Genomic DNA, 240,547 nt, shown 5'->3' with positions numbered 1-240,547 from the left:
CTGAACCATGCAGTTTGGGAAAAATCACAGGGAGAAAAATATTTTGGTTACAATGAAATTGGAAGACCACCTTAGGCAGGAAAGCCGGATGAGGTCATAACTGAACCTTTTATTTATAAATCACAGTATAAGGAGGCTCTGAGGTCAGCGCCCTAATCCTGGAGACCCTCCTTGCCAAGGTAATTGCCACCAGGAAGGAAATCTTCCATGAGAGCAACAGCAGTGAGCACACTGCTGACTCATCTCCAGCTTCTTGTCCACTGTAACCCACAGATCCTTTTCTGCAGGTCCTGGGATAGGAGATCATGCCACTTTGGCAGCTCCAGTGGCTGTCATGCTGAACCAATGCTGACACAGCCAGGCCGGTCAATCAGGATGATGTCTGCCTTGTCCCTTTTGATTTTTAGCAGGATCTTGTGAAGGAACGGGACAGGCAGAAACGCATACGTCAGTCTCCCCCTCCACTGAAGGAGAAAGGTGTCGGATAGCGACCCAGCTCAAGACCGCGTAGGGAGCAGATCTGTGGGCAAGTTCACCTGGGGAGAGCCCCACCTCCGGGAGATCATAGAGGCCACCTTCAGGTGAAGCGACCAGCCATGGCGGGGTAAGAACGACCTGCTGAGGCGGTCTGCTTCATTGTTCCTGATTCCCAGCAGGTGAGAGGCTATGATGTGAAAGTCGTGCCTCACCACCATGTCCCACAGGCGAACTGCTTCCTTGCAGAAGGCTGAGGAATGGGGTCCGCTGTGCCTGTGGATGTAATACACGGCCGCTGTACTGTCCGTCAGGGTGTGCACTACCTTGCCTGCAAAGAGGTGAAGGAACACCTCACAAGCTAGGCGTATCGCCCGTAGCTCCCTCACGTTGATGTGCATCTCTCTCTCCTCTCTTGACCAGACCCCTGCATGCCGAGATTGGCGCTGATGTGGGCCCCCCACCCCAAGTCCGAGGCATCCGACACCAGCGTGACTGAGGGGACTAGCTCCTCGAATGGTACACCCCCTGTTGTGTATTTTGTGTCTTGCCTAATTGCCTAGGTAGCCGTAGCAACAGAGCTGGGGGGAGTTGTTGCCATAGCAATAATGAGGTTAACAAAGAAAAGTGCTATTAGGAAGAAAGAATCCCAGCTCAGCCAGTCCTGGCTGGTTTCAGTGTTACGCTCCCTGGGTTGTGTCTCTCTGTGATCCTGTGCTGATTTCTCTCTCTGAATACAAGCGATTAAAAGGAATTCAGCATAACACCCCCAGCTCTGCGTGGGGGTTCCACCACTAGTCTATTGCAGATAGAACAAGGAGCAACCTGGGGGGAGGGAGGTCTAGGTTGGACATGATCACTAGGAGGGTGGTGAAGCACTGGAATGGGTTACCTAGGTCTCCATCCTTAGGGAATGCCTGCTCGGAACATGGACAGAGATGAGCCACGACTGAAGTGGCCTGAGTTTCAGCCAAGCAGGCCTCACCACATATGCACAGGCTGCCATGTCTAGGCCTGCTCGGAACATGGACAGAGATGAGCAGACAAGTGGCCTGAGTTTCCGCAAGCCTCACCACATGGTCGGGCAGAGGTGCAGGCGAGCGATCATGGTTGACATTGCCTCGAAATGGGACTGGGGAAGGAAAGCCCTGGCCTGTGAAGAGTCCAGGACTGCCCTGATGAATTCTATTCGCTGTACAGGAGTTAACATGGACTTCTGCTCGTTTATTAGCAGGCCCAGGCGGTGGCAGGTGACACACACAACATCTATTGTTGGCCAAAATCCTGTTTTTGAAAAATATATAAGAACAGAGCCACAAGCCCCCACCCCTTCCTACCAAAAGGCACTTCAGCCTGACACACTGTAACTTTAATCAAAAGTTAAAACCTCAACTAACTCTTATTGTTTTACCCTTTTTAATGTTCACTTACTTTCTATGTGTCTATTTGTTTTAAGAAAAACCACACTGTGAAATGTAATATATCTACTTTCAATTGTAAAAGACACTGTCAAAAATGAAAAAATGTTTGCTTTAAAAAGAATATATAAGTTCTTCAGCTAGGAGTTGGACCTCAGTGATTGAAGTGTGAATGGCCCAGCAATTGAGTTGGGTGTAGACAGGGACAGTGATTGAACAATTGGTTTGAGTGAGGGATATCGAAACAGACATAAAGAAAATACCAGCCTCACCTAAAACATCTGAGGGAAGAAGAAAGGAGTGAAGATAATAACTTTTACCATTCAAATGGTAGAAGAGGAGCCCACCCTGATAACTTTGGAGCCAGCCCACTTCAAAGAACAAAATCTGATCAGGCTTGCAAGAATGTGGGTGATTGAGAATCACACCAAAAATGCAGTTGCAGCATGATGATGCAAAACCCATAGACTTACATAACCCTATAAAATGGGACACAAAGATGAAGGCTGGAGGTTCGGGTCTACAACATCACACCAGCCAGGAGCACCGGCGCGCATCGACAGGACCTTGCTCCTCAACCTCATGCTCTAGTCACCTGGCCAGTGACTACCACGAGCACCAAGAGGCTGGGAACTATAACATCTGTGGGACCCCTGTGTATGTTTGTCTGTCTCCCTGTCTGTGTGTGCCTGTCAGTGTGTATGAATGTGAATGAAAGTTCCAATTGAAACATGTGTCAACAAAGTATATTTTATTAAACAAGAATCTCTGTAATTGTAGTATTGATACAATGTTAATACTGTTTGCATTGTTGATACTATTTCGTTAAAGCACAATATTGATATCATTACAGTGTTGATACTTTTCTTTTCTTTGATACTATTTACCAAGTTTCCATGTTCACAATAAACGCGGCTTGTTGCCTTATCTCCTAAAAAGATCCTGTGATATTTGTTATTTGGGTAACACTATGCTGCTTTGGACCCGGGACTCGCTCTTGATTAACCAGTCATCTAGGTATGGGAAAATCTGGACACCCTCCCAGCACCTCAAGCGCGCCGCCACTACTGCCATACATTTCGTAAACGCCCTGGGGCCGAGGATAGACCAAAGAGCAATGCCGCAAACTGGTAGTAGGAGCTGGCCACCATGAAGCAAAGGAAACATCTGTGGCTGGGGAAAATAGAAATATGGACGTATGTGTCCTTTAGCTTGAGGGCGGCATACCAGTCTCCTGGATCTAGGGAGGGAATGATGGAGGCGAGGGAGACCATGCAAAATTTCAGTCTCTTGAGATATTTGTTGAGACAACTCAGGGCTCATATAGGCCTGAGACACCCTTTCACTTTGGGGATGAGGAAGTACCTCAGGTAAAACCCTTTTCCCCTCATGTCCAGTGGAACCTCTTTTACGGCCCCCAGGCTTAGAAGGTTCTCTACCTCCTGCATGAGGAGATGCTCGTGAGAAGGGTCCTTGAAGAGGGACAGGGAAGAAGGGTTGTTGAGAGGAATAGAGGAAAACTGGAGGGCACAACCTGCCGAAATTAAGCCAAGGACCCAGTGGTCCGATGTGACTTTGGCCCATGAAGAGAGAAAAGGAGCTAGGCAGGTAGGATCCTGGAAATGGGCTGAAACGCCGCCCTCGGGCACACCTTCAGAAGGACCATCTTTGAGCGTTGGATCGCCTAGACGACCCCTGCTGAGGGGCTGAGGAGGACCCCAGCATTGGTCAGCGTCTCCTAGACTCCCTGTTTCTGTCCCTTTGTCTATAGAGTCCAAACCGCTGAGGCTGGTATCTTTGCGGCTGGTTCTGAGGACGGAATTGGTGTCTCGAGGTCTGGGGCGTATAAAGGCCCAAGGAGCAGAGAGTAGCCCTCAAGTCTTTCAGACCATGCAATTTCGCATCCGTTTGGTCCAAAAATAGGGCCGACCCGTCAAAGGGGAGGTCCTGAATGGATTGCTGGACCTCCTGTGACAGCCCTGAGGATTGCAGCCATGAACATCTACGCATACAGATTGCTGAAGCCATGGCTCTCCCTGCTGAATCTGCTGTGTCAGAGGCTGCCTGCAGTGCTGTTCTAGCCGCCATAATGCCCTCTTCTAGGATGGTGCCAAAGTCCAGTGCTTGGTCCTAGGGCAAAGCCTCTCCAAAATGTCTGAGAGAGTCCCAGAGGTCAAAATCCAGGAGAGCCTGCTGCTTGGAAATGAGAAAACCAGGAGAGCCTGCTGGCTGGCTATGAGAAATTGTAGGCTTGCCATCAAATAAACCTTTTTCCCGAACAAGTCCAATTTCTTATTGTCTTTATTCCTGGGGGGTCAAACCGGGCTGGCCCTGCCTGTCCCGCTGGTTGGCAGCATCCACCACAAGGATACTGGGAGAGGGATGGGTGAACAAGTATTTGAACCCCTTAGCTAGGACAAAATACTTTTTCTATACCCTTTAGAGGTCGGGGCCACTGAGGAAGGGGTCTGCCATAGGGCCTTTACTATTTTCAATACCCCCTCATGCACAGAAAGGGCAACCCAGTCTGGAGCAGCCACTGCCAGTACACTGAAGAGGCTATCCGATGCCTCCTTTAACTCCTCTGCCTCCAGCCCCAAGTTTGAGGCCACCCTCTTGAAGAGTTCTTGATGCGCCCTGAAATCATCCAGGGGTGCCAATGATCCTTGGGTGACTGCCTCATCTGGGGAAGATGAGGAGGACTGGAGGGGCATGGAGGGTGGTGGCATCCTTCCCTGCCACCGGGTGGCCCCAGCCGAAGTCCCTTCCTGGGGGTCAGAGCCATCATCGGAGGCCGAGTCATAGTCCCTCTCCGGAGCTGGCGGCACAGACTGCGCTCCTGATGATCTTTATGAAAATGGCCCTGGCCCACCAGAAACCCCAGGGACCCCAATGCGGCCACTGGACTGGCCACTACCCTTGAGGCCACCTTGGAGCTGACGAGGCAGGGGGCTGCTGGGGCGCCTTGTGCAGATGGCGGCATCTTGCACAGTGACTGTCTTCTTGAGAGGACGTCGACTTGCTGTCCAATGACCAGGGTGGGACAGCTGCAGAGGCTCCCTCCAAACGGTGCTGCTTTGTGGGGGGAGTGATAACCGGACCTCTGTGTCCCTCGGCACTCTGAAGAATGCCCTCTTGGCGTCACAGAGCATGAGGAAGTTGAGTCCTGGTGCCGGTTCCTTGATTGGCGCTGCCAGTCTGGGGAATCATGCTCTGAGCGAGAGCTGGAATGCCACGAGCAGTGCCTAGGCACTGACAACTTGCGGTGCTGCTTCCCCCTCAGTGCCAGCTCCACCTCTGGCAACCAGGTTCTGTGCCATACCAGTGCATGCAAACTCCTCGGTGCCAGGGAGCAGGAGCAGTTCAGACTCCCTTTTGAAGAGCGTCCACACGAGGGCGACCTGGACCCGTGCCGCCTTCCCAAACGTGCTTCCTTTGGTTCTGGAGACCACAACCAGTGCTGAGAGGGTGGCAACCTTCCCCTGTGCTCTAATGTTGAGGGGTGCTCCGGTGACTGACTGGGAGCATCCCCTCGGAGACCAACGCCGTGATGACATCTCCACTTGCGGCAACTGGGCTCTTGGAGACAGTCTCCCCAGCTCTGGGGATCGTCGAAGCCACACAGGGGGCCTCAGCGTGGGCCTCCCGCTGGACACCTGCATCCGTTCTTTCACTGAATCTGGGGGCCGAGGAGGGGGTGGTGTAGGCAAGGACATCAGGCTCCTTACTGCCTAGAAGGCCTCTGGAGTCAACAGCGTCAGCAGGTGGAGAGATCCCCTCCTGCTCCCCGGAGTCAGGAGGTAGCTCTCTGGGTGGGGATGCACTCAGGGGGCGAGCTATTGTGCTACCGACTTTCCACCGGCTTTCCCCGGTGCAATCCCACGCTCAACCGCAATTTCCTTGGTGGTGCGGGGGAGTGGCCTCACTCCATGCATTGTTTCTTTTGCTTCTTCCTTGACGGTGAGGAAAAAGTTTGGTGCCACAGCGGAGCCAATGTCAACTGCGCGCTGTGTGCCAAAGCCATACTCAGCATGGAGGCAGAGTGTGCCGGCTTGGAGGCCAGTCTAAGTGCTAAGGCCTTCAGGTGGATTTCTCTGTCCTTTGGAGTCCGTATCCTGAAAGCCTTACAGATCTTGCACTTGTCCTTGCGATGAGCTTTCCCCAAGCACTTTAGGCAACTGTCACAGGGGAGTCACTCAGTGGGAATGGTTTCCCACAGGAAATGTAGGGTTTGAAGCCTAGTGACTGGGGCATGCCCCACTCCTGGGCAGGAGTCCAAGCCAGGAATATTCCTATACTAACTATCACTATTAACAGCAGTTAAGGTTAATCTTCCTAACTAAGAGAACAAACAATGAACAATTAAAAGATTATGAAAGGTTTGTAAAGCATTTGCAAAGCCAGCTAAGCAGTTCCAGCAACCCTCACAGGCAGAGAGAAGGAACTGAGGGGACATAGGGCAGGCAGCACCTCATATACCGCGGCATGTGCATGGGGCTCCAGGGGTGCCAGAGCCAGCCCTACGGATACTGCTGAAGGGAAAAAAGTTCTGGTGACCATGCACAGACGTGTGCACACACAATAGAACTGACATGAGCAAGCACTTGAAGAAGAACTATTGTCGGTGAAAGTATGCACTGAACTCCTCTAGTGACATGGCCATTTGCTGCCTCGCAAGCACCCTCTCCTGGGCAGAAATTGCTCTACAGCATCCTGTCTCTTTTCATAAAATCACAGAGTTGGAAGGGACCTCAGGAGGTATAGCTAGTCCAACCCCCTGCTCACAGCAGGACTAACCTCAGCTAAATCATCCCAGCCAGGGTTTTGTCAAGCCTCAGCTTAAAAATCTCTAAGGATGGAGATTCCACCACCTCCCTAAGTAATCCATTCCAGTGCTTCACCACCCTCCTAGTGACAAATTTTTTCCTAATGTCCAACCTAGACCTCCCGCCCTGCAACTTGAGACCGTTGCTCCTTGTTCTGTCATCTGCCACCACTGAGAACAGCCTAGCTCCATCCTCCCTGGAACCCCCTTTCAGGTAGTTAAAGGCTGCTATCAAATCCCCCCTCATTCTTCTCTTCTGCAGACTAAACAAGCCCAGTTCCCTCAGCCTCTCCTCATAAGTCTTGTGCTCCAGCCCCCTCATCATTTTTGTTGCCCTCCGCTGGACTCTCTCCAACTTCTCCACATCCTTTTTGTAGTGGGGGGCCCAAAACTGGACACAATACTCCAAATGCGGCCTCACCAATGCCGAATAGAGGGGAATAATCACTTCCCTCAATCTGCTGGCAATGCTCCTACTAATGCAGCCCAATATGCTATTAGCCTTCTTGACAACCAGGGCACACTGCTGACTCATATCCAGCTTCTTGTCCACTGTAGCCCCCAGGTCCTTTTCTGCAGAACTGCTGTCTAGCCCGTCGGTCCCCAGTCTGTAGCAGTGCATGGGATTCTTCCATCCTAAGTGCAGGACTCTGCACTTGTCCTTGTTGAACCTCATTAGATTTCTTTTTGGCCAATCCTCCAATTTGTTTAGGTCCTTCTGTATCCTATCCCTACCTTCCAGGGTATCTACCACTCCCCCTAGCTTAGTGTCATCTGCAAACTTGCTGAGGGTGCAATCTACCCCATCCTCTAGATCATTAATGAAGATGTTGAACAAAACCGGCCCCAGGACCGACCCCTGGGGAACTCCACTTGTTACCAGCTGCCAGCTAGACATGGAACCATTGATCACTGCTCATTGAGCCCTATGCTCTAGCCAATTCTCGATCCATTTTATAGTCCATTCATCCAACCCAACTTTAACTTGCTGATAAGGATACTGTGAGAGACAGTATCAAAAGCTTTGCTAAAGTCAAGGTATATCACGTCCACCGCTTTCCCCACATCCACAGAGCCAGTCACCTCATCATAGAAAGCAATCAGGTTGGTCAGGCATGACTTTCCCTTGGTGAATCCATGTTGACTGTTCCAGATCACCTTCCTCTCTTCCAAGTGCCTTAAAATGGATTCCTTGCGGACCTGCTCCATGATTTTTCCAGGGATTGAAGTGAGGCTGACCGGTCTGTAGTTCCCTGGATCCTCTTTCCTCCCTTTCTTGAAAATGGGCACTAAATTTTCTTTTTTCCAGTCATCAGGGACCTCCCCCAATTGCCACGAGCTTTCAAAGGTAATAGCCAATGGCTCTGAAATCACATCAGCCAACTCCCTCAGCACCCTCGGGTGCATTGCATCTGGCTCCATGGACTTGTCAGCCCATTTCTTCAGGGGCCCTTTAAAAACTCACAGTTCATAAAGTTATCCAACAGATCCCAGAAGGGACCCCATTTATTTAGTCCTCAGGTGCACATTGACCTTCCAGGTCCCACCCCTAGTTTAATGTCCCTTTCCCAGTAGTTCAATCCAAAGTCTTTTGAACAAAACACAAGCCTATGCAGAGTGTTAGCCCTCTCACCCCCATCTCAGCTTGATACAGCCCCTTCCTCCTTGAGGCTCTGCCGTGAGGCTCTGCCCTGTTTCTTCAGCAAGGTTTCTCCCAAGCTTCACTACTACAGAGCTTTCTCCTGCTTCTTGCAGTCTCAATTCCCTCTCAACTCCCTTCCTTCCTAGCTGCCTTTTCATCTGGGAATCATTTGATTCCTTCAGCTGAGGCTTATCAAGTAATGAGGACTGGCTTAGCACCAAACTCTCCAGCCCAGGAGTGAGCCACCCTGGTACAATTCTGCACTGCTGTTCTACACATCTTCCCAATATGTCTTGGGAAGAGGACTGTTGGGAAGAGATGGGGGTCTGGTCCACATAACAAAGAAGTGGAACAGCATCTTCTCACCAACTCACCAACCTAGTGTTCATAGGGGCCAGGTGACAAAAGCCCACATGTATAAAAAGGTGACCTTAACGGAGGACTAAAATGCTGGGGGAAAGGGGAATGTGAGAATGAAAAATTACAGTAGGGTCATAGGAGCAACAAGAGGGAAAATATGGTGGGGGAATCTGCTCAACATCTTAGATGTTTATACAGAATTGCAAAGAGTATAGATAATAAACTAGAAGAACTGGAAGTCATGGTCCATAAGATAAATTATGACTTAATTGGTATCACAGAGACTTGGTGGAAGATTGGAAGATTGGTATATAAGGATATAGTGTGTTCAGGAAGGACAGGTAGGGGGGAAAAACAAGGAGATGCTGCATTATACTTCAAGAATATATATACTTGTTCTGAGGTCCAAAAAGAGGTGAGAGACAGACCAATTGAAAGCCTCTGGGTGAAAATATATGGGGGAAAAAAGAGGGGTGATGTCATGGTAGAGGTCTACTGTAGGCCATTAAATCAGGAGGAGGCAGCGAATGAGGTAAATCTAGAACAAATAAGAAAAATATCCAAAACCCAAGACCTAGTAGTAATGGGGGAATTGAACTACCCAGACATCTATTGGAAAAGTAATATGCCAAAACACAAAATGTCCATCTCGGAATGTGTTGGGGACAACTTCTTGTTTCAGAAGGTGTAGGAAGTAACTTGGGGGGCAGCCATTTCAGGCTCCAAGATGGCAGACAGTTTGGGAGAAAGTGATAGTGAAATGATGGATTTAATGATTTTAAGGAAAGGAAGGAGTGACAGCAGCAGAATAAGGACAATGGACTTCAGAAAAGCATGCCTTAGCAAACTCAGAACTGGTAGATAAGGTCCCATGGAAAAAAGTCTAAGAGAAAATGGAGTTCAAGAGGCTGGCAGTTTCTCAAGGAGACAACATTAAAAGGAAAAACTGCAAACTATCCCAATGTAAAGGAAAGATAGAAAGAATAGTAAGAGGCCAATATGGCTCCATGAGGAGCTCTTTAATCACCTGAAAATCAAAAAAGAAATCCCACAAAAAGTAGAAACATTGACAAATTGCTAAGGATGTGTAAAAAAGAAAAGCACAAGCATGTAAGGACAAAAATAAAAAAGGCAAAGGCACAAAATGAGTTACACCTAGCAAGGGACATAAAAGGCAATAAGAAGAGGTTCTTTAAATACATTAGGAACAAAAGAAAGATGATGGTAAGTGTAGATCCTCTACTTAATGGGGTAGGAGGGCTAAAAACTGATGACATCAAGAAAGCTGAGGTGTTTTAATGCCTTTTTTACTTAAGTCTTCAGTAACAAGTTTAATGGTGACCAGATTCTCAACACAATTAATATTAACATAAAGGGGGAAGGAATGAAAGCCAAAATAGGAAAAGAACAAGTTAAAGACTATTCAGATAAATGACATATTTAAGTCAGTAGGGCTTGATGTAATTCATCCAAGGGTACTTAAGGAATTAGCTAAAGCAATCTCAGAACCATTCACAATTATCTTTGAGAACTTTTGAAGGGCAGGTGAGGTCCCAGGAGACTGGACAACGGCAAACAGAGAACCTATCTTTAAAAATGGGAAAAAGAGGACCCAGGGAATTATAGACCAATCAGTCTAACTTTGATACCAGGAAATATACCGGAACAAAGTATTAAACAATCAATTTATAAGCACTTGGAGAAAAATTGGGTTATAAGAAATAGCCAGCATGTATTTGTCAAGAAAAAAACAAGCCAAACCAACCTAATTTCCTTCTTTGACACAGTTACTGGCCTAATATATAATGGGAAGTTGTAGATGTGATATATATTGATTTTAGTAAGGCTTTTGACAAAGTCCCACATGCCATTCTCATAAGTAAACTAGGGAAATGTGGTCTAACTCTAGATGAAATTATTATAAGGTGAGTGCAAAACTGGTTGAAAGACTGTATTCAATGAGTAGTTATGTAGAGTTCACTGTCAAACTAGGGGGATGTATCTGGTGGGGCCCCACAAGTCCTCGATCCAGTGCTATTCAATATTTTCATTAATGACCAGGATAATGGAGAGAATGCTTATAAACTTTCATAGCATCATAGAAGATTAGGATTGGAAGGGACCTCAGGAGATCATCTAGTCCAACCCACTGCTCAAAGCAGGACCAACCCCAACTAAATCATCCCAGCCAGGGCTTTATCAAGCCTCACCTTAAAAACCTCTAAAGAAGGATGGAGATTCCATCACCTCCCTAGATAATCCATTCCAGTGCTTCAGCACCCTCCTAGGGAAATGTTTTTCCTAATATCCAACCTAGACCTACCCCACTGCAACTTGAGACCATTGCTCTTTGTTCTGTCATCTGCCACCACTGAGAACAGCCTAGTTCCATCTTCTTTGGAACCCCCCTTCAGGTATCAAATCCCCCCTCATTCTTCTCTTCTGCAGACTAAACAAGCCCAGTTCCCTCAGCCTCTCCTCATAAGTCTTGTGTTCCAGCCCCTTAATCATTTTGCCCTCCACTGGACTCTCTCCAATTTGTCTACATCCTTTCTGTAGTGGGGGGTCCCAAAACTGGACACAATACTCCAAATGTGGCCTCACCAGTGTTGAATAGAGGGGAATAATCACTTCCTTCGATCTGCTGGTAATACTCCTACTAAGGCAGCCCAATATGCCATTAGCCTTCTTGACAACCAGGGCACACTGCTGACTCATATGCAGCTTCTTGTCCACTGTAACCCCCAGGTCCTTTTCTGCAGAAATGCTGTCTAGCCCGTCAGTCCCCAGCCTGTAGCTGTGCATGGGATTCTTCCATCCTAACTGCAAGACTCTGCACTTGTCCTTGCTGAATCTCATCAGATTTCTTTTGGCCCAATCCTCCAATTCTGAATCTATCCCTACCATCCAGCTTTTCTACCAGTCCTCCCAGCTTATTGTCATCTACAAACTTACTGAGGGTGCAATCTGCCCCGTCCCCTAGATCATTAATGAAGATGTTGAACAAAACCGGCCCCTGGATCAACCTCTGGGGCACTCCGCTTGTTACCAGCTGCCAGCTAGACATGGAGCCATTGATCACTACCCATTGAGCCTGATGATCTAGATAGCTTTCTATCCACCTTATAGTCCATTCATCTAACCCATACTTCTGTAACTTGTTGGCAAGAATAACGTGGGAGACCATATAAAAAACTTCGCTAAAGTCAAAGTATATCACGTCCACCACTTTCCCCACATCCACAGAGCCAGTCATCTCCTTATAGAAGGCAATCAGGTCGGTCATACATGACTTGCCCTTGGTGAATCCATGCTGACTGTTTCTAATCACCTTCCTCTCCTCCATTCATGGATGATATTTGTCATTTCTGGATGACACCAAGCTGGGGAGAGGTTGCTAACATTTTAGGAGACAGGATTAGAATTCAAAATGACTCTGACAAATTGGAGAATTGGTGTGAAATAAACAAGATGAAATTCAATAAAGACAAGTGTAAAGTATTACACTTAAGAAAAAAATCAAATGCACAACAACAAAATGGTGAATAATTGGTTAGGTGGTAGTACATCTGAAAAGGATCTGAGGGTTATAGTGTATCACATATTAAATATGTCAGTAATGTGATGCAGTTGCAATAAAGGGTAATATCATTCTGGGGTTTCTTAATAGGAGTGTTATATATAAGACATTGGAGAGATTTGTCCTACTGCTCGGCACAATGGGGCCTCAGCTGGTGTACTGTGTCCAATTCTGGGTGCCGCACTTTAGAAAAGATGTGGACAAATTGGAGAAAGTTCAGAGAAGAGCACAAAGAAGATGAGAGTTTTAGAAAACCTACCTATGAGGAAAGGTTAAAATAACCTGATAACAGCCTTCAAATCTGTTAAGGGCTGTTATCAAGAGGATGGTGATCAATTGTTCTCCATGTCCACTGAAGGTAGGACAAGAAGTAATGGGCTTCATCTGCAGCAACGGAGATGGAGGTTAGATATTAGGAAAAGCTTTCTACCTATAGGGATAATTAAGCTCTGGAACAGGCTTCCAAGGGAGGTTGTGGAATCCTTGTCATTGAAGGCTTTTAAGAATAGGTTAGAAAGACACCTGTCAAGGATAGTCTAGGTATACTTGGTCCTGCCTCAGTGCAGGAGGGGCTGTATTAGATGATCTCTTGAGGTCCCTTCCAGCCCAACATTTCTAGGAGTCTACGAACAGGCATGTATGTAATGAGAGCAAGAGGAACTGCAATAGCTCTAGTGGAGAGGGATCCTGTGCCTGTGGAAACTGGCACTCTAGCTAAGGTGTAACAGCTCTATGCACCTCTGAATTCACCGAGAAAGTCTTTGTTTAAGACTGGCACGCTTCCAGTGTTAGGGAGACCCTATGGTGTGCCAGAATTCAAAAAGGGCAAGCAGGATGACCTGAGTCACAATAGGTCATTAGTCTGACATCGATCCCAGAAAAAATATAAAAGCAAATACAGGATTCAATTGATATAATTAAGCATGGGAATATAATTAATGCTGGTTCATGTGGTTTTATGGAATCTAGGTCTTGTCAGACCTATGTAATTTCATTGTTTTAAGAGATTGCAGGTCGGGTTGATAAATGTAACTGTGTATATGTAATACTTCTGGATTTTTGTAAGGCAAGTGACTTCATACCACATGACATTTCGATTTAAAAATTAGCACCATACAGTATCAATAAAGCACACATTAAATGGTTTAACTCAACTGATCACAAAACATATCTCATAAAGTAGTTGTCAATGGAGAACTGTTATCAAATTGGGGCTGCTCATGAGGTTTTGCAGAGAAAGGTACTAGACCCAATGCTATTCAATCCTTTAATTCATTTACTGATACATTTAATCAGTATTTAATCAGTATTTACTGATGACATACAGCCTGGTAGAGTGGCAAATAATGATGAACACAGGGCAGTCACACAGATAGATCTGAATCACATGGTAAACCGGGCCCATTCATACAAAATGCATTTTAATACAGCAAAATGAAAAGTTACACCTCTAGGAATAAATGCAGGCCATGCCTACAGAAAGGGGAACTTTATCGCGGAAAGCAGCAACTCTGAAAAAAATGTAAGGGTCATAATAGATAAGCAATTGAACGTGAGCTTGGATGTATAGACAAGGTGTCTAAACAAGGATGTATACACCTTGGATGTATAAACAAGGGAGTAGGAATAGGAATAGGGAGATGATTAGACTTCATATATATGGGACTGGTGAGACCAGTAATGGAATATTGCATCCAGTTCTGGTGTCCACATTTTAAAAAAGATGTTGAAAAAATTGGTGAGAGTGCAGAAAAGAGGCACGAACAGGGGTTCTGGAACAATGTGTATAGTGGGGGTGCTGAGAGCCATTGAACCAAACTGTAAACTTTGTATATGATGGAAGCCACTTCAAGCCAAGGGTTGTGGCAGCCCTCCTAGCACCCTACTTCCAGCATCTATGAGCACAAAATTGATGCGAGGGCTGGAAAAAATGCCTGACAATGAGGAACTTAAAGAGCTCAATCTGTTTAGCTTATCTTCAACAAGATGAAGCGATGACTTGATTACAGTGAATAATTACCTTAGCAAACAGAAAATATTGGATTCTAAAGGGCTGTTTAATCCAGCAGAGTAAGGCACAGTCAGACCCAGACAAATTCAAACTGGAAATAAGGCACAAATTTAACAATGAGGGTGAGTAATTATTGCAACAAACTACCACGGAAAGTGGTGGGTTCTCCATCTCTTGATGTCTTCAGATGAAGACTGGATGCCTTTCTGGAAGAGATGCTCTAGCTAAACACAATTTGCTGGGATCAATACAGGGGTAACTGGGTGAGATTTAATGGCCTGTGATATGTAGCAAGTCAGACAAGATAATCTAACAATTTCTTCTGGTCTTAAACTCTATGAATCTATGAAGATCTTTCCCCATAAACTATAAAGACCCTGTTTGACTTCCTAATATTTTTTTTCTTTTCTAAATGGAAACTCAGTGCTCTTTTAATATCTAATCTGTGCAGATGTGTCTCCATGCAATGGGAATGCGGTGTAGGGAAAAACGCAAAGGAAAATGTACAGGCTGGGGTGGAAAGCTGATATCACCTTGGACATAAAATTCAGAGGGAGCCTCGCTACCATTTTGTCTTATGGATTATAGTGTACAGTGGGTTGGCTAACAGTGTTTGCAACTCACTAAGTTCTTGAAGAAGTGAAAGCAATCAGTGAGGCCATTTTGAAACAAAAGGTGTTCTAGAGATGCTTCCCTGAGTTTCTCAAAAGGAGGGTCCATTAGTTTTATAAGTACATGATTTAAGACACAGGATGGAGCAGATTCTCGAATGGCAAAGGCATTGACCATTCCTTTTACAAATCTAGCAGCTGGAGGGTGTGAAAATGATCCACCCTGAACATATTGGCAGGGAGTAGCTATGACTGATAGGTGTGGTTTCAGAGCAGCTGCAGCGAGGCCTGTGGCATTTAGATACAGCAAATCATCTAAAATTGCTAGGATTCCAGCTTGAGTGGGAGTTCAATTCTCATTAGAGGCCCAAACAGAAAATCTTGTTCATTTTTGTCTGTAGCATTTTAATGAAGAGTTCTTCCTTGATGTAAACAGGATTACTTGTCGTCTGTTTTGCAGTGGTCCCCACTGGGTGTGCCCTGGAACATTTGGGGGACATGCAGCAGGGCCCAGGCCAGGCCCCAGGGGGGAGGGGAGGGATAAGCCTAGCCACAGCTCCACCCCCAGCCCAGATCCAGCCTCAGCCACAGCTCTGCTCCAGACCCTGCTCCACCCACAGCCCAGCTCAGCCCTCATTCCCTCTCCATCCGCAGGCCAGCTCTGCCTCTAGCCCTAGCTCCTCCCCCATCCCCAGTTCTGCCCCCAGCTCCACCGTCAGCCCAATTTCCTCTGCTGAGCCGACTGTGTAATAATGGAGGGGGACGCGGACCGATTCCATTACTGTTCAGAGAGGGCGTGTCAGGAAAAGTTTGGACACTCACATCTATAGTGATTAACAAGCGCTACTCAGTGTTGGCTGGTGGAGTATCTTCAGATTTGGGTACAATACCCAACTTTTTTGAAGAGCGTCAGCTCTGAGAGAGCCAACTCTCAATGATGTTGGCCGTGACTGTCTTGATCTTCTATATCATCTTGGGGATTAGGTGTATTACAGTGCAGACCTACAGGAGTTATGTTCTCCAATCCCAGAGGATTTAAGGAATTCCTGTGTCTTCCCACTCTGGTGCAATGCAAGGGGCATTTGGTGCTCCCTTCTGATACAAAGAGGTCTATTTCTGGGCCTCCCCATCTGTGGAAGAAGCCTTACCGTTTTTGGTTTTAGAGACTACCTGGATTGTTCCTGTGTCTTTCTGCACAGGTAAACTGCCTGCATATTTTGCTCTTCTGCTAAGAAAAACGCTATAGGATGGATCAAGTGTTTTATGCACCACCACCGCCACACTTTCCTTGCTGCCAAGGATAGGGGTTCTGAGCATGCTTGCCCTTGTCACTGTGTGTAGTACATGGCCATGTTGTCTGTCAAAATCTGTACTACTTGCAGCTATCGCAGGAATGGAAGAAAGGCCTTGAGGGCCCACATTACTGCGCTGAGCTCTAAGGTAATATGGAGCTTGGTTTCCCGGTTGTTTCATGGGCTATCTACTTCAAGAGGTACTCTAGCCAAGACTGGATGCGTTGTTTATAAGAGGACAGAATAAAGGAATCAATATCAAATAGGCTAAGGAGGTGGTATTAGCTTTGTATATCATAGTAGTGAGATCATAACCGGATACTATGTTCAGTTTTGGTGTCCGCACTTCCAAAAGGATTTTGACAACTTTGAAAGGGTTAAGAGAAGAGCTACAAGAATGATTCACAGTTTGGAAAATCTGCCTTGTAATGAGAGGCTAAAGAAGATCAATCTATTTAGTTTACTTAAGAGAAGATTAAGGGGCCTGTTCTGCAGAGCCCACCTGGGAGAAAAAGGGGAAAGCGCAGTTTACCGCAGGCCTTTCATTTGAGAGGTCCCCCAACCAAGCAGCATCATGACTTGGCACAAACTTGAGTGATGCTGCGACCCCACAGGCCAGTTCTCAATGCCACTCACTCAAATTTGGTCAGGCCGCTCCTTTGTCATGACTGAGGGGTGGTCAGCCAAACCTGAGTGGCTCTGTGACTCCTATGTAACAGGTTGCAACTCCCGGAGCAGGCAGCAAGGACCAGCCCCATGGGACAGGAGCCACCTGTGATGAAGTGGGAATTTTCTTAACGTTTTGCATGAATACTGTGTGTGCTTCAGTTTCCCTGTGTATTGCACAAGTATCTAGGTGGTGGGATAAGGATGTGTGATTGTTGCAGAGACCCTAGAGGGCAGGTGTGACTGCCCTCTAGTTCCCTGGGCCTAGACAATAGCTGGACACTCTGTATCCTGGCAACTGATGGCCACGGCCCGTCCTCTGCAAGAGCCAGCCAGTGGCTGCAACAAATTGGAGAAAAGAGAGAGGTGGAGGCCAAGTGATCTGTTTGCCTGGGAAAGAGACAAAGGATGGAGAAGGGGCAACTGGGCTTACTAAGGGTGGGCTGCTGAAGACAAGTGAGTCTCCTGGATTTGGACTCAGGGGGAGAGCCCAGGGCTCTGGATCACCCCAAGATAGACTTTGCTGAATGTTCCTACTTCCTGTGCTAACAAGATCTGTTCTAGGCTGTGTTCCAGACGACTAATAAACCCTCCTGTTTTCCAAGCTGGCTGAGAGTCACTGCGGACTGGGAAGTTGGGGGTGCACACCCTTTGGGGTGTGTGTAAGGTTTCTCCAGGTGTCCCACCCAGGTGGACTCAATGCAGAGATCAGAGCCTACATTCAGACATGCTCCAACAAATGAGGGTCATAAATAGACAAAAGGAGAAAAGAAGACAAGAAAAACAAAGTCGTAATAAAATCCCTCAGTGATTCAATGAGGCCGGTACACATATTGATGGTTCCATTACACTTTGCTTCTGTTTTTAGAAAAGATTAAATTTATTTCTTGTAGATGATGTGTCAGAAATAAGTTTACAGAAGGGATTTAGCTGACTGGAAAGAGAAAGCCAGTCAACACAGTTACAGAGAGCATTCCATGCATCGGGATAGCATGGAAGAAGGCACAGTGGATTGAGTGGGAGAAGGAATTTAAGCTGGAGTCACTGGAAAAGAGGAGGAGGTAGGAAGGGATGCAAAATGAGACAAGTTCAGAGATACGAAGTTTAGAGGTGATTCCGGGTCTTAAAAGCAAGAACAAGTAACTTAAATTTGATAAACTGGGCCATAGGGAGCCCGTGGACGGATTCAAACAAGGAGTGATATGGTCAAAACTATATATGAAGAATAAGGTTTTGTTAGCAGCATTTTGGATAGACTGGAAGGGGGCAAGACCATAACCAGACTGGAGAGAAGAGGGTTTTAGCAGTGAAAGCAGAAGATAATGAGGACATCAACAAGATAGTAAGATACTAGGATGGAAAAGAGGGTGTGGATTTTTAAAAAATATTGTGGAGGAAGAAGAAACAGGATTTAGTAACTTCCTGGATATGGAGAATAAGCAATGTCTGAACAAAATTATTTGAGCACTTGTAACTAATTAAGTTTCACGCATGCACGGATTAATTTTGTTGTCCTGGTTTCTTATTGTTCTAAACTTTTGAAACAGACCACCAAAGCCGCACAGAGGTTTTGGGGGCCCAAAGCAAAATCTGAAATTGAGGCCCTGCACCGTTCCAAAAAAAATTACTGCTGAGGGGAGACCTGAAGTGGTGTGGGTGGAGAGCATGCCTGCCTTGCACTCAGCCTGCAGTGGTGGTATCACAGGTGCACAGCTCTGGAACTGCTCTGGAACTGAATGAAGTTCAGACAAGACGTTCTCATGGTGTGTCTCCCCTCAGGGCACACTCTCATTAGGGCAAGCTTCCTTGGCTTCAGTGCCTCGAGTCTGACCTTGGAGCATTCAGCACCCCTGTTCACACCGTGAGCTACAACTGGCTCCATGCTGGGGTTCACTTGCATGGAACCAGTTGCAGGACTGGTCCCTTAGATTGTAACCCCAGCAGGACAGGAGCCTCACCTTTAAAAGTTTATCTAAAATTCCTACCATAATCATATGCTCTAAAATAACAGCAATGAGATTTAAAAAACAAGTCATGTCTGAATTTCCTATCTTCAGCTTCTGAGTTCACTGTGCAAAATTTCTCATCAAAACAGCTGAGGAGGAATATTTGTATGCATGCAAAATAGCTAAAAAGCTAAAATAAGGATCGATTGCCAGAGGTGATGAGCACCTAAATATTTAGAGTCAATGGGAGAAATCCTGCCCCTATTGAAATCAGCTCAGTATCACTGACTTCATTAGGGCCAGGATTTCACAGCAGGAGAGGTGCAAGTATCCAGAATCTCTGAAAGTAATTTACAAGGCTCTTAATTTACAAGCATCCTGAAAATGATGTTCTGCTCCAAAACATAGTTTTGCAAAAATGACGCTTTCTTACAGCACAGATCTGCTTTCTTTGGGCTGGGGACACACCAGTTGACTTTAGTAACTAAAATAATGTTTTACTATGTTTTTTCTGAGGTTAGCTCTGCAAAGCCTGCCCAGCTAAGCCAGTGGGGTCTATTGCTCCTTTGGACCATCAACAGAATGGTTACGGAAGTGTAACTGAAATCAAGGGAATTTCTATATCTGTCACTGAGCACCACATCTGTATTACAGGAGGTGATGCACAAGAGGGAAGAGTCCTGCGTGGCTTCCACCTGCTGACATCCCACTGTCAAGGAAGTCTCTCTCTTCAGGTTAATAAGCCCAGCTGGTTTTCCTGTGCAAATCCTAGAATGGTCCAAAGAAAATTGCAAATATACCAATAGTTCCTGGCCAGCAACACCCGTACAGGCTATCTGTATCTTGACTTTTTGTCCTGGGATGGGGTGGGGTGATCGAGATCTTGTGGCTATGGTCTGTCAGTTAATTACATCTTAGTTAAATAACTTCGTTGCAGGTAATAACATAGTTTGACTCTAGACGGTATTTTTACCTCCTGACTCTACTAATCTGGGCTCTCTTGGCCTAGAAGCTTTTTCTTTACTTAATTATTCTGAGCTAAATACATTAAGTAACACTGATCCCTGGTGTGACTCTGTGGCCCGGTCTCTCTCCTCCTTTATTTCTGCACTGACATGTCTCTATCTCCCATTCCCTTAGACCCTCCAAGGTATTTAGGCACTGACAGGTACTGAAGTCAATGGGAGTTAGGTGCCTAAATACCTTGGAAGATCTGGCCTTAGTCACTAAAACGTATTGCTAATTGTTTTCAGAAGTGGCCACTAATTTTGAGTGCCTCCGTTTCTGGGACAATTTGAGCTGGTGCCATGGTAACAGAGCTTCGGCTGGGCTTTGATTGTAGCTGGAAAAATCTCAGTGACTTAACACCCAGCAACCTAGTGCTTGCTTCTCAGACGTGCTGGTGCCTCCTGCCCCACCGACCTCGGCGGGAGCAGCCGCTGCTCGGCAGCTCCGGCACGTCCGTCCACCCCAACCAGCCCCGCAGCGCAGGGCTCCCCACCTCCTCCCACGGGCCTGGCCTGAGACCCAGCGGCAGGGCCAAGGGCAGGGCCCGTCAGCTGCCGGCGGGCTGTCCCTGCCCCTCAGGCACTGGGGAAGGAGGGCTGGCTGCCCCTCAGCAATCGAGGGAAGAACCCCCCAGCGCCCAGCCGCCCACCGCCAGGCCTGAGGGGAGAAGTGGCCACTTCCCCCCCACCCCTTTGTTACCTCAGACTGGCGGCAGAGGGGCTCTCCCTGCCCCTCACTCACCTCAGCACCCCGGGGCGGGGCGCTCAGCTCTCCTTGCCCCTCACTCACCTCAGCACCCCAGGGCGGGGCGCTCAGCTCTCCTTGCCCCTCACTCGCCTCAGCTCTCCCTGCCCCCCCCCTCGCCTCAGCACCCCGGGGCGGGGTGCTCAGCTCTCCTTGCCCCTCACTCGCCTCAGCACCCCAGGGCGGGGCGCTCAGCTCTCCCTGCCCCTCACTCACCTCAGCTCTCCCTGCCCCCCCCCACTCGCCTCAGCACCCCGGGGCAGGGCGCTCAGCTCTCCTTGCCCCTCACTCGCCTCAGCACCCCAGGGCGGGGCGCTCAGCTCTCCTTGCCCCTCATTCGCCTCAGCTCTCCCTGCCCCTCCCCCTCACTCGCCTCAGCACCCCGGGGTGGGTGGCTCGGCTCTTCCTGCCCCTCCCCCTCACTCTCCCAAGCAGGCGGGGGTGGGTGGCTCGGCTCTTCCTGCCCCTCCCCCTCACTCTCCCAAGCAGGCGGGGGTGGGGGTGTCTCTTTCTGACGAGTCCTGTTCATCTTTAACACGTCTCTCCTCCTCCATTCGGCCTGCCCTGGGCTGAGGGAACCATCCACCATGTGCTGCAGCCAGCGCGCTCCGCGCGCCGCTCTGCGGGGCACCTGCCTCCAGCTGCAGAGGGTTCATACCTCACTCCCTGGGCAGTAGCCACGTGTGCTAGCGGGGCAGGCCTGCTCACATCCCTGCGGGCCCAGGATGCTTCAAGGCAGCCACTTGGGACTTGCTGCTACCTGTGCAGCTGGGTGCCTGATGCAAGGAGGTCCCGGAGAGTGAGCGGGAGGGAGTGGGAAGTGAGCCAAGAGCCTGGGGTGCTAAGGGATGCAGAGGGGTTACAGCGATCTGCTAGGACTAGTGTCTACATCCTAGCTCACCACAGAGTAGTGTGTGCATCTCAAATCAAAGCAGGTGTCCCACCGCTCATCAATATCACTGTGAAACACGGGTACGGCTATTGTGTAAGGAGTTCTCCACAGTGAAAACAACGTTCTTAAATTCTGTGTCTAGGGACTGGTCATCAGCAAAGGTGGAAAACAAGTGTTCTGTCAGACAAGCACTATTTATCTAGCGGGCTGTTCACATGTAAGCTCAGCACTGTCTGGTTCTCCCCGGTCTGCTCCGAATGCTAACGAAGGGTTGTGAAAATATCACCAGGGGAGAGTCACAGGCAGAAGTACAGGGCTGAGGTGGAGGGGGGACCCTATCTTGAGGTGCACATCAAAGGTTTGCTCCAATCTATTTGGGGCACAAAGACGACACCTTGTCGTCCTCCACATGGGAAGGAAACAGACGTGTCTGCTTCATGGAAGAGGCCTTTGGGCAGGCGTGGCTGAAAACACTGGAGAGAATTGGGGGTGAAATAAGCTTCCTTAGCGGAGGGTCACTTGTCAGTGAAGGTTAGTCTCTAGAAAGTGTGGGATGGTTGGTTTGATATGTAACCATTTGGGTCCAATATTCTTACGCATTGGCACCTGACTCTCGACTCTGATAAACCTACTCTTGTTTTCAATATCTGTAGATCAAAATGCTCTGAGTTCAGCTGGCCCTGAGCCACTCTCACAGGCTGGTGTGTGCTGTCCTTTGGGAGCAGCCAGCCTGGGCATTCTGAGAGGGGTCAGTGGATCAGGGCTGGACGCTGCAGGGTTGCAGTCAAGTTCCAGGCTGGAGCCAACCCCACGAATCAGAATCCAAGTGGGGTTTCAGGGTCTGGGTCAGAAGGCGAGGTCCAAATCAAGCCAACGACAAAGCCAGGAGTTCAAGAGCAGGGACAATCATAGCGACTACAGAACAGCCACACTTTTGCCTGTAGACTTCCTATAACGCCCTTTGGTTTATATAGGGCAGGGAGCCAGTCAGGAGCCATGAGGCTACTCCTGTTGGATCACTTGCGGTGGGACTTTCCATGGTCTGTGGCTGCAGCAGATCATGGGTAGTGGAGCACAAGCTGGCTATTGCTGCTAGTGGATGGTAGCATGGAGGTGTTTGTTGCCTAGCAGCTTGGTAGTTCCACATTTGAGACCTGCTGGTCCTTACAGTCTGACCCAGTATGGCAGTTCTCATAGCCACATCCTTACTTTCCCTGCCCAAACTTTCTCTGTGTGTCTTCCTGTGACCCACTCAGCATCTGTGCAGAGTTTTCAAAAAGGCTAGCATCAAGATGGCATCTTTGTTCTGCTCAGTAAACTTTCCACTTCCCACTTCCCTCAAAGGAGGAGGGTGAGGGTTTTCCCTAGGCCTGAGCTCACCCATTGTTCCAATCTGTCATTACCTGAATAGGGTCATTGAGTTCTCGGCCCTCCATTGTATCTGGTCTTGGAGGATGGCGGGGCTCCCCTCCTACCCATGGTAGATACACATAGCTGCAGGGTCATTCACGATACAGCAGTTTTCATAGTAACCCTTTCATAACATCACCCAGAATTCATAAATTGTACAAACAGATGCCCCCGCCCTCAAATTGTAACTTGATCACATTCATAATGAGCAAGCTGAATAAAGTCCAAACCAGTAATATAAATACTTGGTACTTTAATAGGGCCAATACCACAAAGCCAGAAACAGTTATGAGCCATATCTATTGGGAGGAAGAATTTAATCAGAAAAATGTGAATGTTAATTGGGAATATTTTAAGAACATCTTACTAGATGCCCAAAAAGCCAGAATCAAGAAAGAAGGCTGTACTGGTTAATACAACTGACCTGGTTTAGAGGGCAAATGAAGGCAGCTATAAAAAATCATCTATAACAAATGGAAGCATATAGGAACAGAATCAGAAAGGCTAAAGCACAAAATGAGTTATACCTAGCAAGGGACATCAAATGCAATAAGCAGAGGTTCTTTAAATGCTTTAGGAGCAAAAGGAAGACTAAGGGCTGGTCTAAACTATACAGAGTTTTGTTGACAAAAGCAGCTTTTGTCGACAGAACAGTGGAGGTGTACACACTGAAATGCTCTTCCCACCGATGTAACTCCCCTGCTCTGCCGACATAATAAAACCACCTCAACAAGCGTCTAGGACTTATGTTGGTGTAGTTAGGGCAATGCAGTGTCCATGTAGACACTGCCTTCCTTACATGAACTGTTGGCTGTCATTGAAATTGACAAGAAAACCTGGCAGCTAGAGCCCAGCTGCCCCTTGGTCCCCTGGAGAACTGAGTGACACGACCCCGCTTTAGGCTGGGAGTGGGGCAAGAAGCTCGGGCAGCTGGACCCCGCTCCCAGCAGGAAATGGGGAGGGGAGAAGCCCAGGTGGCTTCTCCGCCTGCTCCCCACTGGGAGCCAGGGCAGCCCTATCAATTTCACAGTTGAGCTGAAATTGACAAGGCTACCCAGCTAGGACAGGGAGTGGGCGCAGGGGCAAGGGTGAGACGCTGGCCCAGTGTCTTAGGTCAGTGGAAGTGCTCCTGGTGAGGACGCGCACCACCAACCTAAGGAGGTAGTGTGGAAATCAGCCACTGCAGTAATTAATGCAGTGGCTCTAAGTCAACCTAACATATGTCGACTTATCTTTGTAATGTAGACAAGGTAAATGTAGATCCTCTACTTAGTGGTGTAGGAGAGCTAATGACTGATGATACGAAGAAAGCAGAGGTGTTTACTTCAGTCTTCACTAAAAAGGTTAATGACCAGATAGTCAACACAATTAATATTAACAAGGGGGAAGGAATGCAAGCCAAAATAGGAAAGAACAAGTTAAAGACTAGATAAATTACATGTATTCAAGTCAGCGGGTCCTGATGAAATACATCCTAGGGTGCTTAAAGAACTAGCTAAAGCAATTGCAGGACCATTTACAATTGTCTTTGAGAACTCCTGGAGGACAGGTGAGGACCCAGAAGACAGGACAAGGGCAAACATAGAACTTACTTTAAAAAATGGGAACGAAGAGGACCCAGGGAATTATAGACCAGTCAGCCTAACTTAGATACCTGGAAAGATACTGAAATAAATTATTAAACAATAGGTTTGTAAGCACCTGGAGGAAAATGGGGTTCTAAAGAATATACAGCATGGATTTGCCAAGAACAAAGCAGGCCAAACCAACCTAATTTCCTTCTTTGACAGGGTTACTGGCCTAGTGGATGGGGGAAAGGCCATAGATGTGATATATCTTGACTATAATAAGGCTTCTGACAGAGTCCCACATGACAGTCTCATAAGCAAACTAGGGCACAGGTCCTGGCTTTTGGTTTTGCTGGGGGGGTGCCCTACCCTACCCCACCCTGAAGATCCACCCCCACTCCACCCCCGAGGCCCCGGGTGGCCAGGGGTCGGGTCAGATGTCCTCCCTGACATGGCTTCTCCAGTCAGCCGGCAGTGGGGGGGCTTGCTGCTTTTGTCCCTGCCCACTCAAATTCTGCCGGGAGGACCAAGGGTTGGGTCAGGTAGTATCCCACTGACATGTGGCTCCCCCAGCCAGATGGTGGTAGTGGTGGGGCTTTTGCCCCTGCCTGCCCACCCAGCTTCTGCCTGGGCTCCTGGCCGGCTGGAGCCACCATTGCCCCTAGCCACCCACCCAACCTTCCTGGCTGTCCCAGGAGGAAGTCAGGACTCACTTGTTGCCTGGGCTTGGAGACTCAGAGTCAGACTCATAGCCTGGCTGGGAGGGGGAGCTGCTGCAGACACACAGTCGAGGTCACTCACCGTCTGGTGCCCGCACAGAATAGATGCATTAGCAATGGAGGAGGGAGGAGGCACTGCAGGAGGGGTGGCCCCAGCAGGTGAGTGAGCAACTCAGCAACCGGGGCTGAACACAGACCCAGCCCAGCCAGGGCCAGTGTCCCTTGACCAGTCACATGCCCCGTCCCTCCCTATCCCTACAGCTTTTGTTTTGTTTTGTTACATGGCCCTGGAATGGAGCAGCTCCGCAGGAAATCCAGGACAAATGCTGTCCCAGAGTCATTCAGCTCAGGACTGGGACTTGAACTCTGCTTTTCAGGACTGTCCTGCCCATGTTGGGACAGGTGGTCACCCTAGATTGGGGGCAGGACTCGAACGACAAGCCCCTCAAGGCCCTGTGAGGGGATGAGCGCGCATGTGTGTAGAATGCAACTACAGGGCCCAAAATGCTCTGCGCTCTGTGTGTGGGGAGAGGACTGGAACTGCACGCCCCACAATGCCCTGCGCTCTGTGTGTGTGCGTGGGGAGAGGACTGGGACCAGGGCCCTAAGTGCTGAAGGAACAGGTTCAAGACCATTTAGAAAGGCTGGACAGGCACAAGGCCATGGGGCCGGATGCAATGCATCCAAGGGTGCTGAGGCAGTTGGCTGATGGGATTGCAGAGCCATTGGCTATTATCTTTGAAAACTTGTGGTGATTGGGGGAGGTCCCAGGCAATTGGAAAAAGGCAAATATAGTGCCCAGCTTCAAAAAAAGGAAGGAGGACAATCCAGGGAACTACAGACCAGTCAGCCTCACCTCAGTCCCTGGAAAAATCATGAAGCAGGTCCTCAAGGAATCCATTTTGAAGCACCTGGAAGAGAGGAAGGTAATCAGAAGCAGTCAACATGGATTCACCAAGGGCAAGTCATGCCTGACCAACCTGATTGCCTTCTATGAAGAAGTGACTGGCTGTGTGGATGTGGGGAAAAGCGGTGGATGTGATATACCTTGACTTTAGCAAAGCTTTTGTTACAGGCTCCCACAATTTTCTCGCCAGCAAGTTACAGAAGTATGGAGTTGGATGACTAGACTATAAGGTGGACAGAAAGCTGGCTAGATCATCGGACTCAATAGGTAGTGATCAACAGATCAATGTCTAGTTGGTAGCGGGTAACAAGCGGAGTGCCCCAGAGGTCGGTCTTGGGGCTGGTTTTGTTCAACATCTTCATTAATGATCTGGAGAATGGGGTAGATTGCACCCTCAGCAAGTTTACAGATGTCACTAAGATGAGGGAAGTGGCAGATATGCTGGAGGGTAGGGATAGGATACAGAGTGTCCTAGACAAATTAGAGGATTGGGCCAAAAGAAATCTGATGAGGTTCAGCAAGGACAAATGCAGAGTCCTGCACTTAGGACAGAGGAATCCCATGCACAGCTATAGAATGGGGACCGACGGGCTAGACAGCAGTTCTGCAGAAAAGGACCTGGGGGCTACAGTGGACAAGAAGCTGGATATGAGTCAGCAGTGTGCCCTGGTTGCCAAGAAGGCTAATAGCATATTGGGCTGCATTAGGAGGGGCATTGCCAGCAGACCGAGGGAAGTGATTATTCCCCTCTATTTGGCACTGGTGAGGCCACATTTGGAATATTGTGTCCAGTTTTGGGCCCCCCACTACAGAAAGGATGTGGACAAATTGGAGAGAGTCCAGCAGAGGGCAATGAAAATGATGAGGGGGCTGGAGCACAAGACTTATGAGGAGAGGCTAAGGAAACTGGGCTTGTTTAGTCTGCAGAAGAGAAGAATGAGGGGGGATTTGATAGCGGCCTTTAACTACCTGAAAGGGGGTTCCAGGGAGGATGGAGCTAGGCTGTTCTCGGTGGTGGCAGATAACAGAACAAGGAGCAACGGTCTCAAGTTGCAGGGAGGGAGGTCTAGGTTGGACATTAGGAAAAAGTTTTTCACTAGGAGGGTGGTGAAGTACTCGAATAGGTTACCTACGGAGCTGGTGGAATCTCCGTCCTTAGAAGTTTTTAAGGCCTGGCTTGACAAAGCCCTGGCTGGGATGATTTAGCTGAGGTTGGTCCTGCTGTGAACAGGGGGCTGGAGTAGATGTGACCTCCTGAGGTCCCTGCCAACCCTATGATTCTATGATATGCGCCCCATAATGCTCTGCGCTGTGTGTGTGTGTATGTGGGCGGGGGGCGGAGGGGAGGCCTGGAACCATGAGCACATAGTGCCCTGCACATTGTGTGTGTGTGTGTGTGTGTTGTTGTGTTATAACCCACTAGTACTAAGAATAATTCCTTGCTAATAATTTAACCCCCTCTTTATTGGATCCATGGACACGCACAGGGAATTTTAGCTGAGGTCCATAGACTCATAGACATTAGGGGTGGAAGGGACCTGCCTAAACCAGCAGCTGCCACCGCCACAGTCCCACTGTCAGGTCCAAAGGGAGGTTCGGTTCGGTTCATTCTCTTAAAGCCAGGTAACAGCACAGGTGGGGAGCTGGGACTACAGGCCCCACAAAGCCGTGTGTGTGTGTGTGTGTGTGTGGGTGGGGGGTAAGGACTACCAGCCCCACAATACCCTGCACTTCTGGAAGGAGGGGACTGGGACCATAGGTCCCAGAATGTCCTGCGCTGTGTGTGTGTGTGTGTGTGAGGGGACTACCGGCCCACAATGCCCTGCGCTGTGCGGGGGGGGGGAGGGGAGAGGAGGGACTACCGGCCCCACAATGCCCTGCGCTTCTGGAAGGAGGGGACTGGGACCATAGGTCCCAGAATGCCCTGCGCTCTGTGTGTGTGTGTGTGTGTGTGTGTGTGTGTGTGAGGGGACTACCGGCCCCATAATGCCGTGCGCTGAGCGTGGGGGGGAGGGGAGAGGAGGGACTACCGGCCCCACAATGCCCTGCGCTCTGTGTGTGTGTGTGTGTGTGTGTGTGTGTGTGTGTGTGTGTGTGGACTACAGGCCCCACAATGCCCTGCGCTTTGTGTGTGTGTGAGGGGACTACCGGCCCCACAATGCCCTGCGCTCTGTGTGTGTGTGTGTGTGTGTGTGTGTGTGTGTGTGTGTGTGTGGACTACAGGCCCCACAATGCCCTGCGCTTTGTGTGTGTGTGCGTGTGTGAGGGGACTACCGGCCCCACAATGCCCTGCGCTCTGTGTGTGTGGACTACCGGCCCCACAATGCCCTGCGCTCTGTGTGTGTGTGGACTACCGGCCCCACAATGCCCTGCGCTCAGCGCCGGAAGTTCAAGCGCGGCCGGTGCCCCGCGCCGCCCCGCCCCGCCCCGGCCGGGTAGCAGGAGGCGGGTGAGTATCTGCTCGGGGCTCCCGGCTCCCTCCGGCCGGGCCTCCCCGCGCGAGACTCGGAGCCGCGGCCCAGACCCTCGGGGCCTCCCCGCCCCGCCCCGCCGGGAGTGCCGGGCCCGCCCCTCAGCTAGGCCGGGCCTGTGGAGAGGCCGAGCGGGGCCCAGCCGCCCGCTGCCTTGGCCAGGGCCCGCCCCCGCCCCGCGGCGGCCGAGGGCAGCGATGGGGGCGGGGTAAGAGGAAGGGCCCCGCTCGGCAGCCCCGGCGGAGGGCGGGGGAGCGCTTCGCTTCCCGGCCCGGCCCGGCCCGGCCGGCCCGATCCCCGCCTGCCCGCTCGCTCGGGCGGCCTGCGCCCGAAGCCCGGCTCAGACCCTGCCCCGCGCCCTGCGGGGTCCGCCGCCTCCTTCCCTGCCGGCCCCGCTGCTGGCCAGCCGGCTGTGCTGTGCCGCGGGGCCATGGCGAGCAGAGAGCCCGGCCCGGCCTCCCGCAAAACGCCGGCCGCAGCGCTGCGCCGGCTCCGCTCTCGGCGCGCGTGTAAACGCTCGGACAGCGGTGCAGTGCTGGTGACAGCCGCAGCCGGCAGGGCCATGGAGGGTGTGACGTGCGATGCCGTCCCGTGTCCGCTGCCGGGGCGCTGTGACCCGGCCCGTGCGCTCAGCAGCGCGCTGCTTTCCGCGGGATCCCCGCTCGCCAGTGCCCGAGGGCGCTGCTCACTCAGTGCATCGCTCTTCCCGAGCTCCTTGTCCTTCCTCGGGGTGTGGCCCCAGGTGTTGTTTGCCGAGCCGCCCAGCCCAGCCCAGCCCTGAACGCAGCACTGATCCGGTGTGGGGGGAGGGGGTCACCTGCCCATTCCCTGCCCTGTTCATTCCCCCTGCAGCACCTGGCCTGGGCCGCTCTCGGCAGACAGGACGCTTGGTCTGACCCAGTGTGGCCGTTCCTATGTAGAGAGCCCGGGTTAGTTGTGTTAGTTTGGGGGAATTCTGTCTTGTTCCATTTATCCACATGATGTGTGTGGGCATGGGCGTGTCAGGTGACAGGAAAAGATTTTTCCCTAGGCGGGTGGTGAAGCACTGGAATGGGTTACCTAGGGAGGTGGTGGAATCTCCATCTTAGAGGTTTTTAAGACCCGGCTTGACAAAGCCCTGGCTGGGATGGTTTAGCTGAGGTTGGTCCTGCGTTGAGCTGGGGGTTGGACTAGATACCTCCTGAGCTCCCTTCCAGCCCTCATCTTCTATGATTCTGCCCAGTCCCCAGGTGGTGGGAGGCCCTGGGCAGGGGTGAGGTTTGGAGAGCGAGTCCGCCTGCACTCATCGGGCAGCAGTGGCTCCTGTCGCTCCTGTCTTGTGGGTCTGGGCCTCGCTCCGGCGGTTGTGACCTGGCACAGGGGGATGCAGCACTACTCAGGCGTGATGGAGGAGCAGCCAGGTTGCAATGCCATTCACTCAGAGTTGGACGGGTGCCCCCTTGTCATGAAAAGAGGAGGCTGGGCCAAAGCTGAACGAGTGGTGCTGTGACCTTATGTACCAGGTCCAATAGCCGGAGCACGGAGCTGGTCCCAGCCCCACAAGACGGGAGCCCTAGAGCTGCTGCCGCTGGTTGAGTTTTTCCTTTTATTTCATGTTGTTTTACATTTGCAAAAAAGATTATTTTATTTTCACAATATGCCTGTGAGGTTAGATGGCATTATTTCCGTTTTATAGCTAGGGTACACAGGCATGGATCCTCAAAGGCATTTAGCTACTTAACTCTCATTTAAATCAGTGGAGTACCTTTGAGGATCTGAGCCAGAGAGATTAAGGACAAAATTGTTAAAAACATCCCCTACTTTTGGATGCCCAATCAAAGATTCCTATAAATGCCTCAGTTTCCTTCAGTGCTTTGTATTGCAATGCATGGAGTGTAAAGGGTAAAACAGCTGTTCTTGGGGCAGAGCAGGGGAGGTGTGGGGTGTGTGTCACATGACTGTCTGAGGTGGTATGAATGGGTTGATAAGGACTGGCTGAAACCCACCCAGGATCCCAAGACATTGGAACCCCCAATGGCCGGGACATTCACACCTAGCAACCAACAGCCAAGGGGAAGGAGATTTTCCCCGTCACTCTGCGGGGAAGCAGAGCAAAGGTCCCAGGTGGAGAACAAAGGGGAGAGGTGTTAGGTGACTGGGTTAGGAACTGGTCTTTGGGGAGAGACACTGGTGCTAAGGACAAGGGGGGAGAGCCAATGGCAGCATGGCTTAAGGGAGCCCTGGCCTAGCATTAGCCCATCTGAACTCTGTCTTCATCTTTGCCTCTCTGCTAACCCGAGGATGTCAGAATCGGTAGCCAGGAGGTTAATGAAGAGTGCTATTGTGCTGGGAAGGCTGCCTGCTGTCAGTGCAGAGTCTGGCTGGGGGCATTGCGCCATGAAAGGGCACAGGACATCCTTCTGCAGAGTCTGGCTGGGCTGGGTTCCCTGTAGGGCACCACAGAGTGAGACCAGAATTGCTGGGGCTGAAGCTCAGCTTCAGAGGCTACAGGTCTCCCCTGTGGAACTGAGAGTCCTAGGGACCCAGCATACTGAGGGGTCCCTTCAAAGAGACTGGCTGCGGGCGGAGGTATAGACTTAGTTCTGGGTCTGTGTCAGGTGCCTAGACCTTGGAGGGTCTGAGCTTGAGCGATTCAGGCAAAAATTGTCAAAAGCTTCTCCTTGTGTTGGATGCACAGTTTGAGATGCCTGGAGCCCTAGGCACCTAGCATTTTTATAGCACTTCATAGGCTCAGAGCACAGCTCTGCCTGACTGCAGGGGCCATCGTGGCACTTCTGCACATCAGCCTCCAGGGTCTCAAGTCAGACATCCAGAACATGAGAACACAGAGTGGCCACCTGTGAAAAGTTTGTTTGAAGTGACTTGCCCAGCAGCCCACAGGAACTATGTGGCAGAGGCAGGGACAGACTCCAGTTCTCCAGGACAGCATTCAGCTGCCTTAACCACAGGAACATCTGCCCCCTGCCTCATTCACTGCACACTTTCCTGGTGGGGTTGAATCCCACTACTGCCAAGTGCTCGCCTGTAGAGGGATTTCACAAACAATTGTGTAAAGGGGTGAGGGATGGATACACACTTCTCTGCTTCTGCAAGAAATGAGCCCGACAGATAACAGCCTCCTTCACTATGCAACCGTGATTCCTTCCCACAGCACCATCCATCCTGTGCACTGATCGAGGCAGGGTGGCTCATCCAGTCTTTACTTACATGATCACATGCTGTATCTTAAGTAGATGCACATACGGTTAGATTACGGTTCTCCTTGCACCCTTCCCTCTGGCATTTCCTACCTTTTGAGTGCTCTGCTTTGCAATCTTAACATTCTTCCAATGTCAGTTTTTGTTAATGAAACCTCCTAGCTTTTTAAAAAAAAGCAAACCGAAAAAACATATTCCATCCTGTGGAACCGTATGGGCCTGCATAGCCGAGTTGAGACCTTTAGATATCCTGGTGAAGTTCTGACTAGATGATAATACTAGTTCCTTCTGATCTTAAAATCTATTCATCTACCACTCAAGCTAAGGGAGTAGCTGTCAGTGTTTATCTGCTGCCGGGAGGGGATGAGACACCTTTGTCAGTGGGTTCACATCTATTTGCTGACCTCAGAGGAATGCTGATGCTCAGGAATCCCAAATTCCATTTCAACTTGTGGAGAGGAATGTGTCCTGGTTAGTGACCCTTCTGCCCTCGTTTCCCTGCCTGCTGTATGTCCGATCATGTACCTGTGAGTCTCTTCTCCCACTCAGCCGCCCACAATAAAAAACAGTTGAAGTCTGCAAAGTTAGAAGCAATTGAAAAGAGGAGCTGCTCAGTGGAGATGTTAGACTGCTGCCTGCTCTGCGTACAGCATGAGTGGGTGGCCAGTGGGAAGGGAGTCACACGGAGAGCAATGTTGAGGGTAATGTCAACAAAGTTGGGCTCAGCAATCTAGGCCCGCTGGGCTCAGCATCCCAGATGTTGCTGCCCACTCCAGCATCCCTCTCCTCAACCCTGCACTTAGTGTCCCATGCATGGGGGTGTCTCCAGCATCTTCCTCCCCTGCAGGACAGGCCCAGCCCTGAGACGTCTTGGGGGAGTCCCTGGCGAGTGGGAAGCTTTGTGCCTGCCGAGCTCCTTAGCAGTGGCTGGGGAGTGTGTCCATGCTGCTGGCTCCCAGGGCTCACTGCTGCTGTTGTTTTTTGTCCCTCTGCAGTCTGGTAATCCTGCCGTCCCCAGCACTGCCCGGCTACCATGGCTCTGATTGAGGGGGTGGGGGATGAAGTCACGATCCTCTTTGCCCTGCTGCTCATCCTGCTGGTGCTGGTGCTGGCATGGATCTCAACCCACACCTCAGAGCGGGGAGACCAGGTCTTTGCTGCTTCCCCCCCTCTGGCAGCTGGGCAGCGTGGCGCAGAGAGCCTGCTGGAGGATGGGCCACGCGAACCCAGCATGCAAACCCCAGTGGCAGGGGAGCCCAAGGAGGAAGTGGAGTCTTCAGCAGGTGCCATGCCAGATGGGCCTGACAATGTTTCTGCAGGGCTGAGGCACCGGGCCAACCCTGGATCTCCACAGTGCCCCCTGCAGCCCCTTGGAGACACAAGTGCCAGCCCTGAGACCACAGACAGTAGCCCCACGGACCGCACCATAGTGCTAAGGCTGAAGTTCCTGAACGATACGGAGCGCCTGGCCACCGTGCGCCCGGATGACACGGTTGGCTCTCTGAAGAGGTGAGGCCAAGCCGCCGCAAGTTGTGGGGGAGGAGATGGAATTCTGGAGCCAACCTCACAGCCAGGCAGGCTCCCCCTTCCTGCCTTGCCTCTGCCCCCACACATCTAGGGCCTGTTGTAGGGAAGTGGCTGAGCAGCCCTTGAACCTCGGTTTGCCCTCCTTTGTCCTGCACCGAAGGTGCTGGACTCTGCTTGGCGGCTGTGCTGCTTTCTGCTGCCACTCCTCCCATGGGAGGTAAGCTTGTGTGTCCAGCTTATGCCTGTAGCTGAGGCAGCACCTCTGATACCATTGCTCACAAAGTCTAGGGCAAGGGTGATAGGGTGCTGTGCGGGACACACACTGGCACAGAGTGGCCTGGGGAGACGGTGATGGGGGACAACCAAATGACAGACCATGGAGGGGAATATGTGGGGGAGGGCTATGCTGGATTGGGAATGGGAGGGTGCATTTAGTCTGCTGGGAGGGAGATGGGTGGAGAGTTGGGCATAGCAACCCCCTTGGGACAGGGATGAGCACCGTGGAGGAAGGTTGGACTCAAAGCAGACTGTGAAGAGTTACCCAGTTTTATGTGTAACCAACCCTCTGTGACTGGGCAACAAAATGGCAGATGAAATTCAATGTTGCTAAATGCAGAATAATGCACATTGGAAAACAGAATCCCAGCTATCCGTACTAAATGATGGGGAGTAAAGGAGCTGTCACCCTCTTGGACTCAATGTGGAGAGTTCTCTGAACACATCTGCTCAATGTGCAGTAGCAGTCAAAAGAGCTAACAAAATATTGGGAATCATTAGGAAAGGATTTTGCCTCTTTATAAATCCACGGTACGCCTGCACCTTGAACACTGCGTGCAGATCTGGGCACCCCATCTCAACAAAGATATATTGGAATTGGAAAAGGTACAGAAAAGAGCAACAAAGATGATCGGAGGGTGGAACAGCTTCCGTATGAGGCGAGATTAAAAAGACTGGAACTGTTCATCTTAGAAAAGAGATGACTAAAGAGGGGTATGACAGAGGTCTATAAATTATAGTGTGGAGAAAGTGAGTAGGGAAATGTTATTTACCCCTGCATGTAACACAAGAACCAGGGGTGAGCTGATGGAATTAATAGGCAGCAGGTTTAACACAAACGCAAGGAAGCACTGCTTCATGCAATGTGCTGTCAGCCTGTGGAACTCGTTACCAGGAGATGATGTGAAGGCCGAAGGCATGACTAGGTTCAAAAAAGAGCTAGACAAGTTCCTAGAGGATAGGCCCATCCATGGCTGTTAGCCCAGATGGTCAGGGATGCAACCCCATGCTCGGGGTGTCCCTAAACGTCTGACTGCCAGGTACTGGGACTGGATGACAAGGGATGGATCACTCGATAAATCAGCCTGTTGCATTCATTCCCTTTGAAACATCTGGCACTGGCCACTGTTGGAAGACAAGGGAATGGGTTAGGTGGAGCCAGTGTGGCCGTTCTGATGTGGACTGTGATATCTCCCTCCTTGTGTTTTTCACCTCAGGGCCCATTTCCCAGGCCAGGAGCAGCAGGTGCGTCTGATCTACCAGGGCCAGCTGCTGCGGGATGATGCTCAGAGCCTGGCTGCCTTGCACCTCACCCACAACAGTGTTCTGCACTGCCACATCTCCCAGCATGGCCCAGCCCCCATGGCTGCTGGCCTCCGGGCTACTGCTGACCCTGTGCACACCGCCCTCAACGTGGGCAGCCTCATGCTGCCTCTCTTTGTGCTCATGCTGGCCGTGCTGTGGTACTTCCAGCTGCAGTACCGGCACGTCTTCACCGCCACCGCCACCACCTGCCTGGCTGGCCTGACCCTGCTCTTCAGCTTCATGGCCTTCACTATGTACCGCAGATAGCACTGCCCCCGCAGTCCCGAATGAGTCGCCGAACCCCTCCGTTCTGGCAGAGCCCGCCCACTGCCCCGAGTGGAAGCCCGGGCGGCTGGGCTGGGCTGTGCGTCCCAGCTGTTTTGGCGGGGCTGAGGCCGCGGGGACCCCGCTCTGCTGCCGTAGCATGAGTCCTGATGCCCATCAGGAGGGCAGAGGGAGTGCTATGGCCCACATTTCCTAGTCCTGTACCCCGCTCCCTGGCAGCTGAGAAGAGGGATGCTGTAGTCAAATGAGGCGCCCCCCCTCCCCAACAGAGCTAGGGGCTGGTTTTGTCTGTGTGGGAGCCAGATCCTTAATTGTTACAAGGGGGCAGTTTCTTGCTGGCTCTGAGGAAGGTGGGGGGACTGCAAGGTTGTAAGGAGCAAGCAGCTCAGCAGGGTGGGCTGAGGTCTCCTGAACAGGTTCCTCTGTCGGCGCCTGCTGCCGAGGAGTTGTGCTGTGCGAATAGGAATCTGCCCAGACTTGACCCCCACCCCAGCTGCTCTTTGCATATGCTTGTGTGCAGCCTGGGCACTCATGCTCAATGCTCGCTCACCCAGACTGGTGTACAGTCTGTGTGCTACTGGGAGCCGTGCCCCTTCCTTTCCCTTGCACACGTCGCCACAGACGCGCAGGTTCCTTGCTGTGCAGAGTCCTGGACCCCCTGCTGTCCGTGCACCTTGCCGATCAATTGTCCCTTGGCCAATGCTGCGCTGGGGCTGGGGACAGGGTCCCCGAGAGAGGGTGAGCCCTGAAAGCCAAGCTCTTCACTGCCCGGGCCTGAGGGCTGTGCGCAAAGCGGCTGCCTGAGTGGAAGTGGGGGACACCCCTGCTAATGCAGGGGATGACTGCATGGTCTGGCCCTTGTGCGAGGGGGAGGGTGCCCAGGTGGGGAGACCCAGCTGGCAGAGCCCTGCAGGCCCTGCCCCTTCGGGGTCCAGAGAGGTGGGGGGTGATGGCGCCTGAGTCAGTGGAGCATGTCTCATTAATGCTTCTTTTAAAATTAAAAACTGTGAATGACTAAAATCCCCTCTGCCTTGTGTGTGGGGGGGGGGGGAGGGGCAATTGCTGGATCCAAGCAGCCAGCTCCAGGCTCTGCCCAGGGGAGGGGAGGACAGTGAGTGTGACACCCACCCCCCCAGTCTCCAGTGAAGGGAAGGGGGGGTGCACAGGCTGGAGAATGTGTGTGGGGGAGGACGGGTGGTTGCTCGCCCCAGGGAGGGCATGTCTGTGTCATATCACGGGGTGTGTGTGTGGGGGGGGGGGGGGGGGTGATTGGTCATATCACGGGGTGTGTGTGTGTGATTGGTCATATCACGGGGTGTGTGTGTGTGGGGAGGGGTGATTGGTCATATCACGGGGTGTCATATATCACGGGGTGTGTGTGTGTGTGTGTGATTGGTCATATCACGGGGTGTGTGTGTGTGTGATTGGTCATATCACGGGGTGTGTGTGTGTGTGTGGGGGGGTGATTGGTCATATCACGGGGTGTGTGTGTGTGTGTGTGATTGGTCATATCACGGGGTGTGTGTGTGTGTGTGGGGGGGGTGATTGGTCATATCACGGGGTGTCATATATCACGGTGTGTGTGTGTGTGTGTGTGTGTGTGTGTGTGTGATTGGTCATATCACGGTGTGTGTGTGTGTGTGTGTGTGTGTGTGATTGGTCATATCACGGGGTGTGTGGGGGGGTGATTGGTCATATCACGGGGTGTCATATATCACGGGGTGTGTGTGTGTGTGTGTGTGATTGGTCATATCACGTGTGTGTGTGTGTGTGTGTGTGTGTGTGTGGGGGGGGTGATTGGTCATATCACGGGGTGTCATATATCACGGGGTGTGTGTGTGTGTGTGTGTGTGTGTGTGTGAGATTGGTCATATCACGGGGTGTGTGTGTGTGGGGGAGTGATTGGTCATATCACGGGGTGTGTGTGTGTGTGATTGGTCATATCACGGGGTGTGTGTGTGGGGGGGGGTGATTGGTCATATCACGGTGTGTGTGTGTGTGATTGGTCATATCACGGGGTGTGTGTGTGTGGGGGGGGGGTGATTGGTCATATCACGGGGTGTCATATATCACGGGGTGTGTGTGTGTGAGATTGGTCATATCACGGTGTGTGTGGGGGGGGTGATTGGTCATATCACGGTGTGTGTGTGTGGGGGGGGGGTGATTGGTCATATCACGGGGTGTGTGTGTGTGTGGGGGGGTGATTGGTGGTTGGGGGGGGTGGCCGCCCCACAGAAGCCAGCCCCCCTTCTCTCGGGGGGGGGGGCGGAGGCTGACGGCTCCCCGCTCTCTGGGGAGGGGCGGGGCGCACCGCACGGCTCCCTGCTCTCTCCCATCCCGCTCTCTCTGGCGGCGGGGTGACGTCATCGAGGCGTCGGCCAATCCCCGCTTGTCGCGCGCCCTTGCCGGTGGCCGCGAGGTTCGCAGGGTAACGCCCGCCCCTCATTAGCATATGCAAATGATCTCTGTCCATCCCGCTCGGGCGGCAGCTGCCGGGGGCGGGGGGACCGGCCGGGGAGAAGGGGGCAGGGCGCGCAGCAGGCTCCGCCCCCGGCAGTGTGGGGCGGGGCGCGGGAGGGCCGCGACCGCGATTGGCGGCGGCGCGGCGCGGGGGCGGCCGGGAAGATGGCGGACTCGGCGGCTGGGCGGCTCTGCGGGGCGGCGACGGGCCCCAGCGCGGCCGGGAGCTCCGGGAGCGCCATGTAGGGGCCACGGTGTGGGGGGCCGGGCCGGGCCGGCGGGCAGCTCTGGGAGCGCTCCCCGCTATGGGTGACTGTGGGGAGACCAGGGGGTGGGGCCGGGCGGGGGGGTGACTGTGAGGAGAGCGCCCCACTGGGGGGTGGGGCCGGGGCCGGGCGGGGGCGTGACTGGGGAGGCTATGGGTGCTGGGGGAGGGGTGCCGTAGGGCCGCTGTGGGAGAGCGCCTGGCTGGGGGGCGGGAGGGGTGACTGTGAGGAGAGCTCCCCATTGGGGGGTGGGGCTGGGGCCGGGCGGGGGGGTGACTGGGGTGGGCTCCCCGCTATGGGTGCTGGGGGGAGGGGTGCCGTAGGGCTGGCTGTGGGAGAGCGCCTGGCCGGGCGGGAGGGGTGACTGAGGAGAGCTCCCCGCCGGGCCGGGCTGGAGGGGAGCTCTGGGAGCGCTCCCCGCGGCGGGAGAGCGCCCGGCTGCCCCTGTCCCAGCAGAGGTGTGCGGGAGCCAGTCGCTGGTGACAGGTTTGAGCGGGGGTAGACGGTGTCCTTACTGCATTAGCTGCTGTTAGCGTCCTCCCGGCTGCGCCCTGGGGAACCTGGGACCATGGCTCTGCCCTGGTTCATGCTCTTCCTCTTCCTCTCTTTCAGGCTCTCCTTGTTTTCAGAAGCCCCTCCAATTGCCCTCCCCTCACCATGCTGCGCCTGCTGGCGTGGCTCCGTGCCCTGAGCCCAGAGAGTGCACTGCCCTGTGTCCTGCAGGGACTGGCTGCTAGTGACAAGAGGGGGGCCAGGATGTACCCTAGCTGCTACTGTGCAGGGAAAGTCAAGCAGCGGGCTGTGCTGCTCCCCCTGGATCCCTGCAGCCCTGCGCTGCTCCAGAGCTTGCCTCATGATGCCTGCAGGACTCGAGGCCGCGGCAAGAGGAAGATCTGGAACTTCATCCATGAGAAGATGAGTTACGACACTTTCTTCACCATGAAGCGGCTGATAGAGCGGTCAAGGAGTGTGGGGGAAGTGCTTCGTTGGGTCACCCAGAACCCCAGCAAGGTGTCTGCCAGCCATTACCCCATTGCCCTGCACAAGCTGGGCCAGCTGCTGCAGCAGCCGCAGGACCAGACTGTGGTGAATGGAGAGAACCGTGGGCCCAACCAGGTGCTGGAGCAGCCTGAGTTCCAGGCGCTCTGCCAGGCCATCATCAGTGCATGCCCCAAGTTCGATAACTTCAGCATCGTCAATTGTCTGTATGCTGCTGCGGCCCTGGGTGAGTGCCCCAAGCCTGCCTGGCCACGGGAACGGGGGGCTTACCGGACTGGGCATGTGGAGCAAGAGGTTATCTGCCTAAGTGTGTATGTGTGAGGAGCAGTGCAACTGGAGTGGGGTGGTGAGCACAGGGTTGGGCGGGTAGGAGGGTGCTCACTCGGGTATGGAACACCCAGTCTGTGAGAATGTGACGGGCAAAGAGGTTACCACCCTGGAGGTGGTCAGCTGTGTAGCAGGGAGGGTTACCTGCAAGGTGTGGACAAGGAGTGGCGCCTGGATATGCGTGGGGACATTGCCTTTATGTGTATACGCAGGAGCTTTGCTTGTGAGTACAGGTATGGGGCAGAAGGCACTAGAGACACACTCTGGGGTTTGAGCAAGGGAGGACAAGAAGACTCAGATTTGAATCTGAGTAACCTGTGTTTGTCTGAAATGCCCAGAGTGCCTGTGTGATGAGGCGGCTGTGAGTCCTAACTTGCTCAGTCCCAGCCAGGCTTGGGGTGACACCCTCTGCAGAGAACGGGGCCAGGAACTCAGATGCAGGCTCTGTGAGCTCTGCAGTGAACTGGGCCTTCATTCAGAGGCAGCATCCCAGGGTTCTGCTACACTTCAGTGTATGGGTAGGAGAGGAACATAGGAATGGTCCGACTGGATCAGCCCCAGGGTCTGTGGCCACTGCCAGAGGCTTCAGAGGAAGGCATCAGAATCCTGTCGTAGCAGATGTGGGGTGATCTTCCCCCAGCAGTAGGTTTCATCCTAGCCCTTAATAGCCAGAGTGGCATCAGCCTCGGAGCAGGAGTCCGAATATCCCTGCAGAGTGTGTGTTGCGATAACTGTTGTGGATGTTCTTGGTATCCACACCAATGTCCAACCCATCTTTGAATCTCACTGAAGTCAAGAATTTAATGACTCCCTGTGGCAGAGTGTTCCACACCTTAATCACATGCTCTGTGGGAATGTATTTATCAGGTCTGAATTTCCCACCATTACATTTCATGGAATCATAGAAGATTACGCTTGGGAGGGACCTCAGGAGGTCATCTAGTCCAACCCCTTCTGAAAGCAGGACCAACCCCAACTAAATCATCCCAGCCAGGGCTTTATCAAGCTGCAGCTTAAAAACCTCTGAAGATGGAGATTCTACCAACTCCCTAGGTAACCCATTCCAGTGCTTCACCACCAACCTAGACCTCCCCAACTGCAACTTGAGACCATTGCTCCTTGTTCTGTCATCTGCCACCACTGAGAACAGCCTAGCTCCATCCTCCCTGGAACCCCCTTTCAGGTAGTTAAAGGCTGCTATCAAATCCCCCTCATTCTTTTCTTCTGCAGACTAAACAAGCCCAGTTCCCTCAGCCTCTCCTCATAAGTCTTGTGCTCCAGCCCCCTAATCATTTTTATTGCCCTCCGCTGGACTCTCTCCAATTTGTCCACATCCTTTTTGTAGTGGGGGGCCCAAAACTGGACGCAATACTCGAAATGTGGCCTCACCAATGCTGAATAGAGGGGAATAATCACTTCCCTCGATCTGCTAGCAATGCTCCTACTAACGCAGCCCAAGATGCTATTAGCCTTCTTGGCAATAGGGACACACTGCTGACTCATATCCAGCTTCTTATCCACTGTAGCCCCCAGCAGTTTTCTGCAGAACTACTGCCTAGCCCATCGGTCCCCAGTCTGTAGCTGTGCATGGGATTCTTCCATCCTAAGTGGAGGACTCTGCATTTGTCCTTGCTGAACCTCATCAGATTTCTTTTGGCCCAATCCTCCAGTTTGTCTAGGTCACTCTGTATCCTATCCCTGCCCTCCAGCATATCTACCACACCCCCCAGTTTAGTGTCATCTGCAAACTTGCTGAGGGTGCAATCTACCCCATCCTCCAGATCATTAATGAAGATGTTGAACAAAACTGGCCCCAGGACCGACCTCTGGGGCACTCTGCTTGTGACTGGCTGCCAGCTAGACATTGAGCCATTGATCACTACCTGTTGAGCCCTATGATCTAGCCAGCTTTCTGTCCAACCCATACTTCTGTAACTTGCAGGCAAGAATACTGTTGGAGACCGTATCAAAAGCTTTGCTAAAGTCAAGGTATCCCAAGGAATGTCTCCTTGTCCTTAGCACAAATGCTCCTGATCTCCTTTCTCTAGACCAGTCGTTAATTTTATAGCGTTTTGTTCCATCCCCTCTCACTCATCTGGCCTCCAAGGTAACAATCCCAGTCGCTTCAACCTCTCGTCAGAGAGTTTTCCAGGCCCTTGCTCATTCTCACCGCTCTTGTCTGAACCCCTCTAGTTCTGGAATGTCCTGGCTGGGATGGAGCACCCCAGGCTGCACGCAGGAGCCGGATGAAGCTGCACCGTTGGTTTATAAAAAAGGCATTTGAATAGTCTCTGTTATTCACCACCTCCGTCCTTCAGCATCCCATCAGCTCTTTTGAGCCCAGCTGCGCATTGGCAGAGATCTCCACTGAGCTGTCTGCAGTGGTGCCAGCTCCCTCTCCTGCGCTGACCGTTCATTTCGAGCCCTCTCAGGTGCAGGAGTAGTTCATGTTTTCCCCTCCGATGCCCATTTCTTATTTGTCAACAGTGAACTTCATTTGCTGTCATGTAGCCCTTTCACCCAGCTGGGTTTGGGGTCTCCGAGTTCCTCACAGCCCTCTCTAGGCCTGACTCCCCATCTGCAAATGTTGCTACTTCCCTGCTCCCCACCGTTCCCCTCCGCCAGATCACTGATCAATAGATGAATGGCGGGACCTAGCGTGGCATCTTCCGGCCCCGCTGTTAACCTTCTGTCCTCTATTCCTGCTCTTGCTTTCTGTCCCCACCCTGCCTTTGATCTCCGACAAGACTTTGTCTCTCGTCCCAGGATGACTTCACTTCTTTAGCCACCTCTTGTGGGGAACCTTGGAAAAGGCCTTGTGAAAGTCTAAATAAATTACGTCAGCCGGTTCAACAGATTAATGAGAGGTGATTTCCCTTTGCACAAACCATGCTGCTCAGACTTTGTCCAAACCCTGAGTGTCCAGGTGTTTTAATATACTATTGTTAATGATCATTTCAACCAGTTCAGTAGGCCTGGATGCCAGGCTGACTGGTCTGTATTTCCCTGCATCACCTCAGGACCCTTTTAAACACGGGTATAGCATTGGGTCCCCTCCAGTCGTCTGAGACAGTGGCTGGTTTGAATAAACAATTACAGTTTTAGCAGGTCAGCCACTTCGTACTGAAGCTCCTTCAGAGCTCTTGGATGTACTGTTGGATTTCTGTTTGGCTCATGCAGCCTCTTGCCCTGCCATTTAACCCTGTTGATTTATTCTTTGCCTTTCAGATTCCCTTTTGTTTAGCAGCTTGTGTGTTTTCTGAATGTCTCTTGTTTCTTTTCCCTAGCATCCATGCCACGTGCAGGGATTTTACTATCTTTATTTCTGAGCTGAGGGCCTTTTTGAACATCTGCCTCCTTCTATTACAATCTCTCTTTCTGAAATGTAGTGTCACTGTCACTTCTTGGTGCTTTGCCTCCGTTAGGGTGTTGAGTCTAATTCTGTTGTGATCACTGTTAATGTCTTAGCTACTGTCACTTCTTGAATTACTTTAATTAAAAGCTTCATTTAAATTGAGAACCAAGTTGGGAATGATTAACCTGGTCAGTACCACATCTCCTGGGTTGTCAAAGGAGACATGAAATTCCTCACTGTAGAAGGCAGTGTGAGATTGTGGGGGAGGTGTGTCTGCTGGGGGGGTCCAGTCAGCAAGTCGTTCCATTGACTTCACTACGTATCGGACTACACCCAGAATGATCCCAGGGAAATCAGCATCTTTAGGTTTCAGCGTCAACAGTCCCTGAGAGGAATGGGACCTCCACTCCCCTCCGAGCTGTCATTTCAGGCTTGCTGTGCACGGAAGCAAGCGTCACGGCATTGGTTATGCTCAGGTCGCATTTCAAGGTTTTCTTTGCAACCACAAGAGCTAAAACCTCATTTTTTGAAGCTGGTATTCTGGAGCATGATTCTTCAGGACCAGCTGGAATACATAGAGGCCTAACAAATTTTAATTTGGTTCCCTTTCCATGAGCTGGAGATTCTTAAGCTGAAGGGTGATGGAGGGGAGGGCTTCTGTGTGTGTCTGTGGCTCTGGGAAGTCGGAGGTTGCAGATACAGCAGTCTGGTCCTAAAAAACCCACTCACCCACCCGTGGAGATCAGCAGCCTTCCCTGGTGCAGAGTGGATCCGTTTCTGCAGGATCTCCACTTTCATTGAAAAATAATGTCGTTTCCAGCTCTTCTCCTTGGGAAGGCCCTTCCGTATATGACCACGGTGCAGCAGCACCTCGGCCTGAGTCTGCAGACAGGCAGCTCCTGTGCTGCTGGTGCCACGCACAGCTTCCCAAGAAGCCTATGGGGGAAACTAACAAGACTCCTCTTATACTGTAGGCAGCAGCAAAACTGACCTGAACTGGGTCAGTTTCATACTACTGCTGGCGGGAGGGCCCTGAGGGGGGCAGAGGTGGTGCCCAGCCTTTCTTCCTGGCTCCCCAACAAGTGGCTGCTGAGGCATGCCAGAGGGCAAGGTTCCCTAATCCCTGCTCTGTCTCCAGGCCTCCCTGGCGAGTCAGCCTTGGTACGGGTGCTGGAGGATGAGTCCCGGAGCCGCCTAGGGCGCTTCAACCAGAAGGACGTCTCCATGGTGTTCAGCAGCGTGATGAGACTTCATCCATCCAGCCCCCACCCCTTGGTGGAGTCCTGCCTCAGCAGCCTGGAGCGACACCTGGAGAAAGAGCGCCACCCACAGACCCTCTTCCTCCTCCTCTCCTACTACCGGCTCCGGGCCCAGGCGCTGCAGGGCCACCCAGCCTCTGACCAGCAGCTGCTCAACAACCGCAAGATCCTGCGCCTGGTCAGGCACACGCTGGGGCAAGTGAGCGCTGTGCGGGAACACGAGTTAGCGCTGCTGGATGAGATGTTGGCCCTGTGTGCTCAGGAGGCCAACAACAAGGCTCTAGAGGCCATCTTCAGCTCGCAGCTCTTCTGTGAGAATCGCCAGGAGCGCTTCATCCGCAGCATGGCAGGTGAGGGCTGTGAGCTGCCCTTGCGAGACCCCGCTTCCCCGGCTTCCCCGGACCAGACCTTTCCCCAGTGTCGACTGGTCTGGGCTCTGGATCGCCCTCTCCACGCCCTCTTCCTGCCCTTCCTTGTCCCTTAAAGGACATCCAGTCAGCCTCAGCTCAGCTATGCTTGCACTTCTCTAGTGGCGCCAGATCCTGCGGTGCTGCGGGGCTGTGGAAATGCCTGGATTTAGAGCTGGAGTAGTAGCCATATCTGCATTTGGGGTTGCCCAAGTGTAAGTTTCAGGGGGTGTCCCAGGCTGGTTGCAAATTGTGGAATTTGGAGCAAAAGGAACCTCAGCCATCTGGGAGGAGGAGTGTGACACCTGCCCTCTTTCTGCCGTACAGGGGGGTTGCACTCTTCTGAAAAGCTCTGAGGCCTGAGCAGCTTGCATGGGAGCTGCCCTGGCCGCGGCAGAGGAGCCCTTGTCCCATCTTGCTGACTCGCCACTGCGGTGGTGGTTTAAATGTGGTGGGCTGTGCCCGCCCTCTGAACTGTGCGTCCTCTCTCCCCAGGAGTACCCGTACCTATCTCCTGACGTCCGACGAAGGGAGCTGCAGTGTGCATGCTGCACGCACGGGAGCCTGTCTCATTCAGGGGGCAGGGGACTGGTTCTCCGGGGGGCGCACTCGCCAGGGGATGGTCAAGGGCTCTGCGCTTGACTCCTTGCGCTCCTCAGCCAGGGTGTCTGGGCCAGTCACGCAAGCAGTGTCTGAGCAGTGTCCTTGTTCAGTCTGAGCCTCTTGGGAGACGCGTGCAGAGACCTGGCTTGGAAGCAGTACCCCCATGGCCAGCCAGGCTGTAATTACCGCCAGGATGTGGCAGTCTCTGGCTGATGCGGCTCGGCTCTGTGGTGTTCCTTGCAGAGTGGCTCCCCAGGAAGGCAGAGAACCTCACCCCCTACACGATGGCCCTGATTGCCAAGTACGTGGCCCGGCACAGGCTGCGTGAGCTGCGCCTGCTCGACACCATCGCCAGCTTCCTGTTGAAGCGTGGGGAGCAGCTGGACAGCAAGGTGAGCGCCCTGCACGGGCCCAGCCCCATGAATGGCTCGAAGCTGCCCTCTTGCAAAGGGGGATAACAAAGTGGGAGCCTGTGGGATCTCAGCGCAGTTACCAGGCAAGGGACGTGCCATACCCTGCAAAGGGCCCCTTCAGGGCAAGGCCTGCCTGTCCTCCACACCCCTACCTGTCCCAGCCTGACTCACTCTCTCTCTGGCTGCAGGTGATCCAGAAGCTGGTGTTTCCCTTCAGCCGCCTGAATTACCGGCCCGCTAACCACACTGAGCTCTTCCCCAAGCTGGAGGCCATCCTGGAGGAGAAGGCAGCCAGCTCGCCCCTGGCCACTGTCAACATCCTCATGTCCATGTTTCAGCTCAGGCACTTCCCCCAGGCTGTCCTGCACCAGGTTTTCTCCCCAGCCTTCATCACCAATGTCATGAGTATGTCAGTCCTCTGCCCAGAAACACTTGTCGCTGGTTACAGCCCCCAGGCCTGGGGTGGGAGGAGCAGGTGCCGGGAGGTGGGACCCAAGGGGTTGGGTACGGCAGCCCATTCCAGGAAAGGGAGTGGGATGGGTGTGTGAGTGGGGGTTTGAGAGTAGAGGCTCTTGCTGGGATCTGGCCCCTTCCCCAGGAAAGGAAGATCCTGGGGTAAGCAGGGGGACAGCATTACTGCCCGTCTCTTTCCCGGTGCAGGCAGCCCCTATGCGCTGATTATGCGTCGCTACCTCTCTCTGCTGGATACAGCCCTGGAGCTGGAGTTCCGGGATTACAGGGGCCCACGCCTTGACCCCTGCTACCGGGTCCTCATGTTTGACCACGCTCTGGTAGCTGACGAGGCCAACAGGAAGTACAGGTCAGAGGGCACTACCCAGCCTCGGGTGATGGGGGGTGTGACCGAGTTCCACAGGAACGGTGCTCTGGAACCACGCGGGGTGAAGCCAGCCAGGACCCTAGGGGCTGGGTCCCCCATAGGGCCCCTCACACCAGTGCAGCTGCCTCCCAAATCTGGCCTCGAAGCATCCAGCGCCTCTGCTGCGCCGTGAGCTTCCTGCTGAGAGTCCCCCTGGATGGGACGCCGGGGGCCCTTCCACGCCCCAAAGGGGCCCTGCACCCGCCTTGCAGGCGGAGGCGATTCCCAGCCAGCGTGGGAATGAGCTGGGTTAATTAGTGCTCAGCGTCACAGCGCAGAACAGACTTTGTCAGCGTTACAGCAACGACCGTCGGGGGGCGTCCCACAGCCCCATTCCTGGGCTCTGCTCCCTGGGCCCCCACGGACTGACTCTGCCAGCCAGCCGCAGACACGCCTCCCCCCACCCTGGCCTCTGTTTCCCCAGGCAAGTTCCCCTCCCCCGCTCCAACGCCTGGCAGGGGCTGGGCTCCAGCCATGGTCTGTGCACAGCTAGTTAAAGGCAGCCACACCTGCCCTTTGTGGTCACTGCACAGATCACACACCCTTAACCCATCACCCAGATACCTGAATAATACATGGGGGAAACTGAGGCACACACAGTCTTCATTAAGAACTTTCCCACTTTGTCACAGGGAGGTTTGATCACAGCAGGCGGTACAGGTCAGGGTGCGGTGCCCAGGCTGGGGTGATGGGGGGGTCAGGGTTTGATCCCAGCAGGCAGCAGAGGGCGTGGTGCCCGGGCTGGGGTGATGGGGGGGGGTCAGGGTTTGATCCCAGCAGGCGGTACAGGTCAGGGTGCAGTGCCCAGGCTGGGGTGATTGGGGGGGGGGGGGTCAGGGTTTGATCCCAGCCGGCGGCAGAGGGCGTGGTGCCCGGGCTGGGGTGATGGGGGGGGCGGGGGGTCAGGGTTTGATCCCAGCAGGCGGTACAGGTCAGGGTGCAGTGCCCAGGCTGGGGTGATGGGGGGGGGGGGGGGGTCAGGGTTTGATCCCAGCAGGCAGTTCAGGTCAGAGGACATATGATTAGAGTCAGGCCAAGGGACCTGCATTAATGCCATGAGCGTTGCTGGGGAGGGTGGGGCATGGCAACCGCAGGCTGTTGCCTGTCTCTCCTCTGCACAGAGGCCATGAAGGTAAGCGGGGAGGCCATGGGAGCTGTTAGTTCTCCAGTGAGGTGAGAGCTAGATGCATCTGGACTGGGGAGACGTTCGCTGACCTTGACTGCCATTGTGATCCCCTCGGAGTCCCGCTCTCAGCTCTGTGCTGCGCTGCTCCCCCGCCAGCTCTGTCCCTCATGCACTGGGAAGAGAAGCTTCCCGCTACCCAGCAAGCGAGCAGGGCATTGATAGTCTGAGGGTGAGGTGGAGATGGCTGGTGCTGTGCCGCACCAAGGACGTCACACTCGCCGAGGGCGTCTACACGTACATTGCTGCAGTGCGGCTCTGGAGCGATGCTGCTGTAGCACTTCCATGTAGACACTTGGCACGGCCGTGGGAGGGGCCCCGTCACTGTAGTGCCTCCCCGAGAAGCGGGAGCTAGGCCGGCAGCCAAATTCTTCTGTCGACCTAGCACTGACTGCACCGACGTAGCTCGGCCTAGCTATGTCACACGGCTGTGGATTTCACAAGCCCCTGAGCCGCGGAGCTGGGTCGCTCTGACGTCTGGTGTGCGGCCCTGTGGGCTCAGCAGGGACGGGTCTGACGGCTGTGGGTGTTGTGGCCTAGGAAGGAGGTGAGAACAGCAGCTGCAGGGAGGATGGCAGAGCCGGACGGAAGGAGGCTGGGGTCCTGGCTGGGGTTTGCTGTGACCCCTCTTGTTCCTCCCTTCAGTTACAAGGGGCTGGTGGCTGAGGCCCTGAGGCAGCTGGTGGGAGAGAAATGCTACCGGCAGGACGAGGTGCTGCTCCCGGGATACTGCACAGGTAACATGGCTGGGGAGCTAGCTTGGGGGGACGTCCCTGGGGAGCAGGAGTGGGTGGGGCCAGGCAGTCCTCTCTGACTGTGGGCCCCAGGCACCACAGAAGAGACGCAGCCTCAGGGAGAGAGGAGATGGGACACACGTCCCTGGGGGGCCCCGGAGAGACCCCTCCCTGGCTGAGCTGAGCCCCTCAGAATGAGAGGACAAGTCGGAGGGAATTCAGTGTTTCCTAGGGCTGGAGAGATGGAAAGAGCAAAATCTCAGCCAGCCCCACTGCGGGAGCCTGGTGTGGGGACAGGAGATTGTTGCGAATGAGATACGGGCCCTGAGGGGAAGTGGTTAAACTGCCCCCGGGGGCAGTGACCCCCTCCTGCTGGGCAGACTTAGCCCTGCACCTCTCTGTGTGGCAGTGGGTTCCCCAGGGCAGTGACTCCTCCTCCCGCTGGCCTGACCTAGTCCTACACCCCTGTGGGAGGGAGGGGGGTCACCTCAGGGTGGTGACCCCTTCCACGCTGGACAGGCCTAGCCCTACACCCATATTGCAGCGGGTCTTTCCAGGACAGACACACTCCCTTCCCCACTGGACGGCCCAGCTTTGTGTCACCCCGTGGCCCAGTCCCTCTTCCTAAGGACATCAGTCATTGTGAGTGGAGCCAGCTGCTGGTCCCACGTGCTCCTGGGCCAGCTGGGTCACTGTTCCTGGCTCTGGGTCGCGGAGGTGCACGCCCAGGTCCATCACTCTTCCTTGGGGCATGGGGCTCTGCAGCTCAGCAACCTTAGACCTCCCCCACCCAGACCTGGGCCCCTGTTGCTTGTACCTGTTCCCTCAGAGTCCCACCTCTCTGGGAGTGCTCCGAGCTGTTCAGTTAACCCGTTGGGGACAGCATGGCAGGAATGCTCAGAGCACAGGCTTAGCAAAGGAAATTCTTAACCACAGGCTCTTCACTCTTGGAATCACTGGAGAGGTATGGATCTTGGAAGTACAGCATCCTGAGCACAGCCCCTTGTGTGACCCACCCCTAGTGAGTCCTGGGTTTGGTCAGCGTCCACAGGCCACGCAGCCCTTCCTGCCTCCTCTCTCCTTAGCCCAGGCTTCCTGTGTGTGGTGGTGGTCTGCCCCGTTCAGAGGGCATGCCGTGAAATACAGGCAGGACTCCTGCCAGCACAGCCACGCTGCCTGGGGAGGTGGGGAGCTGTGATCTGTGACGACGGAGCTGTGCCAGCAGACGCCTTCGTGTAGACACAGCTCTACCGACCAAGCAGGGCTGTTCCCGGGGTAGCTCACTCAGCTGCGCAATCAGCTGTGCTGGCACAAGGGCAGAGTTGCTAGTCTTAGCTAGACCCACCGAGGAGCGCTGTGCTGGCGTGGTATGCACTGTAAGTAGCAGCAGACCTGGCCTTAGGCCTCCTCTGCATGAGAAACGTCACTCGGGTGGGGTGGGGGTTTTCGTCTCTGACATTTCTAAACCTGCAAAAGCCCCAGTGCAAACGCAGTTCTACTGGGAACGGCGCCTTTGCCCCTGCAACGTCCTTCACGGGGGCGCATCGTGCGGCGCACACTCCTGCTGCCAGATGCTACATCCCCACGAGGAGGAGTTGGTCTAGCTGTATCGGTGCTTTCAGGCCTGAGTTCCCGTCCCGGCTTCTGTGTAGAGACTTGCTTGTCCTTGGGGGTGGCCTGGTGTGCGAGACAATGAGCAGCAATGGCCCTGGCTTGCTCTGTGCCTGCTTCTCAGACCCAGCCGCTCTGCTGGGGTCAGTCCCTCGTCCGCAGGGGGCAGCAGCAAGACGTGAGTCACTGACGTGGAGGCTCCATGGAAGGGAGCTCCCCGTGTGACATGGACGTACCCTGCTCTGCCGCACCTGGCAGCCAGCGCGTCGGGGTGTGTGTGAGCAGTGCCCCAGCCCCTGGTGCCCGTTTGCTGCCCCTCTCCCTGGGGCTAGGGAATGTAGTGGTACCTAGGGTGCCCCACCCTTTGGACCCTGCAGCAGCAGCTCCTGCCTCTGACCCATGCTCTGTCTCGGCAGATTTCCTGTTGTGGATTAACCGCTCGGGCACGGTCCTGCCTCTTGCCCATGTCCCTGCAGCCTACAAGGTCGCCTCCGCCCGCCCTGGAGTGTCCCCTGCTGCCAGCTGCCTGCAGTCCAGCGTCCTGGCCCTCACCTCCGACTTGCAGGACTTCACGCCGTTTGCTTCGGAGACACCCAGCAGCGCCGAGGGCCCCCGGGAGAGCGACCTAGCTGGGCATTTCTTGCCCGCGCTCTGCCCAGCCCCTGGGGGCCCCTGCTACCAGCCCCCATCAGACTACTACTGCAGCCTGAGCAAAGAGCAGTCCCTGGAGAGCCAGGGCAGCTCCACGCTGAGCAGCCCCTCTGAGTGCCTGGCCACGCAGCCTGCCAGCACTCCTGACTGCTCACCCAGGGGCGCCTCCACAGCCGCCCTCTTCCACTTCCCTATCAGCAAGATCCTGGAGGAAGGGGAGGCTGCAGCCAGCTGCCCCGGGCCTGATCACGACTGCTTCAGGGGACAGCAGGCCCAGGATGAGCTGGAGGAGGGGAACGCAGCCCCCGCCGAGGAGACCGGCGCCCCACCCTCCCCACACATGCCCAGCCCCAAGAGAGGACCAAGTGACGGGCTGCAGGGAGCTGAAGAGATTCAGAGGTACCAGGCAGGGCAAGATGTGAACTCCCAGCACTGTTCCTGTCCCCCCCTCCCCTGCTGGCTGAGACAATCCGACCCTCAGCCACTGTAGGGCATCTGTACAGAGCATGCTCAGGCCTAGGGCCCTGCGTTGGGAAACCTCACCCCCTGGCCGGCTGTAAGTAGCAGGACACACCCGACCCAGGTGTGCCCCCTCCTTCGGCCGTAGGTATCAGGTGCAGCATGCCCATTAGTGGGTAATGCTGCCATAGGGTCTAGGGGCCAGACTGGGCCAATCCTCTTCCCCCTGGCCCTGGGTGTCTGGCATTGGGGCAGTGCTCACCCCTTCCCTTCCCTTGGCATTGGGTTATCTGGGGTGTAATGCTGCTGCCCCAGCTCCCTCCCTTCCCCCCATGGTGGGGTATTGGGCGGCAGAATTACCCTTTGCCCCACCTGCTCTGTCCTCGGCAGGGTGATCCTATCAGTCAACGACAAGTGGCATTACTGCCAGAACTCGGACATCCTGGTGGGCTCGCGAGCCATGAGGGACAGACACTTGAAGCTGCTGGGTTACTGTCTGGTTCAGGTATGTGGCCTGGGGTTGGGGTTGGGGCTGGGCTGACATCATGGGGCCCTCCTGCGTGCAGCAGTTGTGCTGACTGCCTTGTGGTTGTGGGGATGGGCTAGTCGCCCTGCTGGCTGGAGAGTGTTTATGACAGGGCCTGGCTGTGTGTTGAGCGGTGGTCCTTCCCCTAGAGAGCCGGGGGCAGGTTGTGCGGTGAAGGGGGCTCTGTGTGACACCCCCTAGAGGTGAGGCTCTGGGGATCCTGTGTTCAGTCACCCAGTGTCTGGTGGCGACCCTGCGCTCAGGGATGTGGGTGGCTGGAGCAGGGGATGCTGTTATCCCCTCCTCCACAGAATCTCCTGATCCAGGGAGACTCCGTGCCTGCCATGGGCCTGCGGAGTTCAGCCCCGCCCCACACTCCCTGGCTGGTCTCGTTGCAGGGCTAGGGACGCTCCACTGCCAATGGGGGGTGCGAACTGATGCTGCCTGGCCAGCATGGTGGTTTCGCTCGCAGCACACGCTGCCTGTGGGGAGGGCCAGGCGCCTCTGCCCAGAGCTGCCGCTGGGTGCCCAGCACAGATCCAGGCCAGCTCAGCAGCTGGGCAGCATCAGTGACCCAGGGGTGGCCGCTGTTGGCCAGCGGTGGCTAAGGGCCTGGGATTTCTTTGAGGGGCTGCTTAGGGTAGAGGTTGAAGGGTCAGGCAGGATGACGTGGCCTGCCTGTCCTGGTGGCTCTTCCAGACCCCGTCCAGGGGGTCCCCACTTGAAGCAGGCTCCCCATGCATGTGAGATTGGCATCTTGGGTCAGCAGCATCCTCTGCTGTGTCTGAATATCTGGGTGCCCCACCTGAGGGCAGGGGGCCCAACCACCTCTCCGCTCCCCTGAGTGCCTGTGGCAGCGAGCCGGGGCTCAGTGGGGACACCTGCACTCTTCCACTCCAATCGGCTTGTGTGACTGAGGCCAGCTCGTTCCATCTAGGGACGCTCCTCGCCTGGGTCCCCTGACTGGTTGCTTTTCTTCTAATGGCTCCTGGGTGCCGCAGCTTGTGGCTGAGCCGGTCCTTTGGCTCGGAGCCAGGCCTGGTGTGTGAGGGAGGCTATTTCACCTGTTGCTCTGAGCTGCTCGTACTCCGGCAGGTTGGCTCCAGGTCACACTCCCAGGAGCTCACTGCTCAAGCCCTGCCTGGTGGACCGCTCCATGCAGAGACATTCCTCCCTGAGATACTGCTCCGTCAGCACCCAGGAGATAGGGACCCTGCCTGGGATCACTACCAGGCACGGCTCTTGATGTGTGGTTCTCAGTCCTCTAGGGCGCACTGTGCTGGCTGGGACATCGGCACCACCACTGCCTCCCCCAGGTGGAGCAGATCGCGTGCTGTACCCCGGGGATTGGCCACAAGCCTCTGCACCAGAGTGCGGAGGAAACCAGAGTCATGAACCATCTGACTCTTCTAGATGGCAGGCCGCTCCGCACAGGCAGCACAGCTGGCCCTCGGCCTCCTCTGACTTCAGTGGAAGCCAGCTCAGCCCCTGCTGGCATGGTGTGTGCGCTGGGTGGTGTGATAGGCGGAGGTCAGGCTCCATGACCCCGTGGCCCCTTTTGGTCTTAAACGTGGACTTTAACCAAAGGCTGGCACTGCAAGGGCTCTCTGGGTGCTGGCACCAACACAGACACCAGCACCCACTGTACTGGACTGGCACCGATACGAGTCGTGAGCCGTGCCAGCAGATCTGACCGAAGGACAGCGCAGCTTTGGTACTGATGTTCCTGGCACCAGCTCCCCTTGGCACTAGGACTTTCTCTTCCTACCAGGGAGGATGGCACCTCCCCTAGAGCAAATATGCCCCTGCCCCCCTTCTCCAGCGTCCAGGTGTGACCCTCACCAGACAGCCAACACCTCCTGGGGTTTCCCTGGAGAAGGCAACAGGATTCAGTCAAGGGGCACCTGATATTCTCCCCTCCAGAACACCCAGACACACTGCCTTCAGACAGCCAGGACCGCCCTGGCAGACATCGCCTCAGACCCCCATCATCAGGCCTGTCCCTCTGGCCTGCTGCCTCGGGGCCCTCCATCCAGCATGCCAGATACTCGTCCTTGATCAGATAACCAGAACCTCCGAGATGAAGAAGAATCTGAAGATGATGGAGAGGTGCACGGAGAGGAAAGGAAAAAGATGACCATGTCCCCAATCCACTGGAAGCCACAAACCCATCCTATTCTCTGCACCTTCTTCCTCCCCAAGCAAAGCTGTGACACCTGCTCCAATCCTCCCCTCCTCTCTCTCTCCTCCTCCCCCCCCCACCACCACACACACACACAAGCTGACTTCTAGTCCTTCTGGGAGTGTCTGGGAAGAGCATGTGCCTGAGGTATGGGCCTCAGCAGGGTGGGAGAAAGCACATCACTTGTGTGATATCTTCCCCTCACACTGCCCCCAGGCAGACTGGCAGTGCCACTAACCCAAGGCATCCCAGGGCCTGGGAAGGACCAGGCAGGATCTGACTTGAGTACTTCTGCTCTCACCCAGCTCTTGGTGCTTTAGATGGTGTCTGTGGCACCGGACAAATCTAAGCGTGAGGCTACTGAGAGCTTCCCTGACGGGTAAGGATCTCAGAGATTCGATCCCTGCACTCCAAAGCGTAGTCTCTGGCATCTCGCAAGTATCAGGCCCCATTCACCAAGCATGCCGCAGAGCTGATGGGGCATAAATCTTCCTGTTGACAATCTTGTGCAGGTGGCCTGAGCCAAGGCCTGGGCAGCCTGGCTCCCACTCTCGGGGACTGCCACAGAGGCCCCAAATGCTATCGAAGATCTCCTCCAAGGGCTGGGCCTTTTTGGCTCTCAGATGGAAGGTTCATTGCACACCCTGACGGACTCAGTGCACCTGCTTCCAGGAGAAACCCACTTGACCAGGGCCAGTTTGGACAGAGAACTTTCTGGCAACAGAGGCAGCTGTCTATGCTGCTAAGAGGAAATGTTGCTTCTCCCACAGAGAGCTCCTTTCTCTTCTACCACCCATCGGGCATCATCTCCGAAGGAGCAGATTTGACATTCAAGTCAGAGAGCCACGGACCAATCCCTCCACAGCCTCTCTCCGTACCCTACTTTTGTTGCTCTTTCCCATTTTTCCCAGGCCTGGGCTGAGATTGCTTCATAGTAGTTACCAAAGGCTGCTTTGTACACTGCCCTTCGTACACTGTCCCTTCCTCATCCCCCTGCAGGGATCCATCTTACAGGATATGGCAGAGGGAAGTGGATAGAGAGCTGGCTGGATCGTCAGGCTCAGCAGGTAGTAATCAACGGCTTGATGTCTAACTGGCAGCTGGTCACAAGCGGAGTGCCCCAGGGGTCGGTCCTGGGGCCGGTTTTGTTCAACATCTTCATTAATGATCTGGAGGATGGGGTAGATTGCACCCTCAGCAAGTTTACAGATGTCACTTAGCTGTGGAGAATGGTAGATATGCTGGAGGGCAGGGATAGGATTCAGAGTGACCTATGTAAATTAGAGGATTGGGCCAAAAGAAATCTGATTTGGTTCAACAAGGACAAGTGCAGAGTCCTGCACTTAGGACGGAAGAATCCCATGCACTGCTACAGATTGGGGACCGACGAGCTAAGTAGCGGTTCTGCAGAAAAGGACCTGGAGGTAACAGTGGATAAGAAGCTGGATATGAGTCAGCAGTGTGCCCTGGTTTCCAGGAAGGCTAATAGCATATTGGGCTGCATTAGAAGGAGCATTGCCAGCAGATCGCGGGAAGTGATTATTCCCCTCTATTCTGCACTGGTAAGGCCGCATTTGGAGTATTGTGTCCAGTTTGGGGCCCCCCACTACAAAAAGGATGTGGAGAAGTTGGAGAGAGTCCAGCGGAGGGCAACAAAAATGATGAGGGGGCTGGAGCACAGGACTTATGAGGAGAGGCTGAGGGAACTGGGCTTGTTTAGTCTGCAGAAGAGAAGAATGAGGGGGGATTTGATAGCTGCCTTTAACTACCTGAAAGGGGGTTCCAGGGAGGATGGGGCTAGGCTGTTCTCGGTGGTGGTGGCAGATGACAGAACAAGGAGCAATGGTCTCAAGTTGCAGGGCGGGAGGACTAGGTTGGATATTAGGAAAAATTATTTTGCTAGGAGGGTGGTGAAGCACTGGAATGGGTTACCTAGGGAGGTGGTGGAATCTCCATCTTCAGAGGTTTTTAAGCTGAGGCTTGACAAAGCCATGGCTGGGATGGTTTAGCTGAGGTTAGTCCTGCTGTGAGTAGGGGGTTGGACTAGATGTGACCTCCTGAGGTCCCTTCCAACCCTAATCTTCTAAGAGTCTAGGATTCTCTGTTCCCCAGGGGCATAGAAGTCCTACCTCAGGAGTCCCCACTACTTATCCCAGAAGAAAAAGGGGAGTGTGGCCTCTCCTGGAACTGAGGTGACTGAACAAATCCATCAGCTCCAGTTCAGAAGGTGACACAAGCCTCCTTCATGCCCTCTAGATGCTCAGGGTTGGCTCGGGGCTGCCAACCTTCCCCACGTTCGTTTTCCAATCCGTTCCTCCAGCCCAGAGGCTGTCCCTGGTTCAGTGCGACATGACTGCTACAATGCAAGGCTCTAGCTGTTTGCGGTCCCAAGCGTGTTTGCTAAATCCTTGGCTGGAGTCGCTCATCCAAGACGACAGGGAACACACCTCTACCCACACCTGGCTTCTGAGAGAAGCCCTGCCCTGTCCACTGCCCTCACCCTTTCACTCCTTAGGGGAGAGAGTGAATTATAAGTTGTCTCGCTCCTCCCTGTCCACAGAATTCATAGGGGCTGTCTAGATTCCACACTGGCAGAGCCATACCTCCCTCCAGAGAGCTGTCAGGCCATCCCGTCCCTCATCTCCACCCTAAGAGGAAGTCTGCAATTGCAACAAGAACCTGTCTTGGGGAATTAAGTTCACGCATCCATGTGACACAGCTTGCCAGATTTCACCCTGCCCTCTCCAAGGCTTGCTGAGGTCAATTTACTAGCCCCCCAAAGACCATAGACTCCTAGGTGTGTCGGACTGGAAGGGACTCCCGAGGTCATCTAGTCCAGTCCCCTGCACGCAAGGCAGGACTACGTCGTAACTGAGAGGTGTTTGTCAAACAACTTCTTAAAAACCACCAGTGATGGAGGTTCCGCAGCCTCCCTGGGCAGTTTGTTCCAGTGCTGAACCACCCGGACAGTTAGGAAGTTTTTCCTAATGTCCACCCTCATCTGCCTTGCAGCAGTTTAAACCCCTTGATTTTTGTCTTCTCCTCAGAGGTAAGAACAATCATTTTCCCTCCTCCTTGAAACAACCTGTTACATACTTGAAAACCGTTGTGCCCCCCTCACTCTTCTCTTCCCCAGGCTAAACAAACCCACTTTTTTTCAATCTTCCCTCTCAGCTCATGTTTTCTAGGCCTTGAATCATTTTTGTTGCTCTTCTCTGGACTTTCTCCAGTTTGTCCACATATTTCCTGAAATGTGGCGCCCAGAACTGAACGCAGTACTCCAGCTGAGGCCTGATCAGCGCAGAGCAGAGCAGCGCAGCGCGGCAGAATCACTGCTCGTGTCTGGCTTACAGCACTCCTGCTAATACAGCCCAGAAGGTTTGCTTTTTTGGTAACCATGTGACACTGTTGACTCATATTCGCGTGTGATCCACTCTGACCCCCGCTCCCTTTCTGCCCTACTCCTTCCTGGGCAGCCGTTTCCCATTCTGTGCGTGCAGCTGATTGGTCCTTCCCCAGTGCAGCACTTTGCATTTCTCCTTTGTGAGTTTCACCGTTTACCTCAGTCCATTTCTCCAGTTTGTTCAGATCATTTTGAATTTTAATCCCACCCTCCAAAGCACGCGCAGCTCCTCCCAGCTTGGTATTGTCTGCAGACTTCGTCTGTGTACGCTCTGTGCCACTAGCTAATCACTGACGAAGCTACTGAACAGAACCGGACCCAGAACTGATCCCTGCAGGACCCCACTCGTTCTGCTCTTCCAGTTTGACAGAACCGCTCTCTGGGAAGGGTTTTCCAATCAGTTTTGCACCCACCTTACAGTAGCTCCACCTAGGTTGTATTTCCCTCGTTTGTTTATGAGATCATGTGAGACAGTATCAAAAGACTTATTAAAGTCCAGATATGCCACATCCACTGCTTCCCCCCCATCCACGCGGCTTGTTACTCTGTCAAGGAAAGCGATTCGGTTGGTTGGACACCATTTGTTCTTGACAGTTCGTGCTGACTGTTACTGACCACCTTCGTATCTTCTAGGGGTTGCAGATTGATTGCTTGATCTGCTCCATTATCTGTCCGGGTACCAAAGTGAAGCTAACTGCTCTGTAACTGCCCGGGGTGTCCTTACTCCCCTTCGTATAGATTGGGACTAGATTTGTCCTCTTCCAGTCCTCTGGATTCTCGCCCGTCTTCCCTGAGTTTTTGAAGATGATTGCTCATGGCTCAGCTCTCCTGTCAGCTCCCAGAGTGTTCTGGGGTGCATTGCATCAGGCCCTGGTGCCTTGCAGACATCTCACGTGTCTAAGTCATTTTTAACTTGTTCTTTCCCTAGTTCAGCCTCAGATCCTGCCTCATTATCACGGGCGTTCACCTTGTTCAGTGTCTGATTGCTACTACCCTCTTTGGTGAAACTGGAACAGGTCTTAGCCTTCTCTGTGCTAAACAGCACATTCCCGTTTTCATCTTTTCAGGTTTTTTCATCTCTCCATGAATGGAAGCTGTTCCCTATCCTGCATCGTGTTTGTTGCCCTTCTCTGTACTTTTCCAATTCCCGGATATCTTTTTTGAGATGTGGGCAACCAGATCTGTGTGCAGTGGTCAGGCTGGGACTGCACCCTGGATTCACAGAGGCAGTATGACATTTGCTGTCTTCTCTCTCCCTTTCCCAGTGGTTGCGAACATCCCCTTAGCTTTTTTGGCTGCCACCGCACACGGAGCAGACGTCTTCAGAGAACTGTCTGAGATCTGTCGTGAATGGTAACCGCTCATTTAGATGCCCTCGTTTTATGTGTGTAGCTGGGATTAGGTTTTCCAATGTGCAGGACTTTGCGTTTATCAACATTGACTTTCATCTGCCACTTTGTTGCCCAGTCACCCAGTTCTACTTCGCGATGTGTTGCTCATGTCCATTCCAATATAGGTGAGTGCGCGCCCCCTGCACGCTTACCTGGAACTTTTTTCCCCTTAGCAGACCCCTAGGACCGGCTCAGGCACCTCCTGGAGTACCGTGCTTATGCCACGGTATATGAGGCACCACCGGCCTGGGGGGGGACTACTGTTTATCTCTCCCCATTCTCAAGTGACCATTTATCCCTATCTTGGGTTTCCTGTCTTTTAAGCAGTCACTGATCCAGGAGAGGATCTTCCCTCTCATCCCATGACAGCTTACTGTGCTTAAGAGCCTTGTCAAAGGCTTGCTGAAAGTCCAAGCACACTATATCCACTGGGTCACCCGTCTCCACACGTTTGTGGATCCCCTCGGAGAATTCTAGTAGATTAGTGAGGCGTGATTTCCCTTTACAAAAACCATGTTGACTCTTCTCCAACAGAGCGTGTTCATCTCATGGGTTTCAACCAGTTTGCCAAGTGTCAGGCCCTCGTGGGCGTAGCTGGCTCACTGTATCACTCTATGAACCAGTAGATATGCCCCTTCCCTCCAGGCTGAGTCCTCTTAGCTGGAGCCCAGGTGCTATTTTCAATGTGCGTGAGGACTAACTGCCTCTGGGAGCTGAGCCCAGCCCTTTACCAAACGCGTGTCCTGGCTGGGACGCCAACGTGGGAAGCAGTTCTGCAATCCTGCTTTCAATAGCGGCCATGAGCACTGCCGCACCCTCCCCTTGATCTGGAAAGGACCAGCCTGGCCCTGGGCTGAGGTCCAGAGTGAAGGGTGAAGCCGGGGCCATTGTGATGTTCTGTCTGTGGAGCCCATTTGCCCTGAATTCCCCCCTCTGGAGGCCAGCTTGGGCACAGTGGGAATGGGGGAGGGATGGGCATGGCTGCTGGGCCCTGTATAGGCGCATGGGGGGCAGGAGGGAACCAGCCCATGCAGCCACCCCTCGACTCCTGTCCAAAGGTTCTGACCGTGCACAGGGGCCGCCTGCCCCTTGCAGCACTTCCACAGCCGAGGGCTCCACCAGCCCACTCCAGTCGCGGAAGGAAGGGGGGTGGTGGCCACGGGACCAGGCCAGCTCTGGGCCCCAGCCCCCGTCCCGCTAGGCTAGCTCATAGCTACAGCGAGGGGCTGTTGGAGCAGTAGTCTGACCTCCGGTATAGCACAGGCCAGCAGCGCCCCCAGCACCCGCCCATGAACCCCACAACGGAGCTGGTTCAAGGGTAGCCCCAGCACCTCCAGGCAGGGCTGCAGATGATTGCTGGGGGCCCCCTTGGGTGGGGGGGAGGCTCCATAACACCATCCTCCTGTAGGAGGCAGGGCCTGCGTGCCCCAGGGCGAACGGCCCCCCGTCCTGGCCCTGGCCAGAGGAAGGGGCTGTGCCTGGCCGTGGGGCTGAGTGACCCCTCCTCTGCTCTCCGCAGCTGCCCTACATGGAGCTGGAGAAGGTGAGTGGCATCGAGGAAGCCAAGCACTATCTGCGGCAGAAGCTGAGGGAGCTCCGCTTCTAAAGTGACGCCGAGACCCGCCCCCGGCGCCGCTGGAGCAGCCTCCCCTCAGGGGCTGGGGCGGGGGGCAGGCGGGGCTGCTGTGGGGGGCGGGAGTAGAGTATGGCTATTATTTATTGTCGTTGTGAGGAGGGGGGCCTGTCTGGGTTTAAAGAGGGCTGGGACGCCCCACCCTTCCCAGCCACCCCTGGGAGCGGCGCTTGCTGGGCCTGCTACTCACCCCCGCCCCTCCTGCGTCTGAGCGGGTGGGGGGCACGATGCCAAGAGCCTGTTACAGCACCTGCTGCTGGTGTGGCCCCCTTTCCCCCCACCCTCCCGGCTGCACAGGTGGGGGGGGGGGTTGCCGGAAGGGCCGTCTGGCCACAGGCCAGTGTGTTGGCAGGGCTGCCCTGGGGTGGGAGCCGTTTGCCCACATGGCCCTGGGAGGGGCTCGTGCCCCTGGGGGGGGGGAATAAATTTACAATAAAAATGGAGAAAACTCTGCCCTGGCCTCACTGTTTGTTAGCGCTGGGCTCTGCCTCCCCCAGCCCCCGCGCGGGGGCCTGGGCACGCGCTGCCTCCTGCCTGCCTGGCCTGGAGGGGGGACAGGGACGAGCCAGCCTCCCACTAGCCTGCGTCCTGGCAGGTTGGGGGGCAGGCTGCTGCAAAGGCCAGCCCTAGTGCGTCTCCTGCCATGCCCAGCCTCCAGGGAGGGAGGGCGCCTTCCCCGGGCCCACGAGCACTGGGAGCATGCTCGGGGGCGGGAAGGGGAACAAGGCGCTGGGCAAGCCTGCTTCAGCCCCCCGAGGGGGTGTGGCACTGGGCACCCGGCTCCTGCCTGTCCCAGCCCGCACCAAGCCAGCACAGCCGTGGGCACAAAGGTTCACCCGCCTGGCCTGGCGCCCGCCGGAGCAGCAGCTGCTGGCACGAGCCCAGCTCCCAAGATGCTGGCCACTGAGATGGTGCCCCCCCCCAGCCCCAATCCTGCTGTTATACACCCCTGCAGCTGTGCCCCCCACCTCTGGAGCCAGCCCCACACCGCTGCAGCTGTGCCCCCCACCCCCGCAGCCAGCCCCACACTCCTTAGAAAGCTGTTTATTGACAGTTAAATTATCATCTTAAATAAACACCATCCAATTTAGGAAACAGCTGATTGTCTGGGGGCACCCAGGAGCCGGCGCTGGAGGGCTGCTGTGGGGCAGGGAGGTCAGTTCTTGTAGCCCCCTCTCCCCCCAGCACCGGGTGCAGGGACGCTGCGTCAGCTGGTGTGTGTGATGCAGGTAGGATGGCAGTGGAGGGGGCCGGGGCAAGGCCCAGATGCTCCCACCAGCCCGTGGCGCCAGGCCCTGCCCAGGGAGGGCAGCAGGATGCTGAACGGCTTCTTTGGACGGGGCTTGTGGCCCTGGGTGGCCGCGGCTGCGGTGAGCGTCCTGCCTGCTGTGGCCAAGGCCCTGGGTGGGGGCTGGGTGCCCGTCATCTGCAGCAGCACCCAGCCCTTCCCGGAGCCACGGCAGCGGAGCCGGCGCCGGTCCGGGCGAAGCAGCCGGAGTGCCTGGTGCCACGGCAGGGAGCCTGGCGCCCCCCGCAGCCCTGCCGCCGGTCACACGGGCATCGGCATCTCGTTGTACTCGTCCACGCCTTCCCGCTCGTCCAAGACCGGCTCAGCCTCCTCCGCGTCCAGCTGGGGAGGGACAGAAGCAAACCCGGACGGGTGGGCAGGGAGTGGGGGAGTCCTCCCCTCCCCCCAACAGCTCCTGCTGCTGCCCCATGTGCCTGTGCCCGGGGCATGTCTCCCCAATCCCCCACCGCCCCCCGCAGCACACCCCAGCGAGCCGCAGATGGGGCACGGCCAGGCGCCCCAGGCGGGGTGAGGCTGGTGTCTGAGGGGGTGTCTGGCCTGGCAGGGGCACCCCAGGGGCACCGCCCCCCCCCCAGCCCAGCCCCTGGGCCCGGCCGCTACTTACACACTTCAGCTCGCGCTCGGCGAAGATGCGGGTCAGCAGGCACATGCGGAGCGGCACGGTGAGGATGAGGATGAAGGGGAAGGCCAGGGAGGCTGCCGTGGACATGACGGCCCAGAGCACGGCCAGGCACGCCAGCTGCAGGCCGGTGAAGAGGTGCATCCGCAGGGTGCGCACCTGGCGGGAGCCCCGGGGGGTTAGTGCCCGGGCCCTGCGCAGAAGGGCCCCCCTGCCCTCCCCCAGCATCCCCGCCCTGCCTCTGCCCCCCAGAGCCCCACTGCTGTCTTCATTTCCCTCCCGCCCCCCCCCCCCCACTCCCAGTGCTGCCCCAGCGCCCCGCCCCCTCCAGATCCCCACTGCTGGCTCCATTCCCCCCCCCCCAGCACCCGGTCCAGTGCCCTGCCCCCCCCCCCCAGCGCACCCCCCCCCACTGACCTTCTTGACGTAGGGGCGGTCAGGGTGGTGCTTGGGGGGCATGAGCAGCAGGTGCAGGCGGGCGGAGAACTGGATCCCGCTCAGCGAGGTGACGCCCATGTAGAGGAAGATGCCGAAGAGCACGGCCAGGGGGATGTGCCGCAGCAGGTCCCCGATGACGATGGACAGGCCTGGGGGGGGGGGGGGGGAGGACCACTGAGCCCTGGGGAGCTGGCCCCACCCAGCGTGGCCACTGCAGAGCGCCAGGGCCCACGTCCGGGTGCCCGTCAGCCAAGAGCCCGGCTGGAGCCCGCGCTGGCCGCGTGCCCTGCAGACGCTGGCGGTGGGGCTGCTCCCTGGGGCTGGGCCCGTCTCCCCCGGGGTCCATCTCTGGGGGCTGCGGGCCCAGAGGTCCAGCCCGAGGGGAGTGAGGCCGCGTGGCTCACGCTGGAGGAAGAGCGGGACCCCAGGGTCTGGCCCAGTGCGGGTCCCCCCCGCCCCCCAGAGACCGTCCCAAAGCCGGGTGCTCAGCCCCGATCCTGCGGGTCGGTGACACGTCCCCTCACGGCTCATGTCACCCCACACGACCCCCCCCGTCCCTCAACGCACCCGACCCCAGGCTGCTGCCTGCCCGCCCCGTGGGAGCGCTGGAGCCCAGCGCTGGGCTGGGCGCGGGCGGCCGGCAGGACTCACCCACGAGCACGGCCACCAGCAGCCCCGTGACGCGCTGCTCCTTCACCTCCTGGATCTTGGGCTTGTCACCGGGCGCCACGGCCTTGCTCATGACGGTCAGGGCGTTGGCGTGCGTGACCGAGCGCACGGTGGCGGCCGCCAGCCAGGGCAGCCCGAAGAGGGCGAAGAAGCCCCCCATGGCCACGATGAGCAGCAGGTCCAGGTGGAAGCCGGAGCCCTTCTGCAGCATGCGCTCCTTCTTGCTGATGATCAGCCTGCGCAGGGGGTCGCCGGGATCTCACTGACTCCCCCACGGCTCCCCCTCCCCCACAGCCCCACGGCCTCCCATCCTCCCGTCACACGAACCCCCATGGCCCCCTCATCGCCCAACGGCCCCCCCCCCCCCCCAACCCAGGGGCTCCCCCAACCACAGCCCCCCCAGCCCAGGGCCTCTGGCCGAGCCCTGCTCCGGTCTCGCGTCCCAGCCCCGCGGGCGGCTCTGCTCACGTGGTGATCTGGGTCTCCATGAAGATGAGGATGAAGACGAGGATGGCCGGGAGGACGCTGGCCACCATCATCCAGATAGGGAAGGGGCTGACCTCGCCCAGGGGGTTGATGACCCAGCCCCTCTTCTCTGGGGCCGTCACTGAGAAGCCACTGGGAACACTGAGCTTCTGGGGAGAGAAAAATGGGGGGGGGCAGTGAGACCCCAACTTGGGGGGACCCAAACTGGGCCCTGGGGGAAACGGGGGCTGGGGAAGGGATGGGGGGGTGCTGGAGATGGGAGCAGGGATGGGGGGATGGGGCAGATGGGGAGCAGGTATGGGGGGCAGGGATGGAGGAACAGCAGGTGTGAGGGGGGCAGGCAGATGGGGAGCAGGCATGAGGGGGCAGGGGAGGCGGGGGCAGGGGACGGGGCAGCAGGCGTGGGGTTGTGGTTGCAGGCTGGGACGACCATGGGGCTGGTGGGAACGGCTCTTGGGCTCCGTCCCCGTGGCTGTGGGGGACGAGCTCCCCATCTCCCTAGGCCCAGCAGCTCTGGGCTGGCGTTGGCACCCCGGAGTGGCTGGGCCTGTCCGGGCCGTGGAGCCCTCGCCGCAGGGGCAGGCGGGGCTGCGCCATGGGGCACGGCTGGGCGGTGTGGGAGGACGAAGCCGAGGGGCTGGGCTGGCGGACCCGGGCTCTCCCGGGGACAGAGGAGACCAGGCGGCTGGCAGCAGCCGGGCCGTGCGGAGAGCTGGCCGGGCCGTGCCCAGGCCAGGGGCCGACAAACCTGCTCCGGGGGAAGGTGCCTGGTGCCGGGCCCACCTTGGGGGGTCGCGTCCTGCGCTGCAGAGCGGGCACTGCCCCCAGGTCCGGCTCAGGGGCACTCGCCGGGCAGAGCTCACAGGGGGGTGAATCGGGGGGGGGGGCTGGAGCCCAGGGGCTCCATCTCGGAGGCAGGGCGGCCTGCCCGGGGGGTGGAGGGGAAATGTGGGGCACGTCGAGGGACTCCCCCCAGGGACTCTCTACAGGCCAAGGCACAGCACAGCCTGTGGGTCCGTGACCTGGGGGCCCAGGGCTGCAGCCCCCCACCCCGCACGGCCCCACTGACCTGCGTGTACGTGTCCTGGATGCTGAAATCCACCAGCACCATGACGAGGATGGCGATGGGCACCCCGAAGTCCCCGATCACCCGCCGGATCTGCGGACAGCAGGATCAGGGCCCAGCCAGGCCAGCCCCCCGCAACCCTGCCCCCTCCCTGCCCCCACCTCGGCCCCTTGCTCCCACCCACAGACTTGCCCCCATGCCCAGCCCCTCCCCTGACCCCGCCACGGCTGGCCCCGGCTCACGCACCCGCCCCGGGAAGAAGCGGCTGTTCTTGAACTTGCGCAGGAAGAAGGCGATGAAGAAGGTGCCGGCCATGAGCACCAGCGAGAGCAGCGCCGTGTTGGGCTGCCCCGTCACCGCCGGCCCGGCCCGGCCCCACGTCCCGTTCCCCAGGGCGGTGCTGCCATTGCCGGCGTCCGGCTCCACCGCGTCCGTCCCGTTCGCGCCCGCGCAGCCGTGCAAGGGGTGCTCCTGGAAGATCTGCCGGAGACAGGGGGGCCTGAGATCCTGCCCACAGCCCCCCACACCCCGCCCCCTCCAGCCAGCACGGCCCCCCACCCCACCCCGCCCCCTCCAGCCAGCAGGGTCTCCCACGCTTGCCACCCCAGCATCCGATACTGACACTCCCAGCCCGTGGCTGGCTAGGCTCAGCCGCCCGGGGTCCCACCTTGGCCAGCTTGGAGAAGGTCTCGTAGATGAAGATGAGGGAGATGAGGAAGGCGAAGATCTCCTGGGTGAAGCGGGACACGAAGCGCACCAAGATGCTGCCCTCAAAGGCCACCATCACCAGCACCAGCAGGATGAGCCAGAAGCCGATCCACACGCGCCCCACCAGGTACTCCAGCCCGTTGGTCGTACAGAACTGCAGGGTGCAGCCGTCAGAGGAGCCAGCCGAGGCCCACAGGCAGGGGCCCTCTGGCGCTCCAGTCCAGGGGCGGAGGGGCAGGGCAGGGGAGGCAGGGTCTCTGGGGCTGGCAGGAAGCCCAGGAAAGGGCACCGCTCCCGGACACATGCACCGGGGGATCACAGGGATGCCAGAGGCCAGTGCAACCCCCCCCAGCCCCGGCCCCCGCCCAGCCGCTGCCCTGCACGCTGGGGTCCTCCAAGGCTCCCGACGGATCTGGGGCTCTGGAGGTTGCTGGGGGTGTAGGGACACGGGGGGGCTGCTTGGGTTCGTGAAAGTCTCACAGAGCTCCGGGGGCCGTGGGGGAGGTTGGCATCCTGGAGGTGTAGGGTGCGGGGGGGGTGTAGGGGGAGGCGGGGGCTCGTGGCCCCGGCCAGGGGTCCTGAACTCACTGTGAAAAAGGCTTCTTCGAAGACAAGCAGGGGCCCGGAGAAGCCGATGACGAGCAGGGGCTGGGCACCCAGCAGGCAGAAGATGACGCCCTGCAGCGCGGTGGAGATGATCAGCTCCGACACCCCGATCAGGTCCTGGGTCTTCTCCCCTGCAGGTGGGACGTGGGCTCAGCGCCAGAGACGGGCCCCCTCCCGCGACCCCCGCCAATGGGACCCTGCCTCTGCTCCCCATCAGGCTCCCGGCCCCCTTCGCTACTGATGCCCTGCTACACGGGATCCCCTCGCCACCCGCGGCCAGCCGTCCCCTAGGGCGGGGCTCCGCGCTTAGACAGGCAGCGGCACTGCCCCCCGGCGTCTCACCCAGCAGCCCCCCGAAGGTGATGGCCGGCGACAGGGCGGCGAAGTAGATGAAGATGACGGCGGCGACGCACTGGGAGTCCAGGCTGTCCCTGAAGTCGCTCAGGTACTTGGGGTAGCGCCGGCGCACGTCGCGGATGAGCCCCCCGAAGGGCCGGCCCGTGCGCCGCAGGGGGTCGTCCTCGTCCTCCCCCTCCGCCACCTTCAGCTTCAGCAGCGCTGCTCGCACAGACAGAGAGTGAGGCGCCCGCCCGGCACTGCCCGGCCCAGCCCGCCTCGCGCCGCCCGCCGGCTCCCAGCCCTGGCCCCTCACCTTTCTCCTCGGGCGACTTGGGCTCCAGCGCCGCGCCCAGCAGCAGCCGGCGCTCCTGCTCCTCCCTCTTCTGCAGCAGCTGGCGCTGGAAGTGGGCGACGCTGTGCAGCAGCTCCTCGCCCTGCACCCCCGAGGGCGGCAGCACCACGCTGCAGTCCAGGAACTCGTTGATGGCGCCGAGCAGGTCGTGCCGGTCATCGGCCAGGTACGCCGCCTCGTGGAATTGCTGCGGGGCGAACACCTGGCCGGGTCAGAGCGTGGCTCCCAACACGTGGCCGGCCTGTGGGGCGCCAGGGGAGCTGCCCCATGTCCCCTGGCTGGCTGGCTCCCATCTTTGCAGCCCCCAGAGGAACCCCAGGATGGGGGGCAGAGAGCCCCTGGGACCCACACTCCCACTCTGCCACCATGGGGGTGCGGGGCACGGCCCGGGGACAGGGCAGAGCCTGCGGCAGGCTGGGGATGGGCAGAGGGTGAGGAGAGGGACTGGGCGATGGGCCTGCGGCAGGCCAGGGGGCCCGGGAGCCAGGGCAAGGGGGGGTCTGGGGCCGTGGCCCGGCAGCGGCTGGGGGAGCCCGGGCAGCGCTGACCTTGTCGGACATGAGGGTGGAGATGGAGCGCCCGATCTCGTGGTAGTCCACGTTGGCGCTGCTGGGCCCCAGCAGCACGAAGAGGAAGCGGACCGGGATGGGCACCTCCAGCACCGAGTCCAGCTCCACGGCCTCCTGGAGCCGCACGAAGGCCATGGTGGGATGGTCCAGGAACTCCACGCAGCCTGCGGAGAGGCCTGGCTCAGCGCTACCCCCGCGCCACGCAGCGCCCGGGGCTCTGCCTTCTGCCTCGCCCCGGCGGGGGCGCAGAGCAGGACCCCTCCCCACAGCAGGGCCTCGCCGCCAAGGCCACGCAGCCGCCTCCCCCCACCAGCCGCCACGGTCAGCGCCGCTACGTGCCCCCCTCGGCAGCCAAGCCTGCCCCTGCCCCCGCCCCCATCTTACCCACAAGCACCACTGTGGCCTCCGCATTGTCCGGGATCTTCTCCAGCAGCTTCAGCTCATGCTTCGACTTGGACCGCGAGATGCCGGCGGGCGGCAGCGGGGTCAGACTCTCCCTCTGTGTGGCAGGGACAGGGCGCAGCGGGTGAACGCGCGGCCGCGGGGCAGGAGCCGAGCCAACGAGCAAAGGGCCCAGGTGTCCCGGGCAGAACCCGGCGCCGTGACGGGGGCTCAGGCGTGAGGTCTGGGGGCAGGACCGGGGACAGGGGGTCCTGGGAGACACAGGGACTCCGGGGGCTGGGTGGTTAAGAACATCAGCACGGCCACACTGGGTCAGCCCAAGGGGCCATCGAGCCCCGTCTGCCCAGTGGCCAGTGGCAGGTGTGTCCGAGGGAGTGAAGCGAGCAGGGCAATTCTCGAGTGGTCCAGCCCCGTCGGCCACGCCCAGCCCCAGGCAGGCGGAGGGTTAGGGACACCAGGACACGGGCTTGTCCCCCGACCGTGCTGGCTACCAGCCACTGACGGACCTCTCCCCCAGGAACCCAGCTACAGTCTTGGCCTTCACCACGTCCCCTGGCAAGGAGTTCCACAGATTGACTGTGCCTTGGGTGAAGCAGCTTCCGTGTGTTTGTTTTAAACCTGCCGAGTTCATCGGGTGACCCCAGGTTCTCGTGTTACGTGAAGGGGTAAATGCCACGTCCCTGTTCACTCTGTCCTCACCTGTCCTGCTTTCACAGCCCTTAGTCGGCTCTTTTCCAAGCTGAAAGTTAATCATCTCTGCTCAGACGGAGGCTGCTCCGTGCCCCTCCTCATGTCTGTTGCCCTTTTCCAGTTCCAGTGTGTCTGTGCTGAGATGGGCGCCCAGATCTGCAGGCAGTGTTCAGGGTGCGGGCGCACCACGGATTTACAGAGGCCATCTGAGAGTTTCTGTCTTGTTCTCTCGCCCTGTGCTAAGCATTCCCAGCAGCCTGGTAGCGTGTTTGCCAGCTGCTGCCCACTGAGTGGCTGTTTTCGGAGCTGTCTGCCCTGACTCCGAGCTCTCTCTTGGCTGGTAACGGCCAGGTCAGACCCGTCGGTTTAGCTGCAGAGCCAGGATTCTGTTTGCCAACGTGCAGCACTTCGCGTGTATCAACGGTAACTTTCACCTGCCCTTTCGCTGCCCAGTCGCCCAGTCTGGCGACCCTCTGCAACGCTTCGCAGCCGCTCTGGGCGTATCTATCCTGCGTGGTTCTGTGTCACTGCACACCTACCTCACCTGTTTAGCAGCCCTGGTCCCAGGACAGGTCCGGGGACCCGCTATTTACCGCTCTCCAGTCTGACACCATTCAGGAAAGGAGACAAGGCGCCATGGGGGCATGCTGAGTGGCTCAGGAAGGGTGAAAGGGGCCCGGGGGGACTCAGGAAGAGGTGCGGGGGCCCCGGGGCGGGGGGGCTCGGGAAGGGGGCCCTGCTCACCTCCCGCTCCACCTCGACCTTGGTCTCGTTCTCGGCGGCGCGGGGGCCCATGAGGGGCTCGGTGACGGTGGGCTCGCCGCCCTCGCACACGTGGTTGGCGCTATGGTGGTGCACCAGCAGGGAGCCCAGGCTGCCGGCCGAGATGTTGCGGGGGAAGAAATCCTTCTCGTCGCTCGGGTGGCTGCGGGACCAACCCACGGGAAAGGTTTGCCGCCTGCGTGCCCCAGAGACCAGGAACCCCAGCATGCCGCTCTCCGCCCTCCGGCCGGCCAGCACGCTGCACACTGGACGTGGCGTCTGCCCGGAGCGTTTAGCTAGCACAGCCCTGTCCCCACCCCCCTCGAACCCGGCAAGCAGCCCGTGCAGCTGGGGCCAGGCCCCACAGGGCCCCCTGGGCTCTGCAGCCTGCCCCGGGAGCTGCTCTCAGAGCTGGCATGGGGCTGCTCCCCACTGGGGCGGGGCAGTGCTGCCGAGTGAGGCTCCGCAGCCTGCACCCAGCACAGGGCCAGTGGGAGAGCCAGGCGGCCCTGGGGACTTGGCTCTAGACCCCGCGTCCTCCCGGGGCGCCGGGTCTGTCAGGACAGCTCCCGCCCCCAGGCCCCGGAGAACGAACCGTGCCCCCGCTGGGGAGGGCCACACACAGAGCTGGGGGCTGTTCCCCGGCTGGCGCGGGCGGCCCAGCTCACCTGTGCTTCAGAAGCAGCGCCCTCAGCACGTTGGCGCGGTCCTCGGCCCGGATCTGGTCCGAGATGATCATCTGCTCCACCACCTGGTGCGCCACCCCCGGCAGCGTCTTCTGGTCCAGGCCCAGGAGCACGGCCCCTGGGGAGAGCCAAGGGCTGTGGGGTGAGGCCAAGAGGGCCTGCCCCCTTCAACCCAACAGCCCTGAGCCGCACCTGGGCGCTGCCAGGACCCCCCCACACACACACACACTTCTACGGGAGCCCCTCTGCCGGGAACCCCGCCAGCCGCGCCCAGGCTCTGCTGGAGCCTCCTGCCCCCGGCCGTGGGGCAGGGCGGGCTGTGCCCCACCCACCTACCATGGGAGAGGGTCTTGCGCAGCTCCAGCAGGCTGCGGAAGCTCAGCGAAGCCACGTGGGGCTTGCCCCAGCGATCCGTCTCCTCCTCCACGTCTTCCTCAAACTTGATCCAGCGCGCCGTCTCCTTCCACTGCAGCTCCTGGTTCTTGTCCACCACCAGCTCGTTCAGCTCCACGAAGACCTGCCGGCACAGGGCGAGGGCGGCACGGCTCAGGGGGGCCAGATGTGGGGCTGGGGGAGCCCAGTGCTGGTCACCTCCTACGGCTGCCAGACCCTGGCCCCGGGGCTCCAGCCCCCAGTCCTTCCTCCCTCCAAACCCTGCCCCCGTGAACCAGCATCATTCAGATCCTGCCCCCGGGGCCCCCAGAGACCCTGCCCATGGCCCTCCATCCCCCACGTTCTGCCCCCCCTGACCTCCCATCCCCCAGGCTGTTCCCCAGGGACCCCATCCCCAGACCTGGCCCCCCATGAGCCCTCCCTCCCCTGAGCCTGGCCCACGGCCCCCAGCCCCGGTCACCTCGTGCGGCTGCCGGTCATGCTTTCTGTGCCGGGCGCTCGGCTCCGTGTGATCTTTGCTAACGTGCACGATTTGGCCCTTGGTGCTTTTGCGGACCAGGTGCCGTCGCACGCCAGGCACGTCCTCGAACCTGTGACCTGCGGGGAGACGAGCGGAGGCGCTGAGCCCGGCCTGGCAGGAAACCGGCAGCGTTTCTCAGCTGCAGCTTCTCCGCCCGCTGGCCCAGGAGACAGGCACGTAGCATGACACACCCGGGCAGCACCCAGCCGGGCTGGGACTGAGCTATGCCCGCCCCAGCGGTCGGGCCGGCCCCGGGCCCCTCCCCACCACCTGCAGGGGCAACGGCCAGGCAGCGAGCGGGAGGCCGTGGCGCCGAGGTGCCCGTCTGGGCTGTGCCGGGCGAGTGAGAGGGGTGGGCAGCTGCACGGGGAGTCTGCGCAGCGGTTCTGGGGGACCCGCCAGAGGGGCTGTCACAGCTGGGCGAGTGCCTGGTAGTGGGGGCCCCCGCGGCATCCGCCGGCCCCTCCACTCGGGGCCCCCCAGAGAGACAGGTCACATGCAACCCGCGGGGTTCGGGTCTCTACGGCTCGTTTGTGTCCGCATGTGCCGGAGCAGGCTGCCCCGTGCCGGGGACAGACAGGCCCTGCCCTGCACAGCGGGCGCCTCGATGCTGCCCCCTGCGCACGGCCCAGCCGCAGCCCACGCCCTCTCCTCCCGGCCAGGGCCCGCGGCGCTCACTCTTCATGTAGTCCAGGTCGGCCGAGGCCAGCGTCTGGGCCTCCGATTCGTCCGTGGGCACCGTCGGGTACTGGGCCTGCTCCACGCCCGTCATGCTGCCGATGCGGCGCCGCTCGTTCAGGTTGTAGCTGCGATGCCCCGGCTGGGACTTGGCCAGGGGGCGGCCCGGGGAGCTGGGCGCCTCCGCACCGGGATCCTCGGCCCTGGGGCTGGAACAGGAGCTGCCTCAGGGCAGGGGCCACTGGCTGGGCCCTGACGCCCTTCGCCGTGGGGCAGTGCTGCCCCAGTTCCCAGGCACCCCTCTGCCAAGATCCCTGCCAGCCCCACTCCTGTGCCCCCAGGTGGGGCAGCCCAGGCCCCAGACGCTCACTCACCCGGCCCCCTGGGGGTCCTTAGCCACGGCAGCCCCCCCCAGCTCCACAGGGCAGCTGAGCAGAGACACGAGGGGCGCGGGCTCCTCTGCGTGGTGCTCCACAGCTTCATCCTCCTGCAAGAAGAACTGAGAAGGGACACGGCTTGGGGCCTCGGCGGCAGCGGGGCTGCCCCCCTCCCGCTGCCCCAGCTGCGCCCCCCAGCACTTGGGCTGCCCCGCCCAGCCCCCTACCTGCACCTCCCCGGGCAGCTCCTCGCCCGACCGCTCGGGCTCCGTGTCACAGGCGTCATCTTCATCCTCCTCAGCCTCCTCAATGGTGGGCGTCTCCCCCGCCACCGGCGCCCGGCGCCACTTCTTGCCCTTCTTCTGCGCCCCCTTCTTCCTGCGGGCCTCGGGGGGCAGGTGCGTGGACAGCGGGTGGTGGATGTGGTGGGACGACTGGCGGTGATCTGGGAGGAAGAGCGGCCATGGGTGCCGGCCCTGCCCGCCTCGCCCACGCGTGGCCCAGCCCCACGGCTCCCCCACGTGGCCCCGCGAGACGCGGGCCAGCTGGGCACGTCCGCAGCGCACGCGCCTGGCACGGGGCCGCCCCCGCCCCGCCCCCGCACTCACACTCGAAATCCTCCTCGCTGTAGCTGCGCCTGGCCTCCTCGCCGTTGCGCGGGTGCGAGTCGTGCAGGATCTCCTCGAAGCGCTCCACGCCCAGCGCCTTGTTCAGGTCCGTCTCCTCCTCCGCCACCGCGGGTGGGCCCGGGCCCAGGGCGTCCGGCTCGGCCTGGCGACGCACACGAGGGTTAGCGCCCCCCCGGCACCGCAGCGCCCCCACGGGACCCCCCCCCATCGCGACCACCCCCTTCCCGGGGCCTGCGCTGACTGAGGGCCAGCATCCCCCACCAGGCCCCCGCCCCACAGCCCAGCACCCCCACCAGGCCTCCGCCACCGCAGACCAATGCCCCCCGCCGGGCCCCCGCCCCAGCTGACCCCCGCAGCTCAGCACAGCACCCTCCACCGGGCCCCCATCCCTGCAGCCCAGCCCCCCCGGCACTGCAGCCCCAGGGAGCGACGGGCTGCGCCCCCCCACAGGACCCCCCCATCACAACCACACCCCCTTCCTAGGGCCAGCACCCCCTGCCGGGCCCCTGCAGCCCAGCGCCCCCCACATCCCCACCCTCGCAGCCCAGCACCCCCCCCCCCGGCCTCTGTCCCCCCTCCCCCCGCAACCCAGTGCCCCCCTTGGGACCCAGCCCCTGCAGCCCAGTGCCCCCCACTGACCCCCCGCCCCAGCTCAGCGCTGGGCACTGGGGCAGCAGTGCCGGGGCAGCAGGCCTGGGGGTGCAGCGGTGCTCCTTGCTCAGCCTGCCCTAGCAGGGCAGGTCCTGGTTCCTCGGGGGGCAGCAACCCCCCGGCACCGGAGCCGGCATCTCAGCTCCCCCCCAACTCCCCGCATCGACGGAGCCGGCGTCTCATCTCCCCTCTTCTCCCCCCGGCGACGGAGCCCAGCCCCCAGCCTCCAGCCCCCCCCGCCGCACTCCCTGCCGGGGAGGAGCCGGATGGGGGGGTGGCTGCACGGCACCGGCTCCCTGCGCCCCCTGCTCCGCTCCCACCTGGGCCATGGCAGCGCGGGGACCGGGCGCCCGAGCTGCGCTGCTCCTGCCCCGCCGGCGCGGCAGCCTGGGCTGGGATTTATTGGGCTCCCTCCGACCCGGGAAGGTCACGGCCGCGGGCGGGACCAGAGCGGCAGGAGGCGGCAGGCGGCTCCTTCCCTCCGTGCCACTCCAAATATTGACGGAGGCTCCCCGCGCCGGGGCCGGCCCAGCCACAGACAGCGCCAGCAGACGCCTGGACCAAGGTGCCCTCTGCGCCACAGCCGGGAGCATCTCGCCGTCAGTCCCACGCTCACCCTGGCACCGGCCCCCAGAGCCCCCCACTGCCGGGAGCCCCCTCTCCCCAGGGTGCTGTGGGGGGATGGGTCCCCCTTTCCTCAGAGGTGCTGTGGGGCATGGCCCCCTCTCCCAGGGTGTTGGGGGGCAGGTCCCCCTTTTTCTCCAGGGGTGCTGTGGGGGGTGGCCCCCCCTTTCTCCAGGGTGCTGTGTGGCCGCAGGCCCCCCCTTCTCCCCAGGGTGCTGTGGGAGGCAGGTCTCCCTTTTTCCCCAGGGGTGCTGTGGGGGGTGGCCCCCCTTTCTCCCCAGGATGTTGTGGGGGGGTCCCCCTTTCTCCCCAGGGTGCTGTTGGGGGGTGGCCCTCCTCTCCCCAGGGTGCTGTGGGGGGCAGGTCTCCCTTTTTCCCCAGGGGTGCTGTGGGGGGGGGTGGCCCCCCCTTTTCCCCCAGGATGCTGTGTGTGGGGGGTCCCAATTTCTCCCCAGGGTGCTGTGCTGTGGGGGGGGGGGATTCAGGCCCCCCCTTATCCTGAGATGTGGCACTAGCACTGGCCAAGGGGGGAGGCACCCAGTGGGTCCTGCCCCCCGGGCCCAGGAACCTGCAGCGGGTGCTGGCGGGAGGCAGGCTGGGCAGGGCAATGGAAGCTTCCCAGGGGCCTGGCCCCTCCCAGAGCGGGCTACGGAGGGGGGGGCTGCCCCCAACCTTGCTCTCTGAGGCTGCAGGAGGAAGCCAGACCCCCAGCTCCCCACCCAGCACAGCCCCCCCCGGCCTGACACCGCAGCCACCTCGGTGCTGTGGGGGGGCACCGACACCAGGACTATGGCTGGGCCTGTCCGTCTGCAGCCCCCCAGGCCCCGCCGCGACCCCCGACCTCCGCCAGCCCTGCCCCACATCCCCACCTGCTGTCCCACCTCGCCCCATTGCCCCCCAGCCTCCCACCCCGCCCCGGGGTGTGCGGAGCCCCCCCAGCCGGCGTGGGCCCGTTCCCGCCTGCTCTCGGGACGGAGGCTGGCAGCCCCCCTGGCCCACGCCCGGACCGGCGCCGCCTACCTGGCCGCCCAGCAGGAAGTCCATGGCCGCCGGGCCGCCGGAGCAGGTGGCAGGAAGGGGCAGAGGCCGCGGCACAGGCCCAGTCCCGCCTCACGTGCGGGCCGTTGCTCGGCAATGGGAGAGGGCGGCAGGGCTGGGGTTAATGGTTAACCCGCCACGATCATCGGCTCCGAGGGCAGTGCCGGGGCATGGCTGGGGCACGGCGAGGGACAGAGCCACGAGCCGGCGCCGGCCCCGGGACCGCCGGGGAGCTCCCGGCAAGCGCCGAACAGCTCGTCACACCCAGTGCCGGGGGAGAAGGGGCAGCCCCAGCGCCAGGCCGGGAGACCCTGGCCTCACGGAGCTGAGTGGAGGCGGCTGGGGCTGGACGATTCTGGGGGGCCGGGAAGGTCCCCAGCACGGAGACTCCTTCGCTCCCCACAGCTCGGACCCCACGTGCTGCCCGGCTGGCGCCCAGGGAACGCTCCTGCCCAGGCAGCACGGTGAGGCCTACACCCCCTGTCGCACCAGGCGCCGGGCCCCCCGCTGCCCCCTACCACCCTGTACCCCCTGCTACCCCCAGCACACAGCCCTGTACCCCCGCTGCCCCCTACCACCCTGTACCCCCTGCTACCCTCAGCACACCGCCCTGTACCCCCGCTGCCCCCCACAGCCCGGTACCCCCGCTGCCCCCCACAGCCCTGTACCCCCCACTGCCAGCCTGGGGGACGCTGCCAGGCCCTGTGGCTAAGGCCAAAGGCCGCACACCTCCGGCCCCAAGAGGAGAAGTGGGTCCCACAGTGTGGGGGGAGGGGAGCCTCACACACCCAGCTCCACAGCCCAGACATGGGCCCCCCAGCTTGCGGGGAGGGGAGCCCCACACACCTGGCCCCGCAGCGCAGGGGCAGCTGTGTCAAAGTGGGGATATTTTGTCATATTTTTGTGAAGACTGTGTGCCTCAGTTTCCCTGGTATGCTGCCTAGCTACTCAGGGCGTCTGCTCTCGGGACAGGTGTCTCCTACGCGGACGGGAGCTTCTCCCTCTGCAGTTCACCCCCCGAGGCGGGAGCTACGGCGGCAGGAGGCGCCCCCCCAGCACAGCGCTGGGCACACGGGGCGGGCGCTCGGTATACCTGCGTGGCTGGGGGGGTTCACACCTCTGCACGCTGTAGCTACACCAACACAGGTCTGCCATGTAGACCTGGCCCAACACACGGGGGGGTCCCTGGTGTCTGCGCCTGTCCCCGTCGCAGGGCAGCACCTGAGAGGACGGCCCGGACGCGGACGCCCAGCGACCGATGCCCCAGGGGAGACGGACTCGTCTGTCCCCCCACCCGCCGGGGGCTGAGCAGCCTCTCCCCCGCTGGAGAACAAGGACGGGGGGAGAGTTGGGGGCTGGCAGGAGTCGGGGCTCCCACCTGGCAACTGACCCAGGCAGACAGACGGGCGGACGGACAGAACTGGAGCCAAGGGTTCCCCACGGCCGGGCTGGGCGTGGAGCTGACTGGGACGGGCGGCGCTTTACCGCCATCGCTCTGGGCTACCCCACGGCCGCCTGCGCCGGGCGCCCGTCAGCCGAGAGCCCAGCTGGTGCCCGCGCTGGCCACGTAGCCCTGCAGACGCTGGCAGTGGGGGCTGCTCCCTGGGGCTGGGCCGGTCTCCCCCGGCGTCCGTCTCTGGGGGAACAGGAGGCTGCAGGACCAGGGGTCCAGCCCGAGGGGGGTGAGGCTGCGTGGCTCACGCTGGAGGAAGAGCGGGACCCCAGGAGGCTGGCCCAGTGCAGGGGTCCCCCAGAGACAGTCCCAAAGCCGGGGCCGTAGCCCCGATCCTGTGGGTCAGTGGCAGGATCTCTCCGGGGCTGATCCGCAGCCCTCCCTTGGGCCCAGGGCTGAGCCTGCCAGCGGGGTCAGGAAGGACTGGGCTCCGTCACTAGCAAGAGCCTGGATGGCAGCTGCGTGCACGGGGGGCAGCCCCGGCCGTCCAGCACCGCTCTAGGGAGCCAGGCTAGCGCCTGGAGCCCTGCCCGGGCTCTGCACACGGGCCCCGGGACAGCCGCTGGCCCGGGGGGGCTCAGCCGCCAGCACCTCCTACTCACGCTCTCGAAGGCGGACGAGACGATGTGGCGAACCCCGGAGGAAAGAGGGGAGCGGCTCATGGCGCAGGCTGTGGGCGCTGGGGTCCGGCCCCGTTAGCCCTTCTCTTTCTCACGCAGACTCAGAGGGCGACGTCGGGGCAGCATAACCTGGGCAGAGGAAACAGCACAGGAGGGGCCTGGGTCACAAACCGCCAGGTCTGCCTGGGCCTCGGCACGGCTCCCCCCACCCGGAGTCGCCCCGGCCTGCGCCCCAGGGCGACTCCCCTCCCGCCCCGGCCCTGCTTCCCAGGGGGCGTGACGCTCCCTCCCTCGCCCACAGCCTGCCCCGGGGTCACCCCTCTGCCCACTCTGGGCACACCGCTCCGCAACCCCAGGGGAGACGCCAGGCAGGTTTGGCCCCTGGGCGCATGGTGCTGGCCCCACCAGGGCAGGGGCGGATGGTCTAACGCCACTCAGCCGCCATGTCACTGCCTAGTGCCGGGTCGTGGGGCCCAGGGACCCCAGCACGGGGCTGACTCAGCCCCCTCCCCTCCGTGGGGCGGGAAGGGCTGGGGGGCAGAGCCGAGGGGGAGGCAGAGCGACCCCACACCTGCTGCGCACACCAGCGAGGGAGGGGAGAGAGACGGGCTTCCCAGCCCACCGGCTGCCCCAGCAGCACCAGGCTCTGTGCCAGCCTCGGCCGGGCACGGCCCTGGTTCTGCAGCCAGCACCCCCGTTGGCATCGCTGAGCGAAGGTCTGCCGGGCGCCCCCGCGGGGCAGCACCTGATCTAGCCCGGCCCCAGCAAGCCCCGTCCCCGGGTCGGGCGTCCACAGTCGCAGGGCTGGAGCCCAGCTCGCCAGTCCAGCACCAGCCCTGCTCCGCTCGGGGGGGCTTCCAGCAGCACCACGCCCCGTTAGGTGGGGGGCAAGGAAACCCCTCCCTCTGCTCGCCCACGCTAGAGACCTTGGCGAGCCCAGCCGTTACCAACGCCCGGCTCCACCCCAGAGCGGGCTGCATTCCGGGCACCTGCGGGGCTCCCTGGCACGAGGCCCATGTGCCGTGGCTCCCCCGTCCTCCGCCGGCGGAAGGCAGCTGAGCTCTCCCGGCCCCACGGCTGCGCTCCGGGGCAGAGGAGGGCGCTGGCCAGGCTCCAGCGAGCAAAGGAAAACAGAGGGAACGGCTGCGCTCCGGGCGGAGGCTCCGGCCGGGTTTGTCTTGGCCACGAGGCCCCGAAAGGGAGCAGGCGCCAAGAGAAAGGCAGGCGGGGGAGAGAGGGCAGCGGGGTCCCGGCCCAGCCAGCGCAGGCCGAGCAGACGGGAGGGAACTCGGCCCGGGGAGCGCTGAGGCAGGCCGGGGCCTGGGCACCATTCGCACTGGAGCCGGGCTCGGGCGATGCCAGGGGCGCCCCGTGCCTGTACCTGTGCCACAGCACCCCCTCCGCCCACGCCACCCCACCCCTCCTGAGCCCTGCCCCACGGCCTGCAGTCGGCCTGCTTTGGCCGGAGCTGTGCGGAGGAGGGAAGGGGGGGGCAGGAGCCCACAGCGAGCCCCCCCGCCCAGGGCCATGGGCACAGCCCCCAGCCTGGGCGGTACCGACACTCCCCCCAGCCCAGGCAAGGGGGGGCCAGGAGTAGGGGTGAGGGGGCAGGGAGAGGGAGGCAGGCGGGTGAGGGGGCAGGCGCTCCTCTCCCCACTGCCAGGACGCGAGACGCACAGGGCCACCCCCCGGCCCAGCATGAAGCAGAGGAGGCCCAGGGGGGTCTCGGCCAAGCCCTGCCCGGGGCCTGGCTCGCAGCTGCCCAGCAAACCAGGAGAGGCGCTGACGGCAGGCAGCTGAGCCGAGCTGCGGGGATGCTCGCGGCGCTCGCAGCCCCAGGGTCCCAGCCCAGCCGGTTCAGAGGCTCCCCCCAGCCCAGCCCGGGCGGGTACGGGCTGCCCCCCAGCCGGGGCCAGGACAGCCCATGTCCAGTGGGCCCTGCCGGTTATTTGCAGAGTGCCGGGGCAGCCGGGGGCACAGGACGGCAGGGAAGGGGGTGGCCCAGAGGGTCAGGCGCAGGCTGCCCCCCGCCCTGCCAGCTGAGGGCTTGTAGAGCGAAGGGGCAGGGCCGGGCACCGGGCCCCTTCCCTGCCCACACAGGCTGCACAACCAGAAGGAGTCTCCCCCCGTGCAGGCCCAGCCTGGGGCCTAGCCCCCCCCCCACACCCCCTAGCCCAGGAGTCCTGGCGAGCCACGTCCAGCAGTCTCTAGGCCCGTCTCCAGGGCTGCCAGGCCCAGGCGCTGGGCAGGGATCCCCCAGCACAGCCCACCACGTGGGGCAGGGTCCCTGGCTGCTGGGGGCAGGGGAAGCTCTGGGCTCGGGCAGGCCGGGTGCAGGGAGGAGGGCAGAGCAGGCACCCAGGGACCCACGGGCGCAGAGAAGGCTGGGCAGAGAGCAAGGAGGCGGAGGAGCGTCCCCCCAGCCAGCCCCCGGCTTCTCCCGGCTGCCCTCCAACACGCGCCCGGTGCTAGGGCCAGGGCGAAGCGAGAGATGCGGTGGCCACACCTCCACGCCTTCCCCAGGGACCGAGAATAGCAGCCTGGCTTCCTCACCTGCGATGGCCCCTCCGCCAGCCTCTGCCGGTCTTCAGCACCCGCGCCGGGCCCCCAGCCGTCCCCAGCTGCCCGGTCCCTGCACCCAGCCTCCACCGGTCCCACGCCCTGCCCGGCCCCCAGCGGTCCCCGCCCAGCGAGCTGTCCCATCTGAAGGGCTGCAACAGCCTCGCCAGGATTTATTGTCCCATGAGGCGCAGACACATGACTGGCAGGCGCTGACGAGGAAGAGGGCGACCGATGACTGGCCGTCACACGGGTTACTCACCCAGCCCTCGTCCGGGAGCTCCTCCCTGCCGGGCCTGGCTGGCACCGATGGCCAAGGGCCGAGCCCTGCCCTGCCCCGCACGCTGCGCAGGGGAGGGGATGGCGCAGGCCCAAGAGACCCAGGCTGGGCTTGTTCCTGGTCACACCTCAGCACAGCCAGGTCAGGTTCCCCAGGGCCGCCCGGGTGTCCCCACAAGTGCCGCCGAGGCCCTGGCTGGGGCTGGGCCGAGCACACCCAGAGCCGCGCGCTCATCGGGGCAGCCCTTGGCTCTCTCCCTGGGCCGGACTGAACCAGGGTCCCCAGCATGCCCAGGGCCCCATAACAACTGCCCAGGCCCCAGCCTCTGCCCTCACCCCCACAGGAAACAGAACTCCCTGGGGGGCCCACAGCCCCAGCCTGGGGGAGTCTTTGGGCAGGTGCGCGGCGTTCCCGGGGAGCCCAGCACCAGCGCTCGGAGGGCCATGGTCCCCGATCGGCTCCCGTCACGGGGCTCCCGCCCTTCCTACGCCCGGCTGGCCGGGATCCCAAGGGCGGCTCCCCCGAGGGACGGGCAGGCAGCAGGGCAGCGGGGTGCCAAGGCTGGTGAGTGGGAGTGACACGGGCACCACGAGATGCAGCCAACCCGGGGGCCAACGCCCGGCGCCAGCTCAGCCTTGACCCTCCCCAGGACGGCTCTGCCCTCCCTAGCCTCACTGCATCACCCCTGCTAGATGCAGCCTCCCTCCCCGCCCATCTGCCTGCCACCTGCCTCCACCCGTCCCGCAGCCCCGCGCGGGCACGGCCCTGGGAACGACCCACCCCAGACGTGGGGTCGGCCGCCCTCGCCCCAGCCCGTCCCGTCCCGATGCTGCTTGGCTCAGGAGCCCCTGGGGGCAGCTGGGCCAGGCAGCTCTTCGGGTGCCGGGAAGGAGCTAGACTCTGCCCTGCTCCCCCAGCAGCGGCTGCATGTTGATCTTCTTACACTTGAAATCAAGGCCTCTGAGGAGTCTTCAGGCTGGGCCGGGGCTGCTCTGGGCTGCCGGCCCCGTGGCCGGGGAGGGGTCAGCCCTGTGGCCGGCTCCCTCAGCTGGGGGGAGCAGGACCCGTCGGAAGAAGCGACTGGACGCCTGAGTCGCTCTTCCCAGGGCCGCCTTGGCGAGGCGGGACATGAGGCTGCCCGAGGAGACGCTGGCCCAGCAGCTGGCCCAGCCGCCCCGGCTCTGGAACAATCCCGGCCCCAGGCTGCGGCCGAGGCCAGAGGTGCCCGAGAGGCAGCACGAGGGAGACCACAGCCGGTAACAGTGGGGCTGAGAGTCCCGGGCACGGCCACCAGGCCCCCCCTCCCCACAGCATCCCCAGCTGGGAGAAGCGGGACTGGAGTGGCCAGGACCCCCCCGCCCCCGCACACAGCACCCCCGGCTGGGAGAGGCCTGGAGGTCTCTGGAAGTGGTTCTGAAATGGGGGCAGTGGTTTCCAGCGGGGCAGGCAGGCTGCAGAGGTGGGAGCGTCTCTCCTGAGCACTGCAGGGCGAGGGGGTGGCTACCCTGGGCCGAGCTGGCTGGGGCGGTAGGAGAGCGTCTCTCCTCCCCAAGAGATCAGGGAGCCTGGCAGTACCACACCAGCCCCACGCCAGCTTCAGCGGGTGCCAAGATTCTGCAGCGCCCGCCCAGATGAGATTACAGGGAGGAGGAGAGGGAACAGGCCAGCCCAGAGCCCCTCACCTGCACGGACACCGTGCCGGCTGCCACGGGCCATCCCCTGGACAGGCCCCCGGCCAGAGCCTCTGGCAGAGCCAGTGCCCAGAGCCAGTGCCCGGACAGCGGGCAGGGAGCTGGGAGACACGGGCAGCGCCAGCACCCCACAGGCCAGAGCAAAGGCCTGTCCCACCCCTGCCTCTTCCAGAGTCCTGAATGGGGGGCAGGGAGACAGAGCCGGTTGTACAGAACCTCCCCCAGCCGGCCTGGCGCTCGCAGGACTCCCAGCCCCGGGCACCAACCAGTGCCCTTCCCCCGGCCAGCGCCCTGCCCGCCCCCCACAGCGCCCTGCTGGGACAGATGGGGCAGGAGTAGCCGGCGCCCCCCAGCCAGCTCCTGCCCTGCAGCGCTGGAGAAGGCAGCATCTGTCAGCCCGCGGTGGCTCTCGCTGAGGACGGCACGTGCCCCCATCCCGGCCGGCTGTCCTGGGGCCTCGCTGCTGCTGAGACAGTCTCCTGGCCCCAGGCCAGGGCCTCGCTGGCCACACGACCCCTCAGACTAGTGGCTCCTGCCAGGCACTTTGTGCTCAGGGCCGGCAGCTGTTCTCCTCCAGCAGGTAGCGGGGGTGGGCCCAGATCCAGGGAGCTGACCCGCCGAGGCTGCATCGGGACCCCCATTCAGACCTGCTGCCTGCGCCCCAAGAGCGGCTCCATCCCCAGCCCGCAGCCCTGTCTCCCTCCTGACGCACCTGTCACGTCACTGACCACCCCGGGACTGGGTGCGCACACAGGCCCTGCCCGTGCTGGGGAACTGGCTCCGACCCCCACCCCGCAGCCACCCGGGACGTACCTTCAGAGCATGCAAGGCCACTGCTGGCCGGGCCTCCTCTGGGGCAGCTGCTCTGCCTCCGCTCCCGCTGCTGCCAGCGCCCAGGCTCAGCTCTAATGACGGCTCCCTTCGGCTGGAATGAGATTCACGGAGCCAGAACTTCCACATTCCTGCGGAGCCGGTGCAGATTACGCTGACCTGCCTGCCAGCTTTCCCCCGCAGCTGGCCAAGCTGCCTGCCCCCGCCCGGCAGCAACCCCCCACGGTCCACTCAGCCCTGCCCGAAGGAGACACCACACTTCCCTCTGGCTAAATCCTGATCCGAGAAGATGAGGGCTGGAAGGGACCTCAGGAGGTCACATCCCTGCTGAAAGCAGAACCAACCCCGACTAAACCATCCCAGCCAGGGCTTTGTCCAGCCAGGCCTTAAAAACCTCCAAAGATGGAGATTCCACCACCTCCCTAGGTAACCCATTCCAGTGCTTCATCACCCTCCTAGTGACAAACTTTTTCCTAATGTCCAACCTAGACCTACCCCACTGCAACTTGAGACCGTTGCTCCTTGTTCTGTTATCTGCCACCACTGAGAACAGCCTAGCCCCATCCTCCCTGGAACCCCCTTTCAGGTAGTTAAAGGCTGCTATCAAATCCCCCCTCATTCTTCTCTTCTGCAGACTAAACAAGCCCAGTTCCCTCAGCCTCTCCTCGTAAGTCTTGTGCTCCAGCCCGCTCATCATTTTTGTTGCCCTCCGCTGGACTCTCTCCAACTTGTCCACATCCTTTTCGTAGTGGGGGGCCCAAAACTGGACACAATACTCCAAATGCGGCCTCACCAATGCCGAATAGAGGGGAATAATCACTTCCCGTGACCTGTTGGCAATGCTCCTTCTAATGCAGCCCAATATTCCATTAGCCTTCTTGACAACCAGGGCACACTGCTGACTCCTATCCAGCTTCTTATCCACTGTTACCCCCAGGTCCTTCTCTGCAGAACTGCTGCCTAGCTCGTTGGTCCCCAGTCTGTAGCTGTGCATGGGATTCTTCTCTGCACTTGTCCTTGTTGAACCTCATCAGATTTCTTTTGGCCCAATCCTCCAGTTTGTTTAGGTCACTCTGTATCCTAGTCCTACCTTCCAGGGTATCTACCACTCCCCCCAGCTTAGTGTCATCTGCAAACTTGCTGAGGGTGCAATCTACCCCATCCTCCAGATCATTAATGAAGATGTTGAACAAAACGGGCCCCAGGACCAACCCCTGGGGCACTTCGCTTGTTACCAGCTGCCAGCTAGACATGGAGCCATTGATCACTACTTGTTGAGCCCTATGCTTTAGCCAGTTCTATATCCATTTTATAGTCCATTCATCCAACCCATACTTCTTTAACTTGCTGATAAGAATACTGTGAGAGACAGTATCAAAAACTTTGCTAAAGTCAACGTATATCACGTCCACCGCTTTCCCCACATCCACAGAGCCAGTCACCTCATCATAGAAAGCAATCAGGTTGGTCAGGCATGACTTGCCCTTGGTGAATCCAGGCTATTCCCGATGACAAATGGGACTGGACGTTCCCAGAGACACAAGCCTGACCTATCCCAGCACAAGCCTGGCCAGCCATGGGGCCAGCCAAGCCAGGCAGTGCCATGCTCTACGCCACGCTGCCAGGATGCTGCACAGACTGCCCAGCTTCCAGCCCGTCTGTGGGGCAGGGAGCCGGGAGCTCATGTGCCATAGCCAGCAGGGCACTGCGCTGCGAGGAGTTCTCCATGTGGGCTGGGCTCAGCGCTGGGGTGCTCAGCCCCGCACCGCCAGGCCAGTTGTTTTCAGTAGGTGCCAGATACTAAACCCGCACGCTGGAGTCACCGGCCTTAGCACCTGCCCTCCTGCTCTGGGGGCCGGGGGTTCCAGGCCGCCTGCAGCCAGGGACCTGGGTGCTCTTCCCACACGACACGCTCCTGCACCGCTGTCTGGGCAGGACGAGGCCAGGCCACCCCTGCCCAGCCCCTGGCTCTCCCCAGACAGAAGCAGCCACCTCTGGGGGCAGCAGGAGCCCCCCTCCCTCTCTGAGCCACCCACTCCCTGCAGGCAGGTCTGGGGATCCCGGCCCCAGAAAGGAGAGGGCAGAGACGGAGGGGGTGAGCCGGGCAGCAAGAATGGGGTCAGGCTCGGAGAGGGGCCGGGGCCATGGGGCACACTGAGAGCAGGTGGCTGCTGCTGCGCCGTCTCCCACGCGAGGTAGGGGGCAGGCAGGGAGCCCAGCCCCTTCCAGAGCGAGGGGAGGGAAGCCTCCGTCCCCACCCTCGTGTGGCCAGCGGGCTCGGCGGGTCGATGGGCTGCTGCGGTGCGGGACATTCCCTGTTCTGCCAGAGCGGCTCTGCTCCGGCCACTAGCAGAGCCGGCAGCTACGGCCACCCCTGCACCCTCCTCTGCCAGCCCCATGCGCTGAGGCCCAGCCCGCCGGCCCCGCTGCTCCAGGCGTGTGGGGAGGCCGGGGGCATGGCCCTCTGCTCTGTCTCCAGGGGCAGGTGCGGGACTGGCCACATTCCTGCCGTGGCTGCGTGGGCTAAGCAGCTTTGTTTGTTTAATGCTGGCAGCCACTCGGGATTACGGCCTGCAACACACTGGGGATTGTGCAGGACAGTGCGCTGGGAAGCGGCCCCGGGCCCCGTTCCCACGCAGCACAGGGAGTCACCCGGCCCAGCACTGCACTTAGGGGGCTGGAGAGCGAGACTGGGGAGGACCCCGCAGGCCCAACCCCTCCTCCCCCGCTTACCACAGGGCCCACACCCCAGCGCCCTGCTGCTCCCAGATCTCAGGCCCAGGGGCCGTCCTGCCCCCTCCCCCCCGCCTCCCATCGCAGCCAGCCCAGCAGGTCTGCAGACGGGTCAGGGCCAAGGAGGCTGCTGGGGGGCGTGGAGGGGGGCAGCCAGAGCGCACAGCTCCCCAGGGCTGTGCAGGGAGCAGCAGCAGGCCCACGCACTGTGCTGGAAGAGGGGCCTGGCAGCGGCAGGGCTGGCGCAGGGGACGCGCTGCTCCATTCCCACAGCTGCCCCCTGCCCGGGTGAGTCACCTGCTGAGCGACAGGCCCAGTGGAAACTCCTCAGCGCTTCCCCCCGCTGCCTGGAAAGTGCGCGACCGGCACCAAGGCTGAGTCAGGCTGTTTCCTCTCCGTGCGCTGGGACACCCCCCCCCCCCCACCGCTGCTGCCGGCGCCAGCCTATTTATGGACACTGGGTCCCTTCCCCCACCCAGGCTGCCCTGCTCCCCGCTGCCAGGGGCTGCCCTGCCCTGCCCTGGGGTGCCGGGAAGAGGGTATCTGAGGAACTGACCCCGATAAGCCCAGACAACTGGCAGCTTCCTGACGCAAGAGCTGTCCAACAGCGCCGGCAGCGCCAGTCCAGTCTGCGTTGCACGGTCAGCCTCTGCCCTCCCCAGCCGGGGAGTTGCTGCTGGCACCCTCCGCGGCCGGGACCAGCTCCCACGCCAGGCCCACACCCTGTCAGCCAGCTCTGCCCAGCCAGGGGCTGAAGCGGCCCGGGGACCTGCACAGTGAGGCTTCTGCGTGGGGCAGCCCCCCCCATTGGGCTCTCGGGACACGGACCCTGCACGCCGCCCCCCAGTCCCAGAAAGACCAGCCAACGGGCGGGAGCTAAGGGGCAAGAGGGGGAGAGCTGGGCTGCCAGCTCCAGCTGTAAAGCCTGAGGCACGTCAGCCCCGGGAAGGGGCATCCTCAGGGCACGACTAGGGGCACATGGGACCGAGAGGAACAGGGGAGGCAGAGGCTGGATCGCAGGAGACACCTGGGGTTGGCACGTCCTTTCCCAGAGCAGGGGGTACTGCCGGGAGGCTGGGACATGGGCATGGGTCAGCTCCCAGGTCAGGAGAGGCCCCACTGGGACACTGGCCAGGGAGGGATGAGATTCCTGGGCAGGGAGACCCTAAAACCGAGTGCAGAGGGTGTGCACCCCCCAGGCTAGGGCCCCCATCACCCATCTCCTGCCCCTGGGCTGTGGCCGTTGCGCGTGGATGACCATTCTCTCTGCGGACCTTCCATTCTGTCACTGCCTCTGGTTCCCACCCGGGCTGCTGAGCCAACGCCCGCATCACACAGGCCAGGCCAGGCCAGGCCAGGCCAGCCCAGCCCAGCCCAGCGGGAAACGCAGCCAGCGCAGGCATCAGAACGATAGTGCCGACATCCCTACCTTCATCCCGGGGCTGACAGCCATTCTGAGAGCCAGGGCGCCCAGCGGGGAACGGAGAATCCCAGTCCTCACTGCCTCGCACGCCCCACAGCAGAGCTCTCCCTGGCCTCCCCCGGCAAAGCAGCTGATCAGACCGAGGCCCATCTAGCCCAGTCTCCTGTCACCTACGTGCCCAGCACCAGCTGGCCTCCAACACCAGTCCCTATGACAGCACAGGGGGCATGGGGACAGCTGGCCCAGGGGGACGGGACGGGACGGGACAAACCCCTACCGTTATGGAAAGCACTTGGAGTGAGGAACAGACAGGACTCTTGGGTTCTCCCACCGAATCAGAGACCAGGAGGACGGGGAGGGACCTCGAGAGGTCAGCTAGAGCATCCCCTGCACTGCGGCAGGACTAAGTACTAGCTAGCCCAGCCCTGACAGGGGTTTGTCTAACCCGCTCTCAGAAACCCCCAGCGACAGAGGTTCCACAACCTCCCTGGGTCATTTGTTCCAGTGATGAACCACCCAGGCAGGCAGGACGTTTTTCCTCATGTCCAACCTAACCCGCCCTTGCTGCAGTTTAAGCCCATTGCTTCTTGTCCTGTCCTCAGAGGTTAACGAGAACGATTTATCCCCCTCCTCCTGGTAACAACCTTTTATGTACTTGAAAACTGTGATCATGTCGCCCCGCAGGCTCCTCTTCTCCAAACCAAACCAACCCTTCCACGGAGCTCATGTTCTCTAGACCTTTCATCACTTGTGTTGCTTTCCTCTGGACTTTCTCCCATTTGTCCACATCTTTCCGGAAATGTGGCGCCCAGCACTGGACACAGCCCTCCAGCCGACTATTCCGGATCAGCGCCGCGGGGAGCAGAATTACCTCTCGTCTCCTGCTTCCAGCACTTCTGCTAACACAGCCCAGAAGGAGGGTTGCTTTTTCTGTAACAGTGTGACACTGCTGACTTATATTTAGTTTGTGACCCACGCTGACCCCCACATCCTTTTCTGCAGCACTTCCTAGTTTGTATTTGTGCAAGTAATTATGCCTTCCGAAATGCAGTGCTTTGCATTGATTGAATTTCATCCTCTCTATTTCAGACCAAATTGTCCCGATCGCTTTGAATTCTAATCCTGTCCCGCAGAGCACCTGCACCCTTTCCCAGCTTGGTATCACCCACACTTTACGGGCATGCCCTCTGTGCCATTATCCACATCATTGCTGAAGATATTGTTATGAAGGGGTTAGTCCTGGAGCCAGGACAGATCCTTACAGGGCCCCACTCACTATGCATTTCCAGCTTGACTGGGAACCACCGATAACTACTCTCTGAGTATGGTTTTCCAGCCAGTTGTGCACCCATCTAATAGCAGGTTTGATGAGGTTATATTTCCCTCATTTGCTTTCAGAAAGCCACGTCAGACAGTACCAACAGCCTTTGTTCAGATATATCACATCTACGGCATCATCTGTATCCACAATGCTTCTTAGTTGTTACCCTCTCAAAGTTATCCCCGCTCTAGGAGGGGAGGAGAGCCTAGATATTACACACGGGGGACTAGCAGTCTGGACTCCTGGATTCTCTCATAAGAGTGGCCATAGTGGGTCAGCCCAAGGGTCCATCCAGCGCAGTGTCCTGTCTGCCGACAGTGGCCAGGGCCAGGTGCTTCAGAGGGAAAGAGCAGACCAGACAATCACTGAGTGATCCATCCCATCGCCCACTCCAAGCTTCTGGCAGAGGTTTAGGGACACCCAGAGCACAGGTTGTGTCCCTGACCATCTTGGCTAATAGCCATGGATAGACCAATCCTCCTTGAACTGATCTAGTTCTTGTTTGAATCGTTATTCCTTTGGCCTTCACAACATCCCCGGGCTACAAATTCCACAGGGTGACTGTGCGTTGTGTGAAGAAATACTGCCTTGTGTTTATTTTAAACCTGCTGCCTAGTAATTGCACTGGGTAACCTCTAGCTCTTGTGTTACATTAAAGGGTAAATGACACGTCCCCATTCACTCTCTCCTCACCAGTCAGGATTTTACAGACCTCTCAGATCCCCCCTTAGTCGTCTGTTTTCCAAGCTGAAAAGTCCCAGGCTTAGTAATCTCTCCTCATATGGAAGCTGTTCCACGCCCCTCATCATTGTAGTTGCCCTTCTCTGTACCTTTTCCAATTCCAATACATCTTTGCTGAGATGGGCTGACCAGATCTGCACGCAGTGTTCAAGGTGTGGGCGCACCACGGATTTGTATAGTGGCATTGTGACAGTTTCTGTCTTGTTATCTATCCCTTTCCTAAGGATTCCCAACAGTCTGTTAGCGTTTTTGACTGCCGCTGCTCAGTGAGTGGATGGTTTCAGAGAACTGTCCACAGTGAGTCCAAGATTTTTCTTGAGTGATAACAGCTAATTTAAACCCCATCATTTTATACGTAGAGCTGGGATTCTGTTTTCCAGTGTGTGGTACTTTGCATTCATCAACATTGACTTTCATCTGCCATTTTGTTGCCCAGTCGCCCGTGCAAGAGATCCCTTTCAAACCCTTCTCAGTCTGCTCTGGACTTAACTAGCGGGAGTAGCAAATTTTGCTACCTCACTGTTTTTCTCATTTATGAATATGTTGAACAGCACTGGCCCCAGTACAGACCTCTGGGGGCACCATTTACCTCTCTCCATTCGGAAAACTGACCATTTATTCCTACCCTGGGTTTCCTATTTTTTAACCAGTCACTGATCCAGGAGAGGATCTTCCCTTTTATCCCATGACAGCTTACTGTGCTAAAGAGCCTTTGGTGAGGGACCTTGTCAAAGGCTTTCTGACAATCTAAGCACACTATATCCACTGGGTCACCCTTGTCCACACACTTGTTCATCCCCTCAAAGAATTCTAGTGGATTGGTGAGGCATGATTTCCTTTGAGAAAAGCCGTGTCGACTCTTTCCCAACAAATCGTGTTCATCTCTGTGTCTGATCATTCTGTTCTTTACTATAGTTCCAACCAATTTGCCTGGTTCTGAAGTTAGACTCACTGGCCTGACACTGCTGGGATCGCCTCTGGAGCCTTTTTAAAACTGGTGTCACATTAGTGATCCTCCAGTCGTCTGGTGCAGAGGTTGATTTAAACGACAGGTTACGTACCACAGTTAGCAGCGCTGGCCAGCCTTGGCAGGGCAGCAGGGTCTAGTGGTTAGAGCTGGGAACTGGGGGTCCAGACTGCTGGGTTCTCTCCCCAGCACTGGGAAGGAAGGAAGCCCTCACACTCACGCAGCACTCACACTCAGCTTGATGGCATTTCGCCGTCTGTCTGTCACACGAGAACTTTGGAATGCCCCAGCCAATCAATTCCAAACCCGCAGAGACGGTTCTCGCTGGCATCAGAGGTCGGAATCCTAGTCCTCTGGGAGGAACCAGAAAATGGAAAGGGGGGACAAATGTAGCACAAGACCCCCTTTCGGCAGCTGTTTAGCACAGCCCCAGCCTCTAGTGCCTGTGCGACTGTCTGCAGCTGGAAGAACTGGCCATGGCCCCTGAATGCCTTCAGCACAACTGCAGCTCTGCTCATCCTCCCAACACCGTAATGTGGTGACAGCCTCACTGCCGTCCCTCCCAGACAGAAGGGGGCTGGCGGGGCTGGGGCAGCACACACAGCGGCTGGAATGTGCAGGTCGAAGGGGGATGCTGATATGGGAAGTGGGGTGCACAGAACCCCCACTACTGGGGGAGAGGGAAAGGTGGCCACATGGAGGGGAGGTGGAAAGAGACAGAAGGGGTAACATGCGAGGGTTCACACAGAGCCTCTGCTGGGGGGAGAACAGGGTGACGAGGAGACTGGGGGGCTCTGTGATGGGAGGAAGGGAAATAGGGGGTACCCAGAACCTCTAGTGGGGGGTGAGAGTGGAGGACCCCGGTTTGGGGGGAATGGCAGGGAGAGGGGATTGGGGGCAGACAGCCCCTGGTATGGGAATGGAGCGCACCCAGAGACGCTGGTGGGGAGGAAGCTGGGGGCAGTGGCAGAGAGTCCCTGAAACAGGGGCTGAGATCATGGGGGGTGAAGGGATGCAGGGTGCCCCGGGGTTGTGCACTGAGCTCACTCTACACACACGCTGACGGGTTGTGAGCCCCAGCGGTTAGAGCAGGCGGGCTGGGAAGCAGGACTCCTGGGTTCTATTCCCAGGTCTGCCACTCACCTGGGGCAAACTCTCCGTTTTCCCATCTGTGCAATGGGCTGGGAGTGGTGAGCAAAGGGAGGGAAAGCTGCAGCGTGGCCCCAAGCCAAGTGTCCTTGGCAGCCCGGCCCAGGGCTGCACTGCCCACCAGACTGCATTACAGACGGTCTCCTCGGGGGTGCGAGCCCCTCCCCACAGGCCTGCCTGCCTGGTGTGACTGGAGAAGGCCCAGGCCCCGGGCGGCAGGGGTCTGCAGGCAGGACAGGCCCCTCGGGCCCCCCGCTCTCAGGTTAGTCCCGCAGCGTTGCCCAGCTGCCTTTCCCCGCTCCCAAGCGGGGCACAAAGGGCTCTTGTGTGCACAGAACAATGCAGCTCAGATAAGCAGGGCAGGTCTGCAGATAGGGAGATAAGGCTGCCAATGCCGCTTCACACAAGCGCCACACAGCTCCATGAATTACTGGCTGGCTGGGACTAGCACGTGTGTGAGCGGCTCTAGTCTGCAGTGCCTGCCACTTCACTGGAGTCACATTCCTGGGACTAGCCTCAACTAGCCCGCCTGATCCTGGCTAAGGCGATTATGGGGCGCATTGTCTCCACAGCCCCAGCAGCACCCACCCCCTGCACCACGAGCCGTGGCCGCCTGCCCGCAGGGGTGCTGCTCCCAGGCTCGGCCCCTCTGCCCAGCTGGGACGAGCCCAGACAGCCCTCGCCAAGCAGCAATCACCCCGAGACGCACGGCAGCATTTCAATGCCCTGCTAGCGGGAACCGGGGGCGGGAGCTGACAGGGCCTGCCCTCCGCAGCACACGCCTGCACTGGGGAGTCAGGGTCAATCCCTGCTCCACCACAGGCTCCTGGCCCAGCCCTACCAGCGGGGAGCAGCCTGGCCCTGCCCCACAGGGAGCTGGGGAGCAGAGCTCCATTGGGGGGCTGCAGGTGCCCAGATACTGCCGTCAAAGGGGCTGCATAAAGCATCTGAGAGGAGGGGGCTCCCTGCCTGTCTGCCTGTGCTCTGCCACCCTCCCCGTCAGGGCTCCCTGCTCCACCCGCTGCCTGAGCCCTGCTAGTGGTGATGTGCTAGCGACCGGCCGGGCTCCAGTCTCCCAGCCCTGGCTCCTGGCACCCCCTGCCATGCCGGGTTCACGCCTGACTGCGCCTGGGGAGGGGGTTTGCTAGCAGACAATCCCAATTACACAGTGGCCCAAGATCCCGTCTCAGGTCTAGGTCCATTAGCCTTCACCCAGCTGAACACGTGCCGTCAGCCAGCCGGTCAATCGAAGGAGTCACCCTGCTCTATCCCACTCTGGTCCCTACGGAGTCTGAGCACTGCCCAGCCAGTCCTGCACCAGCCAACGGGACTCACCCCAGGAGAGAGACGGCCTGCAGGCTGAGAGCAGGGCTGCGGTGTTTTGCTAATAAACGAGAGGTACCTGGTGCTGTGTAGCTCGTATTTCACAGACTTTAAGGCCTGAAGAACCATTGGGACCATGAGGTCTGACCTCCTGCATGACACAGGCCGGAAACCTCCTCCCACAGTCCCTGCCTCAAGCTGAACTACAGCATGTCTTTTAGAACAGTCGCCGGTTTCGCTTTACAGCCTCCACCTGACACAGAACCCACCACGTCCCGGGTCAGGCGTTCCCAGGGATGAGTCGCCTTCACTGGTAAAAATGTGCAGCTTATTTCTAGCGTGAATGTTCCTAGATTCAGCCTCCAGCCACTGGATCTGCCAGATCAAAGAGCCCCTTACAGAAATCTCCCCACCCAGGCACTCACAGCCCACGATCCAGTCACCTCTGAACCTGGTCCTGGATAAACTAACCAGTGAGCGACGGAAGAATCTGTGTCTGTAAATAGGTCTTCCAGGCCTCCAATCATCCCTGCAGCCCTTGTCTGAACCCTGCCCAATCTGTCCAGGAACCTTTTCTGAAGCGTGGCCTCCAGAACCAGAGAGTATCCACGGACGGTCTCACTGGAGCAGTACACACAGGCAACGCCACCTCCCTACTGCGGCTGGACAGTGCCCCGTACCCAGCCCACGACCCCCATCTCCTCCTACCCCAGCACCGCACAGGGAGCTGATGTTCAGCTGGGCGTGCCCCCATCTGGGGAATGCGACCCCCACTCTTCGGTCCGAGCGTCTGACCTTGCGTTTAGCTGTATTAAAGCACATCATGTTCAAAGGAGCCTGTGACAAAGGGGGAATTTTTGGTAATATCTTTATCACGAGTGTGCGTGCCTCAGTTTCCCTCTGTGCCACACTGTTAGCCAGGGAGGGGGAAAAGGACTGCCTGCTCTCCGGGCGGCGTGAGTGTCGCCCAGCTGTCTGGGCCTTAATCCCGGTATCAGTGGCGCATCTGAGAAGACGATGGCTAATCCAGTTGCCCAGATGTGGACACCTAGCACCCAAGGACCCAGAGAGGTCTGACTTCCCTGCCCCTTCCCAGCTCAGCCTCAAAGGGCTGGAGAGGTGTGAGACGGGGTGAAGTGCTGGCCGCGGGAAGCAGTGGGGGGCACACCTGGGATTCTGACCAAAGCAGTTAGACGGACAGACGGACAGACAGCTTGAGCAATGGGGATCACTATAGCGAGGCTGGGCTGCGGGGTGACCAGAACAGCCACTCCTGGGATAACCTCAGGGCTTCCTAGGCTGTGTCCAGCTGCTGATAAACCCGGCTGTTCTGCCAGCGCTGGGTGCAGGTCCCTGCAGACGCTGGTGGCGGGGGCTGCTCCCTGGGGCTGGGCCAGTCTCCCTCAGGGTCTGTCTGCGGGGGACGCGCTGACAGGCGCTCACAGGGGAGCAGGGGGGCTGCAGGCCCAGAGGTCCAGCCCGAGGGGGTGGTGAGGACACGTGGCTCACGCTGGAGGAAGAGCGGGACCCCTAGATGGTCTGACCCAGTGATGGGGCCCCCCAGAGACCGTCTCAAAGCCGGGGCCGTAGCCCTGATGCCGTGGGTCCATGGCAGAGTCCTGTTCCGCAGCACTGCTGGGCGCTCTTAGAACTGACCTGGGCCCGCCCCACCAAGCCTGTGTCGTCTGCAAACTTAGCCAGTAACGATCTTATATTTTCTGCCCGCCCCTTAATAAAGACACTGGCAAGCACTGGGCCAAAAGCTGGTCCCTGCGGGACCCCCCTCGAAATGCCCCCTGTGGAGGATGGTTCCCCACTTACAACTTTCTTAGAGAAGGCAGGTCTGCACAGGGAGCGGAAGGCGGCAGGTCTGGGATTGGGTCTTGGTTCCTGTGTTTGCTCCATGCCCTGAGACTGGCCCCGAGAAAGCCTCCTCCCCTGCCCAGAGGAGCTCTCCCCGTGTGCTGGACAGCTCCACCGTGCCCAGGAGTGAGCTGGGACCCGGAGCTTCAGGCTCTTCTCGGTATCTTGGGCCCTGCTCATCGAGTGCCTGGGTGATGGGGTGGGAGACGCTGACGGGGGCTCGCTGCTTTGGGGAGCCAGTGGAGGACAGCTGCGGTGTGCCCGGCAGCCCCGCTGCACGGCTCTGCACTAGCTGGAGTTTTCCAATGCCTTACGGCCTCCTGCCCCTCTAGTGCAGACAGCGGCACCGTCACGACGGGCTGGAGTCACCGGCACCTCGCAAAGGACAGGACGCATCGCGCACGGGCGCTGCCATGAGACACTCAGCATCAGCGGGCACCCAAAAGCACTCCTAGCCTCTGGCCTCTACTGCCCGATTCCGGCTTCAACCAAAGGAGACTGCGCCAGGGCTGCAAACACCCACCGAGCTGTCCCCCGCCCAGCCGCAGCGCCGCGCTCTCTTCACCAGGAGCGGAGCTCACCCGAGCCCTGGCCCATCATGGACGGGTAGAGCTGGGGGTCCTCTGTGTATTGCTGGCACCTGGCTCCGTGTCGTCGGACACATTCGCCCCGTGGCTCCCTGCACAGGTTGAAACGGAGCCGAGCGGGAACCCCACAAGGGCGGGGTCTGGTGGTGCGGGGCCAGTTTTCCCAGCATGTCCCATCTTGTTGGGTGCATCTTTCCAGAAAGGACTCCAACCACACGAGTGCCTGGCCCTGGGCTCCGCCGCCTCTCCTGGTCGGCAGTGTGGAGGTGCTGAGGGGTGCAGGAGGATGAGAACGCAGGTCTGCCCTGTCCCCTCTGAGAGCAGGCCATCCATCCCAGCCGCGCGAGTGGTTTCCATCCCACGTTCTGCCCGAAGCCAGGCGTGCCAAGCCTAGGCTGCTGGTGTCAGCTAGTGGCACGAATCGCTGGCCTTTAGCACCCGTCTCACAGCTTGCTCAGGAACGCCTGCTCCTCATCTCGGGCAGATCCCAGGGGTGCCCCCGGACACTCTTCCTGGTGCATTCCCACCAGCGGGCGCCATCTCCTCCGGCGCAGACCCCAGGAGTGGGGAGATGCCTCCACAGGCCTGCAGCGCCTGCTCTCCTCTAAGCAGAGCCCCGGTGCCCGCCAGGGTGACAAGCAGCCGCTGCAGCTGAGCCCAGGCAAGGGTGAGCAGGCAGCGGAGGGAGGAGAGCCAGAAACCCTGGCTACTCCGGCACCGGGGTGGTGGCTGTGGCAGAGCCCGGGAAACACCAGAGCCACTGCGGCAGCCAGCAGTGTCCAAAGCTCCTGCCAAGTGTGGGGAGTCTGGAAGCTTCCCAATACCACCACGGCCTCCTCAAGGGTCTCCCAGGTCCTCAGTGGGCCAGCGGCCAGCCTCCCTCCTTCGCCTGCGAGAGCCTCTTCTGCCCCAGCCTTTGATCCGTGGCCAGGAGCAACGGGCCGCTGGCTGTGCGGATCAGCAGCAGCACCTCTCTCCTTGCCCAGAGCCTGAGCAGGACACAGCTCAGCACAGCTCTGCTCCGTGCCCAGCAAACAGGACACCAGGCGTCTGAAGAGCCGGAAAGAAAACACCCCTAGGACCACGATACCGCCTGGCTACAGACCACTGTGGGCTACAGACCACTGGCCCACGATACCACCTGACCACTGTGTCCTCACGTGCAGAGCAGAAATCAGAGCCGGGCCTGGGAGCTTTTGGAGGCCAGGACAGAGCCGGCCTGAGGAGCGTGTGAAAGGCTGGCCCTGCTCAGCGTCAGGGACCAGGACCGGGACCGGATGGACAGATACAGAACTGAGCCAGCAGAGGTGGATCGGGGGCTCCCATTTGCCCTCTCACAACACAAGGACGAGGGGACGAAAGGCAGCCATGTAAAGCTGATTACACACTGCCTGACTGACCTGCGGAACTCACTGCCACAGGCTCCAGCTAGCTACGTGCTTACGCCGTCCCTATCCCGGTAGCGTATGACAGCCAAAAGCGCAGCAGACTGCGCAGGGCACTGGAGGCTCCCTCAGTACAGGAGCCTGCAGGGAAGACATGGGTCCCGGGCAGGGGCTGGGCCCACCGGCAGGGGCAGCATGAAGGGTGGCAGGAGAGCAGGGACGGAGGCACCAGCAGAGCAGCGCAGGTGCTGAAGCAGGTCTCCATACGGACTGCACTAGCAGGCGCCACCCCTGGCCTCCCGCGTGCCCTGAGCATCCCCGGCCTGTGAGGGGCAGGCGAGAGGGGGCAGAGCCCGGGAGGCAGCTGCTTTGCCCCATGCCGGCTTGGCCCCAGGCTCTCTCCACCCTGTGCAGGCTCCAGCGGGAGGAAGAGGAGGAATCCAGCCATAACAGGCTCTAATCCCCACGGCTGCTCTTCGTCCAGCACATTCCTCAGGGGCTCTAATGTTCCATGGCGGCAACGGCCAAGAGCAGCTGGCCCCGGCAGGACGGCCCAGCCCCCGGGGCAGCAGGCAGAGCCCAGCCTAGGAAAGCTCCCGCTGGGCGATGGGGGGTGGGGTGCCCTCAAACACGACAAGTGAGGGAGGCCCGGACAATGGGGCCTGCCCCCCGCCCAGCCCCTGCCCTGCTCACCACGCTGCCAGCACCCGCCCACGCTAGAGACCTTGCTGCTTCATCTCCTCCTCACCTGTCTCCAGAGCTGGGCGTGTCCTCTCCGTGCCCCGGGTTGTTCCCGTCCTGTCCCGCCACAAGCGCCTGCCCCAGGACCCACAGCTCGCTCGGCCCCCTGGCCTGATGCCAGCCTGACACTCCCCACCCCGAGCAGGCTAGCAGCAGGCCACAGCTGTCCCCAGCCATGGACCCAGCCCCGCTGCGCCAGACGCTGTACAAATCCGCAACCCAAAGCCGGTCCCTGCCCAAGACGCTGCCATTGTCAAGGCTTGACTAGAGAAGGGACATTTCCTCCCCTTTCCCCAAAGCCCCTCCCTCCCGTGAACCTGGGGCAGAGGGGGCACAGCGCTGGGAATCCCTGCCGCAGCCCAGGGGAGAGCCGAGCCCAGCACCAGGCCTTCGGGGGGCAGGGGACGGGCTGCCCTCTCCCGTCTCCAGACCCGCTAGCTGGATGTGCTGGGGAGAGAGAGAAGCCCTGAGGGGCTGTGGGAGCTTGCAGGGCACAGGACAGGGTGACGGGTGGGGGGCGTTCTGCTCACCCTCGCCCCCCAGCTGTGAGCACGTCCCTTTCCGTCCTCAGCCTGGGCCAGGACAGGTCCCACGCCAGGGGCCAACGGCCCTCGTCTCGGCATGGAAGGAAGGTCACTGAGGGCATGAAGTCGGCCGGAGAACCTCGCACAGCGAGCAGCGTAGTCGGGACCCTCCCCAGCTCCGGAATGTCTGGCGGCCCCCCTCGTACCCCCACCTCAGCACCAAGAGCCCCGGGATGTGGGCTGCCGGCAGAGCACCTGTCCACTCGCCGTGAGAGCGGAACCACGCCTGCCTGGAGGGAGGGCGGCACATGGACACCTGCAGGGCGCCCAGGAGAGGGACAGGCTGCAGATGTGCCCAGGGAAGTGCTGCCCCTGCCGGGCCCAGCGTGCAGGGCAGCGTGGCTCAAGGCGCAGCACGGCAAGCTGGGAGCTGTCGTTTCCACATGCCTCCCCGCAGGGCCCAGCATGGCCACATCTGACCCCTGGGTCACACTCCGGCCTCGTCTGACTGGAACAATCCCCTCCGCGCTGGCGCTCAAGATCCAGCCGTTCTGCCTGGGAGAACAGCCTCCTTCCCCGAGGAAGGGCAGGGGCCGGGCGGTGGCTCCCTGCCACGCACCCTCCTCCACCTGCCCCGAAGCACCATTTCCCACATCCCCTGGCCCTGGAGCGAGCGAGTCAAGCTAAGCTAGACCATGCCCCACGGCAGGCTCGCCGGCTCCAGCTACGCAGCCTGGCTCAGCCACCCCGGCTCCACTGGCGCACACACAGCTGCAGCAAATTGCACACATGGGTGAGGATGGAGCCTCATATCGGATGCATCAGCAGTGCCCTCGAGCTCCTGCACCGCACCTGCACCCCACTCACCCCACAGCACGGCCTCCTGCGTAGGGATCCACAGGCCTCCGCGGCCGGCCTCCCAGGCTTCCTTTGCCAGCAAGTTGCTTCTTGTTTAACGCAGAGCTGCTGCGGGAGACTTCTTGCAGCAAGGGGCAGCCACGCCGCCGGGGGCCCCTCAGCCACCCGCACCAGCAGCGGGACTGATTCGCTGTTCGAGCTCAGCTCTGCCGGGCCAGCCCCACGCGAGAGCTCGGAACCAGGCGCAAACGTGCCAGCAGCCCCGTCCCTGCCCTAGAGAGCTGGGCCCGGCTGCAGCTCTGAGCCCTCGGCTCCCGGCTGAGGCTGGAGCTTTTTATACGCGCGGGAACGAGAAAAAGCCGCCGCGGCAGGACTTTGTTTCGGCAAGTCTGTACCGGGCCCTTTCCCCAAACAAAGCTGCCAGTGCCAAGTCTCTGTAACTGACTGGGGCACAGCACGCTGCCGAGACAGGCACGCCTGCTGGGCACAGCCGCTGCCTGGGCTGGAGGGGGAGGCCAACGTCCAGCGCCGGCTAGAGGGACTGCCAGCCTGGGGCTGGGAGAGAAGGAAGGGGAGTAAGAGAGGAGGGAACGTAACCGCTTTGTGCAGGTCAGACACCGCCGCAGGGGGGACTGGGGACCTGGCCGGCGGGGAGGAGAGGGCCAGCTCTGGCCCTGCAGGAATTCCACAGGAGCCGATCCGAGAAGCTGGGGCACCTCGCCAAGCAGCAGGTCCAGAAAGGCAGCAGCTGCTCAAAAGGGCGGCAGAGCAGCACTCCGGCCTGGGCTACTGCCTTCCATCTTCCCTGCGACTGGGCCCCTCCCGCCTGGCGCGCTCAGCCAGCCCCTGCGGAAGGGGGAAATGAGGGCAGAGCAGCAGGTGAGCATGCACCATGCTGGGGAGGGCCTGTCGCGCCGAGGGAGCCCTGACCCTTCAGCATCCCTGTGCAACGTGGCAGGAGTCCCGCCTCCTGCCAGGGGTGACAGAACTAGACTCCCTGCACAGCTCCCGCCCCTCCCAGCGCCTCCCGGAGCAGGAGCAGGAGCACTGCATGCTGGGAGCCGTCCAGGCAGCCGCCAGCCCCCGCCCCCCATTTATGGCTGTCAGGAGTGGCCCTGGGGACCCTGGAAAAGGCCAGAGTGCCCCTGGCCTCAGCCCGGCGGGAGGCTCCACGCAGCCTGCCTGGCTGGGTCGCTGCTCTCTGCCTTGGGGCTGGCCCAGATGCCAGGACACACTGAGCCTGCGGTGGGGCGAAGCAGCCGCAGCTACTCAGCGTGGCCCTGACGCTGTGCAGGGCGGCTGTCGCCTGCGGGACTCTGCCGGAAGGGGCTGTGGGGGCAGGGGGCAGGCACTGGAGAAGCTGCCCTGCTGGACTTTGAGGGGAGCCCACTGAGCAGCTCAGGGCAAGCTGCTGATTCGGGGGTGCAGCACCCCCGGCGCAGGACCGGGATGTTCCCAAGAGCAGCACGACGTGCAGGGTGCAGTGCTGGGTCAGCTGCACTTATGGGCTTTGCAGATAAGGGGGGGACGGAGACGGATCGCCTCATTCCCTTTCACTGCTGCTTGGCGAGGCCGGGCCAGCAGCCTGGGGAGTGACTCCAGAGAGCCCAGTGCCCGGGCGGCCAGAGGGACTGGTGCGGTGAGAGCTCCCGCAAAGCCCAGGCCAGGCACGATTCAGGGTGGGGCAGGGAACCAGCTCTAGGGTGGCCATGGGGGAGAGCGCTCCGCTGACAGCTCCAGGGTGGCGCTGCGGGAACAGGAGGGGCCGGCACCCCAATCCCTTGGCCTGCCTTGACCTGCACCCAGCGCTGAAGTGGGGGCTGGAGGAGACACTCCTCCCCAGCCGCCGAGCCCACAACCACGTCCCAGGGCAAGAAGGGACCCGCAGAGCCACCCCCCACCAGCAGAGAAGCTCTGCGGTGCAGGGACCCGGCCCAGCCCCAGGCCCGGAGCTTCGCATGCTGAGCTGGCCCAGGCAATGAGCAGGGCTGGCGCTCTCCGGCTAACGGGATCCGGGCGCAGACACCTCCCCTCCCCCAGCGACTGGAGGCAGCCAGGCCACGAGCTGGGCTCACGCAGAGCACGGCACTGTGCACCACGCTGGCCGGGAGTGCCGGGAACAGTCCTGGCCCGTGTTACATCTCCCCCCGCCAGGCTCAGAGGCCCAGCATCACTGAGCAGCGAGCCACACGACTCAGCCCCCGGCGCCGGCCTGCCATCGCTTCCCACAGCAGGAATCCTGGGGTCCCCAGCCAGGCCAGGCAGCGGGAGCCCTTCATCACCTCGCACCCCAAGCTCCACAGGCTGGGTTACCTGCACCAGGGGCGCCACCTTGTGCCAGCCCAGACACACCGAGCTGCCACAGCCATGCCAGCCAGCCAGCGACTCCTTCCCCCGTTCCCTTCTTTGCCAGAGTCCAACGCATCCCTGCCTTTGAACCTGCCCAGCTGATGCTCCCCATCCTACAGGCCCCAGGATTCTCCAGATGCTTTTCCCCATCCCTGCTCCACATCTGATACGACATCCTGCAGCAGTGAGTTGCGCAGATAGCTGGACTCGGGGGCAGGTCTGAGTCTCCAAGCTCGGGCTTTCACAATTCCCTTCCCGCTTCTTCCCACGCTGCACTGAGAAAGCGCGAGGCCTTTCCACCCACCACGGGAACGGGGACAGCGCAGCTGAGCTCCCCACTGCATCCCATGGGGGTGTACCAGGACCACACGCCCGCCACATGGACTCCAGCACTGCTGCCTCACTCGGCGCCAAGCCGCCAGCCCCACCAGCCAGTGCAGAGCGTGCCACTCAGCTGCCACCTTGTGCCTGGCCTCCACTCGCTGCGCTGGCGCGTCACAGGACAGCAGGCCAAGGTCCAGGCCTCTATCCTTATCCTCCAGGTTAGCTAAGAGGGTTGACAGCTCACACACAGCGGAGCTGTCCAGCGCACGGGGAAAGCTCCCCTGGGCAAGGGACAGAGTTTTCCAGTCCCAGGGCATGGAGCAAACCCCACAGGAGCCAAAGACCATCCCAGACCTGCCATCTTCCGGCCCCTGGGCCGGCTGCACTCCTCTGACCCGCCCCTCCCACACACAGAGCACAGTGTGTGCATACAAAGTCTCCCCCACACGCACACCCTGACTGTCGGCCATGCCGGCAGGATGGGGACCCTCTCCCAGGAAGCCGGGACTCAGCTGACCACGAGCTCCCAATGCAGCACTGGGGCTGGACCGGGATCGGCTCCATGGCCTCAGTCGACGTAGCTTCGCAAAGAGAAGTTCAGGGGCGACGACTCAGTCTGTGAGTAGCTAACCCCTGATCGGGCTCCTCCGTCTAGCACACAAGATGTAACTAGCTCCAAGGGCTGGAAAGTGCAGCTAGGCAGAACCAGGCTGGAAATACACGTACATGATTAACAGCGGGGGTGACTCACTGCAGCAATGCAGGCAGGACTGCCGGGGAGCCTCCATCTCGGGCAGTGGCTACGTCGAGACGGGATGTCTGTCTGACAGACCTGCTCTAGCGCCAACGGGAACCAACTCTGCACAGTCCTGCCGCTGAGCGACAAGGTCAGGATGGAGGGAGCTTTTCTGCAGCACAACGTCCTTGCAGAGGTGTTAGCGCTGACACCGCAGCAGAGCCGAGAGGCCACGCCGCGGGAGAACGCCTCGCAGAGACTCCGCACCAGCCTAGCGGTGTCAGCTCGAGAGAAGGCTCCGCTCCGCCTTCGCAGTGCAAGGGCTGCCGGCCGGCCAGCGCGGGGCCTGACGCTCGGGGGGTGGCTCTTCTGGTGTCTCTCGCCCAAACGACCAGAACGGCAGCTCACAGGCACCCAGCACCCCCAGCAGGCTCGGGCCAGCCTCTCACTGTCTCTCCAGGTTGAGGGACCATAGCGGAGTGCAGAGTCTCAGGGAACTTCTCCAGCGCCCCACAGAGAGGGGCTGTCCCCCCTGCCCCGGAGCGGAGGTCTCTGCGTGCAGCCCCCATCTCTCATCAATAAAGCTGGCCATTCCCTGTCCTGCCTTCAGCAGAGCAGACAGGGACGGCCCGATCCTACTCGCCCGTCCCCTGTGAATCACCGCAACAGCCACCAGACATTCCAGACTCACTTCCTCCGCCTCCAAATCCGTCCACCCGAGGGGCCTCCTTGCTAACCCAGCAAGGTCCTGCAGGCCACGTGAAGCGGGGGAAAGATCCCCCTGCAGCCCACGCCAGGGGGAAGGATGAGACCCTCCACTGAGAGACCCCTGCCCTGCCCGCCCCTGCGGGAAGCTGCCGCAAAGGCCCTGGCGCCAGGCCAGCAGCACTGTCTCCCCACCCCTCCCGGCGAGCAGGGCCCCTGTCCCCAGGGAGGGACTTGAAAGGACCCTAACACTCCCCACCCCAGAGCAGGCTTGGGCAGGGCATACGGCGGGGCACACCCGGGCGCCCCTCAGACAGAGCAAGGCAGTTTAGCTGGGACCACGGGAGACGGGGATAGCGCGAGGTCGAGCCCTGCCAGGGCCAGGTTCACCCACCACCCAGGGCACGGTCTGCCCTGCAGCGCACATGGACACACCGGGCGAGCGCCCATGTGCCTGGCTCTGGGCCCAGGAGCTGCGAGCCGCAGCAGCAAAGGCTACCGTCCTCAGGACAGGCCCACCAGGGAGCTGGCTATGGGCTCAGACGGAGAGCCAGGGCTGCAGCTCCACTGCCGGGGGGTCTGAGCTAGCGGGCGTGGTACGCGGTGCCCACACCCCTCGGACTGCCGTGCAGACAGACCCCAGAGACGGGGCACCCAGAGCTCCTGCTGGGAGTCAGGGGGAGATGCAGAGGGAGTTGTCCAAGCTCACACGGCTGGAAAAGAGGGTCTGCCCCACTCTCCCACGGGGCCCGCTCAGGGCGAAGCCACCGCCGCAGGAAAAGGGACCAGAGGTGCCACCCGCGGGGAGACCAGCCGGGGCGAGACTGGCGGGGGGTCGTTAGGGCAATGTAATCCTTCTGCCTTTGGCAGCCTGCTTGAAGCACTCCAGTGACCCCGAAGAGCTGGGCGCCCGGCCCCCTAAGGGCCGTGGGGCTAATTGCTCTAGCAGGCAGAGGGGTATCGAGCTCAAACCCCCGCCCCTCCGAGCTGCCGAGGGAGGGTCAGACAGGCTGCACCAGCCGAAACAAGGCAAGGCCGTTCCCCGCCACACCCGGCCTTCCTGGCTGCCGCACAAGGCTCCTACCAGCACCAAAGCGACCCGACGCCACGGGAGCACGTCCTAATGAGAGCGCGAGCTGCGGGAGCAGCAAATCCCAGCCTGGAGCAGCCCCAGCCCTGCACTCTGCTGCGAGGAACACGGCACAGAACATCTCTCCAACGCTTGGCCCCCCACGCTGCCAGTCCTCAGCCCTACGCCCCCCTCGGCAATGCCGGCATTCCCGGGACCCTGGGCCCAGCGTACCCCCATCCCCCCACACTCTGCCTGCACCCCCGGGACCCTGGGCCCAGCGTACCCCCATCCCCCACACACACTCCATGCTGGCGGTGCCTCAGGAACCTTCCCCAGACACAGCCCCCCACCCTCACCACACTGCTGGCCCCCCAGTGACCCTCACCCTGACACTATCCCTGTCCCCCAATCAGACAGCACCTCGAGGGCCTTCGCCCTAACGTCACCCCCACATACACCCCCACTGCCGGCACTCAGCCCCTCCCACGCGTCCAGCGCCTCAGCCATGCAGTCAGTGCTGCAGAGAACACGCTCTTCTCCTGCCAGCAGAGGTGACAAGCCCCTGGGCTGCGCAGCCTCCCGCCCCCACCCAGCAGGCCCGACACCTGCTCTGGGAACAGCCCCGCAGGCAGCAGAAAGCCACGTCCATCACGTTAACGAGGGAGAGTAATTGGGCTGCACAAGTTGCTCAATGGCTCACAGCAGCTCCGCAGACGGGGCTCCCGGACACCACTCCGGTCTGGCCATTAACCCCCAGATCTTCCAGGGGCCACCAGCAACACGAGTCAGCAGCTCTTAGCAGAGTCCAGTGACTTTCAAGTGCACCAGAGGACGGGGCTAACCGTCTCCTGGAACAGCAGGAGACTGTGGGACAGAGCTCGGGGGGAGGGGGAGTCCAGGCCTGGACCCGCAGGGGGCTGACGGCTGGAAGGCAGGCCACTGAGAGAGCTGTGAAGTCACAGCTTGCAGCCCCAAGCTGTCTGCCCGTGGGGCATGGCTGCCAGCATGAGACGAGGTCTCTGAAAAGAGAGAACAGCTACCGTCCCTGGGCAGAGCTACCCAACGTCATCTTTCTACGGCAAGCCAAAGGTCTGGGGACTTCCTGCACACACCCGGCCCACACCTCTGCCTGGGCGCGGCGTCTGGGCGGACTCACCTGCGTGGTGATAGCCAGCTCCGCGGGGGCTCAGGCGGGGCAGTGAAGAGAAGGGACCGATCTGCCCTGCACCGTTCCACCAGTCACTGAAATACAGAAGGGACAGTAAGGGCGTAACTCATGCCTCAGGCATGCTCCTTGCCCTGGGGAAATACCCGTCCCCACCTCCCGCCTCTCACCCGCCCTTCCCTCAACCTCGGGACACTAGAGCCAAGCACAGGGACGCCGCCCAGACCAAAGTGGCTCCGGCCATGATCTTATGGTTACACCCCTACCCAACACCCTCTGCCTCGGAGACTCGCTGACGCTGGGTGGATCAGAGAATTGGACACGGGGTCAATACCCTCAAGGGGACACTGGCTCCAATCCGGCCCCAGGACAGGGAATGGGACACGGGGCTTTTGTCCTCTAGGGGACGCTAGTTCCAATCTAGCAGCAGGTCGGGGAGTGGCTGGCTCCAGGGAGGTGTGAGGAATGGATAGCAAAATGTCACATCTACAGCACACTGATCTGTGCATTCCTGACTCCCAGAAACGTATTACACAGGTTCTCTGAAAGCAACTCCAGTTAGGGCTGTGCTCAAAAAGGGACTTAAAATCCCAATTTCTGCCCCTGCTCCAGACACCCCTTTACCCAACCACTTGCACTTACATTCAAAGGCATCCAGGCCAGAAAGGACCAGTTTGACCAGAGAAGCTCACCAGGGACAGTAAGGGAAAGGCCAAACCCGCTGATCCCAGCATTCAGCTCGTCACCAATGTGTGCGCTAGAGTGAATCTGGTCCAGTCCAGTCCACCCAGTGGCTGTTTGGTTCAGTGGTGTGGTGAGCTGGGGAGGCCCCGGTTTGGCAAAGGACATGATCCAGGCTGACATCTCCGGGGCGGCAGAGTTTAGGCTCTGCTGTGCTCTCGGTTGTGATGTAAGGGGGAGCCTCTGGCTGGGCCAAGGGGCACATGCCATTCAGTAGATCCGCATTCATCTCCTTGCATTTGTGGGTATGAGTCAGGCATGATGTGTGCAGCAAACCTAACTGCTTCCTGACACACTCCTGTGTGTTAATTATCCCTAGAGACACAGCTGGACGTCCCAACAGAGCCCCCGCCAGTGCAGGACGAAGCAGCTCAACACAGGGCTCACTCCAACACCACATCGCTTTGCTGCTCCACTCTGCGCTGTCTCCCCGCTGAACAGAGTCTAATTCAAGGTCTCTGGCCGGATTTTCAAAGCCCTCTAGGGGGTTGGCCCTGAGAGACCTCTTGTGACAAAGTGGGGATTTTTGTAAGTTTTATGAAGCTTGTGTGCCTCGGTTTCCTCTCTACTTGGCATGGCTACCCCGGAGAAGGATTAAGTTTGCTCTCAGTGCAGGTCTCCTTTCCCTTCCCCCTCACTGAAGAGTCATTAAGGAACTGGTTGAAACCACCCCAGATCAACAAGGGGGCCAGAGAGACAATGCAAGCTCCAGTGAGTCAAGGATTTCCCCACCTCTGACAGGCAAGCGATAGAGATCCCAGCTCAAGGACAAAGGAACGAGCGGGGTGAGGAGTAAGTGGAAGCTGCGGGAAGCTCTCTCACCTGGGAACTGAATAAGGAAGTCTGAGAGAGAGCCCGAGATCCTGAACATGGGGCCTCACGGCAGCTTGGCTGGTGCCTGACACACTCCTTTAACCATCAGGTCTCTGTACTGGCCTAAGGCCGTCTGCTGCGGCGCACCAGGGCCTGGCGCACCCGCCGGGTGTGAAAACGCTGCTCGAGTGTCACTGGAAACCTCGGTGAGGTGCACGGAGCCTCGCAGAGCGTACAAGGCTCTGCCAGGTGCCTGGCTCAGCAGGACTCGCAGCGCTCACAGGGTGCAGCGGGGGTGCTGGCGCCCCAGTGGGTCAGTCTCAGCATGTGGTGAGCCCATGGGCCTGCCCTGGAGGAAGAGTGAGACCCCCTGGGGGTCAGGCTCACTGACCAGGTTCCTCCATGAGACAGTCCCAAAGCTGGGGGGGCAGCACCGATCCTGTGGGGACCTGACATCCCTTTCCTCCGCAACCCCAAACTCACAGCACAGCTCTGACCCAGTTCTGACCCAACAATGAAGCTGTCGACCAACTGGAGAAGACTCACAAGTGCAGGAAGCAACTTTAGGAACTGGTCCTAGACGCCAGAACTCACTGCCACAAGGGGACGAAAGCTTTGGCTGCACCACACTCAAACTGAAATGCAAACCTCAGCTCTGAGACTGAGCTTCCTCTCTAGACTGTTGAAAGAGAAATAACCCACTGAAGCCATCTCTCTCTGACCAGCCGGCAAGGGAGGGACTGTTGTTATCTGGTGCTCAGACAGCAAGAGGAAGATGCAATTAGATGAGCTACAGTGGTGCAGCAGGAAACAGAGCTGAATTTGCAGCAGCGCCTGCAGAATGGCTGGAGAGGGTAACAGTGAGCGGGGCAAGAGACACTCAGGGCACAGACACAGGTCTGAGCAGTGGGGAAAGGGCAAGAGAGATGGGAGCAGAGAGGAGACAAAGCTGGCACCAAGTGTATGGGCCGGGGAGACAGGGAGGCCAGGAGCTGTTGATGGAGATGCAGGGTGTGGAGAGGAATCCAGAGGAAGAGGGGTTGGGTTCTGGAGACACTAGAGCAGAGACGGGGCCCAGGCAGATTTGAGAAGCGTCAGCGGACAGGTGGCAATGGAAACATGGAGCAGATGAGGTCACTGAGAGGACACACCTGAGCGACACCAAGAGCATGGGGGAGAGGAGAGCCGTGGAGCAGCCATGGAAACCAGGCGGACAGGACGGAGGGAGGCGGGACTGACTGCTGGGCCAGGAGCAGACGGCTGGGGAAGGAGAAGGGCAGGGACAAGCCCTTTGCCTTACACCAGGGAAAAGGGGCCGAGGAGAGCCCACGCCAGCCTGGGAGGGGAGCAAGCGGGGCTAGAGGGTGCAGAGCAGCGGGAAGGGACGTGGTCAGCCCAGCCACATGGCAGCAGGAGCAGGAGGAAGCAAGTTCTTGGGAGTTAGTGACAAGTTTGTTTCCTTTTCAGCTGGCAAGACCGGGGGATGTGGGAGAGCAGGAGGGCGGGCCAGCAGCGAGTGGGAGGCGGAGAAGAGCCAGCAGGGACGAGGCAGGCAAGAGAAAGGCTGAGAAAGGAGAAGTGAAGCTGCAGAGGCTGGCGACGGAGAGGATGCCGGGGTAGTCACAGGAGCTCAGGCCAGGCAAAGCAGGGTCCAGGCTAGGGCCAGAGGGGCGACCACCCCCAGAGTCAGGGCCCTCGCCTGTGGAATTCCCCGCCCCCAGAAACTCACCTCCTACCATGAGCTGCAGCCACTACCTCCCGGGAGCAGGGCTGTGCTAGGGCCCTGGCCACTCGGGAGCTCCTCGATGGGATGGGCTCTTCTCTGCCGAGAGGCTGCAGGGAGAGGAGGGGGGGAGGGAGAGTTTGTTCCTCTTCCTGGAGGGAATGAACCTGCTTCTAAAGTTACGTAACAGCCCGATTCCATGGGGAGCCGCCTCCCAGACGGGCACCCACCCGCCCCCCATTCCCACACCATCACCCCTCACAAGCAGCCCAGGAGGGGCTGAGCCCCGGCTGATCACCCATGGGGGGCTCAGAGGCAGGAACCCCGTTACTGAGGGGGAAAGCAGCCTGCCCACAGCACAGACACCTGGCCGAGGGCACAGGACCACCCACCAGCTGCCACCTGCCCTCCTGCCGGCCGGCCTGAGGAAAGCGAGGCAGGGAACCTGGCAGGGATTCCCCGGCTTCTCCTTCCCGCCTCTCCTCCTCCGCAGACATGCTCCCAGGGCAACCTCTGCAGCTGACACCCCCAGCTGTCCCGGGGTCCGCGCCCCCCTGGCCGGCCGGCCCACGGCCGCATGTCCAGCACCGGCTGCTCCCGGCGCAGCAACGCCCGGCTCCCAGCCGCCCCGGAGCTGTCGCCACACGCGCCGAACTAACGCCTGTCACCCTGGCTCGGCCAGCTCCGGGCGTGCCGCTCTCCATCGCTCTGCCCCATGGCCCCACCGCCCTGCCCCACTGAACACCCCCCGCCCCCACCGTTATCCTGCCCCCATGCCCCACAAGCTCCCTGCCCCCTCAGCCCACTCAACCTGGCTCGACAGCCCCCCCAGCCCGTCCCGCCCACCCCCCAGCTCCCCAACCCCACCCCACACACGACCCCCCCCTGCTCGACCCACCCCCGTCCCAGCCACCCCTCAGCACCCCCAAGCCCGTATCCCACCCAGCTAACCCATCCACACCCTCAGCCACCCCACACACGACCCCCCCACGTCCCAGCCACCCCTCAGTACCCCCCAGCTAACCCATCCCCCACACACACGACCCCCCCGCTGACCCCCAGCCATCCCCCCCCGCTCGACCCCCCCACGTCCCAGGGCTGTGGATCCGGCGCGGGCCTCGGGGCCGCGCTTCCCGCACGTGCACGCGCGGAGCTCGCTCGCTCCGGCCCCCAACTCACCTGAGGCGGCTCCTCCGTCCGCGCGCGGGGATGGGCGGGGCCTGCGCGCTCCCGAGGCGGGGGGCGGGGCCCGCGGACGGAGGCGAGCGGGACAGGACGGGACGGGCGCGCGCGCTGCCCAGCCCCGAAACTTTCCACGTGCCGGGAGCATGCGCGTGCCCGACCGCCTCTTGTGGGGCGCCCCGCCCCGCCTCGCCCCGCCCCCCAGCGAGACACGCCGGCACCCCCGTCCCTGACCCCAACAAGCCACACACCCCGATACCCCAACACCCCCGCGCCACACCTCCCGCAGGGACCCCCCCGCCTGTCCCCCGCCCCAGAGATCCCTAATGCACGGCGCTGCACCTCCTGCACCAGCCCAGCAAGATCCCCAGGGTACCCGGACCCCCAACGCAGCCCCACACGGGCAAGGGGGTGCAGGGGCCTCCGGGTGCCCAGCGCCCACAGCCTCCCCCCAGCTCAGGCACGCGGGGATCAGCTGTGCCCCTGCCCCGGCGCTGAGCCCACTGCCCCACGGCCAGGAGTGCAGGGCGCTGCAGTGGGAGAGCAGCCAGGCAACGCACAGGGGGCTGCCGAGCCCCACATGGGACAGACCCGCTGAGGCAGGCCCCATCCAGCCCGCCACCAGCTCCACTGAGCCCCACATGGGACAGACCCACTGAGAGACAAGCCCTGCCCGGCCCACAGCCAGCTCCACTGAGCCCCACACTGGACAGACCCACTGAGAGATGGGCCCCATCCGGACCACAGCCAGCCCCACTGAGCCCCATGTGGGAGAGATCCACTGAGAGACAAGCGCTGCCTAGCCTGCGGCCAGCCCCACTGAGCCACGGGAAGCACAGGAAACAGAAGCAGTGACCATGAGATGGTCGAGTTCAGGATCCTGACAAAGGGAAGAAAGGAGAACAGCAGGGTACGGACCATGGACTTCAGAAAAGCAGACTTTGACTCCCTCAGGGAACTGATGGGCAGGATTCCCTGGGAGGCTAATATGAGGGGGAAAGGAACCCAAGAGAGCTGGCTGTATTTTAAAGAAACCTTATTGAGCGCACAGGAACAAACCATCCCGATGTGCAGAAAGAATAGCAAATATGGTAGGCGTCCAGCTTGGCTTAACAAAGAAGTCTTTGGCGAACTTACACACAAAAAAGAAGCTTACAAGAAGTGGCAGCTTGGTCAGATGACTAGGGAGGAGTATAAAAACTCTGCTCGAACGTGCAGGGGTGAAATCAGGAAGGGCAAAACACAATTAGAGTTACAGCTAGCAAGGGACGTGAAGGGGAACAAGAAGGGTTTCTACAGGCATGTTAGCAACAAGAAGGTGATCAGGGAAAGTGTGGGCCTCTTACAGAATGGGGGAGACAACCTAGTGACAGAGGATGTGGAGAAAGCTGAGGTACTCAATGGTTTTTTTGCCTCTGTCCTCACAGACAAGGTCAATTCCCAGACTACTGCACTGGGCAGCACAGAATAGGGAGGAGGTGAACATCCCGCAGTGCTGACAGAACAGGTCCAAGACTATTTATACAGGCTGGGCATGCACAAGTCCATGGGGCCGGACGCAATGCATTCGAGGGTGCTGGAGGAATTGGCTGATGTGATTGCAGAGCCATTGGCCATTATCTTTGAAAACTCATGGTGATTGGGGGAGGTCCTGGATGACTGGAAAACAGCAAATATAGTGCCCAGCTTCAAAGAAGGGAGGAAAGAGGATCCAGGGACCTACAGACCGGTCAGCCTCACCTCAATCCCTGGAAAAATCATGGAGCAGGTCCTCAAGGAATCCATTTGAAGGCACTTGGAAGAGAGGAAGGTGATCAGGAACAGTCAACACGGATACACCAAGGGAAAGTCATGCCTGACCAACCTGATTGCTTTCGATGAAGAGGTGACGGGCTCTGTGGATGTGGGGAAAGCGGTGGACGTGATATACCTTGACTTTAGCAAAGCTTTTGATACTGTCTCTCACAGTATTTTTATCAGCAAGTTAAAGAAGTATGGGTTGGATGAATGGACTTTAAAATGGATATAGAACTGGCTAGAACATAGGGCTCAACAAGTAGTGATCAATGGCTCCATGTCTAGCTGGCAGCTGGTAACAAGCGAAGTGCCCCAGTGGTTGGTCCTGGGGCCCGTTTTGTTCAACATCTTCATTAATGATCTGGAGGATGGGGTAGATTGCACCCTCAGCAAGTTTGCGAATGACACTAAGCTAGGGGGAGTGGTAGATACCCTGCAAGGTAGGGATAGGATACAGAAGGACCTAAACAAACTGGAGAATTGGGCCAAAAGAAATCTAATGAGGTTCAACCAGGACAAGTGCAGAGTCCTGCACCTAAGACGGAAGAATCCCATGCACAGCTACAGACTGGGGACCGACGAGCTAGGCAGCAGTTCTGCAGAAAAGGACCTGGGGGTAACAGTGGATAAGAAGCTGGATATGAGTCAGCAGTGTGTCCTGGTTGGCAAGAAGGCTAATGGCATATTGGGCTGCATTAGGAGGGGCATTGCCAGCAGATCGCGGGAAGTGATTATTCCCCTCTATTCGGCATTGGTGAGGCCACATTTGGAGTATTGTGTCCAGTTTTGGGCCCCCCACTACAAAGAGGATGTGGACAAGTTGGAGAGAGTCCAGCGGAGGGCAATGAAAATGATGAGGGGGCTGGAGCACAGGACTTATGAGGAGAGGCTAAGGGAACTAGGCTTGTTTAGTCTGCAGAAGAGAAGAATGAGGGGGGATTTGATAGCGGCCTTTAACTACCTGAAAGGGGGTTCCAGGGAGGATGGAGCTAGGCTATTCTCAGTGGTGGCAGATGACAGAACAAGGAGCAACTGTCTCAAGTTGCAGTGGGGGAGGTCTAGGTTGGACATTAGGAAAAAGTTTTTTACTAGGAGGGTGGTGAAGCACTGGAATGGGTTACCTAGGGAGGTGGTGGAATCTCCATCTTTGGAGGTTTTTAAGGCCTGGCTTGACAAAGCCCTGGCTGGGATGATTTAGTTGGGGTTGGTTCGGCTGTGAGCAGGGGGTTGGACTAGATACCTCCTGAGGTCCCTTCCAACCCCCATCTTCGATGATGCTATGATGAAATATCATTGCCAGTCAGCACAGTTTCATGGAAGGTTGGTCTTGGCAAAGAAACCTGACTTGTTTTGAGGTTTTTTTTTTGTTTTTTTAAAAGGGTTACAGGCCTGGTTGATAAAGGTAAACTGTGTGGATATAGTATGCTTGGCTATGTCCAAGGCATTTGATGTAGTACATGGCATTTGGATTAAAAACCTTGTATTATGTGGAATTCTCAGGGCACAGGAATAAATTAAAAATCTGGCTCCCTGACAGATCTCAGCATATGCTTGGAAATGGGGAAATATCAATTAGTGAGGATGTTTCTAGCCAGGAACTATTTATTATATTTATCAATAATCTAGTTGAGGTTATCAAATTTTGCTCTTCAAGTGTGCAGATGAGAAAGATGGGTGGAGTAATAAATACAGAGGACAGGTCACTGTTAGAGTGATCTGAATTGCCTGATTCAATGGTCACAATCCAACAAAACATGTTTTAACAGAGCCGAATGGAAGGCAGTGGAGGAGCCAAGAATGCAGGTCATACCTATGGGGGGAGACTGCCAGGGAAAGCACTGGCTTGGAGCGGGATTTAGGATCACTGCAGATAATCACCTCAGCAGGAGCTCTGGGTGCACGGCTGTGGGACAAAGGGCTAATATGATCCTTGGATGTATAGAAAGGGGCTAGCCAGGAGAAGCAGGGAGGTGATCCCGGTAAGACATTGGTTCTGGTGTGCACACCTGTGGGACGTGGAGGGCCACAGGAACCATCCGGAGCTGGAACAGCCTCACGACGTCAGGCCGCAGGAGCTCAATGTACTCAGCTTATTGCCGGGGCGGCTGAGCGGTGCCTGATCCCTGTCTAGGCCCTGACACGGAGGAGAGCGGGGACTGCAGGGCAGTGTCCTGGGATCACAGCCTGGCTGCAGCAGGGGTGGGATACCGGAGGCAGCAGCGAGGAAGCCACGTAGCAGGGCTGTCGGCTGGAGCTCGCACCGGGACCCAGGCCGGGCCGTGCAGCCTGATGTGACGGGGGGGGAGGGGCAGACTCTGCCATCCCGGGGGGAGGGGCAGGCTGTGTCGGGGGGGGAGGGGAGCAGGGCCATTATGGGGGACGCGCCCACCCCTGTGGGTCCGGTTGCCTGCGGCCTAACTAGAGACCCCTGGTGGGAGGGGACCGGGACCGCACAAGCTCTGCTGAGGGGGAGGGGGCCGAACCGGCCGCGCGGGGGCTGCCGGGAGCGGTCTGAGGCCGCGCGGGGGCTGCTGGGAGCTGTCTGGGCCTCGCGGGGGCTGCCGGGAGCTGCTTGTGGGGGAGGAGGGCCGGGCCGGGCCGGGCGCGCGGGGGCTGCCGGGAACGGTCTGAGGCCGCGCGGGGGCTGCCGGGAGTTGTCTGTGGGGGAGGGGTGGCCGGGAGCTGTCTGTGGGCGCGCGGGGGTTGCCGGGAGCTGTCTGTGGGCGCGCGGGGGCTGCCGGGAGCTGTAGTCCGGGCGGGCCCGGTGCGGCGCGATGCAGAAGTACGAGAAGCTGGAGAAGATCGGGGAAGGTACCGGGGCGGTGTGTGCCCGTGTCCGCGTCCGCTCGGGCTGGGCCTAGCCGCGGTCCGCGCAGCCCGGCCCGGCCCGGCCCGGCCCGGGAGAGGCTGGGGCTGCAGAGGGGCAGGGTGGGGGCGGGGCTGCAGTGGGGCAGAGCTGGGGGCCGGGCGGGGCTGCAGAGGGGCAGGGCTGCAGTGGGGCGGCAGGCAGGGTGGGGGCGGGGCTGCAGTGGGGTGGCAGGCAGAGCTGGGGGCGGGGCTGCAGTGGGGCAGGGTGGGGGCAGGGCTGCAGAGCTGGGGGCGGGGCTGCAGTGGGGCAGGGTGGGGGCGGGGCTGCAGTGGGGCGGGGCTGCAGTGGGGCGGCAGGCAGAGCTGGGGGCGGGGCTGCAGTGGGGCAGGGTGGGGGCAGGGCTGCAGTGGGGCGGCAGGCAGAGCTGGGGCGGCCCTAGGGCGCTCTGAGCTGTCTGGGGGCCGGTGCCGGGGGCTCACAGCCTCTCCCCACAGGGACCTACGGGACCGTCTTCAAAGCCAAGAACAGGGAGACCCACGAGATCGTGGCGCTGAAGCGGGTCCGGCTGGACGACGATGACGAGGTGCCCGGCCGCTGTGCTCCAGTCACTGCTCGCCCCGTAGCGCCCGACGTGGGCAGGGCTCCCCGGGACGGGCGGGGGCTGCGCACGCAGGTTCCCAGCTGCAGAAGGGCAGGTTTGGGCCCGGGTCCGGGCCCTGCTGTGAGCCATGGCCAGGGGCCGGGGCTGGGGGCTCACCTGCCTTTGTGGCTCCTGGCCCCCGCCCTACTTGCAGCTGGTGCCTCTCTGTACCTGTGCCCGGGGCGGGGGGGGCACGTAGGGGCCTGGCTCTGTGGGCAGCAGGTGCTGATCATCTCTCCCGTCCCCTCTCTAGGGCGTCCCCAGCTCCGCCCTGCGGGAGATCTGTCTGCTCAAGGAGCTGAAACACAAGAACATCGTCAGGCAAGGGGGGCTCTGGCTGGGCCGGGGCCGGGGTTGGACCTGGGCACGGGGAGCCCCGGGGCCATGTGGCACTGTCCCTGCGGGCGGCTGGGGGAGTTGGGCACTTTCCCGGCCTGCGGGGAGGCCTGTGACACGGCGCTGCCATCCCTGCTCCGCTGTCTCGGGCGAGCAGAGCTGCCGCTGGGGTGGAGCGCTTGTCTCCTGCCCGGGGGCCCAGCGCTGTGTCCCCGAGGCGAAGGGCCGGGGGGCTGTGTGGCCGAATCCCCCACCCCGGGGACCGGGCTGTCAGCGCTCCGTGCTGGCCGGTGGGGCAGGCGGCCCCGAAGTGTCCTTGGGCTGCTGCTGGGAGCGCTGACTGGCTTTCCTGCCTTGCAGGCTGCACGATGTCCTGCACAGCGACAAGAAGCTGACGCTGGTCTTTGAGTTCTGCGACCAGGTGAGCCGGGAGCTGTGGGGGTCCAGGAGGAAGTAGGGAGCACGGTGGCCGAATTCCGCCCTCATCCCAGAGGGGGGAGTGGAGTTGGCGGGGTGGCCCGGAGCTGCCGTTCCTGGCTCTGCCCCAGCTCCCCGACGCTGATGCAGGCATCCCTCTCCTCCCTCTAGGACCTGAAGAAATACTTTGACAGCTGCAATGGGGACCTGGACCCTGAGAACGTCAAGGTGGGTTTGCAGGGCCGGGCTGTGATGGTGCTTCGCGCCCCTTTTTTTACATCCTTGCGAATGGGGGACATGCCCAGTTTTGTCAAAAAAAAATGGTGGGGTGTCCCAAACGTGGTCCCCCCACTTCTGCGGGGGGGGCCGTGCCGTGCCGTGCCAGTCGCTGCGTCCGCTGTACGGTGCTTTCCAAGGTACCTTCTGAGCTGGCAGCACCTACGAGCTGCTCCTCCCAGACAGGCCGGCTGGGGCTCCCCTGGGCCCACGGGTGGGGGGAGAATCCCCTGCTTCCTGGGGGAGGGGGTTGGGCTGTGCCTGGAGCACACTCAGCGCTGCTCTCTCTCTCTCTCGCAGTCCTTCATGTACCAGCTGCTGAAGGGCCTGGCCTTCTGCCACAGCCGCAACGTGCTGCACAGGGACCTGAAGCCGCAGAACCTGCTCATCAACCGAGTGAGTGACCCACGCCGGCTGCACGGGCGCCCCGGGCTGCAGGGCTGGGCTGGGCCGAGGGGCAGCGCCAGGGCGGGGCTGGCCGGGGGCTGCAGGGCAGGGTGGGGGGAGCTGCTCACTGTTCTCTCACCCCCATGGCGGGAGCGTTCGCCTCCTGAGTGCGGGGAAGAGGCTTTGCTGCTTCCCGGCCTCTGGGGGCAGCTGCTGTGATTTGCTGCGTGACAGATTCTCAGTGGATGGCATCTCTCTCTCTCTCTCTCTCTCGGCAGAATGGGGAGCTCAAACTGGCTGACTTTGGCTTGGCTCGGGCCTTTGGGATCCCCGTGCGCTGTTATTCAGCAGAGGTGAGTCGTCCAGGGGCGTCCCGAGGGCATGGGGGACACGGCCTTTCGGCAGGTGGCAGGTGTGCGGCGGCTGGACAGGCCGTTCTGCAGAGGTGAACGCCTGGCGCTGCTCTGTGAGAGGAGAGCCCCCCCACGGCGCAGCACCCCTCGCTGGCCCCCCAGCACAGCACAGCGCAGCGCAGCGCACCCCGCTCCCTGCAGCTGCACTGAAGCACGGGGGCCAGCTGACTTGGAGGAGAGTGCCCTGTCCAGCCCCGATTTCTTCCTCCTCACCCAGCGGAGGCGGTTCCCGAGGCCGGCCGTTGGCAGACGGATCCTGTCTGCCTGGCTTAGCCGGTGCCTCTGCCGGCCTGGATCACGCAGCAGCTGGGGCAAAGCGAGGAAGCGACGTGATCCAGGGGCTGTGGGGTGTCGGCCCCGTTCCCTGCGGGGGGCAGGCAGCTCTGGAGGAAGTGCGGCTCTGACCCCGTCTCTGCCCGGCAGGTTGTCACGCTGTGGTACCGTCCCCCTGACGTGCTCTTTGGTGCCAAGCTCTACTCCACCTCCATAGACATGTGGTCAGCTGGCTGCATCTTCGCAGGTACCCGCTGCCCTGCTCCCGTTGTGTGGGGCTGCGTGCCCGGGGCGGGGTGGGGGTGCAGGACTTCCTGGGCTCAGCCCCATCTCTCTCCCCCTCCAGAGCTGGCCAACGCCGGGCGGCCCCTGTTCCCGGGGAATGATGTGGACGACCAGCTGAAGAGGATTTTCCGATATCTTTTTAAAACTCCTCTTTGCTGGGGCGTGTTTAGCAAACCTGGAGGGAGGCTGGGACCAGACACAAGCCAAAAGGCTGGGGCAGGGCGGGGCCGGTCGAGCCACAGGCGGGGTCTATCCTTCGGGAACCAGGGATCCTGGACCTCCTGTGGGTGTGTGGGCGAGGGGCAGCGCGTGCGGCTCCTGCAGAGGATGCTCTTCCCCCTGACTGGGGGAGCCCTGCGAGGGGTGGTGGGGTAGGGCCTGGGGCCTGGATCTGCTGCAACCCCCAGCTGGCTGGCAGGGTGGAGAGATGGCCCTTAACCCACCCCACGCTGCTGGGAACCCCAACCGAAGAACAGTGGCCGGCCATGACCAAGCTCCCAGACTACAAGGTGAGTGCCAGACTACAAGGTGAGTGCCAGGCAGGGGACAGGCGCCCAGGGGCCTGGCCTGGTCTTGTGGGGAGGGGCACGGAGCCCCCCTCCAGCCACTGGCTGCAGTTCTTGGGTCCCCATCCGTGGGAGCCACGAATGACGCGTGGCCGGTGTGCGCCATGTCACAACACACCACGGGCAGCCCCGGCCCGCTGAAGACCAGTGTGTGGGGCTGGCTGCAGCGGGGCGAGGGGGGAGGAGCTGGGAGCGAGGGTAGAGCCTGGGGGGTTTCGTGCTGGGGGAGGGGAAAGGGGGTTGCCCCTGGCCGGGGGGTTAGCACCAGGGGGGGGAGGGAGAGAAGCCGGGGTTGTCCCTGTCTGGGGGTTAGTGCCGGGGGGGGGGGAAGCCGGGGTTGCCCGTCTGGGGGTTAGCGCTGGCCTGCCCCAGCTGTCTCTGCTCCCCCCAGCCGTACCCCATGTACCCTGCCACGACGCCGCTGCTGAACGTGGTGCCCAAGCTGAACGGCACGGGCCGGGACCTGCTCCAGGTGAGCGCTGCGGCCGGCCGGGGCTGTGGGCGGAGGGAGGCGGCCGCCCATGGACGGGAAGGGTCAGGCCTGTCCCTGGGGCGCTGCTGGGGCGCTGCTGGGGCCCTGCGACTGCCATTGAAGGTTCTGGGGTGTCTTGGCCCAAGCCCTTCGCGTACGTGTCCCGCAGCTGCCGGCCCCTCGCCGCAGGCTGGGGAGCTGGGCGGCCGGGCGGCCTCTCCTCCCCTCTGCCGTGGGTGCCAGGCCCCTGTGGGGCTGCAGGGGTTGTGTGACCCCCTCCCCCAACAGCCCTGAGGGTGGGAGCTGCCTGGCACTGTGGTCCTGGCCCCCTCACCCGCCCCTCTGCTGCCTCCACAGAACCTGCTGAAGTGCAACCCGGCGCAGCGCATCTCGGCCGAGGAGGCCCTGCAGCACTCCTACTTCACCGACTTCTGCCTGCCCTGAGCTGCCAGCCGGCCCGCACTGGGGAGGGGAGGGCACGGCACGGCACGGCCCTGCTGTCGGGAGCAGGGGCCGGGCACGGGGGGCTGGGCAGGGCACCGGCAGCCCTGGGACCCCCCTCAAGGTATTTATTAGGTTTTATACCAGTCCTGCTGGGCCCCCGGGGCAGGAGCCAGGCGCCCCTCTCCTGCTGTGAGCGCCCAGCACCCCTGCCTCTGTCGGGATCGGGCCAGCCCTGCGGGGGGCAGGGGGGCAGGGGTTCTAGCTGGACGCTGCCCATTGGGGCACAGGACCCGGAGGAGCCGTGGCTGTCTCTTCCCTTCGCCGGAGCCTCGGCCCAGGGGCGAGAAACGGCTCCTCTGGGCTGCCCCTGCTCGTTACGCCCCCACCGGTGGGGTGGGGTCCCGGCTCTGACTCCCTGGGGGGGCCGGGACACACCCCTCCCTCCTGCACCGTGCTCCTGTGTGGCTGAACGTGTATGTTTCATTTCATAAACTGTTCTCCCCCCGTCTGCGTCCTGCGCTTTTCTCCTCGCTGCTGCGGGCCCCACTTCCATGGGGCTGGGGGGCTGCGTTGCCCCCAGCCTGAGCCAGCTCTGTGGGCCGGGGCTCTGCCGCTCCTGCCTTGCTGTGCGGGGGGCAAGGGGGCGCTCCCAGGGCTGCGGCTGCAATGGGGATCTGCTGCGGCCTGACGTGGGGAAGCCGCAGCCCCACGGAGCACATCAAGCTGGGCCCCCTTCCCTGGCTGGGCGGGAGGGCAGCCCCCGGCTCCTGGCACAATTGGGGCGGGAGAGCCTGGCCCAGGGCCCGCTTCCCAGCTAGCCCGTGTGTTTTCCCCCCTCTGTGCCCCGCACGGTATGGGAGGGGCCGTCCTGCAGGGCAGCAGCGCGGCCTGGCTCCTGGCCTCACACCACCAGCCTAGATGCCCCCCGCCCTTCCCCTCGCACCCTCCCTTGAGCCGTCTGGCTCCCCCGAACCCTGGAGGAACTGGGCCTGCCTGGAGCCTCCCTCCCGCCAGCCCTGGGTGCTAGCCGAGCCCCCTCTGTGCCCGCGAACTGCGCCTGCCCCAGCTCCTCCCCCCACGCGCAGGCTGTGGGGAGACGCTGGGGCCGTGGCAAGGACCAAGCAGAGACAGGGAGTTGGAGCAACACAGGCAGGTCTTTAATGATGCCCCGGACCAGTGAGGCTGGTGCTGGAAGCTGCAGCTGTCTACGCTGCGGGGGGGAGGTGCACAGATGGGGGGAGCATGGAAGGGGGCAGGCGAGGGTGGTGGGGCAGGCAGCTCATGCAGATACGTGGCCAGCGGGCCGTGGACTGAGGGGTCACTAGCACAAAGGGTTGGGTCAGTCCCTCGGGCCATCCTGTCCCTGTGCCCCCGAGCCAGGGGGACCCCCTGCGTCTGCCCTGCACAGGGCCTGGGAAGACCAGGGGTACAGGCCGGGTCCAGCCCTGGGCCCCCCTTGCTGAGGGAGGCGTGAGGGTGCTGGTGCCCCAGGGTCTCACAGCTGGGCTGGGCTCCAGGGGCAGGCGGCCGTGCCGCGCCGCGCTCAGCAAAGGGTTGGAGGCTGGGCATGGCCGGGGGAGAGCAGGCTGGGCCCTGCCAGGGGTGCTGGGTGCTGGCGCCAGAGGCTGTGCCTCCTACCCATGGGAGGCTGGTGTGATCATGGCCCGGCCTGGCCCAGGCTCAGCAAACCCCACCCCGCCCCGTGGGCAGTCGCAGCCCTGGGGCCAGCAGTCCCGCCTGCCGGGGGATCCCCAGCCCCGATTCCTGTCCCGGGCGCGGTGCGGGCACAGCACAGCCCGTGCAGGGAAGCCCAGGAGTGCAGCCCTGCAGCCGTCTGCTGGCCGGGAGCTGCCCGGGGCCGGGGCCGGGCCTGGCGTCGAACCGCAGCCGCCTCAGCAGGCGAACTCCTGGCAGTTGCCGAGAGCCGGGTGGCGAGGTAGCATGTGCGGGGTGAGGCCCAGCCGGTCCGAGTGGCTCCGCAGGGTTTCACAGGTGCTCTGGGGAGGAACGGGGAGGGGGTGAGAGGCAGGCAGTGTCCATCCATCCATCCATCCATCCGCCCAGTCCAGTCCAGCTCAGGTCCCTGCCCTGCTGCCCCGACAGCCGTGGTCTCCCTCCTCACCCCTCCATGCCCTGCCATAGGCTGGGCTCAGCCGCCGGTGCCATGACCCTCCTGGTGTTCTCCGTGGGGCTGGGGCTGGGCGTGGAGGGGCGGGGCGGGGGGGAGGGAGATGTGCTGGGGGGCGGAGTGGACGAGGCAGCGGGGTGCCCTGCCCAGCCAGGGCCGTTCTCTGCTCCGCGCTGGGGCAGCGCAGGGTGCCGTGGCTGTGTCAGCCCCAGGCATGGCGCAGCGGTGATGCCATGGAGCAGCCCCCGACTCCCGCATGCCGCGCTGGGCGCTCCTGGCCGGGGCAGCGAAGGGCCGGGGGGAGTTTGGCCGGTTTGCGAAGGGGAGGCCGTGCCAGGGTTGCCTGGCCCCGGCGCGTGGACCTTGCAGGAGTCTGGCCGCCCAGCTGGCCCTACCGCTGCAGCCCGCGGCGCTTGCCAGCCTGGGGAACGGCTCCTCCACAGGCCCGAGCCGGCTCCACCCCGGCTCCACGGCCAGCTCCAGCCGTGATGTGCGCAGAGATGAGGCACTGCCTGAGCTGGGGCAGCCGGGGCCAGTGTGAGCAGGGCAGGGGCCAGTCACCCCACGGGACGGTTCTGCTCACTCCCAGCGCTTGGCCTCCCGCACAGCCCAGGGCAGGGCTCTCCCCGGGCCTCCTGCACCGCGGGCGGCGGAGCCAGAGCGGGTCCGTTCAGTGCCTGCACGTGGCCCTTTTCCAAGCCCTTCCACCGCGTCCCTTCCTCGTCTGCAGCGCAGGCCCAGCACTGGGCACAGCCGCGGGCTGGCTCCCTGCAGCCCCAGGAACCTGCACAATCCCAGGCCAGGTCCTGGGCCCCGCTCAGCTGCTCCCTGCCCTAGTGCCGTGCGCTGTGCTGTATGAAGCCCGCTGTGCCGGTGGCAGGGCGCCGTGGCAGCAGTGACCCCCCCACCCCGGGGCCCTCACGCCAGCCACCACGCAGTAAAGGGCTGAGAGAGGGACGAGGCCAAAGGCCAAGTGGCGCCTCCCCAGCGGTGCCGCAGCCAGAGCCCAGCACCCAGCCCTCGGCGCTACGGGCCCCTTGCCGATGGGGTCGCTGGGCTGTGGTGCAGGTAGGGGGCGGCTTTGGGGCGGGTTATGGGGTCAGCTGCACCCACAGCAATGAGAACTCAGGCGCAAAGCCAGGCACGCGTGCAGGTCCCGGCCCTGGGTAGCGGGACTGAGTGGGGACAGCTGCACTGGAGCGAGAGGCAATAGTGAGCCAGGCCCAGTTCTGTGGGGTGGGAGCTGCTGCTGCAGGGGGAGGATGGGGGGGCTCGCTCTCCAGCCCCCCAAGGACAGGCAGAGGGTGCTGCTGTGGGTAGCAGGGTCACCCACTGAATCAGGAGGAACCTCTGGGGCCACAGCCTGCCCCACGCTGCAGGGGACGCCGGCGAATCCCAGTGATCCGGGGCACCCTCCAGAGCCCAGCTCTGCGCGCTCGCTGCAGGACGGGGCCTGGCAGCATGCACCGTGTACAAGAGGGGCCGGGCGCTGTGGCTTGTCCCGGGTGTAGCGCCCGGGCTGGCAGTCTGCACACGGCGCAGAGCCCCCGGCTCGCCTGGGCCTGGCCTTATCCCCGCGTCTGGGCCCGGAGCACTGAGGCCCTGGCTCGCAGGGGTTCTCCCGGGCCGTGCTGAGCCTGGTGTTCCCTGCAGGGGGCACGGCGGGGCCGGGCAGCGTCAGCCCCAGGCTCCTGGCCCGACCCATGACCCGTGGGGTGGCCCAGCCCCAGGGGTCCCGGGTCTGACCGAGAGCCTTGCAGCTGAAGCCCAGGGGCTGCAAGACCTGTGAGCTGAGAGCAGACAGGCCGGGTGGGAATCTGCCCCTTGGAGGAGCTGCAGCAGGGGCTGCGCCCTGCCGCCCCACGCCGGGAGCTTTGCTGGGGCTGGGGCGTGACGCCTTGTCCCCCCGCACTCCCCACTGAACTGAGCCGAGGAGAGGAGGATGCCAACGCCCAGCTGAGTGAGAGGCGGTGCAGCCCGGCCCCCCGTGTCTGGCCAGACCCCTGACGGGGACACACCCCAGAGCCCCCTGGGAACTCAGGCTACTCCTGCGTCCAGCTCGCCCGCCCCAGAGCCCCACCAGCCCCGGCAGGCGGCAGCGTCTCCGCGCGGCTCCTTGGAACGTGGCCAAGCCGCAGGTTCCAGCCTGGCGTGTCCCCAGGGCCATGGAGCGTCTGGTCTGTGCCTACCTGACCCTCCCAGAGCCTGGGTGAGAGAAGGCAGCGCCCTGGGCTGGCAGCTGGGAAAGGGGTGATGGCTCAGCTGTGCTCTTGCGCCCACGGGGAGAACGTGGCCTTCTTGGCTCCCCTGCCCCGGCCAAGAGCAGGCTGTGCTGCGCTGGCCCCCCGGCTCCCTCCGGCTGGGGACCCAGTGGGAAAGGCAGGGCTGCAGGGTGGGGCTGAGGGGATCTCTACAGAGCGAGGAGCCGACGAGGCAAGTGGAGTCCAAGCAAGAGCTGAGACGGAGGCCCTGGGCCAGCGCTGGGCGCAGGCTGGCGAGGGGGGGGAGGGGAGCAGGGCATGGGGGTGACGGTGGGATGGTGATGCAGACCCTCCCCTGGAGCAGACAGAGGAGCCCGAAATGCGCTGGACTCCCCTGACTCCCCCCCGCCCCCCATGTGAGCCAACTCCCCCCCTGCTCTGGCCTTTCCAGTCCAGCCCCCCCCGCCTGTGTGTGGGGAGAGGCAGCCATTTCTCTGGGGGCAGAGCCTGGATAGGAGCAAGACCCACGGGGGCGGGTGTGGACTCTCCCCCACCCACTGACTGTCAGCCTGAGCCAGAAAGAGACCCCCAGCCTGGGGCAGCCCCACACCCCAGCTGTGCTGTGGGGGATTGGGCTGTTGGGGGGGCACGTGTAGTGCTCGGGGGGGCCCTCTCCAGGCCTGGCTGTTCTTGGGGGGCACATGGGATGCACAGGGGCGCCTCGCCTGGCCTGGTGCACGGGGCAGTTACCAGGTTATCGCTGTTACTTCGCTGGGGTCTCTTCTTGTTCTTGTAAAAGCTGAGGAGTTTGTCCCGAAATACCTGGGGGAGGAGAAAACTGGGTCATCCCTGACTGGGGGGCTCTGCAGTGAGCTCTGCTGGGGGGCCCCCCCATAGTTAGGGGTCCTAGCTGGCCGGTTTGTACTTCTGCTCTCTGCACCTGCACGGGAGGGTCCAGGGGTTAGGCACGCGCCTGGGTCTCTGGTTTCAAGGCCCTGTGTTGCTCTAGGTTTCCTGTGGGACCCTGGAAAAGCCTGGCCAATGGGGTTAACGCCCAGCCCTGTCTCCTGGGTGTGTGAGGGAAACACATGAAGGGTTGCAAGGCGCCCAGATGTGGCAGTGAGGGGCCAGAGAGGTGCCATGGACACCCTCTGTGGCCAAGTGGGAATAATTTGTAATATTTGTATGAAGCCTGAATGTGCCTCAGTTTCCCTTAGATGCAACACTGTTATTGTTGGGGAGGAAAAGGGCATGGGGGTGGGGGGGTGACACTGTGGGAGGCTTTTCCCTAATGTTTTGCATGACTACTGTGTGTGCCTCAGTTTCCCCTGTGTACTACACAAGCACCTGGGTGGCGCCAGGGGTCTGTGCTTGGTGCAGGGACCCCAGCCGGCAGGCGTGGCTGCCTCTCGCTGCCTGCGCAACGCTCATGGCCAGACACTGTAACCTGGCACCTGATGGCCGGGCCCCTCTGCGAGAGCCGGGGGCTGCGCGGAGTCTTGGCCGGCCGAGGAGCGAGGTGGAGGCCGGGAGACCCGTTTGCCCGGCAAAGAGCCACTGGCCAGAGAGGGGCTGGGGCGGGCGGGCTGCAGCGGAGGCTGGTCCGTGGGCGGCTGGGGAGCGGAAGCGGGGAGAGCCCAGAGCGGGGATCCCCCAGGCTGGACTTTGCTGACTGTTCCTAATTCCTGCGCTGTGCTGCGCTGCCGGCCACTAACCCAGCCGCGGAGAGCGCGGGCGTGCGGCCCCTGGGGCGTGAGGCTCCCCCAGGCGTCCCATCCAGGGGCACTCAGTGCAGGGGGCTCGGTGTGAACGGGGGGGACATAGAATGATCGAAGATGAGGGTTGGCAGGGACACCAGGAGGTATCGAATCCAACCCCCTGCTCAGAGCAGGACCAGCCCCAACTAAACCGTCCCAGCCAGGGCTTTGTCCAGCCAGGCCTTAAAAACCTCTAAAGATGGAGATTCCACCAGCTCCCTAGTAACCCATTCCAGTGCTTCACCACCCTTCTAGGGGAAAAGTTTTTCCTAATGTTCAACCTAGACCTCCCCCACTGCAACCTGAGACCGTGGCTCCTTGTTCTGTCATCTGCCACCATTGAGAACAGCCTAGCCCCATCCTCCCTGGAACCCCCTTCAGGTAGTTAAAGGCTGCTATCAAATCCCCCCTCATTCTTCTCTTTTGCAGACTGAACAATCTAGTTCCCTCAGCCTCTCCCCATAAGTCTTGTGCTCCAGCCCCCTCATCATGCGGAGGCCAGACCCAGGCGCGGGAGCCAGAGGCTTGTCCTGGTGTGAGGGGCCCTGAGGGGCGACTCTGCGCTAGGGCCTGACTTCATTCAGGGGTCCCAGAGCACCAGGGCGGTGACCCCGTGACATGGGGCATGGAGGGGCGGGGGACACGGGCAGGGGCTATGGCGGGGGGCGGGCCCATGGGCTGGAGGTTTGGCTGTGGTTGGCGTTGAAGCTAAACCAGCCTCAGGAGCCTCATTGAGGGGGGAGGCTCAGGGGGACCCCCCTGGCTCGGGTGGGGCCCCTACCCCATGGAGCAGGCCAGCCAGCTCTGGGCTCTGATGCCAGGAGCAGCCACCGTCTTCCTGCCCCCAGGGCCCAGGTACCTGCTGGGTTCGGAGGTCCAGGGCCCAGAGCGCTGGGGCAGAGCAGGTGGGGGCAACCGGCTCATGGCACGATCCCACACTGCCCACGGCCAGCACCCGGCTGGGCCAGGCCCCTCTGGTGCTGCCCCGGGGCCTCCTGGACCCTCAGGGCTGCCTTTGGCCCCAAGCCCGCTGGCCAATGTGGCCCGTGTGTGACAGCCTCACCTCGTACAGGTAGTCGAAGATCTCCAGGATGGTCAGGATGCTGGCCCCGATGAACAGCCCCATCTGGCCCCCGATGTCCCCTGGGGGCAGGGGCAGAGCGTGAATGGGCAGCTGTGCCGTGCCCACACCACGTCCCCCACAGCACCGGCCCCCCACCCCTTCCCAGCTGGGAGCCGCCACTGCCCTGTCGGGGCAGGACACAGCTCTGAGCTCCCCTCTCTGCCGCCCCACTGCAGCCCCCGGGATGCCCTGCCCCCAGGGGCCCATCAGCCCCCAGCCCCGCAGGACACTCACCAGCTGCAGTGCCCAGCCCCCCAGCCCCCCCAGGACACTCACTCACCCAGCCCCCCCAGGACACTCACTCACCCAGCCCCCCCCCAGGACACTCACTCACCCAGCAGCCCCGCCACCTCATACGCTTTCTTCTGCTCAATAGTCTCATAGTTCAAGGCTTCGAAGAAAATGTCCAGCACCAGCACGTTCTCCCTGGGGTGCAGCGACCGGCGAGGCAGACAGACAGACATGGCCAGACAGAGGGAGCGATGCAGACAGGCAGGCAGATGCGGATGGAGACAAGCCGTGAGTCCCAGTGACGGAGTGTGGTGACATGAGGGGCCCCCCAGAGCTGGTGAGGGCCCTGGCGGGGGACAGGCTGGGGAGGAGCAAAAGTGTGGGGGGGTCCTGTGGGGGGGCGGATGCTGTGCAGGGAGGGCGGGTGCTGTGCTGGGGGGTGTTGTGGGAGGGTGGGTGCTGTCTGCGGGGGGGGGGCAGGTGCTGTCTGTGGGGACGGGGGTGCTGCAGGGGGCGAGTGCTGCAGGGGGTGGGTGCTGCGGGGGATGGGTGCTGTCTGCGGGGGACAGGTGCTGCAGGGGGACGGGGGTGCTGTCTGTGGGGGACGGGGGTGCTGCGGGGGGCGAGTGCTGCAGGGGGTGGGTGCTGCGGGGGATGGGTGCTGTCTGCGGGGGACGGGGGTGCTGCGGGGGGCGGGTGCTGAAGGGGGTGGGTGCTGCTGTGTCTGCGGGGGACGGGGGTGCTGCGGGGGACGGGTGCTGTCTGCGGGGGACGGGGGTGCTGCGGGGGATGGGTGCTGTCTGCGGGGGGCGGGGGCTGCGGGGGATGGGTGCTGTCTGCGGGGGGCGGGTCTGCCTGCGGGGCGGGGGCTCTGCGGGGGATGGGTGCTGTCTGCGGGGCGGGGGTGCTGCAGGGGGTGGGTGCTGCGGGGGATGGGTGCTGTCTGCGGGGGACGGGGGGACAGGTGCTGTCTGCGGGGGACGGGGGTGCTGCGGGGGATGGGTGCTGTCTGGGGGGGGGTGCTGTCTGCGGGGGCAGGTGCTGCAGGGGGCGGGTGCTGTCTGCGGGGGACGGGGGTGCTGCGGGGGATGGGTGCTGTCTGCGGGGGGCGGGGGCTGTCTGCGGGGGACGGGGGTGCTGCGGGGGATGGGTGCTGTCTGCGGGGGACGGGGGTGCTGCGGGGGGCGGGTGCTGTCTGCGGGGGACGGGGGTGCTGCGGGGGGCGGGTGCTGTCTGCGGGGGGCGGGTGCTGCGGGGGGCGGGGGCTGTCTGCGGGGGATGGGGCTGTCTGCGGGGGACGGGGGTGCTGCAGGGGGTGGGTGCTGCGGGGGGCGGGTGCTGTCTGCGGGGGGCGGGGGTGCTGCGGGGGATGGGTGCTGTCTGCGGGGGGCGGGTGCTGCAGGGGGTGGGTGCTGCGGGGGGCGGGTGCTGTCTGCGGGGGACGGGGGTGCTGCGGGGGATGGGTGCTGTCTGCGGGGGGCGGGTGCTGTCTGTCTGCGGGGCGGGGGCTCTGCGGGGCACTCACGAGATGTACTGCTCGCTCTTGTTGTACTTCTTGGCCAGGTACTTGGCTGAGGCCTTGCTGGGGATCTTGACCATGGAGAGCTCCTTGCTGTAGCGCACCGTGTTGCAGGGCGTGCGGCACACGCAGAACTCGCTGTCCTTCTTCACCAGGAAGTCTGGGGAACCGCGGGGAGCAGGGCGGGCGTGAGCCAGCACCGCCCAGAGGGGCCAGGGAGCCACGGGGCCGGGCCGGAGATCCCAGGAAGCGAGGGCCCCACATACAGCCCTCGACGGACTGGGCAACAGGGCCAAGGGGCTCCAGTCCCTCCCCCGCCCCCCAGGCAGCGACGTGGGTTGGGGACTAGGCTGGAGGGTCCCCCAGGGTGGGGGGAGGCATGGCCAGGCGAGGGGCAGCCCCAGTGCCAGGGATGGTTTGGGCTGGACCAGGGCCTGGGCGATGGGCTGTGGGTCAGGCTGGGCTGGGCTGGGCTGGGCTGGGCTGGGGAGGGGAGGGGAGGGGGCGCCCCCCAGCGGCAGTGGGGAGCCGGAGGGGGCAGGGGCTCGGTGGGTCCGTACCCAGGGCGGGGTCGGCGCACTCCTTGTACTGCTCCGGCGTGCACACGTTGGCGTTCCCTGGGGAGAGGGGCACACGGTCACTCACCAGGCACGGCCGGCGGTCGGGGGCTGCGTCTCGTTAGAGCCCCACATCCGAGGCGTGGGGGAGGCGGGCCCAGCAGCACTTGGGGGGCACCTTCTTCACCCTGCTCCTGCTCCGGCTCCCGGAACCGGAAGGTCTCCACCAGCATCCCCTGCCCAAGACCTCTCCCAGCGCCCCTGGACTGGGGCCACTCCCGCCGCACAGGGCCTCCCAGCAGCCCCCTCCCCCGCCACATGGGGCCTCCCCACTGCCCCTTCCTCTCCCCCAGCCCCACCCGCGGTGCCTGGCATGTGCCCGCCCCGCCCCGCCCCGCCCCTCACCGGGCATGTGCACCATGCGGCAGTTGCAGTTCTCCACCAGGTAGCGGGTCTCGCAGTCCAGCCGGCAGGCCGTGATGCTGTAGTTGGTGAAGAAGTCGGATTCAATGGGGGTGGATTTGCAGTCCCCCCAGGGGGGCGGGAGGTAGACCAGCTAGAACACACACAGGGTCAAGGAAAAGACTGGGGTGGGGGCCAGCAGCCTGTCCCGGGCCAGGACCCCTCCGCCCCACCCCGCTCCTGTGCCGCGATGTGGCCCCCCAGCCCCGCCCCACACTCTGCCCTCTGTGCGGATAGCGCCGGCGTTCCTGACCGGGTCACGCATGGAACGCCCTCGCCCCACGCACCCCATCCGTGCAATAGCAGCCACGCGAGCTGCCCAGCCCCACCCAGCACCTCACGGAGGTGCGGGCACACGCCGCACGCCTGGCACCACGTGCACGTCTGCACACACGTGCGCACTGGCCCTTGCTATGGCGCTGCACATGCACACGCATCTGCCCATGTGGTGCTGCGGGCCCATGCACACACACAGTGGGCGGCAGGGCCTGACGGTAACAACCCTGGGTGCAGAGCGTCACCGCAGGAAGCGGGCAGGACGAGGGGGAAGGTCCAGGCGGCCCCGAGGGTGCAGAGCACAGGCGGGTGGTGCTGCGCGCCCTGGTCCTGCGGCGGAGGAGGAGGCGCAGCGCGGTGTGGGGAGCGGGGTGCGTGAGTGCTGTGTGGAGATGAGGGGGCGCCTTCCCTTACAGTCACTGGCTGCACAGGTCCTCGCCCACGTGGAGCCCACGCGAGGCGCAGGTGCCTCGCACACGAGGTCGGACTCTTTGGCCAGCAGGGCCTGGCAGGACTGTGCTGCGTTCACGCGCCCCAGAGTTCCACCCGTCCCTCCCTCGCTACTTCCCACTCCAGCACAGCCGGGCTCTGAAGGAGGGGCTGCAGGGCGGCCGGTGGGATCCACATGGACAAAGCATCGCCAAGCATGCAGCGCCTGTCCCCGTTCTCGCTCCATTAGCTGCTGGCTGCGTGGACCCTTTCGTCTGCAGTAGACGCTAAACTGCAGTGTACTGCTCAGCCACTAGCGTGTCCCATTCCTTATTAAACGAAACTCAGCCCATCCTGGCAGGGCATTCAAGGAGCTTACGATGAACAGAGCTGGTGTATACGCAAGTGGTGTAGCCAGTCTGTACCTGACACCGGAGCTGGACATGCTGCCAGGAGTAAACTAAGGCCAGAACCAGAAAGAAACCAGCAACAAAGGCTGCAGGATCTCAACCACATGCTACTTTTCAACGCCCCAGAGAACTTCAGCTTTGACAAATCTTCCCAATGGGCAGCCCGAAAACAACGGCTTGCAAGATTTTCCACCGCTACCAAGCTCCATAAGGAAACTGATGATAGACAGGTATCTCCTTACCTGACGCTAGTGGGAAGCAAGCAGAGCATATCTGCAAATCGTTCGACTTTACTGAAGATGCAAAGATGACTATGAAATGGTTCTGGCTATGTCTGACGTATACTTCACACCTCAGAGAAACGTGGTTTATAAAAGAACATGTTTTCATGTGAGAACTGAAAAACCAGGGGAAACGTTGAATGTTTTAGAAGAGCTCTGTACGCATTGGCTGAAAACTGTGATTTCTGGGAATGCAAAACATGAACTGATCAGAGATGGGCTGGTTATTGGGTTAACACATAAAAACCTTTCACAGCAGCTACAACTGAAGAGAGATTTAACCTTAGCCACAGCTATACAGAGAGCAAAGCCTTCTGAGCCAGTGAGACAGCAAAACCTAGGGCAACTTGACGGAAAACTTGAACTATTTTAGAAACTGTAAGCAGTCACTTGCCTGTTAGAAGTCATTATCATCAAACCCCTGGGGCAAGGAGAGAACATCCAGGCAAAGAGAGGAAAGTCCCAGCCTGCCTGCAGGAAGTGTGGAACAGGTCACACCCCAAGAGATGACGCAGCCAGCCAGAGGGGCATGGTGCAATAAATGCACAAAGTATGGACATTCCGCAGCTGTTTGCCGCACCAAAGCAGTCAGGGAGTTGACCATTGTTACAGATAATCAAGAGCTGTTGTTTCTGCGATCTATCACGTGTGATTACACAGAACCTGTCTGGAGAGTGAAACTGAATATCCTGGCAAGGTGAGTGTCTTTCAAACGGACTCAGGGGCTAATGTCAAAGTAACTCCGAAGGGCCTTACAATCACCTTTAACCCCTCCCAGAGCTGAGGCCACCTGACCCAGCTCTGGCTAACCCTGGAGGGATTCTGAACTGCATGTCCAGCACAGAGGCCAGTTCACCACAGAGACAACCTGTGCATTCAGCGTGCATGTGATCAGAGGTCCACAGACCATCAGCTTTCTCAGCCGCAGCCTGGCAGACATGAGGGCCTAGTGAGAGAGGTAAGAGAACTCAATGGAGTATTGGGTAGTATTAGATCCCGTGCAAACCACCTCAAGAGCTAATGCTGAGCCATACAACGTATATATATATATGTGTATATCGCAGGTTCCTGTCCCATTACTTCATAAAGTGGAAATTGAATTAAAGAGAATGGGGCAAACTGGCATAATCAAGAAAAATCTGAGTGCCCACAGCATGGTGTGCTCCGGAGGAATCGGTTATAAAGAAAAATACGAATGTGTGTTGATCTTAAAAGACTTAAGCTACTGTGAGAGAAATATCTATCCTGCCGGCACTGGATGACTTCCTCCCCAGTGGGAAAGGAGCTACAGTATTCTCCAAGCTGGATGCCTCAAGAGGATTCAGACAAATTCTTTTAGCCGTAGAAAGTGCTAAACTGTCTTCATGTATCACAGCCTTTGGGAGGCTGCTTTTGAAGATTACTTTTGGGATGACCAGTGCACCTGAAATTTACCAAAGCAAGATGGCAGAACTGTTAACAAACACAAATGGAGTTGTACTTGTCATGGATGATATTCTGATATAGTGATCTTCCATGGAAGAAAACAACAGACCCCTCAATGCACTGCTAAGCCAAGTCACTCTGGACTGAAGCTAAATAAGGAAAATGCATTTTCCATCTATCCCAAAGAGAGTTTTGGGGACAGATGATAACTAAAGATGGAAGCAGTCCTAGCCCTGAGAAAGTAAAAGCAATTCAAGAATTGAATGCACCAGCTAAGGTACCAGCACTGCGATGTGTACTAGGGATGGTAAATTACCTTGGCTGAGACCTATGAGACCTTTCAACAGTGACAAAACTACGGAACGAATTGTAAAAGTCCAACACGTCTTGGCTTTGGGGACCAAATCAAGAAATTGCCTTCAAAAAGGAGCAGAAATGCTCTCAGCTGCTTCAGTGCTCACGTACTGTGATGTGAAGAAAGCCACAAGCAAATGGAGAGGCTGAGAGAGCTGTACAGACAGCCAAGAAAACCCTACCGCAGGAAGCTCCATTCCTTGCTCTTCTGAGCTACAGATCAACACCAATAACAGCGACTGGATACTGTCCAGATATGATGAAGTGGGAATTCTCTTAGTGTTTTGTATGAATACTCTCTGTATGCCTCAGTTTCCCCTATAGAATCATAGGACTGGAAGGGACCTCGTGAGGTCATTTAGTGCAATTCCCTGCGGTCAAGGCAGGACCAAGCATTATCCCGCCACCTAGACACTGTTGCACCCATACCCAGATGGTGGGATAAGGGTGTGTGGTCGTTGCAGAGATCCTAGCAGGCAGATGTGACTGCCGCCTGGCTGCCTGGCCCAGGCAATAGCCAGACACTCTATCCTGGCGACTGATGGCCGGGGCCCAGCCTCTGCAAGAGCCAGCCAGAGGAGTTGGAGAACAAAGCAAGAGGTGGAGGCCAGGTGACCAGTTTGCCCGGGAAGAGACCAAGGATGGAGGAGGGGCAACTGGGCGTGACAGAGGCTGGGCTGCAGGAAGCGAGTCAGTCTCCTGGTTTGGGACTCAAGGGAAAGCCCAGGGCTCTGGATCCCACCCATCGACACCAACCAACCAGGCAACCCCAACTAACCCTAACCAACCAACCACAACTACTAACCTAACTCAACTCCCTATCCTCAACCAACCAACCAACCCTGACTACTAACCCCACCCACCCCAACCAACCATCCCTGACTACTAACTTCACCCACCCCAACCAACCAACCAACCCTTACTAACCCCACCCACCCCAACCAACCAACCAACCAACCATCCCTACTACTAACTTCACCCACCCCAACCAACCAACCAACCCTGACTACTAACCCCACCCACCCCAACCAACCATCCCTGACTACCTCAACCCCAACCAACCAACCAACCCTGACTACTAACCCCACCCACCCCAACCAACCAACCAACAACCCTGACTACTAACTTCACCCACCCCCAACGAACCAACCAACCAACCAACCAATGACTACTAACCCCACCCACCCCTAACCAACAACCAACCAATTCTAACTAACCCAACCAACAACCAACCAACCAACCCTGACTACTAACCCAACCAAACCCAACCAACCAACCCCTGACTACTAACCCCACCCACCCAACCAACCAACCCTGACTACTCATCCCAACCAACCCTGACTACTAACCCCACCCACCCACCCACCCAACCAACCAACCAACCAATCAACCCTGACTACTGACCCCACCCACCCAACCAACCAACCCTGACTACTAACCCCACCCACTCAACCAACCAACCCTGACTACTAACCCCACCCACCCCAACCAACCAATCAATTCTAACTAACCCTAAACAACCAACCCCAGGTACTAACCCAACCAAACCCACCATCCCCAACCAACCAACCCCAACCCACCTCATCCCAGGTAACAACCCCTAACCAGCCCACCATCTCCAATCCACCCCAACCAACAAACCCTAACCAGCTCACCTCAGCTAACCTTGGCAACCAATGCCAACTACTAACCCAACCCATCATCCCAACCCCACAACCTAACCAACCCAAACTAACCCACCACAATTACCCCTAACCAACCAACTCCAGCTACTAACCCAACCCACCTCAACCAATTCATCTTAACCTACTGAAAGCAGCAACTGCACCTACTAACCCAACACACCATCTGAACCTCAGCCAATCAACTCTAATCCACCATCCCACCCAACCAAACCCCAGCGACCAGCTCCATCTAAGCCAAAACAAACTCCCACCCCCAACCAGCCCTAACTACTAACCCAAGCCCCATCCCCAACTCACAAACCCTAACCAACCCACCTAATCCAGACCCACCAACCATCCCCAACAAACCCCAATCAACCAACCCCAGCTAAACGTAACCAACGAACGATATGCTTTTCATATCTGCAAGGGCCCGGGGGCAGGTGCGAGCGTGGCCCTGGTGGAACTGCGACCCCCACCTCATGGCCACAGGGCCTAGGAGGGGAGAACAGTCAGGACCATTATGCCTCTCCATGCCCCCAGTGGGGGGACACCAGGACACACAGGCACTGTGCATCCCCACTGGCCACTGGTGGCCAAAGATGCCGGTCCCATGGCATGTGGAGCCTGCCTCGAGTGGGATCCACATGGCCAGGGCCTGGAAGAAGAATCTGCTCCTGACAGCCTTCCTTGCAGAGACGGGGAAACCTCCTGCCAACATCCGTCCCCGGGGGTCCCTGAGGAGCCGCCCCCACTTTCTCTCATCACCAGCGCTCCCTCCCTGCCCAGCTGCCTGCCCCATGAGCACTGGGGGGACGAGCAGGACTCCAGCTGGCCCGTGGGCCCCAGGGATGGACAGACAAATGGAAGGACGGATACCCTCTGCTGCTGGCAGGACACGAAGGTCTGGAAACCAGGCGCCACGCCGAAGCCCAGCTGGTCGATGAAGGGTGGCTCCTCCTGGCTGTGGATCTGCACCTTGACCCCGGCTTCATAGGAAGTCTCGTCTGCAAACACAGCAGAGCATGGGGGGTGTTACTGATGCTAGCAGGAGATGGGGGGATACCCCACCCCACAGCAATAGGGGTTGAGGGGTGGGACAGGGCTCCTTTTCTCTTGTGGGAGCTGACTAGACCAATTCCTGCCCTGTGGCATTTCAGCCTTGGGCAGGAGGGGGTCAGCCAGGCCGGTCCATGCCGGGTGCTGCTGCCCCGTGGATGGGGGTCAGCCAGGCTTAGGGGAGTGTTTGGGGGGCAGCCCCGGACCCTGTGCCTAGCCTCACCGGTGTCGCCCCACACGGGCAGGTATTCTTCCTGCTGGATGTTCAGCATGAGCTCCAGCCCGTTGCCGGTGCCGCCCTTGACTGTGGTGAGCAGTTCAGTGCCCGGCGCACCCCCGTTGAAGGTGTAGCACTTCCCCAGGCGCGTGAAGATCTGCAGGGGAGACAGCGTCAGTCCAGCCCGGGGCGGGGCTGGGACCCTGGCTGGGGGTGTTGGTGAGGGGGATTCTCAGGGATTCCAAGGCCAGAAGGAACCAGTGCGCGTGACGCAGGCCCAGGGGCTGCCTTGAATTAATTCCTAGAGCAGGAGCCAGGCTGGATTTTCACATGGGCAGTGATGGAGACTCCACCGTGACCTCGGGACATTGCTCCCGTGGTAAATTACTCGCCGTTACAACTCTGCGCCTGTCACCAGCCTGAACCTGGCTAGCGTCAGCTTCCAGCCACTGGATCGTGTCAGCCCTTCGCCTGCTGAACCGCGGAGCCCGTTGTTAACGGGCTGTTCCCATGTAGCTACCTATGGACTGTGACCACGTCACCCCTTAGCCTTCTCTTCATTCTGTCATCCCGCGCAGCAGCCCGGGACAGAACCCAGGAGTCCCGGCTCCCAGCCCCACCCCCTGCTCTAACTACTGGAGCCCCACTGCCCCTCCCCCCAAGCTGGGACACAACCCAGGAACCCAGGAGTCCGGGTGCCCAGTCCCTGGCTCTTGTGACAATGAGGAGTGCTCTGGGGAGATGAGTGAAGAGACTGAGACTGTCCCCCATGGAGCAGGGCTGGGGGCTGGGCCGTTCCTGGCAGCTCCCTGGGGCAGGCAACGGGGGCAGTTCGGGCAGGTCCCATGTTTTGCTGGTTCTGACCCCTAGGCAGTGCTGCTGTCAGCCGACGACTGCTCCACGGCCGGGGGCGGGGGAGCACCAGGGAGCCAGAGATGTCAGGCACTGATCTGCCCACCCCAGCCGGCCTCCCGCAGAGCCCAGGGTAGAGGTCTCCCCGGGACTCCTGCCCCTGGAGCCAGAGCGGGGCTGTTCGAGAGACGCCTGGTCTGGGTTCACTGACCCTGCCTGAGGGAGACACACTCCCCTGGTCAGTTGCTCCAGTGGGAGTGGGGGGGCTCCTGACCCAGAGCGGGTCTGGTTCAGCTCCAGCGCGGGGCCCAGGGCCCGGGCCCCTGATGTGTGTGGCCCTCACCCCATGACGGGGCCCTGTGCGGGGGCCGGGGGCCCTCTGGCTCTTGGCAGATCGGAGGTTTCACAGGAATGCCCATGCCGGGTAAGGAGCCTGGTGCATCCTGGGGAGGGAGGAGTCCATGCACCCTGCGCCCCGTCTGGGGCACCCCCAAAACGGCCGCTGGGCCTGGGTGGCGCCTGGTCACCCCCGTGTGCTGGGTGCAGCTCGCCCATGCAGGCACAGCTTGGCACCCAACCCACGCGAGGGAGGCAGGGGGAGACGCTGTCCTGGCAACTGGGCTGCACAGGTACGGGAGGGGAGCCATCGCCATGGCAACGGCTGCACAGGCGGAGGGGAGCCATCGCCATGGTAACAGAGGATCCATCGAAGGAAGGGGGAGATGGCGCCATGGTGACAGGCAGGACCCGCCTCCATGCTCATCCATGTCCAGTCTCGGCTCAGTGCCCCTCGCCTGCCCTCCGGGAGAGGGGAGACGCTCGCTGTTGTGGGGGTCGGGCCTTGCAGGCTCCCTGTGCTGGGGGTGGGGTGCCCTGGCCCTGAGCGCACAGAGGCTGCTGCAAGGCTGGGGACGCCCCTTCAGGCCGGGAGCACATGGGGCAGGGAGGGGTCGCTGGGCTCCCTTCATGGGCCTGTTGCCTCTCCCCAGCCTCCCACATGCCCTGCAGTCCCCAGCTCAGGCGCTGGGTCTGCCTGCTCCTCAGCCCCCAGCCCAGACCCAGGCCCAGCATCCCCAAGGGACTCTGCTCAGTGGGAGCCCCCCCAAACCCTCAGCCCAGCCCTGCCACAGGCAGCCCTGGCCCTGGTCCCCCCGGGGTCCCCGGCAGCTCTCGTGATCCCCACCAACGTCCCACGCTTGGAACCTGCTGTTGGCATGAGTGAGACCCTGTGGCAGGGAGTTCCACCGGCTCGGGAGAGCGGAGACACAGGGTCCCTCCCCTGCAAGGTCTAAGGCCTTGCCTTGGGTTTTTGGCTAAGCTGAGGCCTTGTTCTGGGGCTAAGCAGTAGCAGCCATATCAGGTGAGGCAGCAGCCATGAGCTGCGTAGCAGGTGGCCACATCCTCACAGCCCTGAAACGACTTTGATACAAGGTGATATGGGGCTGTTGAAAGGTGCTACTGTCCTAATGGTACCTGCCAGCACCAGACAAAGAGACAGAGCCTCAGGTGCTCTAAGAAAACTTGGTTTGCCAGCGCTCTGTCTGGCCAGGAGTCACTGATCAGCCCTCGTGCTTGTCAAATCTACACTTCTGATTGTTTGCCTTTATGGTGCCCACGTCTCTGTTGTTTATCTGAATGTTTCTGTCTGGTTCTTTGGTGGTTTCTCTGCTGCAGAACTAAGTGCACTATTCAGATCAATGCAGGTGCTGGCTCTGGGCGGCTAAAGGACTGTTTTGTAATGGGCCAGGGCTGGTGTTTGCGGCACTTTAGTTTAAATGAGAGATTTGGAATGGCTCTCTCATTACAAGAGGTAATTGCTTTGCTCACCCATTCTCACCTCCTACTCAATGACTCTCATTAACCCTCAAGTACCCGGCGTTCATCCCCCTCCCCCATTGTTCTCTATGCACGTGTATATCTATGTTTCCTATTTACTGTATCATTCTACCTCTGCATCTGACGAAGTGAGCTGAGTCTCACGAAAGCCTATGCCTACAAAAATTAACTGTGTTAGTCTTTAAAGTGCCACAGAACTCTCCTTGTTTAGTTTAAAGGATTGGTCACGGGACAGCTAAGCAGGACCCAAGTTTAACTCTATAAACTCAGGTCCCAAAGGAAGTGCTTTGGAGCTAACTCCAGCACACAGCCCGAGATCAGAGCTGCCAGACCTCAGCACTCTGCCAACCACACTGTGCAGAAGCTGGAGTCCCAATGATCTAACCCTGACTGGCCACCAGGAGAGGTTTGTCTGCCTGACTGGGAGTGGTGAGCACTGGATGTGCAGCGTGCGTGTCTGTGTTGGGGATTGTTAATAAACAGAGAATAAGGATATTCCTGTGCGAGGCTCCTTGACTGGTGAAAGATCCTGCAAACCCGCAGAGAATCACACCCGCAGCGCTACGGATTGGAAAGGCTGGGTGCGTCCATTAACCAGGGTACGCCCGGAGCCCTACGGCCTGGGAACGGGTGACCCTGAGCCCTAGAGTGTGAACTGGGTATGGGTAGGTGTCTTCCACCCCCGGAGCCCTACGGCCTGGGTAAGAGTGGGGTGCCCTCGTGTGTGGATAACACCCCTAGGCCTAGAGTGTGTTGCTGCTGCCTGCCTGTGCCTGCCCGCACAGCAGTGCCCGTCGCTCCCCCCAGGCCCCGCTGCCCTGTGCCCCTGGCGAAGGTCCCAGCCTGTTGCACGGCTCGGGCACGCACTGCCAAGACCCCAGACGCTGCCCGGCACCTGGCTGCAGCCTCAGCTCTGCACACCCCGTTCGGGGACAGCTCAGTCCTGGGGGTCCCTCACTCGCAGCAGCCACCCCCCGGGGCCCTCGGCTGGGCCTGGAGTAGCTATGGGTCACACGCTGCCCGTGTTACACAGGAGCATCTACTGCCCGTGTGCACATGGCCCTGTGTCTCTCACACACAGCCCCTGCATCACACACCTGTGCGACAGCGCTGATGCTGGCAGTGGGCTCCTGGCGCTAGTGGGGCTAAACGTCAGGGAGCTGCCCCAGCCCGCCTGGGCCACCCACAGGAGCCGAGCCCCTTGCTAGCCAGAGACACCTTCCCCCCGGCTCGTGCAGCTCCGAGCGAGCGGCCGCGTGGCTAACGCTGCCAGAGGGCCATGCAGCCGCATGCTGGGCACACCGAGCGTGGGGGCCCGGCGGGGGCCGGCCAGGCCGGGGGCGGGAGGCGGAGGGGAGCCTGGCAGGACGCAGCCAGCTGGGCGAGGGAGGGAACAGAGGAGCCCAGGAGCTGGGACTGGTCTTGCCGGGCCTGGGGGTCGGGTGAGCTCCACAAAGGGCAGCTGCCCAGCCCTGGGGGAGCAGGAATCTCCTGTCCAGCCCTGGGCGCGTGGGGTAAACTGTCCGTCCCCCCCACCGCCCCTTGTTCCCTCTCTGACACCCCGGGAGTGTGAGTGCAACGGGCCCCAGGCAGCAGCTCCAACAGCATGAGCCCCCCCCGGTCCCCGAGTGACCAACACCCCAGCCCCGCTACTCACGGCTCTACAGACCCGGACGCTGCCGGCAGAACCCCCCCCGGCCTGGCGTTAAACCCCCCCCACCTCCCACATTTCCCAGGCAGAGCCGTCCCGTCCTCCCCGGCCCTGGGGTCAGACACCCCCACATTCCCCAGGCAGAGCCCCACCCCCATCCTGGGCCTGCCGTCACATCCCATCCCACGGCCCCTCAAGCCCCAGGCAGAGCCACCCCCCACCCCTGGGGCTGGGGTCAGCCCCCCCATGCACTCCCCAGTCCCAGAGGTGGGGGGTCAGCCCCCACCATGCACCCCCCAGGCCGGAGGCAGGGGTCAGTCCCCCCATGTACCCCCCAGGCCCGGAGGCGGGGGTCAGCCCCCCACCCTCCAGGCCCGGGTGCCCCCATGCCCCCCCAGGCCCAGGTCTGGGGTCAGCCCCCCCATGCACCCCCAGGCCCAGAGGCGGGGGTCAGCCCCCCCATGCACCCCCCAGGCCCAGGCCTGGTATCAGCCCCCCCATGCACCCCCCAGTCCCAGAGGCGGGGGTCAGCCCCCCCATGCACCCTCCAGGCCCGGGTCAGTCCCCCATGCACCCCCCAGGCCCAGGTCTGGGGTCAGCCCCCCCCCATGCACCCCCCAGGCCCAGAGGCGGGGGTCAGCCCCCCCATGCACCCCCCAGGCCCAGGCCTGGTATCAGCCCCCCCATGCACCCCCCAGTCCCAGAGGTGGGGGTCAGCCCCCCCATGCACCCCCATGCACCCCGGCGGCGGGCTGGCTCACCGCGGAGAAGTTGCGGGCGGAGCAGGCGGCGCCGCGGAAGCTGCACTGCAGCAGCATGTCGGCCATGTCGTGGCCCGTGCGGTTGTAGAAGTCGGCCATGTCGAAGGGCTGGGCCGTGAAGTGCCGGAAGTTGGCCTTGTCCCGCAGGGCGGCCAGGAGCCGGGGCTCGGCCAGCTGGGGGCTGCTGATCTGGTAGCGGGCGTCCAGCAGCGCCAGCAGCTCGCCCACGTGGTAGAGGTCGTTGCGGGTGATGCGGGAGAAGCGGAACTCGTTCAGGTTGCAGATGGTGACGGCCGGGAAGGTCAGGTTGGGCGCGGCCACCTCGTCCAGCTTGGTGACGTGGGGGTAGGTGAAGAAGTAGGCCAGGCGCTCGGCGCAGACCAGCAGCAGCAGCCCCAGCGAGCCCAGGAAGAAGAGGGCCCAGAGCACGCGGCGCGGCGAGAGGCCGCCGGGCCGGAAGACGTGGCTGACCCCGTGCAGCGAGGCGCTGCTGGCGAAGGCCTGCAGCCGGGAGAGGCGCCCGGCCTCCCCGCACCCCCTCATGGCGGCCGGGGCGCCGGCCCGACGGGGGAGGGCCGGTCCCGCTCCTCGGGGCCCCCCCGGCCCCCTACTCGTGCCCCACGGCGGGGGCCGGCGGCTGGCTCCCGGCTGGCCTCCCGCACAGGGGCTGCCCCCGGGGCCGGCCCATGGCCTGGCTGTCAGGCTGCAGCGTCCCGGGCCCCCCCTGCTCCCACCAATGGCGGGCGCTGGCTACGGCAGCCCCGGATCACCACGGCGACGGAATGCGGCCTGGGACCCCGTCTCCGGGCTGCGCCCCCCCCGCTGGCCACCCACGGCCGGCAGCCGCTCAGCAGCCCATTGTGATCCCCGGCCTGCCGGCTGGTGCAGGACGGTGGGATGCTGCCGGCTCCTCCGCACAGCACAGCACAGCACAGCACGGCAGCCTGCTGCTTCCCCGCCACTCCCAGCGCCGGCGCCGGCTCCGTCCCTCCTGCCTCCTCACACCCGGAGCCGGAGCCGGGGCCAGCCCAGCCCCACGCCGGCACACGGCAGCCGGCACGGCCTGGCCACCCACCACGTGACGCACCAGCTGGGGCTACACCCAGGCAGCTGCGGGTGGGTGGGCGGGAGCCGCAGGAGACAGAGCGAGCGGCCCAGGGAGCTAGGATGGGGGGCTGGGCGCCAGGACTCCTGGGTTCTCTCCCCAGCTCTGGAGGGGGGCAGTGAGTGGGGGTGCAGACTCGTGCTCGCTCTGGCAGGTTTCCAGCACTGACGCGGCCCTGGCTCACTGGGGGTCTCTACCCCGTCCGCAGGCGTCCCCTCCAGGGCTCCGCACCCCACGCAGGCCCAGCGGCCAGCCCAGGCAGCTGAGAGGGGAGGCCGCAGCGCAGCCTTGCCAGTAACCCGGCCTCCGGCCAGCGACCCTGGGCTCCCTGCTGCCGCCCCAGCCCTGCGGGACTCCCTGCTTCCCCAGCCAGGGCTGCAGAGCCAGGAAGGCTGAGGACACGTGTGGGGGAAATGGGGTGTGGATGCAGCCCCAGGATCCCGACGAGCCGGCACCCTGGCCGTGCGTGAAGCCGGTCTCTGTACCCCTAAGCATTGCACGGAGGGGTGGGAAGCTGCCGGCATGGCCGAGCCCTGGGGGAGCGTGAACCGTGTGCCCGGCCTGAGTGACGGTGACTGCGACTGCTGTAACCCCTAGACACGCGGCTGGCAAAGTCCTTCTGCGCCATGACCCGAGAACTAACGACCCCCGACTCCCGCGCTGGCTGGGATCGCGCCTGACGGCAGGCGGGTGTCCAGTCCTTTGGGGGTGGAGGATTCCCCGGGTCCCATCCAGGGATCCCGCAGGGGGAGGTCAGGCAGAGCAGGGGGGCTGGACCCTGCGGGGCCAGAGTCGGGAGGCTGCAGCGCCGGTGTGAGCAGACCTGGGGGGGGGGCAGACTCCGAGCACTAGCGTCCGGACTGGCTGCACCCGAGGGGTCCCAGGCCCGAACCCTGTGAGACTCCAGCACATGGGGGGGGCCGCACCTCTTCCCCCCAGGGCAGCACCCTGCTATCCCCGCCCTGCCCCCACATCCCAGCTCTGCCAGTGGCTCAGTCCTGACCCCAGCCCCTGCTAGCCCAGCCCTGGGTGTTTCCGAGCAGGGCCTGGCCCCCGTGCTAGTTCTGACCCAGCGACTGGCAGCTGCAGGCCCAGGAGACCCGCAAACTCCCTGCACCCAGGAGCTGAACTGCCCCCCGCCTGCCCAGCTGCCAGACAAGCGCTGCACCATCCCCAGGCTGCCTCCGGCCCAGAGCGCCCCAGCTGGGCCCTCGCCGGGTGACGCCGGTGAGCCCTGGCTGCTGTCCCAGGGGACGGGACCAACACGTGCAGCACCCCACAGCCCACACCACAGCCTCAGCTACCCCCTGCCACGGTGCCTTTCACCCAGCCCTGGGGGCGGAGTGGGGCAGGAGCTGTGGGCACTGTGGGGGGCACTGGCACGGGCCCTCCCTGCTGCACAGCTCATGGCAGGGCAGGGGATGCAGGAGGCACGTCTGTGGGGCTCTTGTGATGCCGATTCGGGGCTGAGGCAGCACTCAGCCCCCTGCAGAAGGTCTCCAGGGGAGGGGAAGGGCTGGCAACGCCTCAGCAATGCCCCCACCCTGTGCCTAGGGGCAAACGGGGCAGGGTGTAACAGACCTGCCGTGGGGATGGGGGGAGACAACCTTCCCTCTCGTTCCCTGTCCTGATGACGGCACATGGGCCAGGGCCGGGCCTGCCTCTCAGCCTGCCCACAGGGGAGCCAGGCCTGCTGGCAGCAAGGCCAGGTGGGCAGCTGGCAGCCTCCTTGCCGGCCCAGGCCCGGGAGCAAAGGGGGCAGGAGCCGAGTGGGAGCCAGGCACCTCTGGGTGCCAACGGGGAGGGGCACAGAGAGGCCAGGAAGGTTACGGGGCTCTCCTGCATCCAGGGTGTCCAGCCTAGTTCACCGGAGATGGGCATGCACCAGCCCTGTCACCCTGGTCACCAGCACCCCTGTGAAACGTGCAGCAGGCGCTCGGCGCGGGTACCACAGGAGGGCCACGGACACCGCTGGCTGAGACGCCCAGCCTCTGCGGCCAGGCGTGAAAAGCAGCTTTTCTGGCAGGCGAGAGCGGTCCCTGTCACTCAGCACTGCCTGGTTCTCCCCGTCTGCTAATGAAGGGTTGTGAAAAAGTCACAGGCAGAAGTACAGGGCTGAGGTGGAGGGGGGACCCTATCTTGAGGTGCACATCAAAGGTTTGCTCCAATCTATTTGGGGCACAAAGACGACACCTTGTCGTCCTCCGCGTGGGAAGGAAACAGACGTGTCTGCTTCATGGAAGAGGCCTTTGGGCAGGCGTGGCTGAAAACACTGGAGAGAATTGGGGGTGAAATAAGCTTCCTTAGCGGAGGGTCACTTGTCAGTGAAGGTTAGTCTCTAGAAAGTGTGGGATGGTTGGTTTGATATGTAACCATTTGGGTCCAATATTCTTACGCATTGGCACCTGACTCTCGACTCTGATAAACCTACTCTTGTTTTCAATATCCGTAGATCAAAATGCTCTGAGTTCAGCTGGCCCTGAGCCACTCTCACAGGCTGGTGTGTGCTGTCCTTTGGGAGCAGCCAGCCTGGGCATTCTGAGAGGGGTCAGTGGATCAGGGCTGGACGCTGCCGGGAACACCCCACAGCCGGGGGGCTGGGGGCCTAGCGCTGCCCGTACAGAGGGGGAGGCCTGGTGGGTCCAGGGAGCTGATGCCCAGCTGGCCCAGGCGAGGCCCCTTCACACAACGGGCTGTGGTGGCGAGGTGCATCCCAAGGCCGGGTACCCACTGATTTGGGGGTGCCGGTGGCCCAGTCCTGTCTGCACTGAGGGAGAGGGGCAGGGGCTCAGCCTGGAGAAGAGGAACCCCATGGGGGGGGGGGGGGGGAAGGGAGGCTGGCCTGGGTTAGCGCTGCCCCTGCTATGAACCCCGGGGAGCTGGGACTCAGCCCATCACAAACCTCCATGGGGGGAGGCTGGGACAGAGCAGATCACAGGGGCCCAGAGCCTCCCCTGAGCATCACAGGGAAGGGCTGCCCCACACCAGCAGGAGACCCCCGTGTGCACCCCACACTGCTCGGGGTCTTTCTCTAACATTCCCCAGCCCCGTGGAACCTGCTCCCCCCACTCCCAAACTGCTGCCCCCCACCTTTCCACCACCGGCAGGGGGGACAGCCGTGGGGGCACTGGCCTGTCTCTGCTTTAGCCACAACCTCCCTTGGGAAGCCATCGGGTGCAGGCGAGGCTGGGCCCCCCTTTGCCGTGCAGCAGGCGGTGGGGCTGGGGAAGAGGAGTGGGCAGCGGTGGTTTGGGGAGGGGTGTCCGCTCCGGCCCAACGCATGCAGGGGCTGGGGTCCCGGCCAGTCAGCACCGCTGGGGAGGCCATTGCCGAGTGCCCCATTCCAGAGCCCAGCTGGCTGTTTACACCTGAATGACCACCCTGCAGCTGCCTGTTCCTCCCCCAGTGCGCGCTGCTAACGGGTGGCTCCATAGCCTCAGGGCCGGGCAGAGCCCAGACTCCCCCCATGCAGACAGAGCTGTGGGTTCAGCGCCAGGGGGGGGAACGCGTCTCCCTCTTGGCCCCGGTGCAGTGTGGGGCGCAGGGGCAGCTGGCTCAGCAGGGGTTCGCTGCCGTGGTTTGAGCCCCCCCTTCGGCAGCACTCAGGCCCCGCATGCACCCAGCCAGACCCCCAGCTCTGGAGATGGGGCTCGGGGGGTAGGGGCCAGGCTCCCAGGGTCAGGGAATAGAGTTTACAGAGGGACCCTACATAGGGCTTCCCTGCTGCGGGGTGCTGAGAGCCAGCCGGGAGAGCAGGGCATTGGGCCCAGGAAGCCAGGCCAACGCCTCTCCCTGCGTGCAGGAGAATTCAGCCAGAGAACCCTGCTTTATTCAAGGCACCACCACAGCGGCCCGACCGCAGGCCTGGGGCAGGGAGCCGCAAGCCCCGGGGAGCCAGAACGCGCTGCGTAGGGGGTGTCTGCCCCCGCCCTCCACCCAGCCAGTGCCACAATGCCCTGCAGAGCAGGTAGGTTGGCCCGGGGGGTGTGTGTGGGGCAGGCTAAGCTGCATGAGCAGGAGGGCCGGTCTGGGCGGGTACTGCTGGCCCTAGCAGGGCGGCTCCTCATCGGACACCTGCTCGGGGGCCAGCACCTGCAGGTGGCTGGCCCGGATGCTGACAATGCTGGGGCAGGCGGCGAGGAGGCTGGCCACGCCGGCTGCCGTCACCCCGGAGCCATCCAGGTTCACCTGAGCGATGGGCACTCGGCGGAGGTAGCGCAGCCCTGGAGCGGAGAGAGGCGAGGGAGGGGTTAGCCCGGGGCCTGCGCGGCGCTCCCCAGCCAGCACAGGGGCACCGCAGAGAATGGACCAGCCCCGGTCCCACCCCAGGCGCGTGGGGGCCAGGCGGCCCCCCAGGTCCAGCTCACCTCGGTCAGTGACGCGCGTGCGGCTCAGGTTCACCTTGAGGAGCTGTTTGCAGTGGCAGATGCCCAGCCTCAGCACGCTGTCTCCCACCGGCGTGCTAGCCAGCCCCAGCACCTGCGACAGACGGTGCGCTCAGAACATGCCCCCGGGGCCGCCCAGCCTGGCTTGAGAGAGGGGAACCCCCCTCGCCCGGGGAGGACAGCGAGTCACCCAATGAGCACTGCAGCCCCATAGCCTGCTGGGGGCAGCAGGCACCACGGAGCATGGGGGGCTGTCTCAGTCCCCATCCAGCGCCCCCCGCCATCCCCAGCGCTGCCTGGGCACTGGCGACGCCCAAGTCTGCGGTGAGCCACAGCTCCCTCGCTCCGGGAGCCCCAGGCAGGGATTTTCCTGCCGCCGGGCGCCCCCCGCCAGGCCCCGTCACATCCAGGGAGTCAGCAGACCCACGACCCCGCCCGTCCCTGCTGTGATGGGCCTTGTCCTGGCCTGCTTGGGGTGGGTGCCCCAGCTGTCCGCACTGGGGCTGCTCGCGTGTACCGGAGGGCCCCAGGCAGGCGTCTGGTCCGGGCACCAGGCACACCTCGGGGACGCTGCCAGGCCCCACTGACATGCCTCTGTGGCATGTGCTGCACCGTCCGCGGCCAGGCCCCAGATCTCCCCACCTGGCAGGAGCCCCTGGGCCCGGCAGGGGCAGAACCTTTCCTGAGGGGAAGGGGATGCCCAGGGAGAACTCAGAATTAACCCTAGAAGTCCCGTTCCCTGCCCTGTACCTGCAGGAGGGGCAGCCGGGCGATGCAGCGGGACACGCCGGCGCTGGAGACGGCGGTCCGGTCCAGGCACAGCTCCTCCAGGTGCCGCAGGCCCCACAGGTGCTGCAGCCCGGTGTCGGTCACCAGCGTGTTACACAGCGAGAGCCGCCGCAGCCTGGGGCGGAGCAGGGACAGGGCATCAGTCGGGGCTCCACAGGGACCCAGCGCCCACCCCCTGCGTCTCGCAGACGGCTGAGGCTCAGGACGGGCACGCGGGTCCGATGGGGCGAGGCCGCAGCTGCTTGGATTCTGGCCTTGGGGTCCGCCCCAGGACTGCCTGAGCCCCGACATCAGCGGGGGGCACCCTGCAGCAGATGGACTCCTCACGCCCCAGAGCCCCTGCACCAGGACAGCCACCCCGCCCAGGGAGCATCCCCTGCCCAGCCAGGCAGGAGGGCGTTATCCCAAATCCCGGGCTGGAGACCCTGCCACAGAGTCAGAGACCCAGGGGGGCAGTGCAGGGGGCTGGGCTGGGCTCTCCGGACAGACAGGGCTGGACCCCTCCCTCTTCCCCCAGGCACCTGTGCAGCTGGGGCAGATGCCGCAGCCCCTCGTCAGTGATGTGGGTGAAATCGGTCAGGTCCACCTCCAGGAGCCCCTGCAGGCGGCACAGGAAAGGCATGCCGGAGTCGGTGACCGTGTGCCGGCCCGGCAGGCTCAGCTGGGCCAGGGGCAGGCCTGAAATAGCCAGCGGGGCAGTGAGACGCGCCCCATTCCCCCCACGCCCCGGCCGCACCGCTCCCGGCGGCCCCAGCCGCTGCCTGTGCTCCTGCCAGGCTGGGCCAGCGCTGGGGGTGAGAGCCACGTGGATACACGCCACGCACAGACCACACGAAGGGCCCTGGCGGCGCAGGTGGGCACCGAGACATCAGGACACGCCAGGCATCTGCCGCACGGGACAGCCCACACGGCCACGCTCGCAGGCTGGCTCTGTCCCAGGGGCCCAGCTAGTCGCTGCTTCTCCAGCGGGGCCCCGCTCTGGACCCTCGGGGCTCCTACCACGCTCTCCCGGCGCGGGAACTGCTCCCCACCGAGCCTGGGTGCTCTCGGCAGCCGGCTGGGACCGCCCCCCCCGGGCTCTCCTACCTGAGACCAGCTGCAGCACGCGGTCGCCATGGACGGACTGCACGCCGGACAGCGTGAGCGTGCAGAGGGCAGGGTGGGAGGCCAGGGCGGCGAGGGAGGCTTCGCTCACGCGAGTGTCGTCCAGGTGCAAGGTGTGCAGGCGGCTGAGGTGCTGCAGGGCAGAGAAATCCGAGATCTGCAAGACACCAGCTGCCCGTCAGAGCCCGGCCGAGAGGAGAACGGCTTCCAGCCCCATTCGCCAGCCAGCCAGCGCCCCCGGCCGGGGCAGCCGCCGCAAGAGGCTCCGACTGGCCCCTCACCTCGGTCTGCTTCAGGCTGAGCAGCGCCAGGCCGGGCGCGTGCCGGGGCAGCAGGCGCAGCGTGCCCGCCGTGATGGCCGTCCGGTTGAGGCTCAGGTGACTGAGGGAGGGAGCCGAGGGCAGGAACTCGGCCATGCCGCAATCGGTGACTTTGGTCTGATCCAGAGACAGGTGAGACAGGTGCGGGAGCTCTGTGGGGGGCAGATGTTACAGGGGCAGAGCGCGGCGCAGCCAGGGACCCGGGGCTGGGGCCAAGCCACTGTGTGGGGGGCCCCGTCACAAGGGGGGAGCGGGAGGGAGGGGGTGGGGGAAGGGGATGGGAGAGGGTGGAAAGGTGGGATGGGCATGGCCACAACGGGGGGGAGGGGAGGATGGCGAGGGGCGGAGCCACAACATGGGGGTGGGGCAGAGAGGCTGGAGAGGGCAGGGCTGTGACATGGGGGTGGGGCCATGACCCAAGGGGCGGGGCCAGCACGGGGGGAGGGGCGGGGCTGTGACCCAAGGGGTGTGGCCAGCAAGGCGGGTCGCCCCGCCCGTACCTGTAATGAAGCGCAGGCAGGCGTCGGTGAGCTTGACGCAGGCCGACAGGTCGAGGTGCTGAAGTCTTCGCAGGTGCTGCAGCACGGCCAGCCCCTGGTCTGCGGGAGGGCGAGGGATGTATCAGGGCGGAGCCGCCCCAGCGGGCGGGGGACCAGCCACGTTTCCCAGGCGTTGCCTCTTTCCCAATCCTCCGCCCGAAGGGTCCCTCCCCAGCTGCAGCCGCCAGCTCCCGCCCACCCAGGCCCCAGCTCCCAGCCCTGGGCAGGGGCAGAGCGCTGCCGGGAGGGGCTGACAGATGGCTAGTGCTGTGTCCTGAGCCCAGGCCAGATGCCCGGCCACCGAGACAGGGAGTGATGCTGGCCCCCACCTTGAATGGGAGGCTGCAAGTACGCCACCCCGCACTGCCCGGAGCTCACCCCCACCCCCCAGCACCCCCATGTGCCCCTCCAGTGTCCCCGTACTGCTGCCAGTGTCCTCTTTTTGGGAACCTAAAAGGTGGTAGCCCCACCACAGCCGGGCAGGGGCTGCAGACCTCACACCACCACCACAGACGCCTTGTCGGGAGAGGACAGGGGGAACCCAGGGAGCAGGGGAGGATCCTGAGCTGTGTATGCAGGGCTCCCGCCCCACACGAGCCAGAGTGCCTCGCTCCCAGCCCCTCCTGCCCCAGGTAAGAGCATCAGAATGGCCACACTGGGCGAGACCAATGGCCCAGCTGCCTCAGAGCGAGTGAGCAGAAGAGGGCAATTATCGAGTGATCCAGCCTGTCGGCCAGTCCCAGCTTCCGGCAGTCAGAGGTTTACAGAGATCCGGAGCTTGGGGCTGTCCCTGACCATGCTGGTTAATAGCCACTGATGGACCTGTCCTCCAGGAACTGAGCTAGTTCTGTTTTGAACCCTGTTACAGTCTTGGCCTTCACCACATCCCCTGGCAAGGAGTTCCACAGATTGACTGTGCGTTGGGTGAAGCAGCTTCTTTGCGTTTGTTTTAGACCTGCTGCCTACTAATTTCATTGGGTGACCCCAGGTTCTCGTGTTACGTGAAGGGTAAATAACACTTCCCTGTTCACTCTCTCCTCACCAGTCCTGATTTTACAGACCTCTCATTTCCCCCCTTATTTAGCTCTTTTCCAAGCTGAACAATCCGTTTTTTAAATCTCTCCTCATATGGAGGCTGTTCCCTATCCCGCATCGTGTTTGTTGCCCTTGTCTGTACCTTTTCCAATTCCAGTATATCTTTGTTGAGATGGGGCGACCAGATCTGCATGCAGTATTCAAGATGTGGGTGCAGCATGGATTTATAAAGAGGCAATAGGATCTTTTCTGTCTTATCTATCCCTTTCCTAATGATTCCCAACAGCCTGTTAGTTTTTTGACTGCTGCTGCTCAGTGAGTGGACGTTTTCAGAGAACTGTCCACAGTGACTCCAAGATCTTTCTTGAGTGGTAACGGATAATTTAAACCCCATCATTTTATACGTAGAGCTGGGATTCTGTTTTCCAATGTGCATTATTTGCATTTATCAACACTGAATTTCATCTGCCGTTTTGTTGCCCAGTCACCCAGTTTTCTGAGATCCCTTTGTTACTCTTCGCAGTCTGCTTTGGACTTAACTATCTTAAATAGTTTTGTATCATCTGCTAATTTTGCCCCCTCACTGTTTACTCTTTTTCCCAGATCTTTTATGAATGTGTTGCACAGGACTGGTTCCAGCACAGTTCTCTGGTGGACACACCACCATTTACCTCTCTCCGTTCTGAAAACTGACCATTTATTCCTACCCTGGGTTTCCTGTCTTTTAACCAGTCACTGATCCAGGAGAGGATCTTCCCTCTCATCCCATGACAGCTTACTGTGCTAAAGAGCCTTTGGTGAGGGTCTTTGTCAGAGGCTTTCTGACAATCTAAGCACACTGTATCCACTGGGTCACCCTTGTCCACCTGCTTGTTCACCCCCTAAGAATTCTAGTGGATTGGTGAGGCATGATTTCCCTTTGGTTCCTGACTTTTAACCAGTTTAATCTTTTAACCTGCCTGCATGGCCAGGCCTGTGCCCAGTCGGATGGAGGCTCGTGTCATGCACACGCGGGGGAACCTGCCCCGACAGACCACTGCCACGGTGGAGAAGGCCTGGGCAGATGCCACATCCACCCGAGGGAGAGACGGAGAGCAGGGTGTTCTGCAACCTGTCCTGAACTGGCCCACACGGGGCTGTGCTCAGCACTCCGCTGGCTCAGGGGAGAGCTCCATGGCCCTTCTGGGGCAGAGAGGCCCCAAGCCTAGTGTCGGTCCCCTGGGCCTGCCCTACATCCTCCCCTTCCCCATGAACAGCCCCGCCCTGCCCGGTACCAGTGAGCAGGGAGCAGGAGCCCAGGCGGAGGTGCCGCAGGCTCTGGAAGGCACGCAGCTGGCGCAGCAGCTCGTTGGTGGTGTACGGATAGCAGCTGAGGACCAGCGTCTGCAGGCGGCAGCCGAAGAAGAGCTCCAGGGTCTTGGGGCGCAGCAGCTTCTCCTGTATCATGTAGGCCAGGAGGCGCTCGGCCAGCGGGGGCGTCAGGGAGGCCAGGCTGCTGCAGTACTGCTTCCTGGGCGCTGCGGGGGAGACTCTGGGTGAGGTGCTGGAGGAGCCCAGGGCCGGGGGCCGGCTGGGGGCTACGGGGCTGTACCTGTCAGCAGGGCCACGGCCGCCCGCAGGGCCATGTGGAAGAGCGAAGGCACGCGGGAGAGCTGGGGGGGATTCCTGCGCCCCGGGGGTGGGGCCGGCTCCTCTTCGCCCCGCAAGGCACGGTGGAAGCGCTGCTCCGCTGCCTGGGCCACTGCGCCCGGCAGGTCCAAGGGGCCTGCACCGCACCCACCGTCTGCAGCCCTGCGAGGGGGAACCGGGTCAGGCTAGGGCCACTGCCCTCGGGGAGGGGCACCCTCAGCGGCTCCTCCTCGGACGGGCGGGGCCCCAGTGCAAACCCAAGGGCAGCAAACGCCCTCCCCCGGACTGGAGTCATGGCAGGCCCCAGCCTGGATTCCCCCAGGGTCCCCCCAGCGCTGCTGGCTGTGCCAGCACCCCCCCCCCCCGCCATGATCCCCAGGACCACTGCACCCTGGGGTGCCGCCCGCAGCCGCCGGCACGTACCTGAGCCTGTTGCCCTCTGCTGGCCACTGGTGCTGTGGCTCCACCGGGCCCCGGCTCCCGCCCCGGTTCGGAGATGGCAGCGAAGGGGCCGGCCCTGAGCCTGCAAATCAGAGCAGCTCCTGTCGGCGTCGGGGGCACCGTGCCTGGGAAGGGACCAGGGGGCAGCACCACGCGCAATCGTCCCCAGACTGTCCCGCCCGGAGCTCCCGGCACCTCTAACAAACGGAGCCTCGGCCCCCGTGAAGCACACGGGCAGGCGCCCTGCAGGGCAGGAGCTGCGGCACTCGCGTTCCCAAGGGGGCACCCAGGGCAAGCAGACGCCTTCGTGCCATCTCCCGACGCCGAGGCAGGGCCGGCTGCGACAGCCGCTCACAGGCAGAGGCCGGTGGGTCCCGACGTGATGCAGTGGCCCCAGTGCCGCAAGGCCAGACGCAGGCGGTGGGACCAGGCCGCCCTCCCCAGCACGTGCAGGGGCTGCCCATCACCGCGTCTCCGGACCTAATGCCGCGGGTGACGGGGCAGTCACGGCCAGAGCAGCCCCAGGAGGGCTGAGCACAGGGCACTGTGCTCCCGAGGGGATGGCACCGGAATTTGGAAATGCCACTGGGCCTGGCCCAGGGACGGCTGCCCCACGCGGCCCTGCCCCACCAGAAGAGGGAGGGAGATGCTGACCTGGTGGGGGAAGGTCCTCGTCCGGCGGGCTGCACCCGCTGGGTGCTACGGGCTCTTGCTCCTGGTCCTCTGGCGTCAGCCGCTGCCCCTGGCCTGTGTGGGGGCAAACAGCAGCCACTGCAACAGGGCCTGCCCTGCCCTCTCCCCTTCTCAGCTCCCCACCCCCCACCGTGACAGCTACTCCCCCAGGAGCGCAAGGAGGGAGAGCCAGGCCCCCCCCGGCCCTCCCCAGCCAGGTGGGATGGTGGGCGCGTGGCCTCCCGTCTGGCGGGCTGGCGCGGGCGGCAGGCTTACCCCAGCGATGCTGTGGTGTGGAGGTCGACTCCCAAAGGCCATGCACCCCGTGTGCAGGGGAGCTCAGCGCCAGCCGCAGCTCCTCGGCCACAGCCTGCTCCGGCACCACGCCCAGCATCTCGCCCCTGCCCCAGACGTGCTCCTCCACGGGCAGGGCCTGAGGCCTGGGGGGCTGCAGGGGGTCTTCTCCGGCCTGAGAGGGTGCCGGAGCACAGGTGCCCGACGGGAGCGACTCAGGGCTCTGTGGCTGAGTGGCCAGGACGCACAGGGTGGCGCTAGGGGTCAGGCCCAGAGCCTGCAGGGTGCAGGGCAGCTCAGCCGGGCCGAAGTGGCGCTTGGGGAAGCCCTGAAGGAGGGAGAAGGCTGGCAGCTCGGGGTGCCGGGTCGAGATGTGCTGCAGGACGTGCTGCAGAGGGCAGTCGGCCGGGAAGCGCTCCCGCCAGGACTGGCCTGAGGGCAGGCGGATCTGGGGGCAGAGAGAGCACAGCGGTTAGCCTCCAGCGTCCCGGCCGCAGGGCGCCGCTGTCCCGGCCCCGCACACGCAGCCGAAACCCACGTGAGGCCGGGGACGACTGCACAACCGCCGTAAGGGCCGCTGCCACGTTCTCCCATCACAGCCTCTTCCATGAGCAAAGACCAGGGCAGCAGGGGGTTCTCCTACCGCCCCCGCCACCTCCTCCTGCCATGCCAGCAGTTTGGGGTAATCATCCCTTCCCACTGCTGAGATGCAGCCACCTCTGGGGTGAAACAGGAGAACTGCGTGTACAGGCGTCGCCCCCCCCCAGCGTCGAAAGGCGGCCACCTCTGGGGTGGAGCACAGGCACGCAGCAGTGTTGCACAGTAGCACAGGGCAGCGAGGGGGCACAAACCCCTATTCAAAGCGAGCTGCAGGCAGGGTTCTGAGGACAAGTCAGCCTTTGCCCAGGGCACTGAAACCAGCACCTCTGCTGCCAGGAGAGCCCAGGGGACGGGACGGGACCGGGCTCTGCTCTGCGCTCCAGCAGCCTGGCTGCCACGGCACTGCTTCTCGCTGCACAGCACCCCCGTGGCACGGGGCCAGCTCTGACGGAGGGCACAGCGCCCCTGCGGAGACCCCACTCAGCTCCCTGGACCATCTGGAGTCTCCCACGCCAACCCCAACCGATCCAACGCGGCGCTTGTGACGGGACGAGGGGCGGGATCCAGCCCAGGGCGGGTGCCCCTGACAGGATCATGCTCTCGGGGGAAGCAGGAGGCTTTGCACGTCCGGGGAGGGTCTCCCTTTGCCCCTGGGTGGGCAGCACCTCCGCAGAACACAGGAACAACCACGCCTGGTCAGCGCGCTGCCATCCAGCCCAGCGTCCTGGCTTCCCACCACGGCCAGTGCCAGGGGCTTCAGAGGGAATGAACAGAGCAGGCAGCCACACTGATCTCAGCCCCGGCCTCCCCTCCGCAGAGCAGCGACGCAGCCAGGCCAGGTCTGCACCAGCCGGTCTGTAACTGCAGGACTCACCATCAGCAGGCACTGCCCCTCCCTGGCCGCCGGAGCGCTGCCCTCCGACCTGCGACCCTGGGCAGCCGGGTCAGGCTTCTGGGCCAGCTGGGTCTTTGCCTGGATGCTTCTCCGGTCGTCGGCGATGCGCTGCAGCACCAGCTCATGCTCCTGGGGGAAGAGGCCGGGCACAACTGCTGGGAGCTCCCCGCTGGCACGGCAGGGCCAGCACCGAGCCATGCTCCCTCCCGCCCTGCCTCAGGGGGGCTGGGCCTGCTGCGGAGGGTCAGGGACTGGCAGAACCGGGCAGGGACAGAGGCTCAGGGGCTTCTCCAGAGCTTGACTCACCCCCACCCCAGCCGGCTCGTGGGAAAACCCGGCCCAGCGCGCGCTGGGCTCAGCAGGGGCGGGGCAGGACAGGATGGGGTGGGGGGAAGCAGGAGGCTCAGGGCTGGAACATGTGGCCCCCTGCCCCTCCCCAGGGACGAGGAGAGCCACGGTGCTGCCTCGCGGGCCAGAGTCCAGCAGAGCGCGGGCCAGGCGCGCGGCGGCAGCCCTCGGCCTGGGACAGACGGAGCTCTGCGTGCTGCGGGGCAGGGCAGTAGCCGCCTGGCGTGGCTTTGGGCCGAGGACAGCATGAGAGGCCGGACTCAAAGCCATGGCTCCATGGGGCTCCGGCGATACGGCAGGGGCAGTGCCGGGAGCAGCCAGGACAGCTGCCCTCAGCACCCCTGTCCTCACCCCACACGCCGCACCCCCCTGGCGCTCACCTGCCGCTTGGTCCTCCTCTCGGCTTTGAGCGCCTGAGCCAGCTGCTCCCTCTGCTGCTCTTCCAGCTCCTTCTGGCTTGCCCTCATCCTGCAGCTGTGCCCAGCCTCGGCCCCTGGCCGCAGACGGGAGCTGGGCCCTGGGGGCGCAGAGACAGAGGGTGATGGAGCTGCCCAGCCACGCGCCCGGCAGGGCACGGAGCCAGGCAGGGCGGAAGGGGTCAAGGCACCTGGCAGGCTGTGCTCTGGGCTGGGAGCCGCTGACCCCGAAGGCACCGCCTGGACTTTGGGACGGTTGAAAGCTGCAATGGCTCCTCCTGGCTCGTCTGGGGGTGCTGTCCGGAGCCGCTGCCCCCTCTCCTGAAGTAACCTGCAACGTACCCAGAATGAAGGGGGAGCCGAGGACCCCACCTGCCTGCACACCTTGCTGGCAGCTCTGGGGCCAGCTGGGATCGGAGCCAGCGTCCCTTCGAGGGGAAGGGCCCCGTCTCCCATCCTCTGACCCTGAGCCAGGGGTGGCGAGACCGGCTCTGCACCCCATCCCACCCTGCTGGATCAGGTGGGCATGCAGCTACCTCACTGCTTTCTGCAGGGGCAGTGGGCCGGCCAGAGGGGCTGAGGGTTTCCCTCCCCCGAGCAGGAACTCTCAGCCGAAGAGGAGACCGCCCCGCTGCTGGGGCCTGTATTTGCTGCGCCTGAGGATGGCTCGGCCAGGCGGCGATGGGACCAGAACAAAACCCGTGCCTGTTTCTAGGCACCTTTCACCCAGATGCAGCCCAAAGCTCCTCGCGGACAATTCCAGCAATCGCTGGTGCTGCCGCGCTTCTGGGCACAGAGCCACTGGCAGCTCCGTCCCTCCTGCCACGTGGGCGCTCGGGGACTGAGCCCCACGCTCGTTACTCTGGCCCCACGCCAGAGCTTGCACATGCACAGCAGCGGCTCAGCCGATGTTTGCCAGCGGCTGGGCAGGCACCACGGGGTTACCACCCAGAGGGAGCAATGGGGCAAGAGCTGCACTGAGCTGACCAGCAGAAACGCCCCCTCCTGCAGAAAGAGGGGTGCCCCAGGGGGTTTATTTTGCAGGTAAGTTCCTTCTCCGGGCCCTGGGGAGCCCTTGGCACAATTATATCATGTGGCATGGAGTTCCACAGGCTAAGTGGGCATCGTGCAGACAGGACAAGGTTTCGGTCTCATGGCACATCCCCTCATCCTGGTGTCACGATAGGGCAAACAGAGCCCCTCGTCCACCTCCTCTGAGCCACTCCTTATCCTGTATCCACCGGCCCCGTCCCGTCTACACTGCGCAGTGCCCACGCTCCGCAGGCAGGCCCGACACCCAGCGCTCACAGGAGCGTCCCGACAGCGTTCCCAGGGCCCCGGCGAGCAGCCGGGACGTCAGCGCGGCACGGCATGGCAGCGCCAGCAGCGGGGCGCCCCGAGGGCAGCGCTCTGCACCCTGCGCCCCCTTCCAAGGGGGCCGCGCACCCAAGGAGGCTGAAAACCGCTGGGCGGCCCCACGGCCCCGCAGCACCGCGCTGGGGCACCCCGGCCAAGCCGGCCGAGCACGTAGCACCCAGGGCCCCCCAGGCTGCTCCCCGGGCAGAGGGGCCCCGCCCCGCCCCCGCGGCCCGGCGCTCACCAGTCGGCGGCCTCCTGCACCCCGAGGGAGCCGGCCTGCACGGCCGCGCGCGCCTGCCCCTCGCTGAAGCCCATCGCCCGGAGCGCGCCCAGCAGGTCGCCCAGCGTCTGCGGAGACAGGCGGGCGGGTCACGGCGCGGCCAGGGCAGGGCTGGGCTGGGCCGGGCCGGGCCACAGGCAGCCGGAGTCTGGGGCAGCGGCGCTGGGGGCAGGACGGGGGGCAGCAGCTGTCCGCAGGGGACGGTGCTGGGGGGCAGCACGTGCACCGGGGGGCGGCGGGGGGGCTGGCGGCAGCAGGGGGCGGGGGGCCATATGGGGGAAGGGGAGCAGGAGGGCGGGGGCGGGTCCCGGGCGGGGCCGGGGGCAGCAGGTCCCTGGGGGGCCGGGGACAGCAGGGGGGAAGGGGAGCAGGGGGCGGGTCCGGGCGGGACTGGGGGCGGCAGAGGCGGGGCTGGCCAGTCCTGCCCGGGGAGCCGACGCCGGGGACGGGCTGAGCCCCGAGGCGGGTCCGGCTCCTGCCCGGGTCGGAGCGGGGGGGCTGGGACGGGGGGTCCCGGGTCTCACCGCGGACGGGTCCATTGCGGGCCGGGGGGGGGCGGGGCGGTGCTGTGGGCGGCTCCATCCGCTCCCGGCAGCCCCGCTCCCGGAAGTGCCGCGGAGGTTCCCCCCCCCCGCGGCCCGGGTTCCGGTGGCAGGGCCCGGCCCGGCCCGTGGGGGGAGGGGAAGGTTCCGGTGTCAGGGCCCGGCCCTGTCCCAAAGCGGCGGGGCGGGGGACCCCGGCCGGAGTCAGCCCTGGCCACCCAGCCACCGTCTGTTCCCCGTTTCTGCCCCGCAGGCTGCCCGGCCGCCGGTGGGACCCGGACCGAACCGATCGCGGACAGAGCGGGCCGGGCCGGGTCGGGGAGGGAGCGGCCGGGTTCTGTGCGCTGGCAGCAGGCGCTGCTGCCTGTGCGCTCCCCGCGCTGGGAGATGTCAGGTCGGCACAGAGCCGCCACATTAGTGCACCGCTCGTGCGCACCCGGCGTGCGGGCAGTGACAGCTGCTGGGGTGTGCGTGGCTAGGCTCCTCGTGGGCTGCAGGCCGCGGCTCGGCCAGGGCTCTGCGGGCAGACGCTCGCTGTGCCACTTCCCAGCATGCAACCGGCTCCATCCCATAACGTCCGCTCCGCCCGTCACTGCCGTGCCTGTTTAAAACCCTCCTGGCAGTCCTGCACTTCTGCCGGGCAGGCGCGTGGAGCCTGCCGCTCTGCTCTGCTGCGAGCAAGGATCCGTCACCTGGTGTCTTGGAGGAGATGGCTGTGGGACACAGCCAGAACCAGTTCAAAGTTGCTGGCGTTTAGGGAGCAGCTGCAGATCATGAAACACCACATCTGGGCCTGAGAAAGGAGCACGTGCAGTAAACCTGCCCTTGGCACCAGCACTGCTCCACTGCCATTCAAAGCACCAAGGTCAGATGGCTGTGAGAGCAACTTGGGGGAGGGCTCAGAATCCGCCCAAAGTGGGGCAGTTGGATAAAGCTGTCAGAGAAGAGGGGGGAAGGAGAAGAACCTAGATGCTGAGCTAGCAGATGAACCAGAGCTGGGTAGGCGGTGAGGTGATAAAAGAAGAACAGAATAAAAGTAGGCGAGTGAGAAGGCGGAAAGAAGGAAAATAGAAAAAGCTTTGGGTCAGGAGAAGCAGAGAAAAGCAGAGCTGGGTATGTGAGAAGACTCTCTGTTGAAGGAACACAGTTCAAAGGAGCCTAACGGACAAGTGAGGACCACTAGGTGAAGAACTCGCTTGTGGGTACATTCGAGGGAAAGAGGGACAGACGCAGGGACATCAAATCTAAGGAGCCCATCAAGCCACAGAGAAGCAAAGGGCAGCACAGCGGCAGTGGAGCTGGACTTGCAGCAGAGAGAGGAACTGTTGATTCGTCTTTGCCGTGACACCATCTATTGTTGAGTGCTCTTGTTCACAGCAGTATATTTGGTGTAACAGCAGGGCGTAAGGAAGAGGAGCATGTACATGCTCACAAAGGTTAATGTGCTGGTAACCGATAGTTCATTATTACTAAAGTAGTAAGTACAGGGTAACGTTCCATAGAATTTATCCTGGTACAATTTGGGGGGTTTCTCTTATAAAGCTCAAAACATTGAAATGATCCCGTGTCTTGACTTGCCTCTGCCGTGCCTCACGGCCAGATTTGCTGAGCCGCTGCACACTGACTGGTGAGATCGCATCACAAGGCAGACTTGGGATGATGAGCCGTGGTGGCAGAACTTTTGGACGTGCCAGGCCACATTCCTTGATCTGCTCAGGAACAAGCCTTCAAACATGGAATGACTTGACTAGCCAGCTTGAAATTAAATGGACCCTCAGCTGCACATCTGTCTGTCCTGCTCAATCTCAGCCTCTCAATTTACTGTCTTTCAGTCCCACTTTCCTGCCGTCCCTCTGGCTGCCACCTCTGCTCTCCCTGTTTCTCAGTTCCTCTCTCTTGGGCTCCACTCCACTGCCCCCTTCTTCTCCTACTCTCACTTCCCCTTTGTTTGTCACTTTCTCAGAGGGAGGTGTATCTCCTTTCAAAAGAAAGGCAGTGAATTCACCCTGAACACACCCCACAGCATGTATCTCCCTACAGGTCGGGTCCCTTTACCATATTTACACTTGCAATGTCAGTGGGAAATCATTTTGGAGTTGAAAAATCCACGGTGGAAGCCATTGTCATGCAAGTGTGCAGGGCCATTCATTGTCTCTTGCCATGCAGCACTGACTCTCAGCAACATGCAGGATATAGTGGGTGGATTTGCAGCAGTGGGGTTCCCAAACTGGTGGGGCAAGAGATGGCGCACACATCCCTGTTTTGGTACCAGACCACCTTGCCACAGAGTTCATCAACAGAAAGGCCTACTTTTCTATGTTTACACAAGAGTTGATGGATCACCAGGGACACTTCACCAACATCAAGATTGGCTGGCCAGCGAAGGTGTGTGATGCGCACATCTTTAAGAATACAGGGCTGTTCAGAAAGCTGCAAGGAGGGACTTCCTTTCTCAACTGGCAGATTACCATTGACAATGTTGAAATGCCAATAGAGACCCTGGGGGACCCAACCTTCCCCTTGCTCATGAAGGTGTACATCGGCCATCTCAACAGCACCAAGGAAAGAGTCAACAACTACTGGCTCAGCGGGTGCAGAATGACAGTGGAATGCACTTTTGATAGATTGAAGGGACACGGGTGTTGCTCACTCATAAGTTTGGATCTGAGTGAAAAAAATTCCAATTCCAATAGTGCCCTGATCTGTCCTGCATGACATCTGTGAAGCAAAAGGGAAAATGTTGCCATTTGGCTGGAGAGCAGACTTGGAACAGCCAGACAGAAGGGCTATGAGAAGAGCTCAGTGCTGAGCTCTACTGGTCAGGGAGGCTCTGAAAGAACACTTTAACAGGGAGAATAGTGAAGAACTCCACAGCATTCATCACATTAATTGTGACAGGTTTCCACACCCCTTTTGGTTTGTCTCACCCCCCTAGTCTCATATTTGGACATATATGCTTTTGGCACAGCCATTTTTTAAAGAGAAATTATTTTTGATGGGGAACCTTAGGATTGCTTGTGTGTGTGTTTTACATGTTAAGGTTAGAAGAAAATAAGTCTTTTTACACACTTTTAGAGAAATAATGTTATGGGTATTTTTAGATAATTTACAAAATAAAGCAGACTATCACAGTGATAAAGTGGGAAAATGTCAGAAAAGTGTTTTAAAACTGCAAAAAAGGAAGAGAGTGTTAAGACACAAATATGTTAATAGGTCTTTAGAGAAAAATAATGGTTATACATGTTTTGAAGTAAAAGTATTAAATATAAGATCTTTTGAGAAAAACAGTTGTTATGCATTTAGGTTATTTTCAAATAAAGTCTGAAAAAGTAATAGTCTGTTTTGTGAAATAAAGAATAGACCATGTATTTTTAGAGAAAATAAAACACAAAGTGAGAGAGGCTTTTAGAACAGCTGAGAAAAGCAAAAGCCTCAGCCTGTTTCAGAGAGAAAAAAAAAGGAGAGGAAGTTTTAAAGAAGCAAGAAAGTCTGGCAGCAACAACACAGCAGAGAAGAGAGATGAGCACTTTGGCCCTGCAACTACCTCTAGGCAAATGCCAACAATCGGATGACAAGGTGGCTGAGGTAATCTTTTATAGGACCAACTTCTGGTTGGTGAGGACCCTTGTCTCTCTAGTATCCTGGGACCAACACGGCTAAAACAACCACATGGCATGCAACAGTTCGGGGGGGGTCTGAGCCAATCAGAAGCTGTTCTATAGCTACATCATAGAATTCATTTTCCTGACCCAAACATAATGTGTCACATGACTCTTGCTGTCGGGGGGCTAAGTGAGAGCACTGATTTCCTATGGACGTACCTTTCTGGGGAAAAGGCTGTGCCTGTGGTTGAGGCTTGGGAGAATGTAATTTCTTTTGTGACCGAGGGCTTTTCATTTACCTTCTGTGCCTCAGTTTCCTCCTGTAACATAGGAGAGTGCTTGCCTGTGTCCCTGCTCTTAGCCAGAGCTGAACAAGGCCTGCTGTACCTCAGACCTTTGCAGACAGCAGCCAGCAGAGATTCATGGCAACCATGTCCCTTGTGCTGTTCTGAACAGCAGCTGCGAAGCTAACCTGACACTTGATGATTTCCCAGTTCTGCTGCCTGGGAGCACCAGGCAGAGGAAGCTTCGTGTCCCTGGCCTCCGGCAGACCTGCTGGCATCGTGATCGGGGGCAGAAGGCAAAGGGTTCCACCAAACTGCCTGTCATGGGTCAACCCCCCAACAGCGACTGGCCAGCCAGCGGGCCACAGCTCACTACAGCAAGGCCTCCATGCTGACCCTGGTTCCCCACCCCACGGCTGCACTGAGCCCAGAAACACGCAGGCCCCACTCTGGAGCACTGACCAGAGACAGCTGATTGTTAATCCACATGGGTGTGATGTGTCTGGGTCCCTTGCACCATCGCTGTTTGCATGCTCCAGCTTCTGTCACCGCTGCTCCTTTGTCTTCAGACAGCCAGGCGGGCCATCCCGGAGCTGCTTCTGTCCAGCAGAGAGAGGCAGAACAAGAACCAGTGGCTGGTCGCTGAAGCCAGACGCATTCAGACTGGAAATAAGGCATGTTTTTCACAGTGAGGGTGTCACCTCTGGAACAATCCTCCCAAGGGCAGAGGCAGATTCTCCATCTTCTGATGTCTTCAAATGAAGACTAGAGGCCTTTCTGGAAGATGTTTTAGCCAGACAAGTGACTGCTCAAACCAGGACAATCCTGAAATTCCCTGGTCTCTCTGTACTGAGGCCACACGCCATCAAATGGTCCCTGCTGACCTTACACTTTCTGACTAAAGGGCTGCCACCTTACCTGCTCTCCTCCCGCCGGTGGGCCAAGCCCAGGTGCTCCGGAGAAGAGGTGACAAACCCAGCAGTGGGCAGCCCAGCCCAGCCCGGGGAAAGGGCCAGGGCCAGGGCCAGGGCCCTCCTCACCCGTCCAGCCTGAGCTGCCGGGGTCTCGCCCTGCAGCAGTCTCTCGTTGAGTCCCTGCTGTTCCTGTGTGCTCACCCTTAGCCCGCCCTGCCTCTTCTATCCGCCCCACAGGGGCGTCGGCCAGGACCCCGCTTCCGGGCGCACTCCGGGCTTTTCGCCACCTCCCTCCCCAGACTTCTCTCCATCCTCTCGGCCGGGGAGAACGGCTGCTCCCGCGGGGCCTGGCGCCGCCCCTCGTTCTGCTGCCCCGTGCAAGAGCGGGCCCGCCACAGCTTCACCCGCGCCCGCTGCCGCCGGCGTGCACTGCCTTGCTGCCAGGCCTGGCCGCGGTGTGGGTGCGCCCCTCTCCCGGCCCTGCGGCCGAGGGCAGCCACCACCGCGCAGCCAGGCTCCCCGGCAGCTTCCCCGCGGCCCTGCGCCTGGGCTGCCCCTGGATCGAGGCGAGTCACCGCGCTGGAGCGATGAGCAGCCAGCCCCGCAGCGATACACCGGGACCGGGGCTCGAACACGCCGCTGCGGGGCGGCCGGGCCGGGCCGGGAGTCACCGGCGCTGCGAGCGCCTCAGAGTGACCGTTAAACCGCCACAGAGCGCCGCCCTCAGCCCGCGCCGGCCACACTGCCAGCGGGGGGCGGGGCTTACTGGCCCCGCCTCCAACGCAGCGAGTCTGCGCAGCCCCGCCCCGCCCCGCGCGCTGCAGGCCACTGCTCCCGGCATGCAGCGCGCCGGACTCGCTCACCCCCCCCTTCCCGGCATGCAGCGCGGCGTGGCCGGCGGGAGTCGCGGGGTGCGCACGCAGTCTGTCGGAGCCGGGCTCTGGCCACGCCCCCATGGCCCGGGGCAGGGGCGCGCAGGTGAGGGGGGAGTCGTAGAGGCCTGGGGCGTTGCCATGGGGACGGGGGAGGCAGCTCAGCTACCCCCGCGAGGGACTGACCCCGCCACGGTGTGTGACCCCTCCCCCACACAGCCCCGCCCCCATGCCACCCCTAACCCGCTGGGACTGGGCCTGTGACCCCCTTCCCCGTACAGCCCCCCGCCCCAGTGTGACCCCCTCCCCCACACAGCCCCGCCCCCACACAGCCCCCGCCCCCCATACAGACGGTGGCCCGGACCCAGGGTGCTGAGCTGGCCCCTTCTGTTGCAGGTGCAGGTGCAGGCCCCGAGCGTGGCTGGAGTTGGTGGCGTGGCAGAGCCGTGGCGTGGGCGCGTGACGGCGGCGGGGGAGCCCAAAGCTGCACTGAGTCCAGGTGGGACAGCCAGAGCAGGTGCATGGCCCAGGCTATGCATGGCAGGGCTGTGAGCTAGTTCCAGTGGGAAGGGCCCCGTGGCACCTGGTGCCCTGCGGGTGCCCATCGTGCTGGCATTTCGCTCGGGGAATGGAGATGCCCTGGGTCAGAGGCCTGAGCCGGAACAAATGGAAATAGCCGAGCCTCGCTTTGACTGCCCTGATGCCCGCTCCATCATCCTAGAACGATCCAAGGGCTGGGAACCTGGCTCCTGGGAGAGGCTGCAGGAGCTCGCTGGGTTTAGTGTCTCCAGAAGACAGTCAGGGTGACTTGAGCATGGGGTGTAGGCACCAGCACCCAGGGGAGGGGATGTCTGTGGCACACAGCCCTATGCTGTGGCAGGCAGGGGCCGGACGAGCTGAACCAGACCTGCTCTGGCTGGGAAGAAGGAGCAGACATTCCCCAGGGAGGGTTGCCCCATTGTTATCCGCACACGAGGGCACCCCACTCTTCCCAGTCCGTAGGGCTCTGGGGGAAAGGCACCTACCCATACCCAGTTCACACTCTAGGGCTCAGGGTCACCCGTTCCCAGGCCTGGTTAATGGACGCACCCAGCCTTTCCAATCCGTAGCGCTGCGGGTGTGATTCTCTGGGGGTTTGCAGGATCTTTCACCAGTGAAGGAGCCTCACACAGGAATATCCTTATTCTCTGTTTATTAACAATCCCCAACACAGACACGCACGCTGCACATCCAGTGCTCACCACTCCCAGTCAGGCAGACAAACCTCTCCTGATGGCCGGTCAGGGTTAGATCATTGGGACTTCAGCTTCTGCACAGTGTGGTTGGCAGGGTGCTGAGGTCTGGCAGCTCTGATCTCGGGCTGTGTGCTGGAGTTAGCTCCAAAGCACTTCCTTTGGGACCTGAGTTTATAGAGTTAAACTTGGGTCCTGCTTAGCTGTCCCGTGACCAATCCTTTAAACTAAAGTGCCGCAAACACCAGCCCTGGCCCGTTACAAAACAGTCCTTTAGCCGCCCGGAGCCAGCACCTGCATTGATCTGAATAGTGCACTTAGTTCTGTAGCAGAGAAACCACCAAAGAACCAGACAGAAACATTCAGATAAACAACAGAGAGGTGGGCACCATAAAGGCAACAATCAGAAGTGTAGATTTGACAAGCACGAGGGTTGATCAGTGACTCCTGGCCAGACAGAGCGCTGGCAAACCAAGTTTTCTTTCAGCCTCTTCAGCTCTGTTTCCACCTGCTACGCAGCTCATGGCTGCTGCCTCGCCTGATACGCCTGCTACTGCTTAGCCGGGGGACAAGGCCTGAGACCTTACACCATTGGAATGACTGGGCAGGGGGAGGAGGGTCCCTGGCACGGGGGTCAGTGAATCTAGACCAGGCATCTCTCAACCAACCAGATAGGCTGAGCCAAATTCAGGAGTCCCTGGGGAGAGCCCTGCCCTGGGCTCTGTGGGAGGCTGGACGGGGGGGCAGAACGAGTGCCCCAGCCTGAAATCTGTGACCCCAGGGAAACTCCAAACTAGTTTGCAAGCTGCAAGCTCATAGCTCCTCACAGTGGGGAGACCTGCCCTGCCCCCCAACCCCGCCGTGGGGCAGGCCAGGGTCAGCAGCATCATCCTGGCCCCTGTGCACCACCTTTGTAGGGGCTGGATGCCCCGGCTTCCTCCATTTACCTTCCTATGCAAGCACAGAGTCTGCTCTGAGCTCAGACGCACAGTAACTCTCTGCACCAGACTGGTAGCACCGGCCGAGGGGCTCGGATACTTCTCACACCCTTGCCCGGGAGCACCAAGGTCCCCTGGGCTGAGGGGTCGGGTTAAGGGGAGGGTAAGCGAGAGCGTGGGGCAGAGTTCAGCTTCTTAGAACACAGCTGCAGGGTGTGTGATGAGCTGTCTATTCTCATGGGCGGACTTGTGCCCACGCCAGCACTGTGCCGGTGAGTGGGTGCCCTGGCCTGGCTCAGAGCTGTACTGCGGGGAAGGCCCAGGGGTCGGCGATGCTGATTGTTTCAGAGCCCTGGACGTCTGTAAATGAGCTGCATGCGAGAAGGCAGCAAGCGGGCGGAGAACCCGTCTGCTGCGGCTGGCTGGGACAGCTGCACTGCCCTGGCTGCATGCCCTGGGTGGCCTAGGCAGCGCTGTGCGCCCCTGACTGGTGCTTCCACCAGGACGGCCACGCTTGCCCCAGAACCCGTCTGCTGGCCCTGCCCCAGGGAGGCGGAACTGGAGCCGCATGGGGTGTCCTCCCTCCCCCCAGTACACGGGGCTGGGCAGCTGCAACTGAGCTGCCTGTCTCCTGGGCACCAGGGCCCCAGAGACCGCACAGCTGGAAACCCCTCCAGCCGGTCGCACCTTCCCACCCCACACCCGCCTGGCAGCCGCTCCCGTTCCTGTGACCTCGCTGTCTCTGCAGATCCCACCCCAGAGGGTGCCTCTGAGATGGAGCCGAGTGTTGGGCACAGAGGAATCCCAGACGCTCCCGGTGGGGGTGAGTGATGCTGACCTTGAGTGGGGCCAGCCGCCGGGCACCCTGCAGTAGTGTTCCGCGCGCAGCCCACATGGCTGGAGCTTGCAGGGGCAGCGGACGTTCCCAGCACTCCGGGTGGACTGATCCTCGCTGCTGTCTGACTGCACGCAGCTTGCTGGGCCGTCCGGGGCCACCTTCCTAGGGAGGAGCAGGTTTCTCACCCGCATCAGGCTGCTGTTCCTGGCTGGGATGTTAGTGGAGCTCCTGGGGCAGCGCTTGGTGCTGCGACCCTGTGTTAGTCCTGCCCCATGGTGAGCTGGACGTACCCTCGGGTCTCCACTCTCAGGACAACCCCTGCCTGGAGGCACCACCCAGAACGACTCCAGTGCTGTCTGCTCACAGGCCGGTGGCAGAGCAGTTGGGAGATGCCCTGAGTCTCCACAGGGCTGGGTGTGGGGAGCCAAGGGGAGAGGGATCCCTCTCTGGTGCCTGCAGCAGGTGAGTCTGAGCTGGGGCTGGGGATCTCCCCTGCCAGGTTTATCCCTGGGTGTGGGGGCTTTGGCCCAACATGGAGAGTTCACATCCCAGCCGCTCTGGGCTCCCTCCTGATTCAGTTTCCCCAGCAGGTGCTGGGGACCGGAGCGTCACAGAGGAGTGGAACCAGACGCCAGGATCCCGGGCGGTGAAAGCAGAGAGAGCGTCCGAGAGCCTGGAGTGTGGGGAGCTCCTGGCCCCCGGGGACAGCCGTGTGGGGGACGTCCTGCTGATCTGCACGGAGTGCGGGGAGAGCTTCGGGTGCCACGATGCCCTGATTGCCCACCAGAGAGGCCACGCTGGGCCCTTCGCCTGCCCCCAGTGCCAGAAGGGCTTCAAGCACAGAGCCAGCCTGGTGGCGCACCAGCGCGTGCACACAGGCGAGCGCCCCTTCGGCTGTGCCCAGTGCGGGAAAGGCTTCCGCTACAAGACCTGCCTGGTGGTGCACCAGCGCGCCCACACCGGCCCACGCCCCTTCAAGTGCTCGCGGTGCGGCGCGGCCTTCCTGCAGCGCGGGGACCTGCGCACCCACCTGCGCACGCACACGGGCGAGCGCCCCTTCGCCTGCCCCGACTGCGGCCGCCGCTTCCCGTCCCGCCGGAACCTCGCCTGTCACCAGCGCCAGCACCCAGCCCCGGGCCCCCACCGGTGCGAGCAGTGTGGGCGCAGCTTCCGCCACAAGCGCAACTTGGTGCGGCACCAGCGTGGCCATGCCGGCGCCCAGCCCTACCACTGCGCCCAGTGCGGGGACCGCTTCTGCTATAAGCAGAGCCTGGTGGCCCACCAGCGGGAACATGCTGGCCCCCGGCCCTACCCCTGCCCCCAGTGCGGCACCAGCTTCCAGCACCAGGCCAACCTGGCCATCCACCAGCAGAGCCACACCCCCCCGGCCACCTACACCTGCCCGCAGTGCCAGCAGAGCTTCAAGTACAAGGGCTACCTGCACATGCACCAGAGGAAGCACTCGGCCCCCGAGGCAGAGGGGCAGGGGTGCCAGGCCCTGCCTGGCGGGGGAAGGCTGTTCACCTGCACCCAGTGTGGGAAAAGCTTCAAGAACAACGGCTTCCTCATCATTCACCAGAGAGGCCATGCCGCAGGGCCCCGTAGCGCCAGCCCTGCCCCTTGGGGCACCTAGCCTCATGCCATCAGCAATGGGGGCAGTTCGCAGCACGGGAGGGAGCTCTGAGGCAGCCGTGTAAGCCCAGAGGGCCCCAGCGTTCAGTCGGGGCGCTGTCCACAGGCTCTTGTCGGAGGGGAGAGCCAGGTGTTGCCAGCTTAGACTACAGGCACTTTCCTGAAAGTGCCAACTCCTGGGAGAAGGGTAGCTTTGGATTCAAACCAGAGCCAGTCTCTGCCCTCGTGGCTCTGCCACTAGCAGGCAACGGGTTAGTGGGGGGGTGTCGGAGCACAGGGGGGTTGCAGGGCCAGGGCTGGGCCTTTCTGCTGCTGGCTGCCTGCCTGCCCTGCGCTCTGGTGGGTGTCCCAGCCCCTAGGCCACCCAGCCGTATCTCTCCCTTGTCCTTCAGGGAAGCCTGGGCTAGGGAGGCCCTGGGTGTGGCCCCAGCTGTCCCAGCCTGGGGGGAGGAAGCAGTGCAGGGGGGTATAAGAGACCCTGCATGTTTTTCTGGCCAGCAGGCCCCACGCTCACCTGTGAGGGGCTTTACCTCAGCGAGGCCACTGCGGGAACACTGAGCCCAGCACTGGGAGGCGCTGGTTAAAGAGGATGGTCACAAATCAGCGGGGGAGAAGAGGCGCCAGAATGCTATGGCGGCTGGAGAAAACGCCTGCCGGGCGGGACTTGCAGGACTCGGGCTGTGGGGAAAGCGCTGGCGATGTGTATGGACTGCCCCGGCAGCAAGCAGAGCGCTGCCCGGCTCCTTCCTCTAGTGGGGACGGGCAGAACGAGAGGCTCAGGCAAGCCAGACATTCAGACTGGAAACGGGATATTGTTAACAGCCCACCCCCCAGAGCAGACCACTTGTCAAGTGCTTAACCACACCCCATAGCAACAGCTGTCCTGTGTTGAGCCTGCCCCATGGCCTGGGGAAGGCCCTGCGGTGTGGGGCTCTGGCAGGAGGCAGGCTGAGTGTGACTGCTGCCCCAGTGCTAACGCGGGGGCTCTGCTGCGAGGGGTCCAGCCGCATGGTCTGTCTGGAGCAGCCTGGCTGGCCCTTCACAGGGAGGGAGCTGTCTCCTGCTGCGGCTGGCGGCAGGGCTCTGGTGAGGCTTGGTGCTTACCTGGCTCCCGTGCAAGCCAGCAGGAGCCTGGAGAGGTGAAAGGCTCCTCCCAGAGCGTCTGGGCTTGGCCCTGCTCGACAATGCAGGGTGCTGAGGGAGTTGGCTGAGGTGATTTCAGAGCCATTGGCTATTATCTTTGAAAGCTCGTGGCAACAGGGGGAGGTCCCTGAGGACTGGAAAAAAGCAAATATAGTGCCCATCTTCAAAAAAGGGAGGAAAGAGGATCCGGGGAACTACAGACCGGTCAGCCTCACCTCAATCCCTGGAAAGATCATGGAGCAGGTCCTTAAGGAATCCATTTTAAGGCACTTGGAAGAGAGGAAGGTGATCAGGAACAGTCTACACGGATTCACCAAGGGAAAGTCATGCCTGACCAACCTGATTGCTTTCTATGATGAGGTGACTGGCTCTGTGGATGTGGGGAAGGCGGTGGATGTGATATACCTTGACTTTAGCAAAGCTTTTGATACGGTTTCTCACAGTATTCTTATCAGCAAGTTAAAGAAGTATGGGTTGGATGAATGGACTATAAAATGGATAGTGAACTGGCTAGAGCATAGGGCTCAACGAATAGTGATCAATGGCTCCATGTCTAGCTGGCAACCGGTCACAAGCGGAGTTCCCCAGGGGTCGGTCCTGGGGCCGGTTTTGTTCAACATCTTTATTAATGATCTGGAGGATGGGGTAGATTGCACCCTCAGCAAGTTTGCGGACGACACTAAGCTGGGGGGAGTGGTAGATACCCTGCAAGGTAGGGATAGGATACAGAGTGACCTAAACAAACTGGAGGATTGGGCCAAAAGAAATCTAATGAGGTTCAACAAAGAAAAGTGCAGAGTCCTCCACTTAGGAAGAAAGAATCCCATGCACAGCTATAGACTGGGGACCGACGAGCTGGGCAGCAGCTCTGCAGAAAAGGACCTGGGGGTAACAGTGGATAAAAAGCTGGATATGAGTCAGCAGTGTGCCCTGGTTGGCAAGAAGGCCAATGGCATATTGGGCTGCATTAGGAGGGGCATTGCCAGCAGGTCACGGGAAGTGATTATTCCCCTCTATTCGGCATTGGTGAGGCCGCATTTAGAATATTGTGTCCAGTTTTGGGCCCCCCAATACAAAAAGGATGTGGACAAGTTGGAGAGAGTCCAGCGGAGGGCAACCAAAATGATTAGGGGGCTGGAGCACAGGACTTATGAGGAGAGGCTGAGGGAACTGGGCTTGTTTAGTCTGCAAAAGAGAAGAGTGAGGGGGGATTTGATAGCGGCCTTTAACTACCTGAAAGGGGGTTCCAGGGAGGATGGGGCTAGGCTATTCTCGGTGGTGGCAGATGACAGAACAAGGAACAACGGTCTCAAGTTGCAGGGAGGGAGGTCTAGGTTGGACATTAGGAAAAAGTTTTTTACTAGGAGGGTGGTGAAGCACTGGAATGGGTTACCTAGGGAGGTGGTGGAATCTCCATCCTTAGAGGTTTTTAAGCTGCGGCTTGACAAAGCCCTGGTTGGGATGATATAGCAGAGGTTAGTCCTGCTTTGAGCAGGGGGTTGGACTAGATGACCTCCTGAGGTCCCTTCCAACTCTAATATTCTATGATTCTATGACAGCCAGAGCCCCTGCAGCCCCCCGGCAGAGACGGGCCGTGGCTGATGTGTTTGAACTCGTTAAGTGGAAGAACTAAAGCTGAGGCTGAAAGGAGAGCCTGGGGTCCTGGCTGGAGCACGGGCGGTGCTAGCTCCCAGCTAAGGGGCCCCTGTGGGCTGTGTGCCCGGCCCCTGGCCTGGTGCAGAGCCTGCGGCGTCCAGGGCATTGCAGGCTGCAGAGCTTTCCACACGGATAGTTATGGGTGAAGATGGCACCGCGGCCTTGGCACCAGGCACCAGCTGCAATCACAACGCCCCAGCGACCCTGGGAAAGGCTGGCTGCTGGGCTGGCCCACCCCAGCAGATGGAGCAAGCCCTCCGTGGGCAGGCACGTGGCGCACGCTCTGGGCTGCATCACCTGGGTGGTGCTGAAGGAGGAGACGTAACTAGAGCCCTGCCGAATTCTCTGCTGTGAAAACGCATCACCCACCCTGACACTGGGCTCCCCTGGGAAATCTGCTGGGGAGGGACAGGGTTGGCGGAGCCCCAGCGGGGATCCTACCATGTGCCAGGCTCCAGCCACTAGTCCTGGTGGGGCTGGGGAGGGCTCCGCACCCCTGCCCCACTTCCTGCCGCCATCGGTCCCCAGCCACGGGACGAGGGGTTGCTGTACAGAGGGAGGGTCCTGGAGACAGGTCTGATGTGGTCCCTCCCCAGCCTGCAGAGGAGCGGAGCTGGGGGAAAGACTGCTAGTCTGGGGCCGAGCCTGCACCTGGCCAGACGGCATCCCGGCTGCCTTCACGCGGGGCTAGTTAGGGCGGAGGGGAGAATGGCAGAGCCCAGAAATGGGAGTGCGCAGCACAAGGAGCTCCGTCTCGGCCTCACACCCCCGTGCAACGCTCGGCATGCCTCTTGTATTCATGTCACTGCAATAAAGGGCCTGCCGGGTCAGAGGTGTTGATGGGGCCCAGGCGCTGTCCCGTGGTAGTGTCACACAGGGCCAGGGTTAGAGACCCCTCAGCCTGCTTCGCAGCATGGCAAATGCACCACTAAAAACCCTTTGCCCCTTTGTTACAGACAGAAGCAGGTAAAGTCGTGAAGTGTCGAGCACTGAGCTGCTTTTAGCAGCGTCCCTTGTTCCCTTCTCCTGGCGCTGCCGAGTTTTACAGGGAAACACCCTCCTGTGACAGCCCTCGGTGGACAAGGTAGGGGCGGTGGCAGCTTTTATCGAGCCCAGTCCTATCGCCAGAGAGACCAGGTTTGGAGCCACCCCGAGCTCTGGGAAAGGACGGAGCTGGGCGGCCCGGCTCTATGCAGGTCGTTAACCCAGATGCTGATGGGAAATGGCCCCTGAGCACCTCTCCAGTCGTAGGGAGGGGGATGAGCGGGTTGCAGATTGTTGTCGTAAGCCATGAACCCACCCCAAGCACAGCATCAAACTCGTCCACATCATCCTCACCCACAACAAACACTCGGTCCAAGCCATGGATGCTAGAATGGCTCCCCATGGGCCAGGCGGAGGCAGTATTTCTGGGAAAGGAAACCATGAAACCAATGATATTTTCATTCTTTAGACAGAGAAACTCCCTGTAGCTTTCCACCACAAGCCGGCTGTCAAACTCTCTGGGACACTCCTGCACACCTTGATCAGCTTCAGTCATGGAGCCCCACAGATGACTACACACAGGAAACCCACGGCTCCCCACACCTACCCCACGCACCAGTCACCCCCAAACGCACCACGTCTGTTATCTGCAGCCAGGCCCGCAGACACCGCAGACTCGTCTGCCAGGTCGTGGCTCTGAACAGGCTGCCCAGTGTGGAAGAACCCAAACTCAGGGGTCCTTACTAACATGTCCGTTGCCTTAGCGGATGGCCCGAATTAGCCAAGCAACAGATTAGCAAAATCAGAGTTTATTCTCTACATAAAGAAGGTGGTCCCTTCAAATATAAGGGGCGACAGCTTAAAACTAAATTCTAATAGCTTATATAGTTCCACACAAATCTTTATACGTCACAGCTTCCATGGTCTTAGCTCAGCATTTTCGACTTTCCTTATCCAAGTGACAAGGTCTTTCTCTGCATTCCATCCCTGCTGGCGTCTAGGTTCCATGACTTCCTGAACATGCTCAGATTTAAACTTCTGCGAGAAAGGCACTTTCCATCTCAGGCTTTTGCAGCCATTTCTAAAAATCCGTTCTCAGCAGAGACAGAGACCCCGTCATTTCCCTTCACACCAGATACCCTGAGAAAATCGGCTTCAACGAGGAAACCAAAACCCTCCAACAGCCCATGCCACGGGGTCACCTGCCCCCCCACATGGGGGCTCATTAAACAACTGCAGCCCACACTCAGCGGGGCCCCACCCTGACAGAAACCCCCTCTTCTGGCCCTCAAATGCCCCCCAGGCTCATCAGATGCAGGCTCCCTCAGACCCCCACCCACCAACTCAGAGTGACACCAGAGCCGGCCAGAACAAGCAAAACCTGCAGCCATCGCTCCACAGTTCCATGGATCCCCCACCCCTCCACACCCCTTTCAAGATCCATGCATCCTACACATGCCTAATACAGCAGGTGGGCGCCTCACCCCGTCACTAAATGCCCCAATAGCACCTGTGGGTGAATGCAGAGGGTCGCTCGCAGGAGCAGACACAAGAACCTGATCAAAGACAAACCCACCGACACTCGGCGCCCCCGCCGTCAGCGCCCCTCGTCTGCCCAGAAACCTGCCCAGCATGTGCAAGGGACGAGCCCGGGAGCGTAAACGCATCCCCTCGCTGGACATGACAACCCTGGGCTGACCAGACCCTGGCTTTGTGGCTCAATTTAACAAGTTGTCCCGCACTAACCAGCCCCTTTTTCAGACGTGTTAATGGGCCTCCCCTGCCGCGCCCCTCCACTGACCTCTCAGCATGTGTAGCAGCTACTTATGCTGACCCGGCTGGTGCCCCCGTGTTCGTTGTGACGCTGTGTCTGGCCACACCGCATTGTAAGCCCAGGGCTCAAACGCTGGCTCAGGTCTAGCACCCTCCCCCCCCCGCATACACACTAACACTAACCCAGGGCTCGGACCCAAGCTGGGACCCAGGGTTCAAGCCCCGTTGCTCTGCGGGTTAGATGCAGCCCCCACTGGACTCAGGCTCTGGGACTCTGTCAATCGTATCCCACGGGTCAACTTCCTTCTTTCTCCCATGTTGCACCTCAAACAAAGGGCGAGCGGCCCATTTTGGGCGGGCGCTAGGAAGTCTGGGACGCGGGTGGCTGGACCCAGGCCGACATAACTCGGCGTAGATGCTGGAGCCGCCAGGTTCACCACTTCTTACCCTGGGTTACAACAAATGTGTGCGGATGCTCAAGCCCTCGGTTAACAAACCCAGGGTCTGCTCCCGCGCGTTCTCCTACCCCCGGCTCACAGGCCATGCAAACCTGATGAAAAGCGCTGGGTAAGCTTGAAACTTTCACCCGCGGCCGTTGATCAGAAGACATTACTTCCCCCTCCCCACCCCCCCCGGCTCACTCATGCCCTGCCCGACACGGCTACCCCACCACTGAAACAGCCTTTTGGCTGGTAATAACTTTTTTTTGGGGGGGAGGAGGGGGGAGATAAAGTCTGGGGGGCCCTGGGGAAAGGGTGCAAAAGGACACAGCCACCTGAGAGGGAGCGAAATGATGGCTTCTCCAGGGAGCTTTTCCTTCTGCCACTGGGTGCCCCCACTCCAGACAGGGGCAGGGGGTTCCAGAAGCATCCCAGGGATCCCCAGCACGCAGCTCTTCCCTTGGCCCAGCCTTGGGGAAGTTTCCTGTTTGGGGCCTGCAGGCGCCGCTCTGGGAGGCCAGGTGAAACTAGCCCTCAACAAACCAGGCCTGTCTCGGGGGGAGGCAGCTCCCCAGAGTGGGACCCCCCCCGTACCCTCCATTGGCTGTTTCCATGCTTTCCCCATTGAAGCTGGGAACTGCTCGGCCTGTATTTGCCCCACGGCCTGTACGGGGGCTTCCGGCTCACCCAGTGAGGCCACCAGCTTGTAGCTTCCTGGTACAGCTCCTCCGGCATCTCCTCCAGGGAGAGCCCGGCCGCGCCACCCCCAAAGGCACCTGCAACAGAGCAGGGTCAGCATAGCGCCTCCTGTGACCGTCACCTCACAGTCCCCCGGACCAGGCCCCAGCGCCGGGGTCTCTGTCCAGGGCTAGACAAGCGCATCCCAAGGGCAGCGGCTGTATGCGCCTGCCCCAGCCACTCCTGTGCTCACACGTGGCAAGGGGCGGCAGAGCAGGCAGAGCCCCAGGGTGGGTGCAGTAACCCTGGCCTGGCTCTGCTCCAGCAGCCCCGAACGCTGTCCTAGGGGAGCCAATGAGCGAGCGAGCAAGAGGGCAGTGCAGGGGCAGCTGGAAAAAGCTGTCAGAGAAGGAATGAGAAGACGCTAGGGCAGGGGCTCTCAAACTTTTTTTCCCCACAGGACCCCCTTTGAAAATATTTCAGGCTGACAACCTCCCATGCCACTCCGTCCTTACTTCTGCGCCGCTGTCTTCAGAGCACCCCGCCAGCAGCTGCTGCTCTCCGGCCAGCCAGCTCTGAAGGGCTTGCCTGACGGCTCGTGAGCCCTTGGGGGTCCCGACCCCCAGTCTGAGAGCCCTGAGCTAGACGCTGAGCTAGTGGATGAACGAGGTGAGGGGATGGACCAGAGACGAGAGGGTGGGAGGAGGCGGCAGGAAGGAGGAGAGACACAGACACGCGGGGGGAACGGAAGCAGAGGGAAGGAAAATCGACAGGTGTCCTGGAGTCAGCGGCCAGGGGATCTGAAAGGAAACGCAATCCGCCAGAAAAGGACTCGGTCCGAGAGCTGTCAGCTGAAACCCGCCCACGGGCAGCCCTCACGCGAGGGCCGAAGGCAGGGGTAGCAGCTGACCTGTGGCACGGCCAGAGGGGGTCAGAGACTGAGCCGTGCCCAGGGGACAGCGTGATTAGCAGGCCCCCAAAACCTCCGACTGCCAGAAGCTGGGGCTGGCTGACAAGGGCCGGGTCACTCGATCATCCCTCTGAAGCACCTGGCCCCGGCCACTCTCAGGACAGGCTCGCAGGCCCGTGGGGCTGCCCCAGTGCGGCCGTTCCTGTGACTGCGGGAGCCTCCACTGCAGGAACACAGTTGAAAGGTGCCTCCGGGGCGAGCAAGGAAGGCCAGTTACGGACGCACACGGTGGAGGCACGGCCGCAGGAACAGCTACTCCAGCAAGCCAGAGCCGCAAGCGAGTGGCCAGCCAGAGGGGGCCGGACCTACCACGGGGCAGGCGGGGGGGGGGGGGGGGGGCGGGGGCTGAAGGGACCCCAGCTATTGCAGAGTAACCGCGGCACGGAGCAGGGAGGAGGCGCGTGCGACACACAAGCGCGGGAAGGTCGGCGTGCGAGTCACCACGAGTTTATTACGAGCAGCACGTCCTGGGGCCCAGCCCTGCAATTTACACTGGGGCAACCTGGGTTTCCCGTATGCAGCTGGACACGTTTAATTGATCCCTGAGTCTTGGTTTGCCTCTGCCGGGCCCCAGCCCGGCCCAGCCCGCCCTGCTGGGCCCATGCACCCAGTGGGCCCCCGGGGCCCCAGCCCAGCCTCCGGGGGACTGAGAACGGTGGGGAGGAAGGGGGGGGGCGATGGGGACGGCCCCTGCCAGGCTGCGGCGTCCCAAACTCCGGAGCAGACGGGAGCTGGTGGGTTTGCTGAGCCCACCTGGGCTATTTCCAGAGACACGAGGGCCAAGGGCTTGGCCTGGGGGCCTCACAGGGCGGGGCCCCAACCAGCCCCTCGCCCCCCAGGCACAGCTGAGCCCTACCCCCAGACAGCCCCCCACTCTGCTGGCTGCGGACTGCGCCCAGCCCGAGCAGGGGTGTGTGTGTCAGTCCCTGGGGGGGCCGGAGCCGGGTCTCCATCCCCATGGCAACGCCAGGGCCCGGGGAGCCCTCCCCCCAGGCATGCTGGGAGATGAGCCAATTGCCCTGGTAACAAAGCAGGGCTGGTTGGTCCTGGTTCCCCCCCCCCATCCTCTCCCCAGCCCCACAGCAGCTGGCCCCACCCCATATCCCCTGGCCCCACCCCCGGAGCCCCGCCCCATGGCCCAGCAGACAGCTGCGCCCACACTCTGCTTTTGCTGTGGCCGGGGCACAGCACGAGCCCAGGGGGGCCCCGGGCACCCCCACCTTGCGCAGCGAGGGCCAGGCCAGCCGGAGTAGTGGGGCCGGGATGGGCCGAGGGGCTGTGGGCCAGAGGCAGGTGCCCGGATCCAGCGTTTCCGCAGGGCTCAGCACGGCGGAGGCAGGAGCCGCGTAGGCGCCCGGGGCCCGTGTCTGCAGCCAGCCGGCCCGGCTCCCGCTCAGGGCTGCTCCTGGGCCTGCCTGCGGACCAGCTCGGCGTAGAGGCCGCCCCGGCGCAGCAGCTCTGCGTGGGTCCCAGCCTGTGGGGAGACCGGGGGGCAGGCGTCACCAGAACTGGCCACACCCAACGGCTGCTGCGCCCCACTTCGTCCCCTCGCACCACCCACCAGAGAAATACCCCCCGTGTCCCCCACCCAGGGACCGCCCCCCTCAGAGCACCCCACGCCGCCCACACGAACCTGCCCCTTGCCCACCCCACTGCAGGGAGCTCTGCCCCACTGCTGAACCCCTCCCCCCCCGGGTCAGGCCAGAACGGGGGTGCCCCATGGGCTCAGGGAGCTGGGGCTCCCCGCTCACCTCAGCCACGCAGCCCCGTGCCAGCACCACGATGAGGTCAGCGCCCTGAACGGTGCTGAGGCGGTGGGCGATGACCAGCACGGTGCGGCCCGCCACGGCCCGGTCCAGCGCCTCCTGCACCATCTTCTCCGACTCCGCGTCCAGCGCGCTCGTGGCCTCGTCCAGGATCAGCACCGACGGGTTCTTGATGAGAGCCCGGGCGATGGCCACCCGCTGCTTCTGGCCCCCCGACAGCATCACGCCTCGCTCACCTGCGGGAGAAGAGGGTGAGGGAGCTCCTGGGGCCGAAGGTGCTGGGCGGAGATTTCCAGCCGGGGGTACTTTTCTGCCCGTCCCATCCGGCCCGCGGAGCCTAGGGCAGAGACTCCCCCAGCACGCCTGCATTCGGCCCACGGCCCCGGCGGAGCCAGGGCAGGTCTGTCCGAAAGATGCCTGCCTGGATTTCCCGACCCCGCCAGACGGAGACACCCGCCACGTTTCCTCTGCCCGGCTCTGGCTCTGCTCCACCAGCGCCTCTAGCTGCCGGCTGAAGGGGAACGGCTCCCCCGGGCCGGGGCCCGCTTCGCTCAGCAGCGCGGGGGCAGAGGAAGGTGCTGGGCCCCGCGCTCACCCACGATGGTGCCATAGCCCTCAGGGAAGCTGCGGATGAAGCTGTCGGCGTTGGCCAGCCGGGCCGCGGTGTAGACCTCAGCGTCGGACGCGCCGGGTTTGCCAAAGCGGATGTTCTCCATGATGGTCGTTCCGAAGAGCACAGGCTCCTGGGGGAAGCAGCGCCTCAGTGTGGAGAAGCAGCCAGAACCCCTTGGCATCCCCCGCGCCATGCCCCCCCCAGCCAGCTGCGTCCCCCGCGCCATGCCGCCCCCCCCCACCGGCTGCTCCCCGCCAGCTGCGTCCCCTGCACCTCTTACCTGGCTGATGAAGCCAATGACCTGCCCCCGTAGCCAGGAGGGGTCCAGGGTGCAGATGTCGCACCCGTCCAGCGTGATCGTCCCCCGTGTGGGCTCGTAGAAACGCTCCAGCAGTGCCGCCACCGTCGATTTCCCTGCAGGGCAGGGGACGGGCCCTTCAGTAACACCCGGCCACACTGCAGCTGGACAAGCTACCCTGCCCCACGGCCCTGCCCCAGCCCAGAGCCTGCAGGGCATTACCTGGGCTCCAGGTTCCTGGTGGGACCCAGCTCCGACCTGGGGTGGTGCTGAGCTGGGAGCCTTCCAGACAATCTCTGTGAGCCAGGACCCCTAGGTTCTATCCCCAGCTGGGGGGTGGAGTCTAGTGGTTAGAGCAGGGGGCTGTGAGCCACGACCGTTCCATCATTCCCTGTGTGACCCTGGCCCTGGCTCCCTTGTGAGACCCCACCTGAGACAGACTGGGGGGGCGGGACGGGAGGGGGTGGGAGGCTGTGCTCTCAGCACTCGGGGCCCAAGGCAGCCAAGCGGGGTGAGGGGCTGGGCACAGCTTGCCCAGGCGCCCTGTGGTACCTCCTCCCGACTGTCCCACGATGGCCACGGTCTTGCACGGGGGCAGGGTGAGGCTGAAGTTCTGCAGCACCTGGTAGCCGGGGCGCGCGGGGTAACTGTGACAGCGAGAGAGGGGTCAGGCAGGGCAGGGCAAACCGGCCCCGGGGAAGCAGCACAAGTGGGACTGAGGGGCACCGGCAGAACTGGGGGGGGAGCCCAGGCTGAGCTGGGGGGGGCTGTGGGTCGGGACTGAGGGGCACCGGCAGAGCTGGGGGGAGGAGAGCCCAGGGCTGGGCTGGGCTGAGCTGGGGGGTGCTGGCGGAGCTGAGGAAGGGGGGCGCAGAGGGCGAGGCCGGCCCCCGCGTGCTGCCCTCACCTGAAGGAGACGTCCTGGAAGCGGATGTGGCCGAGCAGGGAGTGGGTGGGGATCCGGCCCCCCCCACGCAGAGAGACGGCTGGCTCCAGGGTCATGAACTCAAAGACGCGCGCTCCAGCGCTCAGGCCGCGCACAGCCTGCCGGGACAGCGAGGGGTGCGAATGCCCCATGCCCCCCCACGCTCCCTCCCATCACTGGCAGCCCCTCGCCCCGCCCGGTCTGCGTGCCCGTCCCCCTCCACGGAGACGCCGCATGGCACCCAGTGCGGGAAGGGCCGTGGCCGTGGGGGGGCCTCAGGCCAGCGCTGCAGGGAGTCCCTGCCTCAGTTTCCAAGGTGGGGCAGCCGGGCCGGAGCAGGGCAGACAGACAAACGGCCACCAGCGCAGGGTCCAGCCAGCCGCACCTTCAACCAACCCAGCGTCCAGGCCGCTGCCCGTCACAGGGCCTCAGCCCAGGGGCGACCTGGCCAGGGTCCTGTGCCGGCACGTCCCCCCAGCCCCTGCTCTGCCCCCGGAAGCGGCAGGCGAGCTCCCACGTGGCGCCTGGCCCGGGTCAGCGCCTGGCCCTTCGCGGCCTGGATCTGCTGGTACCACGAAGGCGGGTTCCCTTCAGCAGGGGTGTCAAGGCCCCGACCCCCTCAGCGCAGCCGGCCCCACCTACCTGGCCAAAGAGGACGGAGACGTTGGCCATGGACCTGCCGAGACACAAGGGACAGGGCTCTGCTCAGGCCCGGGTGGGGGGAAGTGGGGAGCCCCCAACCCGCAGGGGCCCTGGGGCCTCGCCCCGCATCGGGGAGCCCTCTGCTCTGACCTTTGCACCGTCTGCGACGCCACCAGGAAGGACATGAGGTCTCCGGCCGAGAGCTCCTCCCCAGCCAGGAGGGAGCCGCCCACAAAGATGGTGCCCAGCACGATACCTGCAGGGCAGAGCAGCAGGGCCAGGTGAGCGCTCCCGGCCCCCCCAGAGAGCTGTCCCCCGCAGCACCCCGCAGACACACCAGCCTGCAGCAGGCAGCGTCCCTCACGCCGACGGGTGCCCAAGGATTTCCCTGCCACCCAGAAAAGGCAGCCACCTCTGAGAGGGAGCGCAGCAGCTGGCCCCTGCCTTGGCGCCCAGGGGCGGGCTGAACAAGGCAAGGGAGCTCCCGGAGGGCGGCCCGGCTCCGCGTGGGGCGTGCGCATCCCCCTGCGTGCTGCACCGCGACCGAAGTGGGACCTGCCCGTAAGGTCCCCACGAGTCTGTACCTAGCCCCATGGCATCGCTACGCTGGTGGGGCAGGAATTAACATGACGTGACGTGACATGGGGGGTCAGGGTGAGCGTGAGACAGACCCACTGGGGCTGTCTGGGCTGGGCTCCCCGCTGGTGACCGAAGCACCCTGCAGAGAGACGGGAAACCTCAGTGCTTGAAGATTAACACCAACAGCAACTGGGGCTGTTCCTAACGGGTTCGCTGAATAGTGTGTGCCTCAGTTTCCCCTGTGTCACTCCCGGGTCTCGGTGAAGGGTTAAGGGGGGTGATCGGTGCCGGAGCCCAGCCCTGCCAGGGGCCAGCTGGTGGTGTTGGGGGGAGGAGGGAGGGAGGGTCAGGGAAGGGGTGGGGACGTGTCTGATGCTGGGCGGCTGGAGGGGGTCAGTCCCCTGTGGGGGTCCCAGGGAGCAGGCCCAGGAATGGGGGCTCTGGCCCCCCAAGGCAGATGTTGCTGTACGTGCTGCTCTGTGCTCCCGGCCACGAACAGCTCCTGAGAGGCTGCTGGCGGCAGGTGGGGGGGTGTGTGGCCCCTTTGGGGCGTGTAGGGTTTCCCCAGGGTCCCCCGCAGGGGAGATCACGGTGCAGCAGTGCGGCTGAAGGCAGACTGGGGAGGTGCCCAGCTGAGGGGGTGCCCTGGGGCAGACCCAGCCACGCGTGTCCCAGCTGACTTCACCCCGAGCGGCCCTAGCGCACGGAGCCTGTGACGCCCTCACACCAACTGCTCGCCGCAGGGAGCGGAGCAGGCAGAGCCCCTGGCTACAGAGGGGCCGGGAGGGGTCAGGCACGGGGGTCACAGGCTCCCATGGGGCCGAGGCACGGGGGTGAGGAGCAGGGCCCCGCAGCAGCACGGCTCACGGGAGCCCGGGGGGGGATCTGTCTGGGCTGCATCTGAACCTCCGCGTCTCCCTGGTTCCGGGTCTGGAGGAAGGCGCCTGGTGCCCGGCTGACCCTGGCGGGCGCATCGATCCCTACACTGCCCCCAGGGCCTGGCTCGGGGTGACTCGCGGGTGACGCAGGGGGGCTGGAGCCCAGAGGCGCCGTCCTGGGAACTGCATGGCCCACCCTTGTGAGGGCCGGGACCCCTTGGGGTGTGGGGCACTGCCAGGGAGCGGCTAACGCAGGCCCGGCCCGGCCCGGCCCGGCCCACTCACCGTTCAGCACCACGTTGGACAGCCCCTGGAAGACGGCGATGCCCAGGCCCAGGCTCTCGTTCATCCGGCTCGAGCGGTCGACCTCGCTGTAGTACAGGCTGACGGCAGGGAGACAGGCTGACGGCCGGGCACCGGGGGGGGGGGGGGACTGGCGCTGCACGGCACCCGGGGACCGGCCAGGTGTGGGGGACATGCCTGCCTGTGCAGCCCAGTGCCAGGCTGGGGGGTGGGGGGGGGGGGGGGGTAAAGGACCCAACCAGGGTGTGGGGGCAGCACTCTGGTGCCAGGCTGGGGGGCAGGCAGTGGGCCCAGAGGGGAAGGAACAAGGCACGCAGTCCAAGCTCTGGGTTGGGGGCACACGGGGATGCAGGTGGGGCCCGCAGCCCCGGCCCGGTACTTACGCCACCTCTCTGTCCTCCATGGCGAAGGCCCGCACGGTCCGCACGTTGCCCAGCGCCTCGTCCGCCACCTCCGTCGCCTTGGCCACCTGCAGAGACAGGGTCACCCTGGCCCCTTGCTCTGCGGGGGCCCGGCCCTGACATCTGCAGGGGGGGCCCAGGACCCGCTGATGGGGCAGGGGGAGCCGCGCCAGGCTGTGGGGCCCACAGAAACCACAGCCCCGGTCTGTCCCCGGCGGGGCCGGGCGTTACCTGCTCCTGGGCGCGGCGGGACAGGCCACGCAGGAGGGAGCCGATGAGGGCGCCGGCGCCCACCAGGCAGGGCATCGTCACCAGCAGCAGCCCCGTCAGGGTGGGCGAGAGCAGGTACAGCGAGGCGAAGCAGCCCACGGTCTGCGTGACGCTGCGCAGGCCCTGCCGGCAGAGACCCAGTGAGCGGGGCCAGGCATCCCCCGGCCCTCCCCGTGCCCAGCAGCGCCAGGACAGGCCCTGCGGGCGGCGGTGCCAGCTGGGAGAGGACCGGGGCTCCCCACGCGGGACACCCCAGGGGCCGGGCCTCACCTGGGAGACGATGAGTTTGAAGGAGGATTTGAACTCCTGGACGTCGGCCGTGAGCCGCGTCACCAGCTGCCCCGTCCGGTTGGCATCAAAGAAGACCACGTCCTGCCTGCGGGGGGAGCAGGGACTGCGGGAGCTGCTGCCTCCACCCCCCGCCCCTGCCCGCGCCCCGTCCCTCTGCTCCCCCAGCCCCCCACTCCTGCCTCCACCCCCCCGCCCCAGCCCCTGCCCCATCCCTCTGCTCCCCCAGCCCCCCACTCCTGCCTCCACCCCCCGCCCCAGCCCGCGCCCCATCCCTCTGCTCCCCCAGCCCCCCACCAACCTCCTCGCCCCTGCCCCACCACGCCCCGCCCTCACCCTAGCCCCCCCTGCAGCTCCTGCTCCCCGCCGCCCCGCGCCCCCGGGGATTTACCGCAGCAGGGAGCTGAAGAGGGCCTTGCGCATGCTGCCGGCCACCCGCTCCCCGACCCGGGCCAGCAGCGCGATGTAGCTGAAGGTCAGCAGCCCCTGGCAAGGGAGCAAGGGCACAGTCAGCCAGCCCAGGCTGCCAGCCCAGCGCCTGCCCAGCAGCACGAGGGGGCTGCAGAGCCCCACCGCCGCAGCTCTGGGCGCTCCGCCCCCGACGTCTCTGCCCAGCCCGCACTGGCAGCGCTCAGCGGAGGCTCTGCCAAGTCTGCCAAGGCGGCGTTGGCGCGAGTCACATCCCGGCTGCGGAGCCTGCGTGTGCGGGGCGGGGATCCTGCAGGTCCCGCTGGCGAGATCAAACGCCGTCCTGCACAGGGCTCCGCCTGCGCCTTCCTGGTACCCACATAAACCTCCTCTGTGCATCTGCCGGAGTCCCTGGCTTCAGCAACAGCCTGTGGCAGTGAGTTCCACAGATCAATCGCTGTGAAAGCGGGGATATTCTTGGGGTTTTCTCCAAGTGCTGGGTGTGCGCCTCAGTTTCCCCCCATGTTACTCGTGTGTCGGTGCTGGGACCCGCGTGTGTGATCGTGGCAGAGGCGGATGGAGGGCGGAGGGGCCGCGCGCAGACCTGGCCAGGACCCTCTGCCCGGCCCAAGGGGTTGCAACAGGTTGGGGCAGGGGGAGACCCAGAGGAGAGGCCACCTTGCCGGGGAAGGAGACAAAGGACGGGGGAGGGGATGGGGCTGAGGGTGGCTGGGGGGGAAGACACCAGTCCCCCGTGGGGGCCCGGCGGGGAGGTAGCCCCGAGAATGGGGCTCCCCAGGGGTCACTGCTGTAACTCCTAGACACGCGGCTGGCAAAGTCCTTCTGCGCCGTGACCTGAGAACTAATGACCCCTGACTCCCGCGCTGGCTGGGATCGCGCCTGATGGGATGCTGAAGGACGGAGGTGGTGAATAACAGAGACTATTCAAATGCCTTTTTTATAAACCAACGGTGCAGCTTCATCCGGCATCCTTTGGGGCATGCAGGGCTCCCCAGAGTCCCAGAAACGGGGCCCACAGGGGCGCCGAACGCTGCAAGGCCAGAGTCAGGAGGCTGCGGCGTGGGCGTGTGGAGACCCGAGGGGCAGACTCCGAGCACTACAGCCCTGACCGGCTGCGCCTGAGGCTTCCAGGCCCAGCATTTCATTTCACGGACCGTCCCCTCGCCCTCGCCCTCCGCGTCAGGGAGCCCAGCCGGGCGCTCTCGTCTAGACCAGTCGTTAATTTTATAGTGTTGTTCCATCCCCTCTCACACATCTGGCCTCCAAGGTAACAATCCCAGTCGCTTCAACCTCTCGTCAGAGAGTTTTCCAGGCCCTTGCTCATTCTCACCGCTCTTGTCTGAACCCCTCTGGTTCTGGAATGTCCTGGCTGGGATGGAGCACCCCAGGCTGCACGCAGGAGCCGGATGAAGCTGCACCGTTGGTTTATAAAAAAGGCATTTGAATAGTCTCTGTTATTCACCACCTCCGTCCTTCACCATCCCATCAGCTCTTTTGAGCCCAGCTGCGCATTGGCAGAGATCTCCACTGAGCTGTCTGCAGTGGTGCCAGCTCCCTCTCCTGCGCTGACCGTTCATTTCGAGCCCTCTCAGGTGCAGGAGTAGTTCATGTTTTCCCCTCCGATGCCCATTTCTTATTTGTCAACAGTGAACTTCATTTGCTGTCATGTAGCCCTTTCACCCAGCTGGGTTTGGGGTCTCCGAGTTCCTCACAGCCCTCTCTAGGCCTGACTCCCCATCTGCAAATGTTGCTACTTCCCTGCTCCCCACCGTTCCCCTCCGCCAGATCACTGATCAATAGATGAATGGCGGGACCTAGCGTGGCATCTTCCGGCCCCGCTGTTAACCTTCTGTCCTCTATTCCTGCTCTTGCTTTCTGTCCCCACCCTGCCTTTGATCTCCGACAAGACTGTCTCTCGTCCCAGGATGACTTCACTTCTTTAGCCACCTCTTGTGGGGAACCTTGGAAAAGGCCTTGTGAAAGTCTAAATAAATTACGTCAGCCGGTTCAACAGATTAATGAGAGGTGATTTCCCTTTGCACAAACCATGCTGCTCAGACTTTGTCCAAACCCTGAGTGTCCAGGTGTTTTAATATACTATTGTTAATGATCATTTCAACCAGTTCAGTAGGCCTGGATGCCAGGCTGACTGGTCTGTATTTCCCTGCATCACCTCAGGACCCTTTTAAACACGGGTACAGCATTGGGTCCCCTCCAGTCGTCTGAGACAGTGGCCGGTTTAATAAACGGCTGCATATTTCTGTTAGAGCCGAGCCGGGGGTGTCAGATCCCAGCCCTCCCTGCCCCCCCCCACAGCTCCGCCCCCCAGCCCCAGCTCACCTGCAGGCCGTAGAGCAGCAGCAGCCGGAGGGCAGGCCGGCGCACCTCCCGCAGATAGTTCCCAGCATGCTCCTGGGTGCAGCGCACCACCACGTTCACCAGCTCTCCCAGGAGCAGGGGGATCCGGACGTTGAGCAGGGCCGCGCCCAAGGCAAACTGTAGGCAGACAGAGAGCAGAGCCTAGCGCAGACAGCCGGGGCCCAGGGCACTCCCGGGGGCAGAGGCGCTCAGGTACATGGGCGGCCTGAAGCACCCCGAACTCCTGAAGCACCCCGACTGGCCAGTACTTGAGCCAGGATGCACGGCTAGCTGGGCCTACGGGGGCTGGGCTCCTCCCCAGAGCGCGCTGCACCCAGGCAGTTCTCACCAGGACGGCCGCCGACAGGGCCAGCAGCTGCGGGCGCAGGAACTTCCAGAACTCGGCCCAGTCGAAGGCGGGCTCCGGCGCGGGGGCAGCCACGACGCGGCTCCCCGCCTCCTGGCAACGAGCGCCTCTGCCGCACAGGCCAGCCCCCACACCCAGAAAGGCCGGCCCCGCCAGCCGCGCGGCGGCCCGGCCCATCGAGACACAGCATCGAGGCAGGGCCGGGGGCGCCCTGGCGAGGCGGCTGGGAGCACGGAGGAAGCAGGAGAATCCGGCCCGACTGCCCACACACCTGAAAGGAGAAGGGGGGTCGGTGAGGAGCCCCGGCCGCTGCCCGCACTGACCTGCGCCAGCCTGGGCCAGGGCCTGCCCGCCAGCGGGGCCGCTGCACGGAGAGCAGCACAAACCGCCCCCTCTCTGGGCCGGGCAGCAGCTGGCGTCTCAGCCCTCCTGGCCCCACGAGCACAGGGCTGCTCCAACCCTCGCCGTGAGCAGGGTGGGCTGGGGCCAGGAACGCCCCCGGGCACAGTCACCAGCCGGAGGGCAAGCCCGGACAGCACAGGCAGTGAAGGCGAGCGTGTCACACACGCATGCGGCACGAGGGTGCCGGGGGCCACGCGCACTAGGAGATGCCGGCACGGATTGCTCAGGGAGGGGAGGGGCGGGGGCCCTTTGCCGGGAAAGAAGTCCCCTCGGGGCAGGAAGGGAAGAGGCGTGGTCGGTGCCCGCAGGTGTGAATTCCCCAGTCCCAGGCCATGGGCTCGCTCCCGCCTCAGACCATCCTAGGCCTTCTGGGCACGGGGAGCTGCAGCTGACCTCCAGCCCCCCAGACAGAAGTGGCTGGGTTGGGGGGCAGAGGGATAGGAGAGGGAGTGCGGGGAGCTATGAGACGGGGTGGGCGGGCAGCTGGGTCCAGGCTAGGCTGGGGCACCCCGGACGCTCCTACGCCATTCCTCCGGTGCTTTCCTGATGGGTTGTGCCCGGTACCCCCCATGCCACCCCAGAGGCTGGCCCTACACACCGGTGCCAGTCCCTGTCCCATACCCCATCCCACCCGTGGCTAGCCCCATGTTCCTGCCCCTTACCCAGGCCAGGTGTCTCCGCTGGGGCCTGCGGTGTCTAGAAGGCAGGACTGGGCTGGGCCAGGACGTCCTACTGCTCCCAGATCACGCCCTGACTCGGAGCCAGGACGGAAGAAAAATCACAGCTCCCACCACAGGGAACCCCAAACCCCGCGCTGGGACAAGGGATCTGGCCCGACGCCCTGGGTGTGCTGCAATCCACAGCCCGACGGGTCCTGAACCCGGGACCTCAGGCTCTCTAGCCCCAGAAATCAGGGAGCCCCACGGCCGCAGACTCAGCCGCAGGCCCAGGGCTGCCGGCTCTTGCAATTGCGTGGCCAGGCCCAGGGGTGGTTGGCGTGCCTGGACAACCCCGGCTGGGAAACGGGCACCAGCCGGACGGGGGGACAAGAGCGGGCAGGAAGGAGAAGCTGGTGGCACGGAACGTAAGTCAGAGGCCGGGAAGTGTAGAACACGGATAAGGGAAGCAGAGACACCAGCAGAGCGCCAGCACAGCCAGGGCAAGACGAGGGCGGGCAGGGACCTCGGGGCGTCCAGTCCAGACCCGCTCACAGCAGGACCCACCCAGCCAAACCGCCCGGCCAGGCCTGGTCCAGCTGCGGGTAAAAACCCCTAGAGACGGTTAAAAACCCGTCGGGGCTGCGCACCTGCAGCTGCCCGGAGAACCGCTGGGAGCCGCCTGTGCCGGGCTGCGGGCGGGCTGCAGGGCCGGGCTGGGAAGGTGCAGGGCGCTGCAGGGCGGAGCAGGGCAATGTCCCCGCTAGTGAACGCTGCAGGGAGGCGGAGCTGCTCCAGCTCCCCGCCGGCGGACCCAGGCCGGGGGGGGGGCCGTTCTCCAGCGCACCCGGCCGGGTACAGGGGGTGGGGGGACGTGTCCGGCACCCCCCGGCCAGGCCCGGCCGGACACTCGGGACGGGCCCCGCTGCCGGGCGGAGCAGGGGAGCAGCGGCCGGGTGCGGCGCGGGGCAGAGCCTGAGCCGGGCGGGATGCTCCGCGGGCCGCCGGCTGCGGGGGGGCAGCGGAGCCGGCAGCGAACCCAGGCGTCCGGGCCCGTGACGCGGCAGGGGTGGAGGGAGGGGCAGTACCTGGGCGGGGGGCGCAGCGCGGAGCCGGCTCGGAGCAGCAGCAGCATGTTCCCGAGACCCCCCCGCCGGCCCACAATGCCCCGCGCCACGGGTCCGGCTCCTGGGGGCGGGGCCTCCGCAGGCCGGGCGCGAGCTTCGGGGCTGACCCCGGCGCTAACCCCGCCCCTCCCTGAATGACCCCGCCCCCTGGACCAGACCCCGCCCCTCCCGGACTGACCCCGCCCCCTGGACCAGACCCCGCCCCCTGGACCAGACCCCGCCCCTCCCGGACTGACCCCGCCCCCTGGACCAGACCCCGCCCCCCCGCACCCTGCCTAGCCCCGGGCTCTGGGGGGGCTGTTCAGTTCCCAGCCCAGCAGCTGGGCCGGGCCCTTGGCACCTGGGGACACCTGGGTCTGTCCCGCCCCTGCTGCCTGCTCCCCGGCGCCGTGGGGCTGTGACAGCCTCCGTGGGAGCCGGGCCCCGGTGGTGCTGCGGCTGGGCCAGCAGGCGAGTGGTCCCGTCACTGCCCAGAGGGAGCTGGGCGCTGCCTGGCTGCCCGGCTGGCTGAAGGCGGGGTGGCGGAGCCAGAGGCCGCTGGGCCCCCTTGGGCTGGCCTAGGCCGGCTGCTGCTGCTCCAATGGTCCCCGTGGCTCAGCACCTCTTGGGGTGGTCGCCCCGCAGTGCCCGAGTGCCCACGCTGCTCGAACGGCTGCCGCTGCCCTGTCCTGACTCTGCCATGTTCTCCGGGCCCAGCAGAACCCCCCACCTCGCCCGTGTTCACAGCCTGTCCCCCGAGCACTGGGCCCCCGGCTCCCTCAGTGCACTGGGCAGTCGCCAGCTGGCAGGGCTGGTGGGGAAACCGAAGGGGCTGAGCTCATTGGGGGTCCCGGCGCCCAGCCAGAGCTCTTCCCCACCTTGGGAGGGCCGGGGCGGAGCGTGGTTGGGCCCATCATGCCCTCGGGAAGCGGGGAGGGAGCGTGGTAGGGCCCACCCATAGCTCCGTACTTCCCAGGTCCCTGTAGCTTCTCGCTGCGCTGGCAGGGCTGGGCCCCTGGGCTTTGCCTCCAGGCGATCGTGGCCGTGACATCCCAGCAAGAGCGGCAGCTCTCTGGGCACCAGGCGTCCCCAGGCAGGGCCGTGGGCAGGCGAACACCCTGCCCCATCCCTCCTGTCCCCGGGGCTGTAGAGACTGCCCAGCGACCACGAGACCTGGGCACGACCAGCAGAACGCAGGCCCGACCTGATCAGCCCGCGCATCCTGGGGCTGGACCACCCGAGCGCCTGCCCCAGCCCAAGGGGGCCCAGCTCTGGGGGGGATTGATGGAAGAGAGCAGTCCTGGCCCTGCGTGGGGCGTGGCAGAGTCTGACCATGGGGCCAGGCCCCAGATGCTGGGGTGGGGCGAGGACACACGTGACACTGGGCCGGGCCACCCAGTCGCTGGAGGCTTTGTGGAAAATGACGTAAGCTACAATTATCAAAACTAAATGCTTTATTGAGGGCTGCGGGGGGGCTGCCTGGACCGGGGTGGGGGGAGACAGCAGCCATGGGGCAAAGGGCCCTGCTCCCCTCACAGGGCCCAGGAACCAGGGCCCCCCTGCTGCCCACTCAGGGAGCTGGGCCCAGCAGGCTCCGTCCCTGCGCCGAGAAGGACTGAGTGCGGATCAGCGAGGCCACCTCCTGCGTGCGGAACGTCAGGCCGAAGATGTCCTCGTGGTAGCGGTTCTGGTCCTGGGGGAGATCCGCAGTGAGGGAGGGTCAGGCCGGGCCGGGCCAGGCCGCACCCGTAGGGCAAGGAGAATGGTACCAAGGGAACCCTGCAATTCCAGACACCCCCAAGCTCTGCCGGTGCCCCTCAATCCTGACTTGGAGCCCCTATCCCACCCCTGGAGTCCCCCCACCCCACAGCTCTGCCAATGCCCCCCAACCCGACCCACAGCCCCTGCTATCCCAGCCCAGGCTCCCCCTGCCCCGTACCCGGAGTTCGCTGATCAGGTCTCCGGCCTCGGCCAGCGTCATGTCTCCCTCCTGGGCCAGGATCTGCTGCACGGTCTGCAGGACGCCGGTGGCCATGGTGACGTCCCCGCAGACGTAGATGTGGCCCTGGCGCTGGCACAGCACCTGGTGCACCTCGCCCGCCAGCTGCGAACTCAGCACGTCCTGCACGTAGGTCTGGGGCCAGGCAGGGCAGAGCGTCAGACGCGCCGGCCCGACCCGAGCTGGCCTGGCCCCCCACCAGCCCCCGGTGCGGCCCCCTTACCTTGGGCACGTCGGGGTCCCGGGAGAAGGCCGTCAGCACCCGGCTCAGCACCCCCTTCTGCTGGGCCTCCTGCACCTCCTGCTTGTAGAGGTGGTCCAGGCGGGCGCAGCGGCAGCCAAACACCAGGGTCATCTCGCCCGGCTGGAGGCCTGGAGCGGCACAGGCAGGGGCCAGGTTAGGGGCAGGGGCCGCACTGCCCCCTGGACCCGGGAATGTGCCCCCACTCTGGCCTGCTGAGATTCCCCTCCCCTGACACACCTCGCCCCCCCAGAGCCCCTCTGCAAGGTGCACACCCTCTATCCCTGGGCCAAGAGCCCTAGGGACCCCAGCCCCCTGCCCTGCCCAGGCCCCCCGCCACCACGCAGCCCCCCAGCCCCAGGCCGTGCCCCCCTGACCTTGCGTCTCCATGTCGTGCAGTCGCTGCTGCCAGAAGCCCCGGAAGGGGGCGATGCCGGTGCCGGGGCCCACCAGGATGCAGGGGGCGCAGGGGTCCTGCGGCAACCGGAAGGACGGGGCCCTGTGCGGGGAGGGAGGGTGGCTGGGCACGCGGCAGCGGGATGGGCACCCGGCTCCACCCTGCACCTGTGTACGCCTCAGGGCAGGGGCCATGCCGGGTCACAGAAAGGGTTAATGGGAGGGCAGGGTCCCTGGACTGGGGCTGAGCAGTGCATGCTGGGAGCTGTATTCCCCGGGGAGTAAATGGGGGTCAGGGCTGAGCAGTGCATGCTGGGAACAGCCCATGGGCAACATTTCAGCTCCTTGGCCATGGTCCTGGGCAGGGGGTGCCGAGCCCTGCCTGTCCCGGCGCCATGCCCCCGGCTCTGTGTCCCAGCCCCTCCTGCCCCGACTCTGCCCCGAGCGGGTCCCAGTCCCACCAGCCCCCTTACCCTCTGATGAAGGCTGGCACTGTGTCCCCCTCCTGCAGCTGGGCCAGCCAGGTGGAGCAGACGCCATAGTGCAGGGGCCCCTGGCCACCTGTGGGACACAGGGGAGGGGGGCTGGGGCTCAGGTCCTGGTGGGGATGGCACCTGCACCCCCCATCCTCTCTCCTTCCACAGGGCCCCTCCACAGGTGCCCACCCCCGAGTCCCCTCCCACCCCATCTCCATGGGGGAGGGAGCTGAGCTGCGGGAGGGGGGCGCTCCCCTGGCTTGGGGGCTTCACTACAGGTGGGAGGGGGTCACTCCTCTAGTGGGGGGAGTTGCTCACCCTCACAGCGGGGGAACAGGGGGGCTACTTCCCTGTCTGTTGGGTGGGGTCACCCACCTCACCCTGGCTCGGGGGGGGGTCGCTCACAATTTCTGTGGGGAGTCACACCCTGGTGGAGGGGTTGGGGGGGTCGCTCACCCTCGCGGGGGGTGGTCGGGGGTCATTCTGCAGCGGAGGGGTGGGGGGGTCGCTCACCCTCGCTGCGGGGGGTCGCTCCACAGCGGAGGGGTCGGGGGGTCGCTCACCCTCGGTGCGGTAGGCCAGCACGGCCACGGTGAGGTGGATCTGGCCGGGGTGGGCGCCGGGCGCGGAGCTGACCGAGTAGTAGCGTGGCTGCAGCAGGGGCAGCTGGGTGAGGAGCAGGGACGCGGGCAGCGCCAGCGAGGGGAACTGCTCCAGCACCTGACCCAGCGTGGGGCACCGGAACCACTTCCACTCCTCGTAGAGCTGGGCGTCCTGCAGCGAGAGCCGGGCTGAGATCCGCAGAGCTCCCCTTCCTCCCTCCAGCGACAGCCGGGCTGAGATTCGCAGAGCCCCCCCACCCTCCAGCGACAGCCAGGCTGGGACCCACAGAGCCCCCCCACGACCCCCCCAGTGACAGCCGGGCTGGGACCCACAGAGCCCCCCCACAACCCCCCAGCGATAGCCGGGCTGGGACCCACAGAGCCCCTCCACGACCCCCCAGCGACAGCCAGGCTGGGACCTGCAGAGCCCCTCCACGACCCCCCAGCGACAGCCAGGCTGGGACCTGCAGAGCCCCCCCACGACCCCCCAGCGATAGCCGGGCTGGGACCCACAGAGCCCCCCCACGACCCCCCAGCGACAGCCAGGCTGGGACCTGCAGAGCCCCCCCACAGCCCCCCACCTTCCCAACACTACCCTCCCCCCCCAGTGACCGGGCCCCCTGCACAACGCTACCCCCCAACACAGCCCTGGGCTGGGAGTCTCTGGGCCCCCATTGCCCTGCAGCCAAGCTGACCTGTGCCCACAGCCCACGCTGCGCTCGCCCTCGCCTAGCTCCCCCCACGGTGCCCCAGGCAGCGCCCGCTGGAGGCCCCGGCAGGTGCTGTCCTGCCCCACCCCTCGCACCTGGCTGAGCCGCTGCAGCTGCCCGCGCTCGGCGCTGTCCTCTGCCAGCGTGGCCAGCAGCTGCAGGAGCTGGGGGCTGGGCGGGGTGGTGATGTCCAGGAAGTAGGTGAGGGCCTGGCCCAGGGTGCAGGGCGGCAGGCGGCTGAGCTGCACCCAGCTGGGCTTGGGGCTGGCGCGCCCGCCTGCAAAGAGACCGAGGAGTGTGTGTGTGGGGAGGGGGGGCACGTCTGCCCCATGCCCCTGTGATGCAGTGCACATACTCTGGGGGGGGCTGTAGGACCCCTAGGGGTGCCTCAGTTTCCCTATGTACTTTGTGTGTCTACCCCCGGGTGCTCTTGGGCCAGAGCAGGGGGCGTGAGGGGTCACCATAGACTGGCTGGCACCCGCCCTGATCGATGGCCCCAGCACCCCGGGGACGGGAGATCCCCTGGCAGTGAAGCAGAGCCAAGACCCCGGGCGGGGGTCGAGGGATTGTGATGAAGTGGGGATACTCTTGGGGCGTTCTCCGAGTGCTGGGTGTGTGCCTCAGTTTCCTCCATGTGTTACACATGTGTCGGTGAAGGGCCCCGGGTGTGTGATCATTGCAGAGACCCCCAGCCACACGTGCGCAGACCTGGCCAGGACCCCTGCCCTGGCCCAACCCATTGCAACAGGTGGAGACCAAGAGGAGAGGCACCTACCCCGGGAAGGAGGGACTGGGAGACGGGTCTGGGGGTGGCTTGGGGGCCAGTCCCCCGTGGGGGCCCGGCAGGGAGGGAGCCCCGAGAATGGGGCTCCCCAGGGTCGCTGCTGTAACCCCTAGACACGCTGCTGGCAAAGTCCTTCTGCGCCGTGACCTGAGAACTAACAACCCCCGACTCCCGCGCTGGCTGGGATCGCACCTGACGGCAGGCGGCAACCACCGGCCAGGGAGATTTGGACACCCCCTCTGCCCCTCCCCAGATCAAAAGACTGCAGGGCTGCGGGCCCAGAAATCCAGCCCGAGGGGGGTGAGGCTGCGTGGCTCACGCTGGAGGAAGAGCAGGACCCCCAGGGGATCTGGCCCGGTGAAGGGGCCCCCCAGAGATCGTCCCAAAGCCGAGGCTCAGCCCCGATCCTGTGGGTCGGTGACACTGGGATTCCCCCCAAGGCGCCCATTGGAGCCGCACCCCAGGCAGGCACCAGCCCCGGGTCCCTGCCCCCAGGCCTGGTGCGGGGTGGGAGCCCCTCGCCCTCACCGGTGGTCGCCGTCTCCAGGAACTCCACGGCCACGGCCTGACTGGCGTGGGGCGGGTCCTCCACGTGCCCCAGCAGCTCCTGCACCAGCTCCGGCCGGTTGGCGGGGAAGATGCCCACATGGTCCCCGGGCAGGTACTGCAGCTCCGGCTGCCCGGCCGTGTCCAGGCACACCAGGATGGTGGAGCGGCTGGAGGGGGGGGGGGGGAGTGAGGCGTCAGTGCAGGCCCTGGGTCCCCAGCGCCGGGGAGGGGGCGTTCCCTGGGGGGGGTCTCACCTGGACTCCTCGCTCTGCAGGTTCTGCACGGAGAGGACGCGGCACGGACACACCCTGCGCTTGTGCACGTGGGATAAACCTGCCGAGCAAGTGCAGCCGGGGGGGTCAGCGGGGGGCGCTGGGGGGGCAGGAGCCCTGGCTGGGGGGGGCTCCCGGCTACCCGGCCCCGGCTCCTCCCAGATGCCCAGATTCCAAGGAAGGGCCCGTTGTGATCACCTCGTCTGACTCCCGCCCCGACACCTGCCAGGACCCTCCAGCTGCACTTTCCCCCCCGCTGCCCAGCTGGGAACCGGCCCCCCTCCCCAGTGCGCGCCCGCCTCCCTCGGCTGCACCAGTAGCTGCCGGCAGAACGCGGGCCCCGCACCGGCGCTTCCGACCGTGACTGAGGCGCGGCTGCACGGAGGGGCTCCTTGAGTCTCCTACGGCGGGGCCGCTTTTCTCACCCTTCAGCCCCCTCCTGCCTCTTCTCTGGCCCCCCGGCACTGGGCCCCGGCCCCGGCAGCGTCACCCCAGCCCCGGCCCCGGGGTGAAAGCAGCGTCCTGCGCCCAGGGCGCGTTAGCCCTTCGAGCGGCTGCCTGGCCCAGGTTCCGCTGGCTCCGCGCCCCAGCCCCTGGAGAGCCCCCCCGGGCGCCGTGGGGCAGGGCTGGTACCTGTCAGCGTGTCCGTGGGGTCGGCACAGACGCCCAGCTGGTATTTCTGGCGCTTCCAGCTGCGCCGGGCGGTGAAAACCTCCCTGGCGGCCTCCTCGGCGTCGTCCCCAACGCAGAAGGTGTCGCAGGCGGCCTGCGGGGGGAAGGGGGGCTCTCTGACGTCACCACCCTGGCCTGCCGGGTCCCTCCCCTGGGGGGCACAGAGCCCCCTTACCCACCCCAGGGGGCAACCGGCTGGCAGCCGGAGCCTGAGCGAGTGCGGTGCAAGCGGGGACCCCGGTACCCCCCGTCCATCCGTCCTGTGCCACCCCCTCTCCAGGAACCCCACCCCACACCGGCGCCGGCGCCGGCGCGTCCCCTCCCCTGCATCTCAATCTCCCCGCACCCCACTCCGCCCTCGCGCCCCAGCTCCCCTGCCCCCAGTACTCCCTGCGCCCAGCCCCTCCCCCTGCACCCCTGCCCCCAGTACTCCCTGCGCCCAGCCCCTCCCCCTGCACCCCTGCCCCCAGTACTCCCTGTGCCCAGCCCCTCCCCCTGCACCCCTGCCCCCAGTGCGCCCAGCCCCTCCCCCTGCACCCCTGCCCCCAGTACTCCCTGTGCCCAGCCCCTCCCCCTGCACCCCTGCCCCCCAGTACTCCCTGCGCCCAGCCCCTCCCCCTGCACCCCTGCCCCCCAGTACTCCCTGCGCCCAGCCCCTCCCCCAGTTCCCCTGCCCCCCAGTACTCCCTGCGCCCAGCCCCTCCCCCTGCCCCCTGCCCCCCAGTAGCCCCTCCCCCTGCACCCCCCCCCAGCCCGTGCCCCCCGCCCGTGCCCCCCGCTGACCTGGAAGACGCGCTTGGCCCAGGTGCGGAAGGCCTCCTCCTGGGCGCACATCTCGTCGCCCTCGCCCATGGCCAGGATGCGCTCGCCCCCCAGCTCCTCCAGCCGCGTGTCCACGGCGTGGGCGAAGGCACAGAAGTGGGGGTAGGCCCGTGAGCCCAGCCCAAAGACCGAGAAGCTGGGATGGGCAGGACAAGGCAGCTGAGCCCCTGCCGGGTTTCTTCCCAGCCCCGCCCCAGCACCCCAAAGGGGACCCAAGAGGGCTGGGCGGGGGCTCGCAGGGGACCCAGTCCCATGGGACACGCTGCAGGGCTGTGTGGGGTGCCCTGGGCTGGGCTAGCAGGGGGCTGCGGGGCAGGAGCTGGGGCTGGGATTGCACGTGCACCAGAGGGGGGTCCTGGCTGGGGCTGCCTCCCCCCTTAGATCTCCAGGGGGTGCTGAGGCTCTTGGGGACGCACTGAGAGTGGGGGGAAGGGCCAGGGGGGCCAGACTGGACCAGAATGTGCCTCCCTGGCCCCAGTGTGGCTGCCCCACACCCCCCGCCCCGGGTGCGCCCTGCCCAGGGAGCCGTTTGCTGATTGTCCTGGGTCCCCGTGTGACAAAGGGCGGATTTTTCAGTAACAGATTTACAAGGCCCATGCGTGCCTCAGTTTCCCCCATACTTTGCATTGCTCCCCCGTGGGGGCAGAAGGGCTTGGAGCCGAGCTGGGGACGTGTGGGGGGGTCACTCAGCGGGGTACGAATGAGCCATCGGGACTAGCTGGGGCCGTCCCACGGCAACGGAGGCGCCACAGTGGGCGGGACACGCACCCAGCGACCCTCGCCACACGCAGGTGGTCAGAGAGGGAGGCAGGACCCATCCCCACGGGGTGAGGGGGCGGCGCACACACAGCCGCCAGGGCGCAGGGGGACGCAGGGGGATTTGGGTCATATCTGGATGAGGCTTTTGTGTGCCTCAGTTTCCCTCTTCTCTTTGCACTGACGCCAAGGACTGACCCAGCAACGCCCCAGGAAGACGGGTGGGAGGAGGGGGCCGGAGCCAGGACTGCCACGGCTCAGCCGGCCCATCAGGCACTGGCCAGACTCCGGGACTGGCACGGCTTGGCCAGCCCGTCGGGCACTGGCCAGACTCCGGGACTGGCACGGCTCGGCCGGCCCGTCGGGCACTGGCCAGACTCCGGGACTGGCACGGCTCGGCCGGCCCGTCAGGCACTGGCCTGGCCACGCTGGACCGTGGCCGGACTCTGCCTCGCCGCACTGAGCCAGGGCCCCACACGGCCTCGGGCCAGACTCGCTGCGGGGACCCCGGAGAGAGATGGGGGTCGCTGGGGCGAAGGCCCAGCCTGGGGGTTTGGAGGCCACAGGCCTGCCCCATGGAACGGTGGGTCCTTGGCGCCCGGCCCACTAATGGGTCACGCCCAGGTGCCGGCGGGCACAGCCCAGACCCTGCGGCTCCGTGAAAGGGGCACGTCTGTCCCCGCCCACAACAGAGCAGGAACCGGGCAGCGGGCGCTGGTTGCTCAGCGCTGTTCGGGCTCTCGGGCCCTGCCCCCTGGCCATGGGGCGCGAGGGCAGGGCTGTCTGCCCCCCAGCGCGGCGAGGCGCCTACCGCAGCGTGCCCAGGGCCCCGGCGCTGTCCGTGTTGCTCGACTCCTTCCGCTTCTTCTTCCACGAGGCCACGAGCCCATCGCTCTGCGAGACGCTGTTGAAGCGGATCTTGTAGCTCCTGGGGGGGACGCACAGTGAGCCCCACGGCGGGCAGGGCGCAGCCGGAGATGGGGCAGGCGATGGGGCAGGGGGCCTTCCCCTCTGGGGGGCGCTGGCTCCGATGGGTGCATTCCCCAGCACAAGGCTTGGCACCTGCCACCCACAGCCCTGCCCGGGCGCAGTGACCCCCGCCAGCCCAGGGATCGCGCCAAGCCTGGGCCCAGGGGGGGCCTCGGTGCCGGCCCAGCGCATCCCCCCCGGGGCTCGGGGGGTCACTCACTTCTGTTGCTCAGGCTGCTTGGCGCCAGCGTAGGGGCAGGTCATCTCCATCAGCGCCTTGGAAAAGCTCTGCCGGGAGACAGGCTGTTAGGGGGCTCGGGTGGGCCCCCGGCCCCCCAGTGCTGCCTCCCAACTCCCCCGCCCCCCAGCTTTCCCGGCCCCCCCAGTGCTGCCTCCCAACTCCCCCGCCCCCAGCTCCCCCGGCCCCCCAGTGCTGCCTCCCAACTCCCCCGCCCCCCAGCTCCCCCGGCCCCCCAGTGCTGCCTGCCACCCCCCCCACCCCCCAGCTCCCCTGGCCCCCCAGTGCTGCCTGCCAACCCCCCCGCCCCCCAGCTCCCCCGGCCCCCCCAGTGCTGCCTGCTAACCCCCCCGCCCCCCAGCTCCCCGGGGCTGCTCCCCCAGGCCCTGACTCCCCCTGGGGCGCCTCCACCTGGGCATGGACCCCCCCTCCTGGTGATCCCGACGCTCTAGTGCCAGCCCCCCCACGGCCCGGCCCCCCTCACCTCCCCACTCTCTGGCGGGTCGCCGTTGCCGAAGGTGCTGGTCACGACCAACACCAGGGTCTCGTGCTCCAGGCAGACGACGTCGTATTCGTCCATGCACAGCACCTGGGGCGACAGCTGGGGTCAGCGGGGCCGGGCGCGGGCGCGCGATGGGCGCTGCCGTCTCCGTGCCCCGGTGGGGCAGGCACAGGCAGGGAGCCGCCGCACGCTCCGGGCCAAGGGGAGGGACCCAGCGTCCCCACCCCCGCTGAGCCGGTGGAACTCCCTGCCACAGGGTCTCGCTCGGGCCGGCCAAGGGCTCAGGCAGGTTCCAAGCGTGGGACGTTGGTGGGGAGCATGAGAGCTGCCGGGGCCCCGGGGGACAGGGCCAGGGCTGCCCACGGCAGGGCTGGGGATCCAGGGGGCCTACCCCGGGCTGGCTATCCCATCCCTGGCACTGGGGGTCTCCGGAGCAGCTGGGGCTGGGACGTGCCAGAGGGTTACTGTGGCCCTGGGGCGGAGCCGCCAGGCAGCACCTGAGTTCCCAGAGCCAGGATAGAACCCAGGAGTCCTGGCTCCCAGCCCCCCCCGCTCTAACCACTGGCCCCCACTGCCCCCCACCCCCGAGCCGGGAAGCGAACGCAGGAGCCCTGACTGCTGGATGCTCTGACCCACAGATCCTTCCCGAGGATTGTGCTGGGCTGGGGAGTTGGGGGCCCTGCTGGGGCAGGGACGGGGTCCGGGGATTCCAGACGCAGCCGGTTCCCAGCACCTGAAAAACCTTTGGGGAGACGGGGAGCCCCAGCTAGGGGCTAAGGTGCCAGCCACAGCCAGCCCCACGTCCTCCCCCTGCCAGCCCCCACTCCTCCAGCCAGCCCCCTGCCCACCCCGCCAGGCAGTGCCCTGCAGCCCCCCGCCCCCCGCCCGCTGCCCGCACCTTGGGGTCGAAGGCGCGCCGGAAGAGCTCGCCCAGGTTCCAGGCGTAGGTGCGGGACTTGCCCGTCTCGGTGGCGTACAGGATGGTGGCCTTGACGCGACGCGCCATCACGTGGCCCATCAGCTTGGCCGAGATCTTCACCACGCTGGGGGGAGACCAGAGGGCGTCACCGCGCCCGCCCCAGCCCACGCCCGGCGCCAGCTCCCTCCCGCGGGCCGCAGCCCTGGGCCCCCGCTGGGCCAGCGCCCTGAGCCACCCAGACCAGTGCCCAGGGCACGGCGCCCAGCCGGGGTGCAGGGGTGGGGCCAGCAGCAGAGGGGCAGGATACAGTCCTCATGCCTGGGGCACAGCTGGGCCCGGGCAGAGCGGCCCAGGGCCTGTGCCAGCCTCATCCCCAGCTGCTGTCTGCACCCCCGAGCCCCCGGCCACCCTGGTGCAGAGGGTCAGGGCGGCCGCAGCTGCTGGCGCCTCTAAGGAGCTCTGCCCGGACATACCTGCCCCCGCCCGTCTGTCCCACCATGCCAGAACACGCCCGCCCGTCTGTCCCACGGTGCCCAGACATGCCTGCCCCCGCCCGTCTGTCCCACGGTGCCCGGACACGCCTGGGTGGGGGCAGAGCCTGCCCGCTCACAATTCCTCCCCTCGGTCCCGGCCCGCTCGCTCCCCACCCCAAAGCCCGGCTGGCACCTACTTGGCCACTTCTTTGAAGGTTTTCTTCCTGGTGACGGCGGTGCCCTTCGAGGCACAAACCTTCCATGCGTCGGGCTGCAGAAGAAGTGGCTGGGTCAGCGTGGGCAGCGGAGGGCAGCGCCCATGCAGGGGCTGGCTGCACGGCCCCCCTGGGGGGCTGGGCCGGGGGGGAGCGGAGGGGAGGGGCGATCCCAAAGGGCCGGGGGCCGGCGTGCACACCTGGTAGCGGAAGCCGGGCGAGAGCAGGTAATTGACCATCTCCTGGTGGAAGACGGGCGTGAGGCTGCCCGAGATGGGGGGCACGATCCAGACCCAGTCGGCCGGGCACCCCCCCCGCGCCTGCAGCTCGTTCTCCATGTGCTTGATGAAGGACTCGGTGGCCACGTGGTGATCCACGATTGTCACTTTGGCAACCTGCGGGGGGGGAGGGGAGCAGATGGCAGAGCCCGGGCACCCCGGGGGGCAGGGCGGGGGGACCCCAGGCATGGAACCAGGGCACCCCAGGGAAGGGAACCAGGGCGTCCACGCGAGGCCGTGGGGCCCGTGTGCGCCATCTCCCAGCTGCCACGTGTGGCGTGGGGCTCAGTCTGGCTCTGGGGCAGTGGGGGCTGCTCCCTGGGCCGGTCTCCCCCGGGGTCTGTCTCTGGGGGCGCAGGGGGCTGCGGGCCCAGGGTCCAGCCCGAGGGGGGTGAGGCTGCGTGGCTCACGCTGGAGGAAGAGCGGGACCCCAGGGGGCCTGGCCCAGTGCAGGTGCCCCCAGAGACCATCCCAAAGCCGGGGCCGTGGACCCGATCCTGTGGGTCGGTGGCAACTTGCGTGTGCGTGATCCGCTTCCCCGCTGCCACATGCCCTGGAGGCACAGACACCTGCCCAGCCGGGGGTGGTCGTGGGGCAGGGCCTTGTGGCGGGGCCGGGCAGGGGGCGGAGGGCGAGTGAGACCCGGGGTCTGCAGCCCACGAGGCAGCGCCAGGGCCTGGCTCTGTTCAGCTGTAGAGGCTTGAAACAGCCCCCCCCCCCGCCCCTGCTCGCTCTGCCCCCCACCCCCTGCCCCAGACGCTCTACCCCCCGGCGCGCCCCCACCTGGTAGCTGTGCAGCACGGCCACGTTGATCTCCACGGCCGCTTTGTCCTTCCACAGGGACGAGGTTTTCCGGGTGTCCAGCCCCATGCGCAGGGCCACCTCCTGCCACAGGGAGCGTCACCCCCAGCCTCCCAACCCCAGCCCCCTGCACCCCCCTCACCCAGCCCCCTACCCTGCCCCCCACCAACCCCCGCCCGCAGGCGGTACAGCAGGTTGTAGCGGGGGAGGGTGTTGGCGGGGGAGGGACTGGGGGGGCTGTACCTGCAGCAGGTCGTAGCAGGGGGATGGGGGGGAGGGGGGCCATACCTGCAGCAGGTCACAGCGGGGGGGCTGGGGGGAATGGGGGGTCAGGGGGGGCCGTACCTGCAGCAGGTCATAGCGGGCAGGCTGGGGGGGGCTCGGGGGGACGGGGGGGGCCGTACCTGCAGCAGGTTGTAGTGGGGAGGGCGGGGGGGTTGGGAGTGTCGGGGGGGGGCCGTACCTGCAGCAGGTCGTAGTGGGGGGGCTGGGGGGAATGGGGGGGTCAGGGGGGCCGTACCTGCAGCAGGTCGTAGCGGGGGGGCTACGGAGGTCAGGGGGTTACGGGGGGGCTGTACCTGCAGCAGGTCGTAGAGGGGGGGCTGGGGGACCCGGGGGGTCGGGGGGGGCCGTACCTGCAGCAGGTCGTAGTGGGGGGGCTGGGGGGGTCATGGGGTTACGGGGGGGGCCGTACCTGCAGCGGGGGGGCTGGGGGGCTCAGGGGGTTACGGGGGGGCCGTACCTGCAGCAGGTCGTAGCGGTGGCCGTCACAGAAGTTGCGCATGCCGACCTCGCTGCCCACGTACCAGCCGTTGAAGGGCGCGGCCGGGAAGTGCAGGCCCCCGATCTCCAGCAGCAGGTTGGCCACGGCGGGCAGCGCGTGCCAGCGCAGCCCCAGCTCCCCGAACCACTCCAGCCTGCGCCCGCACCACGGTCAGGGGGGGACAGGGGAAGGCTGCGCCCCAAGCCGCCCGGCCCGCCCGGGAATGGAACCCAGGCGTCCGGGTTCCCAGCCCCGCCCCCCCCCCCCCCAGGGGCTCTCAGCCGCTCCAGACTCCTGCAGTGCCCCCCAAGCCCAGCCCCGCAGCCCGTAGCTCAGCTTCATGGCCCCCCCCACGCCCTGCATATGTGACCCCCCCAAGCCAGACGCTCTGAGCTGGGTGCCCTGACGCACCCCTGGGAGGGCAGAGCTCTGCGCGCCCCAGCAGAGAACTGCCGCGCTCACCACATGCCCTGGCCCCTCCCGGAGACTCGTCCCCCCTGCGGCCTCCTTCTGCCCCAGCCCTGCCGGTTCCCCCGCCCCGGACTCACGTGGGGTGCAGGATGGGCACCTCCAGCACCAGCTCGGGGGGCAGGAGGAAGAGCTCGGGGGCCTCGTCTGGCGCCTGCAGCAGCAGGGGCAGGACGTCGAAGCGGCCGTGCCCAGGGGTCCAGCCGTGCTGGATGCAGAGCTGCAAGGAGAGCAAAGACAGCCGGGCCTGTGGGGCTGGGGCGAGAGCGGGGCGGGGTGGGGGATCCCCGGGAGCCAGCACCCCCTGCAGAACCGGCGTCATCCTCTGCACGGCTGCTGAGCTGTGACTGGGCCCTGTCTGAGGGCAGGCTCCAGCCCCCAGCCACCACTGCCCAGCCCCCAGGGCCCAGCCCCCCAACCAGGCGCTGACGGGGTCCAGGCACTGCCATGCTGGCAGCAGCTGCAGTCCAGAGGTACAAGGGCCCTGCGCTCGGATCGGGGCCCCGCAGGGGTGGGGGCAGATGAGGGACCCCCCTAGGGAAGGGCCCAAGGAGACGAGGCGTCGGCACGGCCCTTTCGACCCGGAGCTGGGGACAGAGCCCTGGGCCGGACAGGGGCTGGCGGAGAGCCCTGCGCAGCGGGACCTGGCACACCCCGGAGGGCAGCAGGAGGGGGGCCTGGCCGGGGGGCACCTGAGGGGTGAGCCCCATGCCAGGCAGGGCCGGCGCTCAGCACCCAGGGCCCACGGGGGGCCCCAGACCAGTGTCCAGAAGTGGAGGCTGGAGCATGACGGGGCTCAGCGGGGGCGCGTCGCGCTGGCCCCATAGCTCCAGCGTGGCTCTGGGGGGGCCTGTGCTGCAGAGAGCCGGGGCGGGGGCCGGGGGGGGACGCTGCGGTGCGGGGGTCTGGGCAGGGCAGGGGGCGCTCCCCAGCCACGGCTGCCCCCACCTCGGTGATGTCGACGTTGGCCGGGTCCCCCAGCACCGAGCCGTCCGGCTGCCGGTACCCGGCGTAGCGGATCAGCTGGCTGTTCCAGATGCGGAAGTCGCCCCGGCCCGGCACGCGCTGCGGGAAGATGGTGATGGCCGACCTACAAGAGAGGCGCGGGTCAGAGCCGCCCGGGGCCTGGCCCCTCGGCTGCCGGGGGATTGGCCCCAGAGGGCAGCGGCCGGGCGGTGGCCCAGGGGGTTCAGGGGTCTCACCGGAGGTTGCCGCGGTTGGTGGCGTACTGCAGGTGGGTGCAGAGGAAGCCAAACATCTCCTGGACGCTGGCGCAGTCACGGGCGTCGAACACCTGGGGGGGCAGAGCTTAGCCCCACCGCAGCAGCCCCCAGCCCCCCAGCTGTGACCCCTGGGCCCCTCCCCCCACGGGCACTCAGGACGAGGAGTGTGGACGTGTCTTCTCCGCCCCAGGCCTGGCCGCGGGAGCCTGGGGGAGCCTGTCCTGGGGGGGTGCTGCCCCGGGAGCTGTCCCACACTAACCCGGCTGGCAGCAGTGGAGCCCCCGGGACACACTGTACCCCAAAGTGGCGCGGCAGGAGCCCCACATCCGTCACAGCTGGGGGGCGGTGCCCGTTCCCATGGGGAGAGTCACAAGCGGCTGAACCCACGGAGCTGCCGGGCCTGGCTTCGTCAGTGCGGTGCTAGGGAGCGCGACGGGCGCCTTCGATGGGAAACGACCCGCGGCTTTCTGCCAGGCGGGCGAGGGTCAGGGTGTAAGCGACCACTGTCCCGCCCTGGAGGGTCTGCCGCGCAGTGTCCGTTGTGCAAGCACCGCACACGCACCGGCAGAGCCCCCGGCCTTGCCGCCGAGCGAGCACACGGCAGGAGGAAGGAGGCTGCAGGCTTTGTCCTAGCTGCTCCCTATCTGCCGCAGGGACGCCGGCACTGGCGCCCGGACACTGGAGCCAAGCTTGGGGGAAGGAAGCCTGTAGATTGAGACTGGACCAGCCAGCGGGGCGAGAAACCTGCGCAGCCTGGAGCCTGCCTCGTATCAGCGGTTCAGAGCGAGTTTACCTTCCCCCGCTGATCCCTGGCGCCCGCCACGTGGAGGCGCCGGCAGTGAAGAGCCTGGCTTCACGCTGCGCCGAACCCCGGGTGTCCCGGCTGAAGTGTCTGGGCTCAGGTAAGGAGAGCTGCCGTGTGCCCGCCCGAGGAGGGGGTAGTACATCACGCTGCTTGGGCGCCCAGCCAGGGCAGGACGGGACAGCCTCGGGGTGCGGGCAGGGCACTGGGATGGCCGCCTTTCCCCGTGAGCTGCATGCCTGACTCAGGGAGGGCTCGTGTGACTGGCGGGCGCCGTGGTAGCAGCGCCCGAAGGGGTTTGCTACGGGTCACAGCCAGACGCTGAGAGGGGCGGCCCGGGCTGCGGAGCGAAGGGGGCGCAGCGGCACCCCTGTCCCAGGTTGTACCTGGGGGAACCCGTCACCCCCACCTGCAGCTTGTTCCACTGGATGCGGCCCAGGCAGCGGGCGGTGTTGCGCCAGGCCTGCTTGGCCCCGAAGATCAGCTCTGGCTCCAGCAGCTGGTAGGTGCCCATGGCCTCGATCTCCTGCTCCACCTCCTGCAGGCGCTGCACGTGGGCCAAGGAGTCGGCCCTGTGGGGACACAGCTCGTCCCTCAGCACCCGCTGGCCAGCCCCTGAGAGCGCCCGCGCCTGCCGGGGAGCCAGCCCCCTGCCCGCACCTGTGCCCATCGGGGATGGGAGCCTGGCCCCTGCCCGCCCTGCTGCCCATATCCACCTGCCGGCTTGGCCGCTCCCAGTGTGAAAACTGGGATCACGCCCCCCCTCAGTCTCCTCTTCTCCCGGCTAAACACACCCCAGCTTTCACTCGTCCCTCACAGCTCGTGGTTGCTAGGCCTGTCAACATCTCTGTTCCTCTGCTCTGGACTGTCTCCAGTTTGTCTTTCCTGAAATGCGGTGCCCAGACCTGGACGCAATCCTGCAGCTGCGGTCTGATCAGCGCAGAGCAGAGCAGAGCAGAGCCGAGACGCGCGGCAGAATCACTGCTCCTGCCCGGCTTGCAGCACGCCTGCTGACACGGCCCAGAGCCAGGGCTGCTCTTTCTGCACCAGTGTGACACTCTTGACTCATGTTTAGCTCATGATCCACGATGACCCCTCCCCCCCCCCCATCCCTTTCTGCTGCACCCCCCCAGGCAGCCATTCCCCGCTCTGTGTGTGCAGCTGATTGGTCCTTCCCCCAGCGCAGCACTTCACATCTCTCCTTAGAATCAGAGACTCCGGGACGATCCGGGCTGGGGGGGACCCCAGGAGGTGTCTGGTCCCACCCCCTGCTCAACGCAGGACCAACCCCGACTAACCCGTCCCAGCCAGGGCCTGGTCCTGATTGAGGTTCACCCTATTTACGTCAGACCATTTCTCCAGTTTGTCCAGATCATGTTGAGTTTTAATCCTACCCCCCCCGGCTTGGTATTGTCTGCACACGTTGTAGGTTGCACGTGTGCTCTTCTGTCGTTAGCTAGACCAGTGAGGGCGTTATCGTTAGTCAGTCCAGCACGACAGACCTTCCTGGTGAAAACTGACACAAGCAGGAATCTGACCCTTCGGCCAGGACTGCCTTTTCTCCCAGTGTCTCTAGCTCCCGCTGAGCACCCGGCCCGCCTGGCCCTGCTCCGTGTCTGCTTCTCACAGATTCGGAAAATGTTTCCGTGTGGCCTTTCGTGTCCCTAGTTAGTTGAATCTCGTTTTGTGCCTTGGTCTCGCTGGTTGTGTCCTACACACTTGTGTTATTTTGTGTATTCACCTTCCGTAATGTGGCCTGCTCTCCACGTTTTGCAGGACTCTCTTTCGCTGAAGAGCCCTGGCTGGGCCCGGTGGGCATGGACGGCTCACAGGGACGCCCTGCCTTTCCCGCGCAGCGGGAGAGTTGTGCCCTTCCTCACAGCTGTTCAAAACTCCATCCCTCCTGAGCGCTTCGCTCCCTGGCTTGTCTGCACGCGAAGCGCTGCCTTGGCACAGCTGTCAGGTCTAGACGCTCCCTGTGCCGGGGACGGGGGGGCTCTCCCGTCGGCACAGGGCATCCCCCTCCCCGGAGGTAGCTGGGTGGACAGAAGAACCGCTGGCTACACGGGGATTAGCTCAGCGTCACTATGTCACTGGGGGGCAGGGATTTCTCACCCTGCAGGAGGTGAGTTCTCGGTGGAGACCAGCCCGAGTCTCTGAGTTCGCTGCAGTCCGCCTTCGAATCCTGATCTCCGGCACCCATGATCACTCGCACCCACGCTGCCGCCCATCTTCCGTTTCCATCGGCCCTTCCCTCTCGTCACAGGCAGAGCCAGCACAGCCCCCAGCTGCTTTCCCAGCCGTCCCCAGTGCCTTCCACGAACGTGTCCGCTGAGCCGGGCCCTGCCGCGTGGTTCTGCGAGGCCCCGGCTCTACGGGCTTTAACAACGCCTCCTGTGCCCGGGTTTCTGCCCCGGCAGCCTGACGTTTCCTGCCCTGTCCTACCTGCCGCGCTGCCCCGGCACTTACCGCTTGATGGAGCTGTAGTACTGGGCGATGAAGTCCCGGGCCATGGGCAGCAGCTCCTCCTTGGGCAGGGGCCCCTTCGCTGCCTGGCAGACCAGCTGCTTGGGGAACATGAGGGAGCCCAGGCACTGCTTCCCGCTGCAGGGCAGCTCCTGGAGCACAGACAGACAGACAGAGATGAGGCCGGGGGCTATTGGAGTCAGACCCAGCTCTGGTGCTGTGGGCTCCACCTTCCCCCCCGCCGGTGCCCCTCAGTCCTGACCCACAGCCCCCTGCTTTCCCCATCCCGCTTGCCCAATGCCCATGATGCAGGTGAGAGGTTTATGGCCCCTGTGTATGGCGCTGCACGTCCCCAGTGGGCATGACACCGCTGTGGGTGGAAACAGTTACTTTGCCCCGGAGCGAGGGGGAGGTGAGGGCCTGGTGTGTAGCCACTCGGCCCGTCCGGGCTGGCACCAACGCGGCGGAGTGGAAGCCTCTCCAGAGACGACAGGAGCCTCAGCGCCCGGCTCCTGACAGCGCGCGCCGGGGAGCTGAGGCAGCTGCCGTGTGGACGGACAGAGGGAGAACAGGCGGCACGGGCTGGACGGCACGGGTTGAAAGCTGCTGTGGCACCCGAAGCAGAGGCAAGGAAGGTGAAAGCGAAGGTGGAGGCTCAGGGCGGGGGGAGCCTGGCCCCCTGTTGCGGGCTCTGCCCCGAGCTCGCCTCTCCCCTGCTGCCCCATGGCCTCCCTGACACCGTAGGGCAGGGGCTGGTCCGTGTCACCCTGTCTGGAGCCAGCTGCCAGGGGCTGGTGCAGGTCCTGTGGGGCACATGGGCCCCTGCAGAGGGCCCACGGCTCTGCCCGGCGTCTGGCTCAGGAAGGAAGCAGCGAGGTGGGTCAGGCCTGCCTAGAGAGGCTGCACGGGACCAGCCAATCAGCACGAGCTGCAGGTGTGACGAAGTGGAAATGTTCTTAACAGACACTGTGTGTGCCTCAGTTTCCCCCATGTATTATTCAGGTATCTGGGTGATGGGTTAAGGGCGTGTGATCTGTGCAGTGACCACAAAGGGCAGGTGTGGCTGCCTTTAACTAGCTGTGCACAGACCATGGCTGGAGCCCAGCCCCTGCCCGGCGTTGGAGCAGGGGGAGGGGAACTTGCCTGGGGAAACAGAGGCCAGGGTGGGGGGAGGCGTGTCTGCGGCTGGCTGGCAGAGTCAGTCCGTGGGGGCCCAGGGAGCAGAGCCCAGGAATGGGGCTGTGGGACGCCCCCAGAGGGTCGTTGCTGTAACGCTGACAGTGTCTGTTCTGCGCTGTGACGCTGAGCACTAATGAACCCGGCTCACTCCCACGCTGCTATTCTTACGTGCACAAGACACGCGGCCTGTGGCCTGGTCCCCTGAATAAGATCCTGCTCGTCTTTTCTTTTACAGGTAGAACAAGTTGAAGGGCGGCGACGCAGACGCCTGCTGCCCTTGGGATGGCCTGACCCAGGCTGGGCTCTGCGGGCAGAGGGCAGAGAACGGGGCCCGGAAAGGCTCCCGCCGAGTGTGAATTGAGCCCTGCGGCTAGCGGGGAAGGTTTCAGGGTGTGCGGAAGATGGACGGACGGATGGACACACCAGCTGGGAGAAGCTCTGTGCAGATGGGTCGGGCGCGGGTGTCGCCACCTCGCAGGTTTGGCAGCGAGGGGCGAGGAAGCCCAAGGATCTGGGCTGCGCGGGCGGCCGGCGGCTGAGTTTGGGGACAGAAGGTCCCGGTCTGAAGAGAGACCCCCCCCCCCCAAGGGGCCTGGCTGAGCCTGGGTCCAGGAAGGGAACCCGGGGGCTCCCCAGAAGTGGGACTTGGGGGAACCCAGAGCAGGGTGAGCGGCGGATGCAGCCAGACCTCTCAGGTGAGGACGTCAGAGCCCTGAGGTGCGGTGTGTGTCGGGACAGGGCGGCAGGGCACGGCGCCCCCGAGTTAATGAACGACGGGGCTAGGTCACGCTCTGCCCAGCCAAGGCAGCCGGGCCCCGTGCCCGGAGCGTGACCCGTGGCACTGGCCCTTCGCAAGGAAGCAGCCACCCGCCAGCTCCTGCGGCACCGGAGGCCTGCAGCCGGGCTCCCACGCCAGGCCGCAGCGCCCCGCCCAGCCGGATCTGCCACAGCCCCTCAGGCCCCAGCCCCCCAGCGCCATCCCCTCCCAGCCGGGCCCCGTCTCCCGCCCTCACCTGCGTGGCCTGGGCGCTCAGCGTGTCGTAGGCGATGGTACCCGCTTCCCAGTTCTTGATGCGCGAGTATCTGGGGGGCTCGCTGGGGCGGGCGGGCGCAGAGCTGGGGAGAGAGGAAGGCCGGGGCACAGTCAGAGGGGCCCCCGTGTGAGAGCGTCACCCCCAGGGCACTGCCCCCCACCCAACCTGCTATCCCCCAGGCTGGGGAGGGAGCCCCATCACCCCTCTGCGGGGGGGAGACCCTGACCCCCCCGGGCCACAGACTCGGGCCAGGGCTGCCGCCCCTCCCTGCACCCCCCACCGACCGCAGGGGCAGCTGCAGCACAGGCTGGGAGACAGGACGGGCCAGGCAGGCCGTGGGGCAGGGCACCTGGGGCCACAGGCGCTGCCTGGCTCTGGGGCCCACTCGGCCCTGGCTGGAGGGGGGAGCAGCTCCAGGGGGCCCCGGCCCAGCCCGGCCCGGGGAGGGGGCAGCCCCATGACAGTGGTGCTTTGCGGCACTAAGCGCAGGGCAGGGCCCCAGCTCCTGACTCACGGCCGGGAGGGGAACGCGCTGCGGCCGCACAGGGGAGCCCTGGGCATCTCCCACCCTTCCCGCTCAGTGTTGGCCCCAGCATGGCACTGGGGGGCGCTGAGCTGCAGGTGGGGGGCAGGGGCTCAGTGGGGGGCAGGGGCTCAGTGGGGGGCACTGGAGGTTCTGCATCTCCCCCCATGTGGACCCTTTTCTGGCCTCCCTCCCGCAGTCGGGGGGTGTCCCTGCTCCCCAGGTCCCAGGAGGCCGGGCTGGGCCGGGCCAGGCTGTCCCCCCGTGGCCCGAGGGGGCTGAGGGACTTGCCCAGGGCCACGCAGGGAGCACGTGGCAGAGCAGGGAGGCGACCCCGGATCCCGTGTGCCAGGGGCTAGGAGAAGGAGGCTGTGGGCAGCCCAGCCCCTGCCCGGCAGCGCAGTCCACGGGGCCCTCACCTGGCCTTGTCGCAGCCGGCGCCATCCTCGGGCACGGAGCCCCGCTGGCGGGAGCAGAGGCTGAGGGCACAGGCGTGGGCCGGCTCGTGCGGCGATCCTTGCCGGTTCCCCATCGCGCCGCGACTGAGCTGCTTCCTCTGAGCCGGCTGCACACAATGGGGAGGGCTGGGCCGGGAACCAGGATGCCGGGGTTCTGGCCCAGCCCTGCGGGGAGGGAGGGCTGGTGGCTGGGGGGAGCAGGACGCCTGGGTTCTCTCCTAGCTCTGGGAGGGCAGTGGGCTCCAGCGGATAAGAGCGGGGGTGGGGGCAGCAGTCAGGACTCCTGGGTTCTATCCCGGCTCTACTCCTGGTACCGCGGGACACATGGGCCAGGCCCCCTTTCCTCCTGCCGCTCTGGAGCCGGGCTGGCCCCTGGTGGCTGAGGGGTCAGGGACGCCCAGGGCCCCCCAGCCAGCCTGGACGGGCCGAACACTGCCCCCCTGCCCCAGGCAGACAGCAAGCGGGCAGTGACCCCCCCCCCAGCCCAGCCCAGAGCCCCCGGCTCACCCCGGCCCAGGTAGGCAGGCCCCACACAGCCGACCCTGGGGCTGGGAGACTGGCTTGAATCTCCAGGGGGAGGATGGGCTCCGTGTGCGTCCTGGGGCTGCCCCCCCATCCTAGACCAAACCCAGCAGCACCCCCACGCTCCCCTCAAGTCTTCCTGCCCCCCACTCTGCCTCCCTGCCCCATTCCCTCTCACTCCCCAGTCTGACCCACGGCTCCTTGTTCGGGGCAGCCTCCTGCATCCCAGCCCCCGACTTTCCCCTGCCCCATGGCAGGGCCCCCACGTCACCACCGGGATTCAGCGCCCCACCCTGTTCCTGGCATCGATGCTGCTGGCCTCGTTCCTGGGGGGCCAGGGATCCCTCCCTGCCCCCCTTGGCCTGGGCCTGCCTCGATCTGTGCCCTCCCATGGGCGCCCCAGTGGCTGTGACAGGCAGAGCCCCCCAGCCTCCCCCAGCTCTGGGACTGTTGCTCATGAGCCCCACAGCCCCCTGGGGCTGGGGCAGGGGCTGAGGCAGGGCTGGGGGGGCTGCCAGCCCTGCCCCCACCCTGCGCCTCGGCAGCCTGGCAGCCCCCGTGTTGTTCCCGAGCGAGCGCTGGAGACGGGAAGCCGCGCCCGGGTCACCCACACTGACGTTTCCTTCCTCCGCCTTGGGAGGAGCCGTGCAAAAGGCAGCAGGAGGGAGGGGAGGCGGTGAGGGGCGCTGGGCAGGGACCGGCAGGCCCAGGAGGGGGGAGGCAAGGTGGGGAGCAGGGGGGTCTGGTCCCATGAAGGAGGCCCCCCAGAGACCGTCCCAAAGCCGGGGCCGTAGCCCTGATCCTGTGGGTCCGTTCTGGCCGGCCCCGAGCCCGGCCATTCTTGGGCTCCCTCTCTCTGGCTGGTCCCAGGCCGGAGCCCCCAGAGGTGAACGTGCCCCCCCATACCTCTGTCTCTTGTTCTCCAGTTGGGGTCTTTGCGGGGAAGTCCCTGAGTCACCTTCCCTGCAGCTGGCATGGCGCTGGCCCCATTGTTGATCTGGGTCAGTTTCAACCAGGTTCTTAACGACTCGTCCTTCCAGCCAGGCAGGGAGCGGACCCAGATGCCTCTGGTCCGTGTCTGCCCTAGGCACAAACCGTCTTCTTTCCTCCCACTGGGCGACAACGCAACAGTGAGGGGAAACTGAGGCACTCGTGGGGGGGGGGTCATAAAAATATGACAAAAAATTCCCACTGTGTCACATCTCTTCCCCCTTGGCCAGCAAACTGAGCAGGGTCACGTCAGCCACTGAGCTGGGTAACCCGCCCGGCGGCTGGTCTGCTGCAGGCCCCAGCAGGGGACACATGAGGGGCTTTTACGTGGCCACAGCCCTTTGGCCACCCCAAAACCTTTGGGTTTGAAACCGGGCTGTGTCCTGCCGCTCCCTCCGGCGTGAGAGGGCAGCGACCCCACCTGCCTCCACGTGTCAGTCGCCCTGGCCGCAGGGGCGGGTGAGGCTGGGTGCAGGGAGCTCCCCCACACCGGCAGGCCTTCCCCAGGGCTGTGCTATGCCCGGGCCCAACTCCCCTTTGGGGTGAAGCTCTTCCCCTCGCCCCCAGGACAGGGTTCTCTCTGCCCCCCTCCCGCCCTGCCCCGGAGGGCTGTGGTTCAGGCTCTCTGGGTTAAGGGACCCCAGCCTGGCCATGGCCACCCTCTGCCTTGGTGTCTCTGCGTCCAGCTGCTTCCCCTGCCCTGGGGTTCATCTCACCCCGAACAGGGAGTTACCCCCGTCTCCGGTGTGGAGCTGGGCCGGGCCGTTCCTCACCCCCCAATCCAGGGCTCTGCGGACAGGCGGGAAGGGGTCCTGAGCTAGGCAGCTTTTCCTTTGTGTTACAGACGGGGGGACCCTCCCTCCCCTGGCCAGCCCAGCTATTTGTGTTTTCACCGACACCCCCAGGCCCAGCCTTCCAGCCGGCGCAGACAAGACCAGAGCCTGAGCTTGTCCTAAAGCGACACAGCCATTCCCCAAACGGACGGGAGACCCCAGCGACCAGCCCCCCCAGATCCCTCCTGGGTCTGCCCCGGGATCTGAGCTGTTGTAGGGTCGGAGGCCTTGTTTTCTGGCTACACTTAGAACCTGTTCTTGGGCTCAGTTTTCCACTCTGAGAAACACAATCTTTTCCCCTTTACCGCTGGACGACTATTTCTCATCACGCAGGAGAGGTCTGAGTTCTGCAGTGCTGTGTGGCTGTGGCAGATCACAAAAGCCCCTGCTGTTTCTCCCCTCCTTCCTCCTCCCCTTCCTCCATATAAGAGCAAAGGTCAATGCCAGCCAGTCACTATGGCCTGGTGGCGGGGTCACGGGGTGTTCTCCTCCCACAGGCGGGAACTTGTGAGGTCTGAGCAGGCACTAGCAGCCCACCAGAGTGGATAGCAGCGCTCCCCGTGGCTGTCCCGGGAGGGAGGTGCGGACCTGGGGCTGTTGGCCGAATCCTGTTTTCATGAAAGAACAGGGTCACACACACGCCCCCCCCTTCCTACCAAGGGGCACTTCAGCCTGACACACGGTAACTTTAATCCAAAGTTAAAACCTCCACTGGCTCCTATCGCTCCACCCTTTGAAATGTTCACTGCAGCCTTTTTACAATATCCATTGGCGGCAGAATAATTCAAGTCTGTCTGTGCTTTGTATCGTTCTGTTTGTAAAACCATCCACTGACCATTTGATCTGTTCATTTTACCCACTTTCCAGCTATTTGTAAGAACCCTACTTTAAGTATAAGAAGCCGTACTGTGCAATGTGATTACATACAGCGACCGCATTGTGACAGACGCTGGCAAAACTGAAATAATGTTTGCTTTAAAAATAATACGTGAGTTCCTCAGCGAGGAGTTGGCCCTGAGTGACTGGAGTGTGAATGGCTGAGCAATGGAGGTGGGTGTAGACAGGGAGAGTGACTGAACAATTGGTCTGAGTGAGGGATGTCCAAACAGAGGAAGAAAACACCAGCCTCACCTAAAACGTTTGAGGGAGGAAGAAAGGAGCGAAGATAATAACTTTTACCACTCAGCTGGCTGAAGAGGAGCCACCCTGATAACTTTGGAGCCAGTTCACTTCAAAGGACAAAATCTGATCAGGCTTGCAACAATGTGGGTGATTGAGGATCACACCAAATGCAGATGCAGCAGGACAGAGCAAAACCCACAGACTGACATAGGGTCTTTTCCCTATAAAACGGGACAGAAAGATGAAGGCTGGAGGTTTGGGTCTACATCACCAACCAGCCAGGAGAACCGGTGCGCGTCGGCAGAACCTTGCTCCTCACCCTCCTGCTGCAGTCACCAGCCAGTGACTACCACCAGCACCGAGAGGCTGGGAACTATAACATCTGTGAGACCCCGTGTGTGTTTGTCTGTCTCCCTGTCTGTGTGTGCGAGTGTGAATGAAAGCACCAACTGAAACGTGCCAAGGAAGTACCTTTTATTAACAAGTCTCTGTAATTGTAGTACTGATACAACGTTGATACTGTTTCCCCAGTGGTTACATTATTGATACTCTTTCACTAAGTAAAGCACAATATTGATGTTGTTACAGGGTTGACACTTTTTTAAGTGATACTATTGACCAAATTTCTGTTCTCACAATACACGTGGCTTGTTGCCTTGTCCCCTGAAAAAGATCCTGTGATATTTGCTATTTAAATAACTGTGCAAATCACACTGTGTGGGCCGCCTGCCTCCCAGCTGGGAGCTGGGACTGGGCGGGAAGTAGGCGGCTGACACCTGGCTTCCCCAGAAGTTGGGGGCTGCTGCTCACCTCCCTTCACTGGGTTTTTTGCCACGTACCCCTTGCCTGTGTCTCGCGTGCCCCCAGGGGTACGTGTACCACAGGTTGAGAAACTATGCCCTAGTGTGTGGGTAACAGATTTGGTGGGGAATGTGGGCAGCCTCATGGTGTTTGGATCGAACTGATGGAGTCCAACACAGAAAATAATAGCAGAACAGCTGTGCCTCCTGTCAGACAGGATCACTACCTAGCTGGCAGAATGACCTCCCCAGAGCAACAAGAACAAAAGGGAATGAAGAAAATGGACCAGGAAGGGTGGGAGCTGGTTGAGGACAGCACCCTCCTTGCTAAATGGGTAGCGAAACAAGGCCTGTGCCCGTGGGAAGGAACGGTTCTGTGAGGAAAGCAGCCGGATCAGGCCAGCAGCAGCCATGTAGTAAAGAGATTGAGAAAACATGCTGGAGCCTGGGATGGGCCGGGAGCCCCGAGGGGCATTGTGGCAGGAGACAAGGGGACAGTGACCCCTGGCACGGGGATTCAGAGCCCTGAGCACTCCTTGGAATGGTGATATCCGGGCTGATGGAGATGGTGTATGGGGAGATAAGCAAGTGATTTAAGGAAAGAGCGGGAGAAGGGAACACTGCAGACTTTGGCGGGACAGCTCAAAGTTGTGAAAAGTGTTCTAGGAAGAGAATTCTTGGGTTCTTTGCAGCCATTCTGAAGGAAAAACGGGTCCTTTCCTCAGATGAATGGTCTGTAAATATGTAAATAATCCATTGTAATTAACGGCTGCAGGCAGAAAGAGAATCGGATTTAAATCATTTGAACATGGACAATTTAGTCAAAATTATTAAAGAACACGGAGTTTCCATTGGAACTTAACTGCCTCCAGTGTATAAAAGGGAATGTGATCAGTGCACAGCTGTGTGAAAACACGGACAGCCGTGCAAGGGATATTGAGAAAAAAATAGTGTGTGTGTGAATATATAGAGTAACTAAGTAAGGCCTAAATCACTACTTCTCGTTTGTAAAATCCTGCTTTGTAGGTTTAAGATTAAATGATTTTGTGTTTTTTGTGTTTGTGGTTTTTTTAAATAATGCCACTAAAAATCCATTTGAATCTTTCATTTGAAGTTGCAAAGTTGACAAACACTTTTTGCCAGACACAGGTAAACTAGTGCACATCCACTGATGTAATATATGCCATCCTGTGCCAGCAATGCCCCTCTGCCATGTGCATTGGCCAAACCGGACTGTCACTGCACAAAAGAATAAATGGACACAAATCAGACATAACAAATAACAACATCCATAAACCAGTCGGAGAACACTTCAGTCTCCCAGGACACTCTGTCACTGACTTGAAAGTTGCCATACTTCTACAAAAAAACTTCAAAAACAGACTTCAGTGAGAAACTGAAGCTGGAACTGATCTGCAAACTTGACACAGTTAAACTGGGTCTGAATCGGGACTTGGAATGGTTCTCTCATTACAAGAAGTAATTGTCACTGTTCACACATTCTCACTTCCTAATCAATGGTTGGGAATAGGCCTCAACTACTCTAACTGAATGGACTTTGCTTATATCTACCTTCCCCATTGTTGTTACTTCCGTTGGATATGTGTATATGTGCCTCCTATCTGATTTCTGTTCCTTACATCTGAGGAAGTAGGTTACAGCCCACGAAAGCTTATGTCTGCAGAAATTAAATGTGTTAGTCTTTAAAGTGCCACAGGACCCTCGTTGGGTTTTTGGGGTTTTTTAGTGTTGTTTGGCTTTCTTATTAAGTATTCAACCCTCGAGAGGTACCTCAACGCTTTATATGTTTAATATCTTTTTAAAATAAGGAACAAAGAATGTGGCCATGGCTGTGGCAGGGCAACCACAACCAGAAGAATGAAGAAGAAAGAAAAGATTCTGGATCCTTTTCTTGGTAACAAAATAGCAGATCAGAGCTGCAGTGAAAGAATAAGAAATTAAAAAGAAAGTTTCCCTCCTGGAGCAACAGCAGGGTGAGGTGCACAGAAAAGCAATGTTGAAAACACCGAGCCGTACGGTGGCTCTGAGTAATCAGACTGTCACTTCGATACGGGCACATGAAAATTCTGTAAACACAAAACAAACAGTTAAAAAATCGAGGTGGTTAAGGTAATGGTATAAAAGTTAAATTATGAAGAAGAGTGCATTGCCCCATGGCATGTGCAGTGTGTATTGTAAAAAAGGTCGAAGAAATGCAGACCAAATTTGCTATTAATTAAAATCCTGCAAGGGCTCAGAAAGGAGCCAGCAGAGGTTGTGTTTTCTTTGTGGATCGCTCTGTGCTTTAAGAACAAGCAAACAAAAACAAGGTGAAGGCCAGACTTTCAATTTTAAATGAACTCACTGAACTTTGTGGAGAAAGGCCAGCCCGACAGTATCATAGAAGATTAGAGTTGGCAGGGACCTCAGGAGGTATCTAGTCCAAACCCTGCTCAAAGCAGGATGAACCTCAGCTAAACCGTCCCAGCCAGGCTTTGTATATCAGCATATCAGGTAAAAAAACCCAATGTTTTTGGTCAAAGAAACAAAAGAAGCCATGGTTCCATTCCTCACAGGTAAAGGTATGGAAGGGGACTAGAAAATTGTTTGTTTTATTTTTTAAATTCTCAAAGAAAAGAACCGGAGAGCCAGTGGAGTCTGTTAGTGCACGTTTCCTGGCTGCTAGGGAAAGAAGAAACCTGCCCAGAGAGGGTAGCACAAAGACGCTGCAGATAATGGACACAAAAGAAAGGCGAGAACAAGTCAGTCCTGCTACTTAGGGACAGGTTAACCCTTAAAAGGCAAGAGTCCCTTACAAACTTACCCCAGCAAAGCTCCAAGGATGTAATTCGATTAACACCTATGCAAAGATTCCCAAAGGATATTGAACACACTGGCCGCAGAGACATGGTCTTCAGAAAAGGGCGGGTGTAACCGGCTTCTGACACACACCCGCTGGTCATAGATTTGATACTAGTGTTGTTGTTACTACCAAATCGTGAAATAAATGGAACGTGAATGAGTAACCCTGTAACAATACGTATCACGTGTGTAGTCTGGGGACAACCTTCAGGGGTGCTAGAAATGGTAACTGGAAACACACCTCTGTTAAAAAGCCTTACGGCAACGATGCTTCTCAGCGATTACCTGACGATAAACGTAACACTTGGCATAGCAGAGAAAACATTACAAACCTGGCCTGTGTATAAAAAGAAAAACAGAGGCACATCACCTCCTGGATTTCATAAATGAACAGTGGGATAATTCATCCTAAACCCTTAAAAGGTTGAAGCTACTAAAACTTGGCGTCCTAGAGAACAAACACACAGGAAAATAGGGGGTTAATTCTTCTGTTTTGCCTGCAGTCAGCAAAGAGGTTTGTAAAAGGAAGGGGTATTTTAAGCAATAATCTGCCCCCCACCCGCAGGGGTAGAAAAATGTTCTTTTTGTCTTTCACAACTTCAGGAAAAGCTGCCACCTGCAAAACAGCGAAAGAGAAACCCAAAATACCCTTGATCTACTGTGGTTTGTGTTTGTGTTGTGTTGTGTCTTGTTGCTAGCATTGTTGTGTATTGTGTTAAGAAAGGGGATACAAAGGATTAAGAAGCACTTTAACTGTATGTACAGAAACAAATGTTGCAGAACGGCAGAGGTCAGGAAACCGCAGCCTGTGAACACGGAGACATCCACAGTTTAAAGGCAAAATACGTCTGGGACGCAAGATTTGTGTGTTGGGAAGGAACAACAAAAACATAAACCTCTAAATGCACCTGGGTGTCGTCTAACATTGGCTGTGAGAACAGGAGCCATTACGACCCCTTCCCCGAGTGCTGGAAAGGGCAGGACAGCGAAGGCCCGGTGAAGGCAGGGCTGCCCTAAGGCCATCTCCCTGGAACGGGGAAAGTCACGGGACACTGACACTGGGATGCTAATGGGACTGAATGAGCCTCACCTGCCCCACATCTGGGAATCAAGGCCCAGCACCTTGACTATCCGCTCAGGGCATCAACTGCCAGTCTCCAGGACCTGCACCAACACAGCCTGGGAACAAGTTAGGATATCGCTAATACAATCTCGGAAGCAGATTGAACTGGATCTCACTGCACTAAACGTGTCCAAGGTCACACCTAAGCATGCCCTGTTTGTGCAGACTCTCCATGTGGGGCGGGCAGCCTGGTTAAAATGATGGTCTACTGGAAAACCGATAAAGAAAAGGCTGCAAGGGGTGCATTGGAAACTGCTTCGGGTGGAACCGGGCCAGGAGTCGGAGTGCTGGATGCTGCTAACGTAGAGATCCTGGCCAACAAAGCAAGCGATGTTACAGCTGAAATACCAGAGTTGGGAAAGCCCATCAGTGCATCCGCCTGGAAATTAGGAATGTGGCAACAATTAACTTCTAAGATACGACCAGTGCGGCAACAGCCAGGGGAAAAGGATCTGTTACTTTTAGCAGGAGCTATCGATACAATAGAGGAAAATGTATTTTTAGCACTAGCCTGTACACAGGCCCAGGAAATAAGTCAGCATTGGTCATTCAAATTATCCGGGAAGACATGCAAGGAAATTTGCCTTTGGAAATAAAAAAAATTGTTGTGGGAAAATGTTACAGAATGGGAAAAACAATTAATGGCACGGTGGGAATTGGTAAACTTCACACTGAACAAAGACCAAGTGGTTTTAAGAGCATATGTAATAACTGTACACCCCAGTCTCACGATTGATGTATATCCAGTGGTACCCGTGGGAATACAGCTAACAAAGAATTGGTTATGTATTCAGTGACCCATCCGTGCCTAGGGCAGCCACCTGAAAATGCCAAGGTCAGGGCAGGCTGCAAAAGGAGAGCAGATTCTCCCAGCACTGGTGGGTGACACTGAAGTCAGATTTCCCAAGCAGCCACAAACAGCGCTTCTGATTCCCCCACACTGGATATCAAGAAGCCAAAACAAAAATACACACAGCCCCCTTTACTGCATTCCAGTCTCTAGCTCCCAATCAGCCACTGGGTCCAGTAAAGAGACCAGTTACTTAAAACTCTCTGCTCTTTACTAAAAGGTTCCCTCTGACCCCAAAGAGCCAGCCACAGCACCAGAGCAATGTAAGTTTGGATCGTACCCAAAATACCACACTGCCAGCCAATCCTTTAGTAACTAATGTGACCCGTCCGTGCCCAGGGCAGCCACCTGAGAATGCCAAGGTCAGGGCAGGCTGCAAACGGAGAGCAGATTCTCCCCACGCTGCTGGGTGACACTGAAGCCCGGCTTCCCAAACAGCCACAAACTGTGCTTCTGATTTCCCCACACTGGATATCAAGAAGCCAGTCCACAAATGCCCACAGCCCCCTTTACTGCATTTCAGCTCCAGGCTCCCACATCAGCACTAGGTCCAGTAAAGAGACCAGTTACTAGAACTCTCTGCTCTTTGCTAAAAAGGTTCCCTCTGACCCCAAAGGGCCAGCCACAGCACCAGATCAATATAAGTTTGGATCTTACCTAAAATACCACGCTGGCAGCCAATCCTCTAGTAACTAAACTAAAGGTTTATTGTAAAAAGAAAGGCATAAACCATGAGAGAAATGTTAAAGGGTCAAAGCAAATCAGACACATACAAATGATTCAAAGTCCATATTCATCAGGTTTCTAGAAGAAATGTGGAGTTGCAGGCGTGTATAGTTCTCTCTGGTTCACATCCAGTACCTGGATGGGTCTAAGTCCTTCGGTTCAGTTGCAAAGTGAATAGATCCAGGGGTAGGTGAGTGTGTCAGTAACTGAACAAGAACATAGACAAAATGGATCCTGTGGTTTGATATTATAAACCCCTCCCCTGGCCGTGTGGCCTGTGGAAAGTCACAAGAACTAAAATGGAGTCCAGAGTCACATGGGCCAATCCTGGTAACTCTTCAGGTCTGCCTGGGGTTTCTTCCTGGGCCCCTTGCCTCTGTGAGTGTCTCAATGGGCCATTTAGCAGGCTATTGCCTTGCCGCCTCTCTGTCTGGGGTGTGTCCCAGCCAGCCCAAACTGACATACAGAAATATCAATACATCCATAGCTTTCACTTTACATATAATACATGAACATAGGTATTATTATCTTACTCAGCACGATATACCCCTCCTAACAGTACCAGACATGACAGATCTGACATGAATCGTTATGATTCTGCCATACTGATGTCACACAATTACTAAATGCCCCCCCACTCAAGCCAGCCAGCATGACATCCCCAACGTGAGACTGGTGTAGAAAGGAGTAATCAGAGCTCCTTAATACACCTCAGGGGCCCCCCTTATGCAGACAGCATGACACCCCCCACACAAAACTGGTGCAGAAAGGGATGTCCCTAGACACTGCTGAATGCATCATAGGAACTTTCCCTCTTCAGTTTTTAACATGTTTCAAGGGTTTTACACAATATCAGGTGTATGGTACATTTCTACAATTCTTGCACTAACAACAAATTATTACTAGACTTACCAAGGGCACACAGATCATTAGCCAAATCATGTTTGGCTAAGACAGGCTTTTCTTTGTAAGGTTTACTATGGAGGTAACAATGTTATTCAATTTTTTACAAACAGTTGTAAGGGGTTAGTTAGCTCAATGGTGACACGTACTTCACCACTGGTTGCTCTGTTACCTCTACATCACCCTCCTGCTGGGGTGAGGCTTTGGACCCCCACTCTGGCCCCCTCTAAAGAAACCTTTCTTCATTGAGCCCTAACAGACTCATTCTGCATGTGACTCCAAGTCAGAGCTGTTCCAGGCATGCCCAACCCACTTTCAGCCGGCTACACGGAAGAGGAATTCTCCTTGCAAACAGCGATGGATGGATCTTTCCCCCCACTGTCAATCAGGTGGTATGCATCAACACCCCCACTGGCTAGTTCACTGGTTTCCAAATTCTTAACTGCTAACCCTTTCCAGTCTGGACTAGGTTTTAAAGAGAGATCCACCATTTTCACTTGCATCTCATAAACAGGGTTAAGCACAGCACTTGGTTACAGGCTGTTTAAACTTCTTGAGAATTTCCACTCCATTTGGACCCTTTCCAAGGTATCCAAACGGGACCTTTCTAAAACAGAGTCAGTGAATCTATCCCCATTTGGAAATTTTGGCAGTTAGAAACTGAACCAAGTTTCTCAACGTCTAAGCTGTTGCCCGCTACAGGCAATGACTCATGCTGAGCTGACTTAATCAATCCGCTTTCACACCCTTCAGTTGCAGAAAACTGCTTGCAAAAGCTGCTAGGAGGTTTTATTTCTTCAGGAGCAGTTTTAGGCACCAATCCATTTCCCACAGAAATATCCCTTCCCTCTTCAGCTAGAGGCTGCTCTAAAGAAACGTTTCCCTGAGCCCCAACAGACTCTTTCTGGGTTTCAGATAAGTCCAGGACCCAATCTGATACCACTGGCACCCCCTCAAACAGCATGAACTGAGAGGCGCACCCTGTCTGCTCTTTAGACAGAAGCTGGGAGATGAACTCTTTCTCAGCAGGTAACCTGCCTTTCCTAACATCCAAACAAACAATCTGGAATTTTCCCCCTTTGGTCCCAGCCCACGTGGCTGTTCCCAGACAAACTTTTGGGGAGTGGGGCAGCTTCCCCCATGGGCAAGCTACTACCCCCAACAGACACAGTTTAGGAACACTTCCTTCCTGGGTCTCAGTTGAATCCAGAACCACTTCTGGTATATCAACTGCTAAATCCTCCACCAGCATAAGCTGAACAGAACTTTCTGCCTGCTCCACAGACAGTACATTGGGGATCACCTCCCCCACCCCCAGCAGATAAACTGCTACTTGTCACACTCAAACAATTTGAGATTTCTTCCTGTTTGTCCCAGCCCACATGGCTGTTCCCAGACAAAATTTTGGGGACCGGGGTAGCTTCCCCCCCGGGCAGGACATCACCCACAACAGACACAGGTTTAGGAACACTTCCTTCCTGGGTCTCAGCTGAATCCAGAACCACCTCTGGTCCAACTGACAAATCCTTCACCAGCATAAGCTGCGAGGCCCCCTCTGCCTGCTCCACAGACAGCACACTGGAGATTTTCAATCCCCCAGCAGATACACTGCTGTTCTGAACATACAAGCTGCTATTCCGCACACTCCCAAGGCTAGAGACACTCTCTTCCTTGTCACAGCATACCTGGCTAAACACAGACAACTGCTTATAGTCATGCACCCCCCTTCACAGATTTCCCCATTGATTACTGGTAACACAGGAGATTTACATTTATACTTCCTCTGGGACTGGGTGACATTAACCTGGCTGTATATATTTACCACATCAGCATTAAACACATCAATATTGCTACAAACTGGAGAGATTTCTTCGCAATCACTGCTAAGAGAAGCTGGGCTTCTGGAACGATACAGTTTCTGCTTTTCCAGGATTAGGATCTAACCCTGACTGGCCACCAGGAGAGGTTTGTCTGCCTGACTGGGAGTGGTGAGCACTGGATGTGCAGCGTATGTGTCTGTGTTGGGGATTGTTAATAAACAGAGAATAAGGATATTCCTGTGCAAGGCCCTGTCATGCGGGCTGGCTTGAGTGGGGGGGTGTTTAGTATATTGGGTGACATCAGTATGGCAGAATCATAATAATCCATGTGGGATAGGCCATGTCAGGTACTGTTAGGAAGGTTGTAATGTGCTAAGTAAGATAATAATACTTATGTTCATGTGTGATATGTGACATGGAAGTTATAGATGTATTGAGATATCTGTGTTTCAAACTGCTCTGCCTGGGCAACACACCAGCTAGGAAGGCTGCAGAACAATGGCCTGCTTAATGGTCCATTAAGGCCTCCCCAGGTGCAAGGGGCCCTGAGGGAGAAGCCAGCATCACCACTGAGTCACCAGAACCTGCTGACGTGACTCTGGACTCCATTGCAGGCAGCCTACCTGATGAAGCATCAGGACTGTCCCATGTGACTATGGACCCCAGGCACACCGGAGGAGTCACCAGGATTGGCCCATGTGACTCTGGACTCCATTTTGGGTCTGGTGACTGCCCACAGGCCGCATGGCCGGGGGAGGGGGTTTATAAGATCAAGCCAGAGAAACCATTTTGTCTTTGTTCCTGTCCAGTCTGCAGACACACACCTACCTCTGGATCTATTCATCTTGCAACTGAACCGAAGGACTCAGACCCATCCAGGTACTGGATGTGAACCAGAGAGAACTACACAAGCCTGCAAATCCACATTACTTCCAGAAACTGATGTAAATGGACTTTTAATCATTTGTATATCTGAGATTTACTTTAACCCTTTAACATTTCTCTCGTGGTTTATTTCTTTCTTTGTACAATAAACCTTTAGTTTAGATACTAAAGGATTGGCTGCCAGCATGGTATTTTAGGTAAGATCCAAACTTACATTGCTCTGGTGCTGTGGCTGACCCCTTGGGGTCAGAGGGAACCTTTTTAGCAAAGAGCAGAGAGTTCTAGTAACTGGTCTCTTTACTGGACCTAGTGCTGATTTGGGAGCCTGGAGCTGAAATGCAGTGAAGGGGGCTGTGGGCATTTGTGGACTGGCTTCTTGATATCCAGTGTGGGGTAATCAGAAGCAGTTCGTGGCTGGTTGGGAAGCCGGGCTTCAGTGTCACTGACCAGCGTGGGGAGAATCTGCTCTCCTTTTGCAGCCTGCCCTGACCTTGGCATTATCAGTTGGCTACCCTGGGCACGGACGGCTCACCGTGGTGTAGTCATAGCAGGAATCACAGAACCAGAACATTTGAGTTTTGGATCAGAACCTCACGCTATTCCAAATTTTAAAATCTGATACTGAGAGTGTTAAAGATTAAAGTTAGTCAAGATGAGTGAGCAGAGATCATATGACAAGATGAGTGCAAAACAGCTTAAACAGCTATGCAGAGAGAGAGGATTAACTCCTAGAGGGAATCTCTCAGGGCAGAAAATGAGAGATCTACTCAGAAACAACGACCTGGAAACAAAGTCCCCAGCTGACTCCCCTGCAAAAGGAGCAGCTGCAGATGAAGGGCAGCAAGCTGATAAAGAGGGGTGGAATCTCCAGTGTGGGAGAGAGAAGGTAGAACTTCACTTGTGGAAAAAGCGACAGGAAGCTGAGATAGCCGAGCGAGCTGCAGAGCGAGCAGCTGAGATAGGCGAGCGAGCTTCAGAAAAAGCCCAACAGAGACAGGTGGAATTGGCCAAACTCCAGCACCAGGAGGGAAGAAAGGATCCACCGCTGGCATCTGAGAATTCTTCGCTTCTCATCAGCAAAGGTCTGGAAAGAATCTGTCCCGTTTACAGAGAGGACGAGGATATTGAAGAGTTTTTATCCACTTTTGAAAAACTCTGTAATATTCATCAGGTGCCTGATGAGAAAAGGATGCCTGTTCTCCTCACCAGATTGACTGGAAGGGCCAGGAAGGTATTTAATGATATGCAGTTAGAGGATGCATTAGATTATGGAAAATTTAAAGAATCGGTGTTGCAAAGGTTTAAAATTACCCCCGAGTCTTACAGGCTGAAATTTAGAAATGTTAAGTTGTCTGATGATGTTACCTATGTTGAAACTGCTTATAAACTGCTTGGGTATTTAAAAAAGTGGATTGAGGGAGCAAAGGCTTATAACAGTGTTGACAAAGTTGTTGATCTGTTTGTTAGGGAACAGCTCCTAGAAATAGCGCCCCACCAGATCAGAGCAGCTGTTATGGATAGAAAGCCCAATACCGTTTTGGAGGCTGCCCAGATTGCGGATGATTTCATGGAAAACAGGAGCTGGGAGGGGCATACGCCTCAGGGAAAAAACAACCCCTATTCGTCGCAGGTTAGAAGGGAGGATGGGTCCAGAAATAAGACTAGCCCCAACTTGGCCAGGAAGTCTTATACCAGCCCAGATATCAAAAGCGCCCACCCCGGGGGAAAACCTGCCGCATGCTTCCAGTGTAGACAGACAGGCCATATAAGGCCAAATTGTCCAAACTATGGGGGCAGGAATAACCCAAGGCCAGCAACCCCCCGGCCCGCAATTAATACCAACGCTGTCGCTTTAAGTACAGAGACTGGCCAGGTGCAGGAGGATCCTGCCACCTTGGGCTGGGACATGGACACTGCAAGGGTTAATGCGAACCAGTCCCAGAGGGGGTATAAATGTAAGTCTCCTGCCTTACCAGTAGGCAATGGGAATATGAGGGAAAGGGGGGTGCATGAATGTAAGCAGTTGTCTGTGTCTAGCCAGGTATGCTATGACAAGGAAGAGAGCGTCTCTAGCCTTGGGATTGTGGAAAGTAGCAGCTTGTATGTCCAGAAGAGCAGTTTATCTGCTGAGAGAGAAAATCTCCAGTGCTATGTCAGTTGGACCAGAGGTGGTTCTGGATTCAACTGAGACCCAGGAGGGAAAGGTTCCTAAACCTGCATCTGTTGGGAGTAATGTCTTGCCCAGGGGGAAAGTTACCCCAGTCCCCAAAAGTTTGTCTGGGAACAGCCATGTGGGCCGGGACAAAGGGGAAGAAACCTCGAATTGTTTGAGTGTGACAAGTAGCCGTTTATCTGCTGGGGGGGGAGGTGATCCCCAATGTACTGTCTGGGGAGGAGGCAGAAAGTTCTGTTCAGTTTATGCTGGTGCCGGATTCATCAGTTGATCTACCAGAAGTGGTTCTGGATTCAACTGATACAGGTTTAGGAACACTCCCTTCCTGGGTGTCTGTTGGGGGCAGTAGCTCGCCCTTGGGGGAAGCTGCCCCGGTCCCCGAAAGTTTGTCTGAGAACAGCCATGTGGGCTGGGACAAAGGGGGGAAGATGCCAGATTGTTTGGATGTACAGAAAGGCAGGTTACCTGCTGAGAAAGAGTTCATCTCCCAGCTTCTGTCTGAAGAGCAAACATGATGCGCCTCTCAGTTCATGCAAATTCAGGGGGTGCCAGTGGTATCAGATTTGGTCCAGGACTTACCTAAAACCCAGAAAGAGTCTGTTGAGGCTCAGGGAAATGTTTCTTTAGAACAGCCTCTAGCTGAAGAGGGGAGGGGCATTTCTGTGCGAAATGGATTGGTGCCTAAAACGGCTCCTGAAGAAATAAAACCTCCTGATGGCTTTTGTGAGCAGTTTTCTGCAACTGAAGGGTGTGAAAGCGAATTGATTAAGTCAGCTCAGGATGGGCCATTGCCTGTAGCAAGCAACAGCTGAGATGTTGGGAAAAGTGGTTCAGTTTCTAACTGCCAAAGTTTTCCAAGTGTGGATGGATTCACTGACTGTTTTAGAAAGGTCCAGTTCGGATACCTTGGAAAAGATCCCAGATGGAGTGAACATATTTAGAAAGCTTAAACAGCCTGTGACCAAATGGCTGTGCTTACACATTATAGTGGGGAGACAATGAGGTTGGAACCTGAATGTCTCCAGGCTGTTAGCTCTGTAAGTGAGCAGATAGTGCCTCCGTGTCAGAGGAAGGACTGGGCACCCAAAGCTACACAGCAGAACGGATGTGCTGGTGATCTCTGGGGAGAACAGGGGGTGGTAGGCAAACTCTCACCTCTGAATGCTTTGGGTGTATCTTGGAGTCTCTTAGTGCACTCAGGTACATCTGATGCTATGTGGGGTCAGAGATTAGCAATGGAAGAACATCAGAACCCTGTTTGTGAGATGCTAGTGAAAATGGTGGATCTCTCTTTAGAACCTAGTCCAGACTGGAAAGGGATAGCAGTTAAGCATCTGGAAATTAGTAAACTAGCTAGTGTGTTAATGCAAATGACATGCTGGACAGGGGGGGAAAAGGTCCACCCATGGCTGTGAGCAAGGAGAATTCCTCTTGGGTGTGGCCAGCTGAGAGTGGGTTGGGCATGCCTGAGATGGCTCTGACTTGGAGTCACATGCAGAATGAGTTTGTTAGGGCTCAGCGAAGGAATGTTTCTTTAGAGGGGGCCAGAGTGGGGGTCCAAGGCCTAGCCCCAGCAGGAGGGTGATGTATAGGTAACAGAACTACCAGTGGTGAAGTACGTGTCACCATTGAGCTAACTAAACCCTTACAGCTGTTTGTAAAAAATTGTATCACATTGTTAACTCCTTAGTGAACCTTGCAAGGAGAAAGCCTGTTTTAGCTAAACATGAGTTTGCTAATGATCTGTGCGCCAGTGTTAAGTCTTGTCGTTAATTTGTTGTTAGTGCAAGAATTGTAAAAATGTTCCATGTGCCTGATATTGGGTAAAAGCCTTGAAACGTGTTAAAAACTGAAGAGGGAAAGTTCCTATGATGCGTTCAGTTGTGTCTAGGACACCCCTTTCTGCACCAGTTTTGCGTGGGGGGTGTCATGCTGTCTGGGTGGGGGGGCCCCTGAGGTGTATTCAGGAGCTCCGATTACTCCTTTCTACACCAGTCTCGCATTGGGGGTGTCATGCGGGCTGCCTTGAGTGGGGGGGCATTTAGTAATTGTGTGACATCAGCATGGCAGAATCATAATAATCCATGTGGAATAGGCCATGTCAGGTACTGTCAGGAAGGTTATAATGTGCTAAGTAAGATAATAATACCTATGTTCATGTGTGATATTTGAAATGGAAGTTATAGATGTATTGGAGATATCTGTGTTTCAAACTGCTCTGCCTGGGCAACACCCCAGCTAGGAAGGCTGCAGAACAATGGCCTGCATAATGGCCCATCAAGGCATTCCCAGGTGCAAGGGGCCCTGAGGGAGAGGCCAGCATCACCACTGAGTCACCAGAACCTGCTGACGTGACTCTGGACTCCATGGTAGGCAGCCTACCTGATGAAGCGTCAGGACTGTACCATGTGACTATGGACCCCAGGCACACCGGAGGAGTCACCAGGATTGGCCCATGTGACTATGGACTCCATTTTGGGTCTGGTGACTGCCTACAGGCCGCATGGCCGGAGGAGGGGGTTTATAAGATCAAGCCAGAGAAACCATTTTGTCTTTGTTCCTGTCCAGTCTGCAGACACACACCTATCTCTGGAACAATTCATTCTGCAACTGAACTGAAGGATCTAGACCCATCCAGATATTGGATGTGAACCAGAGAGAACTACACAAGCCTGCAAATCCACATTTCTTCCAGAAACCTGATGTAAATGGACTTCTAATCATTTGTATATCTGTGATTTACTTTAACCCTTTAACATTTGTCTCATGGTTTATTTCTTGCTTTTTACAATAAACCTTTAGTTTAGATACTAAAGGATTGGCTGGCAGCGTGGTATTTTAGGTAAGATCCAAACTTATATTGATCTTGTGCTGTGGCTGACCCCTTGGGGTCAGAGGGAACCTTTTTAGTAAAGAGCAGAGAGTTCTAGTAACTGGTCTCTTTACTGGACCTGGTGCTGATTTGGCAGCCTGGAGCTGAAATGCAGTGAAGGGGGCTGTGGGCATTTGTGGACTGGCTTCGTGATATCCAGTGTGGGGGAATCAGAAGCAGTTCCTGGCTGGTTGGGAAGCCGGGCTTCAGTGTCACCCACCAGCGTGGGGGGAATCTGCTCTCCTTTTGCAGCCTGCCCTGACCTTGGCATTATCAGTTGGCTACCCTGGGCACGGGTCGTATCACAGGCTCCTTGACTGGTGAAAGATCCTGCAAACCCGCAGAGAATCACACCCGCAGCCCTACGGATTGGAAAGGCTGGGTGCGTCCATTAACCAGGGTACGCCCGGAGCCCTGTGGCCTGGGAACAGGTGACCCTGAGCCCCAGAGTGAACTGGGTAAGGGTAGGTGCCTTCCACCCCCTGGAGCCCTACAGACTGGGAACGGGTGAAGGGTGCCTTTGAGCTTTAAGGCGTGAATTGGGGAAGGGGAGTGCCTAAATTAACTGGGTTCTTTTTTGAGCCTTACAGATTGGGGTAAAGGTGGGGTGCCCTAGTAACACCGTGGGCAGGGTGCAGGGTGTGTGTGATGGGGTCTGTCCCAGGATCTCCCCCCACTGACCAGCCCCTCCTGCCCCAGTGCCCCAGGAGCTGGCTGGAGGCTGCTTCCCTGCGAAGGGCCAGTGCCATGGGTCACGCTCAGGACCTGAGTCCCGGCTGCCTTGACTGGGCAGAGTGTTGATTGTACATGTAAGAATAGCAAAGAGCGCACGCACGCACGCACGCACGCACACGAGAAGTTCTGCGAGCTGCTGTGATATAATGACCAGTCCTTTCACGCGTTGCTCAGGCCAGCCTAGTGGCCAAGTAGGCTGGGCACGAGGAGGGAGCCAGGCCTCTGCCAGAGGTGAATCCGAAGCTCCCAGATGACGATTGCAGAACGAGACCCATCCTTGACACTTGCTGCTGTCATATCAGTCTATGGCCGGGTGTGCCATGCTGTCTCTGGATCAGCATCGCTGTTAATCACCAGCTCATTGCACGCCTGACCCTTCTCTTATTTCTGCACTTCCTTTGTTCCCAGGGTGGCTCCTTCTGTACTTTAGGATCCTTTATTTGCACTTCAGGGTCATTGATGGGCATTCTTGGCCTTCAGGGTCAGGATGAATCAAAAGACTGAGACCCATCCAGGTACTGGATGTGCACCAGAGGGACTAGACAAGCCTGCAACTCCACAATTCTCAGAGAACCTGATGTACATGGACTGTCAAATCAACTGTATGTATCGGATTGCTTCAATCCTTTCAAATTTCTCTTATGGTTTATTTCTTTCCTTTTATAATAAACCTTTAGTTTAGTTACTAAAGGATTGGCTGGCAGCGGGTATTTTGGGTAAGATCCACACTTCTACTGCTCTGGTGCTGTGGCTGACCCCTTGGGGGCAGGAGAACCTTGTTGGTAAAGAGCAGAGAGTTTAAATAACTGCTCTCTTTGCTGGACCTAGTGCTGATTGGGAGCCAGAGACTGGAATGCAGTAAAGGAGGCTGGGTATGTGTTTATTTTAGCTTCTTGATAACCAGTGTGAGAATCAGAAGCGCTGTTTGTGGCTGGTTGGGAAGCCGGGCTTCAGTGTCACCCACCAGTGCAGGGAGAATCTGCTCTGCGTTTGCAGCCTGCCCTGACCTTGGCATTTTCAGGTGGCTGCCCTAGGCACGGAGGGGTCACACTTCTGATTTCCACGCTGGCTGTGAATTGCTTCTGACTGCAAGGCGGGTGCACAGCCCCTTTGGGGGCATGTAGGACCTCCCCAGGGTCCCATCTAGGGAGCCTCACTGTGGGGCGCTCATGGCGGAGCAGGGGTGCTGGACCCTCTAAAGCCAGATTCCACAGGGCCCCTCACACTAGTGCAGCCGCCTCCTGAGAGACCCAGCCCCCTAGAGTCCTGCCTGGCTTCACCCCGAGTGGTCCCAGAGACTCGTCACAGATGTCCTTCGGGAGCTGGCTCTGCGCCACTGTCTCACTGTTTCCTTTGGCTATCCTTGTTTTTCTGCTGCGAGTCACTTATTGCGAAGTACTCTGCATCCCACCGCTCCCACCATGTCATGGATCCACAGGGTCAGTGCTGCGCCGCCTGGGCGGAACCCTTCACTGAGCCAGACCCCCAAGATGTCTCACTCTTCCTCCAAGGCAGGCCATGCAGCCTCACCACGTCATGAGATGGTGCCTCTGGGCGCCAGCCCTCCTGCCCCACACCATGAGCTGCGTTCAGTGAGTCCCACTGAGACAGATCCCCCGGTAGAGACTCGTCCCTCTGCAGGGATCAATGCCCCTGGCCGAGGATTTGCAGCGCTGATTAGCCAGCGGGCGCACAGCCTAGGGAGTCCTGAGGGCAGCCCAGAGGAAGGAAGGTTAAAGCCCAGCCTGTCACGCTGGCTGCATAAGGGGGGCCCCTGAGGTGTATCCAGGAGCTCTGATTACTCCTTTCTACACCAGTCTCGCTTGAGCGGGGGGGAGAGAGGGGTGCATTTAGTATATCGTGTGACATCAGTATGGCAGGATCATGACAATGCACGTGAGGTTCATCATGTCAGGTACTGTTAGAGGGGACGTATCGTGCTGAGTAAGATAACAACACTCATGTCCGTGTGTTATATGTGAAATGAAAGCTATGGATGTATTGATATTTCTGTATGTCAGTTTGGGCTGGCTGGGACACTCCCCAGACAGAGAGGCGGCAAGGCAATAGCCTGCTTAATGGCCCATTGAGACACTCACAGAGGCAAGGGGCCCAGGAAGAAACCCCAGGCAGACCTGAAGAGTTACCAGGAAATTCCCTGAGTCATTGCCACCGGCCTCCTCTCTCTAGCCCCCTGCTGCGGTGGGTCAGTGCCAACCCCTTCCATCACGCCTCTTCATGCCTCCAGGGAGGTGACACCCACCTGTATCTCAGCCTGCCCTTCCCCCCACCAGGTGACAAAGCAACACTGCCGGGAAACTGAGGCACACAACAAGGTCATTCAAATATTACAGACAATTCCTTCTCCTTCAGCCCCCTGGGAATTGAGACGCCACTTGGCTGGAGCCAGCGACCCAGGGCAGCGGGCGTGAAGCGGGAGCTCTCTGGGCTGTTGCTGGGATCAGCGGAGATGCGGGAACCCCGAGAGAGCGCAAGGGTCTCGGCAGAGCCAGGATTCCCGCCCACGTGGCCCCGGAGCGAAGGATCCTTTTCCAGACTGACCCCAGGCCAAGGCTGCCCTTCTCCCGGCGGCACTTTGCCCCCCTGTGCAGACGGAACGGGTCCCCCGTCATCCCCGGCCTGGCTCGGGGTGGGGCGCTCCTGCGTAGCGTGGACAGACCCGCAGCCGGAGTCCCGGCCCCGCCCCAGGCCAGCAGTGGTTCCTGGCTCAGGGGAGTGGATGACACAGGGCGGGGAGTGCAGGGGCAGCCCAGGAGAGGGGGCAGGAGACCCTGCCCCGGGGGCTGAATTCATCCCTGCGGTGGGCCCGGAAGAGGGGGCAGGAGGGAAGGAGCTGGGGCAGGAGCAGCTGGGCCAAGGCCAGGCACTGGGGGAGCCATCGCCCCCCCCCCGCTCCGAGGGAGGGAATGGGCCAAGGACGGCGCAGTGCTGTGGGAGCAGGGCTCGCTGCTCAGGCATGGCCATGGGCCGAGCCCCCAGCCCTGAGCACGCCTGAGGGAAGGACCTGGCTGTGCTCTCACCCCAGAAGGGCCGGGCCGGGGGCCGGGGGCCGGGACAGGGCAGCCCGTCGCCAGGGTGCAGGGTGTCATGCGGGCTGGCTGGAGTGGGGGGGCATTTAGTAATTGTGTGACATCAGCATGGCAGAATCATAATAATCCATGCAGGATAGGCCATGTCAGGTACTGTTCGGAAGGTTGTAATGTGCTAAGTAAGATAATAATACTTGTGTTCATGGGTGATATGTAAGTTATAGATGTATTGGAGATATCTGTGTTTCAAATTGTGCTGTCTGGGCAACACCCCAGATAGGAAGGCTGCGGAACAATGGCCTGCGTAATGGCCCAGTAAGGCATTCCCAGAGGACAGGGGCCCAGGAAGAAACCCCAGGCACAGCTGAAGAGTTACCAGGATCGGCCCCTGTGGCTCTGGACTCCATTTTAGTTCTTGTGACTTTCCCCAGGCTGCATGGCCCGGGACAGAGGGTTTATAAGATCAAAGACAAAATGGATTCTGTGGTTTGTTCCTGTCCAGCTGCAGACACACACCTACCTCTGGATCAATTCATCTTGCAACTGAACCAAAGGACTTAGACCCATCCAGGTACTGGATGTGAACCAGAGGGACCAGAAACCTGATGTAAATGGACTTCTAATCATTTGTATGTATCTGATTTGCTTTAACTCTTTAACATTTCTCTCATGGTTTATTTCTTTTCTTTTACAATAAACCTTTAGTTTTAGTTCCTAAAGGATTGGCTGCCAGCATGGTATTTTAGGTAAGATCCAAACTTATATTGCTCTGGTGCTGTGGCTGACCCTTTGGGGTCAGGAGAAACCTTGTTGGCAAAGAGCAGAGAGTTCTAGTAACTGGTCTCTTTGCTGGACCTGGTGCTGATTTGGGAGCCTGGAGCTGAAATGCAGTACAGGGGGCTGTGGGCATTTGTGGACTGGCTTCTTGATATCCAGTGTGGAGAAATCAGAAGCAGTTCGTGGCTGGTTGGGAAGCCAGGCTTCAGTGTCACCCAGCAGCGTGGGGAGAATCTGCTCTCCTTTTGCAGCCTGCCCTGACCTTGGCATTATCAGGTGGCTGCCCTGGGCATGGACATATCGCACAGGGCAACCAGCGACCTGGGGTGGCTGCAGATGCTGACTGTGGGGACGGCCAAGTGTCTCCCGGGGCCAGACTGAGCCGGCGGCTGGACTCACGGGGAGACGCAGGTCCCCACCCGGAAAGCCCCGGTCGGGGAGGCGGGTGGGACGGGGCGGCCGCGGGGCCTGGCACAGGCGGGCAGAGGTCAGGGCATAGCACAGGGCCTGCAGATCTGGGCCGAGGCGCCCGGGTGCCCCGTTTGTAGCGCAGGGGCTAGAAAGGGCCTGGCTGGGTCGAGGCCACGAAGGCTGCATCTTTCTGGTCCGATGGACCTGCTGGGTGTGCTGCGGGATTTGGGGCTAGTCTGCTACATTTTGGGCTGGGGGGAGGGGAGGGGCAGTGCCTGTGTGGTGGTGTTCCTGCGGGGAGGGGGCTTCGCGCTGGGGCCAAGGGGTCTGTGGGGCTGGAGCCCAGGGCCAGGCCATTCCCCCTACGCTGCCCCTATCCTGGGCAGACTCTGGCCCGGGACAGAGCCAGGCAGGGGCTGATGTAGGGTGCCCCCCGCCCATCATGTGCCTGGCCAGCCAGAGTGCCCCCAGCCCCTGCCCCCCCGAGGCGCCTGGTGCCGGCCGTGTGTCCGGGGGCAGGTTGGGACCAGGCTTCGGGGGTGCTTGGGCGGAAGAGGGGCTGCTGTCCCCACATCCCCCCCCTGCTGGTTCTCACCGGGTCTGGTCTGTGCCGCGAGGGCGCTCACTGTCCCCATCCGTCTGTCTGTCTGCCAGGCCCCCACACACCCTTCGCTCCAGCCCCCTGCCGGATTTGAGCCCCGGCCTGGCCAGTGCCCGGGGCACCCTTGACAGCGCTGCCGGAGCAGCTGTGCAGGTCTGGGGATGGAGCCGGGCGGGTCCAGCGGCTGCAGGCGTGTCTGAGCGAGCCCTGCTCAGGGCCTGTCCTGGTCCCGGGGCCGGCGCCCGGGGGAGGCGTGAAGTGACCCTCTCAGGACGGGTCTCGCCCGCTGCAGGGCCTGGCCTGGGAAGGTGGCAGCGAGCCGGGCTGGCCCAGCGACGCAGCACCGCCAGGACGGGCAGACGCGCCGGCTGAGGGCTGTGACCCGGGCGCGGGGATCCCTTGGTTGAACTCTCCACGCTCCAGCCTGGGACCCCACCGCAGCCCCCTGGCTTGGGGCGGGTGAAGAACCCTAAGGAGCAGAGGGGAGGCTGGCGGGGCTGACCTATGGCATGGAGGTGCAGGGGGGCTGATGGGGTTGGGGGGATGTACAGATGGGGGTGCTGGGAGGCTGAACTGAGTGGGGGCAGAGGGGCTGGAGGGTTGAGCTGATGGGAGGCGCAGGCCAAGATTAATGGCTGGGCAGGAGACGGGCAGATGTGGGGCTGAGAGCTCCTGCAGCAGGGGCCACGATCCCCTACCCGGTACACTGGGCCGGGTGATACTAACGGGCCCCTGCGGCCCTGGGCCTGGCCGGGGAGTCCAAACAGCCGGAGACTGGTCGAAGAGCACCCTCGAATCTCATGGAGATCTCAGGGTTCCTGGCGCCCGGCTCAGGATTTTTCATCTCTGGACGCTGCCAATGCAGGACTGGGCGACTTTTGGGGGCAGTGAACTCAGCCCAGGTGGCACCGCCCCCAGCCCCACGGCTGCCCCCAGCCCCACAGCTGCCCCCGGCCCCTCGTCCCACCCTCCTGCGGCTGGAAGAAGCCCTCTGTGCCCAGCCCGGGCCCTGCCGTGGGGCGGGGGGGATGGGCCGGTGCCGCGTTTGCTGGGTGCTGGGTCCGGCTCCCTTTGGGTGCTGCGCCCCTTAGTGGACAAAGTGTTGTACTGCAGTGTCACCCCCCAGCTGGGCCCAGGGCTGGGGGGCAGCGGGGCGTGCGGCCAGGTGCCCGCCATGGGGGGTAGGAACAGAGAGCAGGGCATGCCTTGGGAGGGGCTGCAGCAGCAAGGGCAGCGACAGGGGCTAATGCCTGTGGGGAGGGTGAGTGGGGGGGCAGCCCCCCTGGGACATGGGGTTGGGGGTGCCCATGGCCAGTGGGGGGCTGGGGAAGGGGGAGGGGCAGCATGAAAACTCTGCCGTGTCTTTGGAGCGAAGAGGAAAGGCTCTTGGGGGGGGGAGCCCCCCCATGGGCTGGTGGACACCCCCAGAGCCTGTAGTCCGCCCTAGCCCCAGCTGCACACCCCTTGGGGCAGCGCCTCCCTAGGGGCCTTTGCCTGCTCTTTGGGGTGCCCCGGCTGCCTCCCCACTAGCCCAGGACCCCCTTGTGCGACGTCCCTTGGCCGTGGCTCCCCACAGCCCCCTGCCATGCCGAGGGAGATGCAGCAGCAGGGCCTGGGGGTCCCACTCACCCTCCCACCATCAATCCCGGGCACCCACCTGCTGTCGTAGCAGCCCGGGGGCTGGGTCCCACAGGGAGGCTGGCATCATGGCTAGAGCAGAGGGCAGTGACCCCCCCGATAGCCTCTGTGGGTCAGCAAAGCCACAGCTCCCGCTGGCTCTGAGAGGGGCCAGGCCCAGCCCCCCCTGCACCAGGTTCCCCTGACCCCACGGGGGGGCTGGCGTGTCGCCAGTGGGGAAGTTGGCAACATTTCTATGAGCAGTACGCCTGACTCAGTTTCCCCCCCACTGGGCGGGCAGGGTTCCTGTCTCCTCGGGGCTGCGCAAGGAGCAGGCAGCTCTGGGTCAGCGACCGGGGGGCCCAGGAGAGACAAACCCGCAGCAGCAGCGAGCAAGACCAAGGTGCGGACGCCAGCCTCACCCCCGGGGAGGGCTGGGCCCGGGAGCTCCTGGCAGAGCAGGGCAGGAGATGCTGCCCACATGGCCCCGGCTGAGCCTGGCTTTCCTGCCCTGGGCCGCCCAGCCCCGCCTCAGCTGTCCCCTGGCTGCCCAGGTGGGGGCAGGGGGGCCCTGGCAGGCTGGGCTCGCCGAGCGTGGGGCTGGCCCCTGCATGCAGAGAGGGCACCGGGGTCCCACGAGGACGAGGGGCGGGACACGTCCAGGCCCTGATGGATGAGGTGAGAGCACAGCTGCTGGCCCCCCCGCCCCCCAAGAGCCGGCCTGGGCCTGGGCCAGGCAGGGATTAGCTCTCACCGGACTGGATAAGCTTCTCCAGCAAGTGTTCCCCCCCCAGCCCTCCCCCCGCACGGGACAGGTGCAGCTGACATTAGCCAGGCCTGCCTCTGTGTGCTGCGGGTCGGGACAGGGGCACGGGTGGGGGTCCAGGCGTGGCTGGAAAGGGCCGGGAGTGGGGGGGGGGACGGGTCAGGGAGGGTCCCAGTGGGGAAGGGCAGATGAGGCTTGTAGGGCGTCTCTGTCGCTGGCTCCCTGCGGCTGGGCAGGCGAGGCAGGATCCGGGGTGCTGGGCGCTGCCCCAGCCACTGCCAGCCTGCAGAGATCCCCCTGCCGCCAGGCCCCTCGCTGCCCCGTGCTGAGCCGGGCACAGGTCTGGGGGTGTCACTGCCTCACCCCCTCCCTCCCTGCCCCGGTGTCTCCCCCGGCAGACAGCACCCGGCCACGGGCAAGTCTGGCTGTGGGGGGGCTCACTCCCCTCGGCCTCCGGTTTGAGGGGCCTGGGGATATGGGGGGGTTGTCTCCCCAGAGACCCCTGCTGCTTGCTCTGGGCAAGTGTCTCCTGGCCCCACGGCAGCCGGGCCCTGGGTTGAACGTGCCCAGGCCATTCCCTGGCAACCGTTCCCACGTGGTTCCCGCCATCTCCGTGCCCCTTGGGACGGGGTCGGGGGCAGAGCTGGTACGAAGGGCACCCCATGGCAGCGGGAGGGCAGCCAGCCAGGAAGTGCCTCCCTACCTGGCCAGCCGGGACCTGCCCTGCCGCCCAGGGTGCGTCGGTCGGAAATGGGGTGCCTGGGGGTGCGGGAACGGAGGGAACAGCCCCTCCCGGGGGGCAGGCTGGGCTGTGCAAGCCGGTCTGCGGAGGCCCTGGCAGGGAGCCGCGGGAGAGATAGGGCTGAGGGACGAGGGACTGGGCCCTGCCAGACGCTCCAGATAAGGGGCTGGGACACGCAGAGCCAGGCTGGCGGCAGGTCCCGGGCTGGGCCCTGTGCGGGGAGCAGCTGGGGCCGGAGGGGGCCTGATTCTGTGTAGCCCAACAGAGACGTATTGCCCCCCCGCAGACAGCCCCGCAGGCGACCGTGTCTGGGGGGCAGACTGCAGGGTTTCGGGGTAGCGCCCCACCCCCAGGGTCCCCTCCCCGTCCAGGGCAGGCCACGTGGCTTCCCCACCTCCGAGAAGGAGCCTCTGGGCGCCAGCCCCCTGCTTCACTCGCGAGCTCTGCCCAGCGAGTCCCCCTGAGCCGGGCCCGGGGGGGGCAGGGTCCACCCCGCAGGGACCCACATGCCCGCCGGGCATCATCCACCCACAGCGGGTTTGTCGGCCACCTGGGCATAGGCTGGGAAGCCCCCGCCGGCCCCGAGAGGCAGCGGCTCCGACCTAGGCCTGCTCCACGCTGGAAAACGAGGTCAGCAAAGCCACGGCGGAGGGAGCGAGCGGGGTTCCCCTCTCGGGGGGGTGGGTCCCCGGCCCCGGGGCCTCGCTCCGCTGGCTGCACGGGGTAGACAGCCCCGTCCAGTCTGGCCAGCCAGGGCTCCCCTGAGCTGAGCTGAGCTGCCGTCGGAGCCGCCTGCGCTTCCTTTCGCTGCCCCTGCTGGGGGTAAGTGCGGTGCTGTGGGCATCGGGGCCGGGTTGGCACAGCCACGTCTCTGGGCGGGGTGGAGCGTCACAACCGCGACTCCGCTGTCCCCGTCTCAGCAGTTTGGCCACTCAGCCCTGAGTGGCTCATCCCCCGGGACAGACCCGGCCCAGCAGTTTCATCCTGCGCCCCAGGGCGGTGCCCCCCAGGTCCAGGGGTCACACCGACAATCCGCTCCCGTCGCAGGAAGCCAGGCCGGGCTAAGCGGCGCCGGGCAGGGCAGGCGCCCAGGGCTTGGGGTCTGGGAAGGGAACAGGGGCTGGGATGGGCAGGAGCCCACCCGCCGTGCCCCTCAATCCTGACTCGCCGCCCCTGCTCGCTTTGTCCCCTGGGAGTCACCGGGACACCCTGCAGGGGCTGCGGGGGGGTGTGTGGCTGGCCCTGCACCGTCTGCACGGGCCGCCGGGCACGACCCACCGTGCAATTGCACGTCACCCAGTGGAGTGGTGCCGGACGGCCTGCCGAGAAAGATGGGGGCATGACCAGCGCCGGCCCAATGCCGCCCCGGTGCTGTATGCCCCCCCTGGTGCTGTGTGCCCCCCCCTGGTGCTGTGTGCCCCCCCCGCCACCGGCAGGGTCCCTGGGCTCCCCCACACGCTGCTCTAGGGAACTTGCACCGCAAGCCGGGCCGGGGCCCAGCACCACAGCCACGCCTGGCCCAGACAGGGGGGAGGGGCACTGGACCCCTTTGCCCACCCCCTGCCCACCCCGCAGCAGGGCTCCTGGGACCCCCTTGCCCAGCCCCTGGGCCGGGGTGTCCATCATCCTGCATTGCAGCTCTGATTGGCAGCTGTTCCCGAGAAGGCGGGGTTTGGTGGAAAGGCAGCCAATGGCAGGCCATGGAGGCAAGGGGGCAGGGTCCCACTGAGGGGGCTCTGCAGAGGGACTCGGTGCCCTTTGCAGGAGGGCGGAGCCTGGGGTCTTGGGGGGGGAGGGAGAAACGGCCCCACCATGGGTCACCCTGCCCCTGCCCTGCCCCCACATGCTCCCCTCCCCCGCTGGTGCCAGCTGCTGCTTTGCACCCTCTGCATGGCCCTTTCGCTCCCTCCCCAGCTGGGCCTGTCAGCCTGGGGGGCCATGCAGCCCCTGGGGTATGGCTCCCACCCCCTCCCCTGCGCCGGCTCCCGGCCCCCCGCCCCGGCCAGCGGCCGCCCGGCCATGCGAGCACGGGGGCGAGGACACAGGCAGAGCCCGGCCGTGTGAGCACGGGGGCGAGGACACAGGCAGAGCCCGGCCCTGCGAGCGGGGCTGGGGGGGGGCAGGGGTGGGAGGGTCACTCACCAGGGACCTGTGCTGCCTTCCTGCCCAGGCCAGAGCCGCGCCCCAGAGAGCGCAGGGCGCCCCAAGCCCTCCGGGAAGAGCCTGCGAGGCCCCACGTGCCTGAGCCTGCTTGGGTCCGAGCCCCAGGAGCAGACGGGAATGCAGCGTGCCCCAGGGGTCCCCCGGCCCCTCTCACCCCAGCGGCAGAGGTGCTGGAGCCAGGGGTGCAGGGCGCTGCCGCCCGCGGCCTGCAGCGGCTTCCATCACATCCAGGGCTTGCACTTTGGGCAGGTGGCTCTCAGCCCCCCCTCCCCCCACACGCGGTGCACCCCCCTGCCCAGCGGGGCCTGTCCAGCACCCAGCGACTGAGCTTCCATGGCAGGTGCACGTGGGAAAGCGCAGCTCCCAGCACGCAGGGCTCTGTGGCGGGCCGAGCGGCCATGGCCTGGGCTCAGGATGATGCACATGGCACCTGGCGAGCTGCGCTCTGCACGGGCTGCCCCTCCTGACGGGGGCGGCGTTGCACGGCTGGGTGGACACACTCGCCGGGGGGCGAAGCCGCTGTTACACACTCGCTGGGGGGCGAACCCCCAAGCAGCTGCTCCGCTCTGCCTAGGCGGCTCCCTGCCCCGGCCCAGGAGCTCCCGGCTGACGGGAGGGGTCGTGCTGTGGGGCCCAGTCCCCTGCCCCCCCGGGGAGGAACGGTGGGACCCCGAGCGGCAGGATGGCGCTTTCAGCACCTTGGACAGATGCCCGTGGCCGGGCCTGCCCGTGCCACTGAGGGCCACCGACTGAGGAGAGCCCAGTTCCGGCGCAGCGCGGCTCGCTGGCGGGACACGGCGCGTTCAACTCCAGCGATCCCTGCGATGGAGCCAGCGCAGCGGGGTCACCCCGGCATGGCGCAGCCCCTCTTGTCGAACCAGCGCCTGCCGCTCAGTTCTGCATTCCGCGCCAGCGGCTCCCTACCCACCTAGCCAGCTAGCAAGGTAGACAACCGGCCCCCGCCCTGTCTCACCTGGCCCGGCCCCTACCTTGCGCCCCCACACCCGCCCGCCGGCCAGCCCTGAGCCCCCCCAGTCCTGCGCGGGGCAGAGCAGCCCAGCTGGGCAGCCCCCACCCTGACTCCGTATTGTGCGGGACATTGCGTAGTTGTGACACGGGACACAGGATCCAATCACGGGACTGTCCGTGATCTGGGGGACGGTTGGTCACCCTAATGCCCCCCTGCGCACCTGCTGCCCCTCTCCGGGAGCGTCTCCTGCACAGAGGGGCCTCCTGGGCCAGGCCTTCGCATCCCCAGCTGGTGTGCCCAGCTCCCCACTGCCCTCCTCCTTCCTGGGGCTGCCCGCCACAGCAGCGGGCCTGGGCCGAGTGTCTGGGCACCAGCACCGGGGAGGTGCCAGCGGGGAGCCTGGCGGGCTGGGCTGGTGTAAAGGGCGGTGGGCACAGCCCTGCAGCAGCCTGGGCGTGGGGGTGAGGGCAGACTGCCGGGCGGCAGTGCGCAGGGCAGGGCAGGGGGCAGATTTGGCAGGGTCTGGCTCTTTGTACCCAGCTCCTGCACCCGACATGGCCTGTGCACAGGGGCGGGGGCCCCTCGCTGCTCTGGGTGCGCTGCAGGGGCATTGAGGGTGCAGCCTGCCCTCACGGCACCCGGGCCAGGCCGCTGGGTGCCCTGCTCGTCCCCCTGGACGCGGGGGCTGGGCTACACCCTGGGCCGGCTCCAAGAACCATGGAAGTTCTCCTCACTCCCCCACAGCTCGCTGCCGGCCGGCCGCACCGGCCGTGCGTGGAGATGGCTCTCTCGGGCTTGGGCAGTGGGCGCGGGATGGTCCAGCCAGCCCTACGCCGGGAGCAGGCTGGCGCTGAGAGAGGGCAGCAGGCCTGGCCCCTGCTAATCGGGAAAGGAGTAATCGGGGAGCCGGTGCTCGCTGGGGGCCCAGGGCACGGCCAGAGAGCGGCAGAGACGCCAGCTGGGAGGGGCACTCGGCAGCCATGCAGGGACTGGGGCACGGGGGGCCCCTCGCCAATGAGCTGCCCGGCCGAGGAGTCGCCCTGGGACCAGAGCCCAGATCAGGGGCTGTGCCAAAGCAGCCGAGCCATGGGGGGAGGGAGGGAGCTGTCGGGGGGTGAGGGGTGGAGCCGCTGTGGGGAGGGAGCAGCAGTGAGCGGCCGTGGCTGTGGGAAGCTGGGAGTAAGTGGGAAGCGTCCGGGGCCCAGGCCTGAGCCCCCAGCCAGCCAAGCCGGGCACTGAGTTAGCGAGAGCCAGGCCAGCTCCGGCGCCCTCAGCGACAGAAATGGGCCTGTGAGCCCCAGAGGCTGTGTCGTGCCGTGGGTTGCACGGCGGGTCTGGGGCAGAGCTCTGGGTCCCAGCACCAGAGCTGAGCACGGCAGGAGTCCCGCGTTTCAAGGCCAGGAGGGCCCCGTGACCTGGCACCGGCTGCCATGGGCCTGCCCTGAATTACGCCTGCCGGCCCGGGGTGCATCCTTTGCTGGGACACCTGGGCTGGCCAGCCACGGCCCCCGGCTCCGTCTGGCCAGGCGAGGAGCAGGCGAGGACGTGCAGCCCCCGTGCGACCCAGCCGGCGCCGTGTTTACATTGCAGCGCTCCCCCAGCTCTCGCTATCTCGCAGCGTGGCCTAGAGACGCCCTGTTTGGGTTCGTGGCCTTGTGGCGCGGAGCCTGCCAGGCCGGGGGGGGGGCACCGCTCCCAGAGCTGGCGGGGAGAGCCACACTCGGAAACAAACCGACCCTCTGCGCCGGCTGTGCGCTGGGCAGGGAGAGGGCTGGGGGTATCAAGTCTTGTTATGGGGCGTCCCGAGGGGGGCAGGACTCTGGCAGGGCTGAGCGAGGAAGAGGAAGGGGGCAGGGGACTCCAGGACCACAGATGGGTAGAAAATCACATGCAAGGGACCTAGTCGTCTCCCGGCGGCTGCTCTCAGCCCCGTGCATCTTGCCTGGGGGTGCAGAGAGCAAGGAGCAGCATGGGGCAGTGGGCGGGGGCGCAGTGGGGTGTGGGTGGGTCCCTGCGGGCAGCAGCCTGACATCGCTGACCTGGAAACCCAGCCTGTTAGTGGGTGGTAATGAGAGGGGCCCTGTTGATGCTCTAGAGCAGGGGGTGAGGGCCTGGAGTGTGGGCTGAGCAGGTTTGGGGGAGGATCATGGAAGCAGCCCCACCCTGGGGCAGCCTTTCCAGCTGGTGTGTGGGATGGAGCAACTTCCCCTCCCCAGTGGGGTTCCGGGGGCTCCAGGAAAACCAGCGCCTCTCATCGCTGGCTGGCCAGCTGGCCTCGGGGGGCGTGCAGCAAACCCGGGCCGTGTTGCCTTTCCCAAAGCAGCCACTCTCCCAGGCTGCTCACAGGGAATCTACGGGGCAGAGACCGGGAGCACGAAGGGCGGCAAACGCGGCGGTCGCGTGGGCGGCTGACGGGAGCCCATGCAGGGGCGGCGGGATAGGGCAGTGCTGGAGGGCAGCGTCCCCACGCGGAGGGCTGGCAGGGGTGAGGAGGCAGGAATGCTGGCGTGGGGGAGAGGGTTGGCCCGGCACAGTCTGCACACCCCGTTTCGGGTGAGGGTGCGGCTGCCCCTGGCTCGAGACGGGCTGCAGGGCCAGGCTGGGGGTTCTGACTGCAGGGGGTTGGCGGCGCAGCAGGAGTGCCCAGCCTTGCACAGGTCCCTGGGCGGAGGTTCTGGACAGCCGCGCCAGCGCTCAGCCCTCCTTCCCCACATGGCCCCTGCCCGGGGCTGGCTGCAGGGACCTGCCCGGGGCTGGGGACGCTAGGGGTCAGGACCCAGGGCTGCAGGTGACAGCTGAGCTGCACGCTGGACCCAGAGCGGTGCAGGCCTCTCGCAGCAGCCCGGCGGGGAGGCTCTGAGCCTGTCACTCCCCAGCACTGCTGCCTGGGGCGGTCCCGCTCGGGGACACGCTGTGTCCCGGGGCCAGGGGATGTGCTGACTGCGCAGGCTCGGAGCACAGGAGTGTGTGGGGCTGGGCCAAGACACTTGGGTCCCGCACCGC

General features: G+C 61.7%; 9 protein-coding genes across 19 annotated transcripts; 4 read left to right on the top strand and 5 right to left on the bottom strand.

Moving 5' to 3' along the window:
- Nucleotides 1-28,420: 28,420 nt before the first annotated feature.
- On the top strand, nucleotides 28,421-36,154 carry TMUB1 (transmembrane and ubiquitin like domain containing 1). 3 transcript variants are annotated; one of them, XM_067535687.1, is made up of 3 exons: nucleotides 28,421-28,522; nucleotides 32,737-33,250; nucleotides 34,762-36,154. In XM_067535687.1, the coding sequence occupies exons 2-3, from the start codon at nucleotides 32,775-32,777 to the stop codon at nucleotides 35,114-35,116; spliced, it is 831 nt and encodes a 276-aa protein (XP_067391788.1). In that variant the 5' UTR covers nucleotides 28,421-28,522; nucleotides 32,737-32,774; the 3' UTR covers nucleotides 35,117-36,154. The 3 variants fall into 3 exon arrangements, with proteins under 3 accessions (XP_067391788.1, XP_067391790.1, XP_067391789.1); XM_067535689.1 differs by lacking the exon at nucleotides 28,421-28,522 and adding an exon at nucleotides 28,669-28,752; XM_067535688.1 differs by lacking the exon at nucleotides 28,421-28,522 and adding an exon at nucleotides 31,966-32,212.
- Nucleotides 36,155-37,707: 1,553 nt separating this feature from the next.
- Nucleotides 37,708-60,622, top strand: FASTK (Fas activated serine/threonine kinase). Its single transcript, XM_067535707.1, has 10 exons — nucleotides 37,708-37,836; nucleotides 38,473-39,085; nucleotides 43,680-44,150; nucleotides 45,054-45,202; nucleotides 45,412-45,628; nucleotides 45,884-46,043; nucleotides 47,929-48,020; nucleotides 50,045-50,678; nucleotides 51,129-51,243; nucleotides 59,760-60,622. Exons 2-10 carry the CDS (start codon nucleotides 38,518-38,520, stop codon nucleotides 59,844-59,846), a joined length of 2,493 nt encoding a protein of 830 aa, XP_067391808.1. The 5' UTR covers nucleotides 37,708-37,836; nucleotides 38,473-38,517; the 3' UTR covers nucleotides 59,847-60,622.
- Nucleotides 60,623-60,902: 280 nt separating this feature from the next.
- On the bottom strand, nucleotides 60,903-107,632 carry SLC4A2 (solute carrier family 4 member 2). Of its 3 annotated transcripts, none has more exons than XM_067535704.1 (25): nucleotides 107,554-107,632; nucleotides 107,168-107,271; nucleotides 103,876-103,961; nucleotides 76,540-76,686; nucleotides 72,151-72,313; nucleotides 71,770-71,987; nucleotides 71,540-71,664; nucleotides 71,166-71,374; nucleotides 70,428-70,564; nucleotides 69,911-70,091; nucleotides 69,557-69,692; nucleotides 68,871-69,051; nucleotides 67,419-67,533; nucleotides 67,014-67,198; nucleotides 66,427-66,652; nucleotides 66,117-66,332; nucleotides 65,757-65,905; nucleotides 65,128-65,322; nucleotides 64,707-64,940; nucleotides 64,464-64,553; nucleotides 63,377-63,543; nucleotides 62,891-63,144; nucleotides 62,219-62,388; nucleotides 61,787-61,960; nucleotides 60,903-61,503 (listed from the first exon to the last, which is right to left on the bottom strand). In XM_067535704.1, the coding sequence occupies exons 4-25, from the start codon at nucleotides 76,597-76,599 to the stop codon at nucleotides 61,423-61,425; spliced, it is 3,666 nt and encodes a 1,221-aa protein (XP_067391805.1). In that variant the 5' UTR covers nucleotides 76,600-76,686; nucleotides 103,876-103,961; nucleotides 107,168-107,271; nucleotides 107,554-107,632; the 3' UTR covers nucleotides 60,903-61,422. The 3 variants fall into 3 exon arrangements, with proteins under 3 accessions (XP_067391805.1, XP_067391807.1, XP_067391806.1); XM_067535706.1 differs by having other exon boundaries at nucleotides 71,540-71,652; XM_067535705.1 differs by lacking the exons at nucleotides 103,876-103,961; nucleotides 107,168-107,271; nucleotides 107,554-107,632 and adding exons at nucleotides 81,901-82,012; nucleotides 86,813-86,824.
- Nucleotides 107,633-112,811: 5,179 nt separating this feature from the next.
- Nucleotides 112,812-117,962, top strand: CDK5 (cyclin dependent kinase 5). 2 transcript variants are annotated; one of them, XM_067535702.1, is made up of 12 exons: nucleotides 112,812-112,951; nucleotides 113,444-113,532; nucleotides 113,843-113,910; nucleotides 114,286-114,346; nucleotides 114,514-114,570; nucleotides 114,919-115,014; nucleotides 115,284-115,358; nucleotides 115,842-115,938; nucleotides 116,038-116,107; nucleotides 116,425-116,485; nucleotides 116,934-117,014; nucleotides 117,372-117,962. In XM_067535702.1, exons 1-12 carry the CDS (start codon nucleotides 112,915-112,917, stop codon nucleotides 117,456-117,458), a joined length of 879 nt encoding a protein of 292 aa, XP_067391803.1. In that variant the 5' UTR covers nucleotides 112,812-112,914; the 3' UTR covers nucleotides 117,459-117,962. The 2 variants fall into 2 exon arrangements, with proteins under 2 accessions (XP_067391803.1, XP_067391804.1); XM_067535703.1 differs by having other exon boundaries at nucleotides 112,875-112,922.
- A 628-nt stretch (nucleotides 117,963-118,590) lies between these two features.
- On the bottom strand, nucleotides 118,591-139,714 carry ASIC3 (acid sensing ion channel subunit 3). Of its 2 annotated transcripts, XM_067535697.1 has the most exons (10): nucleotides 138,652-139,714; nucleotides 133,558-133,708; nucleotides 133,155-133,282; nucleotides 127,380-127,530; nucleotides 126,978-127,034; nucleotides 126,424-126,577; nucleotides 125,002-125,093; nucleotides 124,608-124,687; nucleotides 122,538-122,609; nucleotides 118,591-119,455 (listed from the first exon to the last, which is right to left on the bottom strand). In XM_067535697.1, the coding sequence occupies exons 1-10, from the start codon at nucleotides 139,192-139,194 to the stop codon at nucleotides 119,351-119,353; spliced, it is 1,533 nt and encodes a 510-aa protein (XP_067391798.1). In that variant the 5' UTR covers nucleotides 139,195-139,714; the 3' UTR covers nucleotides 118,591-119,350. The 2 variants fall into 2 exon arrangements, with proteins under 2 accessions (XP_067391798.1, XP_067391799.1); XM_067535698.1 differs by lacking the exon at nucleotides 126,978-127,034.
- A 3,850-nt stretch (nucleotides 139,715-143,564) lies between these two features.
- LOC137145090 (uncharacterized) lies at nucleotides 143,565-160,074 on the bottom strand. 2 transcript variants are annotated; one of them, XM_067535695.1, is made up of 17 exons: nucleotides 155,387-155,515; nucleotides 154,824-154,930; nucleotides 153,415-153,554; nucleotides 153,188-153,324; nucleotides 152,439-152,588; nucleotides 150,947-151,412; nucleotides 150,653-150,745; nucleotides 149,981-150,080; nucleotides 149,520-149,719; nucleotides 149,203-149,445; nucleotides 146,855-146,953; nucleotides 146,316-146,506; nucleotides 146,017-146,191; nucleotides 145,452-145,608; nucleotides 144,892-145,045; nucleotides 144,124-144,235; nucleotides 143,565-143,979 (listed from the first exon to the last, which is right to left on the bottom strand). In XM_067535695.1, the coding sequence occupies exons 1-17, from the start codon at nucleotides 155,399-155,401 to the stop codon at nucleotides 143,804-143,806; spliced, it is 2,715 nt and encodes a 904-aa protein (XP_067391796.1). In that variant the 5' UTR covers nucleotides 155,402-155,515; the 3' UTR covers nucleotides 143,565-143,803. The 2 variants fall into 2 exon arrangements, with proteins under 2 accessions (XP_067391796.1, XP_067391797.1); XM_067535696.1 differs by lacking the exons at nucleotides 154,824-154,930; nucleotides 155,387-155,515 and adding an exon at nucleotides 159,753-160,074.
- Nucleotides 160,075-161,072: 998 nt separating this feature from the next.
- LOC137145092 (gastrula zinc finger protein XlCGF57.1-like) lies at nucleotides 161,073-166,891 on the top strand. 3 transcript variants are annotated; one of them, XM_067535701.1, is made up of 4 exons: nucleotides 161,073-161,182; nucleotides 161,473-161,575; nucleotides 163,995-164,069; nucleotides 164,672-166,891. In XM_067535701.1, the coding sequence occupies exons 1-4, from the start codon at nucleotides 161,159-161,161 to the stop codon at nucleotides 165,715-165,717; spliced, it is 1,248 nt and encodes a 415-aa protein (XP_067391802.1). In that variant the 5' UTR covers nucleotides 161,073-161,158; the 3' UTR covers nucleotides 165,718-166,891. The 3 variants fall into 3 exon arrangements, with proteins under 3 accessions (XP_067391802.1, XP_067391801.1, XP_067391800.1); XM_067535700.1 differs by having other exon boundaries at nucleotides 161,178-161,271; nucleotides 164,675-166,891; XM_067535699.1 differs by having other exon boundaries at nucleotides 161,178-161,271.
- Nucleotides 166,892-173,531: 6,640 nt separating this feature from the next.
- Nucleotides 173,532-185,726, bottom strand: ABCB8 (ATP binding cassette subfamily B member 8). Of its 2 annotated transcripts, XM_067535727.1 has the most exons (16): nucleotides 185,624-185,726; nucleotides 183,460-183,748; nucleotides 183,093-183,248; nucleotides 180,715-180,809; nucleotides 180,306-180,411; nucleotides 179,997-180,158; nucleotides 179,748-179,833; nucleotides 179,347-179,444; nucleotides 177,755-177,860; nucleotides 177,605-177,638; nucleotides 176,945-177,081; nucleotides 176,590-176,684; nucleotides 176,020-176,153; nucleotides 175,722-175,869; nucleotides 175,112-175,362; nucleotides 173,532-174,834 (listed from the first exon to the last, which is right to left on the bottom strand). In XM_067535727.1, the coding sequence occupies exons 1-16, from the start codon at nucleotides 185,668-185,670 to the stop codon at nucleotides 174,754-174,756; spliced, it is 2,025 nt and encodes a 674-aa protein (XP_067391828.1). In that variant the 5' UTR covers nucleotides 185,671-185,726; the 3' UTR covers nucleotides 173,532-174,753. The 2 variants fall into 2 exon arrangements, with proteins under 2 accessions (XP_067391828.1, XP_067391829.1); XM_067535728.1 differs by lacking the exons at nucleotides 183,460-183,748; nucleotides 185,624-185,726 and having other exon boundaries at nucleotides 180,715-181,159; nucleotides 183,093-183,213.
- Nucleotides 185,727-187,083: 1,357 nt separating this feature from the next.
- NOS3 (nitric oxide synthase 3) lies at nucleotides 187,084-207,305 on the bottom strand. Its single transcript, XM_067535726.1, has 26 exons — nucleotides 207,193-207,305; nucleotides 206,230-206,332; nucleotides 204,041-204,189; nucleotides 201,981-202,143; nucleotides 200,749-200,840; nucleotides 200,495-200,636; nucleotides 199,627-199,766; nucleotides 199,058-199,232; nucleotides 198,298-198,399; nucleotides 197,437-197,631; nucleotides 197,219-197,292; nucleotides 196,528-196,672; nucleotides 195,612-195,716; nucleotides 195,110-195,177; nucleotides 194,732-194,848; nucleotides 193,126-193,300; nucleotides 192,304-192,436; nucleotides 191,653-191,731; nucleotides 191,378-191,565; nucleotides 190,161-190,342; nucleotides 189,317-189,527; nucleotides 188,751-188,838; nucleotides 188,259-188,380; nucleotides 187,864-188,012; nucleotides 187,581-187,775; nucleotides 187,084-187,334 (listed from the first exon to the last, which is right to left on the bottom strand). The coding sequence occupies exons 1-26, from the start codon at nucleotides 207,303-207,305 to the stop codon at nucleotides 187,212-187,214; spliced, it is 3,528 nt and encodes a 1,175-aa protein (XP_067391827.1). The 3' UTR covers nucleotides 187,084-187,211.
- Between the last annotated feature and the right edge of the window lie 33,242 nt (nucleotides 207,306-240,547).

This window comes from Emydura macquarii, unplaced genomic scaffold (genome assembly GCF_026122565.2).
Source record: "Emydura macquarii macquarii isolate MOO-44397 ecotype Brisbane River unplaced genomic scaffold, CSIRO-AGI_Emac_v2 contig_3511, whole genome shotgun sequence".
Classification (NCBI taxonomy): Eukaryota; Metazoa; Chordata; order Testudines; family Chelidae; genus Emydura; species Emydura macquarii.
This window is presented reverse-complemented; position numbering and strand designations above follow the sequence as displayed.

Excerpts from the sequence above, each read along its gene's own strand:
- SLC4A2 (XM_067535704.1), bottom strand. The coding sequence starts at position 76,599 with ATGAGCCGCTCCCCTCTTTCCTCCGGGGTTCGCCACATCGTCTCGTCC. Across the intron at positions 71,665-71,769 it reads AGCTGCCCGGGGAGGTGCAG|TTCTTCTTGCAGGAGGATGA; the intron begins GTAGGGGGCTGG and ends GTCCCTTCTCAG. Across the intron at positions 71,375-71,539 it reads AAGGACCCCCAGGGGGCCGG|CCCCAGGGCCGAGGATCCCG; the intron begins GTGAGTGAGCGT and ends CTCCTGTTCCAG.
- LOC137145092 (XM_067535699.1), top strand. The coding sequence starts at position 161,218 with ATGGGGACGGGGGAGGCAGCTCAGCTACCCCCGCGAGGGACTGACCCC. Across the intron at positions 161,576-163,994 it reads CAAAGCTGCACTGAGTCCAG|ATCCCACCCCAGAGGGTGCC; the intron begins GTGGGACAGCCA and ends CTGTCTCTGCAG. Across the intron at positions 164,070-164,671 it reads CCCAGACGCTCCCGGTGGGG|CAGGTGCTGGGGACCGGAGC; the intron begins GTGAGTGATGCT and ends CAGTTTCCCCAG.
- FASTK (XM_067535707.1), top strand. The coding sequence starts at position 38,518 with ATGCTGCGCCTGCTGGCGTGGCTCCGTGCCCTGAGCCCAGAGAGTGCA. Across the intron at positions 46,044-47,928 it reads GAGGCCAACAGGAAGTACAG|TTACAAGGGGCTGGTGGCTG; the intron begins GTCAGAGGGCAC and ends TCCTCCCTTCAG. Across the intron at positions 48,021-50,044 it reads GCTCCCGGGATACTGCACAG|ATTTCCTGTTGTGGATTAAC; the intron begins GTAACATGGCTG and ends CTGTCTCGGCAG.
- NOS3 (XM_067535726.1), bottom strand. The coding sequence starts at position 207,305 with ATGGGGAACCGGCAAGGATCGCCGCACGAGCCGGCCCACGCCTGTGCC. Across the intron at positions 195,717-196,527 it reads GGCGCGCCTTCGACCCCAAG|GTGCTGTGCATGGACGAATA; the intron begins GTGCGGGCAGCG and ends CTGTCGCCCCAG. Across the intron at positions 190,343-191,377 it reads CCTGGAGACGGCGACCACCG|GCGGGCGCGCCAGCCCCAAG; the intron begins GTGAGGGCGAGG and ends GTCTCTTTGCAG.
- ASIC3 (XM_067535697.1), bottom strand. The coding sequence starts at position 139,194 with ATGAGGGGGTGCGGGGAGGCCGGGCGCCTCTCCCGGCTGCAGGCCTTC. Across the intron at positions 127,035-127,379 it reads CCGCATGGTGCACATGCCCG|GGAACGCCAACGTGTGCACG; the intron begins GTGAGGGGCGGG and ends CCCTCTCCCCAG. Across the intron at positions 125,094-126,423 it reads AAGAGCGAGCAGTACATCTC|GGAGAACGTGCTGGTGCTGG; the intron begins GTGAGTGCCCCG and ends GCTGCACCCCAG.
- ABCB8 (XM_067535727.1), bottom strand. The coding sequence starts at position 185,670 with ATGCTGCTGCTGCTCCGAGCCGGCTCCGCGCTGCGCCCCCCGCCCAG. Across the intron at positions 180,159-180,305 it reads TCAAACTCATCGTCTCCCAG|GGCCTGCGCAGCGTCACGCA; the intron begins GTGAGGCCCGGC and ends CTCTGCCGGCAG. Across the intron at positions 179,834-179,996 it reads CCCGCCGCGCCCAGGAGCAG|GTGGCCAAGGCGACGGAGGT; the intron begins GTAACGCCCGGC and ends CTGTCTCTGCAG.
- TMUB1 (XM_067535687.1), top strand. The coding sequence starts at position 32,775 with ATGGCTCTGATTGAGGGGGTGGGGGATGAAGTCACGATCCTCTTTGCC. Across the intron at positions 33,251-34,761 it reads ACGGTTGGCTCTCTGAAGAG|GGCCCATTTCCCAGGCCAGG; the intron begins GTGAGGCCAAGC and ends TTTTCACCTCAG.
- LOC137145090 (XM_067535695.1), bottom strand. Across the intron at positions 146,507-146,854 it reads CTGCCTGCGCTTCATTACAG|AGCTCCCGCACCTGTCTCAC; the intron begins GTACGGGCGGGG and ends TGCCCCCCACAG. Across the intron at positions 143,980-144,123 it reads CACGCGCGTCACTGACCGAG|GGCTGCGCTACCTCCGCCGA; the intron begins GTGAGCTGGACC and ends TCTCCGCTCCAG.
- CDK5 (XM_067535702.1), top strand. The coding sequence starts at position 112,915 with ATGCAGAAGTACGAGAAGCTGGAGAAGATCGGGGAAG. Across the intron at positions 113,911-114,285 it reads AAACACAAGAACATCGTCAG|GCTGCACGATGTCCTGCACA; the intron begins GCAAGGGGGGCT and ends CCTGCCTTGCAG. Across the intron at positions 116,108-116,424 it reads CAGCTGAAGAGGATTTTCCG|GCTGCTGGGAACCCCAACCG; the intron begins ATATCTTTTTAA and ends AACCCACCCCAC.